The sequence below is a fragment of the Rosa rugosa genome, chromosome 6 (genome assembly GCF_958449725.1).
Source record: "Rosa rugosa chromosome 6, drRosRugo1.1, whole genome shotgun sequence".
Lineage (NCBI taxonomy): Eukaryota > Viridiplantae > Streptophyta > Magnoliopsida > Rosales > Rosaceae > Rosa > Rosa rugosa.
In genome coordinates, this window is record NC_084825.1 from 6,503,032 (window position 1) to 6,791,362 (window position 288,331).

The 288,331-nt window shown below is 41.0% G+C and overlaps 14 protein-coding genes, 3 long non-coding RNA genes and 3 pseudogenes across 25 annotated transcripts; 10 read left to right on the plus strand and 10 right to left on the minus strand.

Moving 5' to 3' along the window:
• Positions 1-11,303: 11,303 nt before the first annotated feature.
• LOC133715432 (protochlorophyllide-dependent translocon component 52, chloroplastic-like) lies at positions 11,304-16,373 on the minus strand. Its single transcript, XM_062141921.1, has 8 exons — positions 16,185-16,373; positions 15,234-16,063; positions 14,092-14,279; positions 13,668-13,753; positions 13,359-13,573; positions 13,064-13,258; positions 11,982-12,169; positions 11,304-11,669 (listed from the first exon to the last, which is right to left on the minus strand). Exons 2-8 carry the CDS (start codon positions 15,750-15,752, stop codon positions 11,411-11,413), a joined length of 1,650 nt encoding a protein of 549 aa, XP_061997905.1. The 5' UTR covers positions 15,753-16,063; positions 16,185-16,373; the 3' UTR covers positions 11,304-11,410.
• Positions 16,374-18,949: 2,576 nt separating this feature from the next.
• LOC133715433 (protochlorophyllide-dependent translocon component 52, chloroplastic-like) lies at positions 18,950-26,853 on the minus strand. Of its 2 annotated transcripts, XM_062141922.1 has the most exons (8): positions 26,559-26,847; positions 25,670-26,402; positions 24,792-24,979; positions 24,057-24,142; positions 23,746-23,960; positions 23,456-23,650; positions 19,617-19,804; positions 18,954-19,307 (listed from the first exon to the last, which is right to left on the minus strand). In XM_062141922.1, exons 2-8 carry the CDS (start codon positions 26,186-26,188, stop codon positions 19,049-19,051), a joined length of 1,650 nt encoding a protein of 549 aa, XP_061997906.1. In that variant the 5' UTR covers positions 26,189-26,402; positions 26,559-26,847; the 3' UTR covers positions 18,954-19,048. The 2 variants fall into 2 exon arrangements, with proteins under 2 accessions (XP_061997907.1, XP_061997906.1); XM_062141923.1 differs by lacking the exon at positions 23,456-23,650 and having other exon boundaries at positions 18,950-19,307; positions 26,559-26,853.
• A 15,576-nt stretch (positions 26,854-42,429) lies between these two features.
• LOC133713456 (uncharacterized) lies at positions 42,430-45,459 on the minus strand. Its single transcript, XM_062139494.1, has 5 exons — positions 45,076-45,459; positions 44,111-44,338; positions 43,913-44,005; positions 43,685-43,798; positions 42,430-43,239 (listed from the first exon to the last, which is right to left on the minus strand). Exons 1-5 carry the CDS (start codon positions 45,418-45,420, stop codon positions 42,634-42,636), a joined length of 1,386 nt encoding a protein of 461 aa, XP_061995478.1. The 5' UTR covers positions 45,421-45,459; the 3' UTR covers positions 42,430-42,633.
• A 4,548-nt stretch (positions 45,460-50,007) lies between these two features.
• LOC133716131 (uncharacterized) lies at positions 50,008-51,588 on the minus strand. Its single transcript, XM_062142866.1, has one exon. It carries the CDS (start codon positions 51,586-51,588, stop codon positions 50,008-50,010), a length of 1,581 nt encoding a protein of 526 aa, XP_061998850.1.
• Positions 51,589-58,424: 6,836 nt separating this feature from the next.
• Positions 58,425-64,155, minus strand: LOC133717807 (histidinol-phosphate aminotransferase, chloroplastic-like). Its single transcript, XM_062144548.1, has 9 exons — positions 63,835-64,155; positions 63,439-63,522; positions 63,113-63,267; positions 62,921-63,018; positions 62,663-62,771; positions 61,248-61,405; positions 59,890-60,032; positions 59,627-59,767; positions 58,425-58,794 (listed from the first exon to the last, which is right to left on the minus strand). Exons 1-9 carry the CDS (start codon positions 64,057-64,059, stop codon positions 58,663-58,665), a joined length of 1,245 nt encoding a protein of 414 aa, XP_062000532.1. The 5' UTR covers positions 64,060-64,155; the 3' UTR covers positions 58,425-58,662.
• Positions 64,156-65,737: 1,582 nt separating this feature from the next.
• Positions 65,738-72,598, plus strand: LOC133714024 (uncharacterized). Its single transcript, XR_009848401.1, has 3 exons — positions 65,738-66,049; positions 66,553-66,613; positions 72,382-72,598. It is a non-coding gene; the product is annotated as an uncharacterized LOC133714024 (long non-coding RNA).
• A 3,157-nt stretch (positions 72,599-75,755) lies between these two features.
• LOC133715632 (F-box protein SKIP5) lies at positions 75,756-79,187 on the plus strand. The gene is made up of 5 exons (XM_062142190.1): positions 75,756-75,979; positions 76,890-77,034; positions 77,133-77,211; positions 78,000-78,058; positions 78,625-79,187. The coding sequence occupies exons 1-5, from the start codon at positions 75,823-75,825 to the stop codon at positions 78,971-78,973; spliced, it is 789 nt and encodes a 262-aa protein (XP_061998174.1). The 5' UTR covers positions 75,756-75,822; the 3' UTR covers positions 78,974-79,187.
• A 492-nt stretch (positions 79,188-79,679) lies between these two features.
• LOC133717214 (uncharacterized) lies at positions 79,680-87,624 on the minus strand. 3 transcript variants are annotated; one of them, XR_009849464.1, is made up of 12 exons: positions 87,476-87,624; positions 87,090-87,164; positions 86,806-86,960; positions 85,358-85,645; positions 84,954-85,083; positions 82,464-82,571; positions 82,117-82,219; positions 81,900-82,025; positions 81,236-81,429; positions 80,866-80,993; positions 80,072-80,246; positions 79,680-79,904 (listed from the first exon to the last, which is right to left on the minus strand). XR_009849464.1 is itself a non-coding variant. In XM_062143892.1 (11 exons), the coding sequence occupies exons 2-10, from the start codon at positions 87,140-87,142 to the stop codon at positions 80,897-80,899; spliced, it is 1,254 nt and encodes a 417-aa protein (XP_061999876.1). In that variant the 5' UTR covers positions 87,143-87,164; positions 87,476-87,624; the 3' UTR covers positions 79,906-80,237; positions 80,866-80,896. The 3 variants fall into 3 exon arrangements, 2 of the variants coding, with proteins under 2 accessions (XP_061999876.1, XP_061999875.1); XM_062143892.1 differs by lacking the exon at positions 79,680-79,904 and having other exon boundaries at positions 79,906-80,237; XM_062143891.1 differs by lacking the exon at positions 79,680-79,904 and having other exon boundaries at positions 79,906-80,246.
• Positions 87,625-89,792: 2,168 nt separating this feature from the next.
• Positions 89,793-106,202, plus strand: LOC133713514 (uncharacterized). The gene is made up of 3 exons (XM_062139559.1): positions 89,793-89,921; positions 90,048-90,106; positions 105,720-106,202. The coding sequence occupies exon 3, from the start codon at positions 105,731-105,733 to the stop codon at positions 106,103-106,105; it is 375 nt and encodes a 124-aa protein (XP_061995543.1). The 5' UTR covers positions 89,793-89,921; positions 90,048-90,106; positions 105,720-105,730; the 3' UTR covers positions 106,106-106,202.
• LOC133718653 (uncharacterized) lies at positions 92,051-95,494 on the plus strand. Of its 4 annotated transcripts, XR_009850457.1 has the most exons (6): positions 92,051-92,440; positions 92,536-94,201; positions 94,297-94,400; positions 94,730-94,786; positions 94,870-95,208; positions 95,301-95,494. It is a non-coding gene; the product is annotated as an uncharacterized LOC133718653 (long non-coding RNA). The 4 variants fall into 4 exon arrangements; XR_009850455.1 differs by having other exon boundaries at positions 94,297-94,786; XR_009850456.1 differs by having other exon boundaries at positions 94,730-95,208.
• LOC133714404 (uncharacterized) lies at positions 100,757-104,010 on the minus strand. The gene is made up of 3 exons (XM_062140511.1): positions 103,928-104,010; positions 102,357-103,164; positions 100,757-100,768 (listed from the first exon to the last, which is right to left on the minus strand). Exons 2-3 carry the CDS (start codon positions 103,038-103,040, stop codon positions 100,757-100,759), a joined length of 696 nt encoding a protein of 231 aa, XP_061996495.1. The 5' UTR covers positions 103,041-103,164; positions 103,928-104,010.
• A 9,621-nt stretch (positions 106,203-115,823) lies between the features above and the next one.
• LOC133718488 (ATP-dependent zinc metalloprotease FTSH 12, chloroplastic-like) lies at positions 115,824-120,513 on the plus strand (annotated as a pseudogene).
• A 4,875-nt stretch (positions 120,514-125,388) lies between these two features.
• Positions 125,389-128,726, minus strand: LOC133716132 (uncharacterized). Its single transcript, XM_062142867.1, has 3 exons — positions 128,086-128,726; positions 125,566-128,008; positions 125,389-125,481 (listed from the first exon to the last, which is right to left on the minus strand). Exons 1-3 carry the CDS (start codon positions 128,724-128,726, stop codon positions 125,389-125,391), a joined length of 3,177 nt encoding a protein of 1,058 aa, XP_061998851.1.
• A 1,479-nt stretch (positions 128,727-130,205) lies between these two features.
• LOC133714106 (transcription initiation factor TFIID subunit 4b-like) lies at positions 130,206-131,375 on the plus strand. Its single transcript, XM_062140184.1, has one exon. The coding sequence runs from the start codon at positions 130,220-130,222 to the stop codon at positions 131,225-131,227; it is 1,008 nt and encodes a 335-aa protein (XP_061996168.1). The 5' UTR covers positions 130,206-130,219; the 3' UTR covers positions 131,228-131,375.
• Positions 131,376-131,975: 600 nt separating this feature from the next.
• Positions 131,976-140,656, minus strand: LOC133715593 (DNA (cytosine-5)-methyltransferase DRM2-like; annotated as a pseudogene).
• A 25,985-nt stretch (positions 140,657-166,641) lies between these two features.
• Positions 166,642-167,097, plus strand: LOC133716133 (secreted RxLR effector protein 161-like). The gene has a single exon (XM_062142868.1). The coding sequence runs from the start codon at positions 166,642-166,644 to the stop codon at positions 167,095-167,097; it is 456 nt and encodes a 151-aa protein (XP_061998852.1).
• Positions 167,098-187,142: 20,045 nt separating this feature from the next.
• Positions 187,143-189,912, plus strand: LOC133715594 (uncharacterized). The gene is made up of 2 exons (XM_062142134.1): positions 187,143-188,261; positions 188,835-189,912. Exon 2 carries the CDS (start codon positions 189,145-189,147, stop codon positions 189,904-189,906), a length of 762 nt encoding a protein of 253 aa, XP_061998118.1. The 5' UTR covers positions 187,143-188,261; positions 188,835-189,144; the 3' UTR covers positions 189,907-189,912.
• Positions 189,913-222,209: 32,297 nt separating this feature from the next.
• LOC133715597 (uncharacterized) lies at positions 222,210-223,456 on the plus strand. Of its 2 annotated transcripts, none has more exons than XR_009849132.1 (4): positions 222,210-222,309; positions 222,360-222,564; positions 222,701-222,820; positions 223,324-223,456. It is a non-coding gene; the product is annotated as an uncharacterized LOC133715597 (long non-coding RNA). The 2 variants fall into 2 exon arrangements; XR_009849131.1 differs by having other exon boundaries at positions 222,716-222,820.
• A 101-nt stretch (positions 223,457-223,557) lies between these two features.
• Positions 223,558-225,475, plus strand: LOC133715595 (uncharacterized). Of its 2 annotated transcripts, XR_009849130.1 has the most exons (6): positions 223,558-223,905; positions 224,324-224,443; positions 224,526-224,664; positions 224,748-224,862; positions 225,140-225,246; positions 225,344-225,475. XR_009849130.1 is itself a non-coding variant. In XM_062142135.1 (2 exons), the coding sequence occupies exons 1-2, from the start codon at positions 223,692-223,694 to the stop codon at positions 224,449-224,451; spliced, it is 342 nt and encodes a 113-aa protein (XP_061998119.1). In that variant the 5' UTR covers positions 223,558-223,691; the 3' UTR covers positions 224,452-224,739. The 2 variants fall into 2 exon arrangements, 1 of the variants encoding a protein (XP_061998119.1); XM_062142135.1 differs by lacking the exons at positions 224,748-224,862; positions 225,140-225,246; positions 225,344-225,475 and having other exon boundaries at positions 224,324-224,739.
• Positions 225,476-278,930: 53,455 nt separating this feature from the next.
• LOC133718265 (ATP-dependent zinc metalloprotease FTSH 12, chloroplastic-like) lies at positions 278,931-283,619 on the minus strand (annotated as a pseudogene).
• Positions 283,620-288,331: the final 4,712 nt, after the last annotated feature.

Here is a 288,331-nt window from a genome sequence, read left to right on the forward strand (position 1 = left end):
TTTTTTATGAAGACATCATGGCCAGAATCTGAATTTCTGATGGAGATATACATGAAGGAATAAAGGAGCCGAAAGTGCTTCCTTATCTCCCAAATTCATCATTCCTATTAGTGCTCCACCTCCATCTCCACCTCCCTTATCTCCCAAATTCATCATTCCTATTAGTGCTCCACCTACACCTCCACCTCCCTTATCTCCAATTAGTGCTCCACTTTCATTTGTTTAATGCCAAAGTAGTTGGCATGGTAGCCTATAAATAGAGGTTACATTGAAACACAATTCACACATTCACAACACAACATCAAAACATCTCTAAGATGATCTAAGTTCTCTCTAGAGCAACCTCTCTAAGAGCAACTCCTCTCCTTCTCTTTCTCTTACCGGTGATCACACTCCTAGTCCTAGTCTTCTCAGAAGCCGACTTTCAGTGCCACCAAACCCTCTGTCAACGTGCTTCGGTCCTAGTCTCCTCGGGAGCCGACGGTAGTGCCACGACCACAACGGTTACAGAACCAGCCAAGCAAGGGTAACGCCCTAGCAACCCAGCCAAGCTAAAGTCACGCTTTAGCAAGATCTCAATACTTCCCGGTGATTTCGCTCTGCTCAATCTGCAATATTGAGTATCGACTTGTGAACAAGAAGAAACTTCAGCAAAGTCCTCACCACGAGGCACAAAGAATCCCACGACGAGGTTGGTGCTCTCCTCGTCTACAATCGCTTGATAGAAGTCAGGTCAAGGGACACCCCCGACGACCGCACCCGAACGGTGCTGGCACGCCCGCTCAAGAAAAGAGACTGTTGACCAGCTGCAACAAAACTGGAGCCAAACATTTTGGCACGCCCAGTGGGACAAGGTTAGAATTTCTTTTTTCTCTTGAAGACATTCAACCACCGGCCTTCAAAACAAACATTTTGGCACGCCCAGTGGGACAAGGTTAGAATTTTTTTTCTTGAAGCACATTCAACCACCGGGCTTCAAAACAAACATTTTGGCACGCCCAGTGGGACAACATCAGAGTCTTTTCTCTTGAAGCACATTCAACCACCGGGCTTCAAAACAAACATTTTGGCACGCCCAGTGGGACAATGTTAGAATTGTGTTTTCTCTTGAAGACATTCAACCGCCGGGCTTCAAAACTCTATTGAGATGCCAGGGGAAAATCTTTACCAAAAGAAATTCCTAAAGTGAATTGATGGACAATGTTGCCACCATTGGCGATACCGCCATTAATGATGAGTTTATGCCTATTCCCATCCCAGAGGGGGCAAGCATTGATGAACAGCTCGCGATCATCATGGCCAACATCGAGAGGAATAAAGAAAAGCAAGCCAGGGACATGGCCATTTTGATCGCAAAAACAAAGCAGAGGTTTCGCGATTGGGACCTAGAAATTGAGCAGAACGCTCGAGAAGAGTTCATTTATGAGGCTGATTTGCCTATAGGTGGCAATCAACCTAATGGCCTCTCTGGTGAATCACAGCCTTACATAGAGGCTACTTACGGAGAACGTCATCAACAAGATTGTTCTTCAGACAAGAAAATTGTCTCTGAACAAATATCTGATGTCTCCACTGATCAAGCCTTATATGTGGCTACTGATCAGATGCATGGGGGGCAAGATATGACCCATGATCATCCCTTTGATCAAGAGAAGTTGGCGACAGTTGGCGACAAAGCCGATCTTGGGACACCGTCATCTTCCAAATTACAATTGGAGATCATGTCTCGTCAACCAACAAAGATACTTGGGGGGCAAGAATACCCCTCTCACGAGCCAAATTCCTCCAAATTCTTCAACGAGAAGTATCTTTGTTCTTTTTCTACAAGCTCTCACAGGAGGGATTTTTACCCTACAAATTTTGATACATCGGAGCTTGGAATGAAGCATAGATGGCCTCCCCCGTGGTCTTCTAGAGGTTAGCCAAACATAGTGTTGCTAGCTTCTTTCTTTCTTTGCTTTTAATTTTTTGTTAATTTTTCGTTTCTATTTTTCTTTTCATTAAAAAAAAAAAAAAAAAGTTTGCTATTTTGCATCTTATTTCGCCAAGTACTATAGGCCTTGATCTAGCCAGGAAAGCGGCTCCAACACCTACATTTGAAAAAATCAACAGAGAGCCAGCAAACAAGGCAGATACTTGTTGCTATACACATGGCGAAGCTACCACCAAGGAAGAGAAGGATCCTCATTCGCGATCAAAAGCAGTCTCCTTCGTATGGGGGGCACGCTAAAGTTTTGATTGCCTACAACCTGCCCAAGTTTTGCCAGATCCATGGGGGGCAATAAAGTTGGCAAAGGAAGCGTCAGTTCATGACAAGGGCAATTCAATAGTGGCATTCAAGCTTTATGGCCTATTTAGAGGCCTATATGGAAACAGTCAAGCCAATACAAGTGGCTTTGGAGCAACAACATTATAAGAGGAGTGCTGATTCAAGACCTCTTTAGTCAAGACGAGGACCTTTGACTTCGAGGTCTGGGGGGCAATGTTTGGACCCAAAATGAACATTTTGGCCTGACAAGGCGTGTCTTGGAGAAATTGAGCCAATGTCAGTGGCTCAAGCTATATATTGTCGACAAGCTCGAAATATATATTTAGAGGCTAAATAAAGCCTACTATGGAAGTATGACAAGTCAACTTTAGCATATTTTCCTACTTCGGCTAGAAAAAACCGAGCTAGACAAGGAAGGAGGGGTGGCAGACTAATCAAATGAAATCGAAATGTGCTGAAACTTTCCAGATCCATTCTAGACAGCCCAAGGATCATTTCTTATAAAGAGTGCAAGAGCTTGTTTTGAGTGGAAGGCCTTCAAACAATCAGCCCAATTTTCTACAGAAGCAAAACTGGAAAACTGGACCTGTAAGAGGTCCAGTAGCATTTTCGGCCCAACCACATGGAAGAAAGCTCTGAAATTTGGTCAGCATGATCTAGATTCATAGTGGAACATTTTTTATGAAGACATCATGGCCAGAATCTGAATTTCTGATGGAGATATACATGAAGGAATAAAGGAGCCGAAAGTGCTTCCTTATCTCCCAAATTCATCATTCCTATTAGTGCTCCACCTCCATCTCCACCTCCCTTATCTCCCAAATTCATCATTCCTATTAGTGCTCCACCTACACCTCCACCTCCCTTATCTCCAATTAGTGCTCCACTTTCATTTGTTTAATGCCAAAGTAGTTGGCATGGTAGCCTATAAATAGAGGTTACATTGAAACACAATTCACACATTCACAACACAACATCAAAACATCTCTAAGATGATCTAAGTTCTCTCTAGAGCAACCTCTCTAAGAGCAACTCCTCTCCTTCTCTTTCTCTTACCGGTGATCACACTCCTAGTCCTAGTCTTCTCAGAAGCCGACTTTCAGTGCCACCAAGCAACCTCTCTAAGAGCAACTCCTCTCCTTCTCTTTCTCTTACCGGTGATCACACTCCTAGTCCTAGTCTACTCAGAAGCCGACTTTCAGTGCCACCAAACCCTCTGTCAACGTGCTTCGGTCCTAGTCTCCTCGGGAGCCGACGGTAGTGCCACGACCACAACGGTTACAGAACCAGCCAAGCAAGGGTAACGCCCTAGCAACCCAGCCAAGCTAAAGTCACGCTTTAGCAAGATCTCAATACTTCCCGGTGATTTCGCTCTGCTCAATCTACAATATTGAGTATCGACTTGTGAACAAGAAGAAACTTCAGCAAAGTCCTCACCACGAGGCACAAAGAATCCCACGACGAGGTTGGTGCTCTCCTCGTCTACAATCGCTTGATAGAAGTCAGGTCAAGGGACACCCCCGACGACCGCACCCGAACGGTGCTGGCACGCCCGCTCAAGAAAAGAGACTGTTGACCAGCTGCAACAAAACTGGAGCCAAACATTTTGGCACGCCCAGTGGGACAAGGTTAGAATTTCTTTTTTCTCTTGAAAACATTCAACCACCGGCCTTCAAAACAAACATTTTGGCACGCCCAGTGGGACAAGGTTAGAATTTTTTTTCTTGAAGCACATTCAACCACCGGGCTTCAAAACAAACATTTTGGCACGCCCAGTGGGACAACATCAGAGTCTTTTCTCTTGAAGCACATTCAACCACCGGGCTTCAAAACAAACATTTTGGCACGCCCAGTGGGACAATGTTAGAATTGTGTTTTCTCTTGAAGACATTCAACCGCCGGGCTTCAAAACTCTATTGAGATGCCAGGGGAAAATCTTTACCAAAAGAAATTCCTAAAGTGAATTGATGGACAATGTTGCCACCATTGGCGATACCGCCATTAATGATGAGTTTATGCCTATTCCCATCCCAGAGGGGGCAAGCATTGATGAACAGCTCGCGATCATCATGGCCAACATCGAGAGGAATAAAGAAAAGCAAGCCAGGGACATGGCCATTTTGATCGCAAAAACAAAGCAGAGGTTTCGCGATTGGGACCTAGAAATTGAGCAGAACGCTCGAGAAGAGTTCATTTATGAGGCTGATTTGCCTATAGGTGGCAATCAACCTAATGGCCTCTCTGGTGAATCACAGCCTTACATAGAGGCTACTTACGGAGAACGTCATCAACAAGATTGTTCTTCAGACAAGAAAATTGTCTCTGAACAAATATCTGATGTCTCCACTGATCAAGCCTTATATGTGGCTACTGATCAGATGCATGGGGGGCAAGATATGACCCATGATCATCCCTTTGATCAAGAGAAGTTGGCGACAGTTGGCGACAAAGCCGATCTTGGGACACCGTCATCTTCCAAATTACAATTGGAGATCATGTCTCGTCAACCAACAAAGATACTTGGGGGGCAAGAATACCCCTCTCACGAGCCAAATTCCTCCAAATTCTTCAACGAGAAGTATCTTTGTTCTTTTTCTACAAGCTCTCACAGGAGGGATTTTTACCCTACAAATTTTGATACATCGGAGCTTGGAATGAAGCATAGATGGCCTCCCCCGTGGTCTTCTAGAGGTTAGCCAAACATAGTGTTGCTAGCTTCTTTCTTTCTTTGCTTTTAATTTTTTGTTAATTTTTCGTTTCTATTTTTCTTTTCATTAAAAAAAAAAAAAAAAAGTTTGCTATTTTGCATCTTATTTCGCCAAGTACTATAGGCCTTGATCTAGCCAGGAAAGCGGCTCCAACACCTACATTTGAAAAAATCAACAGAGAGCCAGCAAACAAGGCAGATACTTGTTGCTATACACATGGCGAAGCTACCACCAAGGAAGAGAAGGATCCTCATTCGCGATCAAAAGCAGTCTCCTTCGTATGGGGGGCACGCTAAAGTTTTGATTGCCTACAACCTGCCCAAGTTTTGCCAGATCCATGGGGGGCAATAAAGTTGGCAAAGGAAGCGTCAGTTCATGACAAGGGCAATTCAATAGTGGCATTCAAGCTTTATGGCCTATTTAGAGGCCTATATGGAAACAGTCAAGCCAATACAAGTGGCTTTGGAGCAACAACATTATAAGAGGAGTGCTGATTCAAGACCTCTTTAGTCAAGACGAGGACCTTTGACTTCGAGGTCTGGGGGGCAATGTTTGGACCCAAAATGAACATTTTGGCCTGACAAGGCGTGTCTTGGAGAAATTGAGCCAATGTCAGTGGCTCAAGCTATATATTGTCGACAAGCTCGAAATATATATTTAGAGGCTAAATAAAGCCTACTATGGAAGTATGACAAGTCAACTTTAGCATATTTTCCTACTTCGGCTAGAAAAAACCGAGCTAGACAAGGAAGGAGGGGTGGCAGACTAATCAAATGAAATCGAAATGTGCTGAAACTTTCCAGATCCATTCTAGACAGCCCAAGGATCATTTCTTATAAAGAGTGCAAGAGCTTGTTTTGAGTGGAAGGCCTTCAAACAATCAGCCCAATTTTCTACAGAAGCAAAACTGGAAAACTGGACCTGTAAGAGGTCCAGTAGCATTTTCGGCCCAACCACATGGAAGAAAGCTCTGAAATTTGGTCAGCATGATCTAGATTCATAGTGGAACATTTTTTATGAAGACATCATGGCCAGAATCTGAATTTCTGATGGAGATATACATGAAGGAATAAAGGAGCCGAAAGTGCTTCCTTATCTCCCAAATTCATCATTCCTATTAGTGCTCCACCTCCATCTCCACCTCCCTTATCTCCCAAATTCATCATTCCTATTAGTGCTCCACCTACACCTCCACCTCCCTTATCTCCAATTAGTGCTCCACTTTCATTTGTTTAATGCCAAAGTAGTTGGCATGGTAGCCTATAAATAGAGGTTACATTGAAACACAATTCACACATTCACAACACAACATCAAAACATCTCTAAGATGATCTAAGTTCTCTCTAGAGCAACCTCTCTAAGAGCAACTCCTCTCCTTCTCTTTCTCTTACCGGTGATCACACTCCTAGTCCTAGTCTTCTCAGAAGCCGACTTTCAGTGCCACCAAACCCTCTGTCAACGTGCTTCGGTCCTAGTCTCCTCGGGAGCCGACGGTAGTGCCACGACCACAACGGTTACAGAACCAGCCAAGCAAGGGTAACGCCCTAGCAACCCAGCCAAGCTAAAGTCACGCTTTAGCAAGATCTCAATACTTCCCGGTGATTTCGCTCTGCTCAATCTGCAATATTGAGTATCGACTTGTGAACAAGAAGAAACTTCAGCAAAGTCCTCACCACGAGGCACAAAGAATCCCACGACGAGGTTGGTGCTCTCCTCGTCTACAATCGCTTGATAGAAGTCAGGTCAAGGGACACCCCCGACGACCGCACCCGAACGGTGCTGGCACGCCCGCTCAAGAAAAGAGACTGTTGACCAGCTGCAACAAAACTGGAGCCAAACATTTTGGCACGCCCAGTGGGACAAGGTTAGAATTTCTTTTTTCTCTTGAAGACATTCAACCACCGGCCTTCAAAACAAACATTTTGGCACGCCCAGTGGGACAAGGTTAGAATTTTTTTTCTTGAAGCACATTCAACCACCGGGCTTCAAAACAAACATTTTGGCACGCCCAGTGGGACAACATCAGAGTCTTTTCTCTTGAAGCACATTCAACCACCGGGCTTCAAAACAAACATTTTGGCACGCCCAGTGGGACAATGTTAGAATTGTGTTTTCTCTTGAAGACATTCAACCGCCGGGCTTCAAAACTCTATTGAGATGCCAGGGGAAAATCTTTACCAAAAGAAATTCCTAAAGTGAATTGATGGACAATGTTGCCACCATTGGCGATACCGCCATTAATGATGAGTTTATGCCTATTCCCATCCCAGAGGGGGCAAGCATTGATGAACAGCTCGCGATCATCATGGCCAACATCGAGAGGAATAAAGAAAAGCAAGCCAGGGACATGGCCATTTTGATCGCAAAAACAAAGCAGAGGTTTCGCGATTGGGACCTAGAAATTGAGCAGAACGCTCGAGAAGAGTTCATTTATGAGGCTGATTTGCCTATAGGTGGCAATCAACCTAATGGCCTCTCTGGTGAATCACAGCCTTACATAGAGGCTACTTACGGAGAACGTCATCAACAAGATTGTTCTTCAGACAAGAAAATTGTCTCTGAACAAATATCTGATGTCTCCACTGATCAAGCCTTATATGTGGCTACTGATCAGATGCATGGGGGGCAAGATATGACCCATGATCATCCCTTTGATCAAGAGAAGTTGGCGACAGTTGGCGACAAAGCCGATCTTGGGACACCGTCATCTTCCAAATTACAATTGGAGATCATGTCTCGTCAACCAACAAAGATACTTGGGGGGCAAGAATACCCCTCTCACGAGCCAAATTCCTCCAAATTCTTCAACGAGAAGTATCTTTGTTCTTTTTCTACAAGCTCTCACAGGAGGGATTTTTACCCTACAAATTTTGATACATCGGAGCTTGGAATGAAGCATAGATGGCCTCCCCCGTGGTCTTCTAGAGGTTAGCCAAACATAGTGTTGCTAGCTTCTTTCTTTCTTTGCTTTTAATTTTTTGTTAATTTTTCGTTTCTATTTTTCTTTTCATTAAAAAAAAAAAAAAAAAGTTTGCTATTTTGCATCTTATTTCGCCAAGTACTATAGGCCTTGATCTAGCCAGGAAAGCGGCTCCAACACCTACATTTGAAAAAATCAACAGAGAGCCAGCAAACAAGGCAGATACTTGTTGCTATACACATGGCGAAGCTACCACCAAGGAAGAGAAGGATCCTCATTCGCGATCAAAAGCAGTCTCCTTCGTATGGGGGGCACGCTAAAGTTTTGATTGCCTACAACCTGCCCAAGTTTTGCCAGATCCATGGGGGGCAATAAAGTTGGCAAAGGAAGCGTCAGTTCATGACAAGGGCAATTCAATAGTGGCATTCAAGCTTTATGGCCTATTTAGAGGCCTATATGGAAACAGTCAAGCCAATACAAGTGGCTTTGGAGCAACAACATTATAAGAGGAGTGCTGATTCAAGACCTCTTTAGTCAAGACGAGGACCTTTGACTTCGAGGTCTGGGGGGCAATGTTTGGACCCAAAATGAACATTTTGGCCTGACAAGGCGTGTCTTGGAGAAATTGAGCCAATGTCAGTGGCTCAAGCTATATATTGTCGACAAGCTCGAAATATATATTTAGAGGCTAAATAAAGCCTACTATGGAAGTATGACAAGTCAACTTTAGCATATTTTCCTACTTCGGCTAGAAAAAACCGAGCTAGACAAGGAAGGAGGGGTGGCAGACTAATCAAATGAAATCGAAATGTGCTGAAACTTTCCAGATCCATTCTAGACAGCCCAAGGATCATTTCTTATGAAGAGTGCAAGAGCTTGTTTTGAGTGGAAGGCCTTCAAACAATCAGCCCAATTTTCTACAGAAGCAAAACTGGAAAACTGGACCTGTAAGAGGTCCAGTAGCATTTTCGGCCCAACCACATGGAAGAAAGCTCTGAAATTTGGTCAGCATGATCTAGATTCATAGTGGAACATTTTTTATGAAGACATCATGGCCAGAATCTGAATTTCTGATGGAGATATACATGAAGGAATAAAGGAGCCGAAAGTGCTTCCTTATCTCCCAAATTCATCATTCCTATTAGTGCTCCACCTCCATCTCCACCTCCCTTATCTCCCAAATTCATCATTCCTATTAGTGCTCCACCTACACCTCCACCTCCCTTATCTCCAATTAGTGCTCCACTTTCATTTGTTTAATGCCAAAGTAGTTGGCATGGTAGCCTATAAATAGAGGTTACATTGAAACACAATTCACACATTCACAACACAAGATGATCTAAGTTCTCTCTAGAGCAACCTAAGATGATCTAAGATGATCTAAGTTCTCTCTAGAGCAACCTCTCTAAGAGCAACTCCTCTCCTTCTCTTTCTCTTACCGGTGATCACACTCCTAGTCCTAGTCTTCTCAGAAGCCGACTTTCAGTGCCACCAAGCAACCTCTCTAAGAGCAACTCCTCTCCTTCTCTTTCTCTTACCGGTGATCACACTCCTAGTCCTAGTCTTCTCAGAAGCCGACTTTCAGTGCCACCAAACCCTCTGTCAACGTGCTTCGGTCCTAGTCTCCTCGGGAGCCGACGGTAGTGCCACGACCACAACGGTTACAGAACCAGCCAAGCAAGGGTAACGCCCTAGCAACCCAGCCAAGCTAAAGTCACGCTTTAGCAAGATCTCAATACTTCCCGGTGATTTCGCTCTGCTCAATCTGCAATATTGAGTATCGACTTGTGAACAAGAAGAAACTTCAGCAAAGTCCTCACCACGAGGCACAAAGAATCCCACGACGAGGTTGGTGCTCTCCTCGTCTACAATCGCTTGATAGAAGTCAGGTCAAGGGACACCCCCGACGACCGCACCCGAACGGTGCTGGCACGCCCGCGCAAGAAAAGAGACTGTTGACCAGCTGCAACAAAACTGGAGCCAAACAACGTCGAAAGTCCTTGCAACAAAGGCAAGAGAACCTAGCAGCCGAGACGGTTCCTTCCTCGGCCCATAGTCACTTGAAAGAAGTCAGATCAAGCGCAAATCTTATCAAAACCTCGCTCGGCCAATTGGCCGTGAGTTGGCACGCCTGCGTATCAAGAAGGACAATTGGACTTCAAATCCATCGACTACTAATTTGGGCCGAGACGATTTTGAGGCAAACACCTCCCCAACCTCAAATCCACCGTCCATTTCCTCACCTTAGTGGGCTTCTCCACCGAGTTTCGCCGCCTAGTCGGTATGTGCCCCGTAGCCTCCATGACATCCGGCAGCAACCCACGAGTCAAAGGCCGGCGAGGCCAAGATCTGATTTGGGAACCCATAGACATAGCTCCCTCCAACCGTCTCCGCCTCCCTCCCCGACCTCAAATCCACCGTCCATTTCCTCACCTCAGTGGGCTTCTCCACCCCGAGTTTCGCCGCCTAGTCGGTATGTGCCCCGAAATCCTCGCCTCCATGGTCATTCATCCATTGTCTACTTTGGAGGGGGAGAGCGAGAGGGGCGAAGTGGAATTGGAGAAGAGAGAGGGATGACAAATGAGGCTCAGGCGAGTTGCCGAGAGAGAGAGGAGAGACAGAGTGAGAGAGAAGCAGAAAAAAAAAAACAAACAAACAAAAAAAACAGAGAGAGAGAGAGAAGAATTTAAAAAAAAAAAAAGGAAGTGAGGGGTAAAATTGTCATTTTGGATCAAATTGTGTGAAATTTGAATGTCTGAGGAGTTACTTGTTAAAATTACGATACGAGGGACTGAACTGTCGAATCCCAAAAAGATGAGGGTGTGACCAGTAATTTGCCCATAATTAAATTTGTATCAAGGCTTTTGCCCCTTCCACCAAGGAAAGAAACCTATGAGATCCAACCAGAAAAACTTCAATGTAGATTTCTCTTTTTCTTATTTTTGTGGCTTGTCTGGTAAACTTTTTTGTAGTTGAAAGGGAGTGGGATGATGTGAATGTAGTTCCTTCGTACCCCATAGCTCATCAATTTGCCGGATCATTCTTGGTACAAAAGTAAAGCATCCATTTTTCAAAATGCAGCGCCCCAATGAACTTGCCTCGATCTCCAATCTAATTGACCACCCGCGAGGGTAAGATTCTTTGTGCAATATTGCAATATATTACCAGTTATGGATGAATGTTGTCGATTCTTCTAAAAAAGATGGTGTGGGGTGGTAAGAACAAGTTTTGGCTCGACGCTATTTTAATCAATCGATGATGTATCTTGTTGATATAGATGTGATGTGCTTTCTTGTTTATATCGGCTGAGGTGTTTAACAATGCCACATTTCAGTCCTCTAGGGTTTAGGGGCCGAATCATATTAAATTCAAGGACGCGAGTAGCAAGGAAATTGAACTGGCCGAATCATATCAAATTCACACAATAATTCTCTTATTAATACACAACTTATGTTCAACAACTTTTGGTTCCATGCGTTCAGTATATTACATTACGTCGCCAAACAGTAGATCTTACACAAGGGCATGGTTGTAGTCGTGAAAGTGAAAGATTTTGTAGATAAAATGAGCCAACCATTTTGAACCTGCAAAGCAGAGTAGAGCTGTTGCAAGTAGTGCAGTTCTTGCAACCACTGATGATAGCACTCCTTGTTTGATTGCAGAGACAATTCCGAGCAAAGAAAATGAGATGACCTGCAGTACGACTTTAAGCACGCTCAGAGCTTTGTGGGCAGCATTGCAACTGCGACAGTTCACCACATGAGACTGGTACCTGAAATAGTTGTGCAAAAATCTCCTTGGTGAATCAAATGACTTACAATACTCTGCAACCTTAGTTATAAGGATCACAACACAACCAGGTAAGACAAATGCTTGTACTTTAATGGCATTTGTATCACCGTAATAGAAGTATTCTAAACACATAAGCTTTCACCAATAAACTCTGCATTTCCAAGACTTGTGCAACGATCTACTTTGCTGTCTCCAAAATTTTACAGATAACGGTAAATTGGCACCAGTTTTCTGAACTAAGAAGTTGATTAAACTAAAGTTTGATGCATCTTTGGTGTTGCATGAAAGTTACCTGTCCAACAACTGTTGTTTAGGAAGAGTGGGGGGAAGGGCCCCAGTGAACTTGCCTCTCCAATCTACTTGACCACCTGCGTACTTGTTTAACCACTTTCGGAAACCAACGACAGGGGCATCTGACTTTGTTGGCACAAAACAGGCTTTCTGCCACTGGGTAATACCAGCATCCATTATCCTACGTTCCTGTACAATAAGAACCCGAGAGCATATCAGAAAGTGTAACTTCATTCCATGATCATATGGCTGCACAGATAATTTAATAGCTGTTTCTCTTATAAAAAAAAGTTCAGGAGAAGAGTTGCAATTTCTTGGACTTGATTCCAACTATTTAACGGTAGCCAGTGCCACGAGTACAATTGTACAAATTTATGATATAGGAATGGGGAAAGACAAAAACAGTTTTTTTATTCTAAAACATTCGTCAAGTGTTAGGAAATTAAAAGTATTCGACTAGGCATTAATTTGTGACCACTAATACCAACGTTACATAGAAATTCAAGCTGGTTAGCGGGCCATCATCACCATAGGAAATTAAAAGGAAAAAAAGAAAAAGAAAGATGAATTTATCAAAATAAATCAGAATTAATATATGTATGCACTGAATTAGGATCCACGTGAAAGTTAACGGGCATTCTCTACAACTATTGATCTATCATCCACTGAAAGTTTCCTCATAAGCATGCAGATAAAGATAGTGCACACATTACAGAATATGTTAACAACTTGACCCCATATGAGCCCATTATTGAAGTTATCCAAGAATATTGAAATTAAAACAGTCCACCAAGTTGCTTCTGCAATACCATAGTGTTTTGAAAGAATAACACATTATTCTCTTCTCCGTGTTTCCTTTTTTATGAAAGTGTTCAAAACCAAAGTTTCCTATATGGGTTTTAATTTGCATTACTCCGCTGCATGGAAGTAACTATAAATATCAGAATTATTATTTACCAGAATCTGGGAGTTAGACTTATACATTATCATAATGTATGAATTTTGACTGAAAAAGTAAATTGTTACATATTGTGAGTAAGATGCAAGTTAATATTAAAATTAATACAAAGAGTAAGAAGTCACCTCAAGATGAAGCAGATGTAAATCTGAGTCCAAAATCAGGTTGTATCGAATGTGAAATATCCATCGCGGAAGAATCTTAACCAAATTACCAAAATTTATCGGGAAGGTCGATATGATTCTGCTATTACCTGGACTAACTGGAATGCAGAAGAAAACTAAAAGAGCTCTCTTTTGGCCCTTTTGTGCTGATGAGATCTATATATATATATGAACAAAAGCACAATGAGAAAGGATATGAGCAAATAATAACAGAATCAGCTTTATCTAAACAAATCAATCAAACATAATGTACTACCATTTCAGTTCGAGGTGGTTTCACAAAACCGTACGATTTTCCCGAGGACGCAGCCCCATTACTATTGACAATTGGACCAAAGATAGATATATAAAACACACATGGCGGCATAAATTTACTCTGACCCGAATTTTGCTCCTCTATGGTGAAACCATTTATATCTAACTTAGGAATATACAAGTCCATTGGTCTGCCCCCTTCTCTATCAGCCTTCTCTGTGAAGGAAAGATAAGTAAGTAATGTAAACGTCCTACATAAGAGGCTAACATAATGACATCCAATAAAGATGATTCAGAAATAATTATCTACCTTCAGGTTGTTCAGTTCGCATTATTCCATAATGAGCGTATGGAACATGAGCAGGATCCATAAGATTTTCAATCAAGACCTCATAACTGGAAGAACAATTAGAAACCAAGCAAAGTCATATGATTTTTCTGGAACAGGAACGCAAAAGTCTTGGATTGCAAAGTTTTAGTTAGACAACTTGTGCAAGTAATCCAGAAAAGACACTTTTCTTTTCTATGCGGCTAGGCTAGTAGCCACTTCCGCTGTTGAACGGAAATTAATACTTTATGTGGATGGTGCCCGCAAGTTCTTTGACATTACAGAAAATGAGACCCAATAGATCCTTAAGGAGTTAAGGTTTGTCACACACACACACACACGTGTTATTTCGCTCTGTAGAACATGATTTTATGTCGAATTAGTTGAAAAATATTACTTTACCCACCCGTAAGGCATCTCTCTATTTGCCATCAAGCAAGTATATGACGGATCATCCATTTCCGGTATGTAGGGAGGTTTTTTCTCTGTAAGAATATCTTTGTATTGAGGATCGGAACTTGGCCAGAACCACACCATTCCATTCTGCACAGTACTTGGATAAGCACCTACACATGCTTTCTTGGATGTGTGAATCTGCATAACATGGTTGGAGGGTCATCCCCACTAACTTGCCAAAACCAAAATTCATGCATTGCATAGATTATTGTCATAGAATAAAACAACTTCTACAACAGGAAGAACAATAAACAAATTTTCAAACTATAGCTTCATAATAATTCTGTAAGGCTTCCACATACTATTACCCTCCTATTTAAGAGCAAGTTCACCCGTGGGTCACCATGTCACCTACTATTCACTGCTTTTTATGTGTATTTTCACCCTTTGGGTCACGAGCACAGTGTATTTCGTGCCCTTGGTCATCCTGGGTCACTTTCTGGGTCACCATGGTGACCTGCACAGTGTATTTCGTGCCCTGGGTCATGGTACAGTGTATTTTGTGACCCAGAGAGTGGAAATAAACACACAAAAGCAGTGAATAGTAGATGACCCGGTGACCCAACGGGTGAACTTGCTCTAAGTTCAAATTGATACAGAAATATGGTCTGCCTACTTGAATGAAAGTTACATCAAGGGTCGTTCCTAGCTACTAACTTTCCAAAACCATAATTCAATGATTGCATAGATTATGTTCATAGAATAGAATACTTCTACAACAGGATGAACAATACACCAATTTCACTTCTATATACTAACCCTTCTTCATAAGTTCATCAAAGATTCAAAATTATACAGAACTATCGTATTATGTGAAGTTACTCACATAAGTTACTCGCAATTAGCATAGGCTTATGACTAGCAATCTGCCGGCCATTACAGTTTTGTTTAAGGTTTTTTTTTTTTTTTGTCTTTTTTCTGGCAATCAATGTCAAGTTTTGTTTAAAGTTGATTACTGTTACTGAAGTTACTGTATTATATTAGTTCATTAAAATAATGCAAATTAGGTTACTCTATGAAATTTAAACTTGTATTGTATAAAGGTTACCACAACTAGCAATCTCTTAAGGCTGCCATTGAAAAGTTAATTACCGGAGGACCATCGGTAGGTGCCTGAGGGATGAACTTGCAGTCACCGGAGCCATTAAAACACCAGCCATGATAAACACACTGCAACCTCCCCCACTGATCAATCCTCCCTTCAGATAATGGAGCCAGTCTGTGAGGACATGCATCATCAAACACCTTCCATGTACTCTCATTTCTGTCCCACCACACCACCACATCAATACCCAGAACTTTCTTTGCATGTGGTACCCTTTTGTCAAGGTCACAAACTGGCATCAATGGGTACCAATGGGCATACCAGTCAAATTTCTCATCTTGGGTCTGAGTTTCAACTTGTGGTGCAGATGTGTTTTCAGTCTCAGTTGTAATAGAAGATGATATGGTGGTGAATGTCTTAAATGAGGGTTTGTGTCTTTCAACTAATGAGAATGATGAAGTGAGTATTTGCTTGTACCCCAAGAAAGTGACTTTTTTGGATTGGGTTTTATCAAAGTTAGCTGGAATTTGTAGTGTTGGAATAGAGGAAATTCTCAGAGTTTCCATGGCCTGCCACTTTCAGAACTCCACAACAGAAATGGGAGAATTAAAGGTAAGAACTTGAACTCAAAGTGTTAATCGTTTAATCTTAATTGGAGTTGCTACTCAGTCCAAGAAACTTGAGGCACTAATAATCACAGAACAACAGAAACTGGGTTTGTGCTTCTTCTTTTTTAAATGACAAAAACACAACAGAACAACTAAAACTCAAAACCACTGCTGACTCTCTCTCTCTCTCAGCTGATTCAAATAGAACACTGGGGACATAGAAAGGGGTTCAACTTGAAACTTCTAATCTCAAATTTTGTCAGCAATCCCTGCAAGTTTATAATAGGAAAAATGTTATCTTGTATTTCGATCAACTACGTACGGTTAACATTGACCGCTAAAGAACATATAGTTTAATTCTTAAATTAAATCAAATTAAGGAACAAATACCTTGATGATATTGTCAAACTCCACTGCAAAAACCCAACAAGAATCCTTACAAAACTTTTGATTAAGACGTGAATTGATGATTGACAAGTTGAGCGTTTGAGAAGAGTTTTTTCAGGCCTGATCAAGTGATGAGCTATTGAGCTTTTAGTAGAGCTAAATGGTGGAGATATTGAGAAGAGACGAAAGGTCAAGCATTTTTAGCGCCTCTGCACACTTTCCCCATTATAAGTTTATAATATAACAGCATTACACCAATAACAGCACCATGCATTATTCAATCGGGAAGAAATCTGCTGTCCCTAATACCCTGTGCCAAACCTATTCAATCACCCTACGTCCCCACCCACCAATAACACCATTATCAGTGCTTTTGTCGTTTTGAACTCAGAGGTAGATAGGTTACCTACTCAATACTGTGGTATGTGGGAGTGGTTAAATATTTTAGTCATACAATTAAGACAAATATAAATGTGGAAATGATCGCAGTAGTAGGTGCAACAATCATTATAGCATTAGTGTAACGATCATTCTAAGTGTGACGATCATTGCAGGATTAAGTATGGCAATGATTGTAGTCATAAGTAGCGATAATTATAAGAATAAGTTCGATATTAATCGTGACTTGCCGCTCAAGTTACCAGTGACTTGCAGCCCAAGCCGTAATGCACCTATAGATAGGAGGCAAGACGACCAGGCATGACATTCGATTCTGATTCAGTTTACTACACTCAACTAAGAAATATTATGACTTAGGCATCGAAGAGTTTTCTGCAGGTACCCCCGTCATCTTCAAATCAACAGTCAGATGAAGCTCAATTCGTCGTTGTCAGGTTAATGACGATAGAAGCCTCTCGGTTCGTCGTCGTCAGGACAATGACGAATAGAAGCCTCTTGGCTTGTCGTCATCAGGTCAACGACGAATAGAAGTCTCCTGGTTCGTCATTGTCAGGTCAACGACGAATAGAAGCCTCTCAGCTCGTCGTGGTTAGGTCAACAATGAATAGAAGCCTCTCGGCTCTTCGCCCGTCAGGTCAACGACAAATAGAAACCTCTCGGTTCGTCGTCGTCAGGTCAGCGACAAAGAGAAGCTTCTGGGTTCATAATCGTCAAGTCAGCGACGAATAGAAGCTTCTCGATTGTTCCTGTTTCAATTCCCGTTCTAATCCGTATTTATTGGTAAGCCAAAATCTGATACAAAGATTTTCTTCACCAAGTGTAGTTTCCACTAATCGTGAAGCCCGCGCAAGACTGTGGGTTTCTTATTTCTATAAATTTTATACATAATAAAGTAGCAATTATAATTCAAGAAATGTGGGCTTACTTCCATGTTGGATATGTAATATAACTCTAACATAGAAAAGACTCTAAATTGTCTGCAGGGTCATACTTGTTTACAAACTTAAGAAGTTTAATCTTATCTAAACTGTGATCAATTTCTTCGTCATTTTTTATGGTCTTTAGGCAAACATCAACTCTTGTGTGAAGATCATGAGCCTGTACAACTTTACTGAAACAGATATTTAGTTATATAGTATCTGCCTGCAATCATGGTCTTTAGTTGAACAGGCAGATCCTTGTCTGCTTCAAATCGAGTCCTGTAACTGGCATGCACAATACATGATTACAGTTGATAGATACATAAACTGAAACCCCTATGTAAAGATTCAAACATAGATACAAAAAGGCCCTCTCATACCATATACAATAACTGAAAATGAAATCTTAAAAGGCGTTGAAATTTTTTTTTTCTTTTCTTTTTTGGTTTTAAATTTTGAACTTTGACATATATCAACTTCAACCTATTCTAGAATCAAACTTTGACATCCAATTTTTTTTCATCCAAGCTAATGAAATGAATCTGAAAATTAAGTAACTAATTAAACAGAGAAAAAACTCATGATTTCAGTAATATTAGTTTTCAACTTTTCCCTCATTTCCTCAACTCACTCAATAAAATGATTGTATATTTTGTATGCATTATTGAAAAGGTCAAGATGCTTTTTGCAAGCTTGTCTACTTTTGCCCAACTACATTATTGTCTATTATAAAATGATTTTATAGTTTGATAATCAGATTGTACATTTACCATCTCCTTTGTTTCTACCATTGACTGACCTTTTTTTTTTCCTCTTCCGAGTAGTTTCATAAGTAACATTGACTGTCAAGGTAGACTAACACCTAAATGGACTGTTGGATGACACACATGCAGGTAGTGTGGTGGGACTGAAATGAGAGTGCATGGAAGGTGTTTAGTGATGCATGTCCTCACAAATTGGCTCTATTATATTATCTGAAGGGAGCCTACTTTACTACATTGATTTGGATTGCCTACTTTACTTTTCTATCATTGCATAGCTGCCAATGTAGATTTGTTGTAAATGTACAAACTGATTATCAAACTACGTTGAAATCCAAACTTCCATAAAGAAGTAGCAGATAGATCGAGCATATGCTCATTCTGCCTCCTATGTAACCATTCATCCTTACTTGACTGTGTTGCATAATCGTTTTTCTTAATCTAAATCAATGATATCGCTGTATCCTTTCAAGGACGTCATGAAATCGAATTGGTAATGCTGCCATTAAATTGGTTTAAATTTTAAAACAAATAGTCAATCCATGATGGAAGTGCTTCTCCACTTTCAATCAATCTAGTCCAATAATTAGTTTTTCAGTCCTCTTTACTGTGCCAGGTTCTTGAGGCCGAATCATATTAAATTCAAGGACGCGAGTAGCAAGGAAATTGAACTGGCCGAATCATATCAAATTCACACAATAATTCTCTTATTAATATACAACTTATGTTCAACAACTTTTGGTTCCATGCGTTCAGTATATTACATTACGTCGCCAAACAGTAGATCTTACACAAGGGCATGGTTGTAGTCGTGAAAGTGAAAGATTTTGTAGATAAAATGAGCCAACCATTTTGAACCTGCAAAGCAGAGTAGAGCTGTTGCAAGTAGCGCAGTTCTTGGAACCACTGATGATAGCACTCCTTGCTTGATTGCAGCGACAATTCCAAGTAAAGAAAATGAGACGACCTGTAATACGACTTTAAGCACGCTTAGAGCTTTGTGGGCAGCATTGCAACTGCGGCAGTTCACCACATGAGACCAGTACCTGAAAAGGTTGTGCACAATTCTCCTTAGTGAATCAGATGACTTACAATAATCTGCAACCTTAGTTATGAGGATCACAACACAACCAGGAAAGACATTTGCTAGTATTTTAATGGCATTTGTATCGCCGTAATAGAAGTATTCTAATCACGTGAGCTTTCACCAAACCTTGCATTTCCAAGACTTGTGCAACGAACTACTTTGCTGTCTCCAAAATTTTACAGGTGACAGTAAATTGGCACCAATTTTCTGAACTAAGAAGTTGATTAAACTAAAGTTTGATGCATCTTTGGTGTTGCATGAAAGTTACCTGTCCAACAACTGTTCTTTAGGAGGAGTGGGGGGAAGCGCCCCAGTGAACTTGCCTCTCCAGTCTACTTGACCACCCGCATACTTGTTTAACCACTTTCGGAAACCAGCTACAGGGGCATCTGACTTTGTTGGCAGAAAACAGGCTTTCTGCCACTGGGTAATACCAGCATCCATTATCCTACGTTCCTGTACAATAAGAACTCGAGAGCATGTCAGAAATTGTAACTTCATTCCATGATCATGTTTCTCTTGTAAAAAAAAGTCCAGGAGAAGAGTCTTGCAATTTCTAGGACTTGATTCCAACTATTTAACGGTAGCTAGTGCCACGAGTACAAATTTATGATATAGGAATGGGGAAAGAAAAAACAGTTTTTTCTCTCTACGTATGAAAGAAAGCTCAAAATTCTAAAACACTCGTCTAGTGTTAGAAAATTAAAAGTGTTCGGACTAGGTATTACCAAGGTTACATGTAGAAATTCAAGCCATCATCAACATACGAAATTAAAAGGAAAAAAAGAAAAAGAAAAGAAAGATGAATTTATCAAAATAACTCAGAATTAATGTATGCACGGACCCAAAGTACCAAAATAAGCCAAAATTATCTCACTGACCCTAGCAACAGATTTGTATTATATGACTATTCTACCCTCAACATAATTAATGAATTACATGCCAACTCTCTCATCCCTCCGATCCGGCTCTCTCTCTCTCTCAACTACTACCCCCCCCAGGATCCACCACTCTCTCACTGGATCCTTCCTTAGATTCATTTACGAGTCTTCCTGCTCCGATCGAGCCGCTTTGAAGCAAAAGTACTCGTCCATGGCAGAAGATGGGGTCAGCGGCGGCGGCGTTTCGATTGAGGAGCATCATCATCACCACCTCAGGCCTGAGAAGAAATCGGCGACTATTTTGGTGTCGGGCCATGGATATAGCCAACTGTCCGACGAGCCCGTCTAAATATGAAGTCAGCAACTCAAGCGTGGCGCCTGCAGTCTCGTCGGCCCAGGTTTTCAGGCTAGTGGCGCCAGCAGTGTTGAGGACCGAGGACGATCGCTTTGGTAGCAAACCTGTAGACGGTTGCTACAGTTGAAGGTGCCATTTGCTCTATCTGTGTGGAAGGTTTTCAGGCAGAAGAAGAAGGAGCTATAGGTGGTAGAGGTAAGCAGGTTCCTTGTGGCCATGTCTATTACCAAACTTGCATAGCAAAGGGTGGCCTTCTGGATGGAGGGAGGGAGAGGTGCCTAGAGCATTTTCTAGGTGCCCAAATCAATTTTTTTGGAGGTCAAATATTGCAGGTTTGATTAATATCCATATTTGTTATACAAGACAAAAAGGTAATCGAGTAGTGGTACAACACAAAAGAGTAATCTCCTCATTTTTTTGCGCCGGGGGGGGGCGCAATAAAACATTAGGAAAATGTCCATTTACCCAAATTTGAGCTACACTAACCCCATTTACCCAAACATCTTATAAGATTGTCCACTTACTCAATAGTTTATATATATATTTTCCCCTAATACCCAATTAAGTATTTTTTTAATTATTTTTAGGACAATTTTGCCCTCTCCTTCTTTGTCACTTAGGGAGAGAAGTCATCGGACACCTCGCAAGACTCCGGTGACGAGTGGCCGGCCGCGGCAACCGATGACCGGAATCCGGCTACCGGCGATTGGAATCCGGTGTCCGATTTATTGCCCCATAATAATACCCAGTAAGCATATTATTGCCCCCTAATAGATATTTTATTGCCTCCCAATAATCATATTATTGGCCCCCAATAAACATTTTATTAGCTCTTAATAATTATATTGTCCCTCAATAATCATATTATTGCCCCCTAATATCTTAGATTTCACCGGAGGTGGGAGAGAGAGAGAGAGAGAGAGAGCGAAAGTATTATGTAACTTTGTTAATTTAGAGAACACTTTTGTGGTTTTTTTTTTCTATAAAGCAGAAACCCAAATATAAATTAGATATGAATGAGGTTAACAAGTGATTTTTCTTACTACCATCAGATTTCATGGTATTACCTATTCTACCTCCAGACACATATGATTAATCTTGCCTACCGCCAACCACAATCTCCGAAACAAAAACCTTCTTTCTAGGCACAATGAATATGAAAATTGCGGTCTGAAATAGTACCCAAAGCACTTCAGATCTAGAACAATTCCTGGATCAAGATTACAAAAATAAACAAATAAATCACAGCAAACAACAAAACCAACCGCTAATCAAAAAATGCTAAATCCATCAAACCACGTGTTCATCTCCTTCCACGCTACTTTTGTGACTGTACATCTCTTCTGCTAAGCCTAGAACCAGAAGGCACAGAGAGCGACTTCTTACGCCACTGACGCTGCCGCCGATGAGTGACCGCAATTCAACCCGCCCAGATTTTCAGGTTTCTCCTTCCACAATGGCGACGATGAAGCCTCAGATGATGGCGGCCTAGGGCTTGACAATGGAGAAGCTGGCAGTGATGGCCGCTAAGCCGCCGAGGAGGCCGTTGCAGTGGCCGGAGCAAGTTGATTCGCACAGATCGACGACGGATGACGTGGATTTGGGTGCGTGAGAAAGAGAGAGTCTGAGAGAGAGAGAGAGAGAGAGAGAGAGAGAGAGAGAGAGAGAGAGAGAGATTCTTTCTTAATTATTTGGAGGTTGAAATTGTCTCTTAATCTTTATATTGGGTAAGTGGCACACTAACCTCTTAGTGGAGTAGATGGGTTCATATTGGCCTAAATTTGGGCATTTGGTCAAGACCCCTAAAACATTTTCCAACATTTATTGCCCCCCAATAAAAGTTTTGAATTGACGTAATCTCCTCATCTTTTTCTTTAATCAAAGTTTCATTTATCTAATTTTGGGAGATTAGTTCCCTTTCCGATGACATGAAGGTTTATTAGGGGTAATAAAGGTTTATTGGAGAGGCAATAAACTTCTCCGGCGACCTATGAGATCTCCGACGATCTCTTCAGGGACCTCCGACGAGGTTTCATAAACTTTTATTGCCCCCAATAAATGTCTATTTGGGGGCAATAAATCTCTCCAGTGACCAATGAGATCTCATACGATCTCTTTGGGGACATCGGGTGAGGCTTTCAGAGAAGTCTGGCGGCCGACGATCGGCGACCGGTGGCCGGACTCCGGTGAAGTCTTCTATAGCTTCTCTCTCTCTCTCTCTCTCTCTCTCTCTCTCTCTCTCTATGTAACAAAGAGGTGAGGGCAAAATAATCTAACAAATAAATAAAAAAACAAAAAAAAAACTTAATTGGGTATTAGGGACGACCTTATTAAAGTCTTTATAGGTAAGTGAGAAAAAAAATAAGTGGGTGATGTAATAGAAAAAAAAGTCTCTAGAATTAAGATAAATGCTCAAAATCCCATTGATCTATCATATATCAACTGAAAGTTTCCTCACAAGCATGCAGAGAAACGTAGTGTCCACATTCCAGAATATGTAAAGCCCAATTTTTTAAGTTTATCCAAGGAAATTGAAATCAAAACAGTCCACCAAGTTGCTTCTGCAATACCAATATACTGTTTTGAAAGAAAAACACATTATTCTCTTCTCCGTGGTTCCTTTTATTTCATGACAATTTTCAAAACCAAAGTTTCCTATATGGGTTTTAATTTGCATTACTCTGCTGCATGGAAGTAACTTTATATATCAGAATTATTATTTACCAGAATCTGGGAGTCAGACTTATACATTATCATAATGTATGTGAACTTTATCTTTTATTTGGACTGAAAAAGTAATTTGTTACATATTATGACTTATGAGTAAGATGCAAGTTAATGTTAAACTTAATACAAAGAGCAAGAAGTCACCTCAAGATGAAGCAGATATAAATCTGAGTCCAAAACCAGGTTGTGATGAATGTGAACTATCCATCGCGGAATAATCTTAACCGAAATGCCAAAGTTTATTGGCAAGGTCGATATAATTCTGCTATTACCTGGACTAACTGGAACGCAGAAGAAAACTAAAAGAGCTCTCTTTTGGCCCCTTTGGGCTGATGAGACCTATATATATGAACAAAAATACAAAGAGAGAGGATATGAGCAAATAATAACAGAATCAGCTTTATCTAAACAAATCAATCCACATAATGTACTACCTTTTCAGTTCCAAGTGGTTTCAGAAAACCATACGGTTTTCCCGAGGACGCGGCCCCATTACTATTGTCAATTGGACCAAAGAGAGATGTATAAAACAAACATGGTGACATAAATTTACTCTGACCCGAATTCTGCTCCTCTATGGTGAAACCATTTATGTCTATCTTAGGAATAGACAAGTCCACTGGTCTGCCCCCTTCTCTGTCAGCCTTCTCTGTGAAGGAAAGATACAGTAATTTATGTAAACGTCCTACATAAGAGGCTAACATATGACATCCAATAAAGATGATTCAGAAATAATATTATCTACCTTCGGGTTGTTGAGTTTGTATTATTCCATAATGTGCGTATGGAACATGAGCAGGATCCATTAAATTTTCAATCAAGACCTCATATCTGGAAGAACAATTAAAAAAATCAAGCAAAGTCATATGATTTTTTTGGAACAGGAACGCAAAAATCTTAGATTGCAAAGTTTTAGATAGACAACTTGTGCAACTAATCCAGAAAAGACACACTATTCTTTTCTATGTCGCTAAGCTAGGAGCCACTTCCGCTGTTGAATGGAAATTAATACTTTATGTGGATAGTGCCTACAAGTTCTTTGACATGACAGAAAATGAGACCCAATAGATCTTAGAGCATCTCCAACAGTAAATGTTACTTATTAGTTATATTTAGCTAAAGTTAAGAAATATAGCTATTGATTTAACAATGTTGCTCCAGCAGTAGTAACTATTTTTAAGTCATATACTATATTTTATCAAATTGTAAATTGACATGTGGACAAAAGAGGAGAGAGAAATATAATTTTTGCTTTAGCTATTCTTAATTGTCCAGCTAAATATAGCTAGCCATTTTAGCTAAAGTTAAATTTAACTTATAGCTAGGAGTTGAGTTTTCCTTCAAAAGTACTTATATATAGCTAAAAATTGAATTTAGCTATTCTGTTGGAGATGCCCTAAGGTTTCTTACACACGCGCGCTCTGTAGAACATGAATTTATTATTTATATCAAATTAGTTGAAAAATATAACTTTCCCTACCCGTAAGGGATCTCTCTATTTGCCATCAAGCAAGTATATGATGGATCATCCATTTCTGGTATGTAGGGAGGTTTTTTCTCTGTAAGAATATCTTTGTATTGGGGATCGGAACTTGGCCAGAACCACACCATTCCATTCTGCACAGTACTTGGATAAGCACTTACACATGCTTTTTTGGATGTGTGAATCTGCATAACATGGTTGAAGGGTCATTCCCACTAACTTTCCAAAACCAAAATTCCCGCATTGCATAGATTATTGTCATAGAATAAAACAAGTTCTACTTACAACAGGAAGAACAATAAACAAATTTTCACTCTATAGCTTCATAATAATTCTGTAAGGCTTCCGCATACTATTACCCTCCTCCTTAAGTTCATCAAACTGATACAGAAAGATGGTCTACCTACTTGAATGAAAGTTACATGAAGGGTCATTTCTAGCTACTAACTTTCTAAAACCATAATTCAGTGATTGCATAGATTATGTTCATAGAATAGAACACTTCTACGAGAGAATGAACTATACACCAATTTCACTTCTATATACTAACCCTTCTTCATAAGTTCATCAAAAATTCAAAATTATACAGAACTATCGTATTATGTGAAGTTACTCACATAAAAAGTTAGCATAGGCGTATGACTAGCATTCTACCGGCGATTACAGTTTTGTTTAAAGTTTTTTTTTTTTTCCTCTTTTTTCAGGCAATCAATGTCAAGTTTTGTTTAAAGTTGATTACTTTTACTGAAGTTACTGTATTATAATAGTTCATTAAAATAATGAAAATTAAGTTACTATATGAAATTTAAGCTTTTATTGTATGAAGGTTACCACAACTAGCAATCTCTTAAGGTTGTCATTGAAGAGTTAATTACCGGAGGACCATCCGTAGGTGCCTGAGGGATGAACTTGCAGTCACCGGAGCCATTAAAGCACCAGCCATGATAAACACACTGCAACCTTCCCCACTGATCAATCCTTCCTTCAGATAATGGAGCCAGTCTGTGAGGACATGTATCGTCAAACACCTTCCATGTACTCTCATTTCTGTCCCACCACACCACCACATCAATACCCAGAACTTTCTTTGCATGTGGTACCCTTCTGTCAAGGTCACAAACTGGCATCAACGGGTACCAATGGGCATACCAGTCAAATTTTTCATCTTGGGTCTGAGTTTCAACTTGTGGTGCAGATGGGTTTTCAGTCTCAGTTGTAATAGAAGATGATTTAGTGGTGAATGTCTTAAATGAGGGTTTGTGTCTTTCAACTAACGAGAATGATGAAGTGAGTGTTTGCTTATACCCCAAGAAAGTGAATTTTTTGGATTGGGTTTTACCAAAGTCAGCTGGAATTTGTAATGTTGGAATACAGGAAATTCTCAGTGTTTCCATGGCCTGCCACTTTCGGAACTCCACAACAGAAATGGGAGAATTAAAGGTAAGAACTTGGACTCAAAGTTTAATCACTTAATCTTGGAGTTGCAACTCAGTCAAAGAAACTTGAGGCACTAATAATCACAGAACAACAGAACTTGGGTTTGCGCTTTTTTTTTTTTTTTTTTTCTCCCAACTTGAAACTTCTAATCTCAAATTTTATCAACAATCCCTGCAAGTTCATAATAGGAAAAATGATATATTTGTATTTGGATTAACTACGGTTAACACTTGACACAAGTTGCACAATACGTACTCCATAATCAACATTGATCCTAAAGAAAATATAGTATAATTCTTAAATTAAATCAAATTAAGGAAGAAATACCTTGATGATATTGTCAAACTGTACTGCAAAACCCCAACAAGAATCCTTCCAAATATTTTGATGAAGACGTGAATTGATGATTGACAAGTTGAGTGTTTAAGATGAGTTTTTTCAGGCCTGATCAAGTGATGAGCTATTGAGCTTTTAATGGAGCTAAATGGTGGAGATATTGACAAGAGAAGAGCCCAAGCATTTTCAGCGCCTCTGTACACTTTCCCCATTACACCGACAACAGCATTACACCGACAACAGTACCATCCATTATTCAATCACCCTTCGTCCCCACCCACCAATAATACCATTGTCAGTGCTCTTGTTTTTGAACTCGGTGGTAGTTATGTTCAATGTTTTAAAACGCTAAGGCGTAACCCGAAGTGTTTTCGAGAGAGCCTTGTTAAGGCGTAAGCCTTGCATCATAAAAGAATATACATATATTTCTCTATATAACAATACTAATATGAATTGTTCTTTGGTATTCAGCCAAATTTTACAGCCGTGGACTTTATACCAGGCACTTGTACTAGAGGTTGTGTTCTTTTGGTAGCTTCACTGGTACAAGTATGGAGTTATCCCACAACCTTTATGGCAACTATAAAAAAAAATTCCATTTTTGCTTCACAGTATATCTCCTTGAAAATCTGAAAACATCTTTAGTAATACACTAATACATGCAGCAAGAATACTACGCCCAAAATTCTGTATTTTCTGCTAGAAACTATTACAGATAGATCTTAATGATGCTTTTAGTGATGCTGTTTGGAATGCATACAGTAACATCAATCACAACAATGAAAAGATCGTTTAATAAATTGTTTAATAAATAGTAAGCAAAATAGAAACATAACATAAACACATTGAAGTAAAAAGATAAGCACCTACAATTTCTAAGATATTCAGGAGGAGTATAGGCATGATTAGTGCTGTAACTTTTTCCATCCCAACAATTTTTCATCAACCCAAAACATGCAGAACCACCATATAGGAAACCTAGAAAGGAATGATTTTTCACTGTTTTACTTTAAGAATGACACTTATAGGATAATATTGATTATAATTATGCTGATAGAGTCCCTGATTTGTTGGGATTTGATGATCCCAGAAAGGTTTGACAAGGAAAAAAAAAAAGTTTGCACGTACGCCTTAAGCATGTGTCCTGCGCCTTACATCTTCAGCGTCTTACACAATGTCTTCAGCGCCATTCACGTCTTGCCATCGAATCTGAGTCAAGAATAGGGCTGCACACGGATTGGCTTAGATCGGTTTTGACTCTAAACCGTCTCTATACTAAAATGAGCGGTTTAAGCATTTTAGACAACCGGTCATTAAAAAAAAAAAGCTTAACCCGATCCAATCAAATCCAATTAAAAATGGTTTGGTTCGGTCGGTTAGGCGGTTTTAACTTATATTATATTAACATACTATTTATGAAAAAAAATTGTAGTAAAATTCAATCTAAATAATAAAAATTATATTAAATAAGCATAATCTAAATTTAAAATACAATAATCAAATCCAAAACCAATATTCAAAAACTAAAATCTAGAATAGATTCAAGGTGATTGACTTATTTGATGGCTTAGCTATAAATACTAACTTAAGAGCATCTTTAGCAATGCTAGCCATATTTTAGTCAAATTTTAGCTAAAGTAGCTAAAAAGTTATTTTGGCTAGCTACTTTTAAAAAACATCATCAGTTCTCTCTATTTTAGCTAGTTTAAAATTTATATTAATTTTTAAATGAAGATTAAATAGTTTAATTGTATTTATAAATGACATAAAATTACTTAAAAGGAATGTTTTAAATTATAGAGAGGCACACCTCGCTCTCTATATTTAGGAGCGAAATACCTAAAAGTTATAATAGAGAGCCATTTAGGAGTCTGGTGCAGCTGCTAAAATAGATAAAAAGCTAAACATGCTCTCCAAAATAGCTAAGGATAGAGAGTCTGCTAAAGATGCTCTAATATGGTAGTATTAAAGGTTAGAGAATGAGAGATTGAGATATGTGATATGAGAGGATCAAATTAATCGTAGCGATTATATATTAGACTTCTAGGCCTTTGGGCATTGGATTCGATATGGTAGTATATCATTTGAGAATAAAGTTATAATTGGATATTTAGAACTTACTTAGAATAACTGGACAAATGAATATATATATATATATATATATATATATATATATATATATATATATATACACACACACAAATTTAAAACTTTTTCTTATTACATTTCAAACATACTGGTCGGTTCGGGTTCCGCGGTTTAAGCAAAAGAGAAACCAAACCAACCCATTTCATAAATGGTTTGGTTCGGTATTGAACCGGCTTTCAATTTTTAAAGTTAAAAAACTTTAACCAAACCATATTTACCGGTCAGTTTTGACCGGTTTGTACCGTGCTTTGCACACCCCTAGTCAAGAAAGATGGCTAAACACACCTTTTTGCACCTGCAAAAGCTTTTTAAATCATTGGTTAGGTTACCTACTCAACATAAAGTCTGAGTGTTGTGGGAGTGGTTAAATATTTTAGTTCTACAATTAAGACAAATATAAATGTGCAAATGATTGCAATAGTGAGTGCAAATGATTGCAATAGTGAGGGCAACAATCATTATAGCAATAAGTGTGACGATCATTGCAGCATTAAGTATGACAATGATTGTAGTCATAAGTTGCAACAATTACAGGAATAAGTACGGTATTAATCGTGACTTGCCGCCTAAGTCACCGGCGATTTGCCATGCAAGTTTACTTACAGGCCAAACCATAATGCACCTATAGATATGGGCAAGCCGACCAGGTATGACATCTGATTCTGATTCAATTTACTACACTCAAATAAGAAATATTATGACTTAGGCATCGGAGAGTTTTCTGCAGATACCTTCCTCCTCCTCAAATCAAAGGTCAGAGGAAGCTCCTTAATTCATCGTCGTCAGGTTAATGACGATAGTGTAGTTTCCACTAATCATGAAGCCCGTGCAAGACTGTGGGTTTCTTTTTTCTATAAATTTAATACATAATAAAGTAGCAATTACTATTCAAGAAATGTGGGCTTACTTCCATGTTGGATATGTATTATAAATATCTTCTCCAAAAAAAAAAAACAGATATGTAATATAAATATAATATAGAAAAGACTCTAACTTGTCTGCAGGGTCATACTTGTTTACAAACTAATTAAAGAAGTTTAATCTCATGCATCTAACCTCTGATCAATTTTCTTTGTCATTTTTTATGATCTTCAGGCAAACATCAACTCTTGTGTGAAGATCATGAACCTGTACAACCTTATTGAAAGCATTCGAACCCATACATTTAGTTATATAGTATCTGCCTGTAATCATGGTCTTTACTGAATAGGCAGATATTTGTTTGCATGCTTCAAATCCAATCCTGTAAATAATACAATACATGATTACGTACAATTGATAGATACATAAATTTAAGGGTCATCATTTGGCCCTTAGGCCCTAAGCCTATTTCAAGCCTGCACGACCCGACCTTTGCATTAGGGCGGGTTGGCCCGGCCTTTTTTCAAATAGGGTAGGGTATGGGCCATGAAAATGAAGCCCAGTCCGGCCCTCCTTCCCGGCCCATTTGACCCCATAAATGACAAGCCCGGCCCGGCTCTTTAAACCCGCCTAACAAGCCCTAATAATTTTCTATTTTCTAAATATGTACATCTTTTTTTATCTACATACAACTTATCCTTTTATTATTTTGTAATTGATTTAGGAAGCTTTATATTCTTTAATATTTTCTTTGTTAAACAACAATTAATTTTGGGAGATAAATAAATATTGTATATAACTACTTTAACTAATATTTATAAATTTTTTTTTTTTTTTTTTGAATCAAGCCCACGGGGCGAAATACTATATTCATCACAAGCCAGAATAGGCCATTACATACCCTTTTGCTGTCATTTAAGGACATAGACAGACAAGAAAGTAGTGGTAGTACCTATAGTGGTACGTAGAAATAGACCCACCCATTATGCATTTCAGACCGTAGAGATAGTGGAGATCCTCCTTTGGTACTACACCAGAGGCGCTAAAATTCTAGGTTCCTAATACAAGGAAACTTATTGTAATTAGACAAAAAAAGTCTAAAAACATAGGTTTGGCCAAGAGCCTAAACCCTAGCCCAAATTTAGGAGCTAATGGACTAGGATAGAATCCCAGCCCAACAACTAAGCCCAATAGGGTAGTCACCAAGGGGAGCACTCCATACCCAGCAGCCTAATTCGGGCCCAGTCCACCATCTTCACATCTTCCTCGTCATACGTTACCCGCCGGCTGCGTCGTCCCGAGCCACACCACTATGCTGTCGACCTGCGTTTTCCTAAGCCACACACCATGGAACACCACCATCCCCGATCTAGGTCCTCACAACCCCACACCACCATCGGTCAAAAACCAAGGCAGCGCAAACGTTCCAAGAAACACAACGCAGGGATGGAAAACCGACCTGTAACAGCACGACTCCCGCCTCCCCCACCAACCCAGCTGAACCAAACTAACAAAACCATGGAACACATCCCCTCCGACAAAGTCCTGTGGGCAGTAGAGATCGATCTCCTGTCCGGCAGCAATCCCATGACTGTGACGAGGCCGGAGGCCACCCAAACGTCGAGGCGCCGCCGGACGAGAACAATTTTACAGCAAATGGAGAGCGCCTGGCTTTAGGGTTTCTCGTTGTATAGTTCCCTTAAGAGAGGTCGATTGTAGGTAAAACTCGAGAACCTAAATTTTATGTATATTTATAAATGTTATTAAGGTAATTTAAAAAAAAAATGTATATATTAAATAGGGTCAACAACAAAAAATAAGTCTTGGATTACCTACCGATACAAGTCATATAACCATTGAGCCACATTTTGCCCAAAAAAAAAAAAAATTAATGTATTTATATATATATATTTTTTGACAAACAAAGTAAGGCCATTTCAGCCCTATTTGGAGGGCCAGCCCGGCCCCGCCCTTTTGACCCATACGAGAAGGGCCTTAAGGCGGGTAAAGAGTTTATATATTGAAGCATCGGCCCGGCCCGGCCCTAAGTTTCGTTGACTTTGGCTAGGCCCGAACCCTACCCTACCCTAAGCCTTAAAATTTAGGGTAAGGGCCCAGTCCATGGTGACCCCTACATAAAGTCAAACCCTTATGTAAAGATTCAAATATAGATACAAAAAGACCCTCTCAAACCACATACAATAACTGAAAATGAAATCTTAAAAGGATTATTATTTTTTTTTTTTAATTTTGAACTTTGACATATATTAACTTCAAACTTTGACATACAATTTCTTTTTTCATCTAATCTGATGAAATGAATCTGAAAATTAAGTGACTAAATAGAGAAAAAACTCATGATTTCAGTATCAATTTTCAACTTTTCCCTAATTTCCCAACTCAATAAAATGATTGAATATTTTGTATGCATTATTGAAAAGGTCAAGATGCTTTTTGCAAGCTTGTCTATTTTTGCCCAACTACATTGTCTCTTTTAAAATGATTATATAGTTTGATAATCAGATTGTACATTTACCCATCTCCTCTGTTTCTACCATTGACTGACCTTTTTTTTTTTTTCTTTCCTCTTCCGAGTAGTTTCATGAGTAACGTTGATTGTCAAGGTAGGCTAAACACCTAAATGAACTGTTGGATGACACACAGGTGGTGTGGTGGGACCAAGGTTTTAAATATCGGTATCTTCATATCTATCGGTACTTTGAAAAAGGGAGATATTGGAAATATCGGGGATATATCAGGGATAGATGAGAAAATATATCGTTTTTGAAAAAAATCAATTTATTAGAATTTTAGAATTATATATAAATACATATGAATGTCAACTTCATCTACATCCAAAAAGAGACTCTAGGCGGTTGAAAAGCTCCTCGCTGATCTACGAAAATGCAATAATCAGACCAAGACATATGACCCATATAGTGCGAATTATAGTGATGAACATGATAGTTATAGATATGTTTAGAGCTGTCGACTGTTCCCCTATAAGAGGATAATAAGGATGAACCCAACTGGATGACTGATCATATACTTCTCCATATTGATTATATCCATAAGCATCATAACCAAATTGATTGTTGCCTTCATGAGATTCATTTGAGATCTCACTACGCTCTGTGCCTAAACTGATAGAGTCAAAACTTAAGGCAATTGAAGAAACATCAGATAGGGTACTTTGATCATCAGTTGCACCTCTAGTCCTCCTCCCATAGCGGGTCTTCTCTTGAGCACCATGACCAGCTGTTCTCACTCCGTGGTCTTCATCTTGGGTGGTATGATCAAAATTACCTTCACAGGTAAATTGGTTTAATCCTCCATCCACAAAAAATTGTCCATATTCATATCTTTCATCTCCACCACCTGTTCCGCTTCCACCCTCTCCACCATCATCAGAACTATCTGGAGTTGCTGTACCACCCCACGCATCATCACTATCTGAATTATCTTCTGGGTTTTTAACAACTTCTTTAGATAAGACTCTCTCTACGTTGATTCCAGCATTAGTTGCAGTTTCTACAACTTGTGGAAGAGGTCTTCCAGCTTCATCATCGAGGTGTGCAAGCATAATCCAATCATGAAGTGGATCAATGCCATTATCAAGCGGCTCGCTTGCAACATGAAGTAGATCTATATAGTTGTTTTCATTGACCACATTATTCTTTCCTTACACAGATTTGCATTTAGAGAATTACTTCTCACCCAAAATCGCTTTGAGGGGATTTTCTACTCACCTAGATTCACCTTGAGGGGATTTCTCCTCACTCAGATTTGCCTTGAGGAGATCTCTCTTCACACAGATTTTCATTTAGAGAATTACTGAGTTTTTTTATATTTTTATATCAAATTTTACGGATATTTCTTCACTTTATCGGGGATATATCGCAAATATCTAATATATCGGGGATATTTGACGATGTCGGAGAAATTTCGCAGAAATGGTAGAAGATAAGATATTTACCCCCTAAGATATATCGGTCCGTTGAAAAAAGGAGATATCGGAGAATATATCTGAAATATCGCAGATATTTAAAACCTTGGGTGGGACTGAAATGAGAGTGCATGGAAGGTGTTTAATGATGCATGTCCTCACAATTTGGCTCCATTATATTATCTGAAGGGACCCTACTTTACTACATTGATTTGGTTTGCCTACTTTACTTTTCTTTGATAGCTGCCAATATAGGTTTGTTGTAAATGTACAAACTGATTATCAAACTATGTTTTTTTTTTGGAAATGGATTATCAAACTATGTTGAAATCCAAACTTCCATAAAGAAGTAGCAGATAGAGTATCTGCTCATCCTATCTCCTCTATAACTGTTCATCCATACTTGACTGTGTTACACAATTGTTTTTCTTAATCAAAATCAGTGATATCGTTGTATCCTTTCAAGGACGTCATGAAACCGAATTGGTGATGCTACCATTAAGTTGGTGTATATTTCAAACAAATAGTCAATCCATGATGGAAATGCTTCTCCACTTTTAATCAATCTAATCCAATAGTTAGTTTTTCCATCGAGTATTTTGTAAATTAAAAATATGGCTCTGGTGAGTTCCCTCGTATGGTGATAATTCACTAACATGATATGCAAAATTATATCATAAGTGACAAAAATTTTAAAATGTCATACAATAGTTGGCAGAAAAACTAAGGGTTTGACAAGATTAATTGAAATTGATAAGTACAAGGCCACCAATGATAAAATTAGAAGTGTAGCACCACACGTGATGTAAGGTTTAAAGATCAGGAGGTTAAACAAAATTTATCCATGATGAAATTTAAGAAAACTTGCTATTTGGAGAATGCACCCTAGACTCTGACTATTTGCAAAACCGCTACCTAAGTTTTGCTACCTATGACTGCCTTGTTACACCACCGTCTTATGCCATTTAAACCATTGATTGAGTGACGACAGTGATCCCTATCTTCCTCTTCTCTGCCACTCCAATGGGAAGTGGTGAAGAGATATTGATGCCTTAAGTACAATAAGAACACATAAGATATGACGACTCGATCTGTGATGAGACTCAGAAGTGTTTGGACCCAAAATGAACATTTTGGCCTGACAAGGCATGTGTTGGAGAAATTGAGCCAATGTCAGTGGCTCAAGCTATATATTGTCGACAAGCTCGAAATATATATTTAGAGGCTAAATAAAGCCTACTATGGAAGCATGAAAAGTTAACTTTAGCACATTTTCCTACTTCGGCTAGGAGAAACCGAGCTAAACAAGGAAGGAGGGGCGGCCGCCTGACCAAATGAACTTGAAATGAGCTGAAACTCTGCAGATCCATTCTAGACAGCCCAAGGATCATTTCTTATGAAGAGTGCCAGAGATATTTTTGAGTGGAAGGCCTTCAAACAATCAGTCCAATTTTCTACAGAAGCAAAACTGGAAAACTGGACCTGTAAGAGGTCCAGCAGCATTTCCAGCCCAACCTCATGGAATAAAGCTCTGAAAATTTGTCAGGATGATCTACACTCATAGTGGAACATTTTTTATGAAGAAGTCGAAGGCTCATTCTGAAGTATTGTTGGAGAAATAATTGAAGGAATAAAGGGGCAGAAACTGACCTAAAACCAGCTCAATATTCACATGTTCATGTTTCCTACCCACATGAAGAAAGCTAGCTGTTTGGCTCCAATTTTGTTGCAGCTGGTCAACAGTCTCTTTAATTGCGCGGGCGTGCCAGCACCGTTCGGGTGCAGTCGTCGGGGGTGTCCCTTGACCTGACTTCTATCAAGCGATTGTAGACGAGGAGAGCACCAACCTCGTCGTGGGATTCTTTGTGCCTCGTGGTGAGGACTTTGCTGAAGTTTCTTCTTGTTCACAAGTCGATACTCAATATTGCAGATTGAGCAGAGCGAAATCACTGGGAAGTATTGAGATCTTGCTAAAGCGTGACTTTAGCTTGGCTGGGTTGCTAGGGCGTTACCCTTGCTTGACTGGTTCTGTAACCGTTGTGGTCGCGGCACTACCGTCGGTTCCCGAGGAGACTAGGACCGAAGCACGTTGACAGAGGGTTTGGTGGCACTGAAAGTCGGCTTCTGAGAAGACTAGGACTAGGAGTGTGATCACCGGTAAGAGAAAGAGAAGGAGAGGAGTTGCTCTTAGAGAGGTTTGCTCTAGAGAGAACTTAGATCATCTTAGAGATGTTGTTGTTGAATGTGAATGTGTGTTTTAGAATGAGAAGAGAAGGTGTTTATATAGGGAAGAAAAAGAAGAATGAAATGATGAGTGGAAGAAAAATAATGAAAGTGGAGTATGAAAGTGATTTGTAAAATATGGAAAAGATAGAGAAATGATGAAATGAAAGCAAAGCATGAAGGTGTAGAAACATGGAAGTGATGATGATCTATTAAAGAGATTGTCTTGAAAAATATATCCAAGGAAAAGAAGAAAAGCATCTAGCTTTCTTCATGTGGATAGGAAACATGAACATGTGAATATTGACCTGGTTTTAGGTCAGTTTCTGCCCCTTTATTCCTTCAATTATTTCTCTAACAAGACTTCAGAATGACCCTTCAACTTCTTCATAAAAAATGTTCCACTATGAGTTTAGATCATCCTGACAAATTTTCAGAGCTTTATTCCAAGAGGTTGGGCTGGAAATGCTGCTGGACCTCTTACAGGTCCAGTTTTCCAGTTTTGCTTCAGTAGAAAATTGGACTGATTGTTTGAAGGCCTTCCACTCAAAAATATCTCTAGCACTCTTCATAAGAAATGATCCTTGGGTTGTCTAGAATGGATCTACAGAGTTTCAGCTCATTTCAAGTTCATTTGGTCAGGCGGCCGCCCCTCCTTCCTTGTTTAGCTCGGTTTCTCCTAGCCGAAGTAGGAAAATGTGCTAAAGTTAACTTTTCATGCTTCCATGCTTCCATAGTAGGCTTTATTTAGCCTCTAAATATATATTTCGAGCTTGTCGACAATATATAGCTTGAGCCACTGACATTGGCTCAATTTCTCCAACACATGCCTTGTCAGGCCAAAATGTTCATTTTGGGTCCAAACATTGCCCCCCAGACCTCGAAGTCAAAAGGTCTTCGTCTTGACTGAAGAGGTCTTGAATCAGCACTGCTCTTATAATGTCGTTGCTCCAAAGGCACTTGTATTGGCTTGACTAAAATTACTTGAACAAGTGGCCTCTCTCCCTCTTAATTATACATAGTGAGCATACATATATTAATTGCCAGTCTTCCTTCGCGAACCATCATTTGCGAGGCCATGTAATTAAAACCACTTCGCTGCCAACAATTCGCAACCCAGCTTTCGCCACAATTATTGGCAAAAATATTGAGTTGACCTCCTCCACTGCTAATACAATACTAGGCATATTAAATGCCTCTTGTATATGTGCCCAGACCAATACCAATGGCCTCTTAAGTATATTAGCAAGTTCCAGCCACTATTAGGCAAGAACACAATTTTTTGCATCCTCCGCGACGCACAAATTTGAAACTCTTTTTGTATTTTTGTATTTTTTTATTTTTTTATTTTAATAAGACAATGTGAATCAAGGTTTAGACATGCGGCCCAAGTATAGTCGCCTAGACACAAATTTTCTTTCAAATCCTTTGGGCAACCTTACTGAAATGGCCAGGTGGGGGAGGGCGAACAAGAGAGGCAGAATCCATTTTGGCATGAGCTACTCCCACATAGTGGTTTAGGCTCATTTGCACGCACTTCTGGATTCAAGAACCTGTCATGAACGTTGTCCCCTTTCTAGACACCATTTCACATAGGCTATACTTATTAAGATGTGAAAGGTCATAAGTGTGAAGACAGTTCAACAAGTGTTAATAAAAGCCGCCCTTAACCTTAAGGGACCTGAACTAGGCACCAATAAGGAGTTTAGGCCAATATTAACAAAAGAGACTTCACCTATTCCATTATGATTCACAACCCCTTACCAAATTCAACTTTTTTTTTTTTTTTTTTTACTATGAAAATAAAGGTAAAAAACTAAAAACTGACAGGAAATTAACAACAAAGCAAGGAGCTAGCAGCGACACGTTTGGCTAACCTCTAGAAGACCACGGGGGAGGCCATCTATGCTTCATTCCAAGCTCCGATGTATCAAAATTTGTAGGGTAAAAATCCCTCCTGTGAGAGCTTGTAGTAAAAGAACAAAGATACTTCTCCTTGAAGAATTTGGAGGAATTTGGCTCGAGAGAGGGGTAATCTTGCCCCCCAAGTATCTTTGTTGGTTGACGAGGCATGATCTTCAATTGCAATTTGGGAGATGACGGTGTCCCAAGATCGGCTTTGTCGCCAACTGTCGCCAACTTCTCTTGATCAAAGGGATGATCATGGGTCATATCTTGCCCCCCATGCATCTGATCAATAGCCACATATTTGGCTTGATCAGTGGAGAAATCAGCTATATGTTCAGAGACAATTTCATTGTCAGAAAAACATTCTTGTGGACCGCCTTCTCCATGCACAACCTCTGTGTAAGGCTGTGACTCAACAGTGAGACCCTTACGTTGATTGCCACCTATAGGCAAGTTAGTCTCAGAAATGACCTCTTCGCGAGCAGGTTCTGGAATCGTGAACTCATCGAGCCGTCGACGGTCCTCCGCGAGGGCTTTACTCAGATTCTCATGGTATGCGGTAGAATTCTTTTGAAGGATATCAAGCCGCTCTTCTATGCTCGCATTCTCTGGAATGGGAATGGGCACATAGCCTTCTATCGTCGCCATGACTTCAGGAATTTCTTTTGGTAAAGAATTTCCTCTGGCATCCCAATGATGGTGAACATAAAAAGACTCTGGTGTAGTCCCACTGGGCGTGCCAAAATGTTTGTTTTGAAGCCCGGTGGTTGAATGTCTTCAAGAGAAAAAAAAAAAAAAATTCTAACCTTGTCCCACTGGGCGTGCCAAAATGTTTGTTTTGAAGCCCGGTGGTTGAATGTCTTCAAGAGAAAAAAAATTCTAACCTTGTCTCACTGGGCGTGCCAAAATGTTTGGCTCCAATTTTGTTGCAGCTGGTCAACAGTCTCTTTTCTTGCGCGGGCGTGCCAACACCGTTCGGGTGCGGTCGTCGGGGGTGTCCCTTGACCTGACTTCTATCAAGCGATTGTAGATGAGGAGAGCACCAACCTCGTCGTGGGATTCTTTGTGCCTCGTGGTGAGGACTTTGCTGAAGTTTCTTCTTGTTCACAAGTCAATACTCAATATTGCAGATTGAGCAGAGCGAAATCACCGGGAAGTATTGAGATCTTGCTAAAGCGTGACTTTAGCTTGGCTGAGTTGCTAGGGCGTTACCCTTGCTTGACTGGTTCTGTAACCGTTGTGGTCGCGGCACTACCGTCAGCTCCCGAGGAGACTAGGACCGAAACACGTTGACAGAGGGTTTGGTGGCACTGAAAGTCGGCTTCTGAGAAGACTAGGACTAGGAGTGTGATCACCGGTAAGAGAAAGAGAAGGAGAGGAGTTGCTCTTAGAGAGGTTTGCTCTAGAGAGAACTTAGATCATCTTAGAGATGTTGTTGTTGAATGTGAATGTGTGTTTTAGAATGAGAAGATAAGGTGTTTATATAGGGAAGAAAAAGAAGAGTGAAATGATGAGTGGAAGAAAAATAATGAAAGTAGAGTATGAAAGTGATTTGTAAAATATGGAAAAGATAGAGAAATGATGAAATGAAAGCAAAGCATGAAGGTGTAGAAACATGGAAGTGATGATGATCTATTAAAGAGATTGTCTTGAAAAATATATCCAAGGAAAAGAAGAAAAGCATCTAGCTTTCTTCATGTGGATAGGAAACATGAACATGTGAATATTGACCTGGTTTTAGGTCAGTTTCTGTCCCTTTATTCCTTCAATTATTTCTCTAACAAGACTTCAGAATGAGCCTTCGACTTCTTCATAAAAAATGTTCCACTATGAGTGTAGATCATCCTGACAAATTTTCAGAGCTTTATTCCATGAGGTTGGGCTGGAAATGCTGCTGGACCTCTTACAGGTCCAGTTTTCCAGTTTTGCTTCTGTAGAAAATTGGACTGATTGTTTGAAGGCCTTCCACTCAAAAATATCTCTGGCACTCTTCATAAGAAATGATCCTTGGGCTGTCTAGAATGGATCTGCAGAGGTTCAGCTCATTTCAAGTTCATTTAGTTAGGCGGCCGCCCCTCCTTCCTTGTTTAGCTCGGTTTCTCCTAGCCGAAGTAGGAAAATGTGCTAAAGTTAACTTTTCATGCTTCCATGCTTCCATAGTAGGCTTTATTTAGCCTCTAAATATATATTTCGAGCTTGTCGACAATATATAGCTTGAGCCACTGACATTGGCTCAATTTCTCCAACACATGCCTTGTCAGGCCAAAATGTTCATTTTGGGTCCAAACACTAGATGCTTTTCTTCTTTTCCTTGGATATATTTTTCAAGACAATCTCTTTAATAGATCATCATCACTTCCATGTTTCTACACCTTCATGCTTTGCTTTCATTTCATCATTTCTCTATCTTTTCCATATTTTACAAATCACTTTCATACTCCACTTTCATTATTTTTCTTCCACTCATCATTTCACTCTTCTTTTTCTTCCCTATATAAACACCTTCTCCTCTCATTCTAAAACACACATTCACAACATCAAAACATCTCTAAGATGATCTAAGTTCTCTCTAGAGCAAACCTCTCTAAGAGCAACTCTTCTCCCTCTCTTTCTCTTTCTCTTACCGGTGATCACACTCCTAGTCCTAGTCTTCTCAGAAGCCGACTTTCAGTGCCACCAAACCCTCTGTCAACGTGCTTCGGTCCTAGTCTCCTCGGGAGCCGACGGTAGTGCCGCGACCACAACGGTTACAGAACCAGCCAAGCAAGGGTAACGCCCTAGCAACCCAGCCAAGCTAAAGTCACGCTTTAGCAAGATCTCAACATTTCCCGGTGATGTCGCTCTGCTCGATCTACAATATTGAGTATCGATTGTGTTAACAAGAAGAAACTTCAGCAAAGTCCTCACCACGAGGCAGAAAGAATCCCATGACGAGGTTGGTGCTCTCCTCGTCTACAATCGCTCGACAGAAGTCAGGTCAAGGGACACCCCCGACGACCGCACCCGAACGGTGCTGGCACGCCCGCGCAATAAAAGAAACTGTTGACCAGCTGCAACAAAATTGGAGCCAAACATTTTGGCACGCCCAGTGGGACGACATCAGAAATTTTTCTCTTGAAGCACATTCAACCACCGGGCTTCAAAACAAACATTTTGGCACGCCCAGTGGGACTACATCAGAAGTTTTTTCTCTTGAAGCACATTCAACCACCGGGCTTCAAAACAAACATTTTGGCACACCCGGTGGGACTACACTAGAGTCTTTTTGCATTTGTTCGCCATCATTGAGATGCTAGGGGAAAATCTTAACCAAAAGAAATTCCTAAAGTAAATAGATGGTCAATGTTGCCACCACTGGCGATACTGCCATTAATGATGAGTTTATGCCTATTCCCATCCCAGAGGGGGCAAGCATTGAGGAACAGCTGGCGATCATCATGGCCAACGTCGAGAGGCATAAAGAAAAGCGAGCCAGGGACATGGCCAGTTTGATCGCAAAAACAAAGCAGAGGTTTCACGATTGGGACCTACAAATTGAGCAGAACGCTCGAGAAGCTAGAGAACAATTCTATAAGCCTTTCTTGAGCAGCGACAAACAGACCACTCAACATGCCGCGAACATCACATCTGAGTTCACAACCTTACACGAGGAAGGTTCCAGCTTGGCTAATTCGCAGCAAGGCGAATTGGAACGTCAAAAACCTGCTCGCGAAGAGGTCATTTCTAAGACTAACTTGCCTATAGGTGGCAATCAACCTAAGGGTCTCACTGGTGAGTCACAGCCTTACACAGAGGATGTGCATGGAAAAGGTCATCAACAAGATTGTTCTTCTGACAATACAATTGTCTCTGAACAAATATCTGATTTCTCCACTGATCAAGCCAAATACGTGGCTACTGATCAGATGCATGGGGGGCAAGATATGACCCACGATCATCCCTTTGATCAAGAGAAGTTGGCGACAAAGCCGATCTTGGGACACCGTCATCTCCCAAATTACAATTGAAGATCATGCCACTACTAGCAAAACAACAATTACCCACGGATTTTAATCTGTGGGTAATAAGACTTTTACACACGGATATCAGTGTGTGATAGCCTTTACACACAGTGCACGCAAAGATTGGTGTTACCGTGCGGTTTGGAGGGGGGGTAATGCTCATCTCACACGGATTCGGATTATGTTGTCCGTGTGAAATACTAACGTGGGCCCCACTATAATTCCATAAATCTAAATTACCGGAATGGAACGCAATCCGTGTGAACAACTCTATTTCACACGGATTTCTGTGCGAAATGTGTAAACTGTATTTCACACGGAATTCTGTGTGAAACTATATTACACACGGATTACTGTGGCTAATGGGTATACTGTATTTCACACGGAATTCTGTGTGAAACTATATTACACACGGATTACTGTGGCTAATGGGTATACTGTATTTCACACGGAATTCTGTGTGAGAATATATTACACACGGATTTCTGTGGCTAATGGATATACTCTATTTCACACTGATTTCTGTGTCAAAACCATTATTGACACTGATTTCAGTGTGAAATATGTATAATCTAACTCACACTGATTTCAGTGTGTAAAAGTGACAGTATTTAAAAACAATAATTACTAATTAATCTGCAACCTGAATATTTTTAGTTTTCTACAATAAATATACTTCAAATATTTACAATAAAATGAACAAATCCACAACTTAATCAAAAATATTAAAACTTTACATTCATAGCAAGATGTTCTTTACATTTGTAGCAAAATACATTTCATTTATTCTTGGATTACAAAAACAAGGGAGTTTTGTAGAATACATTGTTGTTTGAGGTGGAATATCACTAAGATTTTCCCCCTTTAACAACATAATCCTTGTCCAAGAATAATTTTCATCAAAATACTTTGAGAACTAACTCAAAGTAGGCAAAAACATAACCATCAAACTAGATAATGGTTGGTGAAACTAACCCTTTCAATTCAGCTGCGATTCTTGCACAGTTTGAGGCATTTCGGGTCTATACACATCCTCGATAGGTGGGGTTGGAATCGCAGGTCTATTGCATTGTGGTTGGACTGCTGCAAGCTGTGTCATTGGGTCTCTATCTAATTGTGGTGCCGTTTCAATCCCTGAAAAACCAGCTTCTTTCATCCATCTAATACCTTGAAGTCTTGCGAGTTCATTCACCTTCCTTGCATTCTCTTCCATTGCTGCCTCTTGCTGCTTCTTAAACTCCTCCATTTGTGTGGCGAAACGTTTGTTCATCTCAGCTGATTCAATCCTATTCCTTTCCTCCCTTTGGGCAGCTTCTTGTCTTTCTTTTTCAGCCTCACTCCTCAATCTTGCAGTCTCCAAGCGTTGTTCCTCAATTGTTGCTTTCATTGCTTCCATAGTAGCTGATATACTTCTTTTTTCGGTATGAAGGTACGGAACATCACGCCAACGTACTCCCGCTCCAAGTCCTCTCACTCGGTTACGCTTCTCTGGCCCAAGAACCTGTGCATAGATGTCTTCTCTAACTTGTGGAGTAATGTCAACATTTAACTTTTTTCTCTCCTCTTCAGCCTTCTCCAAATCTTGCTGCATTCAAGCATGAAGTTAATTAAAAGTACATAATCTAGAATGTTGCAGCTTTAAATTGGTATATAAACTACATAGACCAAAGCCGATTTGTACAGATTGTAATTATAAGCATATATACTGCATTTTCTGAAATGCTGCAGTTTCTGAAATGCTAATAATACTGCATTTTCCCCTTCTTTTGAGGCCTATTATTACTTGTAAACAAAGTCTAAACATAGTGAAATAGCAATGAAAAGCAATGAAACAGTTTGAAAGCAAAAATCATAAAACTATGCAATCACATGTCTAAACTATTAGTTATATTCTGGATAGCAGATTGAATTAAAATAGTGCAATCATTCTACTAGTGTAAAGATGAACAACATATAAACGTAATAAGGATTATATAACTTGATTCAACCATAGGCATCCACAATAGGAATTTCTCCATTTCAATACTCACCACTGCTTTGGTAGATGCAGCATCAACATACTCATTTTGTTTTCCTTTCTTACGATGTGTCAACTTGAAGATTTCCAACCTATCAGGTTCTTCCTCAACCCCATTCTGAACTTGCTGCTCTTCATAATGTACACATTATATATTCAAATCAATGTCCATTTATAGGAAGTGGCATAACAAGTAAATGAACATTTCAAATCAGAAACCAAGAATCAAAACAATACTCACCCATTCATAAACAACCGCTGGAAAAGTCCTTGTTCCTATACTGTGATGCATTACCCGCTGCGATCGATTACTTACATTTATAGCAGCCTTGGTCTGTTAAGGAATATACAAATATATATTTTAAATTATTTTGATAGTTCATATGGATTGTATTCACATCTATATTATTTAATGTAATGTACACATTTGATTCATTACCTTAGTATCCTCATCATCTAAATGAGTAACAAATTTTAACCATTGATCTCTGTCAATGGCATTATCAGGGCTGCAAAAACGTTCTTCAGTCCCTTGATTGGGCAACCAATACAATTTCTTCAACTCTGACTTGTGATGCTTCCAGCGATCTGCAAGTTTTTCGAAGGCATACTTCTTGATTTCAGATTTTTTTGCAGCGGCTGCTTCATCCGACCAATCAATTGTCCCCTATTCCAACAAAGATATGTTATAACATATTAGATATATGCTTTGTGATTGTATACTATGACAAAGTATGTAATTCCTGTAATTCTTTTGTTCCAATGTGTCATATTAGTAAATGGAAGACCGAAGGTGAGAAGTCATGACTCTATACTTGATGTTGTCTGCTATACTTGATCAAAAGTCATTACTTTTTGTATCCTATTGACATAAAATCTGGGAGATCATCAAGCATGTCAATAACCTTTATTTAACACATGCACATACCCTCTTTCAAATTGTTGCTTCTGAAGTAAACATAATGAGAAGAGCAGAACATTGAAAATGCTGATGACAAACAACATAGTAATCCTCAAAATTACTATAAACAAAAATGGTACAAGACAAGTGGCACCAAGAAGACAACTAAGATTGAATATTACTTGACCTTTCCAGTAACAGTTTAATTGGCACAATACCTAAAGAGGTAATTGCCGTTATTTCAAGTTCCTAAATATGCACTGTTCTGGAGTATAGTTAGAAATTATGAAAGAAACAATGTGTCTCTCATACCAGAAACCATAGAACAAGTTTTAACAGATCCCAGAAGTACCAAAATTGCCAAAAAGAAAAATATTTTACCTTTTTTCTTATTCAAAGCTATCTCATATGATATATAAAGTTTCAAACATTGGTCTTTTAAACTGACAGCCATTTCAGTACTATATTATTGACGTCAATAGGGTATAAATATGCTTTCATACCTCAATACGTGTCCATGCCCTTTGATGATTGTCGTCCTTGTCAAAATGCCGCCAATCCTTGACATCAATAGGATACAATCCAGGGTCAGCCGCCAGACTACCAATGAAAAGGGAATACTGTGCACATTTTTCCCTTGGAGACACCGGTACTCCTTGTTTTCCCCACTTAACTCTTTCTCGCACTCCACGCTGACCCCATTTAATTACAGTTTTCCCTCTCCCTTTTTTTTTGTTACCCTCATTAGCTGCATTATTTCTGTTTTCAGTATGAACTGTTGGCTCATGCACAAACAGACGGCCAACGTCTTGGGTTTCACTATCATCAAATTGGACGCTTTCATGCATCGATGGTAGGGCATCATCATCCAACTGGAAATCCACGTCGTAATTGGACATATCTACAATTATTTAGCACAATCTCAGATAACATTAACATATTAATATCAGCAATATGAATCATAAGTACTATAATCACACTTAAAACAGTTCTCCAGTTAAGATTATATGACCATATGAAAATATAAGCTTATCAAATTGAGTAAATTCTGAATGCACACCTACATTTCTCTTACACTTGCAGACTATGCCTTTTTGTAGAAAGAGATTGTTAGTGTAAATCTGCAGTATGGCAATGTACGTTAGAACAGAAAAGAAGTACAAGGAAAAAGTATACCAAACACGTGTTGCAGGTCAAGGCCCATATGGTGGTGTTCATATGTTGAATATAAAGACAAACTGGCTCTGAATATGTATATTAGGAGTTAGAACCTGGAGCTAAAATTGACATAGATCAAATCCACTTAATTATGGCTTGTAATTTATTTTCAGCCACCAAAATTTTAATATATGTTACACTTTGTAGAGACAGAGATCATATTTTACTACATGATACCCTTTACAGTTCGATCTTCTTTAATTTGGGCCTGAACAATCCAAGTCGTATTAATCTGCTCAAATTAAGATCGATGGATGTCAGTTGGTGTGTGTGTGTATATATATATATATATATATTCAATAGTTATATCAATACATGAAATGAATCCCTTAAATGTTCCATTTTCACTTATATCCCATGAATAATTAGGACCACAGTTAGCTACTAGTAATTAATGTGTTATCTCATATAGTCATATCGATGTCCCCAATCGTATGAAGATGAAGACTACACAACAGTAGATATTAATTGGACCAACCTCCTCCTTATATTATAGAATTGTGAGGTATAACTTAAAACAAATTTTTTTCAAGTAAACAAAGACATCTATAAGATAGTGAAGAACTGCATTAGGGGACACGATAATAATGCAGCTGCAGCTAGCATCAGTTTTCTTTACTTTCTCACTAGGTACAAAGGTTCATTACTATGGGAGAACAATCCTGCATGGTGAGGCTAAGTACAGAGCAACTGGTCGTGGCTTTGTTGTTCAGCATGAAAGGTTTGGTGAAAACTACAGGATGTACTCACTTTTCAAAAGGCCTGGAGCTTATGATACTGCTTATTATTTATAGTATATATGGCTCAGCAGCAGATGGCTGTATGTTCATTCTATGCAATGGACTTGTATGATATATTTTCAAGCTTCTCAAATGCTAAGGGATTTCAAGGTTTTCTAAACAATCACGCATGCATCAGCCTAAACATATGTATCAAGCATATTAAAAGTGCATAAAATCCAAGGTCAATCAACATATCAATCACACCTCAACAAGGGTATTTCAATCAGTCCTGCAACATATATAAAACCTCAACAAGGCTATTTCAAATCAGTCCTGCAACATATATAAAACCTCAACAAGGCTATTTCAAATCAATACTGCAACATATATAAAGACCTCAACAAGGCTATTTCACATCAATACTGCAACATATATGAAGACCTCAACAACACATCAATCAAGCATCAACAAAGCTACTGATATTATGAATAAGAAAAAGCATTTATACCTTTCTTCTGAAGACAATCACATTATAAACTACCCGGAACCAACTTGGGTTTTTGACACTGGCGTGAACTGCAGTAATGCATATAAGTGGATTGTCAATATAATCTTCGAACCTCACTGGAAAAAGAAAAAATTGCAAATGTGGAACTTCTTTTTCTAAAAGAGATTGTGTATGGACAAGAATCAAGTTTGTTATTCATTAGTTAGAAATTGAAACAAGCCAAAGAAACACCAAGTGATAGAAATCAGAAAGGTACCTCTACATTGAAATATTGACAGAGAAGGAAGAGATTTGGGGGTTTCCCGATTGCAGTAGCTTCAGTCTTGAAACCCGGAAATTCAAGAGAAGATTCAAACATTGGGTAAAATGGACCATGACCTGTGATTTCACCAAGAAAAGTAATGGATGAAACAGAAAAATAACCTTTCAATAGATACCGGTACCGGACGGCTTTGGGGATGAACTCCACGTTTGCTCTCACCTTGGGTTGTGGCGGTGGAAAAGAGAGGATACCCTAAACAAATCAATAGAGTGCTAAGAGCGGCCGCGTGGTATTCAGCTTTTTTAATTTTTTTTTTTTTCCTTCTTAAAGGTACCCACAGTAATCCGTGTGAGTTTCTCAATATTGAGCGGGAATAAATTGTTGGCCCGCCCTTATTTTTGTTTCTAAAAAATTTGGTGATATATTCTCTAATTCTTTTACTAATTAGCTATTATTTTTATTTATAATAATTTACTTTCAAGCTATTTCACCACCAACTAAAATTAAAAATATTTTTTCTTTACTTTATGAAATATCATCGGCTTGTAATTAACACATCAAAAATAAAATTATCATTTAACAACGGCATAATTTATATTAATTACAAATACTTGCAAAACACACAATATTTCTTATAAAGTAATTAGAAGCAAAAAATGAATTTTGCCACGTGGATGATGATCTGCTACTCCAAATTAACTCCTGAGATGTATGTGCGTGTTATCGTCACATCTTCCTCGTCATTCAGTCCATGGACAACCTGTTGAGGTGCGTACGGTTCTGGATCAAAGTCCACACCCATATCAAAAAAATCTCTTGGTTTGGTCTTCACAACAACATCCCAATCAGATTCAATAGGATCTTTTATATAAAAAACTTGTTGTGCTTGACTAGAAAATATAAAAGTATCGGATGGTGGAAGCAAATGATTAAAGTTGACCAATATGAACCCAAACTCATCCTTTTTCAATCCTCGATCATCAGTCCGACTATCAATCCAATCCCCCTCAAATAGCAGTACTTTCCTACCATCGTAATAGTCTAATTCTATGATATCTATCAACACCCCGTAATAGTCAAGCATGTCATCTATTGGTTGGCGATCATTGGCAGTAGCATAGCAATTACTGCCGGCGTTAACAAAAATACCACTATTTTGATAAGTAGAACCAGTGTCAATTGACTTCACATGAAAGCGACAACCATTCATAACATACTTTTTGTAACGTTTGGCTTCATTGTCTGGTCCTTCTGCCAATGCACAAATATCAGGATCAATATTCATATCACCTTGATTAATCTTTTCTCTTATCTGCACAACACAATAACGATTACTAAATAGGAGAATGACATATGTTGAGTTAGTACTTAACAAGTTAAATACATTGACGGGAATGTCATTTATATATGATGACTTACCATTCTCTTAAAATACTTGGAAAATGATAGATTTGCCAGTCTCTCAGAGTCCTGCACAGAACGTCGACCTCTTTTACTTTTTTCTATTTCCACATGCTCTCTATTATTAAAAAAATAAAAAATTGGGGACATTAATTAGGTAAATTAAGTCAATTTAATTAAAAGTAACATGCTTTAAAATCACACTTTAACAAATATTACTTCAGGTTGTTATCAATTTCAGGACAATTCAGAAGCACATGCGTATGAGCTCGTTGTTTCTCCTCATCAGTCAATAAAAACTTTTGGGGAGTTTCTAAAGCTCGTCCCTTTGTAACGAACAGTGACAATCCAGGTCTGACGATGTTATTAGGGTCATCAGCATTACGAGATAGTCTGGTTCGTTCTGATGCAGTATCACCTGATAAATACATAGTACAAAATGAGAGACACTCATCTATGATGTATCCTTCAGCAATGCTTCCTTCCGGGTGAGCCTTATTGCGCACGTACTCTTTCAAAGTGTGTAAGTACCTAAACAATAGCAATATATTTAAGTCATGCAAAGCGATAAATTAACATATTTATGACTAATAAACGTATATGATAAAAATTACCTTTCAATAGGATACATCCATCTATACTGAACTGGGCCTGCTATTGCAGCTTCATCAGCCAAATGAATGGGTAAATGCTCCATTATGTCAAAAAATGAGGGTGGCATTATACACTCCAAATCACATAATGTTAAGGCAATCTTCCGAGATAGATCTTCAAAGTAAGCTTTTGAACCAACCTTAGTGCACAATTGCCTGAAAAATCCACTCAATTCTAGTAGCACTTTAATAAGTGTTTTACACTTAATGGGCCTACGAATGGCAATTGGGAGTAGATACTGCATCAAAATATGACAATCATGACTCTTCAACCCAATTAGTTTTCTTTCTTCAACTCGGACACAGTTGCTAATATTGGAAGACCAGCCGTCTGGTGGTCGATAGTCAGCCATTACTTCACACATCATCGTTTTCTCCTCCTTTAACAAATTAAAGCTAGCTGAAGGATATCTTAGACTGTCACCTACTGGCACAAGATGAAGACCATGCTTGACATTGAGAAGAACCAAGTCGTTTCGAGCATTTTTATTGTCCTTGTTTTTCCCTTTAACTCCAAGTAAAGTGCCAATAACACTATCAGTGACATTCTTCTCGATATGCATAACATCTAGATTATGGCGCAATAAAAGATGCTCCCAGTAAGGCAGTTCAAAAAATATACTTCTCTTCCTCCAATTGCCAAAGTCCTGCTCAGGTGGTCCATCAGATGTTCACTTACGTTGTCGAGGAATTTTCATCTTTTTCCCATTCCCAAATTGAATTATCAAACCATGCGTTGCTCTTAGACATTCTGTACCCGTCATAGGCTTTGGGCGAGGCCTTCGTTCAGCAGCACCATTGAAATTATTTTTCCATCTACGGTACCGATGATCAGCATTCAACCACCGACGATGACCCATAAAACATTCTTTTTGACAGTTCACCAGCCTAACAGACTCTGTATCTTCAGCACACACTGGACAAGCTTTGTAACCTTTTGTGCTATAACCGGATAACATGGCATATGCAGGAAAATCATTAATAGTCCACAACACAGCAGCTCGCATGGTAAAAGTCTCTTTCTGGAATGCATCATATGTCTCAATCCCTTCATTCCACAACATCTTCAGCTCTTCCACTAATGGTTGTAAATACACATCAATATTGTTACCGTGTCCCTTTGGGCCTGGTATAAGCAATGACAAGAACAAGTATGGCTGCTTCATGCATAACCAAGGAGGTAGATTATAAACAGACAACACAACAGGCCAAGTACTATGTGAAGAGCTCATCATTCCAAAAGGGTTAAATCCATCACTAGCCAACCCCAGGCGAACATTACGGCACTCATTACCAAAATCTGGATACTTTTCATCCAACTTTGCCCAAGCTGGAGAATCAGCAGGATGTCTGAGTACCCCATCTTTAGTCCTGAATTTTGAATGCCAAGACATCGAATCTGCAGTATGGCGAGACATATATAAACGTTGCAATCTAGGACCTAATGGAAAATAACGCAAAATCTTAGCTGCTTTTGGTTTTCCAGCAGCTTCAGTGCCATTCTTCTTCTTTTTCCATCGGCTAGTACCACAAACGTGACAACTAGTATCATTTTCATGCTCTTTCCAATACAACATACAATCATTCGGACATGCATGAATCTTTTCATATGACAACCCAATATCTTTGATCATTTTTTTTGTCTTGTAAAAACTCTTTGGGAGAGTCGTACTTGCAGGAAATGTGTCTCTCAATAGATCCAAAGTTTCAGAAAAAGATACATCACTATTTGAGTGCAAACACTTTATCTTATATAACCTCACTAAAAATTCAAGCTTCTTTATCCGTGCCCCCGGAAAAAGATCAGTATCTGCATCGTCAAGTAGTTTGTAGAATTTTTTGGCATCTGGCGTAGGACCAAAGTCTGGACGTCCAACTGGCTCTGAAGAAGACGGAGGCCTCGTTGTATCATCATGAAACCCAAATGCATCCTGTAACATATCAACCATATCATGGTCTGGCATAACTTGTTGGGAGGAGGAGGGACGTGTTACATCTACTTCATTTGTTACAGGTAATTCCTCACCGTGTGAGGTCCAAGGAATGTTTACATAGTCATTCCACATACCTACGCAACATATATGGTCCTCCACATCTTTTACAGTTTGTCTCCACCGATTTTTACACTCTTTACAAGGACAGTAAATTCTATTCGGAATAGGGGAGATATTTTGTGCATGATTGATAAATGCACGGAGTCCAACAACATACTCATCACTTCCTCGATCCAGAAACACCCAATTTTTGTCCATATTGCACTATTCAGCCGTTTCGATAGAGAACCACTGCATAATGAACAAATTTATTAAAAAAATGCACATGATGAATGAATCAACTATCGCCTTATATCTTCTTTCCTAAGGTGTAGAACCTAACCCATTCGGAAATGACATATTATGTATATCTCTATGATCCCTAAATCATCGCTACATATTATTGAAAAATTCGGCAGCACTCCGCCTATGATCCTACATGTGCACGAACTTAATATGCACACCAGGATCATAGGTTGGCTGGTCGAATTTTCCAATAACATGTAACAACGAATGGGTATCATAGAATATACATAATCCGTCATTACCAAACTGTCCAAAAATGGGACAATTTAAGGATTTGGCATGGAGGCCTCAAATTCCAATACCAAATCCTTAAACGGGTACTAAGTTTTTGTGCAATGCAAAAGAATAAACATTCTAGGAAGATGAATGGTATAAATTTTTCAAAGAAAATCAATTGGTATAAAATTATACCTATATATTTTCTTTGAAAAATTTAAACCATACCACTCTAAGCATTGAAGTAGTAAATTCTAACCATTTATATCACATACTAGCAAATCAATCAACCTATTTCACAACCACCTATTTATGATCATTTTAGTTTGCATACACAAATCTAAAATAAGGATCCAAACAATAAATTTTTAAGAATATGGCTATTATTATCAATATCACAAAAATGAGTAAACCATCAAACCTACTTGCAATATACATGATGAGATGGAGAGAAGTTCAAATACAAACCTGAAAAGAGAATCAACAGCAATAAGGAGCTAAGCATCAGCAACTGGTTTGATGAGAAGAACAGAAGAACAATGGCCAAATTTGATCAATCTGCTAATTATAAGCAGAATTGCCACGGAAATCCGTGTGAAATACTTACAGATTTGCAACTGATTTCCGTGTGTGTTTACCTCGGTAACCACTAACTATCACGTCAATTGTCAGTCGATTATTTACACGGAACTCTGTGTGCAGTATACTATTTCACACGGAATTCTGTGTGTAATACCTTCTTCACACGGATTTCTGTAGCCAATTTTTATATTCACACGGATGTCTGTGTCAATATTTTCACACAGAAATCCGTGTGTATTACTCACTTCACACAGAAATCTGTATGAAATACTTATTGTAACGGAAATCCGTCCCTCCATAATTCACATAACATAAAAATTTAATTATTTCGAAATAAACTAATTTATAATACACACATAAATCAGTGTGAATTGATTTGCACACAGATATCCGTGTGAAAATGTTTTAGTTTTTACACAGATATCTGTTACTATTGTTTATCCACACGGATTTCCGTTGATATTTCCTAATCTTTTCACACGGATGTGTGTGTCAATAGATAGGTATATATACCTATACATACACCTATACTTTTACACACGGAATTTTGTAGCTAATTGTTATTTTCACACAGATATCCGTGTGAAAATGTTTTAGTATTTACACAGACATCAGTTACTGTTGTTTATTCACACGGATTTCCGTTGATATTGTTATTGTATAAATTATTGTGGGCCCCATTATGCTCATTTCACACGGATTTCTATCAGTATTTCTATTTCACACGGATATCTGTGGCTTTTAACTACAGTAAATCCGTGTGTGTTGTTATTTTGCTAGTAGTGTGCCTCGTCAACCAACAAAGATACTTGGGGGGCAAGATTACCCCTCTCACGAGCCAAATTCCTCCAAATTCTTCAACGAGAAGTATCTTTGTTCTTTTCCTATAAGTTCTCACAGGAGGGATTTTTACCCTACAAATTTTGATACATCGGAGCTTGGAATGAAGCATAGATGGCCTCCCCCGTGGTCTTCTAGAGGTTAGCCAAACATGGTGCTGCTAGCTTCTTTCTTTCTTTGCTTTTAATTTTCTGTTAATTTTTCGTTTCTAGTTTTCTTTTCATTAAAAAAAAAAAATGGCCTAGTTTTCTAATTACCAAAAATGAATTTGGTAAGGGGTTGTGAATCATAACGGAATAGGTGAAGTCTCTTTTGTTAATATTGGCCTAAACTCCTTATTGGTGCCTAGTTCAGGTCCCTTAAGGTTAAGGGCGGCTTTTATTAACACTTGTTGAACTGTCTTCACACTTCTGACCTTTCACATCTTAGTAAGTATAGCCTATGTGAAATGGTGTCTAGAAAGGGGACAACGTTCATGACAGGTTCTTGAATCCAGAAGTGCGTGCAAATGGGCCTAAACCACTATGTGCGAGTAGCTCATGCCAAAATGGATTCTGCCTCTCTTGTTCGCCCTCCCCCATCTGGCCATTTCAGTAAGGTTGCCCAAAGGATTTGAAAGAAAATTTGTGTCTAGACGACTATACTTGGGCCGCATGTCTAAACCTTGATTCACAATGTCTTATTAAAATAAAATAAAAATACAAAAAATACAAAAATACAAAAAGAGTTTCAAATTTGTGCGTCGCGGAGGATGCAAAAAATTGTGTTCTTGCCTAATAGTGGCTGGAACTTGCTAATATACTTAAGAGGCCATTGGTATTGGTCTGGGCACATATACAAGAGGCATTTAATATGCCTAGTATGGTATTAGCAGTGGAGGAGGTCAAATCAATATTTTTGCCAATAATTGTGGCGAAAGCTGGGTTGCGAATTGTTGGCAGCGAAGTGGTTTTAATTACATGGCCTCGCAAAGGATGGTTCGCGAAGGAAGACTGGCGATTAATATATGTATGCTCACTATGTATAATTAAGAGGGAGAGAGGCCACTGTTCAAGTAATTTTAGTCAAGCCAATACAAGTGGCTTTGGAGCAACGACATTATAAGAGCAGTGTTGATTCAAGACCTCTTTAGTCAAGACGAGGACCTTTGACTTCGAGGTCTGGGGGGCAATGTTTGGACCCAAAATGAACATTTTGGCCAGACAAGGCATGTGTTGGAGAAATTGAGCCAATGTCAGTGGCTCAAGCTATATATTGTCGACAAGCTCGAAATATATATTTAGAGGCTAAATAAAGCCTACTATGGAAGCATGAAAAGTTAACTTTAGCACATTTTCCTACTTCGGCTAGGAGAAACCGAGCTAAACAAGGAAGGAGGGGCGGCCGCCTGACCAAATGAACTTGAAATGAGCTGAAACTCTGAAGATCCATTCTAGACAGCCCAAGGATCATTTCTTATGAAGAGTGCCAGAGATATGTTTGAGTGGAAGGCCTTCAAACAATCAGTCCAATTTTCTACAGAAGCAAAACTGGAAAACTGGACCTATAAGAGGTCCAGCAGCATTTCCAGCCCAACCTCATGGAATAAAGCTCTGAAAATTTGTCAGGATGATCTACACTCATAGTGGAACATTTTTTATGAAGAAGTCGAAGGCTCATTCTGAAGTATTGTTGGAGAAATAATTGAAGGAATAAAGGGGCAGAAACTGACCTAAAACCAGCTCAATATTCACATGTTCATGTTTCCTATCCACATGAAGAAAGCTAGATGCTTTTCTTCTTTTCCTTGGATATATTTTTCAAGACAATCTCTTTAATAGATCATCATCACTTCCATGTTTCTACACCTTCATGCTTTGCTTTCATTTCATCATTTCTCTATCTTTTCCATATTTTACAAATCACTTTCATACTCCACTTTCATTATTTTTCTTCCACTCATCATTTCACTCTTCTTTTTCTTCCCTATATAAACACCTTCTCTTCTCATTCTAAAACACACATTCACAACATCAAAACATCTCTAAGATGATCTAAGTTCTCTCTAGAGCAAACCTCTCTAAGAGCAACTCTTCTCCCTCTCTTTCTCTTTCTCTTACCGGTGATCACACTCCTAGTCCTAGTCTTCTCAGAAGCCGACTTTCAGTGCCACCAAACCCTCTGTCAACGTGCCTCGGTCCTAGTCTCCTCGGGAGCCGACGGTAGTGCCGCGACCACAACGGTTACAGAACCAGCCAAGCAAGGGTAACGCCCTAGCAACCCAGCCAAGCTAAAGTCACGCTTTAGCAAGATCTCAACATTTCCCGGTGATGTCGCTCTGCTCGATCTACAATATTGAGTATCGATTGTGTTAACAAGAAGAAACTTCAGCAAAGTCCTCACCACGAGGCAGAAAGAATCCCACGACGAGGTTGGTGCTCTCCTCGTCTACAATCGCTGGACAGAAGTCAGGTCAAGGGACACCCCCGACGACCGCACCCGAACGGTGCTGGCACGCCCGCGCAAGAAAAGAGATTGTTGACCAGCTGCAACAAAATTGGAGCCAAACAAGAAGGTACACATTGAATCCACTCCTACAAAACTAACAAACTACCAAAATCCATGCCAGTTTCCGCTCCAATGAGCTATTTGAGCTCACTATTAATGCATTTCAATAGATTCTCTTTAGCGATGGTGAAGTTGAATTCAGTCACGAAAGGTAAACTATATCCCAATATCACATTCTCACAGAGGGTTGAAGATAAACTTGATCTAGAATGGAGCTATGCTGTTATTCTTCATGAAGCGTGCTTTAACTAGGAAATGGACCCTCAAAGGAGCTTTGTAGCTTGTTGATCTTCCTAATCTTCTTTGTGGTGAAATTTAAACAATGTGAGGACATGGATTATCCTCTATGTAATAGACCATAGATTATTGGTGGCTGAATTTTGGTGATGCAAAAATGGAGACCATATTTTGATCCTAGTGAGGAGAAAATCATTAGAATGGTTGTGTCGGTACGTGTTATGGGTTACCTGTTAAATATTTGAAGCAGCTCACAATGTATGGAGGAGCAACACACCTCTTTTGTTGGGTTACCTTTTGAGAAATCTTTTTTTTTTTTTTTTGGAATCAAACCTCGCAAATGCGAGGAAAAAGATTTATTAAAAATAAAAAGAAATACAAGTAAAAATCCTACACTTCCCAGATGTAAAACAAAAGAACATCTTGCCTTCCAAAACAAAAGAACTCATCTAAAACGAAAACTAGGGAGACCCAACTTATCTCTTAAACAAAATTGATTAACGAAGCTTGGAGATGAATCAAACCAAGTAAACCCCGTACCTGAAGCACCAAAATTGGCCAAAGCATCAGCCACCTGGTTTTCTTCACGAAAAATATGTGAACAACGAAATTGAATCATTGAAATGCGATGCACACAATTTTTCCATGCCGTCTATAATTGCCAAGGTACCATTTGAGGAGAGCGGAGAAAATTCAGAATTAGGGACAAGTCTACTTCAAGCCAAATATGCTTCCAATCACGAACCCATGCAAGCTCGATTGCCTTGATCACTGCCATAACCTCCGCAGCAATGGAACTAAGAATGTTTAAGGGATGATGAAAAAGCACCGACAAATAACAAATATAATGTTATAAAGTTATCTTCAGTTGACCACATGGATCAAGGTCAAAAGGTCAAAACGAGGACGAAAACTGCCAAGTTTTCTACAATAGCCGTATAATATCCTAATCATCATATCCAACTATTGGTTTGACCAGTTCCTTTTTTCTTTGCCTCATTGATTTTAATAGTTATACATTTCTTTGTAAACAGCTGAACAAATACTACGTTAAACAACAACGTCATCTTCTCTCTAAGGTTAGGATTTCAGAAGTTCCAGTGAGCAACATCATCAGTTAATGTGCAACATAGAGGCAGTTGACACTATGGCAGCGCGGCAGGCATCATCTTTGACCATCGCAGAAGGGAAGAAGGTTGTGGACCTTCGACCTTCTTAGGATTCCTATCTGAGCAACTAGAGGTGTTCCTCGTTGGAAAATTGCTTATGCTTGGGATTATAAGTGGTAGTCTTTCTTGGGCATGTTCCAATCAGCTTGGAACGTGAATGGACTATTTAATCTAGAGGAAGCAGACAGTGGTAGGGTTTTGTTCACGTTCTCTGATCCAGCTGACAAGGCTAGGGTTTGGAGAAGTGGACCTTGGGGATTTAATCGTGCTTCGGCGTCGCTCCCATCGATGGGATCCCTTCAAGACATAATCTTACTAGATCTTGCTGCAGGGGATTCTGCCGGCTTTTAGATCAAGAAGAATAATGAAGATGATTGTGACTTTGTGAGTACTCTAGGTTATCTGAAATAATGGGACCGGCCTAATTTCCGGTGTCAAGTTATGAAGATTAGGGTTGAGATCAAGTTATCTTAGCCTCTGTTATTCAAGCGAAAATTCTGGGTAGAGGATGATGTGGAAATTCTAGTGAGATTCAAGTTTGACAAGCTTTGTAGAAGGTGTGGGGTTTGGTAACTCATGTTGGCCTGTCTTGTACGGGAGCACCATTGGAGGATGCGGAGGCTGGAAATGAAGCGCAGCAGCCTGGCCTGGCGGTGGCTCCATTAGTGGCGAGCTTTTCTGGTGCTAGAGTTTCTGCCAATAGGTACCTTGTGGACTTGTTTTTAAGGCTTAGGTACCTTGTGGATTATCTGCTACTCTAGCCTCAGCTTCTACAGGTGCTTTCTTGTAGAGAGCAAGAAGTTGTTTTGTATTGGTGTAGTTGTGAAATGTGAATGATTCGATTGATGTGTGAAATGGTGATGCCTCAACCTCTTTTTATAGTGGAGAGATTGAGGTGTATTCATGGTACATTATAACGAGAAGCAACCCTCTGATCACCTCACTCTCACCCCTAACCATACAACTAATATTCTTTTCTATGTAGTCTACTCTTATGAAGTAAATAGGAGAACACAAAAGATCTTCAAGAACTGATGTCTTGCGCAATGTATGTAGTCCATTTCTTGTATCTTGTACAGTCGTCAGTTTAATCGAGAACCAGTCCACTAGGTGTCCTACAACACTCCACATTGGATGCCAAAAACTGACTTTGCTGACTTCATTGATAAATTGTCTTCCATTAAACACAATATGACAAGACGCAAGTGCTTTATAGGGGTTCATGCAAGACATGGTAAAATAATGCTTCATTATCCTTGTTAAAGACATCTCTATTCTCTGCAATCAACTGCTTAAATGGTTACAATTAAACCTCTTCCACATATATCCATTTGAGATGTATGAACCTTTATTGGAATAAGTTCTTCACAAAAGTTCTTCACAAGGAAGTGCTGGATTAAGATAAGCGTCTGAGGCAATCAATCAAGGCATCTGTGTGTTCAGGCTTCCCAACTGATACGCGAACATAACCGCTCAACTCTTTGTTGTTGTAATGACGAATCATCACACCCATTTTTGCAAGGTCCTCCTGTTTCAAAAGAAGGAGGTCACTAAAGAATTTTCAAAAGGAACACTGAGGCATGACTTCAACATCACAGAAGCTTCAGGTGAATAACAGATGGAGAAATTTTTTTTTACTTATGGTGTCAGACTTGGTATATGGGAATGGAGAAAACTAAATAAGCAGTTTTGTCATAATTCAACTAGCAACCATGGCTCTCATGGGGTCATCCATTTGAGGATAAAAAATTGTAGGGTTTTGGACAAGATGAAGTTCGAAGCATCGTTTCCATAACCAACACCTGTATCATATAATCCTAATAAATGAAGCTTCACATATTCAACTATCTATTCTGAAACTTGCTATCTATTAAACTAGATAACTTTAGGCTCTGCATATCTAAATGAACAAGAGCATGAACTCCCAACATAGGCTACTAATGCCATGAATGTTCCAAGTTTTCTTTGACCTTGATTCCTAAAGCTTTATTTTCAATGTTCTTTCTGTAGCATAGCTGTAATGGTGACACGACTTCTTCTAAGGCTAGAAGAGCACTGTATGCAACAATGCCATTGACACTAATAAGTCCATACAATTATAAAGACTATGCAATATAAAACTGAACAGAACATACTTATCAGATGCAGGTAAATTAGTTGAGTCGTAAGTGGAAGGTTATCAATGCAACTTTGTTCTATATTTGTGCACGGGTCCACATAAGTTTGAATTCCTTTCTACTCTTGTCTCTCTTCTTACTTAACTATTAAAGCCCTAACACACCATGAACTGGAGGATAGCAATAAACAGGAAGCCAAACCACAAATTTACTAAGATGATGGAATATAATACGAAGGGAAACCTTGAGTTTCTTAGCATCCATTCCGGATGTGACCTCACAAAGAATGAAATTGGAATAGCTAGGATAAGGCTTGAGAAATGGCAGCCCCTTGAGAAGGTGATAAAGCCTCTCCCTTTCTTGCAGTAAAGCATTTTTCACGTTCTGGTATTTTTGCAATGCATATTAGATATGGAGAATAAGTACAAAAACATGCTAGAGTCTACTCAAATAATATCTCCATTACTTAAGTTTCTTAGGAATGGATTAATAAAGAGAAGCATAACCTCAAGGTAGGTGGGATTCTGCAATGCTGCGCAGGCAGAAACTTCAGCAGCAACGGACACATTATATGGTTGCTTTGCTCTCCAGAGATATTCAATGATTGTCAAGGGAAATGCTCCGTATCCCACCCGGAGTCCGGCTAAGCCTACAGCATTTGCCCATTGCCAAAAGATAATATCTTTTTACATACAAGTGAGACTTAAAAATACTGAATATTATCTTCATATCTTCATATATACATATATATAGACCCCATTCTGAAACGGACGTCCCTAAAATTGAAAAAATGCAGACAAAATTATGTGTCAGTCATTAGTTGGTTTAGTTGCAAAACTCATATGCGGGTACCACTCACTACTGAATCATCTTCTCTACCACCCTGGAAGGATCTCAGAGCCCAGAGAACACCACTGACTTCTTAAATTACCTATGTCTGTACTTCATCTAAATGATGTAAACTTGCTAGCATAGGCTATAATGACGAGAATTGAATAGTTATCCATTAATATTGGAGTAATTCATGTGAAGCCTATATCAAGATTTCTTTTTTCTTTTTAATTGAATCACAGCATAGGCTACTAATACCAGAAATCCCAAACATGAATTTCCAATTAATAGAGTAGAGGACGATATGACCAAAAAGAAAAAAGAAAGAAAGATAGAGCACAGAGAAATTAAGGCAAAAAGCTAAAAAAATAATAATAATAATAATAATAATAATAAATAAAAGTCCTTAATCTGATGCCTACTAAGAAAATTTCAGATAGAAGATCAAAAACCCAAAAAGGGAGTACCTGTATCTGAGAGACAGAGATTATGCATGTAGATCAAATGTGAAATTTAGGGGAAAAGTCTAGAGGAGATCAGTACCAAACTACCAACCCATAGAAAATGAAAGAAAAGAAGAAGAAGAAAAAAAAAAAAAAAAAACCACTCTTCTACGCCGAGCTTCATCGGTGAGATGCGACCATGGAAACGGAATGGTAGGAGGGACTAATTGGGAGGAACAGCAGACCATTTGAGATGAGTCCGTTTTTTTTGTTGCTCTGAAATTTTTCAAGAGTAATAGAGAAGATGATTGTGGTGAGGCATATGAGCTTTGGAAATTAAGTTGACGCGTTGAATTTCTTTACACGTTGTTTGGTTCACACTTTTCAGCTTGACGGATGTCCGCTTTAGAACGAGGCTCAAAAAGAAAGAATGAACATAAAAGTTTTCAACTTCGACTCGAAAGAAGATAAATCAACCACATTGTTTCTCATCAAAAACAAAATAATAGGGTCAATACTATGAAGCTGGAAATTATACAAGGCAACACAAAAATGAGTCAACAAAAACAAAACAAGGAATTTAAGCATACCAGCTCGTTTGCTAAATGTTCGAAGAACAATTAAATTCTCATGTTTCTTCACCCATTGCATCCTTGATTCAAGTCCAGAAAACTCAATATATGCTTCATCCAGAACAACCAATATAGGAAGCTCAAGGATTTTCAAGAGAATGTCGTCGCTGATTATACTGTACCCAAAAAGTAACATATAAACATAGGGTAGAATATTCTAGAAAACAAGCATGTTATCTTTGAGATTCCTAACAGTCTGTGGACTCAATAAGTCAGCAAAAACCATGCTCAATCAAAGTACTCTAAAAACAGAGGACGCAATCCTCTGTGCTAAACAATAACACATTAGTTACTGTATCAAATTTTCCACAAATGAAAAAGCAATCCAATTCTATCTCTTATTTGAATGTCTAACATTGCTTACTTCGCAAGATACTAACCTCAAATTCAAGTCCAACACCTTCACCCTGTTAGTTTCTCTTTTTCTTTTCTTCACACAAATGGGCAATTTTCCTAGTTGCACCAGTAGGTTTGATAGACCAGTATATGCCTCCTATTAAAGTATAGTCATTTAGGCTACAACCCAGGCTTAAAGATGTGGATAACCAGCAGGCAAGTTTGCTACTCAAGCTTTGGTTATGACCAAGTTGTCTTAAGACTTGGCCAGGAAAAAAGTCGATCTCAATATACTCGATCATATATTTCACTCACAAATCAGGCCAGGCCTGTTGTTAATTCTTTTGTAAGAAACAAAATTTAAGACTATCAAAGTTGACCCAAAAACTATCCAGTGCAAACCTAGTTAAAAAGATGTACACAACAAAGGATAAAATGATAGACACTTCAATCTACCACAAACAGTGTGGAAATCCCAATTCGGAAGCTAAAGCAAAATTTTCCTAAAAAGAGAAAAAATAAAATAAAAAAGGAACACTAATCCTCAGCCACAGCCTTAAAAAACATCCCGAAATTCACAAAAAAGTCCAGAACTTTCTCCTAAAGTCCCTTCACTCCCTTTCCAGCATAGTGTTCACGAAACCTCTAATTTCTCCCCCAAAAATCTGCTAGTGCCACCTTTTCCTTCTTAACCTTCTGAGAAAGCTCATGGCTTCATAAAAGCAGGAAGCAAACTCCTTGGAACCACCCAGTTTATATTATCTTCCCTAAAAAGCTCCCCTACAAACCTAAAGCTGCAGGCCAGTGAACAGGTAACATACACTTTCACAAGCAGCTTTAGACATTGAGTCAAGTGCCTAGTCACTATATAATATAAATAAATATGATCCCTCAACCTCGTACCACTATCATATAAAAAACTGCACTGAAGGAAATCTGGATAGTTCAGACCATATAATATAAAACAGCGCATAGGACCTGATTTCAACTTCTAGCATAAGCTTAAAACAATATGCACAGAAATAATTTGTAATTACCTCCCATCTGGATTGTTTGGAGAAGTTAGGAATATGCATTTAGGTTTTTCTTGTTTAACTACATCTGAGATGACCTCTACATTCAAGCTAAAGTTTGACTTCCTCGGCACTGCATAGTTATAATGAAACACGTAGGATTATGCACACAAAATGTGAATCGAAGTACAAAAGCTCTCTTTTCTCTTCAGAAGGGGGAGATGAGAACAAAGAATTTTACAACTAAGTAAACATAGCCAACAGAAATAAGCTTGTCTTTACCTTTAATGACGGATGCCCCATTGACTGCGGCATCAAATTCATACATTGTGAACGTGGGAGGGCAGTCCACAATCTTGTCACCAGGATCAAGCACACATCTTCCGCAAAGAAAATAGAGAATCAGAGACTGATATATGCATAAATGGTTTGGACTTAGAGTGGTATAAGAACAGACAAAACTACATTTCTAACCTCATAATCAAATCAATGAGTTCATCTGCACCACATCCTGCAAGAAGAAATTCAGCATCAAGGCCTGAATCCTTTGCAAGGGCAGCACGTAAACGACGGCTTTCAGGGTCCGGATAAATATATGGGAATTTCAATGCACCCAAAGCTTCAGAAACCTGCAAGCAATATAAAGTTGCACTCAGGACATAAAGAAGTACGAAATCTGAATGGTTCCTACTCAGAACAACCTGGAACGAAAGAACTAAATAACTCCATAAGAACCATAACATCACATGTAGCAACAATAATTTGCAAAAAGAGGAAGCACACTGCTATGTATGACTTACCTCCGGAGGAGGACCGTAAGGGTTTTCATTTGCATCTAATTTGATGATGTCTTCAGGCTTCCTTCCAAGTCGGGCTGACAACACCTGTAGAAAATGAAACTCATTCACTGGTTTGGAGATAGACTTTGCTAACTGAACTGGACAAGAAACCAAAACTGAGCACAAACAAGAAACATTTGAAAGAAATCAATGGCACCATTCAAACCAATCATTACATTACAAACCAACCAAAATCATTGGAAACAAAAAGAAACCACACAAGTTTAGCATAACACATTCACCGTTCTCTCCAGTTCAATTGATATACAAGAAAATCCCACAAAGAAAACTCAAGCATTCTAAGAAACATGCACACAAAAAAGTGTAAAAGCAAAATGGGGTCTTGAATATGAACACCTCAAACGGTAAAATGGGTTGATAAGGAGACAAGGTCCTCAAATGGGGTCGGATGAAAGAGTCGCCGGTCAAGCGGTGTTGACCGTCATTGACTAGTGGCGGCTGCTGCTGCTGCACAGGGATGGTGGACATGGCTATAACAGAGTTCCTTTTAGAACTGGGTATTGGGGAAGTGGGATTAGTGAAGTGAAGTGAGGAAGCGTGGTAGAGATTAATCACACCCATCAACCTCCGCTCTCTGCAACTCAAAGATCAATTGGCGCCTCTCTCTCTCTCTCTCTCTCTCTCTCTCTGTCTGCACAAATTTCTGAGCTAATGAAGCCAAGTGTAGTTTTTCTGCCCTGGTTATGCACAATACCTAAAATACCCTATTACGAAATTCGTCAATTTTATTACCCCACTTATTATTATTTTTTTTTATTAAAGTTGAGACATACCAATAGTATGTTCCGTTCATAGATTAAGAAATAGTACAAAGACTACTCCAATAAGACACTTATGCTCTGAGTAGCCTATGCCACATCCAAACACCTCGCCCTGCAGGCAATCTATTCTACCTAGTCTCACACGCCGAGCACGCAATTGTGGTACGCTAACAACTAAGTACTTCCACAAGACTCATAGAGGTATCTCTACCAGCATAGACAATAGTAACTAGGATCAACCTATCAAACAACTATTGGCTCCTTACCCTTTGATGGATCGGAACCATGAACTGCTTCCACCACGGTGAACTCCGGTAAACCATTCACCAATTTCTCTTCCTTCCTAGGAGTCTTAATCTTCTTTGCTGGTGACTTCTTCATAGGGGAAGCATGCACTAACTTAAGCTCCTTTTCCTTATTCTTGCCCCCTTTGGCCTTCCCGGCCTCTTTTTGTATACTTCCTTCATAGGTTGCACAGGACACAATCCCATTGTCATAGCATCCAAGTTTGTCCTACCTACTGCTAGACTCAGGCGCAGCTTTTTTGGGGAGTTAACCTCTTCATCCACACGTTTTCGACGCAGACCACAACTCGGAGCTACTACCAACATCTCCTTCTCCAGATAACTAACACTGACAATCAGCTTCTGCCCTGGACCTCTCGAAGATGGTTCACTGCCAGTCTTCACCAGCTCAGGCACAAGTGCCTTGCTGACTCCAGAACTTCCTTCACCACTGCCCGTAACAATCTTACGTTTGATTTCCTTCCTCCCCTTTGGTTTAGCTATTGGTAGAAATCTCTCGAGTCCAACTTGTGAACTCGGCTGTGCTCCAAACACCATTGGTCCCACATGGGGAGACACATCCACAAGGCTCAACACCCTGTCAAGGTTTCACCGTGTCGGCGACTGTTCACTCCTGACCTCCGCCGGCAAGGGCGGCCCCGCACATGGTAAACCCACATGAGTAAGCAAACCACAATCTTGACATCTTCCATAGAGGTTTTCAAAGAATAAATCTAGATCTACGTCAATCCCATCATCCACCGTGAAGCTACGTCAGAAAAGCACAGGCTGCAAAAGATCCATCTCAACCCGGATCTGAATCATTCCCTCTCCAAACTCTGTGATGTCTTTCTGCATATACTGTAACGTCCCGTATCTCAATTTACCGGTTTACTAGTCATTTGGACGGTAAACGACCTTTACTTTCACTTTTACTGTCGTTTTAGTACTTTTAGTGGCCCTAAAAATTGACTTTTTGTTCGGGTCAAAATTTGAGAAAATGTTCTTCATGGAAGTTGTAGAGGACGTTAAACCGAGCGCGTGCATATGTAGTACGTAAAAATCGGAGTTCGTATACGAAACTTATAAGCGAAATACAAAAGTTACTGTTCATAGTAGATAGTATAAATTTGAAAAAGTTACTGTGGCCGGTAAGTTTTCATTTTCTTCTTCTCTCTCTCCTTTCTCCCGCATTTTCTCTCTCTCCTCGGCGCTCTCTGCAACTCCGGCCACCTCACGATTCCGGCCACCTGGGGACGAACGAGTGGCACCGTTGGACTCCTCTACTCCTACCCAACCTCCCCACGGCGGTAACTCACGGCGGCTTGGCCGAAAAACGATGCATCGGGTCCTTAAAGTTTACTGTAGCAGTTTGGGGTTTCGTCGATTTCCGGCGATTCCGGCCATCTCCAGCCACCAAACCGGCGTCGAAGGTTCGGTTTTTGCCAAGGATCATTATGCCCCTAGCCTTGAGCCACGACTTGAAGCATGGAGGAAGAATCGAAGGTTTAAATTTCTGGGTACTATTCATAAATCTGGGTTTACTGTTTTCTTAATTGTTGACCTAGGTCTAGTTGTTTTCTCGGGTTGTGGTAGTTGAGAAAAGTGTTTGAAATGTTGAGATGATGGTGCTGCCAAAATTTGGTGGCCATCGGAGCTGGTGGCGGTGGCGGCGGCTGCAGCGTGTAGGGCAGTGTTTTGATTCTAGTTGTTAGCCCATTAAATCCTAAAAATGTTGTAGAACTCGTATGTGAAGTTTGGTGAATTTTGGAGGAGTTTGGAATTGTTTGTGATTTTCCGAAGTTCGGAAGTTTTGTGATTGAATTGTGGGAAATCCGGCCGTCGGATTTCCTTCGTTTTCATTGTGGAATATGTAAATTGAGGAATTGGTGTTGTGGAAGAGATTTGGGTGGAATTTGAGAGGTATTGGAGATAGAGATTTTCGGATTTAGTTTAGGTTCGTATTTATTTTATCGGATTGCCGTTTACGGAAATATAATTGTGTACAGGGCAATGTTGCGAGCTACGGCTAGATGAAGGGACTCGTTTGCGTGGTCGCCAACTAGTACTGTGAGTGGACGTTTGTTTTTGAATATTGATGCATGCATTTATTTTTCGAATTAATGTTTTATTAATTATCATATTATTTTAGTTTCGGATATGATTTCGGTTTTGGAATATTGCTTGGATTTTCCATCATGATTTTTGGAACGTGAGTTTTATTCGCTCGGATTTGAACTTGTGATTTAAGTGATTTTCGACGAATTATTTTCTGAGGTGATTTCCGGAATTTATTAATATATTTTATTCGTCGATATTGAGATTTCTGGAATATTTTTCGAAATGAGATTTCGATGGAATTATATTTCTTGTTTATTTATCGATTTACGGTTTTGGCATTGGGAATGCCTCATTGATGATTCTGGATTCGGTTTTGTTTCGGAACTGCAATTTATAATTGATCTAATTATTCTTTTAGCGTGTGGGACACGCTGTTGATTTATGTGACTTTTTACGAGAATTTCCGGGTACGGTTGGGAATCGTACTCGTGTGTTTTTATTCGCGGGACTTATGGGGAAGCCTTATAGATTTACTGGATTTGAATGGTTTTTGTTTGGCTCCAATTTTGCTGCAGCTGGTCAACAGTCTCTTTTCTGCGCGGGCGTGCCAGCACCGTTCGGGTGCGGTCGTCGGGGGTGTCCCTTGACCTGACTTCTGTCGAGCGATTGTAGACGAGGAGAGCACCAACCTCGTCGTGGGATTCTTTCTGCCTCGTGGTGAGGACTTTGCTGAAGTTTCTTCTTGTTAACACAATCGATACTCAATATTGTAGATCGAGCAGAGCGACATCACCGGGAAATGTTGAGATCTTGCTAAAGCGTGACTTTAGCTTGGCTGGGTTGCTAGGGCGTTACCCTTGCTTGGCTGGTTCTGTAACCGTTGTGGTCGCGGCACTACCGTCGGCTCCCGAGGAGACTAGGACCGAAGCACGTTGACAGAGGGTTTGGTGGCACTGAAAGTCGGCTTCTGAGAAGACTAGGACTAGGAGTGTGATCACCGGTAAGAGAAAGAGAAAGAGAGGGAGAGGAGTTGCTCTTAGAGAGGTTTGCTCTAGAGAGAACTTAGATCATCTTAGAGATGTTGTTGTTGAATGTGAATGTGTTTGTGTTTTAGAATGAGAGGAGAAGGTGTTTATATAGGGAAGAAAAAGAAGAGTGAAATGATGAGTGGAAGAAAAATAATGAAAGTAGATCTAAGTTCACTTGTAAAATATGGAAAAGATAGAGAAAAGATGAAATGAAAGCAAAGCATGAAGGTGCAGCAACATGGAAGTGGTGATGATCTATTAAAGAGATTGTAGAAGAAAAATATATCCAAGGAAAAAGAGAAAAGCATCTAGCTTTCTTCATGTGGGTAGGAAACATGAACATGTGAATATTGAGCTGGTTTTAGGTCAGTTTCTGCCCCTTTATTCCTTCAATTATTTCTCCAACAAGACTTCAGAATGAGCCTTCGACTTCTTCATAAAAAATGTTCCACTATGAGTGTAGATCATCCTGACAAATTTTCAGAGCTTTATTCCATGTGGTTGGGCTGGAAATGCTGCTGGACCTCTTACAGGTCCAGTTTTCCAGTTTTGCTTCTGTAGAAAATTGGGCTGATTGTTTGAAGGTCTTCCACTCAAAAAAAGCTCTTGCACTCTTCATAAGAAATGATCCTTGGGCTGTCTAGAATGGATCTGGAAAGTTTCAGCACATTTAGATTTCATTTGGTTAGTCTGCCACCCCTCCTTCCTTGTCTAGCTTGGTTTTTCCTAGCCGAAGTAGGAAAATATGCTAAAGTTGACTTGTCATACTTCCATAGTAGGCTTTATTTAGCCTCTAAATATATATTTCGAGCTTGTCGACAATATATAGCTTGAGCCACTGATATTGGCTCAATTTCTCCAAGACGTGCCTTGTCAGGCCAAAATGTTCATTTTGGGTCCAAACATTGCCCCCCAGACCTCGAAGTCAAAGGGTCTTCGTCTTGACTAAAGAGGTCTTGAATCAGCACTGCTCTTATAATGTCGTTGCTCCAAAGCCACTTGTATTGGCTTGACTAAAATTACTTGAACAGTAGCCTCTCTCCCTCTTAATTATACATAGTGAGCATACATATATTAATCGCCAGTCTTCCTTCGCGAACCATCCTTTGCGAGGCCATGTAATTAAAACCACTTCGCTGCCAACAATTCGCAACCCAGCTTTCGCCACAATTATTGGCAAAAATATTGATTTGACCTCCTCCACTGCTAATACCATACTAGGCATATTAAATGCCTCTTGTATATGTGCCCAGACCAATACCAATGGCCTCTTAAGTATATTAGCAAGTTCCAGCCACTATTAGGCAAGAACACAATTTTTTGCATCCTCCGCGACGCACAAATTTGAAACTCTTTTTGTATTTTTGTATTTTTGTATTTTTTTTTTTTTAATTTTAATAAGACATTGTGAATCAAGGTTTAGACATGCGGCCCAAGTATAGTCGTCTAGACACAAATTTTCTTTCAAATCCTTTGGGCAACCTTACTGAAATGGCCAGGTGGGGGAGGGCGAACAAGAGAGGCAGAATCCATTTTGGCATGAGCTACTCCCACATAGTGGTTTAGGCCCATTTGCACGCACTTCTGGATTCAAGAACCTGTCATGAACGTTGTCCCCTTTCTAGACACCATTTCACATAGGCTATACTTACTAAGATGAGAAAGGTCATAAGTGTGAAGACAGTTCAACAAGTGTTAATAAAAGCCGCCCTTAACCTTAAGGGACCTGAACTAGGCACCAATAAGGAGTTTAGGCCAATATTAACAAAAGAGACTTCACATATTCCGTTATGATTCACAAATGACGAAAATAAAAATGAAAACTGAAAATTGACAGGAAATTTAAAAACAAAGAAAGAAGTTAGCAGCACTATATTTGGCTAACCTTCAGAAGGCCACGGGGGAGGCCATCTATGCTTCACTCCAAGCTCCGGTGTATCAAAATTTGTAGGGTAAAAATCTCTCCTATGAGAGCTTGTAGAAAAAGAACAAAGATACTTCTCGTTGAAGAATTTGGAGGAATTTGGCTCGTGAGAGGGGTATTCTTGCCCTCCAAGTATCTTTGTTGGTTGTCGAGACATGATCTCCAATTGTAATTTGGAAGATGACGGTGTCCCAAGATCGGCTTTGTTGCCAACTGTCGCCAACTTCTCTTGATCAAAGGGATGATCATGGGTCATATCTTGCCCCCCATGCATCTGATCAGTAGCCACATATTTGGCTTGATCAGTGGAGACATCAGATATTTGTTCAGAGACAATTTTCTTGTCTGAAGAACAATCTTGTTGATGACGTTCTCCATAAGTAGCCTCTATGTAAGGCTGTGATTCACCAGTGAGGCCATTAGGTTGATTGCCACCTATAGGCAAATCAGCCTCATAAATGACCTCTTCTCGAGCGTTCTGCTCAATTTCTAGGTCCCAATCGCGAAACCTCTGCTTTGTTTTTGCGATCAAAATGGCCATGTCCCTGGCTTGCTTTTCTTTATTCCTCTCGATGTTGGCCATGATGATCGCGAGCTGTTCATCAATGCTTGCCCCCTCTGGGATGGGAATTGGCATAAACTCATCATTAATGGCGGTATCGCCAATGGTGGCAACATTGTCCATCAATTCACTTTAGGAATTTCTTTTGGTAAAGATTTTCCCCTGGCATCTCAATGATGACGAAAAAAGACTCTAGTATAGTCCCACTGGGCGTGCCAAAATGTTTGGTTTGAATTTTGTAGCCCGGTGGTTGAATGTCTTCAAGAAAAGAAAAATTCTAACCTTGTCCCACCGGGTGTGCCAAAATGTTTGGCTCCAATTTTGTCTTCAAGAGAAAAACAAAATTCTAACCTTGTCCCACTGGGCGTGCCAAAATGTTTGGCTCCAATTTTGCTGCAGCTGGTCAACAGTCTCTTTTCTGCGAGGGCGTGCCAGCACCGTTCTGGTGCGGTCGTCGGGGGTGTCCCTTGACCTGACTTCTATCAAGCGATTGTAGACGATGAGAGCACCAACCTCGTCGTGGGATTCTTTCTGCCTCGTGGTGAGGACTTTGCTGAAGTTTCTTCTTGTTAACACAATCGATACTCAATATTGTAGATCGAGCAGAGCGACATCACCGGGAAATGTTGAGATCTTGCTAAAGCGTGACTTTAGCTTGGCTGGGTTGCTAGGGCGTTACCCTTGCTTGGCTGGTTCTGTAACCGTTGTGGTCGCGGCACTACCGTCGGCTCCCGAGGAGACTAGGACCGAAGCACGTTGACAAAGGGTTTGATGGCACTGAAAGTCGGCTTCTGAGAAGACTAGGACTAGGAGTGTGATCACCGGTAAGAGAAAGAGAAAGAGAGGGAGAGGAGTTGCTCTTAGAGAGGTTTGCTCTAGAGAGAACTTAGATCATCTTAGAGATGTTGTTGTTGAATGTGAATGTGTTTGTGTTTTAGAATGAGAGGAGAATGTGTTTATATAGGGAAGAAAAAGAAGAGTGAAATGATGAGTGGAAGAAAAATAATGAAAGTAGATCTAAGTTCACTTGTAAAATATGGAAAAGATAGAGAAAAGATGAAATGAAAGCAAAGCATGAAGGTGCAGCAACATGGAAGTGGTGATGATCTATTAAAGAGATTGTAGAAGAAAAATATATCCAAGGAAAAAGAGAAAAGCATCTAGCTTTCTTCATGTGGGTAGGAAACATGAACATGTGAATATTGAGCTGGTTTTAGGTCAGTTTCTGCCCCTTTATTCCTTCAATTATTTCTCCAACAAGACTTCAGAATGAGCCTTCGACTTCTTCATAAAAAATGTTCCACTATGAGTGTAGATCATCCTGACAAATTTTCAGAGTTTTATTCCATGTGGTTGGGCCGAAAATGCTGCTGGACCTCTTACAGGTCCAGTTTTCCAGTTTTGCTTCTGTAGAAAATTGGGCTGATTGTTTGAAGGCCTTCCACTCAAAAAAAGCTCTTGCACTCTTCATAAGAAATGATCCTTGGGCTGTCTAGAATGGATCTGGAAAGTGTCAGCACATTTCGATTTCATTTGGTTAGTCTGCCACCCCTCCTTCCTTGTCTAGCTCGGTTTTTCCTAGCCGAAGTAGGAAAATATGCTAAAGTTGACTTGTCATACTTCCATAGTAGGCTTTATTTAGCCTCTAAATATATATTTCGAGCTTGTCGACAATATATAGCTTGAGCCACTGATATTGGCTCAATTTCTCCAAGACGTGCCTTGTCAGGCCAAAATGTTCATTTTGGGTCCAAACAGTTTTTACCCGCCATACCTGGGTCGTCATATTTATTGCTAGCTAGCCTATTAGTACTCCTCCCTGCTTACTATGTGTTTGTGGGTGAGTAAGAGCAGAGCATGGGATGCTCCAGAGTGTGGGACACTCCGACCCGAGCCTGGGAGGCTCCCTTCTTTCGTATGGTGAAACTTCTTCCCCATATTTTATCATTGCTTGACTAGCGGGGCTAGTCCGATTTTCACTGTAGCCAGCGGGGCTGGTCTTATCTTCTTGAGAAACGAGATTTCAGTTTTACGATATATTATTTTCGAATGTTTTTACTAGCGAGGCTAGTCGGTTTATCGTTTTGAAATCCTTAGATTTAAAGCTAAATGTGTTTTACCATTTGTGCATGCATCGAGGTTTTTAATGAAATAAATGTGGGAAAGTATGAAATCCTTCTTATTTTAAATTGTTTATTTTTGTCCACTCACGCTAACGTTTTTCGTCTACTTTCCCCTGGGCCTTTCGGTTTCTAATGCCCAGTTTGCAGGCGCTATTAGTTGAGGTCGGGCGTACATGGATCGAGGCATAGTTGACGAATAGCTTCCGCACTTCTTTGTTTGGCTCTGATCTATTGTGGGTTACTATTTTGGGTAGTCCACTTTAGGGGTGACTCGACCAGTTCTCGGTAGAGTTATCTCTAAGGTGGGCCCCGCAGGGCCACCTCGGATTTCAGGGTGAAATTCGGGGCGGGTCCTGTCATATACCGCCCCAAAGCACTGCCAATTCTTCTCAAGCACTGATCGGTATGAAAGTCTGGTGGCAGCCCACGTACTTTGATCCAGAAGGCTAAGGTAGAGAGCGGGACATCCTTAATCGCTCCCACCCCATCATATGGTGCTAGGACAACCGGAGCTCTATCAAAACCCCAAGGACCACCTCGAAGGATGCGGTTGCGGTCAGTTGGATCTGTCAAGGTGAAGAGAAACCGGTCTCCATGTTCCTGAGCGGTGTATTGTCCATTCAATCTCCATGCACGACGGAACATGCCCATGAACAATCTTTTGTTAAAAGCCCTAGCAGTCAGCAGCTTCCCCACCAGATACGTCTGCGAACGCCGTAAACCTTCTCCACGAGCCGGCCAAAGATCCACCGGCCTGCGCATATCTGCCAGTCCAAGAGAAGCAGCCAGTCGGACAGCCATCTCATCCACCTCCTCCATGCCGTCAAACTTGAAGTTTTCGAACTAGGGTTTTCTTCCCTCTCTCTCTCGCGTTTAGCGACTAGATTTTATTACCCCACTTGTTTTGTGTTTTAAATTTAAACAAATGTAATAAAATTTAATTACAGTCACATTTATCAATTTTCTCGTGAGAAAAAATAATTTTGAAAAAACTTAATAGTAAATGCTGTTAACACGGTGTTGATCAGTTGGTGGTGACGTTCCTGAGCTAAGGATTGGCCTTCCTCTTCAAGCTTTATCATTTTTTTTTGTTTTGGCCAAAGCAAATAACTAAGAACCAAGTTTTACTCGCTAATCCATGAAAAGCATAAAATAAGTCATTTCGCAACTCTGCATCACATACACAAAGCAGACACGATGAGCCAAAAGACAATAAAAAAGAACCACTCGCTCAGCCGTGAAAAGCGAAAAAATAAAGGGATAATTGTGTGAAGAAGAAGGCCACTTGACAGGAACATGGTTGCAGCTCTCTTTATCCTTTAAAAGCTGAGAAATCACCTCCAGGGCTGCATACATAGACAGACAACCATGACAACACTTTTTATCCTTTAAAAGCTGAGAAATCACCTCCAGGGCTACATACATAGACAGACAACCATGACAACACTTGAGACAACTTGTGATAAACCTGGCCATGCATCCACCTGTCACAGTCCTATCCCCACGGTACTATTGATCAAACAGGTGTCACCTCCAAGACAGATTCCAGAAGATAAGAGTTGAGCGTACAAGGGTGCGTCACTTGAGTCTTGGTTGTTGTTGGTGTGGAGTGTGAACTTGGACCAATGAACTTGAGTCTGGCGGGGGTTCGAGGTGACCTCGTGCACCCAAACCAGAGCGAATTTCAGTTCATGTCTCCGGACTTGCATCAGGGATTGGCGAAAAATAACTTCAGTGAGAGGTAGGACGATTCCATCATTTGGGAGTCCCTGAACTGGTTTGGAGAGCCATTCACGTCGACCAATATCAAAAATATATAAAGCCGGACGATATTCCGTGGAGTTGGGATCCCAGACTCCAAAGGAAATCAAATACGAGTCTCTCAGCACCACGCCGATGGACCAATTGGAGCAATATACACGGTCATGAAGGATCTCCCAATCGCGAGAGCGGAGATCACCGCAGACCAATTCACCATACATAGAGCCGAAGATGGGGCAGAACAGGAAAAGCTTGGTCTCAGTAAGAGCAAGCAAAACAGCCCTTGCCAAGTCGGCACAGGTATCAGAGGCAGGCAGAGGCGGAAAAAATTCCCAATGGCGCCATGGAAGAACTTCTTCACACATAGCAGGAGGACAATCACATCTAGATTCAAGTATAAATTCAGAACATTTAGATGATACGTGGTGCGACCAATAGCGGATGCGGGCCGCCCTATTTCCCACCACATAAAGATCGCCGGCCTTGGAAACCGCCGCTTCTTTCAGAAAAATGAATTCTTCTGGTCTCTTAAAGTCATACCTGACTCTGCTCCAACAGGGCGGCCAGCTTAGCATATCAAGTACGTGAAATCCGTCAAAATCGTCATACTCACCATCTTTAGTACGATAAAAGCCACCGACGAGTATTAAACTGGAGTCGTTGACGACGAGACTGTGCTCTTCGAGATGATAAGGTAATTGGGGAAGATGCAATTGTCTCACCCTCTCTTTTTCACTTTTAAGAACCCAGCCCACCGACCCTTCTTCTTCTTCTTCTTCTTCACCATCTCTATCCTCGATCACAATCCACCGATTCTTAATCCTCCCATTCTCACGGCATGCAAACTGTAGGTAGATCGGCAAATCCATTTTGCACTTCTTTTTTCGATCGCCGTCAGAGCAAACCCTAATACTTGCTTTTTTCAAGCTTTATCACTAGTTGTTGTAAAGGTTTTAATTTTTAATTTTTTATATATGGAAAAAAAATATATATGGCATCAATCAGGTTGCAAAAATCTGCTTTTCTGATTCTCCACTACTGTACAAATTTGAATATTATGAAAAATATTATAAGAACAAAAGTGAAGACTTTTATTCTTTCAAAAAAGTGAAGACCTTTATACCTTCTTTTTTTTTTCTTTTTCTTTTTTTTTTTAGTTTTTTTTTTTAATTTCTTTAAAGAATAACTTATTTATTAATGCAATTTAGACTCATCCTTAAAGAAAAAAAAAAGTCATTAGTACATCAAACAAGTACAACCGTAATTCTAAAATAAGCTCAAAACAAAGAAAAACTAGAAATTCCGAATGAGATAAAATTTAAAAAATAAAATGTGTTTCTTTACGACATCCTCTCAATGAATTAGTACAAGTCATAGTTTCCTCAAATAATAATCTTCGCTTCACGCTGATCCCTAGTCAAGTCTTCTCACTTATTCATTTTGGTTTTAAAACACCCTCTAGCATATTGATTATTTTTCTATCACAACAAGACTTTTTTTTTCCCTTATTTTCTTTTCTAACTTCAACTTTGCCAGAGAGACGTGATTTCAGCAAATCAATCAATCGTTCTTTTCATTTTTTGGTCCCAATCCTATTGAAGAGATGTTGGCAACTTATCACACAAAAAATTGTATAAATAAAATAAAATAAAAAAGAAACCCTAAGACTGCAGGGACATTTTAGTACTTTTGTCTAAAACGGCAAGCGTGAGGTGTGAGTAAGTCGGTTAGTCCTAGTCAAACATCTGAATGTTCCAAACAAGATCTAATTTGCAGCACAGAGAGAGAGAGAGAGAGAGAGAGAGAGAGAGAGAGAAGCTATGGAGGTGGGAGAAGAGCTGAAGCAACCAAAGTGGAAGAGAAGTGTTCCAAAGAGAATCAGCTCATCAAAGTCGTCTTCTTCTTTGTCTTGTCTTATAAACAATCTTGATGATGGCTGCCTCATGCACATCTTTAGCTTCCTCTCTCCTATCCCAGGTACCTCTCTTTCCTCTTTATCCATTTTTTTATGATTATATAATGCCAAAAATTCAATAGTTAATGTAATTCATTAGGGTTTGGCTCAATTTGGATTTTTGCATTTGGGTTTTGCATTGATTCTCTGGTATTGTGCAATTGCTTTGTTTTGTTGGGCTTTAGTGATTTTAGGTCTGAGATTTGTTTTTTTTTTTTGGTGGTGAGTCTTCAATTGATAAAGAAATAGGATTTATGGGACTTGAGGCTTATATTCTTGGCAAGTTACAGACTTTATACTTCCAGTTGGACTTAAAACTTCAAGTTACAGACTTTTTAGCTGATGATGTTCTGTTCTCATAGAAATATTGTTGACACTGTGGAAATGTAATGGGATTTTGAAAGGGAATTTATAACCAGAACTTTTAAAAAGTGGAAGATTAATAACTCTTTCGGCAACTTTTTTCTTCAAACTCAAAGTATTTTAAAATGAAATGAGTTGCTTGATGAGGTCAAGTTGAATTAGGGAATGCCGGAATGGCTATATTGGAGGAGGTCAGGCGCAGTGTTAAAATGGTGTGAGCAAGTGTGAGAGTTGAACTTATTTGAGGCAGAGCAGGGTGCTAAAAATGTGTGATTTTTGGTTAAAATCGTGACGGTGAAGCCAAGACTAGTATTCCGGGGAGAAGGGATTGCTTAGAAAAATATCAAATTGTTTTATATTTTTTAAGCTTTTCTTTTAGGTCCAATGAAAACATGATTTGGGAGGTTTATGTTGTTTTTGTGGATAGTTTGATGGGGATTCAAGTGAGAGATAGGATTGTATAAAGTGGTCATATTACAGTTGCTTCAAACTATTGATAGATATTGTAAAGCCCACACATGTATGACAAAGTTGTTCTATTTCTGTCTCATATTTCTATTGAGTTTGCAGATCGCTATAACACCGCCCTGGTTTGCCACAGATGGCTTTTCTTGGCATGTCACCCTCGCTTGTGGCTGCGAGTTGAACAATCAATTAAAGATCCATTGGAGCCTGGCGTCTTCCCCAGTATTGAGACAGCGGTTGCTGCGGCAAGGTTTGTAAAGTTGTATCTGTCTGTATTCCTCTTTAACTCATTCAGTGGAGTATTAGAACTAATCATTCTTGTTTTTCGTTACATGTTTTTTGTTACAGGCCTGGCGACACCATTCTAATTTCAGCAGGGGGAAGGCATCTTGCTTCTGATATTCAAATAAAAAAGCCGCTTTGCCTGGTATGTCTCAAAGTAATTAAGACAGTTTTTGCTTGCATGTATACACCTCTAAATATGGGAGATTACCTTGGTATGCTAAAGAGTCAGCAAACAATTTAAAATCTTGTGAGGGACTTGGTAAGTCAATTTTAGTATTCCAGAGAGGCACTAAGACGGTCCTACTCTTCTTGGTTTAATGGTTCCTCCTGTATTCATTGGTCAAAGCCTTCATAAGAGGAAATTTTATAAACATGTTAAGGAATTTGAAAATCAGGTACACTTGTGCTTGAGAGATTTTTAATGTTTTAACCCAAAATAGTTGAACGAGGTTTAAGGTGACGCTGTTCCCCCTCCAATATAAGAATGTGTTTGTCTGTTTGTTTTAGAGTTTATCTAATCCTTTCTACTTGAAGAGTAAGCACTTGTTTCACCTGTGCTGTTCCTTTCTCAGTGAGTGGTACTTTGTGTCCTACTTTCTGCGACGTATGTTCCTTTACGCGTCGTACTACCAGTAGAACATGTGTTCTTTTGTGAAGTTATGACACTTTTTCTGTATGTTTTAGTGAAGTTATAGCAGATTAGCGTGATACAAGTTAGGTTGCAAACTAAGCTATTCACTGAACCGGACTTGTTGAAAACTATGGTTGGTTTCAATGTGCTGTCGGAAATTGATCATATATCTCTGCATTCCTAATGTATCCTAAAGTGAGTCTGCCTTTGCATCGTAGCAGTGTCACTTCATCTTAAATTAACAGCTAAGCATTAGGTCATTTTGTTCTCCATTTTCTATCGCAATTTACTTTGTTCAGATTGGTGGAGGCGAGCTACCGGATGAGACAACCCTCATTTGTTCTCGCGGTGCAGACAGGTTTGCAAAGCTTTAACTTATGCTCTACTTCCATGTGGTGTGATTAGTTTGGCATTTCTCTCTCAAATGTCCAATCACCAGGATCAACTTCCACGCTGTTATGTTTTAGCAGCAAATATAGCAGCTGGTTCCATATCCTGCACTTTCTCCAATATACAGAATTCTTTGAAAAGCTGAATATTTAAGATCAAAGAACCATGTCAAGATTATGGTTGTTCTGCCTTTTATATTCTTTCCTTGAGATTCAGAGAGAGAGAGAGAGAGAGAGAGAACGGGGGGGTTGTTGGGGTGTTGGGGGTGTGGGGTGGAAGCCACTTCAAGGGATGTATTTGGGGGTCAGCTCCAAACATGTCCTTTTAGATGCTATTTATATGGATACCATGTATATGCCACTTTGTCTCACAAAGGACTTCTTTCTTCTTCTTTTGGTAAAGAAAATATGAGCCATCGGGTGTTAAATTTGTTGCCAATAGCAGTCTGGAAGTGATCCTGGAAATCATAATTTTTTCTTATTATCTCATCTTACAAAATACGTTTGGTATGCACTGTTCATTTTGTTTGAGCAGTGCATTGGAGTTCCTGTCCACCTGCAAATTGGCAAACTTAACTGTGAAGGCAGAGCTGGGTTCTTGCTTGCTTCATAGAAGTGGAAGGCTCACAATAGATGGGTGCGTGCTTCAGTGCGAGACAAATCCCCTAGACTTCCTTTCGGTCCCCATTGTGAGTACAGCAAGTGCGCAAACTGTGTTGTCTTCTTCGGTGAAGTGTTTAAAGGATGGTGTTTCTGTTTCTCGGACTCGAATTGAAGGAGGTGCCAAGGCTGTTTCAACTAGTGGATACCTGACATTGCAGCGAGTACGAGTCATTTATGCTCGGACGTCTCTCGTTTTCTGGTTTGATATGGAGCAACAATGATGTCTGGGATTCCTAGTTGGCATGTGTACAATAGTAATTGTTTTTTTCTTTTTGGTAAACTATGTACAATAGTAATTTGGATTTGTTGTATTTATTTCATGGGTTGTATTAATTACCAGTTTAGAAAATGCTGCTTGTATGTCTTTCCTAATGTTGAAAAGGTCATTGCCAAGATGGGATAAATGAGAATGAACTCTGTGAAATCTTCTTGCAATGGATTGGCCCTTGTGCATCATTACTGATTTATTGATGTGCTTTTATTTTGCTTCTAAAACCAGAACCTTAGAACAATGCAGATGTACAGTCTTTCTCCTGTGAAAGAGTATATGGCACTACTGTTATGGCTGTAAATTTAGCAACAACGTTACCCGAGGTGTGGTATTATTGATGTGGTTTTGTTGTATTTTTTTCCTATGTCAATGCAAAACTTGCGCGAACACTCCTTGGTGTAGAAATTTTATACAGAAAATATGTACTGTTTTAACGAATTAGTTTCCAGAAACCGACTTCCGTTAATGATCACAGGAGTGATGTATGCCGCAGTTAGTTTGAAATGGGGACGTATATGAAAAGAATCAGGTAAGTGACAGAGACGCCGAAATTGCAGTAAATAAGTAACTTTATTTCCATTATCATATCCAAGAGTAACAAGTATCAAAGTCTGGTTACTCTTTTGTGATCCTAACCTCAGCATGCTGGAAATAGGGACTTATGCAAACATAACATGACAAGTTAGAGAAACTTCCTGGTGTGTCTTTGCAGTACAATAAGGTTTCACAAAAAGATCAAATTCCCATGGTGCAAACAACACAATCCTCAGATAGTTGGAAACCTGAAAATGGTTTCAACAGCAAAAAGCCAAATACCCAACGGTATTTCTACTAAAATTTCCACGCATCCATTAACAGAAAGAAGAGATACCAGCAACAATCTGCAATAAGATCAGCAACATGAAATACAACATTTTAGTATCCAACATCCCACTATGGAACTGGAATACAATCCCTTTCCGCATTGTACTTGCAATATCACAAAAAACACATTCTATTCACTATGTGTTTCAAAAAATATAACTCTACTTCCTAACTGGCCACATACACAAAATTGGCGCTCTTTGCTTCTATCAGTACCATCCAAAGTTCACAGCTCAAAATACTCCGCTCTGCATGACACACTACCAGCAGTAACAATGGTCTTCATGGTTCCATAAGACTTAACAATTGATTTCATCATCTCTTCATCCAATCATTACCATTATAGCTTTCTGTACTCCCTAACAGTTGTGTAGAAAAACTGTCAGTTCCATTTACTAATGAAGTTTGCAATACTTGCACGGACAACGATGAATGTAACCAATACATGAGAAAATATTTTCCGAACCATACCAACTGAATATCTTATCAAAATTACAACATTGAAGTCACCTAAAATCCCTAAATCCCACCCTACTTCAACCCCGAAAATTGTAATGCATAAACATCAAGAGGCACCATATTCAGATATTGTTTTCTTTTAGATCAAACTCTTAGCAACATATTTGTTGCAATTTTCTGAAAGACGATAAAAGTACAATATACAAGGCTCCTGCTGTAACAAATTTTAATATTTGTCTAAACCTACTTTTTCCAATATGGATAAAAAACGCTCATACACGGGCTATACCGTACATTACATTGACAACCCTAAACTGAAATTAGCTTGTATTGGTACCAAGAATGTTTGCAACAAGAATACAGATCTTCAATTAAAAAGGAAATTAACTTTGCTCTAGTAATTGTTGTTCCCAAACAGACTTGTGGTTAATTGATGACAATTATAAGCCCTGAGTTGTCACACGACAACCCCACAGCCCAGCCCCCGCTGAGTGAATAATTACTGAACTATATACTTACCCAATATATGATATAAAAGCATGAGCTAAACTCAGCTCCCTGTAGCAGGTCTTCGTTGGACAACCAAATCATCAGCAGAGTAATAATCTGCGATGAGCCGGTACATGTATGATGGATTATGGCCTCCACTGGAAAGAAAGAGAGATTGTCGGTGATACATTTATCCAGGAAATCAGGATATATAAAACTGAAAAAGTTCAAAATACTGATCTGAAATTGATGGTTTTAGAGTTGAGGCTAGATATAAGCTATCATGGCAGAATCTAATCATAAACTTATATGTCCATTTTCATTTTTTTTCCCTTTAATTGAATAGAAATGCAATAGGTGAAACCTATCTTCAATGAATCTAAATCCATACAGTACTTACGTATCAGTGATAAATAGACTAACAAGCTTTGGTGGCACAAAATCAAATGTAGGATTGACAACATGCAGAAGTGGGGAACCAGTGCCACTTCGAAAATCCATGCAATCTGAGAATTCTCCAAAATCCAGCAGCTCAGAAGGAGATCTTAACTCATTCAGCAAGACTTCAGGGTTGTGTGGATACAGAGGGCACAACTGTAAGGCAAACACACAATTTGGATAGGGAAGTGTTAAGGGTGAAATCCAGGAAAATAAGCTACAAACAGATCGTATTACTCTCAGTTCAATCCGGCTAAGCCCAACTCCGTTTGAGAATCCCATGAGACCATATCCCGATTCTAGCATTCTTTGTCTAATCATGCAAATACAAAGCTAATAACACACTAGCAGCCAGCATAAACTTGAATGACACCTGAGAGTAATGCTATCTATTTACCATCTGACTTAATTATTAAACAGCTAAAGGAGACTCAATTCTTAGATGGGATGGCTATTTCATCCCCAAATATTTGACTTAAATGATTCCTTCTACTCAACTCTTTCAAAGCTTGCTACCCCAGTAGGTGGATCATTATTAGACCAAGTTGTTTTTAACCCCAAAAATGAAAACAAAACGAAGGATTTTTCAAATGATAAAAAATACAACAAGCTTTGTGTTATGTAACCTTGTGACTGCCAGCAAGTACAACAAAAGGGACGGCATGCCTTTGGGCTGCAAGTGCAACCATATTCAACCCAACAGGTGCTATAACACCACCATTGGCCATGACAGCATGAGCACCAACTATAACCTTAAAAATACAAAATTCAACGTCAAGCTGGCACATAGGATGTAGATTCTCAAATGGAAAATATAAGGGAAAATATAAGACTGCCTCCTACCATGTTCACTCGAGATATCATAGCAAAAATTGCAGAATCAGTGATCAGCGTGGTTTGTAAACCTCTTGCAACCAATTCTTTTGCAAGAAGATGCCCCTGATACCTGATAGAAACCACTTAATAACAAATTAGAATGGTCTAGGCAGACAATTCGCCGAAGGCAGGTAAGCTGTTGGTAGTCTGCTATTTCCATATCTTAAGCACATCTTTTGGGGTTTAGGGTTTAAGATACGGAAACAAGTAAAGATGTGCTAAGATATGGAAATAGCAGACTACCAAGGAAACATCCAAACTATACGAATTAGAAATCTAAAACTTTGGAAGAATAGGTAGGACTTTGCACTAACCTTGGAGCTCCCTCTGCAACAAATACCCGAAATGATCTTTTTTTCTCCTTTGCAGCAAAAAGGAATTCCAGTACTGTTTTTGAACTGCCTAGAGTTAATATAACCTCACTGCAAAAACACTGCAATTAGCATACTAAAAATAGCAGATGAAAAAGTTATGCTAAACTAAGAAAATTGAAGATCATTCAGACTAGCCAGTAGTCACTCTACATAAAGCTAGATATTCTGATGAATGGAGAAGACTCCCAATCCTGTCTTATAAGTTCTTTCTAGTACGTACAAACAGCAAGTACCAGAACATATAAGATAATAGCAAAATAAACGAGCAATTTGTTACAGATGAACACAAATGCAACAAGCCTTGAATCCAAAATCCCAATGAAAACACAAAAAGTTCAGTAGATCAAGTTTTCCTCAGAAAATTCAAATCTAAATTAGAGTAGTGTATTATCCCAGCATTGAAGTCAGCATACATGTTCTTGGAACTTTTACAAACAGCATACATGTAAGTGTGCCAGGAAAGCAAAAGAGTACAACCATCAAATCAGATAAAAAAGAAATTTTACTTAAACAGCCCAATGTAATAATCTTGTCACTCTGAAGGTTTTTTAAATCTCCGTCCTATCAAGTTTTACAATCCTTTCTAAATATGGAAGTTAAAACAAATGTTGGATCTTCTAGAATGACTATGAAGTGGGTGAACTGAATATATGCCATACGTTATCAAGTAGAGGGTCCAACTGCAAGTTCAGAAAAATATTCGAAAACACAATTTTCTCCGGTGTATCTAGTTCATGAATAATAATTTGGTCTTAACCTCATTTGCTCAAGAATCCTATCTACCCAAGTGTCCTCTTCAGTGAAATGATTACACAGTACAAAAGCAGCGATGTAAGTGTGCCAGGCAAGCAAAAGAATACAACCATCAAATTAAAAAGAAAGAATTGTTTAACTTAATCATCCCACTTTTTAAGAAATTGGACAATTGTTTAGATGGTAGGAGGCAGTCTTTGCAAACAGAAATTGAGCACCCAGGTAATAATCTCTATGTATAAGAAACAGAATACAAAATTAACCACAGAGCTAATTGAACTATTCCACAGAGTAAGAATGAGCTGATAGAAGAATCAAAGTATCAGCTCTATTCTGGCAATGAACTTGTAACCTATATGGTTAAACTATAACCTTCAAAATCTTTCATTAACAATCATTTGGTGAGCTTACCTAGAAGCTAAACTATACAGTATTGGTTTAAGAGACAATTGATGCTCCATGCACAAGCAAGATATTAATAGCTAAATAGAAGACCAAATAATTAAACACGAAAAGAAAAAGTAGTCCATTTGTTTCAGAGACAGACCAGAAATACACATTTAAATGTCCTCACAGTACATTATATAATGTATTATTTTCTTTTTATCTCGTTTGACTCTTGGATTTTATCTAGTTCTTTTAAATGGTACTTATGGTATCTCGTACACATTCCCACAGTTTACTGAGTAAATAAGTCAAATTCAATGTGAATTTGTTATGCCAATAACATGGTGAATTTTCTAAGCATCTAGATACACTGGAATATATATTTTCTTTAAACAAACATACGATAATCAGCAACCTGGAAGCATGCAACTCCAGCCACATGGATCAAATAAAAATTACATACAAAAATAAACTAAACTAAACAAGCAAAAGAAAAAAAATCAGCAACCAACCAACTCACTTCTAATTTCTAATTTAGTAACTAGATGACCCAGAGCCAGCCAAGAAACAATGCCCAACTTCTCAAACTCTATCTATGAATGAATAATCACACAAACAGAATTGATCGAAAAAACATTAACTTTTCCCCAGGAAACATGAAGAACCACCATACTCCTACCCCACCATTTCCCAAGTATTACAGGTTCCTCATTAACCCACATAATAATTAACAACAAGAGCTTCGTTGTCATTATATTCAGTGAACTGAAAAAGGACCAAAAAACAAAAGCTATATGAGCCTGATAACATTTGCTTCATGTCTTTACAATATCAACAAACGCAACCATACTTCTAATCACCTTGGTTACAGAGACCATAAGGCTGACCACTAAGAAATGAAAGAAGGCAAGAGTAATAATTTTTCAGCCAACTTAGATGCAACACCAATTTACATTGTGCATAAGAATAGAGAGAGAGAGAGAGAGAGAGAGAGAGAGAGAGAGAGCATAAAGACCAACAAACAAAAAAATTAAAATCATTATGGCATTGAATCTGGTCAGCAGTAAATCACTAAAAACCACCTAAAATGCATGAATAAGATTAGTATACAGTTGTCTCACTCACCAAAATCAACACCACTCTAATTATTATTAAAGCACACATATGTATATCTTAAGGGGAAAATTGAGCTTATATATGACTGCATAAAACTTCTATATTTGAAAGAAAAAACGAGAATTAGTAACAGGCAGCGTAGTTAAAATAGTCAAGGCTAGGAGGAAAATATACTTATGGTGAATGTGCTCTACTGCTTGCTCAGCAATCTGTTCATGGCAAGTGCCAATATCTTGAATAAGTTCATTGACTGCTTCAATGACATCATGCTTCAGCTTCCGGCTTCTAGAACTTTTATCAGCAGCTGTGAAAGAAAACAAATATCAATAAGTCATAAGGTCATAAGGCATTTAATTTTTCTTTGAAATAGTAACTACAGTTCCAGCACCATAGACCATTGGGAGCCCAAAATTCAAGTCACCAATTTCCACAGACAAATAGTAAACATTTATCATCAGAAATATTGACTGAAAAACTCAATATGCTTTAATCAAGTTTCTGATCAGATAGGGAAAAGACAAAAAATCTACTAAAAAGTAAAAACAATCTCCCAAAAATCTAAAGAGTGAAGAGCGCACATTTGCTTTTTCCTTCAGAATCACCCCCTGATGAAGAAGTGTGAGGGATAGCTGCTGCATCAGGCATGTCTTCAAGAAGGGTTTGCAAGGAAGGCGGACGCAGTGTGCTTCTTGCAGCTGCTGCAACTACAGCAGCAGATAGAACAGGATAGTTGTCGCGGTCAACATCATCTTCATCATCACTGACAGCTGACAAGTTCAACCCAGCCATTGCAGCTGTGGTGAGAGAAAGATCCTCCTCCCTGATAATGTGCAAAACCCGCCTCACAATATTACCCACAGCAAGCTCTGCAATCATGTTTACCAAAGATCACCAGGGAAAATAGAATAACTCAGCCTCTAAATATATAAGATAAAAAAATTAACAATAAATAAATAAATATAGTACTTCTGAGATGATATTTCTGAGTTAGAAAATCCCTGCATGATTAAATTGGCGAGTACACTTAGCAATATAAGTACTTTACTACCATGAAAGTAAAATTCAGGCCTGACATGTTTGAATTACTAAAAGCCAAAGTTAACACAGATTTAAAACTATTCAGAGAATGCTTTATAGAGAAAGGGAAGAAATTGTGTATATTATTTTCACTAAGCTAGGTGGGTATATCTCAAATTGTATTTGCATTTGTGATACATATAATTTAGTGGTAAAGCCATATTCCTAGCTTCCATAATTGTCCAAATGTTTTCTTTCTGGGACTAGGGGGAGGGGGGAGTATGGCTCCAGAGGTAGAACGCTGAAACCAACACTAACGATAGGACTTCAACTCTTGCTTTCTCCCCCAACACTTTAGTCTACTTTCAACAAACAAAAAATGTATAGAGTTTTGTTCAAATATTGGCTTTGCTCGTCCAAAAACCAACTTTTGGATTTCATTCAGGGTACCCACATAAAAGCTATAGAGAAGAATTATCTCCCACAAATTTCCTCCTAGACAATAGAAGATAACATGAATATTTATTTTAACATGAACACAGAGGAACTTAAGATTCTTACTTTTGTCCATGTTCAAAACAAAAACAAATAAAGATTCTTACTTTTGGATGATCAAGCACCATTTGTAGACTGCAATTAACTAGCTAGCCCTTTAAGCAGAAAATATGTAGTAAATAACTTAATATATATATATATATATATATATATATATATATATAATCAACCGAAACATTCATGAAAAAAAAAAAACATTTCATTTATCATTTCTGATTTTCAAACTATACCAAAGAAAACATCCAAATTGACTGAGCCCTATATATATGGTCTAATTTGACAGGCCACTAGAAAACAGTTGCTAAAGTAGTAAAGGTTGCTAAGTGACATTCCAAACAAAGATGTTCAAGCAACATGAATGACCGTCGTTCTGATGACAGAATCTACTAACCAGACCAAATAATACTACAGTGGCCCGATTACTGCTACTTAAATAACATTTCCATACACCTACCCACAGGATTTGCAGCAATCAGCTGCTCCCCAACAGCCTTTACAGCATCAATCAAGGCTCCGGCTTGATTCGTGTAGGGCACACGCTGCGACGAAATCACCGAGCGAAGTAACTCAGCTGTCTGCTTCGCCGTAGCCTGCGAGCCCTCGATTTTACTGCCAGCACAGCACAGAGCATCCACAATCAATAATGCGAAACGGCTCCTACTTAACCGAGACTACAGTCTCTTAAGCCCTAAACTCAGTACAGCTAAGACTATATATAAATTGTGCTTTAAAACATACCGCTTTTTCAGCTTGATAATGAAATCATTCACAAGAGTATGCACGTCTGGCATGATTATATCACTCAATTTTCACCTGAAAAAAAAAAAGTTGCAGAAAGAATCAAAACGGAGCAGAAATGACACTATATGAAGCTCTCAACCTAACAGAAACTACACGAATCAAACAAACTCAATCAACTTTATTCCTCATGATGATGAAATTGCCTATATTCACTGTTAAAAAAAACTTGACCAGAAAAAAAAAAAACTGAGAAAAATTGCTTCAAATTTCTGAGCAACAGAACATAAGAAATGAAAAGCACAGAGCAAATTCTGCAGTGGAAGATATAATCATATGAATTAGAGGAAGAGAATTTGGAGAGCAAAGAAAGAAGAAGAGCTTACGGGCGAGATCGGAGAAGCATGTGAATGAGAGACGGGGAGAGTTCGTGTGTGTGAGGGGGGTTTTGCAGAGTTTGGGGCTTTTCAGAGAGCTTCTATTTTGCATTTGGGTTACCTTTTGGGTTTTCGGGTTTCCCTTTCCAGGACCCGGTTCGATTTCTAAAAATGGTTTTTCTCTCTTTTTTTTTTTTTTTTCGTTTTTCTCTTGGCTATCTATTCTTGTCTTCGTTGTTTTTCTCCTGAACTTTTCTAATTTTTTTAACTTTAAAATTCTTACTGACAGTGTTAGTCGGCTCGATGCTCCTCTATTTTGTATATAATGAGGGGAATTTTGAAGCTGGTGCAGTTGGTTATTGTTGAAATAATTCAGTTTGGGATCATTCTCTCCCTCTTCGTGCCATGATAGCTTTTCACTTTGATTTGTTTAGTGCTCAACGCCTTCCAGCCTCACTAGTGAGCCGTTTATTCAAATCAATCTACTTTCCCGATGGGAGTTTTTTGACTGCTGATATGGGAGAGAGACCATCCTATGCATGGAGGAGCTTCATGGAGGCTAGGCCTGTCATCAAAGCTGGTCTCCTTTGGAATGTTGGAGCTGGCAGTCACATTAGTATTTGAGAAGATGAGTGGATTCCCTCAATCTCTTCTCACTCTTTATCTAAACCTGCTAATACTGTTTTTGATAAAGTTGCAGACCTTATTGATATTGGCTCACACTCTTGGAATGTGGCAGCATTGCATGCTTGTTTTCCCCCTGATGTTGTGACACAGGTTATGTGCATCCCTCTAAGTCGGAGAAGAGCACTAGATACCATCACATGGAAGCCGGACAAGAAAGGTTTCTTTTCAGTAAAGTCTGCTTATAAAGTTGCTAGAGATTTTACTTTGAGTCATATTATGTCTTCTTCTTCAGGAGGCGACCCATATGCTCCATTGTGGAAAGCTTTGTGGAAAGCTAAAGTTCCAGGTAAGGTTGCAATCTTTGGGTGGAGAGCTTCTCACAATTTGTTGCCAACTCGTGCTTGTTTATCTCTGAAAGGTTATCTGGGCGATCTTCATTGTTTACACTGTCAGTTTCCTTGGGAAGATTTAGGTCATATCTTATGTCAATGCCCTATAGCTCATAATATTTGGGGTGCCCACCCTTTCAATCTTGTTGTTGATGTTTCATCTCATTTGGATTTCAAAAACTGGCTACTTGAGAGAGCTACTTCCTTGTCTTCCGGTTTGTTTGATAAAATGTTGGTTCTTTTATGGAGCCTATGGAAGAACCGGAATGATAAGTTGTGGAATGAGAAACACAAAGATGGTCCAATTCTTGTAGCCACTGCAATGGGATGGTATGAAGAGTATCTCCAAGCCAACGTTCCTTCTGGCATAGTTCCTTCTACACCAATGAGGCCTGTAGCCAAATCTTGGCGTCCTCCTAGGCCTAAGACTGTGAAGTTGAATATTGATGGGTCTTATCTCCCTAATGTTACTTATGGTGGTGTAGGGGGTGTTCTTCGTAATGATCAAGCTGCTTTCTTGGCTGCCTTTTCTATCAGGAAATCCTTTGTGACTTCTCCTCTTCATGTCGAATTGCTAGCCATAAAACAAGGGCTGCTCTTGCTTCTGGGTTTGGGAGTGAACAGTGCAATAATAGAGACTGATTGTTTAGTTGCTGTTCATGCTATTTCATCCCCATTTGAAGATCTATCAGGTTTGAGTAATTTGATAGTAGACATCAAAGATATACTGCAAACTCGGCCCTTATTTATTTTAGTTCATGTCAGTAGACAAGCTAATAGGGTAGCTCATAGGCTAGCCAACATCAGTTTTGATTCTGATATCAACACTGAATGGTTCAATCATGCTCCGGATTTCTTATCGGATGCCTTCTTGTATGATCTCAATCGTGTTTGATGAATAAAGTCTCTCTTGTTTAAAAAAAAAAGGCATCATGTTGTAGTTTTCCTTTTTTTTTTTTTCATTTTCTGTAATAAAAAAACACTTTAAAATTTCAATTTTTATATATGTGATTGTCAGATTGTCCATGAAAATACTCACTAGTTATGTATAAGAATTGACGACCACATGAGATCTAGGATTTTAGAGAGAGAGAGAGAGATCCAGGAATCAGGGCCGGCCCTGGGTATAGGCCCAGCAGGCCTGTGCCTATGGCCCCCAAGTTTCACGGGCCCCCGAAATCAAATTAAGTTTTATATATATGTAAAAAAATAAATAAAAAATAAAAAAAATTGGAGATATATTATTATATCATATCAATATACTGTCATTCTTTACTTCTTCCTCATTCTTTATTATATCATATCAATATCAAGGTGTCCCCTTCTTTTTCTTTGCCGACAGTCATCATCTTCTCATTCATCTGCAATCATCATCATCTTCCCCATCTCCACTTCTCTAGATTCCAAAATCCCAAATTCTCCCATCTCAAATCTAACAGGTAATTCATCATCAAAGTCTCAATTTCTCCCACTTCTATTTCATCATCTGCAATCATCATCAAAGTCTCAATTTATTGTTCTTCATATGTTCGTTGTTTTTATTGATTTTTCTGAATTTCTGGCAGATTTGGGAATTGGCAAGAGCCAAGAAGGATTTTTGAGTCTAACACAACAATTTCGTTGGGTAAGTCTGTAATTATTCTTTGAAAATTCAAATAATTTTCAATGAATCAATGATTAAGATTTTGGCTCTGTTTTCTTTACTTTTTTTCCTTATTTGATTCGCCTGAACTAATAGAGTTATAGAGATCAAAACTGATTATGATATAAGTTCATCCTTGATTCCTTGTTAATTGTAAATGGAATGATGGATAACTGGTACTAGTGTTTGTAAAACCATAATTACATGCTCACAACATATGCATAACAATCATAAAATGATCAAGGCTTACCTTCAGCAATAACAGTCATAGATTCCATCTTATGCAACTGCTTAACTCGATCACTGAATGTGGTCTTCTGTTACTTACCAACTTGCTTCTCAATGGACAGAACAATATGCAAAACGTCGGTGGTAATCAGGGACCAATTCATCTGTATATATATATGATACTTAAACCTCAAGAAGCTTCCCATTAAAGCATTCCTTGTCGGTTTAGGTTTCACTGTTAGATTCCTAATGTATCACAACTTGTAGCCTTTCTTGTAGACTAAGCAATGGATTACTATCCTTAATGAATTGATACACTACTTCATTAAGTCACTAGTATTGATTCACTGTTTGTATCCATGTTAAACTAGGATTGATATTAAGCTAATCATCAATTACTTTATGATAATATGTGTTATGTCCATATTTGATCTTACAATCTCCCCCTTGGACTCACACATATCATGCTCGATGATTTGCACCAGAGAACATCAAAACCTACTTAACTTACTGAAGTGCGCGCCAGATAACAAACTCAAATCGAAAATCCATTCCAACATTTTAACAAAAATGCAGAGTTTCAAAACCACTAACACAAGCTTCTGCAATTCACATATGTTCAACCAGAAGTGATACAATATATGTTAATGTGTATCAACAAGTAAACATATATTAGGTCCTACTTTATGTTTCTAAAACCAGAAACTCAAGCAAATTCACTGAACACTGATGGCTTAAAAATATTGCTTGAACCTTAACATCATGCTTCACATGATTTAAGCCATCTGATAGCAAGTATAACTTTAAACACAAAATCGATAATTTTCAGAACATTCAACAAAAACTGCAGCAATAACCAAAATATGAAAATACCTCAAATTTATTAATAATAAAATCTGTCATTACAAATAAGTTGTGATAAATAAAGTCAAAAGATCACAACTAAAAATACAAGAACTCAAAAAGCCTTAGAATTTTAAATTGCTCCAACTGGATTAACTCTCTACTGAACCTAAACATCTAGATTAGCTAAAACTCCAATGCTGGCTGTATGCTTCTGGAATGCTGCTACTGACAATGCCTTGGTGAAGGGGTCTGCTAGCTGTGAATTCGTGTCAATGCTCAAAACAGCTATTTCACCATGTTTTACCCTTTCTCTAACACTGTAATACTTTAAATCAATATGCTTAGAATTATTTGATCTTTTACTGTTCTTGCTAAAGAAAACTGCTGCCTCATTGTCACAATAAATCACAAGTGTGCCAGCCACAATGTGACTCAATACTTTGGTTTGCATCAAGAAATTTCTAATCCAAAGTCCTTCACACACTATGTCAATAAACCCATCAGACGACAGAGCTCAAACGACAGAATGGTTGGTTTCTGTTGTCTGAATAATTTTAACGACAGAATGAAAAAATTATGTTGTCTGAATATAGTGTATATCATAGTAAATCAGTTTTCTGAAAAATGCTCTGTTTCAGACAACAGATTTCTGTTGTGCATTACACTGAGATTGATTTAGTTTTGATTGTTTGAGTTTTTTTTTTTTTTTGAAAGGAACTGTTTGAAAAAGGTTATGTTTCAGACAACAGATTTCTGTTGTGCATTAAACTGCTATTGATTTAGTTTTGGTTGTTCACTTGTTTGGACTTTTTTTCCCCTTTCAGTTTGGTTTTTTGGTACAACATAAAGACATACTCGTCTAACACTTGATGAAATTTTGGCCCGACAAATTTATCAAACTGAGAGAAACCTAAAAACCGTCTCTCAGCTCGCTCTCACTCTCAAAATCCATCTTCTCTCTTGCACGCTCTTGCTTTCGCAGAAACTTAAAAATCGTCTCTCAGCTCGCTCTCACTCTCAAACCCATCTTCTCTCTTGCTCTTGCTTTCGCTCTCGCACACAACAGGAATCTTCGAACTGAAAACCCAATCCAATATCAATTTCTTCCAATCCAACATCGAACTGAAAACCTAGAAAAAATCTCAACCATCTCGCCTTGCAAACTTGAAAACCCCATTCCAGCCAAAGGATCTCAGTCTCGATCCGTATCCTGGTCTCAATCTGAATCCGCATCTGTCACTGGTAAGCCCCTTGGTTAAGTGTGAATAGATTTAGGGTTTTTGTTGGATTGGGTATTTAGGGATTTATCGATTAAGTGTTCATCTCACTTTGCCTAGGTGATTGCATTGGGCAGCAACACAAGCGGTTTAGGCGGAGGCTGTTATCTATTGAATCCAAAATAGGAAGAGGAAAGTTCAAGGGCAAGCCCACGGGTCAGTGCCACTTCTGCACTCACGAAGAGATGGGTATTCAATCTCTCTCTCATTCTTTCACTTTTTCCTCTATTTCTATATCTATTTGCAAGGTCTCAGTTGCTTGGTGTTTTCTCCACCCACAAAGAGATGGGTATTCAATAGATGAATTTGTAAATGTTTTACGCATTCTAATTTTGAATTTGGGGTCTTCATCTAAAAGCTCGTACTTCTTTCATGAAATTTTCTTCCTTGAATGAACTTTGGTCCAGATAAGTTCTAGGTTTCTGGTAGTGATTTGGCTTGAAGTTTGATCTACCCATATTGGATTATTGACTCAATTGATTCAATTCCAATGGTTTAATTGTAATTCCGAATTGGGATTAGATGATTGAATTCATTTCGACCCTTATGCGGTGAATAAGGTCATATATACAGTTAAATTTGTTCTTCCTCACTACTTTAGCTTCGAAAAAAGTAGAGAGACTTGTCTAAATTTCGTTTTTAATGTTGATTAGAGGGTATACTATATACCTTGGTAGGAAAGATTGTTTCTTTCCACTCATTTGATTTTACATTTAGTGGCACAGTTATGTATATGATTCCTGAATAGTTAACAATAGTAACTGTCTAAACCTATTAACTTTTTTGAATATGTATATCTGCTTCCTTATGTATTAGTTATTGTGTGCTTGGTTTCTTTATGTGGGTGATCGGTGAAACCCAGTAGTGACTATTACTGCAATGTGGATTTCATAGTGTTTTGTAATGCTGTGTTTCTTTATTCTTGCATGTTAATTAATTATATATTCTGGTGGGATCTGGTATCATAAATTTCATATATCGACCTAACTAGCTAATTTAGATATATGGTTAATTTAATAATAACTAGAATAAACAAAACAATTCATACAAAATGGGTTTGGAAGTTATTAGTTGCCTTTTCTTTTGCTATTCGATCACCTTATAGATTGGTCTTTGATCATCCCCTTTATTTCTGCAGTTCTTTATTAAGTAAATAGCTATTTTTCTATATTCTAATAGATATGCAGGTTGTTTGATGGTTATTGCTTTCTTTTTTCAATTCTTTTGCCAATGGTTTTGTTAATCTCACTTGCCTTGATCATGTTGTCAAAGCATTCTGTAGTCATGAAGTATCAATGTTAAAATGGGCCAATTTCCTACATGTCCTTCATAGTTTTCTATTGTAGTCATGAAGTTTATTTGTTCCATTTTTTTACCGGTAATGATTAAATAGTTATATCAGTTAGTTGCTTTCACGTTTAGTATGTTTAGAAATTTAGATAGTATATTTGTACATGTTTGGGAAATCAAAGTCAACCTGCAAAAGCCAAAGACAGAGAAAGAAATTAGGGATTGGCTTCTGTGGTTCTTTTGGTTTTTTATTAGTTCTTATATGAGTATTTCACAAAACTTGTGTGATCTGACCTGAATAAGTCTGATTCATCATGTGAATGGTGTAGTTTTTTGGTGGCTTTTCTGGTGCTAGTATATGATCCAACATATTTAGTGAGAAATATATGGCGGCATGAACAATTAGTGAGAGAGCATTGTGTTGAATATGTATAAGGTACTCTCAACAAGATACAAGTGCACTTATTACCTTTCATATTATTAGGAGGGTAGACATATGGTTCTGATTTGGTTACGAACATGGTTTTGTAGGGGTGAGATGGCTGGACCTGGACGCATGGCAGCTCTCGAGGAATGAGGTTTTCCTTTTGATATAATTTGGTGAATTGACACCTTTCACTCCTCCAAAATTACAGGTAAAGGAATGTTTTGTAGTTGTATTTCTTTAGTTACTTCATTAAATACTACTATTATCAGATGGTTGTGCACTCGGGATTTGTAGATAAATGGGATTAATTTAGTGAAAACAATTCTTCATCCTGCACTATGCATTTTGTATGTGTTCTGCAATTGTTTTTTTTTGGTTAGTTTTCTTATGAAACATGTTATGTATATAGATGTCTGCAGACATATATGCTTCTGAATGATAGCATTTTTTTGCATTCTTGATTTGGATGGTGGACGTGAAAGGGGTGCTCACTGATTTGATGATTTTTTTTGGGTTACATGTGGTCAATTGGAGAAGGAAACAAATCTTATCGAGGGAGTTTCATGGTTAGATTGTGGCCACCGTGAAATGCAGGTAAGGAACTGTTGATATTATGTATTACTGCTGATGTCAAAGTTTATAGTAGCTTTAGCATTTTTTGTTTTTGGTGGCACGAGGTGATCTTTTTTGGGTTACATGTGGTCAATTGGAGAAGGAAACAAATCTTATTGAGGGAGTTTCATGGTTAGATTGTGGCCACCGTGAAATGCAGGTAAGGAACTGTTGATATTATGTATTACTACTGATGTCAAAGTTTATAGTAGCTTTGCATTCATGGTGGCATGAGGTGATCTTTGAATGGAAATTCCAATAGAAGAGATCTTTTTGGCTCAGAAAGTGATGATCTATAAGTGCAACATCTAAGGAAAACATGTTGTCACGACAATATACAGATGTTGGAACTAGTAGTTGTTGAATATGTGGATGAATTGTACAAGTTCTACAAACTTGAAGAGGTAATCCCTTATGCTTTTTCCCCCTCCCCAGATCTTCCCTTTTAGGCTTCTTCTATTATACCTTTTCTTACACTTGAATATTACTTATGCAGGATAACTACCGAGTTGGAGATTACTTGGACATTGATCAAGTCTGGGTTGAATGGGCAAGCATGCTGTCAAGTTTCAGATCACTAGTGTTGTATGTCTGTGGTAGATCAGTAGTTAGGAATCATTTTGTGCATATAGCTAGAACTCACTTTGGTGGCTGTAATGATTCATGATGATATTCAAATAAATAGACTAATTTTTCTAAAATTGTGTCGTGCAAATGCTCTTTCTAAGACATAAATAAAAACCAATTAAAGTTGACATCCAAACCAACATCAGACTACAAAATTTAAGCAAATGTCTGTTGTCTGAAATCACCATAAATCACAGATGAAGCAGACCAATTGTATTATTTATGCTAGTCAGACAACAGATAATTGTGGTTTTTAATTGAATCACACAATAGAAAGGCCCAAGAAAGTTCAAGCCTCTATATATTCAAACGACATAATTCTGTCTTATTACTCAAAATTAAACAATAGAACATTCTAATTTATATATTGTCTACAATTGATTCATACAACAGAAAAAATCCAAGATAGTTCAAATTTTCATATATTCAGACAACAGATTTCTGTCGTCTTAATGAAATATAAACGATAGAGTTTTATGAAAAGATGTTGTGCAGGGTCTTTTATAACAACATATAACTGTCGTTTTGTTACATCTTTAACCTCAGAAAGTCATAATTCGGCATATCTTTACATAATCAGACAACAGATTATTGGCCAGCCTATGTTGTTTGAGTGAAATATAGATGACGGGTAATATCTGTCGTCTGAAGGCCTAAGAGATATCAGGCTACTAGACAACAGAAATTTTCTGAATCAGACAACAGTCATCGGCTGTTGTCTGATGGGTTTATTGACATAGTGACACACAGTTTCATATACTGCAATAAATTCAGCTTGCATGGTGGAGGTTGAGACTAGAGTTTGCTTCATGGTTTTCCAAGCAACTGCACCTCCTGCTAGCATGTACACATATCCACAAGTTGACTTCTTGGAGTCTGGATAGTTCCCTGCGAAATCAGAATCTGAAAATCCAACGAGTTTCAGATCCTCCACTTGCCTATAAACTAGCATGTGACTTTTAGTTTTCTGCAGGTATCTCAACACTTTCTTCCCAGCTACCCAATGTTCATGGCCTGGATTAGACTGGAATCTTGATAAAATCCCTACTGCAAAAGACAAGTCTGGCCTAGTGCAGACTTGTGCATACATGAGACTTCCTACAAGTCTAGCATAAGGCTTTGACTCCATATTTTTTTTCTCAACATCACTTTTGGAACTTTTCTTCTTGGTTAGTTTATCACCCTTGGACATGGGGACTTCTCCAGCTGCACACTTCTCCATACCAAATCTCTTTAGAATTTTGGTAACATAATTCTGTTGAGACAAACCAAGTAGTCTATGTGCTCTATCTCTTTTAATTTCAATACCTAGTACATAGGATGCTTCTCCTAAGTCTTTCATGTCAAAATTCTTTGACAGAAAACTCTTGGTGTCTTTAAGCAGTTTAAAGTTACTGCTAGCCAAAAGTATATCATCGACATAGAGTACTAGGAAAATAAAATTGTTCCCAACTGTCTTCAAGTAAACACACTCATCAACAAGATTCTCTGTAAATCCAAAAGTAGAAATCACAGAATCAAATTTCTTGTACCACTGTCTAGAAGCTTGTTTAAGGCCATAAATTGATTTTCTTAACCTGCATACTAAGTTTTCACTTCCAGCTTGCACAAAACCTTCTGGCTGCTTCATATAAATCACTTCATCTAGTTCACCATTCAAGAAGGCTGTCTTAACATCCATTTGGTGTAGCTCCATATCAAAGTGAGCAACTAAAGCCATGATTATCCTAAACGAGTCTTTTGTAGAAACTGGAGAAAAAGTCTCGGTAAAATCAATGCCCTCCTTCTGTGTAAAACCCTTGGCAACTAATCTTGCTTTATGTCTCTCTACATTGCCATTTGCATCTCTTTTGGTTTTGAAAACCCATTTACAACCTATAGGTTTCTGTTTAGGGTCAGGTTCAACTAATTCCCAAACTGTATTTTGACTCATGGAATTAATTTCTGCTTCCATTGCTAGCTGCCATTGATGAGATTCATTACTTTCAATGGCCTGATTAAATGTAGTTGGATCATTGTCCTCTGCACAGTCCATTTCAATTTCTGCTTCTTGCAGATAAACAATGTAGTCACTCTCTTCCCCCCCATAAGTTGGTTTTCTTACTCTCTGTGATCTTCTAGGCTGAGGGTTGTGTTGAAACCGAAAAAAAAATAAATTCAAAAGCCCATAAAGAAAAAAAACATTTTCGGTAAAGGAGAAAGTGTAAAAGTAGCACGCTTCTTCCACAAGTCTATCTACCGTAGCTTTGCTCAAATTCAGAAGAGAGAAGTAAAAGAATAGAACAATGAAGCTGAACTGTACACGTTAATAAAGCTGGAGTTACTGATTCCAAATTAATCACTGACTCTCAGCCTTGATGATAATATGTTTGAGTCCAACTCCATCACTATCACGTCATCTTGGCAAACCCAAGTTGCCTATATATAGTCACTCTACGGCAAAAAAAAGGGGAGGACGGAGGAGAGGAACACAGCAGCTTGAGGAGGACCGTGAAGAAGCAGAGGACCGCAGGCTAGGAGAGGAAGAAAGCAAGAAAGAAGAGGGTGAGACTTCCACCGATCTGCACCGCTTCCTTTGCTGTTCTCAAATGATGCAGGCTTCCAGTGATATCGAGTTCCGACATGGCGTGCCTTAGGGTGCCGATTGTCGTCGAGCTCCCGCACGGCGTGCCTTAGGGTGCCGTATCATCCTCAAGCTCCGACACGGCGTGCCTTAGGGTGCCGTATCATCGTCGAGCTCCGGCTATGCCTTCGGCCACCATTTTTGCCCTCAAGTTCCAGGCAAGGGCCGTTGGTTCTTAAAATCCCAGCAGCAGACCTTGTTTTCCCAAGTTCCAGCAGCAACATAAAACTGTTGTGCTCAAAATTGCCTTAATCAAAACCTGCAACAAATCTGCAAGGAGTATCGAAACAGAGCTGAACACATCTCTTTCAGCCTCACTGACAGTAAAAAAAAGAAGAAAGCAAATTAAGAGCTTCCCTGTCAAACTGTCCAAACAAAAAAAAAATCCGAGCAAAGAGTCCTTGAAAACTTTGGCTTTGCTGCTCTTCAAATCAAAATGAGCCCGGTGGTTTCTCTCAAAAAGTCAAAGAAGAAAACCAAAGAGCTAAGAGAGTGCAGTTCATTAAAAATAAAAGAAAAAGGATGTGTGGCCTGTCGTTCTCCATCAGTAAAGATGACAGAACCACCTCTTGGAAAGTCAATTAATGGAGCATAATCACATGATCAAGCTTTCTCCAACACACCAAGGAGAAAACCCAAAAAAAAAAAAGCATAATAAGAAGACAAGAGTGAAGTTTGGCGGTGGTCTTCCAAAATAATTAAGAGGAAGGCTTATTTAAACATGTCTTCTTATTATACAAAGTGTGCTGGAACATGATGGCACCACCATGAAATAAAGACAAAAGAAGCAGATTTAATTAAAGCAAGTTTTGTTTCTTTGCAAATAGAAGAACAAGCGTTCAAAGCTCAGTTCGTAAGCATCGAACTAAAAACAATAGTTCTCAGGACATGATAGGCCGAGTGGTTTTCCATTTAATACACCTGCAGTCAAAGTGGAGCTAACAGTTTCAATGAATAAAGTTTCAAAGCAAGAGACATTTTCTTCTTCAAATTAAAGCCTGCAATAAAGCTAATCTCTACGAAGCCACGATGAAGGATGATTGGCTTTGCTATTGAAGAATTATAACACAGCACCTGTTCGATAAAACGCGGCAGCCAAGTTGAACACCAAATGTGAACAAACAAGCTCCTAAACAGTGGGTACTTCTTCAAAATGACTGTAAAGTACAATAAAGGTGTTGTCGGCACTTGGTTTCCTGAACTACAGAGTTAGAAGCAAGAATCAAAACAGAGAGGGTACTTACCCAATTCTCCACAAGGAGAAGCAATCAAGACAATTGCAAGCTTCAAAGGCTGAGAAATTCTGTTTCGTCAAAGACCCAAGCGAGTTCCGATCTCCAAATTAAATTTCATCTTCGATTGGCAGGGGGTACGCCTTGTTCTTGGAGCATTCTGCGATGCTTCGAGGTTCGTCTGGACTCAGCAAAGAAAAAAAAGAGACAGGGAGAGAGAGTAAAAAAAAAAATAAAAAGAAAACAAGGAAGATTTACAACCCTTGGCAGCTGGGTCCTTACGGGTGCCCATATCAAATTTGGGGCCCAAAGGCCTTGATTGGTGTAGACCAAGCAACATAGCTCGCAAGCAAAGCCCACGTCTAAATTTGGGCTCATTTGAGGAAATCGGCGAAGCTCGAGGCTACGGGTTTCCCTTTCAAGATACCTAAACATTTGGTTTCGTTAAAAATACTTCGGAACCTGAAAATATCTTTTTGGTACAAAGCCAAGGAAAATCCCAAAATCCGCATGAACTACAATGGTTTGATCTCTTTACAGGGTATGTAGGCAATCTAGCGACCCACTAGATGCAACCACAAATTCAAATCGAATCCCTGACTCCGCCAGTCAAATTCAGCAAATCCGAATCTCTGACTCCACCAGTCAAATTCACCCAAACACCAGAAAAATCAAATCATTCCCAAAGTACCCAAAAGCAAATTCAAGGGCTCTAAACCCTCACAAATATCTCAAACACAAATCCAAAAATAAATGGGTCATCTACCCATTTAAATCCCAAAGGCTGGAACTACATGTGGTTTGATCCCGCAAGAGTATGTAGGCAATCTGGAATCAAATAATCTAGATGCAACCGCATCCTAAACACTATTCCTATTCCAAAAATCCAAGCCCTCCAATGGGTCATTCACTCATTGGAACTCTTGAACTACGAGTGGCTTGATCCCCTCCCGGGTACGTAGGCAACCCATTCCAAAATTCGGGTGCAGCCGCAAAAACAAACAACCACACACTGGTTTCTTTATAAATGGAATCAAAGGGTGTTCCCTTGTAACAAGGGATTGTAATTAAGAGACACATTCTGTCTTGAATGGGTCGAACCCGAAATAATTAAAACTCTGTTCTGTTAATGAATACGAGTGAAATTACGTTGGGTGACATTTTACACTCTGTGCAATTTTTAACCTAACAGGTTGACAGGGACTTGATCAGTTACTGGGTCAGTTACTTGACCAGTGACAGTTACTTGGTTAGTTACTTGAACAGTGACATCGTCAGTTACTTGTCCAACGACAGTTACTTGGTCAGTGACTTGACCAGTGACAGGTACTTGACCAGTTACATGGTCAGTTACATGACCAGGTGCAGTTACTTGATCAGTTACATGGTCAGTTACTTGACCAGTTACATGACCAGTTACTTGATCAGGGACAGTTACGTGGTCAGTTACTGGACCAGTGACTCAATCAGTTACATCTTGTTCTAAAGGCAACACAACACTTATATTCTCATCCGACACAATTTCCTCAAAATCTGAGGTTAAATCCTCAAGGTTTGTATTGTGAACTTTTTCACTTAGAAACTTTACTTGATGTGTTTCAAAAATTCTAGGTGAATGATGAGCAGAATATAATTTATAGCATTTAGATTTATCTGGATAACCTATAAAATAGCAACTAACTGTCTTAGAATCAAGTTTATTCAAGCTTGGATTATAAATCCTAGCTTCTGCATGACATCCCCAAACATGGGAGTGATGAAGACTAGGTTTTCTGCCACACCAAAGCTCAAAAGCAGTATTTTCTATGGCTTTGCTAGGTGTTCTGTTGCAAATATAATTTGCAGTTTTTAAAGCCTCACCCTACAGAAATTTAGGCAAACCTGTTGTACACATCATACATCTAACCATGTTCAAAAGAGTCCTATTCTTTCTCTCTGCAACACCATTCTGTTGTGGGTTATAGGGTGTTGTATATTGAGCTTTAATTCCATTGTCTTGCAAAAACAAGGCAAATGGACCCTTTTGTTGGCCGGATTCAGTGTACTTGCCATAGAACTCACCCCCTCTATCTGATCTCACTGTTTTGATTTTCTTTTCTAGTTGATTTTCTACCTCAGACTTAAAGATTTTAAAGGCTTTCAATGCTTGTGTCTTTTCTGAAAGTAGATAAATATAACTGTATCTAGAAAAGTCATCAATGAATGTGATAAAATACACATTCCCACAGATAGTTTGATGCCTAAATGGTCCACATATATCAGTGTGTATGAGTTCTAATAAATTTTGGCTTCTATATGCAGTCTTCTTTCTAGTATTAGTTATTTTTCCCTTAAAGCATTCAACACAGTCTGTTAGATCAGAAAAATCAAGTTCATTTAGGATGTTGTTTTTCACCAAAATTTTCAGTCTCTCTTTTGAAACATGGCCGAGTCTTCTATGCCATAAAAATGCAGACTTTTCATTTAGTTTGGTTCTTTTAACACCTGTTAAAGTGCTAGTACTGTTTGTGTTATTTTCAACAAGTAAAATTTCTTGTTGAGCCATTGAACAATTTAACTGTAAATAATCATTCATAATAACACCAGAACCAATTTGAACATAATTTTTAGAAATAAGAATTCCATTACTATCCATAACAAGTCTACAACCAGATTTTACTAAAAGAGAAACTGAAACCAAATTCCTTCTCATGGAAGGTACATAAAAAACATTGTCCAGAACTAACAATTTTCCTAATCCTAAATCGAGCTTTAAGGTTCCAATAGCCTTGACTGCCACTCTCATGCCATTTCCTACACACAGGTTCACTTCATCACTTTTTGGGATTCTCTTCCTTATGAATCCCTGCAAAGAATTAGTAATATGAATCGGTGAGCCTGAATCTATCCACCAAGACTGTGGTTCAACATTTATAAGATTAATTTCTAAGGAAAAAACTGTATTAGAAAAAATCTTACCCTTTTTGGCTAACCAATTTTTATAGCCAGTGCAGTCCTTTTTCATGTGTCCTACTCTTTTGCAAAAGTAGCACTTGAACCTGAATGACTTGTTTTCCTTGGCCACTGCAGCTGTTGAACTCTTAGTTATGGCTTTGATAGGCTTGAGCTTATTCTGGGGCTTTTTCCTTTTAGGCTTCTCAATAAGGTTAATGGTCGTAGCAGGTTCCTTTTCTTCCTTGATCCTAGATTCCTCATCCACACAGATGGATATAAGTTCATCTAGAGTCCAGTTTCCCTTTTGAGAGTTGTAACTGGTCCTAAGATGACTAAAACTGTTCGGCAAGGAATGTAGTGCATAATGCACTACCTGCTCATCCCTAACCCCCATCAAGAGTTCCCTAAGTCTGCCATTTATATTGATCATCTTCATAATATGCTCTCTAACTCCCCCTGAACCCATGTACTTCAAATCATGAAACTCCTTAGTCAGCCTAGCTGCTTCTGCTTTTTCACTTTCTTTAAACTTAGCACCTATGTGTTCCAGAAAATCTGATGCTAGCTCAGGCTCTTCAATACTTCCCCTGACAGTCTTAGACATAGAGGTTCGAATGAGGTTCTTAGCCATTCTATTGGATCTATGCCACTTCTTGTAAAGGTCAGTATCTTTCTTGGTGCTCTTTTCATTCAACTCTTCAGGTTTGTCCTCAGTGAAGCAATAGTCTATGTTTTCATGCATTCCCATGTAGTTTTCTACGGAGTCTAGCCAAGCTCTATAATTTGTTCCAGTTAACATCAAGACATTGTTCAAGTTCATGTAAGAGTTACCTAAGGAGCAAAACAAAATTCATGTGAGTTCTCAATTTTGTAAAGAAAATTAATTTTAAGTTTTCTGTGTTTTATTTAGCTTTAAGCAACCAAAACAAAAACATACAGAAAACCTCAGTGTTCTAAAAATCGGCCTAGGCCTAGGCGCCAGTGTACCGTTCCAATTTTGGCCTGGGCGAAGTCAGTAGGCGTTGGGTCTCCAGGTGGCCGCCTAGGCGGGGTAGGCGGGGTAGGCGGCCTGGGTGCTGGGCGTTGGGCAGTCGCATCTCTCCTCTCTCTCTCTCTCTCTCTCTCTCTCTCGTTTCTGACGTTGATGATCAATAGCTTGAAGATTTCTCTCTCATCTCGTCGTGCACTTGATGATTTGGTAGTTTTCTTTGATTTTCTTTATGGGGGAGATGAAAGGAGATTCGATGACCCCTTAGAAAGGAGGGAGGAAAAGGGCCATATATTCTGAATACAGTGAGAGAGAGAGAGATTTGCAGAAACTGGAGGTATGAAACATGATTAAACGTGAAAGGTGAGTCAGTTGCTTGGTATTAACTATTAAGTGGTTTGGTCAAAGTTGACCACTACAACTTAAATTAATAGTTTTTCTGATAAAGTTTAGGATAAAACGTCTATTTATATCATCTAATTAGTATTTTAAACTATTTAATGGGTGGGTTTAGTGTTTTGAATATAATTATGTAATAAAAAATTATCAACAACACAAGAATTATTCTATTTATATGTATTTGTTATTAAAATATTAAAATTAAAATTAAAAAATAAAAACCGCCTAGTCCCCGCCTAGGCTCCCGCCTAGGCCCCTAGGCGCTAGTCCCTGGGTCACCGCCCGACTAGCGCCTAGCGTTTTTTAGAACCTTGGAAAACCTAAACAATCCATACTTGCATTCATATCAGTCCATAACAAAAAACAATGTTAAGCAACACTTTTGAGCAGAAGCATAACATCCTGGAGTTCTTTATCAATATGCCATGTTCAATGAAAACAAGTTATCCAAAGAAATTTATCTACATCTTTAGACAGAAAAAAAATTTCTAAGTATCCGTATTTATTTTCATCAAGCATGCATACTGCTGTTTTGTATTCTAAAACCATACTTAACCACTTCTTTGGAAGATAAAACTGAAGCACAGTTTTAAAACACAAAACACAATTTCAGTTTTGTTACTCGATCAGGTACAGTTACTTGGTCAGTTACTTGGTCAGTTACTTGGTCAGTTACTTGACCAGTTACACGTACCTGATCAATGTTTTCTGCCAACATCAATGAAGGATGCTTTGTGCATCATAATCACTTATGCCAACAGAAAACCACAAAACATATGAGCTCTTTTACTTTATATTCTATCCAGATCATTGTCTTTATAAGAAATTTAAGCTCATGCATCTGTCAATTTCAACGATGTGTAAAAATTTGGGAGATTCTGGTTCTTCATACATCGTCATACGATCACAGATGCAATACCATATAAACAATCAATTCAACATGCATATTCAAGCATAACCAAAATTGATTCGATTCCAAGAAACCACAGAACAATCAAGAAATTGTAAATTTCATCCGGTCACCATATACTCTAACCTAACGCACGCCGGGAATGCAACTAGGGTTCTTGAGCACAATCAAAAATTCAATTATCATGCTATGAATCGAAATCAATCTCACAGAAAAACCTGTTTTTGCTTTTTCCCCAATTTGCTGCTAAAAAATCATAGCGGAAGCGTGAATTTTATAATTAACCAGATGCAGCAGTCGACTTAAGTAACTTACCTTGATCAGGTACCTGACCAGTTACTTGGTCAGTTACTTACTTGGTCAGGTACCTGATCAGTTACATGACCAGTGACTTGGTCAGTAACCTGATCAATTACTTGACCCGTAAAGCAAAAACCCTTAAAAAAAATTATGTTTGTTTTGCAAAACCCTAAAACGATTTTTCATATTTGTGAGCCTATGCTCTTATACCAATTGTAAAACCATAATTACATGCTCACAACATATGCATAACAATCATAAAAGGATCAAGGCGTACCTTCAGCAATAACAGTCATAGATTCCATCTTATGCAACTGCTTAACTCGATCACTGAATGTGGTCTTCTGTTACTTACCAACTTGCTTCTCAATGGACAGAACAATATGCAAAACGTCGGTGGTAATCAGGGACCAATTCATCTGTATATATATATGATACTTAAACCTCAAGAAGCTTCCCATTAAAGCATTCCTTGTCGGTTTAGGTTTCACTGTTAGATTCCTAATGTATCACAACTTGTAGCCTTTCTTGTAGACTAAGCAATGGATTACTATCCTTAATGAATTGATACACTACTTCATTAAGTCACTAGTATTGATTCACTGTTTGTATCCATGTTAAACTAGGATTGATATTAAGCTAATCATCAATTACTTTATGATAATATGTGTTATGTCCATATTTGATCTTACAGTGTTGCCGTAGTGGTATCAATGATGCAAGCTAGCACTCTTCTTATTTTACATATATCATGAATATATGATCAGCCTTCTTTGGTATAAAGTCATCATATTTTAGTCCTATATGCTAAATTTTGAAGCTTTTTGGGGGACCAAGATAAGTTGTTTAGTGTGCAAAAATATTCTTCTGGGCTAAAGTTTTGTCTTTCACTCGTTTTGCAGGTTATAATATCATGGCTCAAATTAGAAAATATCCTTCGGGTGCTCAAAACAGAAAAGAAAAGCAAAAGAGAGATGCATTAGTTAAGCTTCAAGCCGGATCTCTTAGTAAGTACTTCAACACAAATAATAAACAAGCACAAACTTCAGCTGATGCAAGTATACTTGAGAATGAGAAGGATGTTGAAGAACATGATCAGTTAATGACTGAAAACGAGAGTGCAGAACTGAGTCAAGGTCTTAATGCCAATGAAAATGATTATCTTAGTCAGCCTATAAATGAAAGTGGTGGTACAGACGAACCAAATCTTCCAGTGAATGAGGAAGAAAATATCATTACTGAAGATGATCAAAACAAAGATTCAAGTGCAGAATTTGAATTAATATAATATTTTGGTAAATGATATTGGGATTGCTATATTTCTATGTTACAATGGGGAGCCCCATTTTTGCTTTTGGCCTAGAGCCCCTAAAAACTCAGGGCCAGCCCTGCCAGGAATATATGTTTAGAGACAACGCTTACACTGATTATGGAGGTGTTGTCAAGAAAACTTTTGGTCATGGATAGGAGAGAGAAAGAGAGAAGACTGTGTTATAGATAGGGATGGCAATGGGGAGGGTAGGGTAAGGGGATTAAATTACCATCCCCATACCCGACTTCATTCCCCATACCCGACTTCATTCCCCATTCCCTTACCCGTCCCAATCCCAGTAATAAGATACTGGGGATTCCCCGTCTCCGTCCCCATTGGGGATTAGGTCCCTATACCCGCCCCAATCCCCGTTAATAATATTACTAATTTATTATATAAAAATTCATGCAAATAATTATGGATTGTAAAATATGAAGTTAAAATCAAACATCAAAATAAAATAAATTTCTTATTTCAATCAAGGAAAATTAACATGTTGATAAAGATCTTTTATTAAAAGAATCTTCCTTTTTTTGAACATATTTATTAACATAATTTAAATATTGACAAAAATATGAAGTTTACATAAATATTTATTTATAAAAAATATCAAAAATATATATAATAAATAATATATATATATATATATATATATATATATATATATATATATATATATATATCAGATAATTCTTATTGGATGGGTATGGGGATGGGGATCAAAATATCATCCCCGCCCCGTACCCGATTTCAAAATTTGAATACTGGGGATCCCCATCCCCGTTACCCGATTTCCCCCGAATTTCTCCCCGTTAGGGTCGAATACCCGATGGGTACCCTACCCGATGAGGATTTTTGCCATCCCTAGTTATAGAGACCCCTTTTAATAGAGGACAATCGAAAATGTTGTAATATTTAATAGAACGCTACTGGAACTCATACAATATTTTACTGGGTAGTCACCTAGTCCAATTTGTTGTTGGTGGGGGCATCAATTGAAATTGACACAAATATTGATGGCTTTTGACTAAAATAACATTTGTCAATAGTCGGAGGACCTCGCTTAGGGTGCATGCATCATATTGGATAGGGTTAGGTGTTTGAGGCCGAAAGTTTGAGAAATCAGCCTAATAGGACCGAGACCAATGGTTCGTGTGGATTTATAGCTATTTCTTCACAATTCAATTGAAGAACGAACTGAGGTATAATATTATGATGGATTAAATTATGTTTAGTCCCTGTACTTTGCCTCCAAAATCGTTTTAGTCCCTGACATTTCAATTTCATCAAAAAACTCCCTAACCTCTCAATTTTCCTCCAATAGCTCCATTCCGTCAAAATGTTCTGTTAATTGGCTGACGTGGCAAATAACTAGACACCAACTCAGCGCCACGTAAGTGTGGTGGATGTTAAAATGTCGAGAATAACCCTAGCCTCTCCTTTTAATTTTTTTCCCTTACTTTCTTCTTCTTCAGACCCAACCACCCTAAAACCACCACCGAGCTGCCTATTCGTCTTCTTCTTCGTCCTTACCTTCAATTCAATCCCAAAAACTTCAAAATCTCAACAAAATCTAACTACCCAAAATCAAAAATTAAAAACCTTCCCCCTCCTTCGTTACTTGTTTTTGATCGGCGAACAAGGAAGGCCCGCAAATAGGTCATCATCGACATCGACCCATGCCTTGACTGTGAGAGGCGCCGGGGCCCAATAAACTTATCAGACTTTTTCTACTTCTTCTTCAAGCTCCCCTGAGCCGCAAACATGTTCGTGCTGTTCAGCACCACCGACTCGTCATTCCTGCTCCCGCCTCTCACCATTTCCTTTTTCCTGCTCGACCTTATCCTAACACTGGAGGCTCTGCAATCGAAAATGAGAGAGAGATAGCTAGTGAAAATCGGTGCCGGGTCGGGGTGAGTGACCCAGCGAAGAGTGGTGGTTCCTCGGAGTCCCGGACTGGAAATGGAATGAGCTGCTGGGCCAGGCAGCGTTGGGCTCGACCTAATCTGAATTGGGCGTGTCTTCTGAATTGAATTGAGGGGTGTCTTGGATGGTGGTGAGGGTCATGATTTGTGCTCCAAGCCTTCGGGTTGGGCGGCGGAGGACCTGGAAATGATCACACATGGAGCTTCGTGAGAAGAGTGTAGGCCTTGGTGTTGCAGGATTTCTATGGCTCTCACATGGAGCTCCGCGCTAAGGATCATACTTCTTCTCCTCCTCCTCGCCGCTGTTGCCACAGCCTGTTTCACTCTCCTTATTGAAAAGGTCCCATCTTTGTCTTCTGGGTTCCCCAATTCATATATGATTTCCTTGTGCCTTGTTTGATTTTTTTGTTATGTATTGTTAATTGGCTTATTGCGTAGGTGAATTTAGCTCCCTTGATCATCTGTGATAATTTCAGATTCGTTGTAGTTTTGATGCAATTGGGGGCTTATGATATTGGTGGATTACATGTTTCTGGGCTTTGAACCGTACTAGAATGTGTATAATAAGAGCAGCAATTTGGGGGAAGAACCTAATGTTGATGAATTGGGAGCTTGGATTATGATTTTGAGCTTAACTACAATGCTGGGGGATTAGAAATGAGGAGTTGAGAGGTAGTGGCTTGGAGAAGTGGATATGGGGATGGTTATGGTGGAGGGTAGGTGGTGGGATTGGGTGTTGTGACAGATGGAGTAGGAGGTGGTGCAGCAGCAAGTGGTGGTGGTGAGAAGGTGGTTTTGGTGGTGGTGACCTTGATACTGCTCTCGGTGAATTCTTGAATATCAAAGAAGTTGGAGAAGAGTCATTAAATGACAAATTCGAGGAGGTTTTTGGATGGTAAGCTTGGTGGTGGATAGATCGGTGGTGGTAGTGGCGGTGGATTTTGGTGTGAAGAAAAGAAAAGAAAAAAAAAGAGAATAAAAGAAATTAAAAAGAAAAAAGGAGAAAGAACAGGGTTATATTGGACATTTCACAACTATCGAGCTGAGTTGGCGTGGAAAAAACTGCCACGTCAGCGACTTAACAGAATATTTGGACGGAGATTTAACGGAATGGACCAATTAGAGGGAAATTGAGAGGTTAGGGAGTTTTTGGATGAAATTAGAATGTCAGGGACTGAAACGATTTTGGAGGCAAAGTACAAGGACTAAACATAATTTAATCCTATTATGATTTGGTCTAAGGTTTTAATAGGATAATGAAATTCACACTCCCAAATTTATAATCCACAATTCTCACTTTCAAAACTATGCATAAAGAGACAAAATTTAAGATACTAGTCATTAAAGGAAACATGGAGTGCGGACTGTAGAATAGGGAGTGTGAATTTCACTCCCCTTTTAATATTGCCATATTCGATTTAGGCCGAACCAGACCGAGTTTTATACATGTTTATATGTCATTTTTGTTTGGTTTTTAAATTAGTCAAGTGTGACTAAAAACATCATCTCAGCCACATTTGTTCCATTTCTTTGATCACTCATTTGTTCTTCTCCGAAAGCCTAAACCCAGTTATTCCCTAATTTGAACCGAATCTCTAATTTCTATCCCATTCCATCAAACTAGCTCACCTTTTATTTTAAAATTTAAAATTATTAACCATTCTTCATATCCCTCCAATAACGATCAATTTCATCAAATTGATTCAATCTCTCTCAAACATCGAAAACCCCAGACCTGCATTTCTCCGTTTTGTATGGCCTCAATTGACACGACATTAATTAACAAGTTAGTCTTCGGTGGGTAAAAATGCTATTGTTCCCGTAATATCAATTGTAGAAGCTAGTCAATCGACCCCAAGTTCAATAGCTTGACCACCAATCGGCCTGAAATCAAAGGGCAAGACGAAGAAGGCAAAAAAGTCTACTCCAAAAATACAATCCTAAATTTGGAATCATTTGAGAAGTTGAGAAGTTAACCTTTGAAACAACTGATGGGAATATGTAGCAAGTGAGAACAATTAGTCCTCAACAATATTTATCTTGTGATTCTTATGATAATGGAACTGGTGGTTTTAGGAACACATTCAATTGATTTGGTAGTCACTTTTGAGTATAATATAATTCCACTTTGCTGAATACAGATGATGGAAGAAAAAATATAAACAAAAATGAGAGATATTGAATAAGATGAAACCCAAAAGAAAAACGTTTGATATGTGTATCAAGCCTATAAAAAAAATAAAAACTTTGAAAGAAGAAGGGTTTTGCTAGTCAAAGTCAGAACAACAAAACTTTTTGGTATTGTTTTATTGAGAAGAAAAAGGGGATAGTTTTGATGACTATCATTTTATCAAGAAGAAGATCAATGAGAGAGTTTTGTTGGGTATTGTTGAGGATGTGAATCTCACTGGGAAAAAATGGAAAATTAGAAATGTGTTTATAAGGATTTCGATCACTCAATCCATTTGGTTGCGAAGCATATATTACTTTATCATCATATTAGTCTAGGTCAGCTGACGTGTGAATGTCTCGTGGTCACAGGGGCTCCATATCACCGAATATAAGTTGTACACATGCATGTATGGCTAAAAAAATTCACAACATGTAGGAGCGTGTTGAAGATTTGAATCTCATATAGAAAAAAAGGACCCACGGATGTGTTTTTAAGGATTTGGTTCCATTTATTACCAACTAATTTTGGTTGTCAAACATATATTACTATATGAAATATATCGGTTTTGCTGGATATTATCAAAATAGGGGTATAATTGAAAAATTGTCTAGGTGTATTTAGAGTTATTATTATGAATAGTACCTAGACTTTTACCGTCATCTTATTGATGATACCTGGACTTACATTTTGATCACATCCAATACCTTAACTATTTCATTTCATCTCAAATGGTACCAATGACAAACTTCGATCTATCTTCCGCAAAAAGAAAAAGACGTATGATGCACCTGACCTACTTTTAATGACGTTTTGATGAAACAGCCTTTTATAGAATAGATCAATAATTATTTAAAAAAAAAACAACTCTAATAAGGATTTTGAGTTAATTGATGATTTTGACGAAAGAACATGATAAACAATTTGTACCAACTAATATACATATAGAAAATCAAAGAGTCTGCTCTTAGCAGTTAGTCGTGCATAATCAAATAAAGAGAACCATTCTGACGTGACTGACCATGTTGTGTAGGGATATGGGTTTCTCTAATCGAGTTACATATGAGTTTTTGACAGACTTTCTTGTTCAATCGACTAAAACCACTATCTAATAGAAAATTTAGTTCGGGTCTAAATGTCCATGATTATTGGAAGTCTAATTGAGTTCATTTTTTTTAGGGTTCGTATTTCAAATGTTGGATTATTCCGTTTGTTTGTGACTAACCTCGGTGTTCAAATTTTTAGGTAGCTGTATATTTGAATTTGTTTTTCTTTTTCATTAGTTGAGGCAAGAAATACACCGATCTCAGTTATGAGATTGTTGTAGCCTTTTTTTTTTTTTTTATCAAATAAACTACTCAAATACTACAACTAATCTTTCGTGTGTTGAACTCACAAACTCCCACTTACAAAGGGGAGACTATGCCACTAGACCAATTGGTACTGAACTGTTGTAGCCTTCTTCTATATTACTTGATTGAGTTTAATAAAGTGCTTATTTGAATAAATAAAAATTTGTTTATCTTCTGGGTTCAGCGTTCAAGGGGTGCTTGAACTATTTGACTAATGTGTTTCTTAATTTTGTTTTTTTTGATGATGAATTTACATGGATATATATGATCAATTATGAAATTGCAAGAGGCTAGCAAAGTAGAATGATTTCACATCATTTATTCAATGCAATGTTTTATAGTTCATAAAAGGGCTAAATACTGTTTAGTCCTTGAACTTTTACCTAAAAAACACTTCAGTCATTCGCCTTCTAATTTCACACGTTTAGTCTTTGTACTCTTCAATTTTGGACCAATAGGTCAATTCCATTACTCTCCGTTCAAAATCTCTGTTAAATGGCTGACCTGTCAATCCCTTCTCCACTGAAATGTCTATTATACCCTCAAAACCTTTTTTTTTAATATATATATATTCTCCGTTTATCTTTTCTTCCTCCTCCTCTCTCTCCTCCTTCACCGACTCAATATCGTGCCCTCTTCTTCCTCCTCTCTCTTCTTGTTGTCCTCTACTACGCCCAGATCGAAACCCTCGCTCCGCCTCACACCCCTCTCTCCCAATCCCAAGCTTCTCTCTACCACACCATCCAAGCCATCCCCAGAGAGTTCAGCGGAAGCCCAGGGTCGAATCCCCACCACCGTCTTCGGGTCGAATCCCCACCACAGTCTTCTTTCAACCTTTCATGACGACGAAGGTGACAAGTATAGCGGCCGCCGCGGGAGGTGGAGGAGGCGAGAATCAGGTGCTCGCGCTAGCGCATCATATCGTGAAGAGCCTGGGTTGTTGAATTTGACAAGTAAGCTATTGGATCTTCTCCATCTTTGATAACCGGCTGTCGAATTTGATGAGTATGATTAGCGACGAATCTAAAGTGGAAGACGACCAATTCGAGGCAGCATAGAAGGTGATTTTCTGGTGGGAGGCGAATCACAACGTGATAAGGAGCGTGGTGCCTTGGGAGGAGTCGCCGAACAAGTCGGCGGAGTATTTGTTTGTCGTAGATGAGATCCTCAGACCACCATGGTCGTGGTGCTTATTTTTCTATTCTGATCTAATTTTAAAATTGGGTTTGTGAAATTGTGATTGTGTAGATTCATAGACGAGAAGAGTGGGGAGATACTGAATCTGGTGTTCGTTTGGGCCAGTGACAGCTCCGAGTTGAAGGGGGATGTTCCGGTTACTTTCAAAGGTGAAGATGTTTGCCTAGGTCAAATCATCTTCTCTTCGGCCTCGATTTCGAGTTCGATCGGAGTTCCAAACAGCTGCTCCACCGTGTGGTCCAGCTCCATTTCACCTCCTTGCTGCCCATGGTGGCTCAGAGTTTGGGGCGGCGAGGTTTCAGAGGAGAGAGATTTGACTATTTGAGGGGTTGAGACTTGAGAGAGGTCCAACTGATCGAGTAAGTGAAAAAAAAAACAATAAAGAAAAAAGAATAAATGTAAAAAAGAAAAAAGTGAGGGTAAAACAGACATTTTGACGGAGAGTAACATATATTTTGAACGGAAAGTAACGGAATGGACCTATTGGTCCAAAATTGAAGAGTACAAGGACTAAACGTGTGAAATTAGAAGGCGAAGGACTGAAGTGTGTTTTAGGTAAAAGTTCAAGGACTAAACAGTATTTAGCCCTTCATAAAATTTGCAGAGGAATAAGTCAGAAGCGAGAAGACTATAAAATCAACAGTTGGATAGTTCAAAATATATACTGAAATAGTTAGAAGATTTGTTTTCTAGTTTTGATATGAATATTAGAAGTTAGTAAAATCATCGAGCTCAAGATTTGTTTTCTAGTAAAAGACCTGGATCTCTTAGATATTATTAATCATACCTAGTGTTGCTAAATTTTCCCTAAACGTACTCTAACCTTTTGGTTTCCATATGTTTCGTGAACTATTGATCAGACTTAAGCATACTTTAGTAACTTCTTTTAACCCAAATGCCTAATAACGAAAATGTCAACTCTTATTTCAATATCTTGATGGTGGTCAGACAATAAGAGGTAGGAATTGGTGTTTAGAGGTACGAAATATTGGATGATTGGGAACTTGAGAGCGTAAAGAATTTTATTGATTTTCTAAAATTGTCATGAAAAAAATAATTTGTGAATGTAAGTGGCCTTAGGTGTACAAGAAAAGTTAAGTGGCCTTATGGCTAATATAAGTTTCAAAAGAATGAACGGACTCCGGCGACCGGTCATTGGAATCCCGAATTCGGCTACCGGACTGGTGACCGGATTCCGGCGTCTGATTTTATTGCTCCCTAATAATACCCCGTAATCATATTATTGCCCCTAATACTCATATTATTGCCCCGCAATAGACATGTATAACTACTCAATAAAACTTTTTTTTTTTCATTCCTCTTTCTTCTTTCCTAATAAGCCTTCTGCCAAATTTACCAAAAAGAAGAAAAAAAAAAAAACAGAACGACGCCGTCCAACAGAGTAGCGTCGTCCGAGCCCTGCCAGCGAAGCCCAGACCTGAACTTGGAGCGTGGAGCTTCCCGTACCTCTGACGAACAAAACCGGCGAAGCCTAGACCCGAACTTGTAGCGTGGAACTTCCCGGACCTCTGACGAACAAAACCGGCGAAGCCCAGACCCGAACTTGGAGCGTGGAGCTTCGGAGCTTCCTGGACCTCTGACAAACAAAACCGGCGTTGCCTTTGTCCAGATCGGCTCCGACGAAATGCCCTGTGTGTATACTAACCTCCGCCGTTCTACGTCTTCTGCACTGCGATCCAAAACCAAACGCAGTAGTCGCAGTAGTCGCCTCGATCTTGGAGATGCAAGACTCGTCGGGGGTCTTGGAAGCCACCAGAAATGGAGGAATTGTAGAGAGAGGTTGGGCAATTTAGGGTTTGTAGTTTGGGATATGAGTACGAAGCAGAGAGAGAGAGAGATAGAGTCTGGGAGGAGAAGGGGAGTCGAGAGAGACAGAGAGAGTATGAGGGCAATACTGTCAAACACTGTTAATTAGATTGGGTAAATGGGGTTAAAAAAACTCTTAGTGGAGTAAGTGGACAATTTTTAGGCTAAAATTGGGTAAATGGTCACGGCCCCATTTCAAAATGACACTTATATGTAATTTTCTAAAAAATTTATTTATTTTTCCTCACCCAAAAGATATAATATATTATTTTTAATAAAAAAAGAAGAAGAAAAGAATAAGAAAATAAATAGAGCTCAAGCCTTTTTCAACCTGTATATAAAACCTTTCTCTAGTTCTATTCGGACTTGAGACTTGTTTTTGACTTTGCCTCTGTGCTTTGGGTGAGTTTTCTGCTTGTGCTCATCAAACTTTGTAAATATCAGATAGAACAAAAATGGTAAATAGAACTACTTTGATAATCAAACATGCATCACAAAGACAGCACACCAATTTGCTAACGCAATGTAAACCTCTCCACTGAGGAAACTTCACTGCGTGGCTTGTAACGTAGCCACACTACACCAAAAACGTTAACACACCACACTTTTTGCACAACGAAAAAAAAAAATGTGTTGTGTGATGAAGAAAAGTGAATCACACAACATGTTTACTAAACTTCCGTTGTATAAGGTGGTTAAAATTCTGAAGTTTTTGTTTAGAAGGTCATTGCACAACGGTTACAAGAATAATCTGTTGTGTGAATCAAAAAAAAAATTGCGGCAGATTTCCCTCCTAGATGGACTCAAATTTGGCTCCAAATTGTACCCTAGATGCCACTAAATTGTACAACAGTTTAGTTATTTGTGTTGTAGGAGTATACTTGCAAATCATCATACAATGGTTTTTAATGTGCCGTTGTGCAAGTAAGTGGCATAATTTGAAGATGTCTCCAAAATGACATTCATTCCCCCCCAAAACAAGCAAATTTGGCTTCAATGGTTTGTCATGCTTGCAACTTCCTACAACATAATGAACTATTTCTGTTGTGTGAATGAGAAATGCCTAGCCTAAGCGCCAAAACTGGCATTTTGATTTGCACAAGCGGGAAATTTTCATCTTTTGTTCCCTCAGCTATGTAGCAATTCAGACAACGTAAATGTATCTATACGTTGTCTGAGTAACTAAAAAGAAAAAGAAAACAAAGCTATTGCTTAATGCTTAGACAACTGAGGGCGCATTTAAACAAAGTTAGTAAGTTTTTCATAACCTCTCGATCTCCTCTCAAGACGCCCAACACTCACAGCTCCCCATCTCTCTCGCGAAATCTCTGTCCTCTCTCACGTTCTACTCTCTCTCTCTTCAGATCGCTCCTCTCCCTGTCTCACTCTCAGTCTTCTCTCGCTCTCTTCTTCATCCAACTCTCTTCTTTACCCAGAAATCATAGTCTTCTGCTCTCTTTCATTCTGAAATCCCAAATAGGGAAACCCCAATCTCAGATTCCCCAAAATTAACCAAATCTCTATTGGTCGAACCCTCAATTTGAAACCCAAATTTCATTGACCTAACTCTCGTCTCCACAATTAGCCGGATTTACACCGCACAGCCATGGGCCAGGAACTTGATGAAGAACAAGCAGCGCCGCCGGTCATCCTCCGATGGCAAGATTTGGGCGAGTTGCCAGAAAACGAGCTGATTATTGAGGCTCCCGAAAAGGCGAGAACGGGCGGTGGAAGATGGTTTGCAGAAGATTGCTCAAGAACAACCGTGAATCTAGGGTTTTGTAGAAGAATACCCGATATCCACTGCTAGTTCCAGGTGAACTCTCGGCGAGATTGCACAATTTCAAGAACTCCCGCTGCTTATTTCTGGGTATGATTCTTTTTCATGTTCTTCCTAGCGATAATTGGCAATTTTTGTTCTTTTTCTATTCCGTCAAATCTCTTGGTTTGATAAGCCTTACTGATCTACTTTCTGTTTTACGAATCTCATCGATATAGATCTGTCTATTCAATTTCTTCTGTCTTAATACCTGGGTCATATCTTGGAAAAACAGGTTGAATCGCATATTCATTTTTACTCACATTCTTTTTGGGTTCGAAGAAAAACCCAAAGAATTGAACTTTACACAAGTTTGGTGATGCTGAGTTTAGATACAAAGTTGCTAACTTTGAACTCAATTTGCTGTGATTAAGGTCCTGCGTGAAAAAGGGTTACATGAAAGACGATTATGTCCATTTATTTGTGAGAAGACCTGTCAGAAGATCACCCATTATTAACCGCGGTATGAATTTATTTTTATTTTTTATTTTTATTAGAGTTCACAGCTCAGGATTTAATCACTGGTTAAGAGTTTGATTTCTTGGTTGGTTTTGTTGTGCTTAACTGATGAAGGTTACTATGCCGGCTGGGCTGCGCTTCGCAAGTTTATGAATCAGTTTCTTGGTGACTCGGTGAAGAAGGAAACTGGGTTTGATTTGAAGGAGGTGAATGTGAAGGTGGGGGAGTATTTGGGGCAAGCTGGGGAAGGATTAAAGAGAGGTGGGACTGAGTTGGAACGGTTTAGGACCGAGTTAGTGCCCGAGTTTGTAAGTGGGAATCAGTGGGAAAGATGGAAGGTAAAGTTCTTGTATTTAGTTTTAGCTTCTCATTTCGTTGTTGCAATGTGTTGGAAGATAATGGAAGTTATTACAAAGCTTTAGTCTTTTGTTTTGATCAAGTTGTGGCGGGAACTGAGTGTAACTTTCAATTAGTTGATTTACTGATAACACTGTCATTTGTTATTCTCAGGATATCAAGACATGGGAACCTAAAAGAGTTGCTGCATTGGTTTTCTATGTTTTTATTGCCATAGTTTCGTGTCAAAGAATATATGTAGCAATTCGAGCTCCTATCCAAGATCGCCAGAGGAAAGAGTTGACAGAGGCTTATATGGAGGCAGTGATTCCTGAGCCATCTCCGAGTAATGTTAGAAAGTAATTTGATTCCTCATGTTGTGTGTATTTTCCGTTTTGGTCAGTTTAACTGCATCACATTTCTGCTTAGAATTTGAATATTGCCTTAATATAGACATGGTTTAAACTTTTAAACTAGAAGGAAGAAAGAGGAATAAAGATAGAGAAGTTTAAGGAGCTGTGTTTTGCTTAATCCCGGTTCTTTTTTTTTCCCTTACCTTGCAGGCTTAAGAAGAGTATGTGGAGGAAGACGACGCCCAAAGGCCTGAAAATGAAGAAGTTTGTTGAAGGACCTGATGGAACACTTGTCCATGATAGTTCTTAAGTGGGAGAGGATGCATGGGATGATGATCCGCAGCTGCCTCAGGACAATGTAAAACAATTTATTGACAGTGATATAAAATTAAATCCAGAAGAAAAGAAGGAATTGAAAGAAGACCTGGGAATTTCTGGTTAGTGTCTGTTTGGAACTTACGTGAAGTATCTTGAGTTGATCCTTACTTTAAACCAGCATGGGAAAATTTTATTTTAGGAGTGTCTTATGAAATCGATTCAATGAGGAAGCGTATTTCATTATGAATTGTGAAATTTGAACATATCATATTCTATTATATGTGTATGTGGCAAAGTTTGTGGTGGTATTAGCTGGAGTCTGAATGATTGCAATTATGATATTGCACCTGTGGGAATTATATTATAGGTAGTGGACAACTTATTGATTTTAATGAGAATTATGTCTTTTAGTAAAAAAGGTTGTGGTTTTTCAAGAAGTTTATTGCCTAAATAGAAACAGAATTCAGTCGGAAAATCTATTTATTTATTGTTATTTTTTTAATTCTGTTTAGGGTGTTGATCTATAATTTTGTCTGAAACCCCTCTACAAATGAGCAACAATTCATCTCAAGGAATGGTCTCACAGTAATTGGCCGTTTGCGTTTCTCTTCCTGTTTGGTGTAAATCTGCATTCTAAAGATTTAATAGATAACTGCAACTCACTGGTGGTTATTACAGAGACAATATCATGTATTTGCACGGAAATTTGTCTTGGATTTTATCATCAATAGTGTCTTTGGTCATCTCTACCCTTATGGCCCAATTGTGGCTTTTGCTTTGCAGGTGAAGTTCAAGAAGATACTGGAACATGGCGTGAAAGACTTCAGAAATGGAAGGAGATCCTCCAAAAAGAAAAGTTAGCGGAACAGTTGGACTCTGCAAATTCCAAGTATGTAGTTGAATTTGACATGAAAGAGGTTGAAAACAGTCTTCGCAAGGATGTAGTGGAGAAGGTAACAGAGACACAAGGAAAAGGGCGTTATGGATAGCTAAAAGATGGTGGCTTTATCGTCCCAAACTTCCTTATACATACTTTCTTCAAAAGCTTGACAGCTCTGAGGTAACCTGTTGCTCTCCTTTGTTTTTATCTTTGTTATACACCTTGTAGATTGATCCACTTGTTCCTTGTTGCACTAATTATGAGTTGGTGTTGAACTAAATATGAGATGGTGTTGCATTAATTATGAGTAATCTCATGCATATACTGCTTTCCATGCAAGAGTTTGTAACATTTGGGCTTCTCTTGTACTTCAGTGAGTGTGTTTAAGCAGCACATGACCTTTCATATTCCATAGTATAGAAGACTAAACATTTTTTTTCCTGGACTAAAATAGTTAAAAATAGTACTGTATGGTGTAGATTTATGAAATGGGATGTGATCATGGCACCTACTCAATTTGCTCAGTAGTAGTTAATACTAGTAGACAAATAAATATGGTACTGTACAAGGAGGCTGAGTAAACTGAGAGACGTGAACTCATTTCCCAACTGCCTGTGAACTTTGTGTATTTTATGCCTCGCTTGGTGGTTCATTGGATGCTGCCATGTCAATTGTCCACAAGTCCAAATGAAATAGGAAGCATCATGCATCTAAGATGATTTTTTCTCCATTGTTGGCTAAAAGTGCAAAGGTTTATGTTGGCAGTATCTGATGTTGTGGTTTGTCTTGGACAGGTTGCTGCTGTTGTATTTACAGAAGACCTAAAAAGAATATATGTTACTATGAAAGAAGGTTTTCCATTAGAATATGTTGCAAGTTTCCTCAACTTTTTGACAGACCTGATTCTTATGTCTGACTCATGGATGCTTAATGTCTCTCTGTATATGGTAGGTTGATATCCCCCTACACCCATATTTGTTTGAGAATATCTCAAGTTCTGGAGCTGAAGTTGATCTTCTTTTCCCTTAGTTTTTCATTTAAATATACCTGGTTGATATTTGGTGTTGGTTGCAGTACATCGAAGAAACAGAAGAACTTGCGACAGAAGAACTTGCGATGAATGGTTTGAGAAACAACAGGCACATTCTGGACATGATTACTGAGGAACTATTAGAGAAGGATTACTGGGTTGGTAAGTTATAAAACGTACTTGTAGGGCATTATCACTGTGATATTGATTCTAAAGCAGTTACTTTCATATCTCTTGAAATTCTTGCACTGGACTTGTTAGATCTGTAAACTCACAATCTGCGGTTCCCAATTATAGGAGGTTATAGAGATTATAGAAAATGAAGGACCTTTCTCCAGTCATGTTCGAGGATGTGAGCTATGGAGCTGAATTTGTTCATGTTCCTGACTCTATACTGATCATTCAAACAACCACAAAGATGACTCCAACTGATGAACCATTAAAAGGGATTTCACAGTTTGTTGGCGCTTCAACAGGAACTTGGAATCTTAAAATCCCTGTTAAAGACGCACTAAGTGATGGTCATGGTCATAATTTTCCTCCTCCGAGAGCTTAACTTATGAAAAAATATGAGTCTGGTTTAAACACCATTTCTGTAATATGTAAAGTTATAACATTTTCAATTAATGTTTCTTAGCTTATGATTATGACTGTTTTACATACAAAATTTCAATGCAAAGCCGCAGCATCACGCGGGGAGTATTGGTTAGATTTCTCATTTGATGGTTTGCAATGTTTGTATTTGATGACGTACTCTCTAATTCAGGAATGAGATTCAAATGATCGCACAACAGATTAGATATAGATGACTGCCCGTTGTCTGAATGGCCAAAAATGGGATAGAAACACATTGCAATCATTCATATCACACATCGGGTTTTAACAAATCAGTGTCTTCTAATTTATACTTAAACAACAGAAGCAATTGAACTCTGTTGTCCTAAAGTTAATCACACAACAGATATAGTCCAAGAACTGAAGTTTGAAGATCAATCAGACAACAGACAAAATAAAAAAATGTTGTCTGACACGCTTAACATACAACAGCTTAAAACTGGCACTGTTGTCTGAAGACAGCGCTTCAACTGCTGCGCAGCTGCGCTTGGCATCTGCCGAGCCATCTGCCGAGCTATCACACAACAGTTATAACACATACCTGTTGTCTTTCTGTTTATCACACAACTGTGTTCCACCGTTGTCTGATTTTTCATCAGACAACGGCTCGCTCTACAACGGTGGGTCTCCAAATCCCACAACGGTTTTCTGCCGTTGTCTGATAACATTTTTGGTGTAGTGCCAACACGATAAAATCAATCCACTAGAAATCAAATGAGTTTACAGTATACAAGTAGTGTTGTTCACAACAATCACTTTCACTTAGCAACAAATGCTAACTTGATTTATAACTGATCTAACTTCTTATTTAATCACCACACTACCAGTATAATCCTATCTTCGAATCTTCCTTGGTCTCGACATCTCACTGATCTTGACAATGAAATATGTAAGAGACAGAGTATGCAGAAAACCGAGTCATATAATGTGCAAAGAGAGTTTTTTCAGAAAATGATTTGTGTAAACATTTGCAACACAAAGAAAAAGAAAAACTTTTGATCCCCAAAAACTCTACCACATAAATCAGTTTGAAAACCTTATATAGGAGAGCAAGACTCCCCCTTAATCAAATCTCTTCTTAACACCGAATAAGATAAATATGAAAGGTTTTAAAACTGTTTTTAATATGCAATCAAATCTTTTCTAACAGTAAGCAATCAATATCTCTTTCTGATATGCATGTTGAAAAACCTTTAAATGCAGATGAGTATATCAAATCAATCTAACCGATATGCATATCAATTTAGAATCATGCAAAATGATATGAAATAAAAGACACCTTTATCTCAAGATTAGATAGCATGATTTCCTTGATTTCCTCTTGGTGATCCGATTCTGCAATCAACCTTTATAACCTTGAGCCACCGGAAAGGCAAGAGAATTATTCTCCCAATCCTCTGCACCTTCTGTTCTCCTAGTGACCATGGGAAAGCATGTGTTGAATGGTAATAGCCCAAAATACTTACAATCTCCCCCTTTGGGCATTCCCATTCAACACATGATTTTTCCATCTTTTTATCCTGCATATTAGTTTTCACAGATAAACACTAATCACGAACCAAGGGGTGCTACTTGGATTTAGGAATCAGTTTCCATCCTTTTCCAGATCCAAACCACCAAAACAAATATCAAATAAAATAGTAATAATAATAATAATAAGCATCCAAGTAGTTTGTGCTTATGCACTTACAACCCAAAAAAAACAAAGTAATTTTTGTCCAACAAAAATAAAACTGCAGAAACAGAAAAAAAAAAAAAAAAGAAGATTAAAAATTCTTTTACTTCTCCCCCTTTGAATGGGAAGGCACATCAAACTCCTCCATCAGCTTGGTCACGGTATCCTGAAACTCCTCGCTGTCCATGGAAGCAGTGCTGTCCTCCTGTGCTTCTTCCTCCTTGACGTCGGTGGACGGACCAGGAGCGCCAAACCCTGGAGGGTGGCGCTGCATGTTCCGGACCTCCCTGGTGAGGTTGGTCAGAGTGTGGTGAGTGCGGACCAGGAGGGAGTGCATATCATCCATGTCGTTAGTGAGGCAAGCGATCCGCCAGTCAGCCACCAGGATGGAATCATGAAGACTGTCTAGAGAAACTGGAGGACGAGAGGCATCAGGAGTCTCGCTAGTTTGGGTCTGAGGAGACTGATGAAGAGAAGGACTCCGTCTCCGTTCGCGATGCATGCCAGGATGGAGAACGCCGGCTCTGGCAGCGGCCTGACAGCCCTCCTCGGGAGGAGGAAGACGTCGGTGTTCACCAATGCGAGAGGTAGTCTTAGTGCGAACCATGATGAAAAGAAAAGTTTTTGGAAAAACCTGCACACTTAGACAAACCCGAATGAAATCCGAGAGAGATATGATGGATGTTATATATATCGGACCAGTAGGGTTAGAGAAATCGAAGAGACAGGCTAGTTGGAGATAGCGTCTCCAAGAAGGAGAGAATTTATTACAAGTTATGGTGCCTAGATACACGCATGCAAATAACATCTCCCCCTCAAATCATGCTTACTCGGTAAGGAAATTAGATTCAGACAGATGGCAGTCAAGGAGAGAGACCAAGAGAAATATGGATTCCCAAAATCTGTAATTAGAACACACAATATAGTCCTCTGCCAAGTATCGAAGCATTTAATGTATTTGTCATAAAATAGAAGGAGAAAATATAGCATAGTTGAAGCACAGAGAGCACAAATCAATTAGTGAAAGGAACATATTTCAAAGCATCAACCATGATGTATTCTATCAACAAATAGGATTGGTACTCAATGTTAGACCTTAAGAAGTAAACCTGTGACAAAGGTGAGTATAAGCAGTACATGGGGCGTAGAAACAGGTTGAGAGAAAGAGAGGAGAAGTGAAGGAAGAGAACTGAACATATGAACAGGGCTCAGGAGATCTCATAGGAGAGATAGGAAACATTGTTCCTAAGTAATTATTTTAGTTGAGTCATAGACTTCTTTATATTGGAACAGTAGAAACTCATGTAACAAGACACATCTCAGTAACTCCCAGACCAGACGATCTTAGGGTACTAAGCATAACAAGGATGCTCCAGGGAGAGTGTCTCGAGTTGTTGTTCGTATTTGCACAATTTACGTACGTAGGTCACCAACCAACTCGTTTCTTGCAAACCTTGAGTTCACCACAACCAAGGCCTGATTACTTTGAGAGGAGGAATACATTTAACCATTCTCGTTTCTTACAAATCCTAGAAAGTTCACCACAACTAGAACCTGATTACTTTGAGAAGAGGGAATGAAATATCTGAGCATTTAGGCAGTTCTCCTACTTCACAGATTCTCTCTTGACAGGAAACAAGGAACATGCCACCACGTAAGCTAGAAGTGACAGTGCATAAGAACTGATTAAGAAACTAAACATGAGTACACAATTTTTTTTTGTCCAGAATAAGGCATGGCAATAATGGACACATAACTGAAAATATATGCAATCCACTAACGACAGTGGTCAAAGTACACTAAGATCACAATTTTCTCTCCTAACAGTGGACAGACATTATAGTGCCTCAATACTTAGAACATATCCCCAGAGCATTTCTCAATAGTTCAAACCTCACAGTGTCTAGTGGCTTTGTGAACAGATCAGCTAACTAACTGTCAGTGGGAACAAAGCTCAACTCGAGTATATCTTGTTCAACTAAATCTCTAATGAAGTGATATCGAAGATCAATGTGCTTTGTTCTAGAGTGTTGAACAGGATTTTTGGTGATGTTAATAGCACTTGTGTTGTCACAAAAAATGGACAACTTACCTTGAGAGATGCCGTAATCCTTGAGCATTTGCTTCATCCAGAGCATTTGAGTGTAGTAGCTCCCAGCAGCAACATATTCAGCTTCAGCAATAGATAGAGAAATGCAATTTTGTTTCTTGTTGTGCCAAGCTACAAGATTGTTCCCAATGAAGAAGCAGCCTCCAGAAGTGCTTTTTCTATCCTTCAAGTTTCCTCCCCAGTCAGCATCAGAATACCCTGCAATTTCCACGTTAGTGTCAAAGGTATAGAAAATACCACAGTTAACTGTACCGGAAATATATCGTATAATTCTCTTGACAGCTTCCAAGTGTGATTCTTTGGGATTTGCTTGAAATCGAGCACAAACTCCCACACTGTAGGAAATATCAGGTCGACTGGCAGTGAGATACAGCAAGCTACCAATCATGCTTCTATAGAGTGTGGAATCGATTGATTTCCCATGTGGATCTTCGCTCAGCTTGGTAGTGGTGCTCATGGGATTGTTAACCACCTTCTTTGATTCAAGGCCAAATTTCTTGATGAGATTCTCAGCATATTTGGTTTGAGAGAGAAAGATACCTGCATCAAGTTGCTTTACTTGCAAGCCAAGGAAAAAGGTTAGCTCACCACACATGCTCATTTCAAATTCACTTTCCATGACTGATTGAAATTCATTGACAAGATATTTAGATGTCGAACCAAAAACAATGTCATCAACATACACTTGAGCAATGATAAGATCATTTTTCACTTGTTTTACAAACAAGGTTTTATCAATAGATCCTCTAGTGTACCCTTTTCCCACAAGATAAGTGGAAAGCCTTTCATACCAGGCTCGTGGAGCCTGCTTTAATCCATACAAGGCTTTCTTGAGTCTGTAGACATGGTCCAGGTTATGTGGATCTTTGAAACCTTGAGGTTGTTCCACATAGACTTCTTCTTGCAATATCCAATTCAGAAAGGCAGTTTTGACATCCATTTTGAAACAGTTTGAACCTGAGATGACAAGCTACAGACAAGAGTAATCTCACAGATTCTAATCTAGCAACAGGAGCAAAAGTCTCATCAAAATCAAGACCTTCAACCTGTGAATAACCCTGTGCCACTAACCTGGCTTTGTTTCTGATTACATTCCCTTTTTCATCACTTTTATTTCTGAAGATCCACTTAGTGCCTATCACATTACAATTTCTAGGTCTTGGTACTAGGTACCACACATCATTCCTAGTGAATTAATTCAATTCTTCCTGCATAGCACTAATCCAGTCATCATCCACTAGGGCATCCTTGACATTTTTTGGTTCAATTAGAGAAACAAACCCACACTGAGATATGACATTCATAGTGATTAGATTTTCTGTGATAAAACAAAGCAAGGCGTTACCTCGATTTACCTCATCCAAACTTACCTGTGAAGCAGCTTGGCTTCTAGTTTTGAGGCCATCTGAAATTTTTCCAATGACATCTTGACTGGTGTGATCCTTTTGGACTTGCTTGAACCCCCTTCTCATTTGAGGAGCTAGCTCAAAGATGCTATCAACATTCTCTTCCTTTTCATTAGTAGCTGATGTGTCTTCTGATTCTGAACTGGGAGGAGATGATGTATCTACAAAAACTTCCTCCTGTCTAATGTAATGATCATCAATAGACACATTAATAGATTCCATAACAATCCTAGTTCGTTTGTTATAAACTCTATATGCTCGACTATTAATAGAGTATCCAAGGAAAATATCATCATCACTTCGTGCATCAAATTTGCCAAGTTGTTCTCGATCTCTCAAGATATAGCAAGGGCTTCCAAACACACGAAAGTAACTTATGTTTGGTTTCTTACCCTTCCACAACTCATAAGCTGTTTGTTCAGTTCCAGGTCTCAAGAAGACTCTATTGATGGTGTAACACGCAGTGCTAATTGCCTCAGCCCAGAAGTTTGAGCTTAGACCAGCAGAATGCAACATTACCCTTGCCATGTCTAGTAGCACTCTATTTTTGCTCTCAACTATTCCATTTTGCTGCGGAGTAATGGGAGCTGAAAATTCATGAGAAACACCTAACTCATGGAAATAGTTAGCAAAGGCAGCATTTTTGAATTCAGTGCCATTATCAGACCTTACTCTTACCAAGCACATATTTGAGGACTGTTTTTCAATTATCATTCTCTGGCTTAATCCTTTAAAAGATTCAAAAGTTTCAGCTTTGTCTTTTAGAAAATTAACCCAAGTATACCTGGAGAAGTCATCAACTATCACAAGCATGTATTTCTTACCTCCAATGCTCTCTATTTGAGCTAGTCCCATAAGATCCATATGTAGCAGTTCCAGCACTCTTGTGGTTGTTGCAGAGTTTATTGCCTTATGAGGAGACTTGGTTTGCTTTCCAGTTTTGCATCCTCCACATATCTTGTCAGTCTTACCACTTAGAGTTGGTAGACCCCTGACACATTGTTTGGTGGATAGCTTGAGCATATCCTGATAGTTCACATGTCCCAATCTTCTGTGCCATAATTCAAAAGTCTCTTCAGCCGATCTCATAGAGAGGCAAGCCTGTACATTCAGAGATTCATTAGCTTGAATGTGATAACAATTATCTAATGATCTCTTATCTCCCATAATATTTTCACCCTTTTTATCGAGTACCACACATCTTTGCTTGTTGAACCAAACATCTTCATAATCATCAGCCAAGTGACTGACACTTATTAGATTAGCAGTTAACCCTTCAACATACAAGACATTTTTGAGATTAGGAATTCCAGGTGTATTGACAGTTCCTTGTGCCATAATTTTAGCTTTCCTCCCATCACCGAAAGTGACTGAGCCAGTAGTGCATTCATCCTGAAATGATGAGAACCAAGCCTTATCCCTAGTCATGTGTCTGGAGCAGCCACTGTCGACATACCAGAAATCCTTTAGCTTGTCTGCCAAGGCAGTAAGTGCTACCAGGCAAGTTGCTTCAATATGTGATGAGTAAGTATCTGTACTTACACATGCCATGAGACAGTTTGCATTAATGGAGTCAAAAGAATCAATGTGATTAGGGAAGCAATTATTCAAATCCTTTCTAATCCAGACAGGCTTATTTACAAATTGCATGTTTGCCTTAGTAATCAAGTCGGTCAGTTTATTAATAAGGACTTTTTGTTCTTTAAGTTCACAATGCAATGACTCTGCAGATAGCTTTTCTTCTCCAGATGAGGGCAATCTAAGTCTCTCATTACACCTGGGTCTAATATGTCCCAATTTACCACAGTAGTGACATGTAGGAATAAAAGACTTAAAAGTTGAGTACCTGTTCTGACCAGTTGGAGTACCTTGGTCCATCCTTACCTGAGTGATATTCTGAGGAGATTTGGGTTCCTTGTCAACGTTCGTCCTGGGTCTTGTGATAGTGTCCTTGACGACCTTTGTGATTTGAACACCTTTCTGCACTGATGGATTCATTTCTCTTACAAAGCGTGTATTTTTTGAACTTTCTCCAGAATATCTAAGTCTGAATGTATCATGATGGGCTTTTCCTGCACTAAATAACTTTGATGCAGTTCCAGAACTTATCTCAAACTTTGTGAACTTCTCTTGAGTGGACTTCAGTTCTTCCTGCAATAATTCATTTTCAGTTAACAAATTTAAGTTTAAAGCCTGTTGTCCTTTCACCTCAAGTTCAAGCATCTTGACTTTGTTCTTGAGCTCAGTACATTCATTTTTCAAAGTCTGAGAATTTTTATCGCTTTGTGAGCCGCGTAGTTCATCTGCACGCTTGGTTTTTTCTTGTTCCCATGTGATTTGAGAAGTTCTCCACATAAGCTCCAGCTTCTCTTTCTCAGCCTTCAGTGTCTCGACTTCTTCTTCCAGGCTTGCATTTTTAAGCAAGGTGGCTTTGATGCTTTATAGAGTTTTTTGCAGCGGACAGTAGTCTCGTCATCTGAGAACCCTTCATCACTTTCAGATTCAAGTGAGAGAGATGACTCGAAGGCTACATTTTCAACCTCTTGAGTTTCATCATCACTCCATGTCGAGAGAAGATATTTGTTATTGCTATTTCCATGCTTCCTGTTACCACAATCAGTAGAAATATGGCCATAGCCACCACATTCATAGCATTTCATTTTTCCATAATTATTTCCTTTAAAATTTCCTTTCCCACTTTTAGCATTGTTCTCACTGCTACCACTACTAACAAAGTTTTTCCTGGGAGCATTGAAATTTCGAGAAGAGGATTTATTTCTAAGGAATTTTTTGAATTCTTTAGTCAGAAGAGCCAGATCAAGTGGTTCATCTTCCTCTTCTGTCACTTTTACAGCCTTGAAGGCTACACCTTTGGGTTTCTTTTCAGGTTTTAGCCTTAGTTCATATGTTTTGAGATTTCCAATGAGTTCATCCAGTGGATAGTCATCAATATTAAATGAATCCTCAATACTGGTGACCTTAGAATGAAACTTCTCGGGCAAGGCCCTAAGAATTTTCTTCACAACCTTATCTTCATCAAAAGGTGCACCTAGACTGTGACATTGACCTGTAATTTTTAAAATTCTACCATGGAAGTCATCCACGGTTTCATCATGCATAGTCATAGTTTCAAATTCATAAATCAGACCTTGTAGTTTTTGTGCACGTACCTTTTTGTTGCCTTCATATGTGGTCTATAACAGATCCCAAGCTTGCTTTGCAATATCACAATGACTGATCCTCAGCTTTTCACGTTCAGAGAGAGCGGTAAAGATGCTATTTTTTGCTTTGAAATCAGCTTGAAGATCACGTACTTCCTCATCAGTCCAATCCTTTCGGGGTTTAGGAATAGAGGCAGATGAACCTTCACCTTTAGCTGGAACTATAGGTGCCTTCCAGCCTTTTTCCACAATATTCCATACATGTTCATCTTGAGCAAACAAATATGATTTCATGTATATCTTCCATTGAGTATATTTTTCACATCCTCCATCAAACCATGGAGGACTATTAACAGATCCACCAGCAGCTCTATCTTGAGATTGTTCCATCGTCCCTGCGATCTACTAGAAAAATCTAGAATCCGCTCTGATGCCAATTGTAAATATCAGATAGAACAAAAATGGTAAATAGAACTACTTTGATAATCAAACATGCATCACAAAGACAGCACACCAATTTGCTAACGCAGTGTAAACCTCTCTACTGAGGAAACTTCACTGCGTGGCTTGTAACGTAGCCAACACGATAAAATCAATCCACTAGAAATTAAATGAGTTTACAGTATACAAGTAGTGTTGTTCACAACAATCACTTTCACTTAGCAACAAATGCTAACTTGATTTATAACTGATCTAACTTCTTATTTAATCACCACACTACCAGTATAATCCTATCTTCGAATCTTCCTTGATCTCGACATCTCACTGATCTTGACAATGAAATATGTAAGAGACAGAGTATGCAGAAAACCGAGTCATATAATGTGCAAAGAGAGTTTTTTTCAGAAAATGATTTGTGTAAACATTTGCAACACAAAGAAAAAGAAAAACTTTTGATCCCCAAAAACTCTACCACATAAATCAGTTTGAAAACCTTATATAGGGGAGCAAGACTCCCCCTTAATCAAATCTCTTCTTAACACCGAATAAGATAAATATGAAAGGTTTTAAAACTGTTTTTAATATGCAATCAAATCTTTTCTAACAGTAAGCAATCAATATCTCTTTCTGATATGCATGTTGAAAAACCTTTAAATGCAGATGAGTATATCAAATCAATCTAACCGATATGCATATCAATTTAGAATCATGCAAAATGATATGAAATAAAAGACACCTTTATCTCAAGATTAGATAGCATGATTTCCTTGATTTCCTCTTGGTGATCCGATTCTGCAATCAACCTTTATAACCTTGAGCCACCGGAAAGGCAGGAGAATTATTCTCCCAATCCTCTGCACCTTCTGTTCTCCTAGTGACCATGGGAAAGCATGTGTTGAATGGTAATAGCCCAATATACTTACAAACTTTTCTCGTTAGAATTATATATTCGCAAGATCAGCTCTATTAGATTCCATTACCAAATTTCCTATAGAAATCTTGGGCAATCTTCATCAATGGGCTTTTCACCATTCTTCCCAAACCCTCTGTTTCCTCCTGTCAAAAACCCTAACAAGCGTCGTGCTTCACCGCCACCAAGTAAGAAGCAAAAGGTAGCTGATGATGAGATCGACACAGATCAAGAAGGCATTGAGCAACTCCGCGACGTCGTTTCGGTCAGTGGAATCAATCTTGTGCTAGAGCAAGAGAGCATGCTGTTGCTTTCGGGGCCCAAGAAGCAGCAAGCATCTCGAAAACTTCTGCTTCAAGAAAACCAAGAAGGGCTGGTTTTGCAGAAGATTCCCCTGCAGAAAAAGTTGGTGGGAATCATGGGGAGGTGCGGTTTGAGAATTGGTGTAGACAAAGATGTGGAGAGATGCTTGTCAATGTGTGTGGAGGAGAGAATGAGGGGGATCATATGCAATTTGATTAGACAGTCGAAGCAGCGGGTTGATTGCGAAAAATCGAGACACCACACTGTTTCTACATCTGATGTGAAGCAAGAAATTATGATTCTCAGCAAGAAAGCTAGGGAAGAATTGCAGGAAACGGCTCAGAAGCTTAATGAAGCTAAGGTTAGCACTAATGAATTTGAGGGTGTTAAGGACAAACATGACGATGGAGATGACAAAATGAGGAGAAGTACATCAGCAGAAAATGTTGGTGCCCTTGCTGCTCTTGGAGGACATGGCATATTGGCAAAATGGCAACTTAAGGCGGATCAGCTGGCCAGGGAGAAGAGTCAAGGTAAAGATGTAAATCACAAGGCTACATCAACTGCTGGAAGAATAATGAATGGCAATGTAGAAGCGGAGAAAAGGGGCGGTGTAGAAGCTTTGGTGTCTGCAACTGGAAGTGCTGTCGGAAAGTTTGGGAGGAATTGCCAAGTTATGATGATGCCCCAAACAAAGGTGGCTAGTACTCGTAGTATATCTGTCAAGGATGTGATTGCTGTTCTCGAAAAAGAACCTCAGATGTCCAAGTCTACTCTGATCTATTTACTAATGAACACTGCTAGCTGGTGAATTATGAGAGATTCCTAGAACTAGGTCTTTAAATTGTTAATATCAGCTCCTCGATCTTCATTCCCTGCAGAATGGCTGTTTGGAGTTCCTAGGATCAATTTCTTTTAAGCAAGAAAATATGTGGATACTGAGCACAAATATGAGCTAGGCTTTTGTGATCCTTAGGTAGACTGAGGACAAGATTTAATAGCTTCTGTGCAAACATTAGTAGGATGAAAGGTGAAGTTGTTGTGTATTTCGAATAATTTTGCTTCAAAGTTCAAACTATTGTTATTGTTGCTTTTCCTTTCCTTTCGGTTTACCATCCTATCAATTTATATTGGAAAGCTGCAAAAGACATCAACTTTGAAAACCTAGACATACACCTACAAGCCTATGCGTGTAGGCGCAAACAATCTCTACTTTTCTAATTAATTGCTATTCATACCTTCAGTTTTTACGGTTTTACCATATCTGAAGGAGAGAGAGAATTAATTTTGGTTGAGAGGGATTCAGACCCAAAAAAGAAGAGAACAGAGACATGATTCATACCAATGAACAAAATTTGGTGAACATGTTTGTACTTAATAGGACTCTTGTTTGGAATAGGTACATATTGGTATGGCCTCATAGTAGTCGTTACATTTTGTCTTTGTTCATTCAATTTGAGAGACACCTGAAATCACATCAGTTTATGAAGGCAAAACTATTCAAACATGTAGCACAAGTTGGTTTCTGTTTTGAATCAGGACACAACACAGAGATTCTACATAAGCTTAGAAGGTCCCATGCTAAAACCATTGGAAGACAAAAAGAAAGAAAAAGCACACGAGAAATGAAGAGATAACAAGAATCACTCAATTGTATCTTGCCATAATACCCTTGACCAAATCCAATATACGAAAATAGTCATAAAAAAGAGAAGACTCTTTACCCTCGAGCCCATCGCGATGGTGTCTGTTGCTACCCGCAAGATTGTTACATGGACTGCCACCAATCACCAGATCAAACCAGCCAAAGGAACTGATATAATGCTCTAAGCGCTAGCGGTCAACATTCAACTCTTGCACATCAGCAAGGTGATGCAAGTTCCCTCTCTGGTTTGTCTGCTCCCACCAACACACCTCACAACATTTCTGCTCACCTCTGAAATCTCCACTGACGACACAACATTCTTCATCGGGATACCAAGCCAATAAAGAGCTATATCTGCACCACCAATCCCAGAAAAGAGAGAGGACATTGATGCCATTGGGAAATCGATCTTTCAAAACTGACAGGTGATAAGCCACTGTATCAATCTGAAGAAGTGGAACCCATAAGTAAAATGTAATAGCAGAGAGTATGCGATAAAAGTGAAAATCTACTATAATAGAAATTGTTCAAATACAAAGTTCATTAGATAGAAACAGCAAAATATATAAATCCACTCAAAACTGTCATGCTTCAGCAGACAAAAAGTCAAAACTAAAGCAAATATAACTGTCAAGTGAAACTGTAAGAAATATAAACGCAAACGAATCCATGAGCGAATTTATTAGCAGCAATGTATTAAAAAGCGCGCCTGAGGCGTAAAAAGCGCGAGGCGCTGTAGAAATTGCCTTCGTTTTGCAGCTGAAGCGCAGAGGAGCTCAAGGTGAACGCCTGGGAATTATTTTTTTTTTTAACCCCAAAACGACGTCGTTTGGTGTTTTCAGAAACCACATTCATTTAGGTAGATGAGCCAAGCCCAGAAATCCAGAAATCACTCAGTCTCAAACCAGCCTACTCCCCGACTCCTTAACTCTCAAACCCGTCAATCCCAATAGCTCCTCCACGCTTCATTTTCATGGCGGGCACGGATGCCTCCTTCGCCCCCCATGTGATCGGGTCCACCGTCCCCGAAAGTTCCAGAACCCTCCGAACCGGAGCTCCATTTTCCGCTCGAATCTCCACCAGCGGCAGCAACCTTGCCACCAGTCGCGACGACCCCGCTGCCGGCCCCTACTTCGGCGAGTGTGGTGGATGGGTTGGGTGCTGCTCTGTTGGCCAAGTGTGAAATCAACAAGATCAAGGCGGTGCTCTGTGTCACCTGGCCGGAGTTTGAGACAAGAGAAGGATCTTTTGATTCTGATTTGTATTCCTGAAATGTGAAGGCAGGTTCTTTCTGGATTATTATCACTTGAATGCTTGGAAATTTTGTGTCTTTCTTCGTTTTAATAGTGAATTGTTGCTTCAAAAAAAAAAAAAAAAAAAAATTCGGTGATGGAAGATTCAATATTGTTTTTGTTTTTTTGATCAAGATGGAAGTAGGGCTCATCAACGGGCCGGGCCCGGCCCATTCATAGCGGGCTTGGGCCGGGTCGGATCGGGTCTTACTATATTTTTAAATAATGGCGGGCCGGGCTTTATTGTAAATCGAAGGATCCAAGCCCGTCCATATAAAGCAGGCCTTGCGGGCTTTTTCGGTCCGGGCCGGACCTTGCGGGTTTTTTCGGGACGGGCCTTGTGGGCTTTATTTATAATAAATATTTAAAGACACTAATTTTTTTATAAATCTATATTTATATATCATGCATTTCAAAGAGCAACCTCTATCAATTCAAAGAAAATGGGAAAACCGACCGTTGGATGTGATTATTACAATAAATTATGCATGTGGTTAAAAATTTAGTCAATTTCACCATCGTTTCGAACCCGATCGGATTGGTCAACCGTAGTTATTTGTATGTTTTCTTGGTTGACCGATGGCGTGACGACCGCAAAATATGCTTATTTTTTTACATCACGTTTGTAAATATTTCATCGATGGATGTGCGTGGACATAAGATAAAAATTTCAATTTTAATTACAAATACGTTGGTCTATACCAATTTGCCTCCTAAAGTTGTATAACTTATACATTACATTTAAATTCTTGAGGTTCATTCTAAAGCAAACATGAAGTGGAAAATGAATTTGGAGAAACCAACCACTCGATGAAGAGATTGTAATGTTTTATGGTTGGTGTAAAATTTTTAGCCAATTTGGTTCTCGTTTCGAATTCGATCAACTAGATCAAATTTAGTTATTCTTATAAACCTATATTTATATATCATACACTTTAAAGAACAACCTCTATCAATTCAAAGAAAATGGAAAAACCAACCGTTGGATATGATTATTACAATAAATTATGAGTGTGGTAAAAAAATTAGCCAATTTCACCATATTTTCGAATCCGATCGAATTGGTCAACCGTCGTCACTTGTATGTCTTCTTAGTTGACCGGTGGCATGACGACCGCGAAACGTGCTTATTTTTTCACATCACGTCTGTAAATATTCCATAGATGGATGTGTGTGAACATAAGATAAAAACTTCAATTTTTATTACAAAGACGTTACCCTATACCAATTTGCCTCCTAAAGTTGTATAACTTATACATTGCATTTAAATTGTTGAGGTTCATTCTAAAGCAAACATGAAGTGGAAAATGAATTTGGAGAAACCAACAGCTCGATGGAGAGATTGTAATGTTTTATGGTGGTTATAAAAATTTCAGCCAATTTAGTTCTCGTTTTGAATTCGATCAACTAGGTCAAACTTAGTTACTCTTATAAACCTATATTTATATATCATACACTCTAAAGAGTAACCTCTATCAATTCAAAGAAAATGGAAAAACCAACCGTTGGATATGATTATTACAATAAATTATGAGTGTGGCAAAAAATTTAGCCAAGTTCACCATAATTTCAAATCCGATCGAATTGGTCAACCGTCGTCATTTGTATGTCTTCTTAGTTGACCGATTGCATGACGACCGCGAAACGTGTTTATTTTTTCACATCACGTCTGTAAATATTGCATAGATGGATGTGCGTGAACATAAGATAAAAACTTCAATTTTAATTACAAAGACGTTGGCCTATATCAATTTGCCTTCTAAAATTGTATTGACTTATACATTGCATTTAAATTGTTGAGGTTCATTCTAAAACAACCATGAAATGGAAAATGAATTCGGAGAAACCAACCGCTCGATGGAGAGATTGTAATGTTTTATGGTGGTTGTAGAAAATCTAGCCAATTTGGTTCTCGTTTCGAATTTGATCAGCTAGGTCAAACTTAGTTACTCTTATAAACCTATATTTATATATCATACACTCCAAAGGGCAACCTCTATCAATTCAAATCAAATGGAAAAACCGACCGTTGGATGAGATTATAATAATAAATTATCAGTGTGGTAAAAAATTTAGCTAATTTCACTATATTTTCGAGTCCGATCGAATCGGTCAACCGTATTCATGACATGTAGTAATATATATGCACATATTCTATATAGAAGTATGAGAACGTCCAATTTCACCATAAGCCAAATTACAACAAATTCACACTCACACAGAGACACACACACACCCACACATATAATGATAATGTGGCACACTGAAGATTTCCAAATATATGTACTGGGCCTTCTAGACATAAACTTATAAAAGATGTCGCAGATTCCCGTCCAAACTGAACTGCCTTCACTTAAATTGCCATAACTCCTTCTAGAAAAGTCAAAATCACAAACCGTAAAATTCTTCAAAAACTAGACGCATGGGGATTTCCGTGCATATAGGGTACAGCTCCTAATTCTATCCGAACAGTTCCCAGTAATTCAGTAAAGTTCGGTTCTAGACATGAACTTGTAAAAGATGTTGCAGATTGCCGTCCAAGCAGAACTGCCTTCACTTAAACTGCCATAACTCCTTCTAGAAAAGTCGGAATCGCAAACTGTAAAATTCCTCAGAAACTAGACACATGGGGCTTTCCGTGCATATAGGGTATAGCTCTTAATTCCATCCGAGCAGTTCCCAGTAATTCAGTGAAGTTGGGTGTTCTGCACAACAATTTCTATGTTGCAGATTCTCGTTGAAGCTGAACTGCCTTCACTTAAATTGCCATAACTCCTTCTAGAAAAGTCGGAATCGCAAACCGTAAACTTCTTCAGAAACTAGACACATGGGGCTTTCCGTGCATATAGGGTAGAGCTCCTAATTTCATCCGAGAAGTTCCCAGTAATTCAGCGAATTTAGGTGTTCTGCACAACAGTTTCTGTGTTATTTATATAATATTTTTTGTTTGCGGGCCGGGCCTAACGGGATTTTGGCCTGGCCGGGCCGGGCTTTTGGCCCTCCGGGCCGGCGGGCCTCCATCGGCCCACTTGATCCGTGGACTTTTTGATGAGGCCTAGATGGAAGATTCAATCTTTGGTTGTTGTTTTTGGTGCACGTGGCAGGCACGTGATTCGTGCTACAGTGGTGACCCTTTGACTGTTGATGACATGTTTGATGGAGTAGAGGACTAGAGGTACGACTATGTGTATGTCGTTATGTAGCAATTTGGGATTTACAAACTGACATTTTTGATTGGATTCACAACTTACCATCTTGCTTGAGTCTATTGGATATTTTATCACCTGCAATCATATTACCATTACTTCTTCTAGATCGTCTTGCAGAGATATGATGAAGACACAATTGTATTAATGCACAGAAGTTCACTAATGCAGGTCATGTTGTGAGCTTTGTTAACTTCTAGGACTTATTTTTTTTTTTTTTTGGGGATAATGAAAGACCTTCATTAAAGGGCAATGCCCAGAGGGAACCCAGCAAAAACGCTTAGGCCCGAAATACAAACAAAAGAGGAAAGGATAATTCTCCTACTACTAACAGACAGAAGTAGACATAGGACAACTAAACCAGAAAAAGAAATAAAGATCTCCAGCCAAAAGCTCAGAGAGCATCATCGTGAGGGCAAGGCAGCCCATCGTTCCTCAGTACCAAAGTCAGAGATGGTGGTGGCTGGTTAGCCCATCTATGAAGACCCACCGATCTGATGGCAAGCGAAGCTGCGGCATGCGCGGCTTTATTCGCTTCACGGGGAACCCAGTCCCAGAAGCAATCATCAAACAAGGTATCTCTTCTCCTAATTTGTTCAATGATTGGATAAATTCTCCAGTTCCTGCAACTTTTTGAATTCCTCAACTCTTTAATTATCTCATTTGAATCGGATTCAACAATAACCCTCTTCAAATTCCATGAAATGGCCCGATTGATTCCAGACAAGATTGCTTCCGATTCGGCAATAGCAACAGTGTAGCAATGAGTACCAGAAGCGAAGCCACAAATCAAATCCCAATTGGAATCGCGTATAACTACTCCGAGACCGGATGAGTTAGGAGATGACCAAGATGCATCACAATTCACTTCGGCCATGTTTGGGGAAGGAGGTTTCCATCTCGGAATGGTAGTAGTACCAATAGAACGAGGTGGGGCTGGTACCTGAGAATTGGCTGCTTGGTATTCCAAGGCAAGATTTGCTCCTGAGGAGATGGTGAAGGACAAGGAGATCGACTTGTGCTCATAGACAAAGGCACATCTGGATTTCCAAATTCCCCAACAAATGCAGCTAATCATGGTCAGTGACTTCTTCTGTTCTCTTGTACTGGAAAGTTTGATAGAAAGGTTGTATAACCATAAGTCAAAAGTTGTGATTTTTTGCTTATCAATTCTAATCCCAAGAGGAGATCCAAACCACACTAAATCCACCCAGGGACATAGCAATAGTAAATGTTCAAAGGTTTCTTCCTCTGCACCACAAATTGGACACAGTGGAGAAGGGGCCAACTTTCTCCTGTATAGGTTAGCCATTGTAGGGGCTGCTCCATTAAGGACCTTCCAGAGGAAGTTCTTAATCTTAGGCAGAGTCTCAATTTTCCAAATCAAGTCCCAAGCTTTAGTATCCACAAAATGAGAGGATCCACAGTTAGGTGGATGAGAGATGGTGAGTTTGGAATGAATCCAATGGTACCCTGAGCGCACAGTAAACTGCCCATCCTTATTCTAGGGCCAGATCAGACGATCCTGGCCCTCCCCATCTCCAATAGGAATCGAGCGGATCTTATTGATCTCAGAAGGCTGAATGAGATGCAAAATACTGTCCAGAACCCATGAGTGGGTATCCCAGTCGATGAGAGATCTAACCAAAACAGGGGCAGCAACCTGTGAAATCCCAGTAGTTTTTATGACTCCAGAATGGGGGGGAGGGAGCCAATTATCCTTCCATATATTAATGGAAGAGCCAGAGATGACTTGCCAACTAGTTCCTTTGATCATAGTGTCCCTAGCCTCTATTAAACTAGACCAACTCCAAGAGGCTCGGTAACCCTTACTAGCCTCAAGAAAACTGCAGTTCGGATAATACCTGGCTTTTAGGACCCTAGCCCATAAGGACTCAGGTTCATTTATAAGGCACCAACATTGCTTGGAGAGAAGGGCAAGATTAAAATGTTGCAAGTCCCGGAACCCCATCCCACCTGCAGATTTAGGTAGCCCAAGATAATCCCAACTCTTCCAATGCAATTTGTTCCCCGTATGACTAGAACCCCACCAGAAGTTCCCAAGTGCAGAATTGATCTCATCACAGATCGCTCTAGGGAACTTAAAACAAGCCATTGGATAAGCAGGGACTGCCATAGCCACTGATTTAATCAAAATTTCCCTACCAGCCATAGATAATGAGCGTTGCTTCCATCCCTCAATTTTCCGGTTGATCCGTTCCTTAATATAGACCAAGGCTTCTTTTTTTGATTTACCCCAAACAGTAGGAAGACCCAGATAATTCCCCGGATTTTCAACTTCCGTAAAATTTAGCAGCTCACTCATCAATCTAGCCATCTGTTGAGGGGTATTTGGAGAGAAAAAGATACTTGATTTCTCATTATTTATCATCTGACCCGAGGCAACACAGTATCTCCTTAAGGATTCTACACAAATTCCAACAATTCAACAGAGTTGCCTTCATAAAGAAAAGGGCATCATCTGCAAAGAAGAGATGGGATAGGATTGGGCAGTTTCTGCTTAACTTGATCCCCTGCAGAAACCCTGTGTTAACTGCTCTTGTCAATCGCAAAGAAAAGACCTCGCTGACAATAAGAAATAGATAAGGGGAGAGGGGGTCGCCCTGTCTAAGCCCCCTACTTGGAGTGAAAAAATTCCCCGGATTTCCATTTAAGACTATGGAGAAAGATACTGTTGAAACGCAGGCCATAATGAGGTCGACCCAGCTTCTAGTTTAGTTGTGAGCTTTGTTAACTTCTAGTAATGAACTATGAAATTGGGAGGCGATTAAATCGGTTTCTTGGTATCTAACAATATGATATTTAGCATGCTGGATCAATTTTCTTTCGTCTGTATCTTTATCAAATTATGGACTGACTATTGTTATCAACTAGATTACATATGGTTTTAGTACTTGGTTATTATGAATGGATGATAATTCATAATGTTCTTTTGGTTACAATACATGTTCAATATATAAGACTAATGATTGCATAAATATAGTTATACAGCTCATTTATACGTAAGGCGTAACTCAAGGCGAACGCCTTGCTGAGGCTCTCCGGGCAACGCCTCAGCTTTTTAAAACATTGATTAGCAGAAAATATCTAAATGCCAATGACCCATAAGCAAATGCAATTTCAAAATGCTGGGACAATTGATAGAAAGGTTGAAACATAAAGTTCAATTATAGAGAAGTTGAAATACAGATCATGCTTGCGAACATAACAAAAAACCAAAGCAAATGGAACTGTCTGAAATATCCAGGATCATTCGGTACATGAACTGAACAATAAGGAAGAAAGAAATGTTCAATGCAAGTGAAGTAGAAAGAACTTTACCTGGAATGAATTTTCCAGTGACTTATATCCATCTGTCCTGCTTATTCCCCTTGTGTGGTCCCTTGGGAACACCAAAAGCATTTCTACTTCATCAGGCTCAAGTGGGGCCACCTTTTTCTTTCCTACTCAAACAAGATTCCACTTGCTGCATTCATAAAGAACATTGCGATGGACACTTTAAGGTGGGATTTCATCTTTGTCATAGTCTTTAAGAGCCTTCATGATCCTATCAGTAATTGTTGCACTAGCAATGCAAGTCTGTAAGAAATTTTGCTTTGTCCAATCATCCCAAGTAGGCCACCACCTACTTGTCATGGGAAATGCATCAAATATAGTGGTGGAAGGGGAACGAGAGGAAATCTGTTTTTGACTGGAAGATTGTGAACATAGCCCCTTTTTCTTGCAGCAGCACAAAAATACTTCGGATCAACAAACTCAGGCTTCACGTCATACAAAAAGCGGGATATTATGGTCCAAACTCCTTTAGGAGTGAATGCCACATTCTCATAGTAAAAGTAAGGAGGTCCTGTGGCTGCCTCTGGAAGACTTCTGTGGATTTGACAGAGATCAGCTGGATTTCCAAACCCAGTCATTGGATTTGGGAGATGAATTGCATCAGCATCTTCCCCTATGATCTGGTTTCCATGTCCCGTAATCCTTTTCCTTTTCAGCAATGAAGATTCACAAAGTTTCCTTTTATTCTTCTCAGGATACTCACTCTGCAGATGTGTACGCTGTAAAAGTTGAACCAGCATTCATAATCTACCTGTTAAAATAAGTAATGCTCATTGGAGTGTTCTAAATTATTCTCAAATTAACTAGATTAGTCTAGAATAATCTTGAATTCATCATGTGTTGTGTTCTAGAATTATCCAATGCAGCAAGTATCATGCAAGTTGGAATTTAATAAATCAAGTTGTAGAAAAATCTAGTTGTCTAGAAGAATCATGAGGGAAAGATGGCTGGAACAAGTCGGTGGACTTGTTCTATATATATATGTATGTTGTATTCAATTAAACAATCAAGCAAGCAGCCAATTAATACACAAACCATCAATTAGCTCCTCTGTTTCGATTAAAGCCTTTGTTTCAACTAAACAACTCCTCCTCTGTCTTAACTCAACCTTCTCCTCTGCTTCTAGCTAACAATCCTACACCTTGTCCTAAGCCTCAAAGATCTAAACACTCTAAACTAATCAACCTTGCCATCTAAATCCCATCAGTGCAGAGCAGGCCCTGAGATTTTTGGGGCTCTAGGCGAACTAAAAAAGTGGGGCTCCCTGAAATTTTCTGAGAGTTTTAGCTTGAAGCTTAGCTTCTACATCTCTTCTTTGCGTGAAGCTTAACCAGGCGATGAGATACGAGTCCACCACTGTATGCAAAGCATATAATTTTTTTCAATACAGGAAAGACATGTGCAAATCATTTGTTGATAACTCAAGGTTTAGATAGAGTGTATGGAAGAAAGTCCCAGAAAGAATGAAAAACAAAATCAGAATCAACTCATAAAGGCACCAATCCAGCTAGCCAAGATTCAGTTACAATAACGAAAGTATTAAAAAAGAGAAACACAACTAACCCAGTAAGGACAAACCCAGCAATCCAAGATTAAGATTTAAATAAAGCAATTTCAGTTAAAAAATCATGATGAACCAAAGGCATGGATTCAGGAAAATATATTTACAAAATTTGCATATATAGATTGATAATAAGAACCTAAAGAGTTTCTTTCATATGTTCATCCTTTTTAGTCAAAGAGAAATTTATAAATTTAAACTAAATCCATCGTTCCTCTCCTTTAAAAAAAAAAAAAGTGTTGTTGATTGGAAAAAAATGTCTTGTTGCTTAGAATTGAGATTCTCCGATTCTGGAGGTGGGAGCCGGGAGGCTTGAGAAAGAACAAAAGTCGTGTAGAGTCAGAAGCACGACAGCAGTGAGTCTCCAAACATATTCATTTTTTTTTTTTTACATTATATATAAAAGGAGATGTAAATTTTTTGGGGGCCTTAGGCATGAGCCTATTGGGCCTATGCCCAAGGCCGGCTCTGCATCAGTGGTATCAGAGCAGTTCCGATCAACGCCAGAAATCAAACATCCATTTCTCTTCCAATCTTCTCCGGAGAGAATTACGATTTTTGGAGCATCAAAATGAGGACCTATTTTATGTCCCAAAATCTATGGGACATAGTTGACAAATGGTTCTCAACGCCAGAAAATCCCACGGTGCAGCAATTACGGCAAGAAAAGAAGGAGAAACAAAAAGATGCGAGTGCTCTCTGTTAATGTCTGAAAGTTCAGCGGTAGCTGAACCTTTGTTAACGCTGATCCGGTGGGCGGATCAATACTTGTGACGTTTTCGAAGCTTCCGCTACCTGTCAAGTAAAATACAGAGGGCGTCAGAGGGAGACCGCGCTGGGCGGTCTTCGACTCTCCGATGCCTAAGTTAGTCAATGTATTTATGTTGACAGAGTAACAGTAGGTAAGTATTTAAATGCGTAATTAATGAGGAGAGAGGAGAGAACCTTTTATAGGTGAGGAGGAGGTTGATCTTCTCTTTGTTTTCGATGTGGGACTGATGTGCTTCAGTCCCTAGCTCTGGGAGCTTCTGATGCTATCTTGGCGCGGCGCGTGGCGGCGCGTCGGCGTTGATCTGGGGGTGATCCGAGGCCCAGGCTGTGGCCCGCCTGGCTGTGCATCTGTATGTTATTCCTTTGGCGGGAATTAGTACCTCTGGCGGTACAATGAGCGTAGCCCATTATAGCTAATTATGCTTGCAAATGTACATGTATGTACAAGTCCCCCAAGTCCCCAGTCAAGGAGGGCAATCTTGATTGGGGAGTTGTTCGGCGGTTTGAAGCGTTATCTTCCGCTAGACTTGCAATAGCATAATTAGCGTCAGTGCGTGGTCAACCATGGATTTACTGAGCAGACGCTTTATACCCTTTCGGGTGGGCCCCTGCTAGGCTCCCCAGGGAGTCCCCCACTCCCCGGCGAAGATAGACCTCCGGATGGTCGGCAAATTGTTTGTTGAGGGGGAGCTGCACGGAGCAGAGGGTGTTGGGTAGCGAGCCCAATCTTTAGTACCTAAATGACGGGGGTCAACGTGCTTGATCAGGGCCGTCGTAGACTGTTGACAAGTCCCCGTGTCCCGTAGGGACGGTCTGACGGTAACGCCGCGTGGCGGTCGTTGTCAGAGTGAGGCGTGGCCTCGGGATTCGCCGCTGGCGGATATCCCCCCGCTGACTGTAGCAGGAAGCAGCGTCTGGTAGACGTGCCTGGCGGTATTTTGTTGAGCGATATTGTGCTGAACAAAGTACGCAGCTAGCAAGCTGGAAAAGGGGGTTCCGCTAGAGGTGTGTAGCGGAAGCCGCTCCGCTTGCTGGATGACAAGGAAGAGATTCCGCTGGCGGAGTTTCGCTCAGCGGAGATTGTCACCTGGAAGGTGACAAGGGAGAAGTTCCGCTGGCGGGGTTCCGCTTGGAAGATGACAAGGGAGAAGTTCCGCTGGCGGGGTTTCGCTCAGCGGAGACTTCGCCGCTTGGAAGATGATAAGGGAGAAGTTCCGCTGGCGGGGTTTCGCTCAGCGGAGATTTCGCCGCTTGGAAGATGACAAGGGAGAAGTTCCGCTGGCGGGGTTTCGCTCAGCGGAGATTTCGCCGCTTGGAAGATGACAAGGGAGAAGTTCCGCTGGCGGGGTTTCGCTCAGCGGAGATTTCGCCGCTTGGAAATGATAAGGGAGAAGTTCCGCTGGCGGGGTTTCGCTCAGCGGAGACTTCGGACGGTTGGTGAATCCTTCCCAAGTGGTTGCTTCCATCAGACGCTTCGTCTGATGGTGGTCGACACGTGTCCAACCCCTAGAGGGTTAGCGTCTGGAGGTTTGTCTCCTAACCCTGGCCGTCTTCTCGCCATTAATGATAGTAATTATGGATTCCGTAACCGAGGCGACGCCTCGGTTAATCCGGAGAGTAAGTGGAGACGTGGGACACGTGTACGGCTGGTGCGCGATGTCGTTTTTGAGTGGACGGCTTAGAATGCGTTGATGTTGACATAAAAGGGGGGGGGGGGGAACTGAACGAGATTTGACACTTTGCTTCAAATTCTTATTCGTCGTCTTCGCTCTTTGCTCGTCCGATACCGAAGAGAGAGGCTGCCGGAGTTTGGAGGTATCGCACCCGGAGAGACGAAGATTTTCCCCACTGAAGACTACTGCTCACCATCACACCGGAGTTTTCTCCACCAAGGTTGGTATTTGGATTCTTGTTCTTGTTTCATTGGATCTGTTGGTTGCTGGGTTTTTTTTTTTTTTTTTTTTTTTTTTTTTTTTTTTTTGAGGTGTTTTCTGGTCTTCTTTGGTGTGCTCTGAGGTGTGAAATGAGATTTGGGGGGGGGGGGGGGGGGTTATGGTGGTTGGCAGAGAGTTGGCGTTTAGGGATTTGCTAGATGGTCGAATCTGGGTTGAGTGTGTTTGTTCTTGTTTTGGCATTTTCTGGGTAAACTGTTCTTGATGTTCTTGGTTATAACTGATACAGGCATAGGCTAGATCATTTTTTGCGCTAACTTACTTGGGTTTTAGGGTTTGGGATGGCTAACGTTGTAGAGATTTCGAGCAGTGAGGATTCCGGGTCTGACGTGTCGTTCGGCGTGGCGGATAGAATATTTATTGACTCGTTGCGTCCGTCTGCCCATGCAGGAACCTCACTGCCAGAACCGCTAGAGGTTGAGCCGCTACAGACCATACCCTGGGAAGTAGTTATGGGTCGTGCCTCGCGTCCGGAGAGTTCTATGGCAGGAGAGGCCGCCGCTGCCACAAATAGGCGTGACGAGCGGTTGGCAAGCAACAGTGCTGCCAGCGGCTCCGCTGGCGGGGGAGGATGCCGAGTCAGCGTGGGTCCTCCAGGACGGCACCCCTGTTGACGAGGCAGGCGGGCGGATGAATGTTGCCGCCGTAAATCGGGTGAAGCGGATGTTCCGGTTGCCGGGTTTGGTGAAGCTGCGTCCGCCGACGGTGGGTGAGAGGGTGTCGATTCTCCCAGAGGGATTTGCCGCCGTGCACGAGGCGATATTCCGCCAAGGAGTGACACTCCCGCTGGTGCCAAATCTTCAGATCTTGGTGTGCGAATTTGGCCTTGCCTTTGGGCAAATTTGCCCCAATATGTGGAGGTTAATGCTGGCGCTGAACTCACTATGGCGGTTGTCCGGTTGTGAGGGACCTACAGTGGCGGAGGTGCTTCATTTCTACGAGCTGGTGTATGTGAAGCGCCAAGGTTGCAGAGGGCAGGTGAATTTGAGCCGCCGCCAGGGAGCGGCCAAGTTGATTGAGAACCTAAGGGATTCCATGTCCTACTGGCGGGGGACCTTCTGCGTTGCCACGGAGGGGTGGGAGTACCAAGCTGGGTCCAACGAGGGGGAGCCGACGTTTAGGATTAAGTCGGAGTTTCAACATATCCGAGGTTGTTTACCGGTCTCCGCTGAACATAGCTGGCGGTATCTCCAATGCGTAGACTTATAATTTTACTAACGATGATTGTGTTTGTGCAGCGGGATTGCGGTATAACCTGACGCGTGAAGAAGAGTGTCGCGTGGCGCGCATAAGAGGCTGCTGGCGGAATCGCAACTTGCTGGATTTCCGTCTTCTTACCGGTTGGGAGTTGTTGGTCGATCAACGACTAACTCGCGCCATTGGTAAGAGATCTCCGCCACACTGTTCCTTCGATCAGAGTATCTCAGGCTAACCGGTTATACATAATAATTTTTTTTTTTTAGAAACCCCGCCAGGCAACAAAGCGAGCCGCGACGCCTTCGAGAAGGCCATGGACCGCGCCGAGATCGAAAACTTCCTGGAGTCCATGTACGCCGAAGGGCTGGCAGCCCAGCAGACTGTTGTGAACCCCGAGACGCTGGCGCTGAGCCCGTCCGAGGTTCCGGTGTTGCTACCCATGCCGCACCACTCCCATCTTGGTGATGACGGCCTGCCGGTCGTTCAGGCGGGGGCCCAAGTGGCTGGTGGGAAGAAGGGATCCGCTAACGCCGCGCCGCAGAAGGAGCGGGTGCCTGCCAACAGGCGTGGTTCTCAAAAGGAGAGAGTGGTGCAGCCGGCGGAGACTGTCATCACTGCAAGGGGGGATCAGCCGGCGAAGGGATCGAAGGCCACTGCCGGGAACACAGGGGAGCTCCAGAGAAAGCGCCGGCAGATTGACTCCCCCGTCGAGGAAGAAGAGGACGATGTGGAGACCGTCGGGGTCCGCCAGCAGAAGAAGGCTCGGCAAGCTCCGCCCAAGGCTCCCTTGGTGGAGAGAGAGACGCCCGCGAGTGACCTGGACTCGTTCGCCGCGTACGCCGAATTCATGACTGATGGTGAACGGGAGTTTCTCTACCATCTCTGCGAGCGGCTGGGATTTGGCGGCCTAGAGGGAATTTCGCGGCCAACGGCTATTGACCAGACGCCCTATAGCTCGGCCTTTGGTCAATTGTCAGCTGGGATGCACGAGATGTTCCTGGCGGCGTCGAAGCAGCCCCGGGTTGAGCGGGAGCTCAGGGAGGAGGTCCAAAGTCTTCAGAGGGAGTTGGCGGAGGCGAGGGACAGGCTGGCGGAGGTGGAACGGCGCCTGACAAAGGCGGACTGCGACGCCGCGAATGCCCGCGGTAAGCTGGCGGTAGCCATTAAGCGGGATCTGGAGAGGAATGACCGCGTCTCCAAGTTGGAGCAGGACAAAGCCTTGCTGCAGGAGCGGGTAGCCGCTAAGGATAAGAAGATCGATATCCTGCAGCGGGAGTCCGCCGCCAGACTGGCCGAGGTGAAGAGGCTGGAGGGTGAGGTCGCCCGCCTGGCAGCTGAAGGGAGCAGTGCTGCAGCGGCCGCTGTTGAAGCATTCAAACTAGGGGTGGCTCAAATTGCCGAACCTGCCGCAACCGACCGGAAACCGGCCGGACCGGAGGTGTCGGCGCCGACAAATACGGCAACCGGTGGATCGGTACCGGTAGTACCGTACCGAAGCTAGGAACTCGGCTCGGGAGTGGTACTGCAGAATGTATAGGTTCGGTAATACCGAACCGGCCGAAATAAAAGTTTTTGGTTTAATTCCAAAAACTCCTACCCATTTTGCATCTGCCATGCATCGAACCCTTGCCAACCTCAATGAGAACTCAAGCCACTTACCATTAGACCACAAGCTCGCTTGTGACTGGTTGTGCAAAAACACATTTAATTGCTCATGAAGAATAATAAGTTTCTCACCTTCCATTTCTTCCAAAAGCGACTCTTTCTTTTATTCACTCTTCCTTCTCCTTCTTCCAGAAAGTCAGAAACGACTCTCTCTCTCTCTCTCTTCATTTCTGACTTTTGTTCTTCTTATATTCTTGTTCTTCTTCCTCCATTTTCTCATCATTTTTGTTATTCATCCTTCCACTTCTTCTTTCACCTCTAGATATGAATCAAAGATCGGATCTCCAACTGAATTCTAGATCTGGAATTAGGAGGGCTGCTGTTCTCCTCTCACTCTCAGCTTCATCCATCACCACAACAGAATCAACTCTGTTCTCTTTCTTCTTCAGTTCTTCCTCTTTTGTTTTTTCTTCTTTTCTCTATTCTTCCACCTCTGTACTCTTTCTTCTTTCTGTTTCTTCTTCCTCCTCATACTGCCTTCTTTCAAATACCGGCCAAAACCGACCGTTGAAATCGGTAAACCGAACTTCCGGTAACCGAAAGCTCCGGCACGGTTACGGCAACACATTTGGTGAAACCGAAGACTTTCGGTCGGTATTCGGCTGACGCCAAAAAATCCGGTAACCGTACCACGGCCAGCCCTAATTCAAACAGTCGGCGGAGTATAACAAGGCCATGAAGGCTGGGGCCCTAGCAAATGTGGAGATGTTAAAGCAGAAGGGTGCTATTGACTTTGCGAAGGCGGCCCAGCCCACTGTGCCGGCAGCCACGAATGCCCCGCCGGCGAAAGGTGTGTTCCCTGTCCCAGCGGAAGGCGCTCGCTCGGGAAGTGGAGAGAGCGGCGTACGCCCGGCGGATGGTTCCTAGCGGACTCCTCCTCCTACCCAGTCGGAGGTGTCCCGTGCTGGTTTCATGGCGGCGCATACTCGGGCGGACGGTACCATAGAGACTCCCAGTCCCACCTCCCGAGGGTCTGACCAAACAAGCCGCGCGCACCCGCCGCCGTACGCTGAAGGTGAAGAAGCTGAGGCCAAGCCCTGAGATGTTGGAACCTCCCTCTTATTTTGTAGCCGTTGAGGCGTAACAAATTTTTGTAATGGATATTTTTATATGGAATGAAATTTTGAATTTTGGTGTTTGTCATGATACGTCTGTACCGCTAGGGTTTTGACTTAGGATTTTCTTTTGCCAATCAATGAAACATTAAAGGGATTAAGATTGGTCCAAGTGCACCGCGTAGCGGACGTGGTCCGCTGACGATTGCTGGCGTTGCCAGTTGCCCTCGGTGCTAGACTTGGGAACAATGGTTTGAATAATTCCTCGTTTCATTGATAGCTGATTGATCAGCGTGTACAAAAGTGGGGTAGTACCCGTTGGGTAGCTTCCCTTAGCTAAATATTGAACAAAAATTTAGCTAAGTCAAGATGCTCCTGGGTAGCGGCATGACTATTTGTAGTAATACCGAAGGTGTTCGGTATTCCAAGGGTGGGTCGTTGTGACGCCATCCTTGTCCATTAAGTAGAAAGTGCCTGGGCTAACGACTTCCACAATTTTGTATGGACCTTCCCAAGTTGGGCGGAGTTTTGTTGGCGGTAGGATAACTTCCTTCATTACCCAGTCCCCCAATTGGAAGTTCTGGGCCTTGACCCTGGCGTTGTAGAAACGTGATACCCGCTGCTTGTTTTGCAAGTTGTGCAAATGGGCCTTGTGTCGTTTTTCCTCCAGGAGGTCCTTATCCAGGTTGATGTCGTCGCTGTTGGTCTCTGGGCAGTAGCCTTCGACCCTAGCGGTAGGTTGAGTTACCTCGACAGGTAGGACAGCCTTTGTTCCGAACATCATGCAGAAAGGGGTTTCGCCGGTGGCGGAAGTTGGCGTTGTCCTGATGGCCCATAGAACTTCTGGCAGTTTCTCCGCCCACAAACCCTTGGCGTTGTCGAGTTTCTTTTTCAGTAGCTTCTTGATTATCTTGTTTGCTGCTTCGACCTGGCCGTTGGTTTGGGGGTGAGCGACAGACGCAAAAATCATCTTGGTGCCAAGGTTGGCGGTGAACGATATGAGTTATTTGTTGTTGAACTGTGTGCCGTTGTCTGTAATGATTGTATGTGGGACACCATAGCGGCAGTAGATGTTCTTCCAGAGGAAGTGAATTACCTTGGCGGTAGTTATTGCCGTTAGTGGCTCTGCCTCTATCCACTTGCTGTTGTAGTCGACAGCAACAATGATGTATTTGAACTGGCCCTTGGCGGTTTGGAATTTTCCCATCAAGTCGAGGCCCCACGTAGAGTGAACCCATGAGCCGATGATGATTGACAGCGGCTCCGCCGGTGCATGTGGGAGATCAGCGTACTGTTGGCACTTTGTGGCAGGATCTTGATATCCGCCGAGCGTCATCACCGAGTGTGGGCCAAAAGTAGCCTTGTTGCATTGTGCGATTGGCCAAGGATCTGGCGCCTGAGTGATTTCCACACTCTCCGCCGTGTATTGCTGCTAGAACAACCCTTCCCTCCTCTGGGGTTAGACAGCGGAGGTTGGGATGGGTGAATCCCTGGCGGTAGAGCTTGCCATTCTGGATGTTGTAGCGGGTTGCTCTCCGCTTGAGCTGTCGCGCCTTGACTTTGTCCTCCGGCAATGTCCCGTTGCGCTTGTATTCGATAATCTCGTCCATCCAGCTGGGGTTGACTTCAATGTTGAAGATCTCCGCCAGGGTCTTTGTGATGCTTGGCTTGTCAAGGCACTCTACTCTTGTGTCCGCTGGACTCTAATGTGGCTGGGCGGTTGTAATAACCTCGATCGTTGGAGGAATAATACGAACCTCGTTGGAGGAATAATACGAACATTTCACCTCTTCCTTTAGCTTTTCACTCTCCCTTTTGGCTGTCTCGGTCTCTCTCTTTCGTCCCAAGCATAATTGCTTCTCTTTTCTTTTTCTCTGTCACGAGCTCTCTCACTCTCTCTCTCTCTCGCTCTCTCGTTCGAAAGCATCCAAGAAACAGAGCAAAAGCTCTCAATTCTCTCTCTCTCTCCGCCGGCCACCAATCTGTACCAAACCATCTCCCACAGCTTCAACTCGATCTTGCGCAGCTGCAGGCGGCAGCCTTTCTCTGCAGAACAACCGGATACGACGGCGGAAAACGGTTTGTTTTGAAAACCGTTTTAGTTCCAAGCTTGATAACTCGTGCTTCCGGTCACCAATACTCACCAAACTTCATCCTCGAGCTCGCCTCAACTTCCTGAAGCTCTCAGAAGCAGCCTCACACGGCGGCGTGGCCCGTAGCAGTGGCTGCAAGTCAAACCCAACCAAGAACGAAACCGGAGCTATCGATCCAAATATCTTGAGCTACAGGACGTCGTTTTGAGTGATTCTTAAACCAGTGAGCTCGCCTTGAAGTTCTGAACAACTCTTCAGAAGGGATCGAAGCGAGTAGTGGAAGTTTTTACGTCGAACGGGAGCTCGCCGGATTCTGCAAATTTTCCGGCCACCGACGCTTTCGATCAAGATATCTCGAGCTGTAGAGCTTCGTTTTGAGTGATTCTTGAACCAGTGCGTTCTTCTTTAAGTTCTGAACAAGTCTCCTGAAGGAATCGAAGCGAAAGGAGGACATTTTTACGTTGATCGGAGCTTCGCCGGTTTCTGCAAATTCTCACCGGTTTCTGGAAAAATTCCGGCCACCTCGACTGTTTTAGGTAATTTCAACCACTTCCGGTCATTTTCAGCTTACATGGTAGTTATGAAAGTTGTTAAGCATGATGAGAGGAAGAAGAGCAGCCCGGCCCCGACACCATTGGTGGTGGTCGGCGGCGGCTCTGCCACTAACTCCGGCGGCCCTTTCCGGCCACCTCCGGGTATCAAAAATATGGTTTCTGTGCATTTTCAGATTCTATATTTCAATACGATCATTTTGATATATTATACGCAATTTTTGGATATCGTATGATTAAGTTATGAATTTTTAAGTTTAGATCGATTTCGATCGTTAGATTTGTGATCTGTGAAGTTAGGACCGTCAGATGGACTTGTAGTTTTGATATGATGATCTTATGACTGTCCCAGTGGCTTTGTGTGGTCATGGGCGAAGATCCGACCGTTGGATCTTCGTATAAATGCAAAACAGTGATTAGGGAGGCGATTCGTGAGAATCCGTCCGTCGGATTTTCGTATAAATTTGTGAAGATGTTAGTAAGGACGATTCAGGAAGATCCGACCGTTGGATCTTCGTGATGATTTTTGGAGGGTGATCCTAAAGGCGATCCGTGAGGATCCGACCGTTGGATCATCATTTAATTTCGATCCGACCGTTGGATTGTTGTTTGAGTATGTTTTTGAGTTGTTGGCTAAGTTAAGGTCATGTTTGACTAGGTGATTGACGGTCTTCCTTGGGTGAGCGGTTTCGGTGTGTATTGTGTTGAATTGAAGACGCAGCGGGAATATCGAGGTGAGTAAATCGCACATGGTTCATTCACGAACCGAAATTCGGTGATTTTATTTAATTGAGAAATTGTGGAAATTGTTTTATGAAAATAAATATTTGTTTTAAATTATATGGACTTGATCGACTACGGTCCATAGGTAAGTAAAATGTATTTAACTATAAAAAAATGAATTTCTAGATTTTATTGCATGTGAACTATAGTTGGTATTAGTGGTCACTCTTGTGTGGGTGACTACGTATATATATATTTACGTGGAATATATATTGGATGGTGTAATTTACTGAGTTATATTTTGAGCATTACCCTTTGGAATATGTGATTTATCTTAGATGTTGTGTTGTCTATGATAATGGGTAATTGAGTAAAGTGCGATAGTTGAGTCGTTGAGATGAATTAAATGAGGAGTCGAGTGAATTGAGAAAAGCAGTCATTCGTAAGGTGAACCTTGGCCCAGGTGACACTTTACGATACAGTTAGAGCTCTAGTCTGTCTGCCATCATACTGCTTGGGGGATAAACGAGTTATCATATGCCCTTGGGTATGACATGACATACTGAATGGGGTGATTAATATAATTAATCATAAGCCTGTAAGTATGATATACTGAATGGGGTGATTAATCTAATTAATCATAAGCCTGTAAGTATAATATACTGCATGGGATGATTTATATAAATAAATCATAAGCCTGTGAGTATATATTGAGTAAACAGTTGTTTGTTTTTGAGTAGTCATGTTGAGATGTGAGTTGATTGATGCTTGAAGTGACGTTGTACACTTCAATTATTATGCAAAGAAAATACTTGAGTTAAATTTATGCTTGAGTCGATTTGGTTACTTTAAATCGTGCAATCCTTTCATTTACTCATACGAGCTGTCAAAAGCTTACCGGGTTTGTGTTGTTGCAATCCCGGTACACTATTCAAATTGTGTAGCGGGTAATCCTACAGGTCAGGAGAATCAGGACGGTGATCGTGCGGGTTAGAGAATTTGTTATAGTTTTACAGCATTTGTAATAGTGAGGTGAGTTAAGCTCATTGAGCCTTAGAATTTGATTTGGTGAGAGTGTGTTGTAATAATTAACTTGAGGATTTGATTTATTGTAATATTGAGAGGTGTGAAGTGTGGTTGTTTGTGAGAAAAAAATTCAGGACGTTAATTGTAATTGTTATTATTCATGTTTCGGATTTGAATTGATTATTCAAAATTCGGGGCGTGACAGTTTGGTATCAGAGCGTAAGGTACATATTTGGTGATAATCAATACTTCCCGAGTGATGGCCCGTCTGCAGCGGATCCCCATCATATACTCTTCGGTATTGGTATAATCATTGGGTATGTCTTAGTATGGGGTCTAGACAGCGTGTATGTCCGTAGGACGGTAGAGTTGCCTTCTAAGTTCGTATTAGAATAAGTTTAGTTTCCGCGAGTTGTGATCTTCGAGGAATGGAAACCTCCGGATTTAACTCTGATGAGTCAGTGAGGATTGTTTATGGAAATGAGTTTCCTTTTGTATGTAGAAGTGTTTGGTTGAAGGCATGGTGTGGACCTATGCTCGTATCTGATGTGGATACGAGTATTAATTGATAGTAATTTTGCCTTCTTAAGTTGGACATACAGATGCATCTGAATAGATTCTAGACTCATGTGGAGTTGTGAGTAGTGTTGCGGTTAGGGAAGAAATTATTGTGGTTAATTCTTCCATGTGCTTGTAAGTTGTTGAGCAGAGTTTGAGGTGCGAGAACGGAGTTTGATCTCGTGTTTGAGTGATTGAGACGAACGACTATATATTTGAGTTCTCTCCGAGTACCTAAAATCTTAAGGGCTATTTGAAGTGGGACTAGTGGTAGTTTTAGTATTTCTAAATTTAAATCGAGATCCGAGGAACATGTTTTGTATACGTGGTTGATGTTGCGAGCATCATTTTGATTGATATTTTGCGTTTCACAAAGACAACTGGATTGGAAATTCTCCGTTTGGACACCTTGGTCTGTTGACCTGACTATGACTTGTGGACATAGTTTTATTTAAGTGAAGGAAATTGATTTTGTGAACTAGTTTTCTTAAGTTTTGGATCGTAGTATGGAGTTGGACTGAAGTGAATTTGAGGTTGTTTGTGTTTTAAGTTTAAGTAGGCGGGACACTTAAAGTTTTGAAATGGAGTTTGATCTTGGTCGGTAAATAATGGGGAGATTTAGAGTCAACTCTCTGTAAATGTTATTAGATGAGGGTGTGTTTCTGTGGTGATGGATTTTAGGAGAAATGGTTAAGTGCAATTTTGGGTATTGATTGTAATGACATTGTTGGGTATCCATAGTGGTTCAAGTGAATTACTATGCGATATGGAGTTTGATTCGGTTTCTAAATCGTAAATTCATAGGGTATGAATTGTGGTAAGTTTAATGGAGCAATTAATAGAGGAAATGGTTGAGATTTTATAAGATTTGTAAGAGTAACTCTAAAGACGTGGGTTTTTCCTAGCTAACTCAGGATGTGTTTAGCTTTATAAATCCCTAATCCTATCGATGAAATTGTTTGTGTTTGGTTTGACTCAGAGGATACTAGCTAGACCTCGATGCGACTTAATTGATTGTTGGATTCTTTTTGAGTGATTGTTTTTATTGCATCATTATGAAAGATGTGTGCAGTAGAGTTGTTTATGGTTTTGAAAATAGTATTGGGTGACCAAGGTTCGATCCTTGGTGTTGTTGTTGGTTAAACAAAAAGAAAAGAAAACATGCACACAATCTTATTGATTTTATATTACAAAAAAGGGAAACGAGGACTATGCTATACTAAGCCTAGTCAGCAGCTCCGGATGGGTTGAGGCTGAGCTCAAGAGAAACGTTTGAGCCACTGTGGTAACCGCCTGAGCCACCAGAATAGTAACCAAATGCGCTACCTTCCTCGGAAGTAGTCTTCGGGTTACCAAAGACGTCCTCGCCGTGCACGGGGAACAGAGGAAGAGTTTCAACCTCCTGGTGATCTCCTCCTCGTTGTTGCAGGGATGTTTGTCCTCCTGTTGTGCCAAAAGAGTTGTACTGGTATTAGTGTTGAAGTGTGAGGAAGAGTATGAAACAAATTTAAATCAAGAAATCCTTCATTACCAGTAGAATCGGTGGAACCAAAGTTGAGATTAATGGATCTACCATCATCAGTAGAACTAGTGGACCCAAAATTGATGTCAATGGATCCACCAGCTGGCCCAAAATTGATGTCGATGGATCCACCAGCACCAGTAGAACCAGTGGACCCAAAATTGAGATCAATGGATCCACCAGTACCAGGAGAACTAGTTCCCATGGGCACTTGAGCAGCCTGATTGCACCTCTTCATCTGCTTCTCTCGAGCCCTGACATTCTGGAACCAAAAATAAATGTTCTTGCCCTCAACCTGTCCATACTGTTGCAGCTGGAGACAGATCTCGTGAATCTGCTCTGTAGTTGGGGTCTTAACTCCCTTGTCGTAGTAAAGATCCCTGAGGATCCTTATTTGATCTGGAGTAGGAACCCACCTGGCACGGCTTCGCCAGAAATCTGTGTTGGCACTACTCCCGGCTGCTTGGTTGTTTCCTCCATCCTCGATTTGTTGCTGGGTTTGTAGCTCCATCAGTTGCAGAGTTCGTGGTTCCATGGTGATGGGTTGAGGGGATGTGAAGATCGAAGAGTAAAGTTGTCGGGTGTTTGAAGGAGTTGTTGTTAAAGGGATTAAGGATGATGATGGTGGGTTGGAGATCTGAAAGTTCAGAGAAAAGAAGAGATTGAATCTACCAGATGGAAGAGAAGATCGGGAGGAGAAGGATTGAAATTGATGAAGAAAGGATTTGAGTTTCGAGAGGAAGGCTGAAGAGTTTGAGAGAGAATGGCTGGGGAAAATTTCTTTTCTTTGGTGTGAACAGTTTTTCTCCAGAATGCACCTATTTATAGAGCGAGGTGAGCAGATCTCCACCGTTGGATGGACGATTCCTGTGATTCATTCTACGCGTTGGATTAAAGTCGCCCTGAAACCCGGAAAAGTTGTTGGCGCGTGGAGAGCGTGTAAGGGGACCGAGGGAATCTCGAGGCGCTGTGGCAGACAGCTGTAGCCTAAAGCAGATTTGACTGCCGTAAATCACGGAAGGGATAAGCCGTGACACAAGTGGGCCGTACTTGGGCCTGTCTCGGATCAAGGCATCACTGTAGCTGTGGGAGGAGGCCTGATGGGCCGAGTTTCAGAAACAGTTTTGGACATGATGGGCCGAGTTTCTGAAACAGTTTTGGATGAGTTGGGCCGGATTTCTGTAACAGTTTTGGATACGTTGGGCTGGGTTTCTGCAACAGTCTTGGATGTTTTGGGCCGAATTGTTGAAACAGTTGAAACAGTTGGTTTAAATAAAAGGATTGGTATGGATAATAACGTGAGCAGCCGTGCTCGAGTGGTTGAGTGTAAAGTTCGTGTACAAGAGGTCTGAGGTTCGAACCTCGCCTCTCGTTTATTTTTATTATGTTCGTTTATGACATAATAAGTATAAAATTTGTACACATTATATTAAGCACAGCTTGTGCTCCAGTGGTTGGGGACAAAGGTTTCGTGCAGCAGGTTAAGGTTTCGAACCTTGCCTCCCCCTTTATTTTATTTATGTCGCCTATGACATAATAAATATAACGCGTGTGCATATATTAATGAAAGCAGCTCTTGCTTCAGTGGTTGGGAGCAAAACCTTCGTGTTTGAGGTCGGGAGCTCGAACCTTACCTCCTACAAATATTTTTGGATCTCGTATATGCTCGATATACGGACGAATATACGGTATGTATGACATGCATACGTATATACGGTCTGTACGGTATGCATACGTATATACGGTCTGTACGGTATTCATACATATGGTATGTACGGTATGTATACGTATGTAAAGTCGATACGGTATACCAACGGTATGTACAACTTCATACCGTAGCCGAGCTGAAGGTTGGTGGGCCGAGTTTCCAGCCCAAATGTTCGGCCCGAATGTTAAGCCCAAATGGAAGCCCAATGTTCAGCCCAAATGGTCAGCCCAAATGGCCGGTTCAAATGCTTAGCCCAAGGATTGGGCAAGCCCAAGCTATCATCATTGGAGTGAACACGTACTAGTGGACCCTCCCAGAGCCCACAAGAAGGCCAAGTGGCCCATGATAAATAAGAAGATGTTGTGGAGGTGTTTAACCTTCTTTAAATTATGAGTGTAGTGAAGCATTGTTCTTCTACACATTATTTTGTGTGGTTAAGTTTGACTAATATTTGTAGTTAAACTTTTGCCTGTGATTCTTGTTCTGGAATGGTTGTGGATGGTTGGTTGTGTGATGTATGCCTCATGGTTGAGGAGATTGTGTGGGTTAGCCAAGGCTACGCCTTATCGTGATTGTGTTATGAGATGATATAACACTTGTTGAGTAGTGATACGTGACTCATTACTATTATGATTGAGTTTCTATGTGGTGATTTGTGAAGTGATGAATTGATTTAGTTACCATTGAGATATGACCTTTGTGGTTAGAACTGTTCGTATCTGGGATAGTTCTACGAAGAGATTTCGTAAGAAGGAGGTTGATCTTGTGAAGGTGCTGTGGAGTCATCATGACGAGGGTGATGCATCATGGGAGTTAGAGTCTGACATGAGAGCGAAGTATCCACAGCTCTTTGTGGAATTAGGTGCTTGAATTTCGGGACGAAATTCCTTTAAGGGGGGTAGATTGTAATAACCTCGATCGTTGGAGGAATAATACGAACCTCGTTGGAGGAATAATACGAACATTTCACCTCTTCCTTTAGCTTTTCACTCTCCCTTTTGGCTGTCTCGGTCTCTCTCTTTCGTCCCAAGCATAATTGCTTCTCTTTTCTTTTTCTCTGTCACGAGCTCTCTCACTCTCTCTCTCTCTCGCTCTCTCGTTCGAAAGCATCCAAGAAACAGAGCAAAAGCTCTCAATTCTCTCTCTCTCTCCGCCGGCCACCAATCTGTACCAAACCATCTCCCACAGCTTCAACTCGATCTTGCGCAGCTGCAGGCGGCAGCCTTTCTCTGCAGAACAACCGGATACGACGGCGGAAAACGGTTTGTTTTGAAAACCGTTTTAGTTCCAAGCTTGATAACTCGTGCTTCCGGTCACCAATACTCACCAAACTTCATCCTCGAGCTCGCCTCAACTTCCTGAAGCTCTCAGAAGCAGCCTCACACGGCGGCGTGGCCCGTAGCAGTGGCTGCAAGTCAAACCCAACCAAGAACGAAACCGGAGCTATCGATCCAAATATCTTGAGCTACAGGACGTCGTTTTGAGTGATTCTTAAACCAGTGAGCTCGCCTTGAAGTTCTGAACAACTCTTCAGAAGGGATCGAAGCGAGTAGTGGAAGTTTTTACGTCGAACGGGAGCTCGCCGGATTCTGCAAATTTTCCGGCCACCGACGCTTTCGATCAAGATATCTCGAGCTGTAGAGCTTCGTTTTGAGTGATTCTTGAACCAGTGCGTTCTTCTTTAAGTTCTGAACAAGTCTCCTGAAGGAATCGAAGCGAAAGGAGGACATTTTTACGTTGATCGGAGCTTCGCCGGTTTCTGCAAATTCTCACCGGTTTCTGGAAAAATTCCGGCCACCTCGACTGTTTTAGGTAATTTCAACCACTTCCGGTCATTTTCAGCTTACATGGTAGTTATGAAAGTTGTTAAGCATGATGAGAGGAAGAAGAGCAGCCCGGCCCCGACACCATTGGTGGTGGTCGGCGGCGGCTCTGCCACTAACTCCGGCGGCCCTTTCCGGCCACCTCCGGGTATCAAAAATATGGTTTCTGTGCATTTTCAGATTCTATATTTCAATACGATCATTTTGATATATTATACGCAATTTTTGGATATCGTATGATTAAGTTATGAATTTTTAAGTTTAGATCGATTTCGATCGTTAGATTTGTGATCTGTGAAGTTAGGACCGTCAGATGGACTTGTAGTTTTGATATGATGATCTTATGACTGTCCCAGTGGCTTTGTGTGGTCATGGGCGAAGATCCGACCGTTGGATCTTCGTATAAATGCAAAACAGTGATTAGGGAGGCGATTCGTGAGAATCCGTCCGTCGGATTTTCGTATAAATTTGTGAAGATGTTAGTAAGGACGATTCAGGAAGATCCGACCGTTGGATCTTCGTGATGATTTTTGGAGGGTGATCCTAAAGGCGATCCGTGAGGATCCGACCGTTGGATCATCATTTAATTTCGATCCGACCGTTGGATTGTTGTTTGAGTATGTTTTTGAGTTGTTGGCTAAGTTAAGGTCATGTTTGACTAGGTGATTGACGGTCTTCCTTGGGTGAGCGGTTTCGGTGTGTATTGTGTTGAATTGAAGACGCAGCGGGAATATCGAGGTGAGTAAATCGCACATGGTTCATTCACGAACCGAAATTCGGTGATTTTATTTAATTGAGAAATTGTGGAAATTGTTTTATGAAAATAAATATTTGTTTTAAATTATATGGACTTGATCGACTACGGTCCATAGGTAAGTAAAATGTATTTAACTATAAAAAAATGAATTTCTAGATTTTATTGCATGTGAACTATAGTTGGTATTAGTGGTCACTCTTGTGTGGGTGACTACGTATATATATATTTACGTGGAATATATATTGGATGGTGTAATTTACTGAGTTATATTTTGAGCATTACCCTTTGGAATATGTGATTTATCTTAGATGTTGTGTTGTCTATGATAATGGGTAATTGAGTAAAGTGCGATAGTTGAGTCGTTGAGATGAATTAAATGAGGAGTCGAGTGAATTGAGAAAAGCAGTCATTCGTAAGGTGAACCTTGGCCCAGGTGACACTTTACGATACAGTTAGAGCTCTAGTCTGTCTGCCATCATACTGCTTGGGGGATAAACGAGTTATCATATGCCCTTGGGTATGACATGACATACTGAATGGGGTGATTAATATAATTAATCATAAGCCTGTAAGTATGATATACTGAATGGGGTGATTAATCTAATTAATCATAAGCCTGTAAGTATAATATACTGCATGGGATGATTTATATAAATAAATCATAAGCCTGTGAGTATATATTGAGTAAACAGTTGTTTGTTTTTGAGTAGTCATGTTGAGATGTGAGTTGATTGATGCTTGAAGTGACGTTGTACACTTCAATTATTATGCAAAGAAAATACTTGAGTTAAATTTATGCTTGAGTCGATTTGGTTACTTTAAATCGTGCAATCCTTTCATTTACTCATACGAGCTGTCAAAAGCTTACCGGGTTTGTGTTGTTGCAATCCCGGTACACTATTCAAATTGTGTAGCGGGTAATCCTACAGGTCAGGAGAATCAGGACGGTGATCGTGCGGGTTAGAGAATTTGTTATAGTTTTACAGCATTTGTAATAGTGAGGTGAGTTAAGCTCATTGAGCCTTAGAATTTGATTTGGTGAGAGTGTGTTGTAATAATTAACTTGAGGATTTGATTTATTGTAATATTGAGAGGTGTGAAGTGTGGTTGTTTGTGAGAAAAAAATTCAGGACGTTAATTGTAATTGTTATTATTCATGTTTCGGATTTGAATTGATTATTCAAAATTCGGGGCGTGACAGCGGTTGCCAGCCTCGCCAGTGAATCAGCCTTGGCGTTCTTTTCCCTGGGGATTTGTGTGATGGTGTGAAATTTGAATTTTTTGAGCAGTGTCTTGACGTACCCCAAATATGCCTCTAACTGTTGGTCCTTGGCTTGGAAGCTGTCGTTGACCTGGTTAACGACTAATTGAGAGTCGCTGAAGATGTTGACGCTGTCAGCACCAGAGTCGATGGCGAGGAGTAGGCCGGCGATGAGTGCTTCGTATTCCGCCTTATTGTTTGAAGCTTTGAAGTTGAATTTCAACGCGTACTCTGCGTTCAGTCCCCCGGGTCCTGTTAAGATGACTCCGGCGCCACTGGCTTTGGCGCTAGCGGAGCCGTCCACATGCAGGTTCCAGTCAGAATGTAGGGGAGCTGACTCTTCAGCGGTTATCATTCCCGTTCCAGACCCGGTCTCCGCATCGGGGTCTGGCTGACGCTCGGTGAGTTCAGCAATGAAGTCCGCCACTGCCTGGCCCATCATGGCGGTTCTTGGTTTGTAATCAATGTCGAACTCGCTGAGCTCAATGGCCCACTTGCTGAGGCGCCCCGAATGTTCAGGGTTCTACATTACTTGCCTCAGCGGTTGATTGGTTAACACATGGATTGTGTGAGCCCGAAAGTATTGGCGGAGGCGCCTGGCGGCAACGATGAGTGCGAGAGCTAGTTGTTCCAAAGGAGGATATCTTGTTTCTGCTCCGTTCATGCCTCTGCCGGCGTAGAACACTGGGAGTTCATCCTGGCCTTCCCGCCGGACAATGGCGCAGCTTGCCGCTGATACCGATACCGCTAGGTATATGAACAGTGTTTCTCCTTGCACGGGGACAGAGAGGAGAGGGACTGCCGCCAGGTACTCCTTCAGGCCCTGGAACGCCGCCTGACACTCTGGGTTCCAGTTGATGACCTTCTTGTTAGTTGTTTTGAGGAGTTTGAAAAATGGGGCGCACCTATCAGTGAGTCTGGAGATGAATCGGGATAGGGCGGTTAACTTGCCCTGGAGGCATTGGAAGTGTACCTTATACTCAGGATCCGCCAGCTCAAGGATGGCTTGTACTTTGTCCGGGTTAGCCTCGATGCCTCGTTCGCTGACGATATAACCCAGAAACTTGCTGGCGGTTACGCCAAAGAAACACTTTTCTGGGTTGAGGCGCATACCATAGGCCAGAAGAATAGTTACTATGATCTTGAGGTTTGCCACATGTCCGCTGGCTTTTATGCTCTTGACCAGCATGTCGTCCACGTAGACCTCGATTATTTTTCCGAGATGCTCCGCGAACATGGCGTTCATCAGTCGTTGATAAGTTGCCCCGGCGTTCTTGAGACCGAAAGGCATAACATTGTAGCAGTAGAGGCCCTTGTCGGTGGTGAAGATGGTGCACTCCTGATCGCCGGGATGCATCTTGATCTGATTATAGCCGGAGAAAGCGCCCATCATGCTAAGGAGCTCATGCCCGACGGTTGCATCAACCAGTTGATCAATGCGGGGTAGCGGGAAACTATCCTTTGGGCATGCCTTGTTGAGATTTTTGAAGTCGACACACATCCGCCACTTTCCGCTGGGCTTCTTGACCATGACCAAGTTGGAAATCCACTGGGGATAGATGACCTGGCGGATGAACCCAATGCCCTGGAGCTTGGCAACCTCCTCTCCTATTGTCCGGTACTTTTCCTCATCAAAGGCCCTCCGCTTCTGTTTGATGGGATAAAAGGATGGTTTGATGGTTAACTTGTGTGTGATGATTTTAGGGGAGATACCTGACATGTCCGCGTATGACCATGCAAAGACTGCAGCGTTGTCACGTAGGAACTGAGTAAGTTCCGCCGCTACCTCTGGGTCCAATTGGGCGCCTATGCGGACTGTCCGCTCAGGGTGCTCATCTGAGATGGAGACAACCCTCAACGATGTTTCCGGGTTGACCGGCTCCTTCTTTACATATTTCTTCTCTTCATCCCTAGGGTCCTCGAAGATATCTGGTGGCGGTGCCTGATTACCCACCGTCAGGATTTCATGGCGGCGCGTTGACCGCGCTATAGTCGTTGAATAGCATTCGCGTGCCAACTGCTGACTTCCCCTCACACAGCCCGTGCCGTTGGGTGTGGGGAACTTCATGAGAAGCATGTATCCGGCAATGATGCATTTGAGCTTGTTGAGTGTCGGCCGTCCGATGATGGCGTTATACGAACTGAAGCAATCGACAATTATGAATTCCGTATGTACCTCCGCCATACATGGACTAGTGCCAATAACCAGCCGCATGTAGTCTGACCCCAGCGGTTGCGTAACATCCCCGGAGAAGCTGAGCAGTGGCTCGTGATCCTGAAGTAGTTTCTTGTTCCGCTTGAGATGGTCGTAGCAACCGCTGAAGATGACGTTGACAGTGGATCCGCTATCCACCAGGATTCTCCCCACTGAAAATTTGCCAAGAATGGCGTCGACCAGGAATGGGTCGTCATGGGGTAAGTGCACTCCGCGCTCCTCCTCCTCTGAGAAGGTAATAGGTTCCCAACCTGACCTTGGGAGTTTGGCGGATCTTTCGTAGCGGATGTTGCAGACTTCTTTTGGGTGATTAGCGCGTGCATAGCGCTTCCGTGCCCTGTGGGACATGCTAGTGATTGGGGCACCACCGTCGATGGTGTTGATGCGGCCCAAAGCCTCAACATTGGTGATCACAGGTGGCGGTTGGCGCACCTTGAACTGCTCCATCTTGCCGTCACGGTACAAGGTCTCAATGGCCGTTTTGAGAGCGTTGCAGCTGTTGGTATTGTGGCCGCTGTCCTCGTGGTACTTGCACCACCTGCCGGTGTTTCTTGGTTTTCCCGTTTTTGGGTATCTTGGTGGGGGTGGCGGTGGTATCTGATCCTTGCACTGATTGTATATTTCTTCATACGAGGCTGTGAGGACTGTAAACACTGCATACCGCTGAGAGGACTCCGCCTGTTTGTTGCGGTTATCCCCATTGGTTGGGCGGTTGCCCTTGTTGTAGTGCTGGTCCCTCTGCCGCTTGTTCTGGTGGTGGCCCTGCTGCCACTCCCGTTTCTTGTCAGTTGGCGGTGCTGAAGTGGTCTTGTTTGCGATTTCCTGATGACTGGAGGATGGCCGTGTTGACTTTGTTGGTGTTGCTGGTGGCGGTGGGGTTTCTCCATATGTGATGAATTCCGCCTGGGCGTGAATGACCGCCTCACTCATGACGTGGTCATACGCTGCATTTGGATGATTGTAGTTGAGGTGATAGAGGAATGGCCCCTTGAGAAGTCCCTGCTTGAAGGCCGCCGATGCCATTGTTTTGTCCAAGTCGCGGCACTGAGACGCTGTCGCTCGCCATCTTGTGACGAATGCCTTCAGTGATTCGTCCTCCGCCTGCTTGACGCTAAACAGCTGACTTGTGTTGTGATGTCCGGCAGACAATAATATGAACCGAGAGAGGAAGGAGTGTGATAGTGCATGGAATGAGCTGATGGACCCCGACGGACATTCGAAGAACCAGTTCATTGCCTCACCATCCAACGTCTCGCTGAACAAGTGGCACAGGGTGGCGTCGTCAAATCCCTTGTTGTTGGTGACCTTCTTGAAGGTGTCCATATGGACGAAGGGGTCAGACATGCCGCCGTAATGTGACATCTTTGGGGTTTTTGCATACGCTGGTCTGATAGCTTGCAGAATCGCAGCGGTGAAGGGCCCAGGTCTGGAAGCGAAAAGTGGGTTCTGAGTTGGCGCTGGGGCGCCTGACTCCGCCCGGATCAATCTCTGCTCCAGTTGTTGCATCCTTTCCAATATCTGGGCGGTTGCACTGCCGGCGGAACCAGCCTGGATATTCCCTGGACCTTCCTGCGAGGTGCAGGCGGATTGCCCTCGGTCCTCGCCCTAGCTTCCGAGCGGTTGGTGTGCGGTAGTGATTCCGCCTCCTGCTCCAACATTTGTTGGGGGATGGGCGGTGGTCCCATCCCCAATAGTTCAGGTGGGTCCAGCGGTACCTGCATCTGTATGACTGGCCTTGGTACCAGTGTGCCGGTGTCGGGCCGACTACGCCTGCTGCTGTGTGATTGTTGGCTCTGCGCTGGGTTGGCCGTGGCCTCCAGCGTCCTCTTCAGTTCTTCAAAGCGTGACATCAGCGTAGCCACCTGTCTCTGGGCCTCAGCCTTTTCCCTGCGCTCCTCCTCACGCTCCCTGTTTGCCTTGTGGAGGTCCGCCAGTGCCAGCTCGTACATAGTGGTGAGATCTTGGCCCGGCGGGCGGCTGCTGCTTGGATTTGTCTCACCGCCGAGGTTGTTGGCTGGGGTTGTGAATAGTGCGCGGTTAACGCCTACCGCTGGGTCGGGGGGTTGGGGGATGGTGGACTGGTCTGCCTGCTCTTCAGCGTTTCCCCCGCTACCGTTAGTCATGGTGATTGTGGTGGGATGACCTTTTGTTCAGGGGTTCCCACAGACGGCGCCAATGTTAATGTCTGAAAGTTCAGCGGTAGCTGAACCTTTGTTAACGCTGATCCGGTGGGCGGATCAATACTTGTTACGTTCTACGTGTCAAGTAAAATACAGAGGGCGTCAGAGGGAGACCGCGCTGGGCGGTCTTCGACTCTCCGATGCCTAAGTTAGTCAATGTATTTATGTTGACAGAGTAACAGTAGGTAAGTATTTAAATACGTAATTAATGAGGAGAGAGGAGAGAACCTTTTATAGGTGAGGAGGAGGTTGATATTCTCTTTGTTTTCAATGTGGGACTGATGTGCTTCAGTCCCCAGCTCTGGGAGCTTCTGATGCTATCTTGGTGCGGCGATGATCTTGGGGTGATCCGAGGCCCAGGCTGTGGCCCGCCTGGCTGTGCATCTGTATGTTATTCCTTTGGCGGGAATTAGTACCTCTGGCGGTACAATGAGCGTAGCCCATTATAGCTAATTATGCTTGCAAATGTACATGTATGTACACTCTCTATGCCATTCAACAAGCCGTAGATGATGCAAACTTCTCGAGAATTATGGGAGCTTCTACAGCGAAGGAAGCTTGGGACATGTTGAAGGAGGAGTTCCAAGGAACGGAAAAGGTACGTGCTGTTAAACTACAAACAATGAGGAGAGAGTTAGAAAATTTAAAAATGAAAGATTCTGAGATCGTAAAATATTACTATTCCAGAGTAAAGGAAATAGTAAATCAGTTAAGAGCCTATGTTGAAAATATTAGTGAGACTAGAGTAATTGAAAAAAAGGGCTAAATACTGGTTACTACCCTATGGTTTAGGTCCAAAATCAATTCAGTCCCTGGACTTCTAATTTCATCAAAAACACCCATATACTTTCAATTTTGATCTAATAGGTCAAATTCGTTAATATTCTGCTATGGGTTCAACTTATAGTTGGATTATTTGATGAAAAACTTTTTATTTGATAGATTTCTAATAGTGAGACCCACTCCTAAATTGACTATGCATGCCATCTCAACACCACATCATAAAACATATGCCATATATGAGTCACGTCAACAAGTTAAATGACGCAATTATCGGAAGACTAACAGATTGGACCTATTAGATCAAAATTGAAACTGCAGGGGTGTTTTTGATGAAATTAGAAGTTTAGGGACTGAATTGATTTTGGACCTAAACCACAGGGTAGTAACCAGTATTTAGCCCTTGAAAATCCAATAGTTACTGCCATAGAAAATTCTAAAGACATAACAACTCTTTCAGTGACAGAACTAATAGGCTCTTTAGAAGCTTATGAAAAAAGATTGAGCAGTCGGAATGAAACTCCTATAGAGAGTGCATTCCAGTCTAAACTCAATCTACGATCTCAGAAATATAAAAAAGATGCAAAGTTGAATGAATCTTCTAGAGGAGGAGAAAGACCCAAAAATTGGGAAAATATAAAGGAGGCTAAGGAAAAAAGAAATTATCCTCCTTGTGGAATTTGTAAAAAGATTAATCATCGAGAAATAGATTGTTGGTTCTGGGGCAAACCAAAATGCCAAAACTGCAATAGATTCGGTCATATAGAGAAAAATTGTCAACTCAAGAAAAACCCCGAGCCAATTTTTCAGACGAGAATGTGGAGGACGAGCACCTCTTCTATTCTTGTCAAGCAGCTCAAAAGAAATGGAAAATTTACCAGCTTGATGTCAAGTCAGCATTTCTAAATGGAGAACTTGAAGAAGAAATCTATGTGGAGCAACCACAAGGTTTCATAAAGCTAGGAGGAGAAGACAAAGTGTTCAGATTGAAGAAAGCTCTATATGGGCTTAAGCAAACACCACGAGCATGGAACAGTCGCATTGACAAATACTTCATCAATGCCGGATTCAGGAGGAGCAGGAGTGAGCCAACACTCTGCACCAAAACTCAAGGTAACTCTATCCTCATCATCTCTTTATATATAGATGATCTAATTTATACTGGTGATAATGAAGATATTATTCAAGAATTCAAACGAGACATGATGTGGACATTTGAGATGAGCGATCTTGGCACTATTTTCTTGGTCTTGAGATAAACCAAGTAGAAAATGAAATCTTTATATGTCAAAAGAAGTATACAGAAAATCTTTTGAAAAAATTCTAGATGAATGGGTGCAAGGCCGTGGCTACTCCACTCATCACTAATGAGAGACTTCGAAAGGAGGATGGATCTCTTAAAGCAAATGCATCATGCTATAGAAGTCTCATTGGGAGCTTACTCTATTTGACTACTACTCGACCCGATATTATGTACACAACAAGTCTTCTATCAAGATTCATGCATAGTCCAAGTCAAATACATTATGGTGCGGCAAAAAGTATCTTAAGATATCTTCAAGGCACCATTAACTATGGTATCTGGTATCGGCCTACATCAAAATCAAAGCTGGTTGGCTATGATTCAGAACTGTTTGGCTACACAGACAGTGACTGGGCTGGATCAAAGGATGACATGAAAAGTACTTCAGGCTATGCATTCACAATCGGGTTTGGCATTTTCTCATGGTCTTTAAGAAAACAAGATACATTGGCTTTTCATCAGCTGAAGCAGAGTACGTAGCAGCGGCAAGCTCAGCATGCCAAGCAATATGGTTAAGAAGAATTTTTGAAGACATGGGAGAGCAACAACCAAATGCTACAATGATATTCAGCGACAATAAGTCAGCTATTGCAATGACGAAGAATCCGGTGTTCCATAACAGAACGAAGCACATCGATATCAAGCATCACTTCATAAGAGAAGCATCAACCAATAAAGAAATGAGCTGCAGTACTGCAACACAGAATTGCAACTAGCAGATATCTTCATGAAGACGCTGACAAGGTCAAGATTTGAAATGCTTCAAGGCATGCTCGGAGTAACACCAATGCGCATTAAGGAGGAGTGTTAAAATAAGTAATGCTTATTGGAGTGTTCTAAATTATTCTCAAATTAACTAGATTAGTCTAGAATAATCTTGAATTCATCATGTGTTGTGTTCTAGAATTATCCAATGCAGCAAGTATCATGCAAGTTGGAATTTAATAAATCAAGTTGTAGAAAAATCTAGTTGTCTAGAAGAATCATGAGGGAAAGATGGCTGGAACAAGTCGGTGGACTTGTTCTATATATATATATGTATGTTGTATTCAATTAAGCAATCAAGCAAGCAGGCAATTAATACACAAACCATCAATTAGCTCCTCTGTTTCGATTAAAGCCTTTGTTTCAACTAAACAACTCCTCCTCTATCTTAACTCAACCTTCTCCTCTGCTTCTAGCTAACAATCCTACACCTTGTCCTAAGCCTCAATGATCTAAACACTCTAAACTAATCAACCTTGCCATCTAAATCTGAAAACACTAGATGGAACAATGACTCTATGTTTTTGTATGACTAACAAGGCTTTGTAATTCAAACAGCTTAAGTAAGTAAGAAGAACACAAGAATTGCTGACGCAGTGTAAACCTCACCACTGAGGAAACATCACTGCGTGGCTTTTAACGTAGCAAACACGAGGAACAAATCCACTATTAAATCAAATTGTTACAAATCACAAGTCGTAGTATACAACACAACTACGTTACTAGCAGCATCGCTAACTTGCATACAATTTGAAACGCCTATACTGTAACTTCAAATCTATCAACGAGTCAATCTTTCTCTTTCTCCTTGTATCAAGGACTCACTGATCTCAAGTATGATATGTGAGAAAGGATGCTGTGAAATGGACAAATAGATATGAAGGAGAGTTTTTCCAGAAATCAGTTTGTGCAACACATGAAACAAAGTAAAAATTACCTAACCCGAAAACTCTGAAAAACAATGCAGTTTGAAAGACCTTTTATAGAGGAGTACAACTCCCCCTCAATCAAATATTTTCTTGTTACCAAAAACAAGATAAACATGGAAAGGTTTTTAAAATCGTTTTGAATATGCAATCAAATCTTTCCTAACCAAAATAAGTCAATATCTCAAATTGATATGCTTGTTGAAAACTCTTTAATGCAGATGAGAATATTGAATCAATCTAACCGATATGCATATCAATTTAAAATCATGCAAAATGATATGAAATGAATACCATATTTAACTCAAGATCAGTGAGGCGATTCTCCTTGTTCTTCTCTCCATGATCCGATTCTGCAATATTTTGTTTTCCTTGTGACCATGGGAAATCATGTATTGAATGGTAATAGCCCAATATACTTACAATCTCCCCCTTTGGGCATTCCCATTCAACACATGATTTTTCCATCTTTTTACCCTTCATGTTAGTTTTCACAGAAAGACACTAATTACTAACCAAAGGGTGCTACTTGGATATAGGAATCAGTTTCCATCCTTTTCCGATCCAAGTTACCAAATTAAAAATCACTTAATAATAATAATAAAAAGCATCCCAAAACAAAATATCCGTGCTTATGCACTTACAATCCCAAAATAAAATAACTTTTGTCCATCAAGAATAAAAATGCAGAAGCAGAAAAAAAAAAAAAAGAAGAAGATGAAAATTCTTTTACTTCTCCCCCTTTGAATGGGAAGGCACATCAAACTCCTCTAGCAGCTTGGTCACAGTGTCCTGATACTCCTCGCTGTCCATGGAACCCATGCTCTCCTCCGGTGCTGCTGCCTCCTGGACTGCAGTGGATGGACCAGGAGCGTCAAACCCAGGAGGGTGGCGCTGCACGGTCCGGATCTCCTTGGTGAGGTTTGTCAGGGCATGATGAGTACGAACAAGAAGAGAGTGCATGTCGTCCATGTCGGTAGTGAGGCATGCAATCCGCCAGTCAGCCACCAGAATGAAGTCACGAAGACTGTCCAGAGAGACAAGAGGATGAGGGACATCAGAAGGTACACCAGAAGAAGATGGACGACGAGGAGGACTCCGACTTCGTTCACGTTGCATGCCGGGATGGAGAATACCGGCTCTGGCAGCGGCCTGACGGCCGTCCTCTGGAGGAGGAACTCGCCGGTGTCCACCAAGACGAGTAGTGATCTTTGTGCGAACCATGGTGAGAGAAACAGTTGTTGAAAGAACCTACACACTTAGACAAACCAGAGTGAAATCCGAAAGAGATATGATAGGTCTTATATATCGAACCAGTAGGGTTAGAGAAAAACCAAGAGACACATCGATTGGAGATAGCGTCTCCAAGGGGGAGAGAATTTATTACAAGTTATAATTCCGAGATACACGCATGCAATTAAGATCTCCCCCTCAAGTAATGCTTAACCAGTAAGGAAATAGAATTCAAACAGATGGCAATCAAGAAGAGATACTGATAGAACCATGGATTCCCACAATCTGCGATTATAGCACACAATATATTCCTCTACTAAATATCGAAGCAATTAATGCATTGGCCATATCGAAAAGAGAAAGTATAGCATAGTTTAAGCACAGAGAGCATAATTTACTTAGTGACGGACACATATTTCATAGCATCAATCATGATGTATTCTATCAACAAATAGGATTGGTACTCAGTATTAGACATGAAAGGGTAAACCGGCGAAGAAGGTGAGTACAAGCAGTAAATGGGGCTTAGAAACATGTTCAGTGAAAGAGAGGAGAAGTGAAGAAGAAGCACTTCACAAATAAACTGAGCTCAGGAGATCTCCTAGGAGAAGTAGGAAACATTGTTCCTAGGTACTTATTTTAGTTGAGTCATAAACTTCTTTATATGGTAAACAAGAACTCATGTAACAAGACCCGTCTCAGTAACTCCCAGACCAGACGATCTTAGGGTACTAAGCATAACAAGGATGCTCCAAGAAGAGAGTCTCGAGTTGGTGTTTGAATTTTCACAATTTTCTTACACAGGTCACCTACCAACTCGTTTCTTGCAAACCTTGGAAAGTTCACCACAACCAAGACCTGATTACTTTGAGAGGAGGGATACAGATATCCATTCTCGTTTCTTGCAAATCCTAGAAAGTTCACCACAACTAGGACCTGGTTACTTTGAGAAGAGGGAATAAACCATCTGAGCAGTTTAGGCATTTCTCCTACTTCACCTATTCTCTCTTGACAAAGAACACGAAACATGCCACCACATAAAGCTGTAAGTGAAGTGCATAACAAAGGTACTTGATTCAGTGACTAAACATGAGTACACAATTATTTGTCCAGAATAAGACATGATAACAATGGACACTTAACTGATGAAATGTGCAATTCACTGAGGATAATGGTCAAAGGACTCTAAGATCACAACTTTCTCATTCAACAATGACCAAACACAAGAATGCCTCAACATTTAGCACAGATCCCAAGAGCATTTCTCAACATCTCAAACCTAACAGTGTCAAGGGGCTTTGTGAAAAGATCAGCAAGTTGACTCTCAATGGGCACAAAGCTTAACTCAATATATTCTGTTCAACCAAATCCCTAATAAAGTGATATTGCAGATCAATGTGCTTTGTTCTAGAGTGTTGAACATGATTTTTTGTGCTGTTAATGGCACTTGTGTTGTCACAGAAAATGGACAACTTACCTTGAGAGATGCCATAATCATGAAGCATTTGCTTCATCCACAGCATTTGTGTGCAGCAACTCCCAGCTGCAACATACTCAGCTTCTGCAGTGGATAGGGAAATGCAATTTTGTTTCTTGCTGTGCCAAGCCACAAGATTGTTCCCAATAAAAAAACAGCCTCCAGAAGTGCTTTTTCTATCCTTTAAATTTCCTCCCCAGTCAGCATCAGAATACCCTGCAATTTCCACGTTAGTGTCAAAGGTATAGAAAATACCACAGTTAACTGTACCTGAAATATATCGGATGATTCTTTTGACAGCTTCCAAGTGTGATTCTTTGGGATTTGCTTGAAATCGAGCACACACTCCCACACTGTAGGAGATATCAGGTCGACTGGCTGTGAGATACAGCAAGCTTCCAATCATGCTTCTATAGAGAGTGGAATCGATTGTTTTTCCATTTGGATCTTCGCTCAGCTTAGTAGTGGTGCTCATGGGATTGTTAACCACTTTCTTGGATTAAAGGCCAAATTTCTTGATGAGATTCTCAGCATATTTTGTTTGAGAGAGAAAGATACCTGCATCAAGTTGCTTTACTTGCAATCCAAGGAAAAAGGTTAGCTCACCACACATGCTCATTTCAAATTCACTTTCCATGACAGATTGGAATTCATTGACTAGATATTTAGATGTAGAGCCAAAAACAATGTCATCAACATACACCTGAGCAATGATAAGATCATTTTTCACTTGTTTTACAAATAATGTTTTATCAACTGATCCTCTCGTGTACCCTTTTCCCACAAGGTGAGTGGAAAGCCTTTCATACCAGGCTCGTGGAGCCTGCTTCAATCCATACAAGGCTTTCTTGAGTCTGTAAACATGGTCTAGTTTATGTGGATCTTTGAAACCTTGAGGTTGTTCCACATAAACTTCTTCCTACAATATCCCATTCAGAAAGGCAGTTTTGACATCCATTTGAAATAATTTGAACCTGAGATGACAAGCTACAGACAAAAGTAATCTCACAGATTCCAATCGTTTAACAGGAGCAAAAGTTTCATCAAAATCAAGACCCTCAACCTGTGAATAACCCTGTGCCACTAACCTAGCTTTGTTTCTGATTACATTCCCTTTTTCATCACTCTTATTTTTGAAGATCCACTTAGTGCCTATTGAAGGAATTGTGTCCTAAAACAATCATTTTGATGTAATTATTATTGTAATTATTATTAATCAAAAGGGCAAGTTTATTGTTCATTGCTTATATTTAATATTTGATTGAACAAGGTCCAAGGAATATGAGTTAAAGAGAAAGTAATCTAAAGAGTTAGATGTGTGAGACCTTTACTCTTTCACACTCTTATCCTAAAAGGTTCCTAGTCATAGGATTATCACTTGGACATTGATAATCCGGAAAGACTAGCACATACTATGTATGCTCAATATGGAGGATGATATGTCTCTTGTCATTTGTGTAGAGACACTAATACAAGTATGTGGGTGCTCTTAACTTAACGAGTACACTGAACGCGATCATTAGAGTTCTTGTATGGAGTCTTACTTACATGTCAAACTTGAACTCTAAATTGCAATAATACAAATTAGTCCTTTGACCTGAGACACCATAGTTGTCTTATGAGTGAATGGATTATCTCTTGATGATGCAATAATATTGTGTCCCTTAATGGATATAATAGATGCATTCATTGGTATAATCAATTCGGTCATGGAGACATGTGAGTGTACAACAAGGAATCTCTATCCTTAAGTAAATAAGGTGTATGTTCAAAGATGTGATTCAATGAGTCTTTGGCCAAAGCATTGAATGAGATTTAAAAAGGAGTTTTTAATCACATTCTAGGAATCACATAAGAATGAAAATCACATTAGGGGATTGACATATCAATTCCATACCCCGATGATGTGATTTAGAACATCGTGTTAGAGAAGGACCGTATTGTATTGTAATTCCAATTGAATAGGTTCTTTGTCATTCTACATTAACTAGGGTAGTCATGATATGTTGCAAGACGTCACTCATGACTTGTGAAGTCCCCGAGGATTAATAAACATTTATTATCCTAATAACAAGGGAGAATCAAAAATGGAGTTTTTGATTCGTAAACAAAATAGAATGGTTTCTATAAACTTCACTGCCTTGTTAATTAGAACCTAAGAGATCGCACACCATATAAGTGGATCCTTGAGATTGTATATGAAGAAGATTAAACAAGAGTTGGTTATGACCAAATAATTAATTAGATTTATTATTTGGACATAATTAGGTTTTTCGGGTAAAACCGAACCTATTGGGCCTAAACGATTGTCGGGCTTTTCGTGTGGACTTGGGCTTCACTAAATGAGATTTAAATGAAAGCCCAAGACACATTTTTAGTGCCCAATAAGAAGTATGGACCAGCCAAAATATTGGCTTTATGAAAGTCAATATTTTCTTTTAGTAATTGGAGTTATTTCCTATTATATAAAAGTGAAAGCATGGACATAATAATAAGTGTGTCTCCACACTATTATTTTCAGATTAGAGAGAGAGAGAGAGAAAGAGTTCTTTCTTGGTCCATTACAAAATTAAAGGAAAGAAGAACACTTGCATAATTTCTTCTTTTCTTTCATCTTTCTTCATCTCTTGATTCACTTGGTGAAGATCCTTAGAGGCCATATCCTTTTGTGGCTTTACTTGTTACATCAAAGAGAAGATTACAAGCACAAGAAGGAGTACAAGAAGGAGTTCTTAATCCAAGGTGCTTCAAGGTGGAGGAAACACACACAAGGAGAGATCAAGGAGAGGAACTTTGGTGGTTCACTTGGATCGGATTAAAATCACGCTCCAAGGGTGAGTAGAACATAAACTCCCTCTTTGTTCTTCCTTACTATGCATGCTATGTTTATATACATATCACAATAAGCCAAGATCATGGGTTAAAGGAATGGATTTTATGTTTAGTTAGTAGTTTAATGGTTAAACTAATTCCGCACTAATTAAAAAGTTTTGAAATCCATCCATTCCTTCAATTGGTATCAGAGCCATTGGCTTAATTTTGGTATGTTATAAACATGGCTAAGTATGTTGGTTGATGTGATTTTCTTAAGCTTAGAGTAATATGTAATTTAGATCATAAAATTTGCTTTATCATAAAAGTTATGAAGCATGTGATGTAAGGTAGATTTTATGATAGCTAGAAAAAGTTTTCTGGAAATTACATGTAAGAAGTGGTTTAAGTTTTATGAAACTTTGATGCATATGAGATATGTATTAAGGGATTCTATATGTTTCTTAATTAAAGTGTTAATCTTAGAAACATGTTAGATTATATATGCTTTAGGGTATGCATGATTTTTGGCTTCAAAGATGAAGTAAACAAGTGTTCAATGGAAGAACACAAAGCTGAAATTTTATTTCCAGCTTTGGAACATGTCTAATCTAGTTATGAACTAGCTAATTTTTCATGGTGTTTGTTTTTCACTTTTGATCCATAAATTCATGAATTCAAATTTACCTAATAGTTAATGATGACATAAAATCATTTCCATGTTTCCCTCACCAAAAGGTTGGTAGAGTTAGTCATCTTTACTATTAGTTTCTCTAAATTAGTCACCAAAAGTTGGAATGAGATAAAAGACATGTCTCCCTAAATTATGAGATAAAAGACATGTCTCCCTAAATCACTCACCAAAGGTTGGTGAATCATGATGTAAAACATCATCCCTTAAATCACTCACCAAAAGTTGGTGATGCATGATGTAAGATATCATCCCCTAAATCACTCATCAAAAGTGATGTGAGACATCATCCCCTAAATTACTCACCAAAAGTTAGTGTTGCATGATGTAAGACATCATCCCCTAAATCACTCAATTAATTTACTTGCATTAAATTAAAGTAATTTAGTGGTTAATTTATTTTGAATAAGTTAATTATGCTTGTTTAATTAACCTTATTAATCTTGGTTAATTAAAGGATGATTATGGACTATGGCCTAATATAATTGAGCATGAGATTGGCCGACTATTCATTTTGAATGAATGTGGTTATGTAATTAAAGTAGTTAATTCATTTGGGCTATGTAATTAAAGTAGTTAATTCATTTGGTTGTGTAACTAAGTAGCTTATTTAATTTATTCAAGTTTGATTAAATTAAATGGGAGCTTGTATGCCCCTCATCCACTCTTGTAATCGAAGATGGAGGCACATGAGGATGATCCAAAGAAGAAGTTTGAAGTCATCAAGCCTTGAAAGGAGTTCAAGTGCAAAGTGTAATAGCTTAGCTTAGTTATTTAATTCTCGTAATCGTTACGCGTAATTAAAATCAACCACCCAAACATAACCTTGATCCAACATATTGGCTCATGTTGGATCAAACAACAAGTCCATAATCATCCTATGTGACCTATTATAATTGCATGTTCATTGCACTTGATCAAGTAATTTTATATTTCCCATGATTCCATTTGAAAAATGTTTTTGATGAAATCAAATTGTTTTCTGAAAACAATTAGTGGGAGTATTTTATTATAGATCAAGTATAATCAATGTGTGATTGCATTAGGATCAAAGCAAATGCAATGTGATTGTTATTAATGAGATTATTAAAGATGAGACCTTAAAATTCCCTCAAAGTGATATTAAGTTGAAAAACGAAGAAGTCATTATGAATGCTTCTTTGTGGCCTTCCAACATTGTAATCTCCTAGTAGATGTTCTTGCATGTGAATATCATTCCGAACGGAGGTATTTCTTGCTAGGAGCATTAAAGAGAGGTTATTCAACATTTGATGTTGTAAGGTAGGGACAAATCTTGGTCAATATTCTATTATGATGAGATTTAATTTTTGATCTCTATACTTACATGAGATGTTGGGTATAGCTTAACTAGAGTAATTTATCAATATCCTATTATGGTGAGACTTAATTACTTTAGAGGCCAAAGTTATGGATATTCACATTTGATGTGATTGGATAAGAGTATCCTCTCATGGAAATTAAGTTGACTTATAGTTCTATTATGATGCGGTTGGCTTAATGAAAATGAGTCTTCCATACTCACTAAGAGTTTTAATTTATACTCTCGAATTCCTTTGAGGGATTTGGAATTTGTTAAAATAGTGAGAGGGTGCCATTTGATTCTTAAGACCCGAGTCACTTGGTTTTAAAATCAATCTCACTTCTTTTATTTTATGTTATGTAGACTGCAATATGTCAGGACATCCTATCACCAAAATTCTCAATGAAAATCGTCTTGAGGGCCCAAACTTCAATGACTGGCTCCGCAATTTGAAAATTGTATTGACATTCGATAAGATCGCTTATGTCTTACAAAATGCACCTCCTCACACTCCATTGGCTCAAGATGCAACCGATGAGCAACGTGTTGCTTATCAAAAGCATAAGGATGATGACACGCAAGCTAAATGTGTTATGCTTGCATCCATGAACTCACAACTTCAGAAGCAACATGAGAATATGGATAGCGCCAGTTCTATATTACTTCATCTCACTGAATTGTTTGGTGAGAGAAATAGAAATGTGCGCTTCACAGTAGTCAATGAGCTTGTTAAGACAAAGCATGTGAGGGGTGCACCTATTCATCAACATGGTCTAAAAATGATAGGCCTTATTGAGCAAATTCAAGACCTTGGATTTGCACTTGATGCAGAGCTAGCTCAAGATCTTCTTCTTTCCTCCCTAGATGATTCATTTTCTCAGTTCATAATGAACTATAATATGCAACAAATGGATCATACTCTTTCTGATCTTCTCAATATGCTGGTAACAGCTGAGAAGCAAATTAAGAAAGAGAGTGGGAGTGCGGCTATTATCGCTTCTTCTTCATCCAGTAAGTCCAAATGTAAAGGCAAAGGGAAGAAGAAACAAGTGATAAAGCCTAAGGGAGTAGTCCAAAAGAAGAAGAAGAAGGAACAAAAGGAACCAAAAGGTATTTGTTTCTTTTGCAACAAAGATGGGCACTGGAAGAGGAATTGCAAAGCTTATCTTGCATCCTTGAAGAACAAGTCTTCAACAGAAGGTATGATCAATGTGATTGAATCAATATTTACAGTTAATAATACTTCCACTTGGATAATTGATTCAGGTGCATCCCACCATGTTTGCACTTCGTTGCAGGACCTAGTGGGAGCAAGAAAGCTTAAAGCTGGAGAAATTTCCCTACGTGTAGGAAATGACACAAGAGTTGATGCCAAAGCCGTGGGGACTTATATTTTGAAGTTACCATCAGGAGATACATTGGAGTTAAATAATTGTCTTTATCTTCCTATATGTATAAAGAACCTTATCTCCACCTCCATGCTTTTGAAGGATGGTTATAGAGTAGTTTTTGATAAACTAAGTGGTTTTGTATCTATTAATGAACGCATGATATGTCATGCTAATATTATTGATGGTCTCTTTCATCTAGCTTTAGATGGTAGTATTAACTGTATGAAGGAAAATGCTTTGGGATCTAAGAGAACTCGAGAAACGGTTAACCCCATTAAGATGTGGCACCTTAAACTTGGTCATATTAGCCAAGATAGAATTCACAAATTATCCAAAAATGGATACTTAGAGTCATTAGGATCTGATCCTATGCCTACTTGTGAGTCTTGTCTAAAAGGAAAAATGACAAAGTCACATTATGGTGGACAAAGAACAAGAGTTAAAGAACTCTTAGGCCTAATACATACTGATGTATGTGGCCCCATGTCCACTATTAGTAAAGGTGGATTCTCATACTTCATAACCTTTACCGATGACTACTCTCGGTTTGGTTATATATACCTTATGAAGCACAAATCTGAAGCCTTTGAAAAGTTCAAAGAATTTAAGAATGAAGTTGAGAAACAAACCGACAAAAGTATTAAGGCTCTAAGATCTGATCGAGGAGGCGAATACTTAAGCAATGAGTTTATTGATTATCTCAAACAAGAAGGCATTGTTTCTTCATTAGCTCCTCCTGGAACACCACAACTCAATGGTGTCTCTGAAAGGAGAAATCGAACTTTGTTAGACATGGTTCGTTCCATGATGAGCTATACTGATCTACCTATATCCTTTTGGGGATATGCACTTCAAACAGCAATTTATTTGTTAAATAGAGTGCCTTCCAAGTCCGTCCCTCTTACACCATATGAGATGTGGCATGGGAAGAAACCAAGTCTCAATCATATTAAGATTTGGGGTTGTCCAGCTTATGTCAAAAGACTAGAAGCAGGCAAGCTTGAAGCTAGATCAAGCAAGTGTTTATTTGTGGGATATCCTAAAGATAGTTTAGGATATTATTTCTATCAACCTGAAGAACAAAAGGTGTTTGTTAGCAGGAATGCCACTTTCCTTGAAAGGGACTACATCCTTGATGGAAATGTTGAGCAAATGGTAGAACTCAAGGAAGTGTCCAACAAGCCACAAACTAACACTTCATTTCCCGTTGAACAACTTCCTGAACCAACTATAACACAAACTCCAAGAATATCTAGTAGGATCCGGATACCTCCCAAGAGGTATGGTTTGTGTCATGAAAGCCTTGGGGAGTTAAATCTCCTTGGTGACAATGAAAACCTGCATGATCCTTCTAGTTATAATGAAGCAATGTCAAACGTTGACTCAAAGAAATGGCAAGAAGCCATGGAATCCGAGATTGACTCTATGTATACCAATCAAGTCTGGACTCTCGTTGACCCTCCACCTGGTATTAGACCAATTGGAAACAAATGGGTCTTCAAGAAAAAGATAGGCTCAGATGGTAAAATAGAAACCTACAAAGCTAGGTTGGTGGCAAAGGGCTATAAGCAAAGAGAGGGCATTGACTATGAAGATGTGTTCTCTCCTGTTGCCATGGTTAAATCTATTCGGATATAAGCAAGCTTCAAGGAGTTGGAACATCCGTTTTGATGATACAGTCAAGTCTTTTGGTTTCACACAAAACATGGATGAACCTTGTGCTTACAAGAAGGTCAGTGGGAGTGCTGTTGTGTTCCTTGTACTGTATGTAAATGACATCCTACTCTTTGGGAATGATGTAGGAATGTTATCTTCAATTAAAGTTTGGTTGTCCAAGACCTTCCTTATGAAGGATCTTGGAGAAGCTGCCTATGTATTAGGAATAAAGATCTATAGAGATAGATCAAAAAGATTAATTGGATTATCTCAATCCTTGTACATAGACAAAGTGCTGAATAGATTTCACATGGAACAATCTAGGAAGGGTTTTCTGCCTGTCAGACATGGCATTCACCTTTCTAAGAAAATGTGCCCACAAACGATTGAGGAAGTGCAAAAGATGAGCAAGATCCCATATGCATCTGTAATAGGGAGCCTCATGTATGCGATGCTATGCACAAGACCTGATATCAGTTATGGCGTAAGCATAACTAGTCGATATCAGTCCAATCCAGGTTTAGAACACTGGAGTGCTGTTAAGAATATCCTTAAGTACTTGAGAATGACTAAATATTTATTCCTCGTTTATAGAGGTGGTGATTTGCAATCAGAGTTGCAAGTGGAAGCATACACAGACTCAGATTTTCAATCTGATGTGAATGACAGAAAATCCACATCAGGGTTTGTCTTCACCTTGAATGGAGGTGCAGTAAGTTGGAGAAGCTGCAAGTAAAGTGTTACTGCAGTTTCCACTACTGAGGCAGAATATATTGCAGCTGCAGAGGCTGCAAAGGAAACAGTTTGGATGAAAAAGTTCAACACTGAACTTGGTGTGGTTCCTACCATTGAGTCACCGATTCCACTTTACTGTGACAACAATGGGGCAATTGCTCAAGCCAAGGAACCAAGGTCTCATCAAAAATCCAAACACATCGAAAGACGTTTCCATATCATAAGGGAGATTGTTAATCGTGGAGACGTTAACATTCTCAAAGTAGCATCTGTTGATAACATATCAGATCCATTCACTAAGCCTTTATCACAAGCAAAGCTAGAACAACATCTTGAGAAGATGGGTGTACGTTTCATGGCTGATTGGGTTTAGTACAAGTGGGAGATTGAAGGAATTGTGTCCTAAAACAATCATTTTGATGTAATTATTATTGTAATTATTATTAATCAAAAGGGCAAGTTTATTGTTCATTGCTTATATTTAATATTTGATTGAACAAGGTCCAAGGAATATGAGTTAAAGAGAAAGTAATCTAAAGAGTTAGATGTGTGAGACCTTTACTCTTTCACACTCTTATCCTAAAAGGTTCCTAGTCATAGGATTATCACTTGGACATTGATAATCCGGAAAGACTAGCACATACTATGTATGCTCAATATGGAGGATGATATGTCTCTTGTCATTTGTGTAGAGACACTAATACAAGTATGTGGGTGCTCTTAACTTAACGAGTACACTGAACGCGATCATTAGAGTTCTTGTATGGAGTCTTACTTACATGTCAAACTTGAACTCTAAATTGCAATAATACAAATTAGTCCTTTGACCTGAGACACCATAGTTGTCTTATGAGTGAATGGATTATCTCTTGATGATGCAATAATATTGTGTCCCTTAATGGATATAATAGATGCATTCATTGGTATAATCAATTCGGTCATGGAGACATGTGAGTGTACAACAAGGAATCTCTATCCTTAAGTAAATAAGGTGTATGTTCAAAGATGTGATTCAATGAGTCTTTGGCCAAAGCATTGAATGAGATTTAAAAAGGAGTTTTTAATCACATTCTAGGAATCACATAAGAATGAAAATCACATTAGGGGATTGACATATCAATTCCATACCCCGATGATGTGATTTAGAACATCGTGTTAGAGAAGGACCGTATTGTATTGTAATTCCAATTGAATAGGTTCTTTGTCATTCTACATTAACTAGGGTAGTCATGATATGTTGCAAGACGTCACTCATGACTTGTGAAGTCCCCGAGGATTAATAAACATTTATTATCCTAATAACAAGGGAGAATCAAAAATGGAGTTTTTGATTCGTAAACAAAATAGAATGGTTTCTATAAACTTCACTGCCTTGTTAATTAGAACCTAAGAGATCGCACACCATATAAGTGGATCCTTGAGATTGTATATGAAGAAGATTAAACAAGAGTTGGTTATGACCAAATAATTAATTAGATTTATTATTTGGACATAATTAGGTTTTTCGGGTAAAACCGAACCTATTGGGCCTAAACGATTGTCGGGCTTTTCGTGTGGACTTGGGCTTCACTAAATGAGATTTAAATGAAAGCCCAAGACACATTTTTAGTGCCCAATAAGAAGTATGGACCAGCCAAAATATTGGCTTTATGAAAGTCAATATTTTCTTTTAGTAATTGGAGTTATTTCCTATTATATAAAAGTGAAAGCATGGACATAATAATAAGTGTGTCTCCACACTATTATTTTCAGATTAGAGAGAGAGAGAGAGAAAGAGTTCTTTCTTGGTCCATTACAAAATTAAAGGAAAGAAGAACACTTGCATAATTTCTTCTTTTCTTTCATCTTTCTTCATCTCTTGATTCACTTGGTGAAGATCCTTAGAGGCCATATCCTTTTGTGGCTTTACTTGTTACATCAAAGAGAAGATTACAAGCACAAGAAGGAGTACAAGAAGGAGTTCTTAATCCAAGGTGCTTCAAGGTGGAGGAAACACACACAAGGAGAGATCAAGGAGAGGAACTTTGGTGGTTCACTTGGATCGGATTAAAATCACGCTCCAAGGGTGAGTAGAACATAAACTCCCTCTTTGTTCTTCCTTACTATGCATGCTATGTTTATATACATATCACAATAAGCCAAGATCATGGGTTAAAGGAATGGATTTTATGTTTAGTTAGTAGTTTAATGGTTAAACTAATTCCGCACTAATTAAAAAGTTTTGAAATCCATCCATTCCTTCACCTATTACATTACAATTTCTAGGTCTTGGTACCAAGTACCACACATCATTCCTAGTGAATTGATTTAGTTCTTCCTGCATAGCACTAATCCAATCATCATCCAATAAGGCTTCCTTGATATTTTTTGGTTCAATTAGAGACACAAAACCAAAATGAGATATGACATTCATACAGAGAAGATTTTCAGTGATGAAACATAATAATGCATTCCCTTGACTTACCTCATTCTGACTTACTTGTGCTGCAGCTTGCCTCCTCGTTGTCAGTCCATCAGATATCTGACCAATGATGTCCTGATTAGAATGGTCTTTTTGCACTTGCTTGAAGCCTCTTCTCATGGTAGGAGCTGGTTCAAAGATACTATCGGTCTTTTCCTCTTCATCAGTCAGGACTTCATCGCTTGATGTTGGAGTGACTGAGGTGGTGGTAGATGATGTATCTGCAAATGATTCTTCCTGTTTCATACATTGATCATCAATGGAGACATTTTTGGATTCCATAACAACTCGAGTTCTTTTGTTATAAGCTCGATTGTTCATAAAATATCCCAGAAATACACCATCATCACTTCGTGCATCAAACTTACCAAGGTGTTCTCTATCTCGTAAAATGTAGCAGGGACTTCCAAAAACATGAAAGTGTCCTACATTAGGCTTTTTACCTTTCCACAGCTCATAAGCTGTTTGATCTGGTCTGAAGAACACTCTATTTATGGTGTAACATGCAGTACTTATAGCCTCAGCCCAAAAGTTTGTACTTAACCTTGCAGCATGTAGCATAACTCTAGCCATATCCAGCAATACCCTATTTTTTCTTTCCACAATGCCATTCTGTTGAGGAGTGATTGGAGCTGAGAACTCATGTGACACACCAAGCTCATGAAAATAGTTAGCAAAGGCAACATTTTTAAATTCAGTACCATTATCAGACCTTACTCTTACTATGCTGGTATTGAATGACTTCTTTTCAATTATCAAATTTTGACTGAGATTTTTAAATGATTCAAATGTTTCAGTCTTGTCTCTTAAGAAATTTACCCATGTATATCTTGAGCTGGTCCCATCAGATCCATGTGTAACAGTTCCAGTACCTTTGTGGTTGTTGCTGAATTCACCACCTTGTGAGGTGCCTTAGTTTGCTTTCCAATCTTGCAATCGCCACATATCCTGTCAGTTTTGCCATTTAGATTGGGTAGTCCTCTGACACATTGTTTGGAAGATAACTTCAGTAAGTCCTGATAGTTTACATGTCCCATCCTTCTGTGCCAGAGTTCAAACGTCTCTTCTGTGGATCTTACCGACATACAAGATTGCAACCTGAAAGTTTCATTAGCTTGAATATGATAACAGTTATCTGGAGATCTCTTACCTCTCATGATACCTTCTCCTTTCTGATTCAGCACCAAACTTCTCTGTTTGTTAAACCACACATCTTCATAGTCATCAGCCAAATGGCTGACACTAATTAAATTTGCAGTCAGGCCTTCAACATATAGTACATTTTTTAGATTAGGTATACCTGGAGTGTTAACTGTGCCCCGAGCTAGAATACTTGCTTTTCCTCCATCTCCAAAGGTGACGGAGCCAGTTGTGTTTTCATCCTCAAAGGAGATAGACCAGGCTTTGTCCCCAGTCATATGTCTAGAACAACCACTGTCAACGTACCAAAAGTCTCGTCGCTTGTCTGCCAGGGCAGTCAGAGCTACCAAACAAGTTGCCTCAATATGAGTAGTTTGCTGATCTGTACTTACACGAGTCAAAAGACAGGTAGCATCAGTTTCATTTGTATGAGCTAAAAGACACTTACTCTCATTCTTCTTGATCCAGATATTCTTTCCTCTTCCAGTTTGAAGATTTTTCTTAGAAAACATTTCAGTTAATTTGTTGATGAGTTCTTTTTGTTCTCTAAGTTCACACTGTAAAGATTCAACAGTACATTTTTCTTGAGAAATCAGTGAGGTTTACAATCTTTCATTACACCTAGATCTGATATGACCTATCTTACCACAGTGATGACAAGTAGGAATAAAAGTTCTAGAGTTTGTATACCTGATTTGACCAGTGGAAGACTCTTGGTCAATTTTTACCTGATGAGTGCGTGTTGGCTGACCTTCCTTCATATTTCTCAGTATTTTGACTTGATCATCATTTGAAACGTCCTCAGTTTTCACAGGTGATCCTGATGCTCTTACGAACTTTGTACTTTTGGAATTCTCTCCAGTGTATCCTAGCCCAAAGGTGTCATGTGGTGCTCTTCCTGCCCCAAGTAATTTTGTCATATTGTTGGAGCTGACCTCAAATCTGGTGAATTTTTCTTGAGTCTATTTTAGCTCATCTTGCAGAGACTCATTTTTAACCAATAACTCCAGATTTAGGACTTGTTGTCCTCTTACGTCCAGTTCCAACATTTTGATTATGTTGAGACACTCAGTCTTTTCATCTTTCCAAGTTGAAGAACCTTGGTCACTTTGCAAGTCAGCTATCTCTTTCACAAGTTTGCTTCTTTCCTGTTCCCATATAGATTGTGAAGTTTCCAACATGTGCTCCACTTTTTCTTTTTCAGTTCTCAGAGATTCCACCTCCTTTTCTAAGCTTAAGTTTCTTAGTAACGTGACCTTTGAAGCTTTGTAGAGTTGCTTGTAGCGGATATTAGTTTCATCATCAGAAAATGCCTCGTCACTGTCTGACTCAGGTAGAAGTGATGATACAAGAGCCACATTTTCCACTTCTTGAGACTCATCATCACTCCAAGTTGAAAGAAGAGACTTGTTATTGCTGTTTCCGTGCTTTCTATTTCCACAGTCAGTAGAGATATGACCGTAGCCACCACACTCATAGCATTTAGGTTTTCCTGAGTGAGTTCCCTTGAAGCTTCCTTTTCCACTCTTACTATTGTAGTCACTACTGCTACTACTGCCGCCATAAGTGTTCTTCCTAGAAGTATTAGGATTCCTAGCAGAGTTCTTGCTTTTGAGAAATCTTTTGAATTCCTTTGTCAGTAAAGCAAGATCTAGTGTTTCTTCTTCCTCTTCTACTCCTTTTACTGCCTTGAAGGCTACACCCTTGTTTTTCTTCTCAGGTTTTAATCTCATCTCATAAGTTTTGAGATTTCCGATAAGCTCATCAAGTGGATACTCATCAATATCAAATGAATCCTCTATACTGGTGACTTTTGAAAGAAACTTTTCTGGCAAGGCCCTGAGTATCTTTTTGACTATCTTATCTTCATCAAAGGGTACTCCCAGACTACGACACTGACCGGAAATTTTAAGAATTCTACCATGAAAATCATCCACGGTTTCATCATCTCCCATAGTCATAGTTTCGAACTCAAAGATCAATGCTTGTAATTTCTGTGCACGCACCTTTTTATTTCCTTCGTATGTAGTCTGTAGAAGATCCCATGCCTGCTTGGCAGTATCACAATGACTGATCCTCAGTTTTTCTCGTTCAGATACGGCTGTGAAAATGCTGTTCTTAGCCTTGAAATCTGCTTGCAGATCACGAACTCCTTCCTCAGTCCAGTCCTTCCTTGGTTTGGGAGTGGCAGTGGAAGAGCTTTCTCCTTTTGCTTTTACCATAGGTACAGTCCAGCCATTTTCTACAATATTCCACACATGTTCATCTTGAGCATAGAGATATGATTTCATGTATATCTTCCACTGAGTACATTTTTCACATCCACCATCGAACCATGGAGGACTGTTTACAGATCCACTAGCAGCTCTATCACGTGAATGTTCCATCTTTCCCGGAATCACTAGAAAGTTCTAGAACCCGCTCTGATGCCAATTGAAAACACCAGATGGAACAATGACTCTATGTTTTTGTATGACTAACAAGGCTTTGTAATTCAAACAGCTTAATTAAGTAAGAAGAACACAAGAATTGCTGACGTAGTGTAAACCTCACCACTGAGGAAACATCACTGCGTGGCTTTTAACGTAGCCAACGCGAGGAACAAATCCACTATTAAATCAAATTGTTACAAATCACAAGTCGTAGTATACAACACAACTACGTTACTAGCAGCATCACTAACTTGCATACAATTTGAAACGCCTATACTGTAACTTCAAATCTATCAACGAATCAATTTTTCTCTTTCTCCTTGTATCAAGGACTCACTGATCTGAAGTATGATATGTGAGAAAGGATGCTGTGAAATGGACAAGTAGATATGAAGGAGAGTTTTTCCAGAAATCAGTTTGTGCAACACATGAAACAAAACAAAAATTACCTAACCCGAAAACTCTGAAAAACAATGCAGTTTGAAAGACCTTTTATAGAGGAGTACAACTCCCCCTCAATCAAATATTTTCTTGTTACCAAAAACAAGATAAACATGGAAAGGTTTTTAAAATCGTTTTGAATATGCAATCAAATCTTTCCTAACCAAAATTAGTCAATATCTCAAATTGATATGCATGTTGAAAACTCTTTAATGCAGATGAGAATATTGAATCAATCTAACCGATATGCATATCAATTTAAAATCATGCAAAATAATATGAAATGAATACCATATTTAACTCAAGATCAGTGAGGCGATTCTCCTTGATCTTCTCTCCATGATCCGATTCTGCAATATTTTGTTTTCCTTGTGACCATGGAAAATCATGTATTGAATGGTAATAGCCCAATATACTTACAAAATCCCATCACTACCAGACATGGCGGAATGTGTAGATAAACTGATTCTTAGTTTAGAAATTAACATTGAATACCAGCAAGAAGGACAAATAACACCATGGAATTTTCTTAGGTACCCGGGTGTTTACCATACACCAATTTTGTTAAATATTTTGAATCATTGGATTAGTAACATATCTAATGGTCCAAAATACTGTTTAGTCCTTAGTCAATTACTTTTAGTTAAATAGTATTTATTACTAATTAATTTTATCATTAACCAATTAATATTTGATTATCAATTAACAATTACACTATTGAAATTACGTTTTTTCCTTATTAAAAACAAAAGACTTCTAATCTAGGCTCACGGAATTAGTATTAATTAAATAGTCTTTATTACTAATTAATTATAGCATTAGTAGTTTTCTTAACCAAATATAATTATTTTTACATGCATTTTATGACAACCACAATAACTAATGTAAAAATAGATAATATGTTAAAAAAAAAACACATTATGTGCCTTCGTCAAAGTGATTGACGGAGAGGAAATCAAGTAATTAGCAATCACCATCAATCAGCATGGATCAAGGACCAATCAGTAGTTAATGTCATCATTGTAATTGATATTTCCGTTGTAATTTTCTCCCTATATAAAGGGGCTATGAAATGAAATGAGTAGACCAATTCCAATTCTCATTTTACTTTTACACGTTATCAGCACGCTCAGAGCCAATAGCCAAGAAAGAAATCTTAATTTTCTAGTTTCTTTCCATCGAAAAAAACCAAAACCCTAGAAGAAAAACATATTTTCTTCTTTTTTGCCACCACTAATTATCAAAAAAAAAAAAAAAAATTTCCTTCTTCCCCGATCAAGACCGGCCTCCACCCCAACCGTCCTGCACAGGCGCTGCATCAGCCTGCCTCCCAGCACCCTTGGAGCAGCAGCCTAATCCATCTGCACCGACTCTACAACCCAGCCCCGACACCTGCAGATCCCGCCTGCAGCCTCCAGCCCCACCCGGGCCTTGCCTAGCCAACCTCGCGGCGTCTGCTCAGCCGCCTGCATCAGCAGTCCCGTGCCCCCGCATCAGCAGCCCTCGCACGCACAGCCCCGCGCGGCCTAGTACCAGCCTGCCCACCATCCGCTGTAGACTCGCATTCAGCAGCCCATCCTAGCACCGATCCGGCGATCCCTGCAGCACCAGACCCAGTCGCTTCCTCGCGATTGCAGCAGCCTGCCCACCGCGCCTGACAGCCCCAGCGACCCCTCACAGCCCAGCCCCGCGCCCTGCTGCAACACAGCCCCGCGCACTGCTGCTGCTACTGCACCGAGCTCTGATCCCAGCAGCCCCAAGCACCGATCACCTGTAGTTGCACACGGAAGAAGACGCACCTGCAAACCAGAAGGAAGGAAAGCAGAAGGAGGAAGAAGAGAGAGAAGGAAAAAAAAAAAAAGGAGAAAAAAAAAGAAAAAAAAAAACAAAAGGCCCAAAGACCAGAAGGCCTAGAGAAAAAAAAACAAAAACAGAAAAAAAGAAACTCGGCCCAAAGTAAAGGGGCCAGCCCAAAGAGCAGACCCGGCCCAGACCAAAAAAAAAAAAAACAAAAGCAGGCCTCACTGGTGACGCAGCCCAGCAAGAAGAAAAAGAGAAAGAGAAAAAAAAAAACTCCGGCCCGCTGCTGAAAAACAAAACATCGCTACACACACCTGCATCAATACGCGCGTGCGCTAGGATCGTTTTGTTTTCTCGAAATCAAGTATGTTTTCTTTATTTTGTTTTTATGATTTTAATCAAGCATGTGAATTTTATTTATGTTTTCTATTTTTAAGCATGCTTTATACTTCATTGTTCATGCTTTTATTATATTTTGTTATTAAGCATGTTTAGTTAAGATAATTTTAAGCATGCCTTGTTATTTATATAAATTATGTTTAAGCATGCTTTATATTTTATTGCTTATATTTTTATTATGAATTTTTAAGCATGTTTCGTGATTTTTATTTTACTCATGATATATTATTGCTAATTATTATGTGTAGTATATAATTTATTGTATATTTGTGAAATTTGAGCATGCCATGTAGTTTAATTTTATATATGCTATGGTTATTTTTAGAATGCAACATATACAATCCGCTTTGCCATGATAATGAAAATTCATGCGCATTATACACACACACTTACTGTGATAAAGTATTTTCACATAGCATCGAAACAAATGTGACCATTACGAATCTTGGTCTTGAAATCTAATTCATATGTTTGGAAAATAATTCATGTGGATGTCTTTATGACTGCGTAATTTATATCTTCCTTCTTGTTTATGTAGATGGCTGATCCAACTCGACCTGAATTTGACATCTTGGACTCAGAAGGACTTGAGTATCATCGTTGGGTTTCCGATGTAGAAACTGCCTTTGTGGCAAAAGACTACACTGCCACCATTACCGACCCCAAAGATGATGAATTATCTAACAAGGTGAAAGCAAATGCCTTAATGTTTCTGAGGCGACATATTGATCCTAGCCTACGCTGGGAGTACCTTCAGTTGAAGACACCCAAAGAACCGTGGGATGCCCTTAAGGGACGTTTTGGGAACATTCATGACACCTTGCTCCCAGAACTAACAGTTCAGTGGAATGAAATCCGCTTGCTTGACTATATATAAAAGGGTCAATGACTTCAACAATGATATGTTGCGCCTAAAGGCACGTCTAAATTTCTGTGGAAAGGAACTCACAGAAGATGATATGATCCAGAAGACTCTTTCTACTTTTCCTACTTCAGCAATTATACTAGCGAACCAGTATAGGCTGGAGTATGACAACAAAAGAATCACAACATTCAATAAGTTGATCAACCTACTGCAAGTGGCTGGGAGGCATAATGAGGTTCTTTTGAACAACAATGCCAGGCCTGTTGGGACAAAGAAAATTCCCGAGGCTAATTATGGCAAAGTGAAAGGTGGAAAGAACCCCAATGCAAAGGGGGTTGGACGTGCTGATCCCTACCCACGTGGCAACAATGCACCACGTGGCAAGGGACGTGGGGGTCGTGATATGGGCCGTGGAGGCCCTCCCAATGTATGGCGCAGAGATGGTGGTGCTGGCCGTAGTGGTCATGGAAACAAGGTGCAAAGGGCACCTAAGAACCCTTCAGTCAAACAGGATAGAGTTGGCAATGAACCATGCTATAGGTGTGGAGTCATTGGACATTGGTACAAGAACTGCCAAGCAAGCAACAGAGTAGCAGCCAATTACAAGAGGTATAGGGAGTCTAAAGAACAAGAGGCTCACTATATGGAAGAAGGAGGCCATGACCCAGACGTCAACCTCACAGTTGCAGACTTTAATGGCAACAAGGAACTTGCTCAGTCAACTGATGCCCCAGATTTTGACTGATCTGCTTTATTTATTTTATTTTCCAAAAACAGTTGTGAAGGCATAATGCCTCATTTTTAATTAGACTATTACTTGGTCTTAAAGTTTATTTCAATAATGGTTTGATGAATTAGATTTCTGAACAAAGACCTTGATTTGATTATCGTTGGCTTATTAATAAATTTTGAATTTTATTCTGAAGCACTGAATTTATTCAAATTTATTTACTACACATATTTACATGGTTCGAAATTGCACTATAAAGATGTAAAGCAATACATCTAGAGAAAAAAATTATTAGAATGAAAAGATTAATTATCATTCTACTAAAATAGAAATACTCTAAAGCATATGAGATATATTTGTAGATACCTCCACTAGCAAGGCTAGTTCTCTACATCACCAAGCATAAGTAACACCCACTTTGGGACATCCACAAGACATGGCAAGGCCCAACCGAGACATACATCGTGTAGCCCTATGTTCAGGCTACGCGGCGGTATCCGGAAGTCGCAAATCCGCCACCGGGAAGCCACCTTGCCGCCCTTGCCAACATGCCTCCATAACATAGCTTTCTGCATGTTAAATAGACTAGAATAGTGTGGTTTCTTGTCCCACATCGAAGAACAAGTAAAGGAGAAGCATTCCTTCATCTATAAAAGGAATGCCTCCTCCCACAACTCAACACATTCCACATTCATCCATCCCATTACATCTCTTGTAATCTCGTTGGGCCGCAAGGCTCGACACACTAGTATAAGCTTTCAAGTGGACGTAGTCTCCCGCTCATGCGGAGGCGAACCACTATACATCTCGTGTCAACTCTCTCTCTCTCTCTTTATTTATAGCTAACTAGGATCCCCACGGATCACTAACGTTAACATTGGCGCCGTCTGTGGGAAGCCAACACAATGGCTTCGTCACCTACCGTGAGCTAAGTCTGCTTAGCGGAACTTAAAGAAAATTTTCCCTCCTTTGAGCTACTTCAAATTCATTGGTCACCCATTTCCCTTTGGTCATTCATGAATTTTCATTGGTTCCCAGTGAGTTCATGTTTGAAGTTGTGTTTCTTGGCGGCAACTTTTGCCAAGGCATGATCAAACATCACTCCAGCGGTACAACTACTCAACTAGAGCAGAAATGTGCAGAAATTTGCACTTTAAGGGCCGGTCAACACGTAGTCAACGCCCAAGGAGTGGTCAAAATTTGCAGAAACTGCTCAAAACACCAACATATGGGGCGTTCAATGCTCGGTCAACTCCCGGCGGGGCTGGTCAACGCCCGGCGGGGTCGGTCAACGCCCGGCGGAGTCGGTCAACGCCCATCAAGGCTTGGTCAACGCTGCACTACAAAAAATAAAAAATAAAAAATTTTTAGGTGTCAAATTGCTCTGGACACCCAGAGATTTGCTCTGGACACCCTTTGGCATTCTTCAGTCATCAGCGCCCCGCTGAACTGTATACTACTGCACACCAAATCCGCAGCTAGCTACAACCACCGCCAGGCACCAGGCTCTGGCAGCTCCGCTGAGCTCCTCCGCCAGCGACTGCAGTTTCCTCAACCAGCTCGCTGCAAGCTCACGGCAGGCTCCGCTGCATTCCTCCGCGGGCCTCAGCTCCGCTGAGCTCCTCCGCCAGCGACTGCAGCCTCCGCCAGTTGCCATGCAGCAACTCCAACATCGCCCCATCAACCGCTCCGATCATCAAAGGCAAACTGTCTCCACCGCACTTTTGAGCATCCGCTGAGCTCCAGACCTCTCCACCTCTCAACGTCAGCGGCGGTCGATCACCGCTGGGCAACCCCAGCCGAACTCTTCCTCCGCTGAGTTACGCTCCGCCGGTCAGATGCTCCGCCGAGCTCCGAGTCTCCGCCGAGGTCTGTGTCTCCGCTGAACACCACGTACCGCTACCTAGTACTCGCGGCACCACCAAGCTTTGAACACCCAGAAATATGCTCTGGGCACCCAGCAGATCTCACTGCTCGTTGCTCAACCTCCGCCAGGCGGACACCACCGGTCTGTACGCCGCCGCGCTGGGAAACCTCCGCCGGGTTTCTCCGCCATCACTGCCGAGTTGCACCGCTAAAGTTCACCGTCGAGCTGCACCGCTTAACCAAGTCTCCGCTGAGCTCACACCCTCCTTCTAGCGCCATCTTAGCAGCTCCCCCACCACCGGCGGTCACCAGCTCCGCTAACTCCATTACCGATAACCAGCTCCGCTAGCACCTCCAGCAGGCACCGCTAGCATCAACAGCAACCCAAACATGCCCCGAGCTTTGATGGCTGTCAAAATCTGCAAAATAAGCTAAGCCTCTCTCTTCTCTCAATTTGCCTCTGCTATCGAGATATAAGAGATTGTCAACATCACACAATTAAATTATTATTTGTCAAACAGCTTAGACTCAAGCCACATACCCTCTGACAATTAATAAAGGGTGCACGTGCTATGCTATGTTCTAAATTCATGACATACACTTGCGGCACTCTTAATTGATAGATGGGATTCAACTTGCACATGACATGCATTTAAGTGGCCCATCCGTGCCTTGTGCTATACATGCATATGCATATATATGTATACATATAATAAACCCATCTGTTAAAGCATGCTAGTCCCATGAAACAATGACAAGTGCACATCCAACATGCTATGCCATACATGTGCTACGCACATAACTATACAAACAAACTTGTCATCTGCCCATCCAATTTTTTGGTCATTAAAAATCTGACGACGGGCTCGTGCTTCTGACTATATCATTTCTGGGTAGGAACTTGTACACATATATATATATATATAGGCTATTGCGTGCGTATACCAAGTTGATTCTTGTCACTTGGGCCATATACATTTACATGTAAACGCTACCATCACGGCCATGTTTCATTTGCTTATAAACTTTACTTAAAATTTTATCAAAGTATATATGCAAATTTTTGATGTCGATTTTACAAATCCACATATTAATCATCTATTTTTGTTTCAAGGAAATTCAATTATTTCTATCCAGCATTCAACCGCAACTACGAGTTGACGGACATTATCGGAGTACTTTATCCGCCACAGGCAATTGACCGTCATGCTCGGCCAACTCCGCTAGCCTCCAAATCGGCATAAGATAAGTCACTATATCTTATCTCTTACGCTCTTACAATTTGAGCTATTGTCGATGCCATGACTATACATGTCTCCATAACCCTTAAGCATGCCCACAACATGTTATTAGCAACTTTCCTACAAGTACATGCTATACACACATGCCATGCTTCTATTTTAATTGCAACTCAATTAAATAAACGTGTGACATTCATCTAGAGGCTTGTGACACTTACGACTTCGTTAAAACATGCTCGGATAAACGACTTGCTCGGGTTACGACTTGCTTGGGTATCGAGTATGGCCACGACTTGCGCTTGGGCCACGCCTCGCATGCTCGCACAGCGCCTACACACTAAACTACACCCAACTTGCTCGAACAACCCAACTTGCTCGATCATGTCCAACATGTTTTACTTAAGCCTCAAGTTCACAAACGCTTTGTTCTATGTCACGGGGACTACTCCCACAAAATTACTATGGACACCCATTACACTTGCCACTATCTATTGTGCGTATTAATGGCCATAAGATCCACATATACAACTACCAATATTTTACATGTTCATACACATTAATGGAATATTGAATTCTTCTACCATTTGTTATTCCCTTCAAATCGAATTCTTTTTCGCATTCCATTAATACGGACGATAACCAATACAACAAGCATTCTACATATGCGCGTTTTTTGTCTCATTGTGCAGGATTCGGCGAGTCCCTTCTTGCTTGCGGAGCTCGGGGACTTGTAGGGGCCGTGCGCCCCTCGGATATTACTTATGCTTGATGACTTCATGATTTGAACTCCCCAACCAAGAAGCTACTCTTACTCGGGGACTTCGGGGACTTGTAGATACCTCCACTAGCAAGGCTAGTTCTCTACATCACCAAGCATAAGTAACACCCACTTTGGGACATCCACAAGACATGGCAAGGCCCAACCGAGACATACATCGTGTAGCCCTATGTTCAGGCTACGCGGCGGTATCCGGAAGTCGCAAATCCGCCACCGGGAAGCCACCTTCCCGCCCTTGCCAACATGCCTCCATAACATAGCTTTCTGCATGTTAAATAGACTAGAATAGTGTGGTTTCTTGTCCCACATCGAAGAACAAGTAAAGGAGAAGCATTCCTTCATCTATAAAAGGAATGCCTCCTCCCACAACTCAACACATTCCACATTCATCCATCCCATTACATCTCTTGTAATCTCGTTGGGCCGCAAGGCTCGACACACTAGTATAAGCTTTCAAGTGGACGTAGTCTCCCTCTCATGCGGAGGCGAACCACTATACATCTCGTGTCAACTCTCTCTCTCTCTCTTTATTTATAGCTAACTAGGATCCCCACGGATCACTAACGTTAACAATATTTAAAGTCACAGACGCTCTATATGCACCAAGAGCTAATCGAACCTTGTTAAAGTTTCAAAGATATTTGTGCCAACGGCTATCATGTAAAAACATACTGTGAGAATGGACTTGAATACATTTATATTACCTCTAATAAATGTGGAAGGAAACGCATTTTAGAGAAACTTATGAGTCGATCTAGTGGACTATACCTCACTACGATTCGGATCATTGAATCCTATGCTGTCACCAACAATGAAATGTGGGACATTGACTCATATAGGCTTTGGCATGACCGCATAGGGCACCCCGGTCGTGACATGATGATCCGTATTTTAAAGAACTCATATGGACATCCCTTCCTTCGAGTGAAAAATAAAATGGGACAAAAATCCGTCACACTGCAAGGTGTCGGTCATAGTACTGCTCAAATGCAGTCATTGCCTTCTGAAGTACCAGAAGCACTACCTCCCTCCCATTATGCCTCATTGACTATTTCAAAGGCAAATCACTCGTTTTGTAAAGCCTGCTCTTTAGCAAAAACAGGATCGAGACCTTCCTATGCTAAAGATACAAAACAAAACATTCCATTCTTACAAAGGATACAAAGAGATATCTGTGGACCTATCCATCCAGAATGCGGACCATTCAAGTACTTTATGGTTTTGGTGGATGCTTCGACAAACTGGTCACATGTCGCTTTATTGTCCACAAGAAATGCTGCACAACTCCTAGCACAGATTATACGTTTAAGGGCTCACCACCCTGATCACCTTATCAAGTCTATAAGGCTTGATAACGCTAGAGTTTACATCAAAAGCATTTGATGATTATTGCATGTCTATCGGGATCGATGTAGAGCATCCTGTACCCCATGTGCATACACAAAAATGGTCTAGCAGAAGCCACCATCAAAAAGCTACAAATGGTGGCTAGGGCATTGGTTATGCGCACCAACCTGCCTATATCTGCATGGGGTTATGCAATATTGCACGCAGCTTTACTTATTCGTTTCAGACCCACAGCTAGCCAACCATTTTCTGCGTACCAGTTGGTAACTGGATATGAGCCTGACATTTCACACTTACGCATATTTGGTTGAGCAGTATATGTGCCTATTGCGCCCCCACAGCGCACCAAAATGGGTCCTCAGAGACGATTAAGTATTTATGTTGGATACGAATCCCCAACAACTATCCGCTATTTGGAACCCTTGACAGGCGATCTCTTTACCGCTAGATTTGCGGACTGTCACTTTGATGAGACAGTCTTCCCGTCGTTAGGGGGAGATAGGAAAAAGGATTTTCCAAGGGAACGACATGAATTGTCGTGGTTTGTCCCTACTCTGTCTCATTTTGATCCCCGCACTTCACAATGTGAAAGTGAAGTGAAAAGAATAATCGATCTTCAGAACGTAGCAGATTCGATGCCTGATGCGTTCACTGATATCGCAAAAGTGACGAGATCACATATACCAGCTGCAAATGTGCCTGCAAGGTTAGAAGTCCCCAACAAGGGGCACGGTGCTGTAGATAGAGGCACTGTAACCAAACTTAGTGGAGGTGTGGTTGAGGCCATGGCTCCCCAAAGGAAGAGGGGGAGGCCACTTGGTTCGATTGACACTCACCCAAGGAAGAAGAGGGCGAGTAAGGCACAAACCAATCATCAATGTATAGAATCCCTCTTATGAGATTGTCTCTGATTATAGTTATGTCCATGAATCAATACTGGAGGACGCTCCGATGTTTAAAATGATTCCAGAGAACAAAGTGTAGATACCTCTACTAGCAAGGCTAGTTTGCTATCTCACCAAGCATAATTAACACCCTCTTTGGGACAACCACAAGCCATGGTGAGGCCCAACCGCTACTTGCATCTTGTAGCCCTATGTTCAAGCTACGCTACGGTATCCGGAAGTTTCAAATCCGTCGCCGGGAAGCCACCTTTCCGGCCTTGCCAAGTTGCATCCACAATATGCATTTCTATACTAGAATAGTTGTTTGCTTGTCCCACATCGAAAACCATGTAAAGGAGAAGCATTCCTTCACCTATAAAAGGAATGCCTCCTCCCACTTAAACATCCACTCCATTACATCTTTTGTAATCCCCTTGGGCCGCAAGGCTCAACACACTAGTGTAACATTCAAGTGGACGTAGTTTCCCGCTAAGGCGGGAGACGAACCACTATACTTCGCTTGTGTCATTCTCTCTCTCTCTAAAGCTAACTAGAGACCCCGCGGACTCTAACGTTAACTCAAAGAAATCTCAAAGGATTATGAGAGTGCGTATGAGTGGATAGAAAGATCTTCCATACACATTGATGATATATACTGTTGCTCAAGGAATCATAGAGCACGATGATATCGAACCACGCTCTGTTGTAAAATGTCAACAAAGAGCAGATTGGCCTAAATGGAAAGAAACAATCCAGGCAGAATTAGATTCTCTGACAAAGAGACAGGTATTTGGTCCGGTAGTGCTAACCCCACCAAGTGTAAAGCCTGTAGGACATAAATGGGTCTTTGTCAGAAAGCGTAATGAGAAGAATGAAGTCCTGAGGTACAAGGCTCGCCTTGTGGCGTAAGGTTTCTCACAACGCCCTGGAATTGACTACGAGGAGACATACTCTCCCGTAATGGACGTTATAACGTTCCGCTACTTAGTTAGCTTAGTAATTTCCAAAGGACTGGAAATGCAGCTCATGGATGTGGTTACTACATATCTATATGGGGATCTAGATTCAGAGATATATATGAAAGTGCCTGATGGCCTTACATTACCCAAGTCAAGTGACTCTAAACCATGGAGTGCGTTTGCAATTAAGTTGAAACGCTCACTTTACGGAATGAAACAATCCGGGCGGATGTGGTATACCCGTCTAAGTGACTACTTGATTGGGAAGGGATATAAGAACGATGAAGTATGCCCCTGCATATTCATAAAGAAAACAAGTTCCGGATTTGCAATTGTAGCTGTATATGTCGATGATATGAACATAATAGGTACTCTTGATGAAATAAGAGAAACCGCGAGCTACTTGAAATCCGAATTTGAGATGAAGGATCTTGGGAAAACTCGATTCTATCTAGGCCTTGAACTAGAACACCGAGTTTGTGGAATACTAATCCACCAGTCTGCGTATGTCCAAAAGTCAGGCGATATAACATGGACAAAGCGCATCCTGCTAGCACTCCCATGATCGGTCGAAGCTTGGATGCAAGGAAAGATCCATTTCGTCCAAAGGAAGATGACGAAGAGGTGTTCGGAGCTGAAATTCCCTATCTAAGTGCAATAGGCGCATTATTGTACCTAGCCTAATGTACTCGACCAGACATTGCATTCTCAGTGAACTTGTTAGCTAGATTTAGCTTAGCGCCAACGCAGCGTCACTGGAATGGTATCAAGAACATCTTCGATACCTAAAGGGAACCATTGACTTGGGACTGTTCTTTCCCTACAGAGAGACAAGAGGGACCGCAGATGGAACTGCAATCCCTAAAGGAAATGTTGATGGCGAAAGCGCCACTCCCTACACCGAAACGCCAAATGACGTTTTGGTTGGTTTTTGCTGATACTGGGTATCTCTCTGACCCACATAAAGGTCGTTCTCAAACTGGTTATGTATTTACCAGTGGGAACACGACGATATCTTGGAGATCAACCAAGCAAACCCTTGTGGCTACCTCCTCAAACCACTCAGAGATCATTACTCTACATGAGGCGGTTCGTGAGTGTGTATGGTTAAGAGCTATCATCACACATATTCGAGGGACTAGTGGTTTGAGCTCTACCACTGAAGAGCCTACTTGCATTAATAACGATAATGCATCTTGCATCGAACAGATGAAGCTAGGGCATATCAAGGGTGATAATACAAAACACATATCACCAAAGTTTTTCTACAATCAGCAACAACAGGCCCTCCTCAAGATTCAAGTGAATCAAGTAAGGTCTGAGGAGAATGTGGCAGATTTGTTCACCAAATCATTGCCTAAGGCCGTATTTGAGAAACATGTGAAAAACATAGGAATGTGAAGACTTTCCAAGCTCCCTTGATTAATGTAAGGATCAGGGAGAGGTGTAGACGTTAGGGGGAGTCTAACACACACATGTCATCCTCAAATGTAAAAGGTGTGTTGTGCTCTTTTCCTTCGACCAAGGTGTATTTTTTTGTCCCACAGGGTTTTTATTGTTACTTGGCAAGGTTTTTAGTGAGGCAACAACTCATGCACCATTTCATCTTTGACTTGGCACAAGGGGGAGTGTTAAAGGAAAAACACATTATGTGCCTTCGTCAAAGTGATTGACGGAGAGGGAATCAAGTAATTAGCAATCACCATCAATCAGCATGGATCAAGGACCAATCAGTAGTTAATGTCATCATTGTAATTGATATTTCCGTTGTAATTCTCTCCCTATATAAATGGGCTATGAAATGAAATGAGTAGACCAATTCCAATTCTCATTTTACTTTTACATAATATTTGTGTTAGATGCAGTAACTACTTCACATAACACTTGTTATTACTGTTTTTTGAATTAATTTACAAATGTTACCACAATGTGTTATCATATAGGTAAACAATTATATTTTGATTAAAAGCACGTATGTTCTCATTGGTGTAATGAAGTTCTCCCTTGTGTAATTTAAGTAATATGTTATGTAATTTCCATCGTTGAAGTTGTAATTACTTTCAATCGACGCAATTTACCAGAAATTACAACAATTAATGTAAAAACGATAATTTTTGTTCTAATTGTAATAATTACTCCACCTACAACCTATTTACTAGTTTATGGACAATTTAACAAGTGCGACAACAAATTTGTTGTCAGAGTGGTAAATCTTTATGTTTTTATCATTACTGAAATGATTACTTCAATGAGTATGCATTTTACCACAATCCATGGCAATTGATGTAAAAGGATCATTTTTGTTCTATTTGTAATAGTTACTCCAACTAAATTAATGTACTAGTTTGTGGACAATTTAACAAGTGTGACAACAAATTTGTTGTCAGAGTGGTAAATCTTTATGTTTTTATAATTAATGAATTGATTACTACAGTGACTACACATTTTACCACAACCCACAACAATTGATGTAAAAGTGGTAACTTTTGTTCTATTTGTAGTAATTACTTCAAAAACTATATCATTTACAAGATTATCAACCATTTTACAATTCTGACAACATTTAAGTTGTGAACATGGTAAAATTAATATTAGAGCAAAAGATATGTAAGCACTCAGTATTGTAAGGAGGTTCTCCATTTGATAATCAATGTTATTCATTTGATAAAAGTTGTCCAACTATGATATTTACATTTTTGACCACTCAATTACAATAACCACAATAAGTATGGTCATGAGTCGTAATTTTAGTTTTACTAGGTGTAATTTATTATTTTGACATTATTTATTACTTGTTTCTGAACAATATTACATATCAAGAAAGAATGTGTTGTTAATAAAGTAAATTTTATTTTTTAAAATGACACATGTCAACATTTAAGTGGGTAACCTGTTAACCAGTTCAATATGTTTCCACTACATTAATTTATTAAAAAAAAAAAAAAGGGTATGACATATATTAAGGTATCCTAGACGACCCCATAATACCATCTCTCTAAGAGGAAGATGGGCATCTTCTGCCTTTAAAATTTGAGCAGCTGATATGAAATCAGTCAAATCAAAAGGTGACGAGTCAATACCTGCAATATTTGAATGAGAGAAAACAGGAGTAATTAAAAAGAGACAGGTAACAACATATATAGAATTAAAAAAGAGACCGAGGATGGATGGCATCACCAATTGACTGAACTGGCAGAAAGTGGTTTATTGTCCAAGTCAAAGAAACTAGTAAACCCGGTTGGATTTCCTACTAAACAACAGATAATATTAGGAAGGGGTTTTGCGGCCCCAAAATCATTGGCCTTTTTATGCTATGAAAACATTGTAGCCTAGTTCCACTAGATTCTCCTACTATACAGTTCTAGTTGCATGATTGTGATCCTGATTCCTGACTACCGAGAAAGGAACCAATATATTTTTTGGATGCGTTGAAGATGAAATTAGAGTGTTAGACCCTAAACGAAATTGTTCTAGTTATACTTGTTTGGCTCCAAAACCAGTTGGCGTGCAAACTGTCTCTTTTTGAGCGTGTGCGCAGGCGTGCCAGCACCGTGGGGTGCAGTCGTCGGGGGAGTCCCTTGACCTGACTTCCTCTTCAAGCGTTGTGGACGAGGAGAGCACCAACCTCGCCACAAGGTTCTTCTCTAGCCTTCCGAGAAAGGACTTTCTGCCTTACGGATAAGGACTTTGGATGTGATCTCTTCGCGTCACCGAATCGATACTCAACATTGTAGGTTGAGCAGAGCAATCACTGGGAAGTTTGGAGAAAGCACAGGGTCTGCTAAAGCGTGACTTTAGCTTCGCTGGGTTGCGAGGGCGTTACCCTTGCTTCGCTGGTAGTATCGGTGGCAGTAGCACTAGCAGTCGGCTCCTGGGGAGACTAGGACTGAAAGTACGGTCGCCGGGTTGATCTGGTGATGCTGACAGTCGGCTCTTGGAGAGACTAGGATTGGCACGCGGTCAACGGGTTTCAACGAGATTGAAGGTTTGCTCCGGGGAGGCTTTGTAATCGCTGGGATTGATTGATTTGAGAGAGGTCTTTGATTTGTCCTTGAAACCTGGTATTTATACCTAGGGTTTCGACTGTTCCTTGCCTTAGAAGGATTATTGATTGAAGTTTCATTTTCAATCTCTGCTACTTGACTCCAATAAGGACTCGTTTTCCTTATGGATCACGGAATGGGCGAAGCTGTAACCCAAACCCAAGTAGGCTTATTTTTGGGCCGCATGTATCGGCCCGCTGCGCTAAATCCACTAAAGGATCTTGCCAAAATTACTTTTGGGCTCAAACATTGCCCCCCAGGCCCCGAAATCAGGCCCACGAAAATGTAACTGATTGAAGGGGACTAAAACGACACGCCCATTGCCTGAAACGATATCATTAATGAGGGTTGCGTCTTTTCGCTTGCAAAAACGCCTTTCTGTCGTATCGTTTCCCTCACAAAATTTCTTATTTAAATCCGCAGCCACTTCAGACCTATCACATCAGAAACTCTTTTAGTCTCCAAAACCCAGAAACCCTCTTACTGCCAACATCTTCCTCACAGAAACCCAGAAATGGCTCCCCCAAAGAAGATAGTCATCGATCAAGAAGAAGAACTGAATGAACAGGCTGCCCACTCTTGGGGAACCAGCATCGGTGCCCGCATTCGTCTCCACACCACTATCCAGAGACCCCTGCTCCTCTGATTCCCAAAACCACCATGTCGGACTGGATCCAGCGCCGCGAGACTTTATTCCGGCCGACGCCATCGCCTTCTATGGCCTGCCCATTCGTCGACCCATCCCAGTCCTCCGAAGGACTCCCGGAGATTTCAACAGTTGGGGTGCCCAGAATCATCGAGCAAAAATAGGGCACTGGCCATCCTCTATCAGCGCGGCGGAGCTCTCCTGGTATCGCGAAGCGCGAGCATGAGATCTGGCTCGCTGGAACGCGGCAGGTATCGCCCATACTATTGATCTCTGTTTTCCTCTTCCGCGCGGTGGCAATCGTTCACCCCTCGCTGCCTTTCTCTGTTTTTGGAACACCGCCACCAACACCTTTGATTTCAGATTTGGCCAAATGAGTATCACATTATTGGATATTCTCACCATCACCAGCCTCCCCATTGATGGCGAGCCCTATTTGCATGGCCAATTCGACTCTGTCACTTTCACTTCAACCATGGCCCAAAACGGTCGCAGCGCTCATAGCGGCTCCTATCCACGGTGGCTGTCTTATTACCGCCGGGAGCACAATGCGACTGGCGGAATTGCTTTCTTAGAGTACTGGCTCTGTAAGTTCATCTTTTGTACTTCCTCCTGTAAGCCCACTGGCGCTTGGACTCTTCTGGCAACGGCCCTCTACAACGGCCGCCGTGTTGGGCTCGGACAACCCGTGTTGGGCGCCCTCTATCGCACTCTGTACCAGGCCACTATGCATCCTTTCGAGACTAGCATCTCTGGCTCTTTTTGGATCCTTGACTTCTGGATTCAAACTTATTTTCCATATTTTCGTCGCGACGACATACCGCTACTTCCACCGGCTGACCAACTCTTGGGTCAATGGCTCAGCCGCGATGAAAGGTACTCATATCCTCCTTACTCCGAGTGCTTCACATATCTGTACCTTCTGCATGAGATGCCCTACTGCGACTTAGTGCTGGGTAGAAGACTCCCAGCTCCGCTTGAAAACGGATTCCTGGCGCTCCTCGCTACAGCGATAGCGCGCGCTTGGCTTTTCGCCGCGCGATCTCCTGTTCAGACATTAGGATTGCTGCCGACGAACTCAGTTATGAGCTTTAGGCTCCTAACCATTTCGCTCGCCAACTCGGCCTCGTCCAATTAGTGCCATTCCCTTTGTATGATGCCTGGAACTACAACACTTCTTGGCGTAGATTTGGGCCCCTTTCTGGGCCTCCGCCAGCACAAAGATGGCTTGCACTGGTTGATCTTCCTGATTAGGCTAAGGACATCGATGCCGTGGATGGGACTGAAGAAGGATACGAGGAATGGTGGGCAGAAGTTTCTGTCAACTGCTGGAGACAACGGTATGACGAACTCTTCGCGACCATCTTTGAGGAACTGAGATACCCCTATGCTGTTGTACATACCTCCAACAATATGGAGTATTTTCTATCTCACCAAGCATAACTAACACCCTCTTTGGGACACCCACAAGCCATGGTGAGGCCCAACCGCTACTTGCATCTTGTAGCCCTATGTTCAAGCTACGCTACGGTATCCGGAAGTCGCAAATCCGTCGCCGGGAAGCCACCTTTCCGGCCTTGCAAAGTTGCCCTCACAAATAGGCTTTCTAGACTAGAAATAGTTGTTGCTTGTCCCACATCGAAAACCATGTAAAGGAGATGGCTTCCTTCACCTATAAAAGGAACTCTCCTCCCACTTAGATAGACATTCCATATCCAACATCCCATTACATCTTTTGTAATCCCCTTGGGCCGCAAGGCCCGAACACACTAGTTAAACATTCAAGTGGACGTAGTTTCCCGCTAAGGCGGGAAATGAACCACTATACTTCTTGTGTCGTTCTCTCTCTCTCTCACTAAAGCTAACTAGAGACCCCTCGGTCACTAACGTTAACATTGGCGCCGTATGTGGAAAGCCAACACAAAGGCTTCGTCACTTACCATTGAGTTAAGTCATCTTAAATCATTATTTTTCTTTGGGTTCAAAATAATTCTTAGCGGCAACTTGTGCCATTTACCAAGTCAATGCCGATCAAGTTAGTCAACGCGGAGCTAGCCTGGTCAACGCCCATCTCAGAAAGGTCAACCGCCGCACCACCCAAAAAAAAAAAAAAAAAAAAAATTTTGGGGTGTCAATCTACTCAGGACACCCACTGCTCCACTTTGGCTACTTCATCGTTGTCAGCCTTTACCAATGGCACAACCAAGCTTCTTCAACAAAGCACCATCAGCGGCAAACTTCTTCCACTAAGCTTCATCGGCGGAGCCGCCAAGCTTCCTCCGCTAGCCTGGCTTAGCCGAGTTTCAATTTTTCTGAACTGTACACCGCCGAACTGTACACCGCTGACCCCAAGCTCCTCGTTGATGGCAGCAGCGTTGCAATTCGGCGATCATCAACAATATATCATCGAGCAAAATTCCAGTCCGGTCCAAGTCTCCGCTGACTCTCCGCTAGGATACACCGGCGGCAAAACCTCCGCCAGCCGCAAAACCGACGGCCAAAGCTGCTCCACCGTCGAGCACCTCTACTCCATTCAGTTCCGAATCTCCTCCCAACTCAGACGCTCCGCTCCGCTGGACAACGGCTCCGCCGGCCAAGAGCTCCGCTAGCCATTACGGGTCTCCGCCGAACTCTTGAGTCTCCGCCGAACTTCGAATCTCCGCTGAGCTCCAAGTGTCAAGGCCTCCGCCGACCTCCAAGTGCTATCTCCGCCGAACTCTGAGCCTCCGCCGAGCTCAAAGTCACGGCCATCGCCGCTGAGCTCTGGGTCTCCGTCGAACTCCGAGTCCACTGCTCCGCCACACTCCGCTGGCCCAAACCTCCGCCACCATAACACCTCTAGCAGCCCGCCACTGAACACACACCGCTGGCCATGGCTAAGGAACGAACGCTCCGCCAAACAGCCAAGCAGGGCCCCGCCAGCCCCCATGAAGCTAACGATCAATCTGATCGTAAAAACGCTCACCTAGTGACTGGTTATCCGCTCATCAAAAGTCAGGCATCTTTAACGCGGTCATCACCTCATCTACACCTTCACTCGGTCCTCGATCAGTTCAGAGCATAAAAGAAAATTTGGGGACCATTGGGCACCTGCAATCAACCTTTCATTCTGGGCAATCACAACTGCTATGGACACCCATGATTCAACATACCTCGCCACAGCAGCGTCACAAGCAGCTAACGTACTCGTCACTTCTTGAGTCCCACTTCACCCATCTGCTTAACGAGTCTTTCTGCCACAATTATAAAACAAAGAATGATCGAGCACCAGCTCCTGCAGTCGTAACTCATCGAGCACCGACAAGCTAAGCTTTTCTTACTCTTTTCTTATTCCTTCATTGAGCTGTCATGAACCATGTCAAACTAAACGTATATGCTAATCATCATTCACATAAGTGCCCTCGTATCTAATAGGGTGATATGTCTGATGCTATATACGTGTTCAATTAACTGCTCATGCATGAAAGCTCTGCTATATATGAATACATATAACATTGGTTAATCGCATATGGTTGGCTGCATGCACCGTTTCTGTTAGCTATCGACACATATGGCTACATTATTGAATTTAATATGTGCATTCTCTTACCAGGCTACCAGCCAAGTCATAGCACAGTGAATAATCAATTGACATGATAATTATTACGCTCTTTGAATTGACTATGGACTATGGAACACAAGTCTGCATGTCTTTGTTTTCTAATGAGCTTGTACCCTTTGCCGCTCACAGACCCAATCACACACATTATTTGATTATTAAATAGTGAACACATGCTCCATGCTTCACTTTTTAGATTATATATGAACGCTGTTGATATATGATTGCATATATACTAGAACTAGCTTGCTCAGACCAAAATGAGTCAAATGCTCCAAGTTCATCACAATTACCAGTTAGTGCCATGTATTAATTGTATGCCTATATCCACTTATCATTACTTACTCCACTTGCAGCATACATACCCTTTCTATATTGGTATGCCACGGTTAAGTGGATTCATGTGTAACCACATACATAAATGTCAATTAATCAATGGCTACGTGCATATAGTTAGCTTGATACTAGCTTGCAGCTTGTCTACATGATAAAGTTGATTCTCCATAAATTCATCATCAATTTGAATTCATATCGGTGACACACAATCACACATGTCATCTATCAACTAGCTATGAACATGATTTGTACACTTTGTTTAATATCTTATCAAAGTACATATACAAGATACTAGTGTTGATTTTACACACTCATGTACTAATCACCTATTTTATTTTAAGGAGACACAATAATCGATTACCGCCTCAATTAACAAGCCTTCTACTATGGTGCTTCGCGCGGAGCAGTGGAGCGTCATGCTTGGACGACTCCAACATGATTTGGGTACTTATATCAATTCCAACTCCAACTCGCTCCAAATCGGCATAAGATAAGTCACTATATTTTATCTTTTCCGCTCTTGCAATTAGAGCCTTTGCCATGACTATACATGTCTCCATGACCCCTAAGCATGCCTACAAAATGTTATTAGCAACTTTACTACAAGTACATGCTATACACATGTGTCATGCTTCTATTTTAATTGCAACTCAATTAAATAAACATGGGACACTCAAACAAAATATTATTACTTGCTCTATGTGCTTGTCATTTTTCATACAGGTACAAACTTTACGAGTCTATGGTCTACGACCAACCGCCAAGCGGTAAGGCAATGCCTCATAATAACAATGACCGCTACGCGGCATTGCAGTAAGGGACTAGTTAACACAGCCCACGGCAGCCATTGATCCGGCAGTTAACCCCGACGCTTGGGTATCTAAGATTAGGTTCGCTACCTAACGCCCACTGCTTAAACGCAGCTCCCCTCATCAAAAAATTTTCTGACCATCCGGAGGTCTATAGCCAGGAGTGGGGGACTCCTCGCAGGGCCTGGCAGGGGCCCACCCGAAAGGGCAAAAGCGTTCGCTCCAACTAATTCTAGATGGACGACGCACTCGCACTAATTATGCTTGATATACGGCACAAAGCTACGCTTTGGTATCAACCCGCAAGAACACCCTCATTGACTGAGGACTTCGGGGACTTGTACATACAGCCCAGCATAATTAGCAACGGTCACGCTCATGCCTCAGGGCATCACCTCGAGCTACCCGTTAATGCGCCGCCGAGCTTTTCGCGCTCGTGCCTCAGCGGAACCGCCGAGCTTTCACGCTCTCGTCTCAGCGGCAACCGCCTAGCTTTTCCCGCTCGTGCCTCAGCGGCACCGCCAAGCTTTCACGCTCTCGCCTCAGCGGCAACCGCCGAGCTTTTCGCTCTCGTGCCTCAGCGGCACCGCCGAGCTTTTCGCGCTCGTGCCTCAGCGGCACTGCCGAGCTTTCACGCTCTCGCCTTAGCGGCAACCGACGAGCTTTCGCACCGCCGAGCTTTCGCGCTTGTGCCTCAGCGGCCCCGTCGAACTTTTCGCTCTCGTGCCTCAGCGGCACCGCCGAACTTTGCCGAACTTTTTGCGCTCGTTCCTCAGCGGCACCGCCTACTTTCGCCCTCGTGCATTCCCGGCACCGCCGAGCTTCCCGCTCATGCCTTCGTGGTACCCTTGAGCTTCCGCTAACGAGCTCACCGCTCACGCCTTCCCGGCACCCACGAGCCTTCGCTCACGAGCTTACCGCTCATGCCTTCGCGGCACCCTTGAGCTTCCGCTCACGAGCTCACCGCTCACGCCTTCCCGGCACCATGAGCTTCCGCTCACGAGCTTACCGCTCATGCCTTCGCGGCACCCTTGAGCTTCCGCTTACGAGCTTCCCGCTCATGCCTTCCCGGCACCCCGAGCTTCCACTCATGCCTTCCCGGCACCCACGAGCTCCCGCTCATGCCTCCCCGGCAACCCTTGAGCCTCCGCTCATGCCTCCCCGACAACCCCGAGCTTCCGCTCATGCCTTCCCGGCACCCCGAGCTTCCGCTCATGCCTTCTCGGCAACCCTGGAGCTTCCGCTCACGAGCTTCCCGCTCATGCCTTCCCGGCACCCCGAGCTTCCGCTCATGCCTCCCCAGCAACCCTTGAGCCTCCGCTCATGCCTCCCCGGCAACCCCGAGCTTCCGCTCATGCCTTCCCGGCACCCCGAGCTTCCGCTCATGCCTCCCCGGCAACCCTTGAGCCTCCGCTCATGCCTCCCCGGCAACCCCGAGCTTCCGCTCATGCCTTCCCGGCACCCACGAGCTTCCGCTCATGTCTTCCCGACAACCCACGAGCTTCCGCTCTTGCCTCCCCGGCAACCCTTGAGCTTCCCGCTCATGCCTTCCCGGCACCCACGAGCTTCCCGCTCATGCCTCCCCGGCAACCCTTGAGCCTCCGCTCATGCCTCTCCGGCAACCCACGAGCTTCCGCTCATGCCTTCCCGGCAACCCACGAGCTTCCGCTCTTGCCTCCCCGGCAACCCTTGAGCTTCCCGCTCATGCCTTCCCGGCAACCCCGAGTTTCCCGCTCACGAGCTTTCCGCTCATGCCTTCCCGGCAATCCTCGAGCTTTACGCTCATGTCTACTCGACACACCACACGTTAATGGAACATTGAATTTTTCTACCATTTGTCGTTTACCGACCGCGACAAATCAAATTCTTTTCGCGTTCCATTAATACGAGCGAAAACCAAACAGGCACAACCGTACGCGCGGTCATCGTTCATGAGTTACAAACGCTTACCTTCGCACCGCTCATGCAACTTACATTTATCATATGCAATCCATACACTCACACGACCATACGCGTTCTCGAGTTTGTACGTCATAATCGATCGTGCTCGGCACCATTCGCGTATATGCATTAACATGTATCACGCACCCCATACGTTCATATATGCCAATGCATATCAATGCAACTCACATTTGTTGCCCAATGCAACGAGCATTCTACATATGCCTGTTTTTTGCCTTTGTTGTGCAGGTTAATGAGTCCCTTCTTGCTTACGGAGTTCGGGGACTTGTAGGGGCTCCGTACCGCCCGATTACTTATGCTTGGTGACATCATGTGTATAACTCCCCAACCAAGAAGCTCCTCTTACTTGGGGACTTCGGGGACTTGTACATACCTCCAACAATATGGAGTATTTGCTATCTCACCGAGCATAATTAACACCCTCTTTGGGACACCCACAAGCCATGGTGAGGCCCAACCGCTACTTGCATCTTGTAGCCCTATGTTCAAGCTACGCTACGGTATCCGGAAGTCGCAAATCCGTCGTCGGGAAGCCACCTTTCCGGCCTTGTAAAGTTGCCCTCACAAATAGGCTTTCTAGACTAGAAATAGTTGTTGCTTGTCCCACATCGAAAACCATGTAAAAGAGATGGCTTCCTTCACCTATAAAAGGAACTCTCCTCCCACTTAGATAGACATTCCATATCCAACATCCCATTACATCTTTTGTAATCCCCTTGGGCCGCAAGGCCCGAACACACTAGTTAAACATTCAAGTGGAGGTAGTTTCCCGCTAAGGCGGGAAATGAACCACTATACTTCTTGTGTCAATCTCTCTCTCTCTCACTAAAGCTAACTAGAGACCCCTCGGTCACTAACGTTAACAGCTGTTGACATTAAGCTACTTGCTCGTTTTCCTGAAGATGCTGCACGATCTTCGCCTCCTGAGCCGGCTCCGCGACCCGCGCGAGCCTCGCGCCAGGCCCAAGCTGGTATTGTAATTCACGAGCCCCTCAAGAGGTAAGTATCTTGGTTTGTATTTTGTTCCCTCTTTCACTCTTCCCTTTTAACTCAAACTTTGCCGCACCAGGGAAATGTTCCGCCTTCTGGCAGCCGCGCAGTTAATGCTTCCCCAGCCACTGGCCAGTCCGGGAAGCAAAAAACAATAGTGACGGAGCCTGAAGTCGAGGATTCCTCTTCTGACGATGATGACTCACAAACGGTAAGAACTTTCTTGTTTTAAAAAAAAACAATGCTTTCTTTCCAAGCCACGTCTAATCCTTTGACCCTGGCAGATCGCCGCTATCTCGGCTCGAAAGCGCAGTCGCTCTGATCCTCGAACTGATCCATGGGCGGCAGATGAACCAATCACTGATCGACTGGTAAGACACCAAAAGTGCATGTTGGAATCTTCTTTTCATTCCGTTCGACCATATAACAATCCTCGTTTGCAGGTTCGTCATAGGTCCTCAAGACAAACTGGGGAAGGGTCCTCAGCTGCTGGTGAAGGCACATCCGCTTCGCAGGCCCAAGCGCCAACTGGTTCCAATAATCATCCGCCTCCTGCCGGTATTGCAAATAATGTGATGTTGGCCTCGATCCCAGTGCAAGTCATAGACGATAGCTCGCCTGAGGCCGAAGAGAGGATGCCTCTTTCAAATGTAACTCGTGAGGAACCAAACGCCACACCTGTCCTGGCACAGATAGCACCTGACTCAGTTCCAGATTCTGGTGAGGCTGTTCAAGAACCCATGCCAATAGTGACCCTTCGTGAGCCTCCGGCTGCAGAGGTATGTTTCACTCTCAACAAGCATTTTTCTGATTTCTTGTCTTATTCTTTAAGCATTCTAATGATTCTTCCTTAAAACCAGAATCCTGGTCCTGTCGAGGAACTAGCTGTCGCTGCGGAGGTACTTGATGCCCATCCTGCCGAGCCAGCTGGTGAAGATGCAGTTAACCAAGAACATGCCCCCCATGCCCCCCAAGCACCTGAAGCAGGAGAAGGGGTGAACCCTGAGCCGGTGCCGGAAGCGGTTCCTGTTGCGGAGCCTCAAGAGGCTCCTGCTGCTGCTGCCCCAAATCCACTGCCTGTGCCCCCTTCCAGACTGGAAAGGCTAGCTTGCGTACTCGAGGTGACTCCTCCCGGAGTTATAGATGAAGCTAGGGACGGCCTTCGCCGTCTTCTGAGTCTTGATATCCTGCTACCTGGCGCATCCGTCAGGGCTCTGGAGTATTTGAGGGTTCTTCGTCGCGAGCGCGCCATCACTGAGGACGAGTTCATCGAGATAGACGAACTGCTGCAGAATCTCCTCCAGTGGCTTAATGAGAAAGCGGCTGCGATTGCGCAGGCCAGACAAGCCCAGGCTCACTATCAGGGCCTCACTCAATAAATGGACTCCTCTCGTGACTTTTTGGGAGACAGGGCTACCCTTGTTAGAGACTTGAGGCTAATGCAAAATCATCTCCGGTCCCAAATCCAAGATCTTCAAGCCCAATTGACCGCTGTGACGACCCAACTTGAACATGAGGAACCCCTGCTGGAGCAACCCCTAGCGGCCTCTGAAATACTATCTCAAAACCTCGCTCAAGCTCGCGAGGCGGTTCGCCAGGCGGAGCGAGCCGCTGCTGACGCCAGTTTTCGCTTGGATGAGCATTTCCTTCGTTTAACTCATGCAGGCCGAAAACTTTAGGCCTCTAGTGTTAGGCCCATTTTATATGAACAATATTATTATTAATAAATTAAATATTTAGCCCACTTTGCTTGGCCCAAATATATGCTCAAATTTTCAAGCAGTTCAGCGTTTAATTTGCCTTTATTGCTATTAAAACTGTTTGAATAGATAATCTCGAAATGGAGCGGTTACCTCCTTGAAAACTGCCCCGCTTCCCACGCGCTTTCAATTACCTTCATTTCCGAGATCCTAGCATTCAATTCCATTGATACTCTTATGGATGGCGTTGAAAATACTTGATGGCGTTGAAAATACTTCAACTGCCCATCGCACGGTTGAGGCCACTGAGATTGGTCCTATAAATACCTGTACTTTGGAGAAGTGAAAAACACAAGCAAATATGGCTTTCCCAGAAATGACTTTGCAAGCCCTACTTCTCTTCCTTTTGTTTCTGAAATCTTCCCCTCGCGATCTCACCCTTAGCCTCAAATCCCTAGGCCTTATGGCTTAATCTCAATACCTAGGTAGGTCTTATGGCCTAATCTCAGGTCCAGCCACATGTCTTTGGTCTTTGGAACTCCGGATGGGATTCACCGGTTTCAGTTAGACTGAAGAACACACGGCGCTTCTAACGCGGCAGAACCAGATTCTGAGGGATCCCTCTCCTCAGATTTCTCGCGTGGAGCAGGAGGGAGAAGGGCGGAAGGCCACTCGAGGCCGATCGTTCTTCTTCCGCAGCCTACCTCCGGGGTCTGACTGTCAGACTTCTGTTTTTCCCCTGGAGGTAGATGTGGCTGTGAGTCGCGCTCTCTCTGAAGACCATCTCCATCCGGGAGGATAACCAACTGGAAGGATTGCGATGGATTATTTCCTTCCCTCTTCCTCCGGTACAGACGATAGCAGCTGCGACTTAGATCAGAGGAGGGATGTGGGTGAAGAGAGGAAGAGCATGAGTGATCATAGCACAGCCCCCTTGTCGCCACAAGACCCAGAAACTCTTAGCAGATCTGCAACTCTTATGATTTTTAAGCCACTTTTGGCCTTGTAAACCGCAAATGTAATTGTTTCGATTTGTACTTTGTACTACTTTTGGCCGCAAAGCCACTTTATGAATGAAAGTTTCTGAGTATTTTCGAAAAATTGTTATAAAATAAGGCCTCATGTATAGGCCATTACATATATTCTTAACACATATTGTCAAGGAAGAATGGAAGTTACAACAAAAACAAAAATTGAAATTGTTATAAAATAAGGCCTCATGTAAGGCCTGGATGTATAGAGTGTTGCCCCCCTCGTGTTCGTAGGTGAAGCAAATACATGAGACTAAGGCCACAGGAAAGGCCTGAATATATATGGATGATGCGAGCCGATGAAGACTATGGTTGCCCCCCTGTCTGGGAAAAAGATTGATCCGGTGGATCCTCGAACTCCCAAACACTAGGGTAATATTTCTTCAGGAACCGCCCGTAGATGGGATTGCGATGGATGTCGCCATCCAAGTCTTTGAGGTGAAAAGCTCCGCGCTCCATAATATGGTGAACAACAAAGGGTCCTTCCCATCGCGGAGTCCATTTACCGCGACTAGAGGTGGCAAATGGGCCACTAAGCACGAGCACGGCACGGGCCCGGCACGCTTAAAAGCGGCCCGGCACGGCCCAAGCCCGTTAGTGGCCCGGCACGACCCGAGCACGTTAGAATAACGGGTCGGGCTGGGCCTAAGAATATTGGCCCATTGGCCCGGCCCGGCCCGAGCCCGTAATGGGCCCGGCACGGCCCGAGCACGACATATTGTGGGCCGGCCCGTTACAAACACAAAATTTCATTTTGTTTTTAAAAATATTAAAAAACTACAATGATGAGATTTGAATATGAGACCTTTTATTTAAAATATCATGACAATTCCACCAATGCTTTCTTTTATATTGTCAAAATAATGAAACAAAACATTATATCCTTGTTTTGACATAAGTATTTTTTCTAAATATTAAATATATGTTTATTAATAAAGACTAATCTCATAATAATACAACTATAGAATGAAGGAAAGAATAATAGATACTAAATCTTCATTATATTAATAAAGATTAATCTCACAATAATATACTAAAAACAATATATTTTGAGTTTTTTCTTTCTTTCTTTCTTATAGTGGAATATAAAAAATTATTTGAAATCTAATCTTAAAAAACTAAGATTAAGAAAAACGTTGTAGAACTTAATTTATTTTAATTTTCTAAATAGTTAAATAAAATTAATTTTTATTCGTTCAAATTAAGATTTTTAAATCGTGCTTTATAGTGGGTAGGCACGAGCACGGCCCGTTATTGACCCGGCACGAGCACGGCCCGACACGATATGGGCTCGGGCCATGGGCCGGGCCGGGCTTAATGTTTAAGTAAATGGGCCGGCACGAGCCCGGCACGATAATAAATGGGCCGGCCCAAGCACGGTACGAAGCACGACTAGGCCCGTTTGCCACCTCTAACCGCGACCGGTCAATTTCTCACCAAAGGGCAAAACAGCTTTCCAAACAAGATCATCCTCTTTGTAACTACGGCCACGCGTCCGTTTTTCATAGGCGCGGGCGATACGCTGTTTTTCCAGCACTAAATTATCCAAAGCCGCTAAGCGCTGCTCGCTCAGATCTTCGTGCTCTTGCCACATCGCCTGGACATAATCTTCACCGATCAAGTGATGCTGATCTTGGACGCGCAAGGATTGGACGTTGAGTTCCAAGGGTAAAACTGCATCATGACCAAACATTAGTGCATAGGGCGTTGTAGCAGTGGGATTCCTCTTGGAGGTGCGATAAGCCCATAAGGTCTCATACAACGTGTCGTGCCACTGGCGAGGGTTTTCAACAAGCATCTTCTTTAGCAGGGTGATAATAATCTTGTTACTGGCCTCCGCTTGACCGTTGGACTGAGCGTAATATGGAGTGATGTGGATGAACTGGATGCCCAATTCGTTGACAAGTTTCTCTACCTCACCTCCCATGAATGCTGCCCCCCTGTCTGAGACAAGCACTTCAGGGATACCAAACCTGCAGATAATGTTATGAAAAATGAATTGGTGAATGGTGGCACCTGAAGCCTCTTTCAAAGGCTCAGCTTCGACCCATTTAGTGAAGAAATCAGTAGCCACAATGATGAACTTGTGTTGGAGTGAGGAATGAGGGTGAATCATCCCAATCAAGTCCAATGCCCAGCCTCGTGCAGGCCAAGGCTTAATAATAGGTTGCATGGGAACCCCTTTCCAGGCCTTCTTTTGCGAGCGTGAGCCCCCACTGTGCCAGTTCAGAGGCCGTCACCCCTGTGGGGCGGCCTTTGTCATCGATGGCACTGACCTGCAATGGAGTGATAGGCTCCAAGTAGTACCTGGCATCTACATAATTCGCGAAAACTGGGAACGGACGAGGATCCACTTTAATCACCTCAGCCTTATCTGTCTCCCTATTCCACATAATGAGTTCCTGATGGAGAGTTGACGGAACACAGTAACTCCGGTGGATCCAGTCTCTACTTAGAATAGCACTGTAGGCCGCATAACAATCTGTCACAAAGAAAGCATAAACTCCCTCTGCAGGGCCAACCTTGATGCGCAAGAAAAGTAATCCCAGGGTCTTTGTTACAGTTCCCGCGAAGTTCTTGAGCGTAAGGGACGTAGACTGGATTTTCTCTTTCTTGATTCCGAGCAAGTGCATGGTCCTGGTAGTGATGACATTAACGGCAGCTCCGGTATCAACCATGATCTTGCTAACTTTGGTACCGCCAACTTCTGCTGTGATATATAGAGGTCTCATGTGTTGGACCATAGCAGGTGTTGTCCTGGTGAAGCTCATGAAGAATTCTCTGCTGTTGGCATCCTCCGTTTTCAAGAAAGACAGCCTCTTCCACAGGTGTCGTGACTGCTGATGTAATCTGCAAGGGCTGTGCACTACTTTCCTCAGCTTCTACACAGTCCTGCGCGGCGACCGGTAGTGCATACCTCGCGAGGAGTACGTAAACCATGTTGCAGGACGTATCAGTCATATCTGTCTCATCCATGTCATCTTCCAGGTTAAGCTTGGGTTCGTTGACAGGGGCGTCAGTGTTGAATTGCTTAGCCAGCCGGTCTACCAACGATTCCTCTGTAAGGCCTTTTACCTCACACTGTTTATGTTCCTGTATCACGGGAGCCTGCTTAGGGGAATCTAACTTCGGCTCCCTCGCCATGTTCACCTCCAGGGGAGCGACTACTACACTCTGGACCTTTTTGGGTCTCCACTGTAAAGTATCGGTAGTCTTGTCCTTGCCCCCCAGTCTCTCAAAAACTGAGGATTTAGCTTCTGGTTCTTCGCGAAACAACCTGCGCCTCACATGTGGTTACCTAGTCGGCGAGCTCTCCTTTCTTGCTGGCGGGGGTGTTCTCTCTTCAGTGATCCTGCAAAAAACACTGGGCTTAGATGCCCCTGTTGCTGAGCTCGCTTGCTTTTGAAAGCTGCGGGGAGTCACTAATGGCTTAGCAGCTAGTGCCTCAATCTCCTTCTGATATTGCTCAGGTGATTCGACCAATTGCGAAGGCTTGATCAGGCCCTGGTCCAGAGCCTCTAACGTGCGCTTGGCTTCTCCAAACCTGCGCTGCAGTTTCCTCTTCTTGGAAGGGCATATTTCCACTGCCTTCCCCTTTTCCTTGGTGTACCACTTACCTTCCTTGATGGTGGTGGCTGGAGCAGGTGGGATATAGGGCTTGGTCAGAATGTCTTTGTGCTTGCTCGTAGCCTTCTCCTCTAGTTTCTGATCAACCGCAGCCGCTCTCAGCTTCTTGAACAAATTAGAGTCCTTTGGGGATGATGGTGACTCCATTTTCTCTTTTCCTCTTGGGCTAGAAGGTTGATAGTTTCGCGATGGCGAGGCCCACTTGATGGGCGGGAGAGAGCCAAAACGAAATGTCTGCTCTACCTCTTCATATGACACTTGGATGCCACACTCTTCTTTGCATCGCGAGCATAGGACCACGGGTGAGGCTTGACCAATTGGTTTAGCTTTCTTCTTTACAGGTGTCTCATCCTCGTCAGATTGTTCTTCTCGCCCCTTTGTATTCAAATCCAGGGTTGGTTTCCTCCGGTTCTGCTTGGCCCAGTTCACGTCGACCATGTTGATTCCAGTGTCAGGAAAAGGGTTCAGGTCCACGAGCGCTGCTGCCGTTACTGGAGCTTCTACCTGTAAACTGCCATTATTGAGCCATACCTGAATCTGGTCTTTGAGCTTCACACAGTCAGCTGTATTATGATTCCACAGGTTGTGGAATTTGCAGTACTTCTTCCCTTTCAGCTGATCTGGTCGAGGGAAAGGTCCAAAGTCGGTCTTCACCATCTTCGTGGCGATCATCTCATCTAGAATCTCATGTGCCTTATTGGCATCATATGTATATGTCGCGAATTCAGGTTTGGTGAAGGCCACCGATTTGAGCTTGACAGGTTCCTTGGAAATTTTCAGTTGTTTCAGGGCTGGATTCTTCCTCCCTGTCAGTTCATAAGCAGCGATGTCATTCTCCTCTTCCTCATCGTCATCCTGAACCACCTCTTCACTATGATGATGGTAGTAAGGGTCATAAGTAACTGGCTGGTAGCTCAAGACCGCTACGGTGCGATGTTTTCCTAGTACATATGTCGCCTTGGACGCATTCTTCCTTGGGTCAGTTTCTCTGAGACGATGTTCAAAGCTGCCCACCTCTGTGATGAGTTCTCCCATTGACTGGATCATGCTGCCATGCTGCTTCTTCCTCTGGCGAGGCTCCAAACCCTTGACCGCCAGCTTGACTAACTCTTTCTCAGGCAGGATGACGTTCAGCTTGGCTTTCTGAATCTGGAAGCGCTGAAGATAGGCAACAGTGGACTCTGTAGGCTGTTGGGCCATCTGAGTGAGAGAAGCCAAGTCAACCTCAGGTTCAATGGCTCCAAAAGTTTCTCGGAAAAGCTTTTCCATGGCGAGCCAATCCGCCACTGTTCCTGGTCGGAGTTTGGAAAACCACCTAAAGGCAGCTCCAGAAAGAGAAGTTCCAAAGATCCTGCATTTGAGGATATCATCGTTCTGGTACTGGCCGCATTGCACCCTGAACCTGGCCAGATGAGTTGCCGCATTCTCGGTGTCTTCCCCTGAAAAAGTAGAAAATATGATATTCTTATAACCCCTGGGAAAGGGCGCGAGCATTATATGTGGTGGGAAAGGTCCCTCATAGACCCCATCCATTTGGGCCCTAGGATTAGCCAGCCTGATCATCTCCTCTACCTCTTCACGTCTTACATATTCTGGGCCTGGAGGAGGAGGAGGGGGTGTCGCCACAGTATGGCGAGCAGCCTGCAAGGGTATTGCTTGGTTTACAGTTGCTGTCCCTTCTCCTAAATGTACAACGCGGGTTGTAGCCGGTTGCTGAAGAGTCACTGCTGGCATAGGCATCTCTTTTGCCAAGGCTGTTATCTTAACCGGGTTACCAGCCTGGTCAATCTCGTAATAGCTTCCTGGCAGTTCTTGGTATACGTTTTCTGCCCCGTCGCTGTCGTATTGAACGAATGCGGTGGAGTCGGACGAAGTTTCACCAACTTTTAATGTCTGGTGCTTCTGTTTGGTGGTCTGTCCGCCTGACGAGGTGACCTTTTCTTTGCTGCCGCCAATGACCAGAGCTTGTTCTTTATTTCTTAGTGGCGTAGCAGCAACGGCCGTGGAAGGTGTAGCAGTCTCGCTGCTAACCTTCTCTCGTTGATTCGGTGGTACGTATTTGCCCGAGCCAGACGGCTGGCCAAGGGAGCCAAGGATAGCGTTGGGATCCCCTAAAGCATTGTTCAACACTTCTTTAGCCTGGTTCAATTCGGCTCTTTGCATGGCCACCTCGGTTGCGAGGTTAGCGCCATCCTTGCGTAGACCTGCCATATCTGACGCAGTTTGCTTGGTTTGGCTCGTGATAGCCTCCATGATTTCTTTCTGCTGCTGATTCTGCTCACTAGCGATACCTGTGGCGTGAGCCCTTACTGCATTCTCTGATTGTACGATTTGTTGCTTAGTATCCTCTGCATGTCGGGTAATGCGCTGGTCTAGTTCGCGTATGAGCTGGTCTGTTTTCGCGGTTTCCCTTTCAAAATCAGCGGCTATCTTCTTACGATGATTCTCAATATTCTCCATGATGATCGCGAACCTTACCTCGAAGGTCGCTCCCTCTGGAATAGGCTTCGCAACGAAAGCCTATCTTTCTCCACTTTCCACTGTATTGGAGACAGCGGTAGTGATAACAAGCTCACTGGCCTGATTAGTAGTGACACTCTGACCCTCAGTAGCGGTCGGGTAATTCTCTCCACGTTCAGTTGACATATCGGATGATTGGGAGTGACGAGAAATCTTTTTGTCACTTGTTCTTCAGAAAGACCACGACAGTCCGCGCGAGAATGCGGTCTGTAACTGGAGGTCTTATGCTTTGAGCAGTTAGCGTAAACCTTTTGGTAAGGGTTTTCGCTTGACTTCCCAATGGTTATGTTCACGAAGAGACACTATGTAGGTCCCACTGGGCGTGCCAAAATGTTTGGCTCCAAAACCAGTTGGCGTGCAAACTGTCTCTTTTTGAGCGTGTGCGCAGGCGTGCCAGCACCGTGGGGTGCAGTCGTCGGGGGAGTCCCTTGACCTGACTTCTTCTTCAAGCGTTGTGGACGAGGAGAGCACCAACCTCGCCACAAGGTTCTTCTCTAGCCTTCCGAGAAAGGACTTTCTGCCTAACGGATAAGGACTTTGGATGTGATCTCTTCGCGTCACCGAATTGATACTCAACGTTGTAGGTTGAGCAGAGCAATCACTGGGAAGTTTGGACAAAGCACAGGGTTTGCTAAAGCGTGACTTTAGCTTCGCTGGGTTGCGAGGGCGTTACCCTTGCTTCGCTGGTAGTATCGGTGGCAGTAGCACTAGCAGTCGGCTCCTGGGGAGACTAGGACTGAAAGTACGGTCGCCGGGTTGATCTGGTGATGCTGACAGTCGGCTCTTGGAGAGACTAGGACTGGCGCGCGGTCACCGGGTTTCAACGAGGTTGAAGGTTTGCTCCGGGGAGGCTTTGTAATCGCTGGGATTGATTGATTTGAGAGTGGTCTTTGATTTGTCCTTGAAACGTGGTATTTATACCTAGGGTTTCGACTGTTCCTTGCCTTAGAAGGATTATTGATTGAAGTTTCCTATTCAATCTCTGCTACTTGACTCCAATAAGGACTCGTTTTCCTTATGGATCACGGAATGGGCGAAGCTGTAACCCAAACCCAAGTAGGCTTATTTTTAGGCCGCAGGTATCGGCCCGTTGCGCTAAATCCACTAAAGGATCTTGCCAAAATTACTTTTGGGCTCAAACAATACTTCTGGAGTTTGGTTTGAAGCTAGATATGCATATACCTAAAGCAAGTAAATAGCAGTTTACAGAATATCAACACAATCATAAAAAAGAATTAAAGCATAGAAATAAATCTGTACATGAGAATTCTCAAAGAAATAAATTTATACCACATCTTTCTATTGCCATTGAAGCCTCCAATTCATTGTACCCCATTTTAACCAAGGACATAAGTTTTGTCTCCGCCTCAGATGTAGGATCGATGGTTACCTGCAACAATAGTTAATTAATTTTCTGTGAAGTCTGTTAGAATCAATATAAAACATAAACTTATAACTCAAGTATACTATATCTCAAATGTTAAATCAATGTTATGAAATAAAATCACAAAACTGACTTGGTGGATTGCTGCAGTTATCCATCGGTGATCTATTACCGTTATCTATTTGATCTTCTCCTAGATACACACCGTATCTCTCTTTATTGCTTGATGGGACAAACTCAATGAGAGTGTCTTTATGTTCTAGTAGGGATCAAATACAAATTCCACTTTATTTATAAAGCTGTTGAACACAGTAGTTACTGGTAGTTCCTTCCATCAAGAAACTGTCAAAATAACTTCCTAATAGATTTGTCTGGATAACCACACATTTGAATTTGAAATTCTTTAACAGGTATTCTAATATATAAACTTAATTCGATTACTTAAAAAGTTTATATATATTGGTTAATGTATTTACATTTGAATTCAAAATAGCTCATTTACGTTAACTGATGCATACAACATATAATAGCTAGTTCATATCTATTGCTGTGCAATAGGTATGATCTTACAATCTCCCACGGAACTAGATATTATATGATGTATACCATGTAAATAACCTATTTCTTTATTGTGCACTTGAATTCAAAAATACTATCTGTTTTACAAAACCCTGTCAATTAAGCCTTATTAAGCTGGATCATAGAAGAGAATGACAAATTAGCAAGTTGTCAGTCTTTTATAATCACATCGTAGTAATCAAAATTACATGGATTACCTCAAGTGTGATCATGCTTGTTATGTAGTAATCGACTTTCACAAGCATTGGTGATCCTGATGGAGTTATTCAAACTGCATATTTGCTTATGTCAAACCAGCAACATCTGAATGTATATACACGCTAAATTATGAAGTGCTATATTTGAATAAAACAATTTCATTCAAAATTGTATGAATGAACTTGATAATGACTGAGATGATTAATAACAATGCATTACTAAATAGTTGCAATACATACTAGTAACTTAGTACTAACCGTCGATACTGCCTAAAACTCCCATATTTTCCACATGTTTGATGAACACAGAAACCGACAATGCTTTGGTCAATGGATCTGCAAGTTGCTCTTTTGTACCTATCTTGATCCCCTCTACTTCATTGTCTCTCACACTTTCTCTCATAGAGAAATACTTAACATCAATGTTTCTAGATCTAGAAGTCCTTTTGTCATGTTCTTTGAAAAGAACACAGCAGCTGCATTGTCACAGTAAATGGTCAATGACCTTTTAATTGAATTCACCACTTTCATTCTTGAAATAAAATTTCTTAACCACAAGGCATGTGCAGTAGCTTCATATATTGCAATGTATTTTGCTTGAAAAGTCACTAGGCCAATAACCTCAATATACAACACTTTTTACACAACGAAAAAAAAAAAGATGTTGTGTGATGATGGAAAGTCAATCATACAACATGATTAGGAACCTTACGTTGTATAAGGACATAAAAATTTTGAAGTTTTTATGTAGAAGGTGATTGCACAACACTGACAAGAATAGTTTGTTGTGTGAATGAAAAAAAAAATAGCGGTAGATTTTCCTCCTAGCTTGACTCAAATTTGGCTCCAAATTGGTACTATATAGTACAACAGAATAGTTAAATCTGTTGTATGAGAGTAGCTTGCAAAATATCATACAACAGTTTTTTACTTTGTGTTGTCCAAGTGAGGAAGATATATTGGGATGGATTGGATGTGCCCCAAAATGCCACTCATTCCCCCCCAAAATCAATAAATTTTTATCAACTTACATGTGATGATTGTAAGCTCCTACAACCAAATTATTTATCTGTATTGTCTGAATAAGAAATGCCTCTACCCAGCGCCAAAACTAATATTTTGATTGCACATGGGCGGGAACTTCCCCTCTTTGGTCGCTGAGCTCAAATTTAATGTGTACATAATGAGACAACGTAACTTGATCTATGAAAACCAAGTGCACTGGGCCAGCGAGTTTGTCTCCTACTTAGAATCTTTCAATAGCTGTGTTTCCAATACTTTAGAAAAATAGCCTTTTCTTCGAGCATCTCCTCTCAGCACCATCTCTCATCAAAATAGCTGGGTTACTTGAAAACACCATCTCCTCTCAACACCATCACTCAGAACAACCATCACTCTACTCAGCCATGTTCAATTAAGGTTCTACTCAGCCATCACTCACTACTACAATTATGGGATGCAAGGACACCAAACAAGGACACACAATTTATGTGGAGTCCTTGAAGGGTTATAAGGACACTCAGCATGTAAATGATATTTTTTAGAGGGTGAAGACTATTGCAACGACACAGCCGACGTGTTTAATGTTGTGTCCTAAATAATCCAATTTCACTTGGCGCTCGAGCTCGCTCCCTCCCTCCCAAAATTTCACTTTCCCTCCTCTCAAATTTCACTTCCCTCCTCCCCAAATTTTTGACTTCCCTTTTCAATTGAAACCCACTAGAAGAAGAAAGTTGTTTCATTCACTCTATTTACATTTTCAGTTGTAATAGAACCAAAAAAAAAAAAACTCAGGTTTGAAAACAACTTCGATCTGATTCGATTCGGCGGAGGAGGCAGCGACTCGTAACAAGGTTCAACTCATAGTAATGGTGTGAGACATATGCTGGGTTGAGAGATTCTGGGAATTTTTCAGTAAAAGGTGAGGTCACTCGATTAAATTTTCAGATTCTCTCCTCGTCCAATTTTCAGCTCCCCATAAAAGGTGAAAACGAAGCTTTATTAATTAGACGCAGCAGCTCTCAGATTTCTTCTTCTCCCAAAAACCTCTCAGACCCCAGCACCGCCGCGATGACCTCGACCGAGACGGAGGACGCCATACGACATCGCACCGCCATCACCGATTGCCGTAAGAGGTTACTCCAGCACAAGGAGCTCGACTTTCGAGTCCGTGCAGGTCAGATTCGCACTCCAAACCTTCTTCTATCAAACTACAAATGTTCCCAATTTGTTCAATTTTTCGTCTAGGGTTTCGATTCCAATTTTCAATTCAGCCAATTTTGTGCCCTAGCTGTTTATTTTGGTTGATGTAGTTTCTGGAGTTTCAGTTTTGCGGAACGAACGCAGAACCCAGAAGAAAAAGAAGAAAGGAGTCGCGCCAACCAAAGAAACAAGGAGACATAATTGCTGAACTTCCTTCGCTCGGGGTTAAGGTAAGTGATTCTAGGACTCTTTTGTTTTGAATAGAGTAGTAGTATGTTGTCGAATTGGATTTGATTCCTATGTTTATCACTACCTCAACTTGAGATTCATCTTGCTTCACTTGTATCTCTGTCCTTGTTCACAATGAGTTTTTGTGGTCCTTTTCGCTTATGTTCTGAATAGCTCTGTCAAGCTTGGTGTACGGACTTTTAATTTTTACTGGAAATGTAATTCTCAGAGTTTAATTGAAAAAGTTTACCATTGATTTCGTGGGATTCAGTATATAGTTTCTGTTTTGAGGTAAATCCATACGAAAGACCCAAGTTGAGGAATTGGTTAGGAATGTTTTTGAGGACCACATTTTGATTGTGTTCACAATTTTCTCAAATGACTAGATCTCCATTTTCATATGTCTTCTTTTTGTATCTTTATCATCAGGTGCTTTGCTTTTGCATGTTTCTGTGAAGTGGTTTTCGTTGTAACATTTAGCTTCTTGCTTATGTATATCTTCCAGCCACAACCTTGGATCATAGCTGGTTCTGAAGGTATCGGAGACTTCAACCAGCTCAGAAGGTCATACTCGGTAGACCCCCCACATATTTAAACTAGCCTAGATATCAAATAAGTTCCAGAAATATTGCCTGCAAGTGTTATGCTAGCCACGAAAGAGATAGGTTGCTATAGAAAGGTGTAGATACACAGATTAACTGATGGTCTAAACAAACAAACAACACCACCAAACCACAGTCTTGCTTGTTTCGATCAGGGATGGGTGACAGTTCTGTCATTCACACCCCAAGTATTTCCAACAAACAAAGCCCTAAGTAAACAAAGAAGAAAAAGTGTGGGGAAAGTAAGAAGAAAATAACCACTGAGCAGACTATGGCTTTCAAGTTTGTGGGTGAATGGGTTTATTTGGATCAAGCTTCTTCACCGGCTTCCACTGCAGCTTCTTGTGTTGTGGATGATTTTGGGGTCCAGAAGACTCTTGGAAGAGGTGGAGAGAAGGTAGTGTTTGAATTGCATTCACATTCAAAATGCAGTGATGGCTTTCTTTCGCCTTCCAAGTTGGTGGAAAGGGGTCATGGAAATGGGGGTGAGTCTGCTTGCATTTATTCTTTTCGTCCAACAATTTTGCTTATATTGGTCTTTCAACTGGACACCTAAAACTGGATCCATTTCTTATTTTTACTTTTTATGTTTTTCTTTTGGGCTTAATATTCTATATCAGATTGATTGAGAAGATTAAATAGGTATTTGTTTCTGTCTATATATCTTATGTATTGAGAACTATATATCATCTAATATAAATGATATATATTGTAAATTTTTCATATATGTGGTAGTGTTTTAGGACAGATATGTAACCCAAATTAACTACATGATAATTCTTTATGAGTAGTGACTTATAAGATATATAAATTCACCTAGATTCTGGTTTTCTGTGTGAATTGGGAAATTTTAGATGGTATGAGGAATTTTTTGGGTCTGAATTGCTTGTATCGGGTTTGCAGTGCAAGAAAACTTGCAAGGAGCCAAGAAGGAGTTTGGGAAAAGTGAAGATGATTTGGGGTCGCTTCAAAGTGTTGGTCAGAGTATAGGGGAAGTTTTGAGACCTCTCGATTATGAACGCTGTGAGTAAAGTTTGTTGGACCTTTCTTTGTTTAGAACATAAACATAGTTCCTAGAAACTCTTGGTGATTATGATTTTGTTAGGATTGATCGGCCTCTAAGTGGAATATGGAAACTTTCGGTGAATGTAATTTTGTTAGAGCTGCTTTGTGTTTGAGAAGTGTGGAAGTAATTATGTTTGGATATGACTACTCTGACTATTATGAGGGCTCTTCCAAGAGAGGTAATTACGATTCTATTATTAATGATATGAATTGACATTGTATCTGTCTACCCTTGAACATTCTTGCTTAATTTGACTTGCAGGTTGACCCAGTAGTGTATAATATGCTTCATGAAGATCCAGGTAATGTTAGCTACTCTGTTGTGGGAGGGCTAGGAGACCAGATTCGAGAGCTTAGGGAATCTATAGAGCTGCGAGGTATTTATGTTTTCTGATAATATGGGTTATTAGATTGTTTTGTCCCAAGCATCGATGGTTATTAGGTTATTAATATGGACACATCTATATATATCTCCCAAAGCTATAAAAATTAGTCCCAAGCACCTCGCTTCTTCCCAAAATTAATTACTTGTGGGTTTGGTATTTGGTTTTCTTTTGTGGATTGAATGAAGATGGTGATGGTCCTGATGGATATGTACATACATGTAAATTTTCCTATGTTAAATTCTAATTACCTTTATGGGCTTGTGTTTAGGAGTACATATTAAAGGAGCTGACTATTGTTAGACAGTTTTCTTGTTGGAGAGCTGTTATTGTTGGCTGTGCTGCTATTGCTGGAGTTGTAAGGAGCTAGCTTGACTGGTAAGTGTTGCTTGACTGCTACTCTTTGCCTTTGTTTTATTGAATGCATTTGTTGAAGCTGGAATGCATTTGTTGATATTATGAGTTGTTTATTCAGTGGGAGAGGAGAGGCAACAGTCAATATACCCAAGCATACATAGATATGATTCGAAATGAATGGGCAAAGTATGTCGTGAAGGCGTATGTGTAGAAGCTAAAGGAAAGCATAAGAGGAAGTAGGTTGTTGCTGAAGGAAAGCATCATTTTTGTGCTTCTCTGCTGGTACAATATTCATGCACTGTGGCATGTTTTGTAACAAATAGTTTGTATTTGTATCAGCTTTTGATGTCCCAAGTAGATGGGCATGCATTTGAATGCTTTTCTTCTTTCAATGTTGGCTTGGATGATTGGGAAATCCTCCCTTTTAACATTTGAATGCTTTTCTTCAAATAGTATGAATTGGATTACTCATTTCATAGATTCCAGTGTCTTTTCTTTACAAATAGTCACTGTTCATTAGGTAAAATGGAGCATTATTATCAATGCACAAAATCCAGAAAAGACGATTATCACACAACAGAATTTCTAATGTTAATAATGTTGTCTGAAGTAACAATTTGGATGTTCACAAAATGAATCCTTATATAACCATGCAACGGTTCTAACAAACATACGTTGTCTTATTTACAATCACATACATGTAATAACTAGAATACGTTATCTAAAAACTAACACACAACAATAAAATTTCCAAAAGTGAAGTGTGAGGATAACTCATACAACAGAGAAAATAAAATGCTGTTGTCTGATTCGCCTTTCATACAACGTCTCGGAAACAACTTTCGTTGTGTGAATGATGCTAATGACATGTGCAGCATGACTGCACGGCAACTTTGGCTGCCATCTGCCGAGAGAATGCACAACATTTTTAACCAAATAAGTGTTGACTGTTTGTGTTTCATACAACGGGTTTCCACCGTTGTGCAATTTTTCATCACACAACGCTCCGATACACAACGGATCGGAGATCGTCCAAATCACACAACGAATTTAGTCCGTTGTCTGTTAGCTTTTTTGGCCTAGTGAGTTGAAGTAGAAGTTAATGATTGCTTATTAGTCTTCCATGAAATGGCTCCGCCAGCAAACATGAAAATATATCCAGACGTTGATTTCAAGTCATCCAAGTCCTATTTATATGAAGCATCTGTAAAACATTCCACTTCCAATTCTTGATCTTCAATCCTTTTGTATACCAGCATATGATCTCTGGTAGATTTCAAATATCTCAAAACTTTCTTTCCAGCAATCCAATGTTCATGTCTAGCATTTGATTGATATCTGGACAACATATTGACAGCAAAACTTATATATGGCCTGGTACAAACCTGTGCATACATGAGACTTCCAACCAATATAGTATAAGGTACATTCTCCATGGTTTTTCTACTATCTAGAACATTTTGAGGACATTGCCCTTTGTGCAGCTAATCACCTTTAGAAACAGGAGCACTTATTCCTGATCTGCATTTTTCTAGACCAAATCTCAGCAACATCTTATCTATGTAATTCTTTTATGATAATCCCAGCATGCATTGATTTCTGTTTCTGCTGATTTCTATTCCAAGTACATAGTAAGCTTCCTCCATATCCTTCATATCAAAGTTCTTCATCAAACATTCTTTTGTGTTTTTCAGCAAACCAATATTGCTGCGCGCTGGCTAATATAATAAGATATCATCCACATATAAAATTAGAAATATGAAATGACTCCCACTAACCTTGCAGTACACACACTCATCTAATTTATTTTCTTCAAAGCCAAAATCTGAAATCACAGTAGCAAATTTTAAGTACCATTGTCTAGATGCCTGCTTGAGTCCATATATGGACTTGTTGAGTTTGCAGATTTTCTTTTCATCCTCAATGAACCCTTCTGGTTGAAGTATGTAGATATTTTCTTGCAAGTCTCCATTTAAAAATACTGTCTTAACATCCATCTGATGCAATTCTAGATTGTAATGTGCAACCAAAGCCATTATAACTCTGAAGGCATCTTTAGTTGAGACTGGTGAAAAAGTCTCGTTGTAATCTATGCCCTCCTTCTGATTGTATCCTTTTGCCACAAGCCTAGCTTTGTATTTTTTTAATCTTGCCATTCGCATCCCTTTTTGTTTTATAAACCCATTTGCAGCCAATTGGTTTCAAATCTGCAGTTCTATCTACTAATGTCCAAACTCCATTTTGTGACATGCTTTGAAGTTCATCTTCTATTGCTAACTACTATTTGTGGCTGTTATTAGACTGCATAGCTTGTTTCAATGAAATAGGATCATTTTCTTCCCCCAAATCAAACTCAATTGCAGTCAAATATAGATGATAATCACTGGATATTGCAGATTTTCTTGATCTTTCTGATCTCCTTAAGACTTCATGTGCTTCGATCTGCTGCTGAAATTTCTGCATCTTCATTGTTATAATTGTCACCATTTGTATCATTTTGATTTCCAAAATTGACTGCTTGAGATTGATTTTCAACTTGTGCTGCTGGTATGAATGCTTCACCTTGTGCTGCTAGTATGAGTGCTTCACTAATCATCCGTGTTTCAGGTGGCACAAATTCTGGAAAAATGAATCAATCTTCCATGTTGTTATACATCTGAACAATACTGCTCTCCACATTCACATATTCATTCTGATCAAACATTTCATCATAGAAGGTTGCTCTATGTGTCTCAAAAATTCTGTTGATTCTTAAACGGCAGTAAAATTTGAATCCTTTTGACTTCTCTGAATAACCAATAAAATATGAACTTATTGATTTTGAGTCAAGCTTGCCATTTTCTCCGTTGTGTTAATTTGATTAATGCTCATTAGAAAATGCATGGTTGGATGAAATTAATCTAAATCAGTCATTCATCATATATTTCAGTTTGACTATATACTAGAATTATATGCATATCCCAAATGTTAATTCATATAGAATAAACATTTCAAATGAATCACATACAAATAGATAAATAAACATATATCATGTTCAAGATGTTGGTATCATTTGTGATACACTTATCTCTAACGATATATTTATGAATGTTCATTATCAAATATATGTTAAACTAGAAAGTCTAATCTTGATATCCAACCCCTTTGGAAGTTAGATTTTAATTTAAACTTTTAAGTTTTCTTTATGTTTTCTTCTGTGAATGTATGTTCATACATATACATTACAGCTATTTTGATAGCATTGAATACATATGCAGAACACATTCAAAAGAAAATTTCATTTAGCCTATTGCATATATCAGTATAATCATGGCTACTTTGGCAGCAATATGAATCTACATGAAATATGCAGTAGTTTCTGAAGTTAGATACAATTTTCACATGTATACATATAACAAATAATCAATATATAATGCGATAAAAACAATATTCAGTTTATACAAATAACAGCAGTAAAATTTATTATCACTTTGTATTTAATTGATATGCAGATTTATTTATATGAACAACAGCATATCATCATCAAGTCCCAGGATATATATATATATATATATATATATATATATATATATATATAAATTTGCATTACAATAAACATCGATCTAAATCTGAGCATAGTTGCTCTGATACGAATTGTTAGAATCAATATAAAACATAAACTTATAACTCAAGTATACTATCTCAAATGTTAAATCAATGTTATAAAATAAAATCATAAAATTGACTTGGTGGATTGCTGCCGTTATTCATCGGTGATCTGTTGCCGTTATCTATTTGATCTTCTCCTAGATACGCACCGTATCTCTCTTTATTGCTTGATGGGACAAACTCAATGAGAGTGTCTTTATGTTCCATCAGGGATCAAATACAAATTCCACTTTATTTATAAAGCTGTTGAACACAGCAGTTACATGGCAGTTCCTTCCATTAAGGAACTGTCAAAATAACTTCCTTAATAGATTTGTCTGGATAACCACATATTTGAATTTGAAATTCTTTAACAGATATTCTAATATATTAACTTAATTCGATTCCTTAAAAAGTTTATATATATTGGTTAATGTATTTACATTTGAATTCAAAATAGGTCATTTACGTTAACTGATGCATACAGCATATAATATCTATTGCTGTCCAATAGGTATGATGTTACAAAGTCCACATACGTAACATGCAAGTGAAGAGTCATTGCCATGAACCAATAATCACATGTGAGTTGATGTACTAGCCTATAGAATGATGAGGGAAGTTCCATCGATATTGCAAAACAATATAATATCATGTGGCGTGGAGTATATATAGAGATTCTTATCAAAAAGGGCCAATGGCATCTACAGTATTCAAGACATTAACTACGTCATCATCAGAGCTATCAGGATTTGAAACACCATCTAGAAAGCTCCCATAATCTGAAGAAAAGAGATCCAAGTCAATTTGTTGCTGTTCTTTAGGAAAGCACTGTTCTGGAGGAGAATGCAGCTCTGGAAGAGAATGTTGCTCCGGAGGACTACTTTCAAGAGCCTGCATAATAATAGCAAGAAAGCAGAAGAATGTAAAATCTTCTTTCCTTTTATTGCAAGTCATCAACAACGTACTTATATTCTTCAAGTATGGGAAGATGAGACCCGGAATACCTGGGACCAACTCATCTTGCAAAAACTATAAATATGTGCATTATACTACCATGAAATGATAGATGGATCTGAACAATTGGATAACAATCTAACAAGACAGCAATTGATTATGCACTCACAAGCCAATATACATTGAACACCATTGCTTAATTTAGAAATCTTAACCAGGAATTTTGATGCCAGTTTAATGTTTTTTTTTGTTCCTCTTATCCTCATCAATTTCATTTTGATTTTACAAGGATAGGTAATGTTTGAGCCCAAAAGTATTTTTGGCAAGATCCCTTTAGGGGATTTAGCATAGCGGGCCGATACCTGCGGCCCAAAAATAAGCCTACTTGGGTTTGGGTTACAGCTTCACCCATTCCAAGATCCATAAGGAAAACGAGCCCTTATTGGAATCAAGTAGCGGAGATTGAATAGGAAACTTCAATCAATAATCCTTCTATGGCAAGGAACAGTCGAAACCCTAAGGTATAAATACTAGGTTTCAAGGACGAAAAAGACACAACTCTTCAATCAACTAATCACACAGATTATCAAAGCCTCTCCGGAGCAAATCTACCTGCAACCTAGTTGCAACCCAGCGAAGCAAGGGTAACACCCTCGCAACCCAGCGAAGCTAAAGATACGCTTTAGCAAACCCGTGCTTTCTCCAAACTTCCCGGTGATTGCTCTGCTCAACCTACAACGTTGAGTATCGATTCGGTGACGCGAAGAGATCACAACACAAGCCCTTATCCGTAAGGCAAAAAGTCCTTTTCCGAAAGGCAGAGAAAAGAACCTGGTGACGAGGTTGGTGCTCTCCTAGTCCACAGTGTTTGATCAAGAAGTCAGGTCAAGGGACTCCCCGACGACTGCACCCCACGGTGCTGGCACGCCTGCGCACTCAAAAGAGACAGTTTGCACCCAGACTGGTTTTGGAGCCAAACATTTTGGCACGGCCAGTGGGACTTGCATAGCATTTTTTCGTGATCGCAACCATTGGGAAGTCAAGCGTAAACCCTTACCAAAAGGTTTACGTTAACTGCCCGAAGCACAAGACCTCCAGTTACAGGCCGCACTCTCGTGCAGACTGTCGTGGTCTTTCTGACGAATAGGTGACTCAAAGGTTCTCACTCAATCCTAGATCATCCGACATGTCAACAGAACAGGATGGAACTCCCCAGCCCTCTACTGAGGGCGACAACACCCATGTTATCCAACCTAACGAGGCTGGCAACGCGTCCAACACCACCCAGGTGGTCGCGAGCGCGAAGACAACTGATCCCTTTGTGCCCATTCTCGTCCCAGCGAATGCGAGCATTGAGGAGCGGCTTGCTATCTTTCAACAGAATAATGCCGCATATAATGAAAGGATGGAAAGAGCCCTCGCGGCAGAGCGTCGAAGGCTTGACGAGCTTTCGATTTCAGTTCAAAAGCTTGAAGTGAGTTCGCGACAAACACAGGGATATTGGCAAGATATGCACAAACAAAACCAGGAAAACCACAAGGAGCTCGTGGATATGATTAACGGTCAGGCCGCCCAGAGCAAACATATCTCTGCTGACATCGCGAACCAAGCCAAGCATACTGCATCAAAATTGGCGGTTATTCGCAACGAGGGTTCCAACCTCGCGACCCAGGTTGCCATGCAAAAAGCTGAATTGGACCAGGCTAAAGAAGTTCTGAATAAAACTCTGGGAGATCCCAATGCCATCCTTGGTTCGCTTGGTCAACCCTCGGGGTCTGGCAAATACATACCACCTAATGCCCGTGAGAAGGTTAGCAGCAGCACCGCTACGCCGTCTGCAACCACCGCTGCCTCGTCAACTAAAAACAGGGAAAAAGCTCTGGTGATTGGTGGTAAAGAGAAGTCTACACCTCCGGCAGCGCAGAAGAGCAAAACTTTGAAATTCGGCAAAGGCACTCCTGCAGATCCTGTCGTGTTTGCTCAATATGACAGCGATGGAGCAGAAAATGTATACCAAGAGCTCCCAGGAAATTACTATGGCATTGACCAGGCAGGCAATCCAATCAAGATAACGGCTCTGGTAAAGGATGTGTCCACGCCAGCGATGACTCTTCAGCAATCCACTATTCCCCGGACCATTTGCCTGGATGAAGGAACAGCGACTGCTAGCCAAGCTATACGTTTGCAAACCACTCGCTAGACTGTGGCGACGCCTCCTCCTCCTGGTCCAGATTACATGAGACGCGAAGAGGTTGAGGAGATGATCAGGTTGGCTAACCCTAGGGTCCACCTTGATGGAGTTTATGAGGGGCCTTTCCCGCCGCATATAATGCTCGTGCCTTTCCCCAGAGGCTACAAAAATATCATATTTTCTACTTTTTCAAGAGAGGATACTGAGAATGCGGCAACCCATCTGGCCAAGTTTAGGGTGCAATGCGGCCAGTATCAAAATGATGACATCCTCAAGTGCAGGATCTTTGGCACTTCTCTTTCTGAAGCTGCTTTTAGATGGTTTTCTAAGCTTCGACCAGGATCAGTGGCAGATTGGCCAGCAATGGAAAAGCTCTTCCAAGAAACTTTCGGGGCTATCAAGCCTGAGGTTGACTTAGCTTCTCTTACTCAGATGGCCCAACAGCCCACCGAGTCTGCTGTTGCTTATCTTCAACGCTTCCAGATTCAGAAGGCCAAACTAAGTATGGTATTGCCTGAGAAAGAACTAGTTAAGTTGGAGATCAAGGGCTTGGAACCACGCCATGAGCGAAAGAAGCAACATGGCAGCATGATCCAATCAATGGGAGAGCTTATCACAGAGGTGGGTAGCTTTGAGCATCTCCTCAGAGAAACCGACGCTAGAAAGAATGCATCCAAAGGTACCTACGTACCCGGAAAACACCGTACAGTGGCCGCCCTGAACTATCAACCGGCCACCTATGATCCCTATTATCAAGGTGAAGAGGTTTTCCAGGATGAAGATGATGAAGAGGGGAATGATGTCTCCGCATTTGAGCTGACAGGGAAGAAGAACTCAGCCTTGAAGCAGTTGAAAATATCTAAGGAACCTGTCAAGCTCAAATCTGTAGCCTTCACCAAACCTGAGTTCGCGACGTATACATATGATGCCAATAAGGTACATGAGATTTTAGATGAGATGATAGCCGCGAAGATGGTGAAGACAGATTTCGGACCCTTCCCTCGACCAGATCAGTTGAAAGGAAAAAAGTATTGCAAATTTCACAATCTGTGGAATCATAACACAGCTGACTGTGTGAAGGTAAAAGACCAGATTCAGGTATGGGTCAGTAATGGTAGTTTGCAGGTGGAAGCTCCGGCGACCGCGGCAGCGCAAGTGGACCTGAACCCTTTTCCTGACACCGGGGTCAATATGGTCGATGTGAATTGGACCAAGAAGAACCAGAGGAAACCAACCCTAGATTTGACTACAAGGGGATGAGAAGAAGACAAGGATGAGGTCCCAGCAAAGAAGAAGGCCAGACCTGTCAGCGAGGCCTGACCAGTGGTCCTATGCTCGCGATGCAAAGAGGAATGTGGCATCCAAGTGTCACATGAAGAGGTCGAACAGACATTTCGTTTTGGCTCTTTCCAGCCAATCAAGTGGGCTTCGCCATCGCGAAATTATCAACCTTCCAGCCCGAGAGTAAGAGACAAGATGGAGTCACTGCCATCCCTAAGGGATTCCAACTTGTTCAGGAAATTGAAAGCGGCCGCGGCCGAACAGAGCCAAGAAGGAAAGGCTAGGAACAAGCACAAAGATATCCTGACCAAGCCATACATCCCGCCTTCTTCAACATCTTCCATCAAGGAAGGCAAGGGGTACACCAGAGAAAAGGGAAAGCGGTAGAAATCAGTCATTCCAAGAAAAGGAAGCTGCAGCGCAGGTTTGGACAGGCCAAGCGAACACTAGAGGTTCTGGATCAGGGCCTGATCAAGCCTTCGCAATTGGTCAAATCTCCTGAACAATATCAGAAGGAGCTGGAGGCACTGGCCGCTAAGCCATTGTTGGCTCCCCGCAGCTTTCAAAAGCAAGCAAGCTCAGAGTCGGGGGCTTCTAAGCCCAGTATTTTCTGCAGGATCACTAAAGAACGGACACCTCCGCCAGCTAGGAAGGAGAGCTCGCTCACTAGGCGGCCACGTGTCAGGCGTAGGTTGTTTCGCGAGGAGCCTGAAACCAAGTCCTCAGTTTTTGAGAGACTGGGGGGCAAGGACGACACTGTAGGGGCCTTGCAGTGGAGACCTAAAAAAGTTCAAAGTCTAGTGGTCGCGCCCCCAAAAGAGAGCCCAGCAGGCGAACAAAAGTCGGACCCACCAAGGCAGGTTGCTGCGATGCAGGAACACAAGCAGGATGAGGTGAAGGGCCTTGCAGAAGAGTCATTGGTAGCTTTATTGGGTAAACAATTCAACACCGAAATCCCAGTCGATGAGCCCAAGCTCAACATTGAAGAGGATGTGGACGAGACAGAAGTGGTTGACACCTCCTGCAACATGGTTTATGTACTTCCCGAGAAATATGCTCTGCCAGTCGCCGCCCAGGAGTGTGTAGAAGTTGAGGGAGGTAGCGAACAGCCTATGCAGATTACCTCAGCAGCGACATCACCTGTAGAGGAGGCAGTATTCCATGAAACTGAAGATGCTAATAGCAAGGGATTGTTCATGAGCTTTACAAGACCAACACCTGCTATGGTCCAGTACATGCGGCCTTTATATATCACGGCAGAGATTGACGGCACCAAGGTTAGCAAAATCATGGTCGACACTGGAGCCGCGGTCAATGTCATTACTACAAGAACTATGCAGCTACTTGGAATCAAGAAAGAGAAGATCCAGTCTACGTCCCTCACACTAAAAAACTTCGCGGGAACTGTCACGAAGACATTGGGCTTACTGTTCCTGCGTATCAAGGTTGGCCCCGCAGATGGGGTTTATGCTTTCTTTGTGACGGACTGCTATGCAGCCTATAGCGCCATTCTAGGCCGCGACTGGATTCACCGGAGCTATTGTGTTCCGTCAACTCTCCACCAGGAACTGATTATGTGGAACAGGGTAACCAACAAGGCTGAGGTGATTAAAGCTGATCCTCGCCCGTTCTCTGTGTCTGCGAATTATGTAGATGCCAGGTACTACTTGGAGCCCATTACTCCATTGCAGGTTAGTGGCATCGATAACAAGGGCCGCCCCACAGGGGTGACGACCTCTGAGTTGACACAGTAGGGGCTCACGCTCGCGAAGGAAGACCTGGAAAGGCCTGGCCACGCTGTGCGCAATACTCTGAATAGTTATTGGATCACGACCTTCCAGAGGAAGGGATAGAGGCCTTCCATTCTTTGTACGAGAGACTATCCTCGTAGTTGGTGGAAAAGGAGGCCTATGATCGAGTCGCGACCTTAGAAATTGTCAACGAGGAGTTTTCTGACCAAGAAGAGGAAGAAGAGGAGATTCAGCTTGCTCCAGCGACATTGGATGACACACCTCCGAAGGTCAGGGATCCTACTGAGAAGGTCAATCTTGGAACGACTGATGAGCCCATGGAAGTGGGTATCAGCGCTTACTTAGAGCCTAGCGAGAAAGGCTTATCGACTTATTACTAGAATTCAAGGACTGCTTCGCGGAAAAATACGAAGACATGCCAGGCCTATCACCAGACTTGGTATGCCACCAGCTACCAACGTTGCCTGATAAGAGGCCTGCGAAGCAAGAGCCGCGAAGAATGAACTCGGAGACCCAAGTTCTGGTCAAAGAAGAGGTCGAAAAAATGCATAAGTCAGGCATTATCAGGGTGCCCAAGTACAATCAGTGGCTATCCAATATAGTGCCTGTTCGCAAGAAGAATGGCAAGATGAGGGTCTGCGTGGATTACAGAGACCTTAATATGGCTACACCTAAAGATGTCTACCCCATGTCGGTCGCGGATATGTTGGTAGACGCAGTAGCGGGACATGAATTGTTGTCCTTCATGGACGGAACTGTAGGGTATCACCAGATTCCGGTCGCGGAGGAAGACAGACACAAGACCGTGTTCCGTTGCCCGGGGTTCGCGGGCGTTTTTGAATATGTGGTCATGCCTTTTGGACTGAAGAATGCCAGAGCGACCTATCAGCGTGCCATGAACCTGATCTTCCACGACATACTTGGGAAGATTTTAGAAGTTTACATTGGTGATGTAGTCATGAAGTCTAAGAAGCGAGGGGACCATATCGCGGATCTCAGAAAGGTTTTCGAGCGCATGCAGCTACACAAGCTCAAGATGAACCCCACCAAGTGCGTTTTTGGAGTTCAGGCAGGTGACTTTTTGGGATTCAGTCCATCAAAGGGGCATTGAGGTCCCTGAGGATAAGGCAAACGTGGTCATCAACGCGTTTCCCCCGCGGACGAAGAAAGAATTGCAGCGGCTACTGGGTAAGATTAATTTTCTGCGACGCTTCATCTCTAACTCCGCTGGGAAAATCCAACCTTTTTCCCCATTGCTAAAACTGCAAGGAGAAAATGAATTCGTCTGGGAACCTAAACATCAAGAGGCTTTCGACAAAATTAAGGCCTCTTTAGCGAGCCCGCCAGTGCTTGTTCCTCCCAGAGATGGATTTCCTTTAAAATTGTATATTTCCGCAGCTGAGGCTTCCATTGGCAGCCTCCTCGCTCAGGATGATGAAGAGGGCGTAGAACATGGCATCTTTTACCTCAGTAGGACACTCACAGATTGCGAAACGAGGTACACTCTAATGGAAAAGCTGTGTCTTACATTATACTTCTCAGCATGCAAGTTGCGGCATTACATGTTGTCCTTTACTACTTGCATCATTGCTCAAACCGATCTAGTCAAGTATATGCTATCGCGACCTATCCTGAGAGGTCGTATTGGCAAGTGGGTGCTCGCCTTGTCAGAATTTTTGCTACAGTATGTCCCACAGAAAGCGGTAAAGGGGCAAGCCATCGTAGACTTTCTGGCACATCACCCTATGCTGGACGTCCCTGCGGTGAGAGATTTAGAGGTTGCTGCTGAAACTTTAGATCACCCGGACTTGGCGTGCTTGCCAGAGTACGCCACGCTGTATCACGCCACAGTTTCACTCCAACCCTGGGTGTTATATTTCAACGGTTCAAGAACAGATACACTGGCAGGGGCAGGGGTTGTTTTGGAAAACCCAGCGGGCGATCGTTTTTCATATTCTTTCCAGTTGTAGTTCCGGTGCACTAATAACCAGGCGGAATATAAGGCCCTCATTATTGGCCTAGAGGTGTTGCTGGAGCTAGGAGTCAGAGACATCCAAGTACGCGGCGACTCTTTGCCCATGATCAATCAGCTTCGCGAGAAGTTCCAATGCACAAGCTACTTGCTCGCACCATATTTGGATAGCGCACTGGAACTTTTGGTCCAATTTGATGACGTGGACTTAGAACATATTCCTCGCGAGCGCAACTTTGCTGCCAATGAACTCGCTCAGTTGGCTACAGGCATTACCTTGAAATATGGGGTTCGCGAGCGAATTCTAAAGGTCGAGCGCCGCACGCTGCCATCGTGGCTTGCACGACCTGACCCGCCAGAAAAACCGACAGTAGCAGTTTTAGATCCTATTGACGTGGATTGGCGTATCCCTTTGATTGCTTACCTCAAGCAGCCAGATCCCACGGCAGACAGGAAGATCCGTTTTCTTGCACTAAATTACTTCCTCAGAGGTGACGAGCTGCGTCGACGTGGTGAAGACGGCATAGACTTCAGGTGTGTGTATGGCCGCGAAGCAAAGCGATTAATGCGAGAGGCACATGCAGGTGTGTGTGGAGCCCATCAAGCGGGTCCAAAGATGCGTTGGCTAATCAGGAGACATGGTTATTATTGGCCCAGTATTTTAAAGGATTGCATCGCGTTCGCGAAAGGGTGCCAAGATTGCCAGGCACATGGACCAGTCCAGCACATTCCCAATATTCCCATGCAGCCTATTATTAAACCTTGGCCTGCGCGAGGCTGGGCACTGGACTTGATTGGAATGATTCACCCTCATTCTTCACTCCAGCACAAGTTCATCATTGTCGCTACTGACTTCTTCACTAAGTGGGTGGAAGCTGAGCCTTTGAAGGAGGCCTCCGGTGCCAACAATCGCCAATTCATCTTTCACAATATTATATGCAGGTTTGGCATCCCAGAGGTGTTGGTGTCAGACAGGGGGGGGCAGCATTCATGGGTGGTGAAGTAGAGAAGCTCGTCGCTGAATTGGGCATACAGTTTATTCATAGCACTCCCTATTACGCTCAATCCAACGATCAAGCGGAGGCCAGTAACAAGATTATCATTACTCTATTGAAGAAGATGCTTGTTGAGAACCCTCGCCAGTGGCATGAAACACTGTATGAGACATTATGGGCTTATCGCACTTCCAAGCGGAACCCTATTGCCACCACGCCCTATGCTTTGATGTTTGGCCATGATGCCGTTCTCCCTTTGGAAATCAATATTCAATCCCTGCGCGTCCAGGATCAACATCACTTGATCGGTGAAGATTATGTCCAGGCTATGTGGCAGGAGCATGAAGATCTTAGCGAGAAGCGCTTAGAGGCTTTGGACAGCTTAGTGATGGAAAAGCAACGCATCGCTCGCGCCTATGATAAGAGGACGCGCGACCTCAGTTACAAAGAAGGTAAGCTCGTTTGGAAGGTGGTATTGCCGTTTGGCGAGAAATTGACCGGCCGCGGTAAATGGACTCCGCGCTGGGAAGGACCCTTTGTGATTCACAAAATTTTGGAACGAGGGGCTTTTCACCTTAAAGATTTGGACGGCGAACTCCACCGCAACCCAATCAATGGCAGGTTTTTGAAGAAATATTACCCCAGTGTTTGGGAATTTGAAGATCCACCAGATACACCTGTCTCTGGGACAGGGGGCAAACATAGTCTTACTTTGTTCGCGTTCTCCCCTACATTTAGGCCTCCTCTGTGGCCTCATTCTCATGTATTCGCTTCACCTAGTAAGACTAGGGGGGCAACAGTCTATGCATTCCGGCTTTGTATTCGCGGCCTTTAGATGTTAATTGTGTTCGTTGTTATGACGGATTCTTCAAATCTTAAAATTTTTTCAATTCTTTTGACAATAAGTGTTAAAAGCATGTGTAACAAGGCCTATACCAGAGGCCTTACTATATGAGAAAAGTATGATAATAGCAAAAGAAATATATTTGCATTCATAAAGTGGCTTTGCGGCCAAAAGCAATACAAGTACATTCGCGAAAGTTACATTTCCAGATTACAAAGCCAAAAGTGGCTGAAAATCATAAGTTGGTTTCAGATCCTCTAAGAGCTTATGGATCTTCTGAGTTTGCTGTTAGGAGGGTGGCAGCGAGATGATCTCTCTTACTCTTCCTCTCTTCACCCTCCTTCGACTTGGGCTGCAGTTGTTATCATCTGTACTACAAGGAGAGGGAAGAAAATAATCCATCGCAACCCTTCCAGTTGGTTATCCTCCGGGATGAAGGTGGTCATCAGAGGAGAGCGCAGCCCAGTTGCTTCATCTCCCTCCGGGACAAAACGGAAGTTTGGTTCGCTAAGTCCAGGAGGTAGGGCGCCGAAGAAGAGCGTAGGGCCTTGGGTGGCCTCCCACCCTTCTTCGGTTTGGTCCTCGCGAGGGAACCTAAGGAGAAGGACTCCTCAGAATGTGGTATCCCGCGTTACGAGCGCCGCGTGTTCTTCAGCCTAACTGAAACCGGTGAATCCCATCCAGACTTTCTGAGGCCAAAGACATGCGGCTGGACCTGAGATTAGGCCATAAGGCCTACCCAGGAATTGACATTAAGCCATAAAGCCTAAGATCTAGAGGCTAAAAGCGAGGTTATGAGGAGAAGATTTCAGAAATAGAAGGAAGAGAAGTAGCGCTTGCAAGGTTATTTCTGGGTAAGCCATGGTTGCGTGTATTTTCACTTCCACAAGTACAAATATTTATAGGGCCAACCTCAGTGGCCTCAGCCCTTGGATGGACAGTTGAAGTAAATTCAACGCCATCAATAGAGCCATCAATAAGAATTGAATGTTATGATCTCGGAAATGAAGGAAAATTGAAGACGCATGGGAAACGGAACGGTCTTCAAGGAGGTAACCGCTCCTTTTTCGAGATATCTTTTTGAAACGGTTTAATGAGCAGATAAGGCAAAATTAAATGCTTAATTGCCTACAAAAGTAAAGAAGTATTTGGGCCAGTGAGTGGGCTAAATAAATAACTAATAATATTAATATTAATATTGTTCATACAAACATAATGGGCCTAACACTAGAGGCCTAAAGCCCTCGGCCCGCATAAGTTAGGCGGAGGAAATGTTCATCCAGACGAAAGCTAGCATCAGCAGTGGCTTGTTCGGCTTGTTAGGTTGCCGCGCGAGCTTGGGCCAAGTTTTGAGATAATGTCTCAGAAGCGGCTAAGGGTTACTCCATTTGAGGTTCCTCATGGTCAAGCCTGTCCGTCACAGCAGTTAGTTGGGCCTGAAGGTCCTGAATCTGGGACCAAAGGTGATTTTGGGCGAGCCACAAGTCCCTAATGAGGATGGCCCGCTCACCCAGGAAGTCGCGCAGAGAGTCCATCTGTTAGGCCAGGGCCTGATACTGTGTCTAGGCCTGCCTAGCCTGCGCCGTCGCGGCCGTCTTCTCATTGAGCCACCTGGGGAGATCCTCTAATAGCTTGTCTATAACGCGGAACTGGGCTTCAGTGATGGCACCCTCGCGGAGAAGTACTCGGAGGTACTCTAAAGCTCTCGTGGGCGCACCAGGTGTCATGATGTCGGGGCCCAGGAGACGGCGAAGGCCTTCTCTAGCATCATCTACAACTCCAGATGGAGTCACTTCGAGCACGCGAGCCAGCCGCTCTAGTCTGGAAGGAGGCGCTGGCGGTGGATTTGGAGCAACAGGAGCCTCAAGAGGCTCCGCGACAGGAACTGCCCCTGGCACTGGCTCAAGGTTCACTCCTTCCCCTGCTTCAAGTACTTGGGGGGCATGGGGGACAGGTTCTTGGACAACCACATTTTCACCACCTGGCTCAGTGGGATTCTCGCCAGCCATATCCTCGTTTGGAATAGGGTTCTGACCCTAAAAAGAGATGTCAGAATATCGAAAAGGTCAAGATGGGAGTCATAGGAAAGGTAGCTACAAGAAAATGTACCTCTTCAGCAATTGGCTCGCGGGGAGATCCTGAAGCACTGAGAAGGATGGGAGTTTCTGTTGTCATTTGTTCCTGGGCAACCTCGACAGTGTCTGGAATCGAATCAGGTGCTACTTGTTCTAGGATGTGTGTTGTAGTTGGCTGCTCGCGAGGGGTGTCTGGAGGTGGCACTCTTTCCTCAGCATCAGGCGAGCTATCATCTAGAATATGCACTGGCACCAGAGCCAACTGCGAGTCACTCGAGGCATTGATATGAGGTGGAGGGTTGGTCGAACCAAGTGGCGCTTGGGCTTGCGAAGAGGTTGCTCCTCCGCCAGCGGTGGACGATCCTTCCCCAATTTGCATTGAGGAGCCTATGGATCTGTGACGAACCTACAAGTGAGGAGCGTTATAGGTTCAGACATAAGGATGAAACGAAGGTTTCAGTGCTCGCTTTAAGTATGTATTACCAGTCGATCAGCTAGTGGTTCATCTTCTGCCCAGGGGTCAGTCCGGGGGTCGGAGCGACTGTGCTTGCGGGCCAGAGCAACAGCGATCTGATAGGACTAAAGGGGTCAGATTGGAACTAGAAGAGAAATAATTTTGAGTCGGTCAAAAGACTGTTTACCTCTTGCGGATCTTCATCAGAAGAGTCTTCGACCTCAGGCTCCGTCATTATTGCCTTTTGTTTCGCGGCCTGACTGGTGGCCGAAGGAGCATCAACTGCTTGACTGCCGGAAGGCGGCATACTTCCCCGCTACAATGAAGTTTGAGTTAGGGAGATAAAAGAGTGAAACAGAAGGAGAAAAATGGAGAATATGCTAAGGAAATTACCTCTTGAGAGGGCTCGCGGATTACGATTCAGGCTTGAGCAGGACTCGGGGCTCGCGCGGGTAGCGGAGCCGTCGCAGGTTGCGGAGGTTGTGCTTCATCCTCAGGGAAGTGAGCGAGCAACTCAGTATCAGCCTTATAGGGGTACCTCAAGTCTTGGAAGAGGGTCGCGAAGAGCTCATCATCCCACTGTCTCCAGCAGTTAACGGAAACTTCTGACCACCATTGCTCATAATCCTCAGCAACCCCATTGAGGGGAGCGATTTCATTGTCCCAGTTAGGAAGGTCGACCAGTGCGAGCATGCTTTGGGCTGGTAGAGGCCCAGTTGTGGGGCCAATTCTGCGCCAAGAAGTGTTGTAGTTCCAAGCATCATAGAGGGGGAATGGCACTAACTGGATCAGGCCGAGTTGGCAAGCGAAGTGATTGGGGGCATAAAGCTCGTAACTGTGTTCATCAGCGGCGAGCCTGATATCTGAGCAAAAGATCGCGCGGTGAAAGGCCAAGCGCGCGCGATCGCTATAATTAGGGTCCCCAGGAAGGAACCCTTGTTCAAGTAGGGGTGAGAATCTTCTATTAAGCACCAAGTCTAGGTATGGCATCTCGTCCAGGAGGTACAAATATGAGAAACATTCAAAATAAGGTGGGGATGTGTACCTTGTCTCGCGGCAGAGCCATCGACCAAGAAGCTCGTCAGCCGGTGGAATGTCGAGGATCCAAAAGGGGCCAGAAACGCCGGTCTCGAAAGGGTGCATGGTGGCTTGGTACAGGGTGCGGTAGCGCCTAGTACAGGTTGTCTGAGTCCTACGCGGCGGCCGTTGTAGAGGGCCGTGGCCAGAAAATTCCAAGGACCAGTGGGCTTGTTAGAAAAAGTGCAGAAAATAAATTTGCAGAGCCAGTATTCCAGAAAAGCAATACCACCAGTCGCATTGTGCTCCTTGCGATAGTGGGTCAGCCGCCGTGGGTAGAAGCCGCTGTAGGAGCCGCGGCCGGTTTGAGCCATCGTCGAGGGGAACTTGGCGGAGTCAAATTGGCCATGCACGTAGGGCTCGCCGTCGATGGGTAAACTAGTGATGGTGAGAATGTCTAGCAAAGAGATGCTCATTTGGCCAAATCGGAAGTCGAAGGTATTGGTGGCGGTGTTCCAGAAACAGAGAATCGTGGCCAGCGGTGAGCGATTGCCACCGCGAGGAAGGTGAAAACACATATCAATGCTGTGGGTGATACCTGCCGCGTTCCAGCGAGCCAGATCTCGCTCTCGCGCTTCGCAATACCAGGAGATCTCTGCCGCGCTAATGGTGGGCCAGAACCCTATTTTTGCTTTGTACGGATGCGCGCCCTAACTGTTGAAATCTCCAGGGGTCCTTCGGAGGACTGGAATGGGTCGATTGATGGGTAGAGCGTAGAGGGCGAGAGCGTCTTCTGGAATGGAATCTCGCGGGGAAGGACCCAGTCCGGCATGATCGTTTAGGAGTCTGAGTAGCAGAGGTCTCTGAACGGTGGTATGGATGAAGCAGCGGGCATCGACGCCGGTTCCCCATGTGTGAGTAGCTTCCTCGTTGATTTCTTCCTCTTGATCGATGATCATTTTCTTGGGTGGAGCCATTTCTGGGTTTCTGTGAAGAAGATAATATGGAACAAGAAGGTTTCTGGGTTTAAGAGAGACTGGAAGAGTTTCTGATGTGACAGGTTTGAAGTGGCTGCGAGGTTTAAATAAGAGATTTTGTGAGGGAAACGATGTGACGAAAAGACGTTTAGGAAGAGAACAGACGCGAGCCTTCATTAATGGCCTCGTTTCTGTCATCAGGCGTGTCGTTTAAGTCCCCTTCAATCAGTTACATTTTCGCGGGTCTAATCTCGGGGCCTGGGGGGCAATGTTTGAGCCCAAAAGTATTTTTGGCAAGATCCCTTTAGGGGATTTAGCATAGCGGGCCGTACCTGCGGCCCAAAAATAAGCCTACTTGGATTTGGGTTACAGCTTCACCCATTCCAAGATCCATAAGGAAAACGAGCCCTTATTGGAATCAAGTAGCGGAGATTGAATAGGAAACTTCAATCAATAATCCTTCTACGGCAAGGAACAGTCGAAACCCTAAGGTATAAATACCAGGTTTCAAGGATGAAACAGACACAACTCTTCAATCAACTAATCGCATAGATTATCAAAGCCTCTCCGGAGCAAACCTACCTGCAACCTAGTTGTAACCCAGCGAAGCAAGGGTAATGCCCTCGCAACCCAGCGAAGCTAAAGATACGCTTTAGCAAACCCGTGCTTTCTCCAAACTTCCCGGTGATTGCTCTGCTCAACCTACAATGTTGAGTATCGATTTGGTGACGCGAAGAGATCACAACACAAGCCCTTATCCGTAAGGCAAAAAGTCCTTTTCCGAAATGCAGAGAAAAGAACCTGGTGACGAGGTTGGTGCTCTCCTCGTCCACAGCGTTTGATCAAGAAGTCAGGTCAAGGGACTCCCCGACGACTGCACCCCACGGTGCTGGCACGCCTGCGCACTCAAAAGAGACAGTTTGCACCCAGACTGGTTTTGGAGCCAAAGAGGTAAGAAAGATGGAAGACGGGTACAATGCTGAACACTAAAGCAAAAGCAAGAGTACGTAGTGCTTCCTTGTAGTGGAAATGAAAACATATGGATTATAAGATCTGTAGAGAAGACAATATCAATATATATGTGCATGACAAACAATTAAAGCAAAACAATTAGTGATACGATATGAAAACTAGCTAGGCATAAATGATGTAGAAATATACGACGCAGAAAACCAGAGACACCTATAATCAAAAGAAGACTAGCTAAAGTACTAGAAGCTAAGGACCTACAGGCTGACTAAAACAATCATGCATGCTTATTATTCCTGGATACGCATTACTATGCAATACAGCTTTGACAATGAATGAATACAAAATACATGGTTATACTCCCCAGATTGATAATCTACTAACCTAGTCCAATATACCATAGGCAAAAATACAAAATGTGAATACTTAAATTCATGAATGCGCATTACATGCATGTTAAATTTGACAGAAGCTAAAACCATGCCATAATTATGTAACAACACATCAGAAACACCAAGCTACATTCCGAATTTATCTTCACCAAAGAAAGCATTGGCAAATGAAGTCCTGTTAATACCCACATTATGTAAGAGGAGGGTTTCAAGAATTGAATTTGCATCTTCAAGTCCTGGATATTTCATCAAACCAGTGTGTTAGCTAGGGACAGGGATAAACAGATGCCCAAGTTGCACTGGAATGAAATGCTTCGGTGCTCAGTGTTCATACCATGTTCATGGATGGCTTTGGCAACCATATTGTGAGAAAATCCCATGCTGACAAAACGATAAGAAACTTTGGTTTAGGAAGGTCCTAATGATGAGCTAGCCTGTAGGAAGATAAAAAGGAATTGCATGTTGAGAATACCACATACATATATGATTATATAACCATCAAAGTGTCATACTTGCTTATACTTGTATACTTTTGTGCATGCACAATGTGTATGTTTGCAAGTTCATTGAAGTCATGAAAAATTGGAAAGTAACTAGACAAAAGAGGAGGATAGTGGTGGTCAGAGAAACCAAATCAGTAAAACAGAGTTAGCTGAACAACAACAAGGTACTGTACAAGTAATGATGCTAAAAAGAAAGTGATCATTATGAATTCCATAGGGTGGTACAGTTTAGTTAGGTAGAATAGAATGCAATACTTATTGTGTAAGCCTCCTTAGGAACTTTGTGTTTTACTACTTAAGCAAAATCAGAAAATAGATGAACTGAAAACAAAAACAACACACAACAGTTTTATAGTGGTTCAGCCAAAACTTTAGCCTACGTCCACTTCGTGATCTCTCTTGAGAGATTCACTAGCACTATGAAGAATTTAGGCGTTTACATGTACTTATTGCAGATCCCTCAAACCTTCTGGACAAGTTTTTTTTTATCTCTCTATCACCTTGACTCTAAGTTTTCTACACTCGATCTTTGTCTTAGTTCTCAGAAAACCCCCTGCAGCTCCTATTTATAGGACATAGAAGCTGCTGATACAACATGCAATTAGGATTCCCTATCCTAATAGACTAAGCCTTTCTAAGCCTATATTACAAATCCTAGTAGAATCTGAAAGATTAACTTTCCTAGAACTTATAGAAAAGCTGCACGCAAACCTCGCTTTTTCCTTTCTAGACTTGGATTTGACTTCTAAATCCTACCTTTTCCAGATTGTACCAATGAGCCAAGAGCACAACAATATCCACCCTAGTGAGTTGATACCAAAAGACGATTGCTGCAACCTTCAGGATGTCTTGAACCTGTTGAATTAATCCTGAACAAACCTTCAAGAACCTTCACCTTGGCAAGACTCTTCTTGCCTCAACGCACCTCAAGTGAGGAGGTGCTCCACCACAACTCAGCATGTTGTGACATTGAGCAAGTTCAAGCAATGCTTGAACTTCTCTATTGCAACGGGCTTGGTAAGACAACCAGCAACATTGTCATCTGTGTGAACCTTCTCCACAATGATTTTTCCATTTTCTACCCAATATCTAATCCTGTTATAGCGAACATCAATGTGTTTCGTCCTTACATGAAACACCTGATTCTTTTCCAAACGAATGCCACTTTGATTGTCACATTTCACCACAACGCCTTCTTAGTGTTAATGTTCAGATATCAGTGGTTGCTAAATCCATTATAACGCTGATCCTGGTCTGGACCGCTACTGAGGAGATTGTAGGACTACAGCTTTTTGTCAAGTAAAATACAAAGGGCATCAGAGGGAGACCGCGGTTGGCAGTCTTCTCTACTCTGATGCTTAAGTTAGTCAATGTATTTATGTTGACAGAATAACGTTAGGTAAGTAATAAATGTGTAGTTAAAGAGGAGAAAGGAGTGGACCTTTTATAGGTGAGGGAGATAGTGATCTCTTCCTTGCTTTCGATGTGGGACTGATATGCTTCAGTTTCCAGCTTCTGATGCTTCAGCGAGGTGTTCTTGGCGCAACGCGGCGCGTGGCGGCTCGTCATCGGTGATCTTTGGTGGTCCGAAGCTCAGGTTGTAGGCTGTATGTCGGTGTTTCCATTAGTCACACCCATGTAGATCATTGGTGCCGCTGGCGATAGTATGCTTAGGCAAATGCTCATGTAAGTAAAAATCCCCCAAGTCCCCAGTCAAGGAGGGCTATCTTGGTTGGGGAGTTGCCTAGCGGTTTTGAAGCGTTACTTCTGCTAGTCTTGCCGAGCATAATTAGCATCAGTGCATTGTCAACCATGGATTCGTTCTGAGCAAACGCTTTATACCCATTCGGTTGGGCCCCTGCTAGGCCCCTAGGGAGTCCCCCACTCCCCGGATAAGATAGGCCTCCGATGGGCGGCATAATTGTTTGATCAGGGGAGCTACACGGAGCAGTGGGTGTTAGGTAGCGAGCCTAATCTTTGGTACCCAACCATCGGAGGTCAACTGCCTAATCAGGGCTGTCGTGGACGTTTGTTGGCCTGTTCCTTTTCTCTTTCCCGGAGGAGAAAATGCTTGACTGTCATGCCGCGTAGCGGTCACAATCATTTATAAGGTGTGGCCTTGATGAGAAGCTTGCTAGCGGTGTTGCGTTTGGCGGAGACTTCTCCATGCAAGAATTTTGAAAGTGAGGAGTTCCGCTAGCAGAGTTGCGCTTAGCAGAGACTTCTCCTTGCAAGATTTTGAAAGTGAAAAGTTTCGCTAGCAGAGTTGCTTTTAGCGGAGACTTCTCCTTGCAAGATTTTAAAAGTGAGAAGTTCCGCTAGAGGCGTTGCACTTAGCGGAGACTTCTCCTTGCAAGAGTTTGAAAGTGAGAAGTTCCGCTAGTGGATTTGCACTTAGCGGAGACTGCTCCTAGCAAGACTTTGAAAGTGAGAAGTTTCGCTAGCGGAGTTGCGCTTAGCAAAGACTTCTCCTTGCAAGACTTTGAAAATGTTTGGAACATGACGGTTGGTATAGATAAGCATTACGTCTGACTCTATTGTGCCGCGTGTCCCCCGTTGATTGGTTTGGTGTGTGGGATTACGGGTCTTCGGCACCCCCGTCGTTTCGCCATGAAATGCGAGTAAGCGTACCTGAAGAGACGCCTCGGTTACCCCAAGCAGTTAGTGAGGTCGTAGGGCAAGTGTCGTCATCTGGGGCGGTGCCACTTCATAATGGATGGCTGTGATCCAGCGGATGTTGACATAAAAGGCCAGGTGGGGGAATCAGAGGAGTTAGCACTTTTTGCCTCAACTTTGAAACTCCTGGCTTCGTCTTCAACCTCTCAAAGCCTGCAACCTAAAAACCCAAACTGAAACCTTTTGCTCGATCGTCGTGGAGTGAAACCTTTTGCTCGATCGTCGTGGAGGCCGGAAATCATTCATTCCCAGGATTGTGGTACTGCGAGCGAGCTCTTGCTTCACATACTCGAGGTTGGTGAACCTGCTATCTTCTTTGCTTTGATTTTAGCTTGTGTTGTTGTTTGAACTTTGTGTTTCGATTTTGCAACAATGCCTGAGATATGTGTCTAAGGATTTAGGGAATGATTTGTGTATTTTGTGACTGAGTAGAGGGTTTGTAGTAGGTAATTCGCTAGATGGTCGAATCTGGGTTAAAGGTTTGTGTTTTGGATTTCTGGGTTTCACTTTGCTGTGTTCTTGGCTAAACTCTAACAAAGGGAGAGTTTAGATCTGTTTGGCACTAACAATTTGGGTTTTAGGTTGTTTCTGATGGCAAGCGTCATAAAGATCTCAAGCAGTGAGGATTCTGGGTCTGACGTGTAGCTTGACTCTTCCGATAGGGCTTTTATTGACTCGTTGCGTCAGTCTGCCCCCGCAAGAACCTCACTGTCCGAACCGCTACAAGCCATATACTTGAACATGGTCGTGCAACGCGATAATGTTCGCGGGGGACCTCAGCAGAAGGAGAGGATATTGCCGCTAGTCACCAGTAAGAAGAAAGGCTGGCAAGTAATAGTGTCGCTAGTGGTTCTCAGTAAAAAGACGATGGTCCCACCGAAGAGGGTAACTCCAAGTCGTCGTGGGTATTGTCCGATGACACTCCCGTCGACGAGCCGGAAGGTCCGATGACACAGGTGCCAATCAATAGGATTAAGCGCGTATATAAGCTTCCTAGTGCAGCGAAGATGACGCCGCCAGAGGAAGATGATATAGCATCATTTTTGCCGAAGGGGTGCACCGCTATCCAGGAAGCAGTGTTTCGTCAAGGAGTTAAGTTCCCCTATTGCCGAATCTTCAGATTCTTTTATGCGAATTCAGCCTTGCATTTAGGCAAGTTTGCCCAAACATGTGGAAGATGTTAATGGCACTGAACTCGCTTTGGTGGTTGTCCGGCTGCGAGGGTCCTATTGCGGCCAGAGTTCTTCACTTCTATGAGCTTATATATGTGAAGAGGAAAGGTTGCAGCGGTCAAGTAAACCTTACTCGTTGCGCTGGAGCGCCGAAGCTGATTGAGATTCTACTAGATTCCATGTCCCCTTGGCGGGCGATCTACTGTGTGGCCACCGAGGGTTGGGAATACGACGCCACGGTGAACCTGAAAGAACCGACCTTTAGGATTATGTCGAAGTTTCAACCTATAAAAGGTTGCTGCTGACTTGCTTGTTATTGTTGTTTGTTCCTTTTTTTTTTTTTTTGGTGCAGTGGGGTTGTGCTTTATGCTGACGACCGAATAAGAGTGTCGCATAGCGCAGATTCTCGGTTGCTGGAAGAATCAGAATCTTCTTGACCTTCATCTGCTGACGGGTTGGGATTTGCTAGTTGAGCTGAAGTTGACCCGCTGTCCAGGTACATCGTGTACAAAGTGGCCCTTAAGAAATAGCCTGTGCCCTATTGGCTTACTTGGCCCTTGTATTGTTGTTATTTTTGTAGATCCCGTGCCTGGTAATAAGCTTAGTAGAGTGGCCTTCCAGAAATCGATGGACAATGCTGAGCTAAATGACTATCTTCAGGGCATGTTTTCCGCTGTTCTGGAGGCCCGAAAGACGGTGGTCGATCCGCAGACTAAGGCGGTTGCCCCCGCGAGAGATGTGGTTATCCTTCAGATGCCGCGTCACTCCCACCTTGCGCCCGTTGGGGCACAAGTGATATATCCAATCGCCCCAACCTCCGAGGGGCGTCCTGCCACCGGTAATCGATTTGGCGTTCGGCAGGAGAAGGCTGCCGAAAAAGAGAAGGCTCCGCCACAGAAGCCTAGCGTAGGGGGCCGAAGAATGCTTCGCCATAAAAGCCTGGTGTCAAAGAGCCCGTAACCATAGCGGGCCTGGAGCCGCAGACCCCGGCGAAGACAGTTGCCGCTGGTGCCACCAAGAATGCCTTGTTGCAGCAGAAGCAGCGGCAGAATGATTAAGAGGACGCCAGGGATGAGGATGTCCTTAATGATGTACTGATTGGGGTCCGGCAGCAAAATAAAGTAAGGAAGGATGCCCTGGTGGTTACCATCGCTGAACCCGGGGAAACACCGTCAGACCGCCTTGACTCCTTCTCGGCAATGAGGAGTTTCTGATCGACGACGAGCAGGAGCTGCTGTTTCACATGTGTGAGCGGCTCGGGTTCGGAGAGAAGAACGGGACGGTCTACGCCACTGCCCTCCAGCCGTCGTCCTTCAGTTCTAGGCTATCTGGCGGTGGGCCTGAATGAGTTGTTTCTGGCGACGTCAAAGCCATCGGCCGCCGAGAGTCATCTGTGGGAGGAAGTTGAGGGTCTCCAATTGGAGGCAAAGAAGCAACTGGAAGACATCGAGGCAGATATGGACTTAGTTGACACTAGGGGCAAACTGGAAGTTGTCGTTTCTCAGGATATGGCGCAGAATAAGGGAGTAGCGGAGTTGGAGTAGGAGGTTACTCTTCTGCAAGAGCATCTGGCAGCCAAGAGTAAGCGCCTTGATGCAGTTCAGCATGTTGCTGCCGTAAAGGGCGAGGAAATCAAGCAGTTGAAGACCACGGCCACTCAGTTGGAAAAAGCGGAAAAGCAGAGCATTGGCGCCGCTACCGTTGAGCCGTTTAAGCGGTTCAATGAGTATAAGGCTGCGCTAACAGTGGCGGCCAAGCAAGGTGCCTCTGAGAACTTCTGCCACCGAGAGTCCAAGGGCGTTATTGATTGGTGGAATGCGGCCCAGCTGCAGGCGGCCCAACAGCAAGCGACTCGGCAGCAGGCGGCTCAGCTGCAAGCGTCCTCCGGTGGGTCACAAGAGTCCCGAGGCAGGCCTGAGGGTGGGGGCCGTCCCGAAGGGACGCGGTCTGTCAGTGATGAATCCGCCCAACGCGGTGGTGGTGATGCAGAGAAGACTCCATAGCAGAGTGCTTCTGAAGCCTCTCGTGCCCAATTCCTCGCTGCCCACACCCGAGAAGATGGGACAATCATAACACCGAGCCCCAACGCCCACCGCCAGCAATCTGACGAGACCAACCATTTGGTGGCTCAGACTGCGCAGGTGGACAAGGACAGCGGTGCCAAGGAATGAGGGAAGCCGCAGAGGAGTGCCCCCCTTTCTTTTGTATATGTATTTCTATTTTTGTTGTCGTCGTTAAGGCAATTTGTACTTATGTTGGAACATCCTATTTTTGGTTGGGGAGTCCCAATCTGCTTTTATATGAAGTTACCTTTGAGCACTCGATTTTTTCTAAGTGTTGGATTGCCGCTAACAATTGTTTGTTATACCTATCCACTATTTGAACCACTTAGAGTTAACTTGAGTCTTGTGTACTTCAATGAAACATTAAAGGATATAAGATTGTTCTAAGTGCACGACTGTTGAGTAAAAATATGCACACAGTGAGCGAAAATGTCACCCAACATAATTTCACTCGTATTCATTTAGTGAATAGAGTTTTAATTATTTCGGGTTCGACCCATTCAAGACAGAATGTGTCTGTTAATTACAATCTCTTGTTACAGGGAAACACCATTTGATTCCATTTATGAAGAAACCAATTGCGGATGTGTGTTTGTTTGTTTGTTTTTGCGGCTGCACCCGGATATCTGAATGGGTTGCCTACGTACCTTTGGAGAGGGATCAAGCCACTCGTAGTTCAAGAATTCCAATGGGTGAATGACCCATTGGAGGGTGTTGCTTTTTGGAATGAGAATAGTGTTTGGACGAATTTGGTGTAAGTGAACCAGGGATTCGATTTGTGGGGTCATTTTGGGAATGATTTGACATTTCTGGTGTTTGGATGAATTTGACTGGTGAGGTCAGGGATTCGAATTGGATGAATTTGACTGGTGGAGTCAGGGATTCTGTTTGGGCTTGTGTGAATTTGACTGGTGGAGTCAGGGATTCGATTTGAAATTGTGGTTGCATCTAGTGGGTCGCTAGATTGCCTACATACCCTGTAAAGGGATCAAACCATTGTAGTTCAGATGAATATGTATTTCTGTTGTTGGGAGTATTTTTGAGTCGACAGATGTACATATATTTATTTTTGAATCCGTTGAATGTATTTCTTTTGCAGAGACCCGAATTTAATTTGAGCACCCGATGTGTTGAATCTTGTACTGGGCCGTATGAATGGGCTTTTGTGTTGTCAACAAACGAATTTTGGCTAGGCTCGGACATCGAGATAAACGGGTTTAAAAGGTGGTCTGTATTTCTTCCATATTTCTAGGTCTTTAGCTCCATACTGGGTCAGGCCCGAATGAAATGATTTGGACACCCATTAATCTATATCCACACCCAATTTATGTCTTAGCCTCTTAGGCAATCTGGCAAAGGCCCTGTAGCAGACGTCATTCCCATCTCAAGTAAATCAATAAGCTGTGTCTCTCAGCGTGAGATTATCTGCCTAAGATGGAGATCGAATTGGAGATGGAAGCCGGCTGTCATAGTCCGAAACGGAGAAGGAGTTGTGCTGCCAAGGCGTAAATAAATGGGTTGGCCTCAATATCCAGATTCTGCACTGGATTTCCTGCGTTTGAGATTGGGCAATAGCTTGAATCTTCTCACTTCCCTTCTGTAGCTCCAATTTCTCGCTTGTATACTGACGGGTCTTCTTTTCTGATTATCAATTGCCTGGACTTGGTTGTAATTCGGAGCTGGAGCGTCTTCTTTCTTTTGATTTTTGCTTTGATTGGGAGATGAGCACGTAGCATTATGCTTCTTTGTTTGATTTACATTCAAAACCAACTTGCAGCACTTTTGTTCAATTATATATAGATATATATTGAAAGCTTTGACTTGCAGCACGTTCTGACAAGCTTAATTATATATGTAAAGCTATTTATCATTTTGAACATTCCTCCACAATCAAAGTTTCTGAAGGGTAGCTTGTTTGCTTGACATCTACAGCATCACTCTTAGAGACAAAGCAATTGCTTTAAATTTCACCTCTGTCCACCACCGCTTCACCACCGTTTCAAATAATATAATTGCCACCATTGTTTTGTCTTCATACTGATCATACCACGGCCTCAAAGATCCATTAATTAAACTTTGTCATCATTTGTCTTCTAGTTCAACATGCATGTTCAAGTTTCAATGCTTGTTTAGACAATTAATATGACCTCCATTATGTTTGGTCTCCAACGTTTCAAGAGACAAAGCACCCAGCAATTAACCAATTAAGCTTGGTTCATTTTTTGTTTCTTGTTGATTAAATCACCGAATCCAGAAACAAAGAAAGAAGTTTAATCATTCTTTCACTTTGCTTCTGAGCATGACTTCAATTTTCATTTTGTTCTGGAAGTGGTGGTTTATATATATCATGGTGGATGGGAAGACAGAGGGCTGCGAGGCTCTTTGGTGGTGGTCCGTATTGCTAATTTTGAAAGAGAGTGAATGTAGTTTGGCAGCAGCGTCTTGTGTGTCCGTTTCAACATTGGAACCCAGCCGTTCATGAATGACTTTATGTTCCAATACTGAGAATTACAGCAGCCATTTATATTAAGACTTTAGCCGTTCGTGAACGACCATATGTCTTAATGCAGGAGGAGATCTCAACGAAGCTCGGAAGCTCGGAAGCTCGGCCGTTCATGAACGACAATAGTTGTTTTCGGTAGCCAACAAAAGGATATAGGTTGTTCATGAACAGCCTTCCTTTTGTTTGAAACAAGTATGCTGGACCGACATGTTTCCCTGTCAAAGAAGAGAAGCATTGCATGGACGTGAAGTCGTGAAGTATACCTGAGCTTCTGTCTTGGAGCTTGACTTGTTGATGGATCCCTTTAAAATTCACTCTCTGTTTCGGCAGAAATATAGCTTTTGATTGCTGATTTTTTCCTCCCTTCTCCCTGTATTTCTCTTCACGTTGGTGTCTTTATATAATAGCATAGTTGCTTCTCAGATAGCTCTATGTTTCCTCAAAACTTGTAATTTAAATTTTGAATGACAAGAATTGAATTTGGATAACAAGCTTATCTTGCACTTTGAATAGTTTGACCAGCAGTGAGTCCGTAGTTGCTTCACGTTTGGATTTTTTTCAAAGCTAGTAAACTTTGAATAGCAGTTCGTCTCCCTCTGCTTCATTTGAAATCGTCAAAGTTTACTTTGAAGGGCAATACCTCTTGGTTTGCCATTTGAAATAGTCAAAGTTATAATAACTTGTACAATTATCATATTCTAGAGATAATCAAGCTAACCGAATTTGAAAGCTGCTGGACTCTTTCATTGTTCCATTAGACCCATATTTGCATTTTGGGTTCGTGAAATTTTTGATTTCAACAACGACGTAGCGGACGTGGTCCGCTAGACCTTGTTAGCATTGTCATTTGATTAGCGTGGTTAAGAACAATGGTTTGAATAATTTCTCGTTTCATTGATAGTTGACTGGTCAGCATTTACAAAAGAGTGAGAGTACCCGTGGGATAGCATCTCATTACACAAAAATTTAGCTAAGTCAAGATGCTCGTGGACCTGGCAGTAAAACTACTTGTAATAGTACCGAAGATGCTCAGTATTCTAGGAATGAGAAGATGTTATGTGGTCCTTGTTCTTTAAATAGAAAGTACCGAGGCTGACGACTTCTACTATTTGGTAAGGACCTTCCCAAGTGGGTCGAAGGGCGGTTGGTGGAGGAATTACCTCCTTCATGACCCAGTTCCCCAGTTGGAGATTTCTGGCCTTGTCTCTAGCATTGTCGAAACGCGATACCGTTCGCTTGTTTTGGAGATTGCGCAGGTGTGCCTTGTTGTGTTTCTCTTCGAGCAAGTCTTTGTCGAGGGAGATGTCATCGCCGTTGGTACTGATGTCGTAGGACTCGACCCTAGCGGTTGGCTATGTGACTTCGATTGGGAGGACTGACTCTGTGCCAAACATCATGCACAACAGTGTTTCGCCGTTGGTGGATGTTGGGGTTGTTCTTATGGCCCACAGGACCTCCGGGAGCTTTTCAGCCCATACGCCCTTGGCGTCATCGAGTTTCTTCTTGAGGAGCTTCTTTATGATTTTATTCACCGCTTCAACCTGGTCTGTGGGTGTGCCACAGATGCATATTTCATCTTGGTGCCTAGCTTAGTGGTGAAGCTGATGACTTCTTCGTTGTTGAATTGTGTGCCGTTATCGGTGATAATGGTGTGGGGCACTCCGTAGTGGCAATAAATGTTCTTCCAGAGGAAGTGAGTTACCTTAGCGGTTGTGATTGCCGTTTGCGGTTCAGCCTTGATCCATTTGCTGTTGTAGTCGATGGCGACAATGATGTATTTGAATTGGCCTTTGGCAGTTGGGAACTTTCCAAGAAGGTCGAGGCCCCAAGTTGAATGGATCCATGGACCGATGATGATTGACAGTGGTTCCGCTGGGGCGTGTGGGAGGTTGACATACTGTTGACATTTGTGGCATGGCCTGGAGATTTTCTTAGCGTCGTTGCCCAGCCTTGTCGCATAGTCTAATTTTCCATCGACCTTACCTCTGAATGGTTTCCGCATTCTCCCGTGTGGATTTGTGCCAGCACTGCCTTGCCTTCTTCTTGCATTAAACATCTGAGGTTGGGGTGAGTGAATCCCTGGCGGTACAACTTTCCGTTCTGGAAATTGTCGTTCACCTGGTTGACAACAAGCTGGGAACCGTTGAATATGTTGACGCTGTCAGCGCCCGCATCTATGACGAGGAGTAATCCCGCTATGAGCGCTTCATACTCCATCATGTTGTTTGAGGCCTTGAAGTTGAATTTTAGGGCATATTCCACATTCTGTCCCCCTGGTCTTGTTAGGATTATCTTGGCACCACAAGCCTTGGCGCACGCGGAGCCGTTGGCATGGAGGTTCCAAGATGACCTCTGACCTTCAGCGGTAATGTTGGCTGAGGGTGAAGTGATGACCTCAGCTGGTGTCGTGGGGGTGAGCTCTTCCTGCCGCTCAGTGAGTTCAGTGATGAAGTCTGCTACCGTCTGGTCTTTCATGGTCATCCGCGGTTTATATTCTATGTCGAATTCGCTAAGTTCGATTACTCACTTGCTTAGGTGGCCAGAGTGCTCAGGACTCTGCATGACCAGTCTTAGCGGTTCGTTTGTCAGTACATGGATGGTGTGAGCTTGAAAATATTGGTGGGGACTCTAGCAGCAATAATAATGCTAAGGTCAGTTGCTCTAGCGAAGTGTATCTTGTTTCTGCTCCAATCATACCCCTGCTGGCATAGAAGACCGGAAGCTCCTCCTGTCCTTCCCTTCTTACAATGGCGCAACTGACCGCTGTTGCTGATGCTGCTAGATATATGTACAATATCTCGCCTTGTACTGGTATGGAGACGAGTGGGATTGCCGGTAGATATTCTTTTAAACTTTGAAATGCCGCTTCACAATCTGGCGTTTAGTCCACATCCCTATGGTGGGATGTCTTCATGGCTTTGAAAATGGGAGGCATCTGTCGGTGAGTTTTGAGATGAAGAAGGACAGTGCCGTTAACTTGCCTTGGAGGCTTTGGACATGAACCTTCTTTTTAGGGGATGTCATGTTGAGGATTGCCTGTACTTTATAAGGGTTTGCCTCTATGCCCTACTCACTGACGATGTAGCTGAGAAATTTGCTGGCGGTGACGCCGAAGAAGCACTTCTCTGGGTTGAGGCGCATGCCGTAAGCCAGGAGGATGGCAAATATGATGCGGACGTTAGCCACATGTCTGTTTGTCTTGATGCTTTTGATGAGCATGTCGTCCACGTATACCTCTATGATCTTTCTAAGGTGCTCGACGAACATGGCATTCATGAGCCGCTGGTACGTAGCGCCTGCGTTCTTGAGGCCAAAGGGCATGACACTGTAGCAGTATAGGCCTTTATCAGTTGTGAAGGTGGTGCATTCTTGATCACCGGTGTGTATCTTGATTTGGTTGTGACCAGAGAAGGCGTCCATCATGCTAAGTAGTTCATGTCCAGCTGTGGCGTGTACTAGTTGGTCGATACGCAGTAGCGGGAAGCTGTCCTTGGGGCATGCCTTGTTTAGACCCTTAAAGTCAACGCACATCCGCCACTTGCCGTAAGGCTTTTTTAACATGACCAGGTTAGCGATCCACTGCGGATAGTTGACCTGGCAGATGAATCCTATGCCCTGTAGCTTGGCCACTTCTTCCTTGATTGCACGATATCTCTCTTCGTCAAAGGCTCTCCTTTTTTGCTTGACGGGTAGAAAGATGGCTTGATACTTAACTTGTGAGTGACAATGTCGGGAGAGATACCCGGCATGTCTGTGTAGGACCATGCGAAGAGAGCCGCGTTCTCTTGTAGGAGCTGTGTAAGTTCTGCCGCTATCTCAGGGGAGAGTTGGGCGGCAATGCATATTGTTCATTCTGTGTGCTCATCAGAGATGCTGACGACCTGTAGGGATGTCTCCAAATTAAGGGGTTCCTTTTTGACATATTTTTCTTCATCATCCCTGGGATCATCAATTTTGTTTGTTAGTAAGGGCGCGAAAGAGTTATAGTGGTCGAGTAACACTCTCACGCGATTTGTTGGCTCCCCCTCACGTACCCTGTGCAGTTAGGAGTAGGGAGCTTCATGAGGAGCATGTATCCGTCGATGATGCACTTCAGCTTGTTAAGGGCTGGGCGGCCAATGATGGCATTGGAAGAGCTGAAGCAATCTACGACGATGAACTCAGTGTGTATTTCCATTGTGCAGGGATTAGTTCCGACTGACAAGCGCATGTAGTTAGAACCTAGCGGTTGTGTGACATCACTAGAAAAGCTGAGCAAGGGCTCGACATCTTGGAGGAGCTTTCTGTTGCACTCCAGTTGGTTGTAACATCCGTTGAAAATGATGTTCACAGCGGATCCGCTGCCTATCAGCACTTTTCCACTTACCATTTATCGAGCATTGCGTCAATCAAGAATGGATCTACATGGGGGAGGTGGACACCTCGCTCCTCCTCCTCGCTACAGATTTTGGTGTTTTGGCGGATCTCTCGTAGCAGATGTTGAAAATTTCCGTTGGGTTGTTGGCGCGTGCAAAGCGCTTTCTTGCTCTGTGTGACATATTGTTGATGGGGGCACCGCCATTAATAGTGTTGATGAGGTGCATTGGTTTGATGTTGGCGACCACTAGTGCTAGTTGACAGACCTTGAATTGATCCAGTTTTCCCTCGCGGTATAGTGTCTCAATCGCGGTTTTGAGAGCGTTGCAGTTGTTGGTGTTATGACCGCTATCCTCGTGGTATTTGCACAGCTTCATGATGTCTCTTGGTTTTCCTACCCTTGGGAACTTTCTTTGCGGTGGTGGAGGAATTTGGTCCTTACTCTGATCATATATTTCCACGTAGGAGGCGGTGAGGACTGTGAACTCTGCATACCGCTGGGAAGAATTTACGTGCTTGTTGGCGCAGTTGTCATTGTGAGAAGACCGATTACCCTTGTTGTGGTATTGTTGGTCTTTTTGGCACTCGTCCTGATGGCTGCTCTGCTACCACTCTTTTTTTTTGTCATTTTGGGGTGTGGCGGTCGATTTATTGGCGGGTTCTTGCTGAGAAGAAGAAGGTTGACTTGCCTTTGTGGGAGTTTGTGGCGGCGGTGGTGTTTCTCCATATGTCTTGTATTCCGCCTGTGCATGGAGGACTGCTTCACCCATGACATGGTCATATGCCGCGTTTTGGCAGTTGTAATTGAGGTGATAAAGGAATGGTCCCTTCAAGAGTCCTTGTTTGAAGGCTGCCAGCTCCATCGTCTTGTCAAGATCGCGGCAACGGGATGTCGAGGCCCTCCATCTTGTAATGAATGTTTTCAAGGCTTCCTCAGTGCCCAGCTTGATGTTGAACAGTTGGATCGTGTTGTGGTGTCTTGCCGCCATGAGGATGAACCGCGACAAGAAAGCATTTGACAATGCGGTGAATATGTCTATCGATCCCGATGGACACTCAAAGAACTAACTCATCGCCTCGCTGTCCAACGTCTCGCTGAACAGGTGACATAGCGTGGCGTCGTCGAATCCCTTGTTGTTGGTTACCTTCTTGAATGTGTCCATCGGGACGAAGGGGTCCGTTAGGTCGCTATATTGAGCGATTTTTGGCGTTTTTACATATGCGGGCCTAACGGCCTATAGGATTCTGGTGGTGAATGGCCCTGACAGTGTTCCGAAGAGCGGGTTTGGGATTGGCTCCTGCTTCCTCCCTGAGCAACCTTTCTTCCAATTGTTGCATTCTTTGGACGATCAGAGTGGTAGCATCTGCGGCGGGCTCTGCTTGGAGATCTCGTGGAACCTGGCGCTGAAGTTGTCTGGGGTCTGGCGGGATTCCCACTGTTCTTGCTCGGCCTGCGCTGAGGTTGGCGCGCGATTGTAACTCTGCCTCCTGTTCCATCACTGGTTGTGGCAATGGAGGTGGGCCTAGCGCCGCTAGCTTGGGCAACTTTAGAGGAGTGCTCATCTGTATAACCGGCGTTGCCCCTATCCCTACCCCGGCATTTTAGACTGAATCTTGCGCTTTGCGAGTTTTCTCTCCGCGCTGGGTTATCATTTGCCTCCAGCGCTCTCTTTAGGTCGTCGAATTTTGACATCAGTGTGGCCATTGTTTTTGGGCTTCCGCCTTTTCCCTTCTTTCTTGTTCTCATTCCCTGTTTGCCTTGTGAAGATCCGCTAACGCTAGTTCTAGCTTAGCGGTAAGGTCCTGCCCTATCGGCGTACGGGTGCTACTGGGTAGATTTACTATCGCTGACTGGGTTTGTGGGATTATCGGGATGTTTTGGGGCTTGCCGCCAGCGTTGGCTGGTGTGCTGAATAGTGTCCGGTTGACGGCAACCGTGGGGTTGGCAATTTGGGGGTTGGCAGGCTGATCGGCTTGCCCGTCAGTGGGTTCTCCGCTACCGTTAGTCATTGTGGATTTTGGTGGGATGGCCTTTTTTGCTTAAGGATTCCCATAGGCGCCGCCAATGTTAATGTTCAAATTTCAGCGGTAGCTAAATCCATTATAACGATGATCCTGGTCTAGACCATCACTGAGGAGATTGTAGCACTACTGCTACCTGTCAAGTAAAATACAAAAGGTGTCAGAGGGAGACCGCAGTTGGCAGTCTTCTCTACACTGATGCCTAAGTTAGTTAATGTATTTATGTTGATAGAATAACGTTAGGTAAGTAATAAATGCGTAGTTGAAGAGGAGAGATGAGTGGACCTTTTATAGGTGAGGGAGAGACTGATCTCTTCCTTGGTTTTGATGTAGGACTGATATGCTTCAATTTCTAGCTTTTGATGCTTTAGTGAGGTGATCTTGGCGCGGCGCGTGCGGCGCGTCACCGGTGATCTTAGGGTGGTCCGAAGCTCAGGTTATAGGCTGTCTGGCGGTGTTTCCGTTGGTCACACCCATGTAGGTCATTGATGCTGCTGGTGACAGTATGAGTGTGGCATATTATAGCTAATTATGCTTGACCAAATGCTCATGCAAGTACACTTGGTGAATTCTAAATTCACTTGCCAGCCCACTCAACTAAATAGCTTCCTTTGAAGCTTCTGTTAAAGCCACATACTCTGCCTCAGTAGTAGATAGAGTTGTGACTGCTTGAAGAGTTGCTTTCCAACTCACAGGTCCTCCTCCACAAGTGAAAACATAACTTGTTGTGGACCTCCTTCTATCTAAGTCCCCTGCGTAATCTAAATCAGCAAAACCAGCCATGCATGCTACTTCTTGTTTTCTTTCAAACATGATTCCAAGCTGCCTATTCCCTTTTAAATACCTCAAAATCCACTTCACTGATTCCCAGTAGGGCTTACTCGGATTTGACATGTACCTAGAGACAATGCTCAATGCTTGAGCTAAATCTGGTCTTGTGCAAATCATCGCATACATGAGTGTAACGCCCCGAAAGGGATGACGTCACAGCGCCGGAAATCTTACGAAGCTTAAGTCTTGACAAACAATAGTCAAACTCCTTAAGATGCGCAAGGCTTTCAAAAGTACAAAGCATTTTTTTTTTTTTTTTTGAAAAGCTGAAGGAAAATAAATGAGTAAACTTAAGGGGTCAAATAGTATAGTTCAGGATAGATCTCAAGCAATGAAACATACCAAATTCAATCAGTTCAACAGAATGAATAAACCGAACATGACTAGATAACAACTCAGAAGTAGGAATTGAAAGGATACAAGTTGCTTCACAAATTTGGGTTCAGAAACATGGTTTTAAAATATATACAGACCAACATGAGCCTTTCAAGCAATTTTATAACAAGCTGAGTTCAACTTTCCACAACAAAAGTTCAAGGAAAATAAAGGCTCAACCTACCAAAGAACATTAGGATTTCAAAATAGGATAAAGACGTTCAAGGACAGGAGTTGACAAGCTGCAAAATGCCAAAAGCCAAAGCCACCGCTTCAGTTCTGCTCCCTTTCAACTTCGTGCACAGTACCTGAAATGCATAGGGGTGAGCATCACTTACGTTCATATGCTTAGTAGGAAGTAACGCTAGCCAAGTTTGAAAACTAATTGAAGTTTGGTACCAATAAAACTCTAAACAACAGTAGCAGAAAACTAAAGTTTTGTATGAGAGTTTCCAGTGAAACATATGCATGAAGGGGTATCCACTTTTGTAAAAACCGATTATCGGTCTTAATGCCAACTACTTACTTGCCAAAATAAATACATAAACCGCCAGCAAGAAGTAGCGAGAGTGGCTGTTTACGCCATACCACCTAGGAGTGACGCCACACCTCAAAGGATGTTAGACATCCTCCAGTCCGTATAGCCCCTCCAAAGGTTTAGGGGATTGAAACCCAAGATAGTCGCTTTGCTCCCTTCACTCTCAGGTCACCACTTAAAAACAATGCAAGGTGTGTGCATAAAAACATAGAAATATTTTCAAGAAAAGCTCTAACTAGTGAAGACCCCCTACCTGGAATCTTTGATGTGTAACTCCCAGCAAGTATCAAATGACAATCTTCAGTCCACTTGAGCCCTTCATCCTATTACAAACTTGTAAACCATCATCAGTCTCAATATTCTTTCTCCCTTGAGACGAGGTCACCCTTTCATAGACTATGCAGTAGCTAGGGCTTCCATGTGTGAGCTTATTCCACACAAAAAAAAAAAAAAACACTGATCAGAATACACAGAAAACAGTGCTTTGTGGTTACTTTTGAACATGGATGAAACCTTTTGAACTGAAATTTAAGACACAAGGAATACTTTACATGTCTAATCCAACATACTAAAGATTGAGGGCTGATAAATGAGTAAAAGTTTCTCAAATCAACTGTCTTGTACCAAAAAGCTGCAAGTTTGAAAAGTTTTCAGAAATCTGGTAACAAGAAAGAAAAATTCACCAACAATCATCCTTTCAATGATTTCAATCACAACTCTCTAGATTTAAAGTAGACATGCAAAGCTACTATATCGCAAAGTTCCATGTTATTCGCAGTTCAAATGAATGGCCAAAGAAGAATCTAAAATGACAAAAACGCTGAATTCTGCAGAAATCTTGAAACAGTGCAGTAATTTCAAAATAGCATAAGTATCTCATTTTAACTCCGTTTTTCATGAAACCAAGTTCAAAATGATCATTGAAGAGTCTAATTTAAGCTACGAAGAGTAAAAAAAAGAAGTATAGGTTTTTTCGAAAATCATGAAATAGCCCACTAGTTCAGCTTGGGTGTTGTCTTTGAGGCATAACATCAAACACATGGTGTGCAGTAATTGAACTTTGATCTTTTCCAGTCTGTAAGTATATTGGGCTATTACCATTCAATACATGATTTCCCATTGTCACAAGGAAACCGGAACTTCAAGGAAACAAAGAGGAAGAAAAGATCAAGCGGAATTGATTCACTGATCTTGAGTTTAATATGACATTCATTCCAAATCATGTTGCATAATTTAAATTGATTTACATGTCTATTAAATTGATTTGGTATATCTTGCATTAAAGACTTTTTGCATGTGCAAACAAATAAATAGGAAGCATCGATTTTAGTTTTGAAATCTTTCCATATTTATCTTTTTTGTTGTTTAATGAAAAGATTTGTTTGAGGGGGAGTTTTCCTCCCTGATAAAAGGGTTCGAAACTGATACAAAGATTAGGGGTTTTTTGTATGCATAAAATTATTATCTTTTGAACTACTTGTTTTGTTCAAATCAGCTTTTGAAAAACCCTCGTTACTTGTTTCATGGATTCCATTGCATAATCATTCATATTTACTCTCAAGATCGGAGATTCAATTGAGAGCAAGGAAGGTTGAAGATAGATTATCTAGAATGTTGTATTAGGAGTTAGAACAGTTGTAAAACAAGTTAGCATGTGTTGCTAAGTGAAAGTGTTTGTTAAGAACAACACTACTTGTATTCTGTAAACTCTAGTGATTCATATTGGATTGCCTTTTCGTGTTGGCTACGTTAAAAGCCACGCAGTGAAGTTCCCTCAGTGGAGAGGTTTACACTGCGTTAGCAAATCTCCGTGTTATGAATTGTATTTTCTTTGAATAAATTCTTAAACGTAAAGTTCCTTCTAATATTTGTTCCATCTGGTATTTTCACAGTCCTAATCATCCTAATGCCATAGCTAGGTAATAATCAAAAGTGCATTCCAGAAAACAACCTTGAATAGATTTAAGAACAGAAATTTAACAGAAAGTAGATGTTCTTACCAAAAGAAAGTGAGTTTCTGGTACTAATGCAAAATAGAGAGAAGTTTAGTGGTTTGAAATCTCAAGGTCCTCTATTTGTTCTGTCATAGTGAAATACGTAAATATGCAAGGCAAAAGAAGAGCTGGAGCTGTGGAAATTGGAAAAGTGCAGTAGGAGATTTTATCAATCCATAGCCTCATACCTCCTAACATGATGAGAAGCAAGGCGTAGAAATAAGGTAGCTACTGGTTTCGACCTTAGATGAAAGCGAAGTAAGCAGATTCAAGTGTTTCGGAGCTTAAGAGAAGACTTGAGTGAAAGGAGAAAAGAATAGAACTTAACTTTTGTTGTTTGAGTGTTTTGGTTGGGAAACATGTCTAAGTGATAAATATATAAGGAGGATATAATGAAACTGAAATGAGTTGACTGAAAACTAAATATAAAGATGGTACTTTTGTATCATGAATAAAACATAAGCTAAGAGAACTTTGTTATTGAGGAGGCCGAAAATGAAGAGATAGATTATGAAGTTTGGTCGAAAATCCTTACGAGGCAACTCGCTAATTAAGCTAACCCCTAGAATTTATGGGCCTCACAATGTGTACTTATATGACCATTTGCCAAGCATAATTAGCTACAATGAGCCATGCTTATACTATCGCCAGCGGTACCGATAATCATCGAGGGTGTGACCCACGGAAACACAGCTAAACAGGTTATCACCTGAGCCTCGGCTCACCCCGAGATCACTGCTGACGCGCCGCCACGCGTCTCGCCAAGATCACCTCGCTGAAGCATCAGAAGCTGGAAACTGAAGCATATCAGTCCCACATCGAAAACAAAGAAGAGATCAGTCTCTTCCCCGCCTATAAAAGGTCCACCCCTCTCTCCTCATTAATTACGCATTGATTACTTACCTAACGTTAACTCTGTCAACACAAATACATTGACTGACTTAGGCATCAGAGAAGAGAAGACCGCCAACCGCGGTCTTCCTTTGACGCCCTTTGTATTTCATTTGACAGATAGCGGAAGCAACAAGAATATCACAAATAGCGGTTCACCCCTTGAACCAGTGTTAACCGAGATTTAGCTACCGCTAAATCCTAAACATTAACACAATGAGACACCCTACTGCACTTGCATATGGAACATCCTTCATCACATCAATCTCCTTTTGACTTGATGGCCATTACTTTGCACTTAACTGATACTGTGCAACTAATGGGACGCAGTATCATATAAATGTCTTCTTCGAGGTCTCCATGAAGAAACGCAGTTTTCAAATTCATCTGCTAAATCTCCTTATCATACTGAGCTGCTATAGACAACAATAACCGAACTGAAGTGTGTTTGAAGACCGGAGAGAAAATTTTGTCATAATCCACTCTTTTTTTCTGCGAATACTCTTTTGCCACCAAACATGCATGCTTTGTACTTTATGTCATCAGCATCATGTATTCCTTCTTTCTTCCTAAACACCTACTTGCAGCCAAGTAGTTTTCTTTATTTGGGGTTTAGGAAACAACTCCCACACAGAATTCTTATAAAAAGATTCCATCTCTTCTGTCATAGCACTAATCCAACGTTCCCGTTCTTCACTTTCTATGGCATCTTGATAAGTAGTTGGATCTCCTTGAATTATACTCAGAGCATGACTTACATCTTCTTCTGGTTCGAACCCAAACCTTTGTATCTTTCTTGGATTCCTCTTAGGTTTGTCATGTGCTGTGCATCTTTTAAATGACTCAGGTGCTTGTGGGATAAGGGAATTTTGACCGCTTTGTGGGGATTACTCCACCTGAGCCCTAACTGGTGACTGTTGTTGATGCTCTGGTTCCTCAATAGCTCATTGATCATTCCCTACTTGCTCAATTTGCTCCACCTGAGGTTGGGAATCTTCATCTGATGGTTTAGCTAATGAAATCTTGATTGCTTCTTCTTCAACAACAGCCATCTTCTCCTTCTTGCTATTTACTTCCTCATTTAATGGCATAGTCATCTCATCAAAGACAACATCTCTGCTTACCACCCTTTTATTGTTGACTATATCCCACAATTTATAACCTTCACCCCTTTCTCAAAGCCGATGAACAAGCACTCATGGGACTTAGGTTTCAGTTTAGTTCTTTCATTGTTGGGAATATGTGCATAAGCACTGTAACCAAACACTCAAGTTGGAATAATCAACTGCTTTCCTGACCATACCTCCGCTGCACACTTGAAGTAAATAGCCTTATAAGGTGATCGATTAATCAGATAACAAGCATGATTAACCGCTTCAGCTCAAAAATCTTCAAGCAACTCCGCATGAAGCCTCTTGTTTCTTTCTCTCTCCATGAGAGTTCTGTTCGTCATTTCTGCAACACCGTTTTGTTGAGGAGTCTTCTTAACAGAAAAGTGTCTTGTGATGCCTACATCCTTGCACATCTGTAAGAACTGATTATCTCTATATTCACCTCCATTGTCGCTTCTCAAACACTTGATTTTTCTGCCTGTTTGGTCTAAATGGGTACCTAGATCTTCCTTGAAAAATCATCTATGAAAGAGACAAAATATTTGGCTCCACCCTTTGATTTTATTGGTGTAGGCTCGCAAACATCTGTGTGAATATAGTCCAATGCTCCTTTGGATTTGTTCTCACTGCTGCCCACATTGAATGTTACTTTGGTCTGCCTTCTGAGTGTGCAATACTTGAAAAATTCAAATTTGCAGCTCATTACAGGTTCCGGCTGATCCTTTTTGTATAATTTTTGCAACCCTCTCTGACTCATGTGCCCTAGCCATCTATGCCAAAGCTCAGTCTTGTCTTCCTCCGTACAAACTGCTGCTTCACCTACCACTGTAGAACCTGTAAGTTTATGCATGTTATTTGGTTGCATCACACTCCTCATGTAGACCATTTGTCCATTTCCTACCTTGAGCTGTCCTTTTCCAGATTTATACCAAAATCCAGCCCCATCCAAAGTGCTCAATGAAATCAGATGTCTGACGTTTCCTAGAGTTCTGATAATTCCATCATGCATTTTGATCTTTACTGTTTTGATTCTCATAATTCTACAAAGTGAATCATCTCCCATCAACACTTCCTGAGTGTTCCTTTCTTCATATCTGTCGTACCAATCTCTCTGTGCACACATATGAAACATGCAGGCTGTATCCAAGGTCCAATATTTAGGCTTGCCGGAGCTGGTTGTTACTGCGAGAAGTTCTCCATCATCACTATGATTTCCAGTAACGACATTGGCTGACTTGGAGCTTTCTCCTAACATCTGCACCTTTTTCTCCTTCCATTGTTTGCAATTCCTTTTCCAGTGGTCGGGTGAACCACATTCGAAGCAACCATTCTTCTTTTCTTTGCCTTTTCCCTTGGATTTTGACCTGCCTCTTTCTTCAAATCCACCACCTCTATTCCTGAACCTTCCTCTCTCCTTGCCTTTTATATGAAGTCCCCGTGCTTGAGAACTATCTTCTTCTTTGTCCATTTTGACATATGATTCCAGGTTCTCACACGCTTTAGAAAGTGTGATAGTATCTTTGGATATTATGGTGGTTTTGAAGTGCTTGAATGAATTGGAAGCGAATGTAGTAACATGATAGTGTCTTCGTCATCCATCTTAGCTCCAACCTTCTCCAAGTTTGATATACAATCCTGAAAATTGCATATGTGATCATTAAGATCATCCCCTTCCTCCATCTTGAGGCCAAAGAGTTGTTCCTTCAAGAATAGCTTGTTGCTAATAGTTTTACCTCTGTAGACACTTTCAAGCTTCTCTCATGCTTCCTTTGCAGTCATGTTTTCACCAATATGAAGCAGGACATTATCAGCAAGATGCAGCTCGATAGAGCTCTTTGAGTTCTTATTCTTCTTCGTACAATTTGCTTCAGTCATTGTTGCAGGCTTATCTCTAGTTGCCTCATCAACCTCTTGCTGAACCAGAATGTTCTTCATCTTCCTCTGCCAAAGTGTGAAGTTGTCCTTACCATTAAAGGGCTTAATGGACGGTTTCACATCTCCTGCTTCTACAATGACCTTGCTGCTCACCATCGCAAAACACCTTAAACCTGGCTCCAATACCACTTATTGTGTAAGCCCCCTTAGGATCTTTATGTTTTACTACTTAAGTAAAATCACAAAATAGATGAACTGAAAACAGAAACAACACACAGCAGTTTTATAGTGGTTCAGCCAAAACTTTAGCCTACGTCCACTTCGTGATCTCTTGAGAGATTCACTAGCACTATGAAGAATTTAGGCGTTTACAAGTACTTATTGCAGATCCCTCAAACCTTTCAGACTATTTTTTTTTTATCTCTCTATCACCTTGACTCTAAGTTTTCTGCACTCTCTGTCTTAGTTCTCAGAAAACCCCATGCAACTCCAATTTATAGGACATAGAAGTTGTTGATACAACATGCAATTAGGATTCCTAATCCTAATAGACTAAGCCTTTCTAAGCCTATATATATTACAAATCCTAGCAGAATCTGAAAAATTAACTTTCCTAGAACTTACAGAAAAGCTGCGCGCAAACCTCTTTCCTTTCTAGACTTGAATTTGACTTCTAAATCCTACCTTTTCCAGATTGTATCAATGAGCCAAAAACACAACAGTACTTCTAGTTCAACTTTGGATCCAACCTTCCCATACCTTAATGGATGGTTTCACATCTCCTGCTTCGACAATGACTTTGCTGTTCACCATCGCAAAACACCTTGAACTTGGCTCTGATACCACTTATTGTGTAAGCCCCTTTAGGATCTTTGTGTTTTACTACTTCAGTAAAATCAGAAAATAGATGAACTGAAAACAGAAACAACACACAGCAGTTTCATAGTGGTTCAGCCAAAACTTTAGCCAACGTCCACTTCGTGAGTTTGTAGGATGCCAACATGAATTTTGAAATCTTTCAACTAAAACCGAAAAGATGGATAACTAAATTTTCTGGAAAGCAAAAGCACCAAAACCATAGATACATCTTTGATATTTGAGATATTCAATCACGGCTTCCTGGGGAAAAAGAATTAAAAGAAAAAAGTATTTGCCTCAAAATTGTGTCCGCCCAAATTAGTGGCCGAGGAATTTGTATTCCAATTGTCCTTCTGGATTGCATGGGCGTGTCAACTTGCAGTCGATTGGCCAAGTGAGGTTTTGATATGCTTTGCGCTTGATTTGACTTTTTTCAAGTAACTGTGCGCTGAGGAATGAACCGTCTCGGCTGCTGGGTTCTCTTGCCTCTATTCAGCGTCTTCATCGATGCTGCTTTTTTTATATTTTTAGCTATAAGTTTGCAAGAAATAAAGTGCGGAAAGTGAAAGAGCAAGAATTTAAATTGAGTGAAATTTAAGGAGATGGAAAAGTAAATTGCAGGAAAGATAGAGTGCAGAAGGTAAAGAAAGCAATAAAAATTTAACTAGGCTAGAGAAAGAATGAAAAGATCCATATTGTAGAGAATTTGATGTATTGTAATTGAGTTGTGTTGTGTTGGTCGGGGACCCTTTACAGTGAGTTAGATGCCTCCTATTTATACTACTACAAACATAAGATTTAGAAAGGAAATAACAATTAAATTAAGGGTCTTTGACCCAAAGTAGCAAAATAAACAAAAATTATCCCACTTACCCCAGCAATATCTATTGGTTCCCGCATACACAATTTAACATGAAATGACCATTTTACACTCAACCCAATTAAAGAATTACAACCACGCCACTCTACCTCCCCTCTCTCATCCCGATCTCTCTCTCCTCTCTCCCTTTCTCCCCCCTACTAACCTCTGGCTCCGGCGACTTACCTTTATCATTCGGCTCTGGCTTCGGCGCTAGACCTAGGCCCTCTCTCTCTCTCTCCCCACGATTTGGAAGATGATGACGTCTCCCCACGATTTGGAGGACGACGACGTCGTCGAGGAGGTCTGCCGGCCGGTGACCCATGGATGGAGGTTTTTGGTAGAGGACGAGGATAGTGACGGTGATTTTCTGGGTGACTCGTGGACGGAGCTTTGTGGTCGAGGACGAGGAACGCCGTCAGATTGAGTGATGGGAAAACTTTGATGAACGCCATCGCTTGAAGCAACAGAAGAAACTGGATTTTCTCGTTGTGGACTCTGCTGCATTTGATGAAGGTGCAGATAAAAGCTGATGCTAATGATATCTGGAATCTGGATTACATGCTGCATTTGTGTAAATTTCAGTCCCTGCTGACATCTGTATCTAGAGGAACCAACTTGAGTTTTGATGTCCATGTATAAATCAGAGAAATTGGTACAATGGATCTTTTGAGAAATACTTTGAATATTTAATTTAATGGTTACGTGACAAGAGAAACCTGGTTTATTCTTTCAAAAAAAAAAAAAAACCATGTATATTTTATATTTTAGAGTAATTAAAATATGATGATTAATTTTAGAGAGATTAGGGAAGGAGCTAATGCCCAAGTTTTATTGATTTTAATGCGCCAATAAAACATTTAGTGGAGGGCAATAAACGTCTATGGGGGCAATAGAAGTTTTCAATTGATTTAATCTTTTCGTTTTTTTTTCTTTAATAAAAGTTTTATTTGTCTAAATTTAGGGAGATTAGTTCTCATTCCGGCGACTGAAAGTTCTATTGGGGGGCAATAGACGTTTTGAATTGATGTAATCTCCTTGTTTTTTTTTCTTTAATCGAAGTTTTATTTGTGTAAATTTAGGGAGATTAGTTCCTATTCCAGCAAATGAAAGTTCTATTGGGGGCAATAGAAGTCTATTAGGGGCAATAGAGATTTATTACCTCTCTATTGGGGGGCAATAAACGTCTATTGGGGGGGCAATACAGGTCTATTTGGGGGAAATAAACCTTTTCGGCGACCTATGAGATCTCCGACTACCTCTTTAGGGATCTACGGCCAGGTTTTCGCAGAAGTCCTATGGGCAGCGGCAAGTGACAGGAATCCGGCGACCGATGACCGGAATCTGGCAATAGTTGGCCGAAATCCAACGGCCGATGACCGGACTCCGGCGAAGTCTCCTATGGTTTCTCTCTCTTCCATTTTCTCTCTCTATATAACAAAGGAGTGAGGGTAAAATAGTTTTAAAAATAAATTTAAAAAAATAAAAAATAAAAAAACTTAATGGGGTATTAAGGAATACCTCCTTAGAGTGTTTTGGGTAGGGCTGTCAATTCAGACACGACTCGATAACACAACTCGAAACCCGCACGAAATAAAGCGGGTTGAACCCACAATTAAAAAGCAGGTCGGCCGCGGGTCAACCCGTCATGACCCATTTAATAAACGGGTCGGCCGCGGGTCAACCTACCAACACGAAGTGAACCCGTGTAACCCGATTATGCAATACTTCTTCTTGAAATTTTGGACGTTGGGAGTATTTGATCCTAGGATTGGACGTTGGGAGTATTTGATCCTAGGATTGGACAATTTGAACTATTTTACTTCATCATTATTGGATTTAATTATTTATGAATTATATATAATTATTTAAATTCTTCGTTTTATGGAGTTTTTAGTGAATTTAATCAATTTATGAATTTTTTTAGTTAAATAGGTCGCAGTGTTAACCCTTAAATGAGTTATTTTGTCCAACATGACACGATCTATTTATTAAATGGGTTAAGCGGATTGGAAATGAGTACCCGTTTAATAAATAGGTTGAGTTTGGGTTTGAATCTTGTGACACGACAAATACATTGACCCGATACGAACCCAACCCGACACGACCCATTGACAACCCTAGTTTTGGGTAAGGGAAAATTAAAAAAACTTCATGGAATAAGTGAGAAAAAAATCAGTATAAATGGGGTAAATGGACAAAAACCCTTAAATTAAATGAATATTTCGGTCTTAATGACCAAATTTTAGATATGCTCCATATTGCTTCATTCCTTAATTGCACTATTAATTATCACTTCCTTCTTGCAGTGCCATTACGCTTGATTTGCTTTTAGTTCTGCAATATTGTCTTCAAAGCCTTCAACCTCAATAAAATCTCGGCTTTAATTATTCCGACAAATAATTATCTCCGTTTTTATTTCTCTTCTAATTTATTCTCCAAAAATTAATATCTAATAAAATCTCATAAAAATCAAATGTATTGAGATACCATCAATTAATAAAAGCACCATATATATTTTCCTCATCTATCAGCCAATAGATTTACAAGCCGATTTACCAAAAATAGGTACAAACAAAAAGCCAATAATCTACAAATAAAGAACTTTGTTAGGACACCTAATGAGCCATTGTCACGTCCAGTTCTGTTTTTTGTACGTTGGAATGCTCATATCTATATAAAAAAACGGAAGAAACCTGAATACCATCCATATGCATTTTTACTAGTTAATTAGATGCAGAGTTTTCAAGAATATCCAGTAGAGAAACACTTCGAACAGTTGATAACAAACAAAGCAAGCCAGTAATTCATCTGCCCCAATGAACTTATCACATAATAGATTCATATCATCAATTTCCAAAGAAACATAAAACTGTCCGTCAGATTAAATGTTTACCTCCCCAGAGCCTGGATTAGCTGAAGAAGATAAAGTGAAGTTTTCAATCTCAAGCTCATCTTCAGTGTCCCAGTCAACATCATCACCATCTAGCCGAGATGTATTTCCATCCCTAACAGGATATAAAAGCATGCATAAACGAGAAATAAAGAAGTACATGAACTTGCAAATACTATAATTTTTACGTACACAAAGCTCAAGAATTTAGTCCAATGAGGGTTCACTCAAGCATTATAACCAGAGTGAACAAGCAATACAGTTAACAAATATAGCTAGGCAGATCTTATACCAAAGAGCCAAAGAAACGCTACCTCCAGTCCACATTCAGAAGGAAAGGCAATTTAAATTTAAAAGATACCAAAGCCAACAAGGCCACAACAATGCCTATTATGAAATCTCCCCGCAAGCACTGCCTACCCACCTTCACCCTAAAAGTCCTGGTTTTCATTATATTCAATTAACCTTGAAAGTTGCCAAAACTCACTACAATTCACAAAACGCTGTCATTAAGGATGTCATTGCCGCAACTCCACAAACTGGTCATTTATTTTACTTTCTAATTACTTTCTTATAGATAGTGTACTGCCTCGACCCTCGCTATCTATATCAAATGGAATACCTTGAACCTGCAGAGAGCATGAAGAAAAGACTTACACAATCAACCTGGCATGTTAAAGTCCTTGTTGCCAGAAAGATCACTACAACATAATCTAGATTTACAGACGAAAATTTTTTCTGAGGAAAAATATATGAACAGGCAAAGGAGTATCCTTTTAGAATTTCTCACAGAAATATCTTCATCATATACACTGAACATCAATTTTGTACTTAGAGCAACAATGCACAAGAGTTAATTAAGAAAGCCAGCACACAAAAGTTCTTTCTATTTTCCCTGGGCCTGCTATTTTAGATGGACCAGAGACATTTTACTCAGAAAAATCCTATGCCATTGGTTTTTCAGATCCACGCATCACGCAGTCGGTGCAATCAATGCATTCTTATGAACTATAGAAACGATGGCTAATGGCAACATTAGATGGCACAACTCTGTACCAGCAAATTGCAAAAAATTTGTCCAATGGTGTTGAATATGATTTTCCTTGATCTGTATGTTTACAATGAAGGAATTGTGTCCTAAAACAATCATTTTGATGTAATTATTATTGTAATTATTATTAATCAAAAGGGCAAGTTTATTGTTCATTGCTTATATTTAATATTTGATTGAACAAGGTCCAAGGAATATGAGTTAAAGAGAAAGTAATCTAAAGAGTTAGATGTGTGAGACCTTTACTCTTTCACACTCTTATCCTAAAAGGTTCCTAGTCATAGGATTATCACTTGGACATTGATAATCCGGAAAGACTAGCACATACTATGTATGCTCAATATGGAGGATGATATGTCTCTTGTCATTTGTGTAGAGACACTAATACAAGTATGTGGGTGCTCTTAACTTAAAGAGTACACTGAACGCGATCATTAGAGTTCTTGTATGGAGTCTTACTTACATGTCAAACTTGAACTCTAAATTGCAATAATACAAATTAGTCCTTTGACCTGAGACACCATAGTTGTCTTATGAGTGAATGGATTATCTCTTGATGATGCAATAATATTGTGTCCCTTAATGGATATAATAGATGCATTCATTGGTATAATCAATTCGGTCATGGAGACATGTGAGTGTACAACAAGGAATCTCTATCCTTAAGTAAATAAGGTGTATGTTCAAAGATGTGATTCAATGAGTCTTTGGCCAAAGCATTGAATGAGATTTAAAAAGGAGTTTTTTAATCACATTCTAAGAATCACATAAGAATGAAAATCACATTAGGGGATTGACATATCAATTCCATACCCCGATGATGTGATTTAGAACATCGTGTTAGAGAAGGACCGTATTGTATTGTAATTTCAATTGAATAGGTTCTTTGTAATTCTACATTAACTAGGGTAGTCATGATATGTTGCAAGACGTCACTCATGACTTGTGAAGTCCCCGAGGATTAATAAACATTTATTATCCTAATAACAAGGGAGAATCAAAAATGGAGTTTTTGATTCGTAAACAAAATAGAATGGTTTCTATAAACTTCACTGCCTTGTTAATTAGAACCTAAGAGATCGCACACCATATAAGTGGATCCTTGAGATTGTATATGAAGAAGATTAAACAAGAGTTGGTTATGAGCAAATAATTAATTAGATTTATTATTTGAACATAATTAGAATTTTCGGGTAAAACCGAACCTATTGGGCCTAAACGATTGTCGGGTTTTTGGGTGTGGACTTGGGCTTCACTAAATGAGATTTAAATGAAAGCCCAAGACACATTTTTAGTGCCCAATAACATGTATGGACCAGCCAAAATATTGGTTTTATGAAAGTCAATATTTTCTTTTAGTAATTGGAGTTATTTCCTATTATATAAAAGTGAAAGGATAGACATAATAATGGTAGCATCTCTACACCATTATTTTCAGATTAGAGAGAGAGAAAGAGAGTTCTCTCTTGGTCCATTTTTCAGAAAAAAGGAAAGAAGAACACTTGCATAATTTCTTCTTTTCTTTCATCTTTCTTCATCTCTTGATTCACTTGGTGAAGATCCTTAGAGGCCATATATTTTTGTGGCTTTACTTGTTACATCAAGGAGGAGATTACAAGCACAAGAAGGAGTACAAGAAGGAGTTCTTAATTCAAGGTGCTTCAAGGTGGAGGAAACACACACAAGGAGAGATCAAGGAGAGGAACTTTGGTGGTTCACTTGGATCGGATTAAAATCACGCTCCAAGGGTGAGTAGAACATAAACTCCCTCTTTGTTCTTCCTTACTATGCATGCTTTGTTTATATACATATCACAATAAGCCAAGATCATGGGTTAAAGGAATGGATTTTATGTTTAGTTAGTAGTTTAATTGTTAAACTTATTCCGCACTAATTAAAAAGTTTTGAAATCCATCCATTCCTTTAATTGGTATCAGAGCCATTGGCTTAATTTTGGTATGTTATAAACATGGCTAAGTATGTTGGTTGATGTGATTTTCTTAAGCTTAGAGTAATATGTAATTTAGATCATAAAATTTGCTTTATCATAAAAGTTATGAAGCATGTGATGCAAGGTAGATTTTATGATAGCAAGAAAAGTTTCTAGAAATTACATGTAAGAAGTGGTTTAAGTTTTATGAAACTTCGATGCATGTAAGAATGTATTAAGGGGTTTTATATGTTTCTTAATTAAGGTGTTAATCTTAGAAACATATTAGATTGTATATGCTTTAGGGTATGCATGATTTTTGGCTTCAAAGATGAAGTAAACAAATGTTCAATGGAAGAACACAAAACTGGAATTTTATTTCCAGCTTTGGAACATGTCTAAACTAGTTATGAACTAGCTAAATTTTCATGGTGTTTGCTTTCACTTTTTGATCCATAAATTCATGAATTGAAATTTATCCAATAGTTAGTGATGACATAAAATCATTTCCATGATACCCTCACCAAATAGTTGGTAGAGTTAGTCATCTTTACTATTAGTTTCTCTAAATTACCCACCAAAAGTTGGAATGAGATAAAAGACATGTCTCCCTAAATCACTCACCAAAAGTTGGTGAATCATGATGTAAAACATCATCCCCTAAATCACTCACCAAAAGTTGGTGATGCATGATGTAAAACATCATCCCCTAAATCACTCATCAAAAGTGATGTGAGACATCATCTCCTAAATTACTCACCAAAAGTTAATGTTGCATGATGCTTACATCATCCCCTAAATCACTCAATTAATTTACTTGCATTAAATTAAAGTAATTTAGTGGTTAATTTATTTTGATTGAGTTAATTATGCTTGTTTAATTAACCTTATTAATCTTGGTTAATTAAATGATGATTATGGACTATGGCCTAATATAATTGAGCATGAGATTGGCCGACTATTCATTTTGAATGAATGTGGTTATGTAATTAAAGTAGTTAATTCATTTGGGTTATGTAATTAATTTAGTTAATTCATTTGGTTGTGTAACTAAGTAGCTTATTTAATTTATTCAAGTTTGATTAAATTTAAATGGGAGCTTGTATGCCCCTTATCCACTCTTGTAATCGAAGATGGAGGCACATGAGGATGATTCAAAGAAGAAGTTTGAAGTCATCTAGCCTTGAAAGAAGTTCAAGTGCAAAGTGTAATAGCTTAGCTTAGTTATTTAATTTTTGTAATCGTTACGCGTAATTAAAATCAACCACCCAAACATGACCTTGATCCAACATATTGGCTCATGTTGGATCAAACAACAAGTCCATAATCATCCTATGTGACCTATTATAATTGCATGTTCGTTGCACTTGATCAAGTAATTTTATACTTCCCATGATTCCATTTGAAAAATGTTTTTGATGAAATCAAATTGTTTTTCCGAAAAACAATTAAGTGGGAGTATTTTATTATAGATCAAGTATAATGAAAATGTGATTGCATTAGGATCAAAGCAATTGCAATGTGATTGTTATTAATTAGATTATTAAAGATGAGACCTTAAAATTCCCTCAAAGTGATATTAAGTTGAAAAACGAAGAAGACATTATGAATGCTTCTTTGTGGCCTTCCAACATTGTAATCTCCTATTAGATGTTCTTACATGTGAATATCATTCCGAACGGGGGTATTTCTTGCTAGGAGCATTAAAAAGAGGTTATTCAACATTTGATGTTGTAAGGTAGGGACAAATCTTGGTCAATATTCTATTATGATGAGATTTAATTTTTGATCCCTATACTTACATGAGATGATGGGTATAGCTTAACTAGAGTAATTTATCAATATCCTATTATGGTGAGACTTACTTACTTTAGAGGCCAAAGTTATGGATATTCACATTTGATGTGATTGGATAAGAGTATCCTCTCATGGAAATTAAGTTGACCTATAGTTCTATTATGATGCGGTTGGCTTAATGAAAATGAGTCTTCCATACTCACTAAGAGTTTTAATTTATACTCTCGAATTCCTTGAGGGATTTGGAATTTGTTAAAATAGTGAGAGGGTGCCATTTGATTCTTAAGACCCGAGTCACTTGGTTTTAAAATCAATCTCACTTCTTTTATTTTATGTTATGTAGACTGCAATATGTCAGGACATCCTATCACCAAAATTCTCAATGAAAATCGTCTTGAGGGCCCAAACTTCAATGACTGGCTCCGCAATTTGAAAATTGTATTGACATTCGATAAGATCGCTTATGTCTTACAAAATGCACCTCCTCACACTCCATTGGCTCAAGATGCAACCGATGAGCAACGTGTTGCTTATCAAAAGCATAAGGATGATGACATGCAAGCTAAATGTGTTATGCTTGCATCCATGAACTCACAACTTCAGAAACAACATGAGAATATGGATAGCGCCAGTTCTATATTACTCCATCTCACTGAATTGTTTGGTGAGAGAAATAGAAATGTGCGATTCACAGCTGTCAATGAGCTTGTTAAGACAAAGCATGTGAGGGGTGCTCCTGTGCATCAACATGGTCTAAAAATGATAGGCCTTATTGAGCAAATTCAAGACCTTGGATTTGCACTTGATGCGGAGCTAGCTCAAGATCTTCTTCTATCCTCCCTAGATGATTCATTTTCTCAGTTCATAATGAACTATAATATGCAACAAATGGATCATACTCGTTCTGATCTTCTCAATATGCTGGTATCAGCTGAGAAGCAAATCAAGAAAGAGAGTGGGAGTGTGGCCACTGTCGCTTCTTCTTCCAAGTCCAAAGGCAAGGGAAAAGGGAAGAAGAAACAAGTGGCAAAGCCTAAAGGAGCAGTCCAAAAGAAGAAGAAGAAGGAACAAAAGGAACCAAAAGGTGTTTGTTTCTTTTGCAACAAGGATGGGCATTGGAAGAGGAATTGCAAAGCTTATCTTGCATCCTTGAAGAACCAGTCTTCAACAGCAGGTATGATCAATGTGATTGAATCAATACTTACAGTTAATAATACTTCCACTTGGATAATTGATTCAGGTGCATCTCACCATGTTTGCACTTCGTTGCAGGACCTAGTGGGAGCAAGGAAGCTTAAAGCTGGAGAAATCACCCTACGTGTTGGAAATGGCACAAGACACTACACCAAAAATGTTATCAGACAACGGCAGAAAACCGTTGTGGGATTTGGAGACCCACCGTTGTAGAGCGAGCCGTTGTCTGATGAAAAATCAGACAACGGTGGAACACAGTTGTGTGATAAACAGAAAGACAACAGGTATGTGTTATAACTGTTGTGTGATAGCTCGGCAGATGCCAAGCGCAGCTGCGCAGCAGTTGAAGCGCTGTCTTCAGACAACAGTGCCAGTTTTAAGCTGTTGTATGTTAAGCGTGTCAGACAACATTTTTTTATTTTGTCTGTTGTCTGATTGATCTTCAAACTTCAGTTCTTGGACTATATCTGTTGTGTGATTAACTTTAGGACAACAGAGTTCAATTGCTTCTGTTGTCTGAGTATAAATTAGAAGACACTGATTTGTTAAAACCCGATGTGTGATATGAATGATTGCAATGTGTTTCTATCCCATTTTTGGCCATTCAGACAACGGGCAGTCATCTATATCTAATCTGTTGTGCGATCATTTGAATCTCATTCCTGAATTAGAGAGTACGTCATCAAATACAAACATTGCAAACCATCAAATGAGAAATCTAACCAATACTCCCCGCGTGATGCTGCGGCTTTGCATTGAAATTTTGTATGTAAAACAGTCATAATCATAAGCTAAGAAACATTAATTGAAAATGTTATAACTTTACATATTACAGAAATGGTGTTTAAACCAGACTCATATGTTTTCATAAGTTAAGCTCTCGGAGGAGGAAAATTATGACCATGACCATCACTTAGTGCGTCTTTAACAGGGATTTTAAGATTCCAAGTTCCTGTTGAAGCGCCAACAAACTGTGAAATCCCTTTTAATGGTTCATCAGTTGGAGTCATCTTTGTGGTTGTTTGAATGATCAGTATAGAGTCAGGAACATGAACAAATTCAGCTCCATAGCTCACATCCTCGAACATGACTGGAGAAAGGTCCTTCATTTTCTATAATCTCTATAACCTCCTATAATTGGGAACCGCAGATTGTGAGTTTACAGATCTAACAAGTCCAGTGCAAGAATTTCAAGAGATATGAAAGTAACTGCTTTAGAATCAATATCACAGTGATAATGCCCTACAAGTACGTTTTATAACTTACCAACCCAGTAATCCTTCTCTAATAGTTCCTCAGTAATCATGTCCAGAATGTGCCTGTTGTTTCTCAAACCATTCATCGCAAGTTCTTCTGTCGCAAGTTCTTCTGTTTCTTCGATGTACTGCAACCAACACCAAATATCAACCAGGTATATTTAAATGAAAAACTAAGGGAAAAGAAGATCAACTTCAGCTCCAGAACTTGAGATATTCTCAAACAAATATGGGTGTAGGGGGATATCAACCTACCATATACAGAGAGACATTAAGCATCCATGAGTCAGACATAAGAATCAGGTCTGTCAAAAAGTTGAGGAAACTTGCAACATATTCTAATGGAAAACCTTCTTTCATAGTAACATATATTCTTTTTAGGTCTTCTGTAAATACAACAGCAGCAACCTGTCCAAGACAAACCACAACATCAGATACTGCCAACATAAACCTTTGCACTTTTAGCCAACAATGGAGAAAAAATCATCTTAGATGCATGATGCTTCCTATTTCATTTGGACTTGTGGACAATTGACATGGCAGCATCCAATGAACCACCAAGCGAGGCATAAAATACACAAAGTTCACAGGCAGTTGGGAAATGAGTTCACGTCTCTCAGTTTACTCAGCCTCCTTGTACAGTACCATATTTATTTGTCTACTAGTATTAACTACTACTGAGCAAATTGAGTAGGTGCCATGATCACATCCCATTTCATAAATCTACACCATACAGTACTATTTTTAACTATTTTAGTCCAGAAAAAAAAATGTTTAGTCTTCTATACTATGGAATATGAAAGGTCATGTGCTGCTTAAACACACTCACTGAAGTACAAGAGAAGCCCAAATGTTACAAACTCTTGCATGGAAAGCAGTATATGCATGAGATTACTCATAATTAATGCAACACCATCTCATATTTAGTTCAACACCAACTCATAATTAGTGCAACAAGGAACAAGTGGATCAATCTACAAGGTGTATAACAAAGATAAAAACAAAGGAGAGCAACAGGTTACCTCAGAGCTGTCAAGCTTTTGAAGAAAGTATGTATAAGGAAGTTTGGGACGATAAAGCCACCATCTTTTAGCTATCCATAACGCCCTTTTCCTTGTGTCTCTGTTACCTTCTCCACTACATCCTTGCGAAGACTGTTTTCAACCTCTTTCATGTCAAATTCAACTACATACTTGGAATTTGCAGAGTCCAACTGTTCCGCTAACTTTTCTTTTTGGAGGATCTCCTTCCATTTCTGAAGTCTTTCACGCCATGTTCCAGTATCTTCTTGAACTTCACCTGCAAAGCAAAAGCCACAATTGGGCCATAAGGGTAGAGATGACCAAAGACACTATTGATGATAAAATCCAAGACAAATTTCCGTGCAAATACATGATATTGTCTCTGTAATAACCACCAGTGAGTTGCAGTTATCTATTAAATCTTTAGAATGCAGATTTACACCAAACAGGAAGAGAAACGCAAACGGCCAATTACTGTGAGACCATTCCTTGAGATTCATTGTTGCTCATTTGTAGAGGGGTTTCAGACAAAATTATAGATCAACACCCTAAACAGAATTAAAAAAATAACAATAAATAAATAGATTTTCCGACTGAATTCTGTTTCTATTTAGGCAATAAACTTCTTGAAAAACCACAACCTTTTTTACTAAAAGACATAATTCTCATTAAAATCAATAAGTTGTCCACTACCTATAATATAATTCCCACAGGTGCAATATCATAATTGCAATCATTCAGACTCCAGCTAATACCACCACAAACTTTGCCACATACACATATAATAGAATATGATATGTTCAAATTTCACAATTCATAATGAAATACGCTTCCTCATTGAATCGATTTCATAAGACACTCCTAAAATAAAATTTTCCCATGCTGGTTTAAAGTAAGGATCAACTCAAGATACTTCACGTAAGTTCCAAACAGACACTAACCAGAAATTCCCAGGTCTTCTTTCAATTCCTTCTTTTCTTCTGGATTTAATTTTATATCACTGTCAATAAATTGTTTTACATTGTCCTGAGGCAGCTGCGGATCATCATCCCATGCATCCTCTCCCACTTAAGAACTATCATGGACAAGTGTTCCATCAGGTCCTTCAACAAACTTCTTCATTTTCAGGCCTTTGGGCGTCGTCTTCCTCCACATACTCTTCTTAAGCCTGCAAGGTAAGGGAAAAAAAAAGAACCGGGATTAAGCAAAACACAGCTCCTTAAACTTCTCTATCTTTATTCCTCTTTCTTCCTTCTAGTTTAAAAGTTTAAACCATGTCTATATTAAGGCAATATTCAAATTCTAAGCAGAAATGTGATGCAGTTAAACTGACCAAAACGGAAAATACACACAACATGAGGAATCAAATTACTTTCTAACATTACTCGGAGATGGCTCAGGAATCACTGCCTCCATATAAGCCTCTGTCAACTCTTTCCTCTGGCGATCTTGGATAGGAGCTCGAATTGCTACATATATTCTTTGACACGAAACTACGGCAATAAAAACATAGAAAACCAATGCAGCAACTCTTTTAGGTTCCCATGTCTTGATATCCTGAGAATAACAAATGACAGTGTTATCAGTAAATCAACTAATTGAAAGTTACACTCAGTTCCCGCCACAACTTGATCAAAACAAAAGACTAAAGCTTTGTAATAACTTCCATTATCTTCCAACACATTGCAACAACGAAATGAGAAGCTAAAACTAAATACAAGAACTTTACCTTCCATCTTTCCCACTGATTCCCACTTACAAACTCGGGCACTAACTCGGTCCTAAACCGTTCCAACTCAGTCCCACCTCTCTTTAATCCTTCCCCAGCTTGCCCCAAATACTCCCCCACCTTCACATTCACCTCCTTCAAATCAAACCCAGTTTCCTTCTTCACCGAGTCACCAAGAAACTGATTCATAAACTTGCGAAGCGCAGCCCAGCCGGCATAGTAACCTTCATCAGTTAAGCACAACAAAACCAACCAAGAAATCAAACTCTTAACCAGTGATTAAATCCTGAGCTGTGAACTCTAATAAAAATAAAAAATAAAAATAAATTCATACCGCGGTTAATAATGGGTGATCTTCTGACAGGTCTTCTCACAAATAAATGGACATAATCGTCTTTCATGTAACCCTTTTTCACGCAGGACCTTAATCACAGCAAATTGAGTTCAAAGTTAGCAACTTTGTATCTAAACTCAGCATCACCAAACTTGTGTAAAGTTCAATTCTTTGGGTTTTTCTTCGAACCCAAAAAGAATGTGAGTAAAAATGAATATGCGATTCAACCTGTTTTTCCAAGATATGACCCAGGTATTAAGACAGAAGAAATTGAATAGACAGATCTATATCGATGAGATTCGTAAAACAGAAAGTAGATCAGTAAGGCTTATCAAACCAAGAGATTTGACGAAATAGAAAAAGAACAAAAATTGCCAATTATCGCTAGGAAGAACATGAAAAAGAATCATACCCAGAAATAAGCAGCGGGAGTTCTTGAAATTGTGCAATCTCGCCGAGAGTTCACCTGGAACTAGCAGTGGATATCGGGTATTCTTCTACAAAACCCTAGATTCACGGTTGTTCTTGAGCAATCTTCTGCAAACCATCTTCCACCGCCCGTTCTCGCCTTTTCGGGAGCCTCAATAATCAGCTCGTTTTCTGGCAACTCGCCCAAATCTTGCCATCGGAGGATGACCGGCGGCGCTGCTTGTTCTTCATCAAGTTCCTGGCCCATGGCTGTGCGGTGTAAATCCGGCTAATTGTGGAGACGAGAGTTAGGTCAATGAAATTTGGGTTTCAAATTGAGGGTTCGACCAATAGAGATTTGGTTAATTTTGGGGAATCTGAGATTGGGGTTTCCCTATTTGGGATTTCAGAATGAAAGAGAGCAGAAGACTATGATTTCTGGGTAAAGAAGAGAGTTGGATGAAGAAGAGAGCGAGAGAAGACTGAGAGTGAGACAGGGAGAGGAGCGATCTGAAGAGAGAGAGAGTAGAACGTGAGAGAGGACAGAGATTTCGCGAGAGAGATGGGGAGCTGTGAGTGTTGGGCGTCTTGAGAGGAGATCGAGAGGTTATGAAAAACTTACTAACTTTGTTTAAATGCGCCCTCAGTTGTCTAAGCATTAAGCAATAGCTTTGTTTTCTTTTTTTTTTTAGTTACTCAGACAACGTATAGATACATTTACGTTGTCTGAATTGCTACATAGCTGAGGGAACAAAAGATGAAAATTTCCCGCTTGTGCAAATCAAAATGCCAGTTTTGGCGCTTAGGCTAGGCATTTCTCATTCACACAACAGAAATAGTTCATTATGTTGTAGGAAGTTGCAAGCATGACAAACCATTGAAGCCAAATTTGCTTGTTTTGGGGGGGAATGAATGTCATTTTGGAGACATCTTCAAATTATGCCACTTACTTGCACAACGGCACATTAAAAACCATTGTATGATGATTTGCAAGTATACTCCTACAACACAAATAACTAAACTGTTGTACAATTTAGTGGCATCTAGGGTACAATTTGGAGCCAAATTTGAGTCCATCTAGGAGGGAAATCTGCCGCAATTTTTTTTTTGATTCACACAACAGATTATTCTTGTAACCGTTGTGCAATGACCTTCTAAACAAAAACTTCAGAATTTTAACCACCTTATACAACGGAAGTTTAGTAAACATGTTGTGTGATTCACTTTTCTTCATCACACAACACATTTTTTTTTTTCGTTGTGCAAAAAGTGTGGTGTGTTAACGTTTTTGGTGTAGTGAGAGTTGACGCCAAAGCCGTGGGGACTTATATTTTGAAGTTACCATCAGGAGATACATTGGAGTTAAATAATTGTCTTTATCTTCCTATATGTATAAAGAACCTTATCTCCATCTCCATGCTTTTGAAGGATGGTTATAGAGTAGTTTTTGATAAACTAAGTGGTTCTGTATCTATTAATGAACGCATGATATGTCATGCTAATATTATTGATGGTCTCTTTCATCTAGCGTTAGATGGTAGTATTAACTGTATGAAGAAAAATGCTTTGGGATCTAAGAGATCTCGGGAAACTGTTAACCCCATTAAGATGTGGCACCTTAAGCTTGGTCATATTAGCCAAGATAGAATTCACAAATTATCCAAAAATGGACATTTAGAGTCGTTAGGATCTGATCCTATGCCTACTTGTGAGTCTTGTCTAAAAGGAAAAATGACCAAGTCACATTATGGTGGACAAAGAACAAGAGTTAAAGAACTCTTAGGCCTAATACATACCGATGTATGTGGTCCCATGTCCACTATTAGTAAAGGTGGATTCTCATACTTCATAACCTTTACCGATGACTACTCTCGGTTTGGTTATATATACCTTATGAAGCACAAATCTGAAGCCTTTGAAAAGTTCAAAGAATTTAAGAATGAAGTTGAGAAACAAACCGACAGAAGTATTAAGGCTCTAAGATCTGATCGAGGAGGCGAATACTTAAGCAATGAGTTTATTGATTATCTCAAACAAGAAGGCATTGTTTCTTCACTAGCTCCTCCTGGAACACCACAACTCAATGGTGTCTCTGAAAGGAGAAATCGAACTTTGTTGGACATGGTTCGTTCCATGATGAGCTATACTGATTTACCTATATCCTTTTGGGGATATGCACTTCAAACATCAATTTATTTGTTGAATAAAGTGCCTTCCAAGTCCGTCCCTCTTACACCATATGAGATGTGGCATGGGAAGAAATCAAGTCTCAATCATATTAAGATTTGGGGTTGTCCAGCTTATGTCAAAAGACTAGAAGCAGGCAAGCTTGAAGCTAGATCAAGCAAGTGTTTATTTGTGGGATATCCTAAAGATAGTTTAGGATATTATTTCTATCAACCTGAAGAACAAAAGGTGTTTGTTAGCAGGAATGCCACTTTCCTTGAAAGGGACTACGTCCTTGATGGAAATGTTGAGCAAATGGTAGAACTCAAGGAAGTGTCCAACAAGCCACAAACTAACACTTCATTTCCCGTTGAACAACTTCCTGAACCAACTATAACACAAACTCCAAGAATATCTAGTAGGATCCGGATACCTCCCAAGAGGTATGGTTTGTGTCATGAAAGCCTTGGGGAGTTAAATCTCCTTGGTGACAATGAAAACCTGCATGATCCTTCTAGTTATAATGAAGCAATGTCAAACGTTGACTCAAAGAAATGGCAAGAAGCCATGGAATCCGAGATTGACTCTATGCATACCAATCAAGTCTGGACTCTCGTTGACCCTCCACCTGGTATTAGACCAATTGGAAACAAATGGGTCTTCAAGAAAAAGATAGGCTCAGATGGTAAAATAGAAACCTACAAAGCTAGGTTGGTGGCAAAGGGCTATAAGCAAAGAGAGGGCATTGACTATGAAGATACGTTCTCTCCTGTTGCCATGGTTAAATCCATTCGGATATTATTTGCTATAGCTGCTCACTATGATTATGAGATATGGCAAATGGACGTAAAGACTGCCTTTCTGAATGGCAACCTTGAGGAAGAGCTTTATATGGATCAACCTGAAGGTTTTGCGTCTAAAGATGACATTCATAAAGTATGTAAGCTTCATAGGTCCATCTATGGACTCAAGCAAGCTTCAAGGAGTTGGAACATCCGTTTTGATGATGCAGTCAAATCTTTTGGTTTCACACAAAACATGGATGAACCTTGTGTTTACAAGAAGGTCAGTGGGAGTGCTGTTGTGTTCCTTGTACTTTATGTAGATGATATCCTACTCTTTGGGAATGATGTAGGAATGTTATCTTCAATTAAAGTTTGGTTGTCCAAGACCTTCCTTATGAAGGATCTTGGAGAAGCTGCCTATGTACTAGGAATAAAGATCTATAGAGACAGATCAAAAGGATTAATTGGATTATCTCAATCCTTGTACATAGACAAAATGCTGAATAGATTTCACATGGAACAATCTAGGAAGGGTTTTCTGCCTGTCAGACATGGCATTCACCTTTCTAAGAAAATGTGCCCACAAACGATTGAGGAAGTGCAAAAGATGAGCAAAATCCCATATGCGTCTGCAATTGGGAGCCTCATGTATGCGATGCTATGCACTAGACCTGATATTAGTTATGGCGTAAGCATAACCAGTCGATATCAGTCCAATCCAGGTTTAGAACACTGGAATGCTGTTAAGAATATCCTTAAGTACTTGAGAAGGACTAAGGATTTATTCCTCGTTTATGGAGGTGGTGATTTGCAATCAGAGTTGCAAGTGGAAGCATACACAGACTCAGATTTTCAATCTGATGTGAATGACAGAAAATCCACATCAGGGTTTGTCTTCACCTTGAATGGAGGTGCAGTAAATTGGAGAAGCTGCAAACAAAGCGTTACTGCAGATTCCACTACTGAGGCAGAATACATTGCAGCTGCAGAGGCTGCAAAGGAAGCAGTTTGGATGAAAAAGTTCATCACTGAACTTGATGTTGTTCCTACCATTGAGTCACCAATTCCACTTTACTGTGACAACAATGGGGCAATTGCTCAAGCCAAGGAACCAAGGTCTCATCAAAAATCCAAACACATCGAAAGACGTTTCCATATCATAAGGGAGATTGTTAATCGTGGAGACGTTAACATTCTCAAAGTAGCATCTGTTGATAACATATCAGATTCATTCACTAAGCCTTTATCACAAGCAAAGCTAGAAAAACATCTTGAGAAGATGGGTGTACGTTTCATGGCTGATTGGGTTTAGTACAAGTGGGAGATTGAAGGAATTGTGTCCTAAAACAATCATTTTGATGTAATTATTATTGTAATTATTATTAATCAAAAGGGCAAGTTTATTGTTCATTGCTTATATTTAATATTTGATTGAACAAGGTCCAAGGAATATGAGTTAAAGAGAAAGTAATCTAAAGAGTTAGATGTGTGAGACCTTTACTCTTTCACACTCTTATCCTAAAAGGTTCCTAGTCATAGGATTATCACTTGGACATTGATAATCCGGAAAGACTAGCACATACTATGTATGCTCAATATGGAGGATGATATGTCTCTTGTCATTTGTGTAGAGACACTAATACAAGTATGTGGGTGCTCTTAACTTAAAGAGTACACTGAACGCGATCATTAGAGTTCTTGTATGGAGTCTTACTTACATGTCAAACTTGAACTCTAAATTGCAATAATACAAATTAGTCCTTTGACCTGAGACACCATAGTTGTCTTATGAGTGAATGGATTATCTCTTGATGATGCAATAATATTGTGTCCCTTAATGGATATAATAGATGCATTCATTGGTATAATCAATTCGGTCATGGAGACATGTGAGTGTACAACAAGGAATCTCTATCCTTAAGTAAATAAGGTGTATGTTCAAAGATGTGATTCAATGAGTCTTTGGCCAAAGCATTGAATGAGATTTAAAAAGGAGTTTTTTAATCACATTCTAAGAATCACATAAGAATGAAAATCACATTAGGGGATTGACATATCAATTCCATACCCCGATGATGTGATTTAGAACATCGTGTTAGAGAAGGACCGTATTGTATTGTAATTTCAATTGAATAGGTTCTTTGTAATTCTACATTAACTAGGGTAGTCATGATATGTTGCAAGACGTCACTCATGACTTGTGAAGTCCCCGAGGATTAATAAACATTTATTATCCTAATAACAAGGGAGAATCAAAAATGGAGTTTTTGATTCGTAAACAAAATAGAATGGTTTCTATAAACTTCACTGCCTTGTTAATTAGAACCTAAGAGATCGCACACCATATAAGTGGATCCTTGAGATTGTATATGAAGAAGATTAAACAAGAGTTGGTTATGAGCAAATAATTA

What these genes read in the sequence shown, in the direction of transcription:
- LOC133715594 (XM_062142134.1), top strand. Translation starts at nt 189,145, where the DNA reads ATGAAATCCGCTTGCTTGACTATATATAAAAGGGTCAATGACTTCAAC.
- LOC133716131 (XM_062142866.1), bottom strand. Translation starts at nt 51,588, where the DNA reads ATGGACAAAAATTGGGTGTTTCTGGATCGAGGAAGTGATGAGTATGTT.
- LOC133717214 (XM_062143892.1), bottom strand. Translation starts at nt 87,142, where the DNA reads ATGCCAGACGTGCATACTCTTGTGAATGATTTCATTATCAAGCTGAAA. An exon ending in GATTGCTGCAAATCCTGTGG is followed by an intron (nt 85,646 to 86,805) that starts GTAGGTGTATGG and finishes ACATGATTGCAG; the next exon opens with AGCTTGCTGTGGGTAATATT. An exon ending in TACTTGCTGGCAGTCACAAG is followed by an intron (nt 81,430 to 81,899) that starts GTTACATAACAC and finishes TTTGCCTTACAG; the next exon opens with TTGTGCCCTCTGTATCCACA.
- LOC133715632 (XM_062142190.1), top strand. Translation starts at nt 75,823, where the DNA reads ATGGAGGTGGGAGAAGAGCTGAAGCAACCAAAGTGGAAGAGAAGTGTT. An exon ending in TAAAAAAGCCGCTTTGCCTG is followed by an intron (nt 77,212 to 77,999) that starts GTATGTCTCAAA and finishes TACTTTGTTCAG; the next exon opens with ATTGGTGGAGGCGAGCTACC. An exon ending in TGTTCTCGCGGTGCAGACAG is followed by an intron (nt 78,059 to 78,624) that starts GTTTGCAAAGCT and finishes TTGTTTGAGCAG; the next exon opens with TGCATTGGAGTTCCTGTCCA.
- LOC133716132 (XM_062142867.1), bottom strand. Translation starts at nt 128,726, where the DNA reads ATGACTATGCATGATGAAACCGTGGATGACTTCCATGGTAGAATTTTA. An exon ending in GAATCTGAAAGTGATGAAGG is followed by an intron (nt 128,009 to 128,085) that starts GTTCTCAGATGA and finishes TAAAAATGCAAG; the next exon opens with CCTGGAAGAAGAAGTCGAGA. An exon ending in GAAGCCAAGCTGCTTCACAG is followed by an intron (nt 125,482 to 125,565) that starts GTAAGTTTGGAT and finishes GTCATATCTCAG; the next exon opens with TGTGGGTTTGTTTCTCTAAT.
- LOC133713514 (XM_062139559.1), top strand. Translation starts at nt 105,731, where the DNA reads ATGGCTCAAATTAGAAAATATCCTTCGGGTGCTCAAAACAGAAAAGAA.
- LOC133715432 (XM_062141921.1), bottom strand. Translation starts at nt 15,752, where the DNA reads ATGGAAACTCTGAGAATTTCCTCTATTCCAACACTACAAATTCCAGCT. An exon ending in AATAGAGAGATGCCTTACGG is followed by an intron (nt 13,754 to 14,091) that starts GTGGGTAAAGTA and finishes TTGTTCTTCCAG; the next exon opens with TTATGAGGTCTTGATTGAAA. An exon ending in TACATCTGCTTCATCTTGAG is followed by an intron (nt 12,170 to 13,063) that starts GTGACTTCTTAC and finishes CTTATTGTACAG; the next exon opens with GAACGTAGGATAATGGATGC.
- LOC133717807 (XM_062144548.1), bottom strand. Translation starts at nt 64,059, where the DNA reads ATGGGTGTGATTAATCTCTACCACGCTTCCTCACTTCACTTCACTAAT. An exon ending in AACATTTAGCAAACGAGCTG is followed by an intron (nt 60,033 to 61,247) that starts GTATGCTTAAAT and finishes CAAATGCTGTAG; the next exon opens with GCTTAGCCGGACTCCGGGTG. An exon ending in AGAATCCCACCTACCTTGAG is followed by an intron (nt 59,768 to 59,889) that starts GTTATGCTTCTC and finishes CAAAAATACCAG; the next exon opens with AACGTGAAAAATGCTTTACT.
- LOC133715595 (XM_062142135.1), top strand. Translation starts at nt 223,692, where the DNA reads ATGGCTTTCAAGTTTGTGGGTGAATGGGTTTATTTGGATCAAGCTTCT. An exon ending in AAGGGGTCATGGAAATGGGG is followed by an intron (nt 223,906 to 224,323) that starts GTGAGTCTGCTT and finishes TCGGGTTTGCAG; the next exon opens with TGCAAGAAAACTTGCAAGGA.
- LOC133714404 (XM_062140511.1), bottom strand. Translation starts at nt 103,040, where the DNA reads ATGAACTTGAACAATGTCTTGATGTTAACTGGAACAAATTATAGAGCT.
- LOC133715433 (XM_062141922.1), bottom strand. Translation starts at nt 26,188, where the DNA reads ATGGAAACACTGAGAATTTCCTGTATTCCAACATTACAAATTCCAGCT. An exon ending in CACCTACGGATGGTCCTCCG is followed by an intron (nt 24,980 to 25,669) that starts GTAATTAACTCT and finishes CATGTTATGCAG; the next exon opens with ATTCACACATCCAAAAAAGC. An exon ending in ACAAACTCAACAACCCGAAG is followed by an intron (nt 23,961 to 24,056) that starts GTAGATAATATT and finishes TTTCCTTCACAG; the next exon opens with AGAAGGCTGACAGAGAAGGG.
- LOC133714106 (XM_062140184.1), top strand. Translation starts at nt 130,220, where the DNA reads ATGGGCTTTTCACCATTCTTCCCAAACCCTCTGTTTCCTCCTGTCAAA.
- LOC133713456 (XM_062139494.1), bottom strand. Translation starts at nt 45,420, where the DNA reads ATGCATGAAAGCGTCCAATTTGATGATAGTGAAACCCAAGACGTTGGC. An exon ending in TAGATGATGAGGATACTAAG is followed by an intron (nt 44,006 to 44,110) that starts GTAATGAATCAA and finishes ATTCCTTAACAG; the next exon opens with ACCAAGGCTGCTATAAATGT. An exon ending in CAGCGGTTGTTTATGAATGG is followed by an intron (nt 43,799 to 43,912) that starts GTGAGTATTGTT and finishes TATGAAGAGCAG; the next exon opens with CAAGTTCAGAATGGGGTTGA.
- LOC133716133 (XM_062142868.1), top strand. Translation starts at nt 166,642, where the DNA reads ATGAATGGGTGCAAGGCCGTGGCTACTCCACTCATCACTAATGAGAGA.